Raw genomic sequence first — 288,358 nt, 5'->3', positions numbered from 1 at the left:
TGAAGCTCTTGCTGACCAAAGATGTCACCCTGGTTTCCCGAATTCAATTCCCTGAACCCTAGCTAAAGGTGAAAAAGGGATACAGACTCTGACCTCCTCTCTCACTGTGGCACATACTTACACTGACATGTGTGCTCAACTGCACGTGTGCGTGCACACACACACACACACACACACTATATATGGATAATCACAGCAAGGAGATTTTCAATTTCAGATTTCTTTTTTTTTTTTTTTGGTAAAGATTTATTTATTATTATATGTAAGTACACTGTAACTGGCTTCAGATGCACCAGAAGAGGGCATCAGACCTCATTACGGGTGGTTGTGAGCCACCATGTGGTTGCTGGGATTTGAACTCAGGAACTTTGGAAGAGCAGTCAGTGCTCTTACCCACTGAGCTATCTCGGCAGCCCCAATTTCAGATTTCTTGAGGAAGTAAATGCTCCTCAGAGGGTGAATGATGTCATTCATTCACTCTACATCTTGTATACTTAACCAAAAGATAATTTTATACCGTATCTTAAGAACTTTTGTTCAGGGAACAAAGATTTGCAATGTCAGTACACCCAGACTATAAGATGTGAATCTATGACGAAAAGTGACTGAGTTTAGAAACACACAACTTGGGTGAATTTCCAGGGATTATTTGGAGAAAAACCAAAACCAACCAAACAAAAAAAGCTAATCTCTCACCCCAGATATGATCCAATTTGTGAAACATCAAAAATAAACCTGCAGAGAGAGGATAGACCACAGGCTGAGCACCCCTAATCCAGAATGTAGAAACTCAAAATGCTCCAAAATTGGAAACTCCTTTTCCATGGTATGGAATCCACAATGCAAACCTTTGTTCCCTGCACAAAAGTACTTAAGATATGGTATAAAATTATCTTTGGGTTAAGTATATAAGCTATAGAGTGAATGAATGGCATTAGTCCTGTCTTGACAACATCTCATCTGTATATATCATACATGAAATAATAATCCAAAATCTGAAAAATTAAATTGGAAAATCTAAAGTTTTTGGGCCTTGAGCAGCTTGGATCTGGGAGATACACAGCCCAATAGCAGCAGCAGCAGCTGTTAGGACTGGGAGCCAGGAGGACTGGGGTGACCCCCGGGGACAGGGGACAGGTGAGAGACTTGTGCTTTGGAATGGTTCGGTGGCTTTTCCCCTTCAGGACTTTTTTTTAAAAAAAGATTTATTTATTTTATATATATGAGTACATTGTAGCTGTACAGATGGTTGTGAGCCTTCATGTAGTTGTTGGGAATTGAATTTAGGACCTCTGCTTGCTCTGGTCAGCCCTCCTTGCTCCAGTCGGCCCCGCTCGCTCAGGCCCAAAGATTTATTTATTATTATACATAAGTGCACTGTCTTCCGGCGTATCGGAAGAAGGCGTCAGATCTCATTACTGGTGGTTGTGAGCCACCATGTGGTTGCTGGGACTTGAACTCAGGTCCTTCAGAAGAGCAGTCAGTGCTCTTACCCACTGAGCCATCTCACCAGCCTACTATTTTTTTTTTTTTAATAAAAAAAGTATTATCAGCCAGGTATGATGGCAAATACCTTTGATCCCAGTACTCAGGAGACTGAGCTGTGTGGATCTCTGTGAGTTCAAGGCCAGTGTGTTCTCCATAGCAGGTTCTAGGCCAGCCAAGGCTACATGGTGAGACCCTGTCTCAAAATTATAAAAAATAAATTTGCTTTTAGCCTTGTGTGCACGTGACGTTCGGGCATATGAATGCCCCATCAGGAATGCAGAGGTCGAGGACAACTTTATGGAGATAATTCCCTCCTTCTACCTACACGTGCATTATGGGAATCAAATTCCAGTTGCCAGGTTTCCACAGACAGCGTTTCCACTCCAAGCCATCACACTGAACCTTATGCAGGGTATTGCCTGGTTTTCTGGTCCCCAAATCTACACAGGTAACAAAGCTACACAGACAGACACAAAGAATACCAGTAACACCAGTTAGAGTCTGGTCTCTGGATGAAATCCACAGGAATGCCTACCTTGTGGTGTTTAAGACAGGGTACTGTGTGGGGCTGGCTGGCCTTGAGTTCATGCCAATCTTCCTCCTTCTGCCTCTGCAACCGTGCTACAGTGCTACCGTGACCGCCTATACTGAATATTACTGTTGAGGAACCAGGGCAAAGGGTTAGTTCCTCTGTACTGTTCACTTGCACATAAACATGAATATTTTATTGTTTCTGTTTAAAATATCCTCTTTTTAAAGGGGAGGGAGGCAGTCTCCTGTCCTTGGGGGATGTAAGTGCTGAGGCCAGTGTTGCTGGGGTATCACAGCATCTGGGGACTCCCACAGCCTTCAGCTCTGTAGGGCTTTGTGAGACCCTTCAGGCTTTGGAGCACAGTGTGGAAGTCCCCTGCATCCGCTGGTCCCTGCACACTCAGAGGAACATCCTCTTTGCCAGGAGAGGCTAAGTGAGCTGTGCTGAAGGCCTTCCTACCAGGGACTAGCTAGCCTTATCCCAGTACTCCTTAGGACCTGGTGATGTGAGTAGCCAGTGACTGCCAGGCCTGGCAGAGGGTTGAAATATTCTAAGGGGCTTCCTTCATTGTCTCCGGGATCCTCTTTGTTCTGGTCCAGTGACCTTTTGTCCCAAATCTGGCATTATATGAAGAACCTCATCTGCAGCTTTAATTGGAGGAAAGATTCCTACTGGGGTCTCCCAAGCCAATAGCACCCACAGTCAGCCTTTGACCCTACAAAGGGCCTTGACATTTCAGTCCTTGGCTACCTGAGAACTGTAGATCCATTTTTAACCCCCTGACTCCAGAGGCCCCTGAAGGAAGGAGAAGGCTGGGCCACCGAGGCTGTATTGTTCTGAGCCAGCATTGTTCAGGTCTGAGCTGACCCAGAAGGTCCCTGGAGCCCAGGGGAATCCAGCCCGGTTGTTTTTCCCAAGCCCGGCCGGGTCCTTCAGGTGTGAGTGGCCGTGCTGAGGCCACGTAGGTTACTGTGGCATTTCTGCAGCAGGAAAGAGGAAGGAACTGTGACCTGTGCTGCAGTGGCATCAACAATGCGTCCCCAGCAGCAGCGGCAGGGACAGCGGAAGAGAGCTCCCGTTTCCATAGTGATAAATCACAGGGAAGGGAGCTAGCTCCAGATTTTTCCCTTCTCTTGGTTCCCTGCAAACCCACTCCAGGCGCCAGGGCAGTTGGAGAGGCCTGGGCCTCTGAGGAATGTGTCTAGGTCTTCAAAAACATGAGTCCAGCATGGCCTGGCACAGAAGTACCTATAACCCCAGAATTCCTGACACTGAGGCTGGAGAATTACCCGGTTTTGACTGGGCCACATAAGGAGTTCCAGTGCAGTCAGGACTACAGAGTGCAAGAAAGACCCTATCTTAAAACAACAAAAAGCAGGTGGGATGGCTCAGTGGATAAAGAGTAGCTGTGGCCAAGTCTGATGACCTGAGTTTGATTTCTGGTACCCACATGGTAGAAGGTGGGAAGGAGAGACCCAATGCCAGCAAGCTGTCCTGATCACACCAGAATGTGTGTTATGTCATGAATGCCTCTACACTGATGGACAGATAGACAGACAGACAGATGCACACATGCGCACACATGGACACACATTTTGTTTTGGTTGGTTGGTTTGGAGTTTTTTCCAGGCAGGGTTTCACTGTATAGCCCTGGCTGTCACTCTGTAGACCAGGCTGGCCTTGCCCTGAGGGACCAGCCTCACCGATGGTATAGCATAGAATAGAGTTTATTTAGGGCATGGGGAGGGGAGTTGAGAGGGTAGTAGAGGCAGAGAAAGGCAGAGAGAGGGAGCAAGTAGAGAAGCAGAGGCCTGACATGAGCACATGGAGAGAGGGGGGAAGGGGAGTGGGGAGAGAGGGGGAAAGGGGTGAGGGAACAGAGTGAGAGCAAGAAGGGAAGAGGAAGAGAGAGAGAGAGAAGGTGGCAAGCAGCCCCTTTTATAGTGAGTCAGGCACACCTGGCTGTTGCCAGGTAACTGTGGAGCAGAGCTTAGACAAACTGCTAACCCCAGCCCTCTTTCTCTTTCTGTTTTTTTTTTTTTTTTCATTTTTGAGACAGGATTTCACTGGCTGTCCTGGAACTAGCCAGGCTCGTCTCAAACTCACAGAGCTCTGCCTGCCTCTTCCTCTTCACGAGCCACAGTGATGGAATCACAGGTGTGCACCACCATGGCCAGTTTGTTAATTTCTGCCATTGTTGATTTAAAGCAGAAGCCAGGGGTCTGAGAGATGCTTCAGCTGGTAGAGGTGTGAGCCTGGTAACCTTTATTCTACCCCAGAATCCAACTAAAGGTGGGAGATGGAGAACCAGTTCCACAAAGCTGCCTGTCTACTCTCTCCATGCACTCACACACAGGACAATAATTTAAAAAAGATAATTAAAAAGCAAGTGTCAGCTGTGTGGAGTGAGTCCATAATCCTACCACTTGAGAGACTGAGGCAGGAGGGCTGGAGAGACTGTCAGCAGTTAAAAACACTTCTGCTCTCCCAGATGGCCTGGGTTTGTGACTCTACAGGACACCTGGCCCATGGACATACATGCAGGCAAAATGACAGATAGATTAAATAAGTGTATAAAGATCAAATAAGCAGGGGCCATCTTTATGGTCACTCCCTGGTCAAAATGCTTTGACTTAAGCCGAGCGTGAGGGTGCACACTTTTAATCCCAGCACTCAGGAGGCAGAGGCAGGCGGATTTCTGAGTTTGAGGCCAGCCTGGTCTACAGAGTGAGTTCCAGGACAGCCAGGGCTATAAAGAGAAACCCTGTCTCAAAAAAAAAAAAAATGCTTTGACTTGATTTTTTCTTTTTTCTTTTTCTTTTGAGATAGGGGCTTTCTGTGTAGTCTTGGCTGTCCTGGAACTTGCTGTATAGACCAGGCTGCTATGCTATGCTTTGACTCTTAATGGGTGTTTAGCAAAGGTGTCCCACAACTGGTTACGCTCTGGCCCCTGAGCACAGTCCTAGGCACATTATCCCTAATATTTCCTTTGGATATATGGCCCTTTAAGATTGTGCAGACAACAAAGGACCAACATTTTTCAGAGTAGCATATGGCGGGCTCACACAGCCCTTCTGAATGTCCGCCACCGCTTCCCTTCCTGCCTGCTCTGCCTGGAAGTAGAAGAGATCCCACCTTCAGTTCTAGGCCACCAGGCTCAGCCTGGCCACATCTATGGAAGGAACGCCAAGAGATTGAAATAACCCACCCCGGTGCAACCCAGAGGCCAACAGGCAAACTCCACCCAGGACAGCTTCCCCCCTGGGAAATGAAATCAAATTCCACATGCAAATGATTTAACACTAACTAAATTGTGAAACAGCCAGTTCTCGACACTTAAGAAGAGATATTTCCGCTAGGCATGGTAGCACTCAGGAGAAAGGGGCAGGTGGATCTCTGTGAGTTCGAGGCCAGCCTGCTCTACAGAGTGAGTTCCAGGACAGCCAGAGCCACACAGAGAAGTACTGTTTCCAAAACAAACAAACAAACAAACAAACAAACAAAACATCCCCCAAAGCCCCACAAACCAAAGCAAACAAACAAAAACAAAACAAAACAAACTTTGGGAGTGGTGGCAAATGGACAAGAAGGGACTTTTCTGGGGTGATGGAAAGTTTCTGAGACTGAATTGGGGTGACAGTTGCAAACTGCATATATTTACAACATACAGAGTCTTAGAAAATATAATAGAGGATGCTCACCTAAACTTGAATTTCAGGTAACAAGATGTAGTTTTAAGCCATGGCTGTAGACATGGGCGTGTGATCCAAGCTACTTAAGTGACTGACACAGGAAAGCCCAAGTCCGGGGCTGATGGGCTACAGAGTCCAAAGCAATCGTAGGTAACGTACTGAGACCTTGTTTCAAATCAAAATTGAAATGGGGATTGGGGTGTAGTGGTGCTGGACTTGCCCAGCGTTCTTGAGGCTCTAGGTTCAACCTTCAGTTCTGGAGGGCGGGGGTCAGGAAATATGTTTGTAAGTGCACCCCAGAATAGGACAATCAGCTCTGGAGAGCTGGCTGGGTGGTTAAGAGCACTGGCTGCTTTCTATCGGTTCCTAGCACCTACATGCAATTCCAGGCCATCCAACACCCTCTACTGGCCCCCAAGGCACTAGTTTGCTTGTGGTGCACTTACAGGCACTCCACATTAAAACAAAGCTTTAAAAGAAAGAAAGAAAGAAAGAAAGAAAGAAAGAAAGAAAGAAAGAAAGAAAGAAAAGAAAAATATAAGTCAGGGAATGGTGACTCACACCTTTAATCCCAATATTCAGGAGGCAGAGGCAGGTGGATCTCCTGAGTTTGAGGACAGCTTTGTTAGCATTAGAAGTGGTTTTACAGGGCTGGAGAGATGGTTCAGCAGTTAAGAGCACTGACTGCTCTTCCTAAGGGTCCGGAGTTCAAATCCCAGTATCCACATGGTGGCTCACAACCATCTGTACTGAGATCTGATGCCTTCTTCTGGAGTGTCTGAAGACAGCTATAGTGTACTTACAATAAATAAATAAATAAATCTTAAAAAAAGAAAAGAAAAGAAGAAGAAGAAGAAGAAGAAGAAGAAGAAGAAGAAGAAGAAGAAGCGGTTTTACAGTCAGCCTCCGAATCCAGCTATGACGTCATCCTTAGGCGACTAGGGCACTCGTGCGGCTGTTGCCATGGCAACCGCCCCATCCTCCTGGCACTTGTTTCATTTGTGTGCGTCATTACCTGCCATTTACATCACGGCCGAATACAAGACAGAGGCCCCGACCCCTTGCCTTCTTTTCCTCTTTTTTCCCCCTTTCTTCTCTTCCTCGTTTCCCCCTCCCCCATCAAAAAAAGAAAATTTCTTTTTGTGGGACTGTGCTGGCCTGGTGTGATCTGTCCCGAAAAGAGCTGTCTTCTAACTAACAAGTTTGGTCTGCAGAGAGAGTTCCAGAACAGCCAAAGCTACACAGAGAAACCCTATCTTGAAGAGAAAGAGAGAGAGAGAGAGAGAGAGAGAGAGAGAGAGAGAGAGAGAGAGAGAGAGAGAGAGAGAAAATGGAGAGAAGGAAGGGAGGGAGGAAGGAAGGAAGAAAGGAAGGAAGGAAGGAAAAGAAAGAGGGAAAAGGGGAAAAGGGAGGGAGGGAGGAAGGGAGGGAGGAAGGAGATATAGCTGGGCATTGTGGTGCAGGGTCTAATCCTAGCACTCAGTACGCAGAGGCAAGTGGACTTGTGTGAGTTCAAGGCCAGTGTGGCTTACATAGCAAGCTTCAGTCCTCCAGACCTCCAAAGTCTTTCTATGTAGCTTAGGTTGGTCTTGTATTCTGGATCCTCCAATATCTGTTCTCAAATGCTGGGATCACAGTCATTTACCACTATGCCAGTGACATTTTGGATAAAAATCTTCTAATAATGAGGTTTATGAAATAAAGATCATAGAGAACTCCAACAAAGAGGTAGCAAAGACCTTAGCTTGCTCCAAATTCTAGATGGCTCAAGAGTAGCTGACAGAGCCGGGCATTAGTGGCGCATGCCTTTAATCCCAGCACTCAGGAGGCAAAGGCAGGCAGATTTCTGAGTTCGAGACCAGCCTGGTCTACAGAGTGAGTTTCAGGACAGCCAGGGCTACACAGAGAAACCCTGTCTCTAAAGAACAAAAACAAACAAACAAAAAAGAGTAGCTGACAGCGTTTCCACCGGAGACAATCAGGAACCTGCTCTATGTGGCAGTCTTCACGTACAATCTGGGTACTTTTTAGTTCAGGACTAAATGGCTTTAGCTTATTCTTTCCACCCCCCATCCTTCCAAGTGACTCCAGAAAAAAAAGGAAAGAGAGAGAGAGAGAGAGAGAGAGAGAGAGAGAGAGAGAAGTCAAAACAAGACAATAAAAGGCAAAGGTTAACTGTGTGGTTCCTTCCATCCTGGAACTTTAAAAATTACAGAAATTTGATAATGGCGCCATCTAATGGAAATTAGAAAAATTGAACACACAGCCCTCCCTAAATCTGAAACATTTACAGCTATAATCTGTGGTTTAGCAGGATGTGACAGCATTAGCCTGGGTTTTGAGCTTTTTAGAAGGCTGAGGCACAAGGACAAAAAAAAATAAAAATAAAAAAATAAAATAAAAAATCAAGTTCTGACTTGGATATATTGTGAGTTCCAGACCAGTCTCAACAATTTAGCAAGCTAATGTCGCAAAACAAAACTAAAGGTTAGGGTGTTTATCTAGTGTGTTATGAGGCACTAGGTTCAATCCCAGGCTCACACACACACACACACACACACACACACACACAGAGTCGTGCACATATACACACACCACAGCTTATCTTAAATACTTCTCTCTCTCTCTCTCTCTCTCTCTCTCTCTCTCTCTCTCTCTCTCTCTCTCTTTCTCTCTTTGACACATTTAGTTCTCTTTTCAGGAGTTTGTGAGGCAAGTTGTGATTATTTTACTTTATTTTAGACAGGGTCTCACAAACTCCCTATGTAACTGAAGATGACCTTGATCCCCTTGCCTCTACACTACGTCCCTAGTGTGCACATAGCTTTTTACAGTGGTAGATACTGAACCTGGGGCTTCACGCTTGCTAGGCAAGGGCTCTGCCAACTGAAAAGCAGCTCTCGGGTCTCTCACCCTCTTAGAGCCTGAGGTTTTGCTATGTAATGTAGGTATCTCTGTCAGGGTTTCTATTCCTGCACAAAACATCATGACCAAAAAGCAAATTGGGGAGGAAAGGGTTTATTCAGCTTACACTTCCACACTGCTGTTCATCACCAATGGAAGTCAGGACTGGAACTGAAGCAGGTCAGGAACCAGGAGCTGATGCAGAGGCCATGGAGGGATGTTCCTTACTGGTTTGCTTCCCCTGGTTTGCTCAGCTTGCTTTCTTATAGGAGCCAAGACTACCAGCCCAGAGATGGTCCCACCCACAATGGGCCCTCTCCCCTTGATCACTAATTGGGAAAATGCCTTACAGCTGGATCTCATGAAGGCTTTTCCTCAAGGGAGGCTCCTTTCTCTGTGATATCTCCAGCTTGTGTAAAGTTGACACAAACCCAGCCAGTGCAGTTGGCATATCTCATACTCACTCTGTAGTCTTGACTGGCCTCAAATTCACAGTCAAAGTGTTAATAATAGGTGTTTATACCACAACTGGCTCCCCCTTTTTTAAAAGTGATTTTTAAATATCTCATTGAGCATGGGTTTCTTTAAAAAGTTATGCAAATATTCTAAAATTAGATTGTGGTGATATTTGTGTGGCTTTAATTAGATAGATTTTATGGGTTTTGTTTGTTTATTTTGCTTTTGTTTTTCAAGGCAGAGTTTCACTGTGTAGTCCTGGCTGACCTTGAACTCAGAGACCTGCCTGACCCTGCTTCCCAGGTATTGGGTTTAAAAGTGTCTTCTCACCCTATAGGTGGAACAACATTATGAACTAACCAGTACCCCGGAGCTCTTGACTCTAGCTGCATATGTATCAAAAGATGGCCTAGTCGGCCATCACTGGAAAGAGAGGCCCATTGGACTTGCAAACTTTATATGCCCCAGTACAGGGGAATGCCAGGGCCAAAAAGTGGGAGTGGGTGGGTAGGAGATTGGGGGGGAGGGTATGGGGGACTTTTGGGATAGCATTGGAAATGTAAATGAGGAAAATACCTAATTTTTTTTTTTTTTTTAGGTTTTTTTTTTCGAGACAGGGTTTCTCTGTATAGCCCTGGCTGTCCTGGCACTCACTTTGTAGACCAGGCTGGCCTCGAACTCAGAAATCCGCCTGCCTCTGCCTCCCCAGTGCTGGGATTAAAGGCGTGCGCCACCACGCCCGGCCCTAATTTTTTTTTTTAATATTTTTATTACATATTTTCCTCAATTACATTTCCAATGCTATCCCAAAAGTCCCCCATAGCGCCCCCCCACTTCCCTACCCACCCATTCCCATTCTTTTGGCCCTGGCATTCCCCTATATTGGGGCATATAAAGTTTGCAAGTCCAATGGGCCTCTCTTTCCATTGATGGCCGACTAGGCCATCTTTCGATACATATGCAGCTAGAGACAAGAGCTCCGGGGTTCTGGTTAGTACATCATGTTGTTCCAACAATAGGGTTGCAGATCCCTTTAGCTCCTTGGGTACTTTCTCTAGCTTCTCCATTGGGAGCCCTGTGATACATCCAATAGCTGACTGTGAACATCCACTCCTGTGTTTGCTAGGCCCCGGCATCGTCTCCCTAATTTTTAAAAAGCCAAATTAGTTAGAAAAAAAATAATAATACTAAGAAGTAACAAAAAAGTGTTTTCTCTTTCTCCCTCTCCCCCTCTCCCCTCCCCCTCTTCCCTCCCCCTCTCCCCTCCCCCTCTCCCACACACACACTCTCCAGTGCCTCACATAGCACAGGCTGGCTCATACTCACTGTGTAGCCAAGGATGATTTTGAACCTCTGATTCCCCTGCCTCCATCTCCTGAGTGCGGAGATTATAAGCATGTACCCCATGACTGTTTTATGCAGTGTTAGAGATTAAACTCGGAGCTTTGTACCTGCTAAGCAAGCACTTTGCTGATTTGGTTACATCCCTGGTGTCTAGACCTCTAATTTGCTGTTGGATCTGACACTGTCAAAGGCTACTTGGTCCAGGTTGGGTTGAGGACAGGTGACCTTGTCTTAAGGAACCTGCGAAGTCCACACACATCCCCACCAAGGCCTGCGACCAATGACTGAAGATAGAGGGGTGGGACAGGAATAAAAGCCAGCACTTATGCTGCAGTATGACACAAACCCAGGGTCCCTGACGTCAGACAGTGTGAAACTCAGCTGAAATCCCCATCTTTGCTTAGGTCCTGCCTAAGCTTGTATGACTTCCTAGTCTCTGCATTGGTCACCTCCTCACTAAATCACACTCTGAAGAATACCTGGCAAGCTATGCTGCCCAGGAACCCGACCTCAACAACTGGCTGTGAACTCTGCAGATGTGATGTCTCCATCCTCCGATGATATTAAAGATGTAAATCACACATCTCTTAAAGTGTTTTCCTGATAAGCTTTTTCCTTTTCTTTTTTTTTTTAAGATTTATTTATTGATTATATGTAAGTACACTGTAGCTGTCTTCAGACACTCCAGAAGAGGGCGTCATATCTCGTTACGGATGGTTGTGAGCCACCATGTGGTTGCTGGGATTTGAACTCAGGACCTTCCGAAGAGCAGTCAGTGCTCTTAACCACTGAGCCATCTCACCAGCCCTTTTTTCTTTTTTAAAAAAGATTTACCTACTTTTATTTTACATGTTTTGGTATTTTGCCTGTATGTGTGTTTAGGTGTCACATGCATGCAGAGCCTATGGGAGGCCAGAAGAGGGTGTGAGAGTCCCTGGATTTGAAGTTATGAATGGTTTCCAGATGTTATGTGAGTGCTATAAATTGAATCTAGGTCCTTTTGAAGAGCAGTCAGTGCCTTTATCCATTTAAACACCTTTACATTTAAACATTAAAGCCATCTTTTTTCTAAAAACAAAACAAAACAAAACAAAAAACCACAAACAAACAAACAAACAAAAAACCTTAAAGCATTTGATGGGCTATGTTGGCCTCTGGGGGCCCCAAGAACTACCAGCTTGGAACCCTGCCTCACCAGTCTCTTCTCAGTCCCAGTCTAGAGCATAGCCAGAACAAGAGCATGGTCCCCTGACCTCCATTGTCTGGCTCTGGGCTCAGAGGAGCCTTGTGGGACCCCAAGAGCATCCTGCTTCCCTGTGAAGGACTGCAGAGACCCCCAGAACTACCAGCTGGGAACATTGCTCCACCAATTCCTTGCCATAGGGTCCACCTGAGGCACAGCCAGCAAAGTCGGGTCCCCTGACCTTATTGCCTGTCCCATGGCTGTCCCCCCACTTCCAGCCAGCACCAGGGAAAACCAGGTGCTTAAAGGATAGCATAAGAACACAATCAATAAACCCAGGGCAATATGGCAGCACCAGAGCCCAGCTATCCTGCTATAGCAAGCCCTGGATACCTAATAAAAATGAAGCATGAGCCGGGCATGGTGGCACACACCTTTAATCCCAGCACTCGGGAGGCAGAGGCAGGCAGATTTCTGAGTTCGAGACCAGCCTGGTCTACAAAGTGAGTGCCAGGACAGCCAGGGCTACACAGAGAAACCCTGTCTCGAAAAACCAAAAAAAAAAAAAGAGAAAATTTTCTGGGCTGAAGAGATGGCTCAATTCCCAGCAACCACATGGTGGCTCACAACTATCTATTATGGGATCCAATGCCTTCTTCTGGTGTTTCTGAAGACAGCCTCAGTGTACTCATACATAAAATCAATCAATCAATCAATAAATAATTTTTTTAAAAAAAAAGGAAAAAAAGAAAATTTCCTAACCTAAAGAAAGAAATGTCTATAAATGTGCTATAAATGTATATAAAGCTTACAGAACACCAAACAGATTGAACCAGAAAAGAAAAGCCTCCTCCCACATAATAATCAAAACATTAAATAAAAAGAACAAAGAAAGAGTATTAAAAGCTGAAAGGGAAAAAGGCAAACTAACAAATGAAGGCAAACCTATCAGACTTACATCCAACTTCTTTTTGTTTGTTTGTTTGTTTTTTGGAGACAGGGTTGCTCTGTGTAGCCCTGGCTGTCCTGGAACTCACTCTGTAGACCAGGCTGGCCTTGAACTCAGAAATTCGCCTGCCTCTGCCTTCCAAGTTCTACATCCAACTTCCTAACAGAAACTCTAAAAAACTAGAAGGGTCTGGGCAGATGTCTTGCAGACACTAAGAGACCACAGATGTCAACCTCAACTATTATACCCAGCAAAACTTTCAATCACCATAGATGGAGAAACCAAGATATTCCAAGGCAAAACCAGATCTAAACAATATATTTCTACTAATCCAGCCCTATAGAGGATACTAGAAGGAAAACTAAAACATAAGATGGGTAACTACACCCAAGAAAACCCAAGAAATTAATCATCTCATAGCAAAACCCAAAGAGGAGAAACATACACTATTACTACTGCTACTACTACTACTGCTACCACCACCACCACTACCGCCAACTCCACCACCACCACTACTATCAAAATAACAGGAGCTATCAGTCATTGGTCATTAATATCTCTCTCTTTTTAAAAGATTCTTTTTTTTTAAAAAATTTTATTTATTTTTACATGTAAATACACTGTAGCTGTCTTTAGACACACCAGAAGAGGGCATCTTATTATGGATGGTTGTGAGCCACCATGTGGTTGCTGGAATTTGAGCTCAGAACCCTTGGAAGAGCAGTCAGTGCTCTTAACCACTGAGCCATCTCACCCCCCCCTTAAAAATATTTATTTATTTATTTATTTATTTAAGGTATTTGAGTACACTGTTGCTGTCTTCAGACACACCAGAAGAGGGCATCTGACCCCACTACAGATGGTTGTAAGCCACCATCTGGCTGCTAGGAATTGCACTCAGGACCTCTAGAAGAGCATTAATTACTATCTCTGAACATCAGTAGACTCAATTCCCTAATAAAAAGACAAAGTCTAACAGAACAGATGTGTAATTAGAATCCATCATTCTTCTGTATTCAAGAAACACACCTCAGCAACAAAGATAGATATTATCCCAGAGAAATGGGCTGAAAAAAGGTTTTCCATGCAAATGGACCCAAGAAACAAGCTGGAGTAGCTATTCTAATATCTAATAAAATAGACTTTCAACCAAAAGTAATCAAAAGAGACGGATAAGGACACTTCATACTCATCAAAGGAAAAATCCTCCAAGAGGACATCTCAATTCTGAATATCTATGCCCTATTACTAAAGCTTCAATCACACATTGAAGCTTACACTTCAACACCATACTCTCACCAATGAACAGGTCACTGAGACAGAAACTAGACAGAGAAATAATGAAGTTAACAGAAGTTATGATACAAATGGATCTAACAGATATCTACAGAACATTTCACCCAAACATAAAAAACATACCTTCTTTCCAGCAACTCACAGAACCTTCTCCAAAATTGGCCATATGATCACTCATAAAGCAAGCCTCAAAAGAAACAAGAAGATTGAAAAAAAAATCCCTTGCATTTTATCAGATCAGCATGGATTAAAACTGCACTTCAACAACAATGGAAACATCAGAAAGCCAACATATTCATGGAAGCTGAACAACTCTCTACTCAGTGGTCACTGGATCAGGGAAGAAAAAAAGAAATAAATGAAAGACTTTCTAGAATTCAGTAAGAATGAGGGCACAACATGTTCAAAGTTATGGGACACAGTGAAAGCAGTTCTGAGAGGAAAGTTCATAGTACCAAGTGCCTTCATAAAGAAGTTGGAGAATTCTCATACTAATTAAAAAAAGTACACCTGAAAGCTCTAGAACAAAAGTAAGCAAACACACCCAAAGGGAGTAGATGGCTGGAGATGATGAAACTCAGGCCTGAAATTGTTCAATTAGAAACAAAGAGAACAGTATAAATAATCAACAAAACCAAGACAGACAGACAAGACAGACAAACGCTTAACCACGCTAATAGGCAGAGAGACAGTGCCAAAATCAAGACAATCAGAGACAAAAAGGGAGACATAAGGACCCTGAGGAAGTTCAGAGACTCACTAGGTCTTCAAAAGCCTGTACTTCACAAAACTGGAAAAGCTAAAAGGAATGGATGATTTTGTCGACAGATACTAAGTAACAAAGGTTAAATTAAGACCAGGTAAATAACCCCTAAAGAAATAGAAGCAGTCATTAAAACTCTTCCAACCAAAAAATGCCCAGGGCCAGAAGGTTTTAGCGAAGAATTCTACCAGACTCTCAAAACAGAGCTAATGCCAATACTCCTCAAACTATTCCACAAAATAAAAACAGATGGAACATTGCCAAACTCATTCTATGAGGCCACAGTCACCCTAAACCACACAAAGTCTTAACAAAGAAAGAGAACTTCAGGCCAATTTCCCTTATGAACATTGATGCAAAAATACTCAATAAAATATTTGCAAACCAAACCCAAGAACACAATGAAGACATCATCTACCAAGCAAGATGCTGGAGAAGCAGGAGGGTGGCCCGAGGGTCTTACAGAGCAGCGGTGGTGTGACTTACCTCCAGAGGCGCTGAGAGGAGCTGAGAGCAATGTTGCTGAGGTTCTGGTCTGAATACGCCGACCTGAGAAGAGTGTGCCAAAGGACTCTCTGAATCCCTCCTCCGATTACCTTCAGGCTGCATGTATAGAAGATGTACTTTATACATCTGGAACCTTTCTTTCACCTCATAGGCAGCTAGGAAGTGTGTGTGTGTGGTGTGGAAGTGTTGACCCCATTGGGTGAAAGTAAGAACACTATCACAGTTTTTGAGCCAAATTGCTATGCTGGCTAAGACAATGAGGCCTGGCCAGGTCCATCCTCAGGATTCCCGGAGTATGTCACCAAGGTACATTAATCGGAGGTTTATAAAGAAAGGCAAACCCCACAAGGCTACACATACTTTCCACCATTGTCTAATCAGGGGCAAGCATATATCCTGGCATACTCTGCTTATGTACCTCCAGCCTACATGTGATCAAACACATCCTGTGCAGATGGGGCAACCAAGCTTGTCTAAAGAAGCAAAAACAAAGGACTTGTAATCTTAAATGAACAACAGCCGACAGCATGCCAGGAAGTTCTCTGTGCTCTGGCGAGTAGGGCTTACTTGTTAGAGGCATTTTTCATTTTTCTTTTAGGAGGGGGAAAGGAGAGAGAGAGAGAGAATATAAAAGATCCATTATCAGGGCTGGTGAGTGAGATGGCTCAGTGGTTAAGAGCACTGACTGCTCTTCTGGAGGTCATGAGTTCAAATCCCAGCAACCACATGGTGGCTCACAACTATCTGTAATGAAAAACAAATAAAAAACCTATGAGCCGGAGTGAAAGGGAAGGGGAAAAAAAGGGGAAAGAAGGGGGAAAAAAGAAAGATCCATTATCACCAAGCAGCAAATCTAAGTGAGATAGGAGACCTTGCAGTCTGAGCAGCTGTCCCAGTAATATGAAGGACAGTTAAACCAACGAGTCACGGGTCCTGTTGAGTAAACTTGTCTAAATCCTCTCATTTCCTGCGTGTGGTTGGGAAGAGGAATCTCAGAAGCCGAGCCCCATTCTGTAGTAACTCAATTAACCATGGGAGATGGTGACTCGCCAATGTGCCTCTCTGTCGTCTCATTCAAGGGAATAAGATGCTGGCTGGACAAACTGTTACTTTGGGCTCTTACAATTTCTATCACACGTAAGCCTGATTCGATATTTTAAGAACTGACTCTGGGGCGGGGGCCAGCACTTGGTGGAGCAAAGGCAGGTGGATCTCTGTGGAGCCAGCCTGGTCCACACAGAGTTCATGGCCAGCCAGGGCTACCTAGAGAGATCCTGTCTTGAAAAATCAAAGACGAAAAAACAAACAAGAATCAGCTCTCAAAATAATCACGTGGGAAATGAGGTTTTTTTTTTGTCTAATCTTCCTTTTTCTCTTTCAGTTCAGAATGCTGCAGTGGATTGTACAAGGGTGGAAAATTACGGTAAGTTTCATTTCCTGAAAGCATGGGCATCAAAATGGTCAGATAGCTGACTCTGAACATGAGCGTTCACTTACGGGGATTTCTGTGTTTTTAGATCGGCAACCAAGAGCAAAGCCTTTCCATTATCTGCTAGGAGGCCAATGAGCTGAGGTTTAGAGAGGACATTAATTGTAGCAATTTTGTTTTTCCACCTGAAACTTGGCCGGGCAAAATCTGAGATTGCTTTTTACCATGAAAACCTCCAAACTTCCTTTGTTATCACTTTTAGCTAGAAAACCCTCCCGTGATTTTTGTAAATTTTTTATTAATTTATTTCCTCTTGAGGCTGAGTCTCATGTAGGTCAGGCTGGCCTCAAACTCTATTACGTGACCAAGGCTAAACTAGACTAACTCCTAAACTCTCAAATGCTGGGACCCAGCCCACCACGCCCACTCAAAACCCCTTTTAAATAAATTCAGGCAGCTAGAGCTATGCCTAGGAAGAGCTCTACTGTGGAGTCAGAGTGCTTTGCTGCTAAGCCTGGCTTGCTGCTGCCCACCTGGCAAGCCGGGCACACGAACTGATGACTTTTGAGGGTGGTTTCTTTCATCGGTGAGAAGGGGTGGCCCCAATCCTGGTTTCTCTGCAGTCTTTGCGGCACATCTGTCCTTCCGTGTAAGCTAACCACATAAAGTTGAAAGTGCTGTTGTGCGCAACTCAGCCGGTCTCCCCTCCCCTCCCCTTCCCGAAGCAGGCAGCTTCTCTCTGTGGACTGTTGGTGATAAGATCTTGCTACATAGCCTATCACTCACTATGTAGCCAAAGCTGATGCTGAACTCATGAGAATCCTCCCTGCTTCACAGCCTGTTAAGTCCTGAGTGTGGGTGAGCACACAGTGGAGCAGTCTAGATGGACATCTTTGTGTCTGTCTGTGGTGTCAGAGTTTATTGAATAGCAATAAATTCACAAGCTATGTCACTTCTCTTGGCTGTGATTTTCCAAGCAGTCCTGATTTCTCTTGATAGCCAGCAGTTAGCAAACACGAGTTCTTTTATTCCGATTTTAAATGTAATATTAACTCTCAGAGCATATATTACATATCTTACAGTAAACATACACATGAGTATGTATGTATACCAGCTCACAGACTGGATACCAAAGCCAGAGCAGACAGACTTTAAGGAGTTTTACCAGGCCTTACTGAAGGCAATCTCAGGTAGCCCAGGCTGGCCTAGAACTCAGTAGGTCAGCCTAGACTGACCTTGCATTCTTCATCCATCTGCCTCCATCCCCCAAGTCCTGAAATTACAGGAGAAAGAAAGACCCCGGGGAAGCAAGGGCATCCCAGCAGGAGAGCAGAAAAGGATGTGTTACAGGATTAAGGTGGGTTACTTAATGAAAGACTGGAAGCTGCAGGTCTGCCCCTGGCTTATAGGAAGTAAAATCGATGATAAGAACATTTGGCAGGTCTTACCTGAAAACAGTATAAATGGGAAGTTAAATCCCGTGTCAAAGTCAAACAAAAACATAGAGACCGATGTGCAATAAAGGAATTTTTATCTGGGGAAAAAGCAAACGATATGGAATACAAGTGTGTAGACCAGGTGGCCTCTGGCACACCTGAAGGAAAGATTGGGATTGACTGGGGGGTGGGGGTGGGGGGGACACAATTTCCCTAAGGTGCTTGCTTCCACCTGGAGAAGGGGCATATTGTTTTTCTCACTACTGTGAGAAATGAAAGATTCAACTAAATGTCGGACAGGTAGCAACTGGAGGAAGGAGGGGTCAACCTGGGCTCATTGCTCAAGGGGAGATAACCTGGGCTCAAGGGGAGATAAGGCTCATGATGACGGGGAAGTCATGATGGGAGGGGTCTGAGGCGGCTGGTCACAGAGCATCCACCATCCAGGAGACAGAGGTAACTGTGGATTGTTAAAGTTTCTTTTATTCGCCTGATCGAATTGTCCTCTCTGAAGCTTACTGCTTCAGTCTGCTAACCCAGGCCTGGTCCTGGAAGCTTCTAGCCTCTGTACAATCTTATCTAGGTCTGGAATGTTTTTGGCCTCTGAGGCTTATGACTAAATAAGATCACTCTTTCTAGCTCTTTCTGAACTCTGGCTGGCTGGTCAACCCAGCTGTTCTGGCTCAAACTCCACTCCAAGCTGCCTGACTCAATCTGGCTTCTCACAGTTCCTTACTGCATTGCTCTGCTTGGTCTCATGCTAACTTTGGCAATCTGTTCTAATCTTCTGGCGCTTTCTCATTCGCTGGCTCATTCTGTCTCCACCTGTGTCTAGCTTGTCCTCTCTCTGTAACCTGTCTCACTATAACTGTCCTGGTAAAACTGCCTCTGAACTCCACTGTATTTCGTCTCAACTCAAGGTCTCAACCAAACTGGCGGACTTGAGCTCAGAGATCTGTATGCCTCTGTCTCCTGAGTGCTAGGATAAAGGTCGTGCCACTGTGCCTGGACCCCAACCTTTCTTTACCTGAAACTTGCTTTTCACCAGGCTAGCCTTGACCTCAGAGATCTACTTGTCTTTGTCTCCTGGGATTAAAGGCATGTCTGCATTCCAGCCAGATCACAGAGATCGAGACAGTCTTAGGATGTGAGCCCTTGCCAGTAGAGCAGCCATGTAGCTGGATTAAAATTCCTCGGCAGTGGATGCCTGACTCACTGTCTCTCTGGTGTTTTTTTTTTTTTTTTTAAATTCAGTCTGGGAACCCAGACCTCTGATGGGCCGCACACATTCAGAGTAGGTCTTCCCACCTCACTTAATCCACTCTAGAAACTTCCTCGAAGACATGCCCAGAGGCAATCTCCGAGGTGACGCTAGATCCTGTAAGCCTTACAGTACTAACTATACATTGGGTCTCATGTAGCCCAGCCTGGCTTTGAACTCTCTATACAGCTAAGGATAGCCCTGAACTCCTGATCCCACTTGCTTCCATCTCCCAAGAGCTATAATTACAGGCATCATGCCTGATCGAAGCTGTGTTCAGGATGGAATCCAGGACTTTGTGCGCCAAGCAAGCACTCCCCATGCAAGCTGTGGTTCAAGCCCTGTCCAGTGGTTTTCACGAAGCCTTCTGTGTCATTTTTGTCTTTCCAGAATTACCTTCTCCAAATCTGAACTCAAGTATGAACGTGGTCAGGATGGGCCAAAATGTATCTCTGTCTTGTTCCACCAAGAACACATCAGTAGACATCACCTATTCGCTCTTCTGGGGTACAAAATATCTAGACAGCAAGAGAGGACGAGGGGGAGCTGTGGATTTCCACCTGAGGATCTCCAATGCCAACGAGTCAGGCCCCTACAAATGCAAAGTCAATGCTTCCAACTCGATGAAATACAGTCAGGATTTCAACTTCACAATGGCCAGTAAGTGCATCTGTATACAATGGAGGCTGGGTGGCCAGTAGAATGAAGGGCCCTTGGGAGTTGAAAGCATTCTGTCAAGAGTCTGGGAAGAACATGGTTCATCCATTTAGCACAACTGCTACTTTCTTTTCTTTTCTTTCTTTCTCTCTCTCTCTCTCTCTCTCTCTCTCTCTTTCTTTTCCTTCCTTTCTTCCTTTCTTCCTTCCTTTCTTTCTTTCTTTCTTCTTTCTTTCTCCTTCCTTCCTTCCTTCCTTCCTTCCTTCCTTCCTTCCTTCCTTCCTTCCTTCCTTCCTTCCTTCCTTCTTTTTATTCCTTATCTGGGCCATCAGTCTAAAAGATGGCACTCCCTGCTTAGCTAATCCTCTATCCTCGGTGCCAGCAATTCACCGATCGCTTAGTCCCTCCCTAATCTAATCAAGATTAGTCAGCCGACCAATCTTCGAGTTCCCTGGAAGTCTGAAGCTTCTCAGCCTGCAGCCTTCCTGCCCAGCCTTGCCTCATTAGCTCTGATTTTCTCTCTGTTGTCTTCCTACCCCACCCATGCTTTTAGCCCCACACCAGTAGCCTCAGCTGTGGTCACCTCAATAAGGAGTCCCCTGGGAGAGGGAGAAAGGAATCTAAACACATTGTATCTGCAGTTTCCTCATAGAGAACCACTGGTTCTCCAGGTCTACCAGCCCACACTCAAGCATCAAACCACATGTATCTATGCGAAATTAAATTCAAACTAGTCAAAGTGATACTAAGAATTCTAGGACGGGCAAGATGGCTGGCTCAATGGGGTAAAGGTGCTTGTTGCACAAGCCTGAGTTTGATCCCTGGAACTCCAGTGGAAGAGAGCCCATTCTACAGAGTCGATCTCTGACCTCCACACAGTGCATGTCTACTTGAGTGCTCGAACACGTTTGTGCACACATATACCTATGCATTGCACATGTGCACGCATGCACACACTAATAATTAATACATTTTTAAAAGTTCAGTACTACAGGGCTGGGCACACCTTTAATCCCAGCACTCCAAAGGCAGAGGCAGGTGGATCTCTGTGAGTTATAAGGCCAGCCTGATCTATTTAGCTACTTCCAGGCTAGCCAGAATTACATACTGAGACACTGTCACAAGATAAATAAATAAAATAAAATAAAATAAAAAAACCTCAAGGGCACAGTTTTGTCACATTTCTAGTGTGCAAGAGTCAAAGGTGCCTGGCACCTGCGTACAGGACAGCAGAGACACAGAACATGTCCACCACTACAGAAAGTTTTGTTAGATGGAAAGCCAGGGGAATGGCTCTCAGTTTTAGGGTGCAATTGTCTAGTTCTAATCTAACAAAGCAGGGGTATGCTCAGAAGACCAGTGTGTCAACCACTTGTTTGTTGCTGTAACAAAATCACCTGGAGGAAGGAAGAGCTGATTTGGGCTCACAGTTCCCAGTAACACAGTCCATTCTGACTGGGGACAGGGACTGTTTAGCAGCAGGAATGGGAGGTGGCTTGTAGTCACATTTCATCCACATATCGGAGCAGAGAAAGAGAGGTAAATTCTTGTGCTCACTTTACCATTTGTTATTTTTTTTTTTTTTAAGATTTATTTATTTATATGTAAGCACACTGTAGCTATTCTCAGTAACCCCAGAAGAGGGCATCAGATCTCATAACAGATGGCTGTGAGCCACCATATGGTTGCTGGGGTTTGAACTCAGGACCTCTGGAAGAGCAGTCAGTGCTCTTAACTTCTGAGCCATCTCCCCAGCCCCCATTTGTTATTTTTTATTTTTTTATTTTTATTTTTTTTTGGTTTTTCGAGACAGGGTTTCTCTTTATAGCTCTGGCTGTCCTGGAGCTCACTTTGTAGACCAGGCTGGCCTTGAACTCAGAAATCCGCCTGCCTCTGCCTCTCGAGTGCTGGGATTAAAGGCGTGTGCCACCACGCCCGGCCTTGTTATTTTTTAAATTTAATAATTATTACTATTTTTTTTTTTAGACACAGTCTGATTATGTAGCCTTGGCTAGCCTGGAAGTCACTGTGTAGACCAGGCTGGCCTCAGACTCAGACATCCATCTGCATCTTGCTAGGGTTAAAGGAACACGCCAAACAGGCTACATTCTCTTTCTTATTCAATCTGGGACTTGTCCCATTGAATGATACTGGCCACACTTGGGGTAGGCCTGTCCACCTCAGTTCACCTAATCTATGCGACCTAACATGACTCGCCCAGACCTTTGAGTCTTAGGGGGTTCTAGCTCTGATCAAGTTGAAACCACTATTAACCAGCACAGCTAGAAGGACAGGTTTTGGCCATAGTTTTATGCAGTTTTATGCTCTGCCAGGAGACAGGCAGAGCTCAGGGTGTGAGCTTAGTGGCGACTGTGGCTGTCGTAGGAATGAGTAGAGAAAGGAAAGCCAACACAGACCTGGAGTAGTGGCTTAAAATATACACCTCTACCCTGTGTGGTGAGGCCACGAAGCAAGCAATCTCTGCATGCGACCTCCCTGCATTTTGTTCAAGTGATGTATTGTCCTATCAAACACGACCATCTCCAGTGAAGCCTCCCAGATATATCTCTACCGATTGCCCTCTAGGTGTAGACGATTGGTACTTCCAGGACATTGGTGACACCTAAGACATGGTCATGTCCCCCGCCCTATCAGGGCAGATGGTTTTGCCATAAGCACAGGTTCCTTAATCATGGATTCACTTATCAGCTAAGGTTCGAGGACCCAGATGCACCACACCCTGGCTTACATTGATTGGTTGCTGCCCTCATGGGGGCCTCTGGTCTAGGGGGAAGACACAAAACCCAAAGAAATGGCTCACAAGCTGTGCCAGCTGTTGTAAAGAACACGGGCACAGTGTGGAGAAAGGCAAGGCATGAAGAAGGGACCACCTGGGTAAGGTATGAGGGCCTGTCCAAGGCACTGGAAAGATGAGCGGGAGCTAGCTATATGGGGACACTGGTTGAGGTCCTTGGCATGTCCAGAACTCCAGCTTTAGCTTTCAAGGGCTGGTTCAAGGTGGCTGAAGGTCAAAGAAGAAGCACGTGAGGGTGTCAAGTTTAGAGGGGCCTGGAGTAGTGGGAGGAGTGATGAGTTTGAGTCTAATCTGGGCTACAGGAGACTCTTAATAGCAGGGGTGGGGGTGGGGGTCTCGCTGTGCAGTTAGTCTGCTATTTGCCAGCTCTGTGACCTTGGCATTCCTTTTTTTTTCTTCCCCCTTTGGAAGTAGCCTCTCAAGTAGCCTAGGCTGGCTCTATACTCACACATGTAACCAAGGATAACCCTGACTCCTGATTCTCCTAGCTCTATTTTCCAAGTTACCATGTGGGTAACATGACAGATGGCTATCCTTTCTTCTGTCTACTATTTTTGTTAATGAGCCACATAACATATATTGTTGGATTCTTAAAAAAAAAAAAAAAAAAAAAAAAACCAGAGTAGGGGAGCTGGAGAGATGGGTAAGAATACCTACTCATCTTCTAGAGGATCCAGGTTCAATTCCTGGCACCTACATAGTGGATCACCGCCATCTTTGACTCCAGGCCCAGGGAAACCAAAGCCTTCTTCTGGCCTCCATGGGCACCATGGTGAACACACATGCATATGGTTCACACATGCAGACCAATTTGAACTGAGAGATGTACCTGCTTCCCAAGAGTTGGGATCAAAGGCATTCCCCACCATCACCTGGCCAGTTGTTTATTCTCTCTTTTTTAAAAAGGTTTGTTTGTTTGTTTGTTTGTTTGTTTATTTATATGAGTATACTGTAGCTGTCTTCAGACACACCAGAAGAGGGCATCAGATCCCATTACAGATGGTTGTGAGCCACCATGTGGTTGCTGGGAATTGAACTCAGGACCTCTGGAAGAGCAGTCAGTGATCTTAACCTCTGAGCCATCTCTCCAGCCCCAGATTGTTTATTCTTTTTTTTTTTTTTTTTTTTTTTTTTTTTTTTTTTTTTTTGGTTTTTCGAGACAGGGTTTCTCTGTGTAGCCCTGGCTGTCCTGGAACTCACTTTGTAGACCAGGCTGGCCTCGAACTCAGAAATCCGCCTGCCTCTGCCTCCTGAGTGCTGGGATTAAAGGCGTGCGCCACCACGCCCGGCGGATTGTTTATTCTTAAGAATGACTACTATCAAAAATTTATTTAAACCTATAAATGTGTCAAACACATACAATAAAATAAATCTAAGACAGCATTTGGGAGGCAGAGGCAGGTGGATCTCTGTGAGTTTAAGGCCAGCCTGGTCCATGGAGTTTCAGGACAGCCAAGTCTATACAAAGAGACCCTGTTTCAAAAAACTAAAATAAATAAATAAACAAATAAATAAAGCAAACTAAATAACTCTGTAAGTAAACAAATTGTAGAAAAAGAGTAGGACTTGGCAGGAGACCAGAGTCCTATATTTCCTGTTCTGCAGTTCCTTTGCAGAATTTAGCAAGGCCACTTCTGCTTTTCAGAGGAAGCCAAGGTACTTGTGCAACTGAATTCTATACATGAACACAGGGTTAGAGAAATGTGATACTCTGGGGCTGAGCATGAGCCAACTCTCCACTGCACACTTGGGACTGGATAGCTGACAAAGTCATACTATACTCATAGCTCAGTGACTGGAGGCGATTGCCACCAAATGTGAAGATCTGAGTTTGTCCCCTGAGACCCACATGGTGGGAAGACTCAACTCCCATAGAGTGTCTTCTGACTTCTACATGCATAGTTTATATGGCTTTTACATGCGTTTAAGTGGGTGTAATGGCTTTTCCTGTTGTCAACTTGACTACCTCTGGGATGAACTACAGTCCAGAATTGGAGGGCACCCCTGAGATCCAGAATTCTTACTCATCTCCTAGAGGATCCAGGCTGAGGCTGGAAGGCACAGTTTCTGACCTGGATCTTAGCATGGAGATCTTGAGGCATAGTGGCCATGAAAAGCTTAGGCCCAAGCAAGGTAGTATATGCCTTTAATCCCAGGAGATTGAGGCAAGGAGTTCAAGTCAGCCTGAGACAAAGCAAGTCCTAGATCCAGGAATGGTGGTGCACACCGTTAATCTGGGCCACACCTTCTGCTGAAGGTCTACATAAAGGACACTGGAAGAAGGGAGATTCACTCTTCACCTGCCTGCACGTATACCCTTTGACTGCCAGCACATCTGTTGGAGCCTACTTCTCCAGAACAACTCTAGCCTCGTGGTACTGAGCAACTACTAGATTCTTGGACTTCCCATCCACAGCTGCCCACTGTTGGGCAAGTCAGACTGCAGACTATAAGACATCACAATAAATTTCCTTAATATATAGAGACATTCCATAAGTTTTGTGACTCTAGAGAATTTAGTGGGTATATGAATACACACTAAATGCATTTTGTTTTTTTTGTTTTGTTTTGTTTTGTTTTTCGAGACAGGGTTTCTCTGTATAGCCCTGGCTGTCCTGGAACTCACTCTGTAGACCAGGCTGGCCTCGAACTCAGAAATCCACCTGCCTCTGCCTCTGGAGTGCTAGAATTAAAGGCGTGCGCCACCACGTCCAGCCCTAAATGCATTTTTAATAGTAGTCATTCTTAAGAGTAAACAAACTGGCCAGGTGGTGGCGCATGCCTTTAATCCCAGCACTTGGGAGGCAGAAGCAGGCAGATTTCTGAGTTCGAGACCAGCCTGGTCTACAGAGTGAGTTCCAGGATAGCCAGAGCTATACAGAGAAACCCTGTCTCGAAAAACCAAAAGAAATATATAAATAAATAAAATCAAAATACATAAATTAATTAAAATAAACAAACTGACAGCTGTGCTCCACATATCTGTAGTGCCAGCGGGAAATTGGAAAAAGGAAGATCAGGAGTTTAAGGCTAGCCTTAGCTCCATAGCAAGTTCAAGGAAAGAAATAATAAATAGACCATGACACCCGTGCACATCAGTTCCCAGAAGCGGAGATGCAGTCTCACCCCGCCCACTCGGCTTGTGCCACACTGCACAGGGCTGGTCAGGTTGGCTCTTTGCCTGGCCTGCTGCTCTTGCTTGTGGCTCCTCAGGTCATCCAGCTTGAGGCTAATGCACTGCAGTAAGGGGTTGGACAGTGGTTGGGGTGGTTGGGTATTGTTTCCAGACCTGCTGAGATGGTATCCAGAGGTGGTGACAAAGAATTGCCCAGTAAACACCAGTGCCTGTCTTACCAGGTCCTAGCCGTGCTGTGAGGGATCCAACCATGAAGTGCTGGGCTGCGCTGTGATGCCCATGGGGAAGGGAGGCACAATAAGGGGACTCTCATCACGAGTTGCTGGGATCAGGCACACAGTGTGGTGATGGTGAACGCAGGCAGCCAAGACAGGGCCTTTCCTAGAGATCTTAGGTCAGTGTCATAGAAAAAGGAAGCCTATGGTGACCTAGGAATACTGTTTTCTTGCAGAAGATGAGAGCTGCCCTTCATGTCGGCTGTCACTGTTGCTCCCGGGACTGTTACTGGGGCTATTGGTAATAGTCCTAGTTGTGGCTTTTTTGATTCATCTAAAATACAAAAAAGGTAGGTTCTCCCTGGTGTGCTCCTGTGCTGTTCAGACTCAGCAGGGCAGAGGGGGAGGGGAAGCCTGGTGGTGGTGGTGGTGATGGCACATGCCTTTAATTGAAGCACTAGGACAGAGGCAGGTGAATCTCTGGGTTGGAGGTTAGTCTAGTCTAGAGAGCAAATTCCAGGACAGTTAGGGGTACACAGAGAAACTCCGTCTCAAAAAACGAGAGAGAGAGAGAGAGAGAGAGAGAGAGAGGTGGATAGACAGACTTCATGAGGTTCATAGAGCACTGCGTTTAGGTTCCTTCTGATGTAGATTGCCTGGAGAGCCAGCCTCACATGGACACAATTTATACACACAGCCCCATGCCCCCAACCCCACGACTGGATTAGAAGTCTGTAGCTACCACCTGAAAATCATCGATTATTTTTGTACTCTTAAAGGCTCCTGTAAGGTCTACCTGGCTGGTTTTGAACTCACAATGATGCTCCATCCAGCCTCAGCTTCAGAATGCTGAGCAGAGGTCTGCCCCTCTGCTCCCAGCTTATACGGCTTTTGAATCTGGGTCTTTTGTAGCTGGGGATGTCCTCAAACTCGCCACGCACTTGAGAATGGCCTTGACTTCTGGTCCTGCTGCCTTCACATCCCCAGGGCGGGGATCACACGCACAGATTCCTACATCCAATGTGTGTGTGTCAGTGGGGATAAATGCTAGAGTTTTGTGCAGGCAAGACTCTACCCAGACTGCCTTCATAACGTTATGCTAAAATATACTCATCCTGAGATTTGCTACTCTCCTCTCCCATCTTTCTGTTTTCTTTTACTGTGTGAGGCCCTGTCATGTGCTAAACAAGAGCTCTGCCCAGTCACAGGCTCAGCTCCCAGTTCAGCTAATTCGTCTGTGTGGGTCAGGGACTGTCTGTCACACTTATCTCTTGACTGTCTGTCACACTTAGCTCTGTTGTGAGGCCTTCAGTAAGGCCATACCCGCCTTTGTCATCTTCCCTGGCTGAAACCCAACGCCCTTGAGACAGTTCCTCCTTCTATTCTTCGGCTCTGTAACCACATTCTGCTTTCTGCCTCTACAGACAGAACTATTCTAGGATTTCATCTGAGTGAAACAGTCCAGTTGTCTCTTGTTGTATTTTGTGACAGGGTCTCCTGTATCCCAGTAGTCAGGATAACCTTGACCTTCTGGTCCTCCTGAGTGGCTGGATTACAGGCCTGCAGAAGGAACTCAGGGCCCCCTGCTTGCTAGGCAAGGACTCCCACCAGCTGCACCACATTCCCCAGGGGCTGTGGTGTTTGGTTTCCTTTGCATATCAGATCTTTCCTTTTAAGGCTGAAGAACCAGCTGATTTGCGTGAAAGCCTCTGGTTATTTCCCCACCACTGGTCCCCATGCTTGGGTTGCTTCCGTCTTCAGGCCACTGTAAACAGTGCTTCTGACATTCACTGCATTGCATGTAGTCTGTGCAAAGCAGAAGCCCCTCAAAGGGCAGAGCCTTCTGCTTCTCAGCTGTCCTCGGGGAGCTTGGTGTGTGAACAAGTCTCTGTCTTCCCACTTAACCTATGATAGCGACAACAAACCTTCACTGTGTGGGTAGAAGATTCTCCCTGCTCACCTCTCAGCCCTTCTCTGGTAAAGATTTCAAAGTGTCCCTTTCACCAGGCGCACATGTGTGTGGAGAAATATCTAGATTTGCATAAAGTAGCATTTGTGTCGCAAGCACACAAGGTGCCAGGCCCAGGGCTGTTGGGTACCTGGCGCCTTTGTTTCTCCCGGCCTCTGCCTTCTGGCCTGTGGAGATACTGTCTGAATTAGTGAGACTCACAGATACCAGGTCCTTGTGCTCCCTCCATCTCTACACGGATAAGGGTCACGGAGGGCAGCAGCACTCAGCTGATACAGTTGAAAAGCCATGGTACGGTCCCTGCTTAGCTTACACAAGACCCAGCACAGACTCCAGGACAAACCCATACTCTTAAAGACACCCTACTTAACCCAGCTTCTCAAACATCTCAACAATGAAATCACCCCGAGTGTTTGCCCAAGTGCCATGAAGATGTTTGATTTCAGCTAGGCAGTGGTGGAACATGCTGCTGATCCCAGCATTTGGGAGGCAGAGGCAGGCAGACCTTTTGAGAGTTCAAGGCCAGCCTTGTGTACTAAGTGAGTTTCAGGACAGTCAGGGCTACACAGAGAAACCCTGTCTCAGAAAAACGAAACCAACCAATCAACCAACCAACCAATCAACCAAAAATAAAGATTTCTGATTCCTGCCGACATAGAAGTCAGTTGTATTGCTCATCTCTTGAAGATAACTCAAGGCTCTCTACGCCATTTCCACTGTGATACATAGGCTAAGACCTCCCAGGGCCTGGTCGGGAGGACCCTGATCCAGATGACTTCGTGCTATATAGAAACCTGTGATCTTTCCCCACCCCTCATTAGTTGAAGCCACTGGCATGTCACTTAGAATCATGAAAAACATGTCTAGATAGTTCAACCTAATGATTATATCTTGCTTTCTGGGGGGAGCAGGAAAGACTCTGAGAGAGGACCAGTCCAAGAGTTCTGGAGATGCGCCTGCGCAGGGCGAGCTGTATGCCAGCGACTGCAAGACTCAGACAGGTAAAGGGCTTTGCTGGCTGTTTTGAGCAGTCTGGTTGTTTGGTCTGGGGGTGACTGTATAAATAGGTGTGTATACACGTGTATATAGGCTATGGCACTGGCTCTTGACCCCAAGGTGTCCACACATGCTAGATAAGTACTCTCCACAGCGCTGGTTATTTAAAATAAGATGAAATAAAAATAAAATAATTCTCCAGAGACACAGGTTATTTTTTTTTAAACCATTTATTTATTTATTATATGTAAGTACACTGTAGTTGTCTTTAGATGTACCAGAAGAGGGCGTCATATCTCATTACAGATGGTTGTGAGCCACCATGTGGTTGCTGGGATTTGAACTCAGGACCTTCGGAAGAGCGGTCAGTGCTCTTAACCGCTGAGCCATCTTTCCAGCCCGACACAGGTTATTTTTTAAAAAAAGAAGCAAGATAATAACCACAGCTGCCTCCCACCTCTGCCCCCCGTCTCCCAGGGTCTTTGGCCAGTGTTCAGAGCCCCTCCCAGATGTATCAGTGGGTGATTTTCCACTCTATCCTTTGATTTTCTTTTTCATGTGATATATTTTAGAGATGACTTTCTTTCAGTTTGGGATGACCCATGCTCTATCCCAAAGTCTCTTGTGATCATTGTTTAAAGAAGTTTATGTTGTTCATTTGTTTTCTTTTCAGAGTCATGCCAAGTAGCCCAGACTAGCTTCGAACTTGTTACGTGCTTCAGCCTCTTGAGTGCTGGGATCACAAGCCTATGATACTACATCCAACAGACTGCTCTTTAAAAATATCAATTTTGACAACAAATGAAAACTGTATTAGCATCTAGCCTAGGTCAGCTTTGTACTCACTGTGTAGCCCAGGATGATCTCAAACTCCTAACAATCCTCCCATGTCCTAGGATTACCGATGGGACTTAATTTGTGTGTCATCTTTGCATAGAGGCCATGAAAACCTTCTCTGTGCGTCTTTCTATTTTAGTCTACATGCTGCAGAATCAAGCACATCTCATTCTTGTTTACTGGTTTGTCTTTTGCAATGCTTGGGATCAAACCCAGGGCGCCACCCATGCCAGCCAAGTGCTAGAGAAAACGAGAGTGCATAAAACTGCTTCCTTAGCGCTTTACAGGGCTGCAGTATTAGCTAGAGTCACCCAACTGTACAATATTTAGTCACTTATCAAAGCAGACATTGTATGTCGGATGCTTCATAGTGGAAGGGCCCAGCTAACAAAGGCCTCCAATCTAGTCAGCCCCTTAGAGCCCTTTATACGTTCTAAGCATTGTGTAAGCCCTGATACACCAGCATCAGCTCCCAGTTTCTGGTGTTCCCTTCTTGCCAAGGAGGAGCCTGGGTCGGGGCTGGGAGTGACAACCCCAAAGGGGAAGTGCTTGGTCTAGGCCCCACACCACTGCCCTCCCATGGTCAGAGAATCCAAGCCCTGGCCCAGTAACCCTTATGCCCTGTTTTTTTTGCAGAGCAGCCCCAGGAGATACACTATGCCACTCCAGTCTTCAAGGAGACGGCACCCATGGAAGAAGGTGAGTGGTGATGGGACAAGAGATGCTGCAGCAATGAGTCCCCGAGACATTACTGTGAACAGGGGCTTTGTATCTAAAGATGGGGTTTGCGGACAGACTCCAGGCTCCCAACAAATCAACACTAACCAATCACAACTCCTACTAATGTAATTAATGTAACTTTAATATAATCACAATGACAGCTATAGAAGTGTGTGTAGGGAAAGCAGGGTAGGGGCTATCCTCTAAATACTTCCAAGACAGGCTGGAGAAATGGCTTTGCATTTATGAGCGTGTACTGTGCTCCAGAGGACCCGAGTTCACATACCAGCACTCATATCCAGTGGCTTAGGACCAACTGCTACTTCAGCACCAAAGATATCTGTGCTTCTGGTTTCCATGGGTGCCTATGTTCACATGTACATACTGCCACACCCCCATTAGTTAAAATTAAAATAAAATCTCCTTTTTTCTTCTGGATTATTCTCTCATTCATTCTCTCTCTCTCTCTCTCTCTCTCTATATATATATATATATATATATATATATATACACACACACACACACACACATTTTAGATTTATTTATATAAGTACACTGTAGCTGTCTTCAGACACACCAGAAGAGGGCACAGGATATCATTACAGATGGTTGTGAGCCACCATGTGGTTGCTGGGAATTGAACTCAGGACCTCTGGAAGAGCAGTCAGTGCTCTTAACCTCTGAGCCATGTCTCCAGTCCTCTTCTGGGTTTTTCAAGGCAGGGTTTTCTATGTGTAGCTCTGATAGACCAGGCTGGTCTTCAACTCAGAAAGATGGTGGTGGAACACACCTTTAATCCCAACACTCAGAGGCAAGCAGATCTCTGTAAGTTTGAGGCTAGCCTGGTCTACAGAGTGAGTTCCAGGACAGCCAGAGCTACCCAGAGAAATCCTGTCTTGAAAACATAAACAAACAAACAGATTAAATAGAACCTCAACAACTCAATAATACCCACCCCCCCAAAAAAAAAGTTCCCAATAGAGGACACAGGGTCACTACTAAAACATTTTCAGGAAGAAATCAGTGCTGGGGAGATGGCTCTGGGGCTAAGAGCACTTACCTACCTCACTTGTGTGAGGATTTGAGTTTGAATCCTGATCTCTTGTGCAAAAAGCTGTGCTTGGGCCTGTGAGATGCAGAGACTCCTGGGGCTCACTGGCATCCAGCCTAGCTTCAGGTTTAATGAAAGACCCTATGTAATGGCCTCCTATGGCCTTCATGACCCCCCATATACACACCACACACACACACACACACAGAAAGAGAGAGAGAGAGAGAATAAATTGTTACTAAACTGGAAAAGACCAGTTAATACTTGCTTCTTTCAGGTTGTCCATCTAGAAATGGGGATTTTAAATAAAACTAATCTATTATATTTACTTCCTGTGTATGGGCCAGCATATGCCATGGTATGTGTAGGAAGTCAGAGGACGAGCTGGAGGAGACAGCTCTCTCCTTCCTCCGTGTGGAGCCCTGGCATAGAACTGAGGTCATCAAGCCTGGTGGCCAGCGCTGTTGGCCCCTAAGTCAACACACCCAAGATGGGTGTTCTTTTTAAGAGTTTCTCTGAACTCATGGCTGTAGCTTACTGAGTTATTTTCCCTCTTCAATTCCAGAAGGCGGTACGGATGGAAAAGCTGATTGCGTCTACTCTGAACTCACCCACTGAAGTGTGAAGAAACTGACTGTATCCCAGTGTAAAGACTTTCTAGTAAGCTGTGTATGAGAAAATAGGAAATTCACCTGGCACTTAAAAGTTTCACTTAAAAATTCACCTGGCTGAGGCAGGAGGATCCTGAGTTTGAGGCCAGCTGGGACTACATTGCAAGACCCTGTCTTAAAACACAAAATCAAAAAATATTTAACCTGGTCACCTACAATGAGTGTATTTTTCACATCTGGACACTATTTCTTTGGCTAATTTGGGCACTAATCTTGTTATCCAAGTAGCCAGGCTTGATAAGAGTTAAAACATACTTAGGTTTTGTGGCCTTCCACCTTCTCCCTTCCCAACACAATTATCTTGGGGCTGAGGAGGTGGCTCAGCAGTTAAGAGCAGACACTAGGGCTAGTGAAATGGCTCTGTGGGTAAGAGCACGGACTGCTCTTCCATAAAGGTCCTGAGTTCAAATCCCAGCAACCACACGGTGGCTCACAACCACCCATAATAAGATCTGACACCCTCTTCTGGCGCATCTGAAGACAGCTACAGTGTATTTATGTATAATAATAAATAAATCTAAAAAAAAAAAAAAAGAAAAAGAGCAGACACTACTCTTCCAAAGGATGGGAGTTTGAGTCCAGAGCCTACGTCCCACAACTCAAGCTGCCAATAACATTGTTTCCAAAGGATCCATCGCCCTCTTCTGGCATCTGCAGGCACTACACTCATGTTCACAGACACACCTAAACACATAATTAAATAAATCAGAGTTGGAAAGATTTTCTTTTCTCTTTTTTAAGACATGGTTTCTCTGTGTAGCCCTGGCTGTCCTGGAACTCACTCCGTAAACCAGACTGGCCTCAAACTCAGAAATCCGTCTGTGCTGTCACCCGAGTGCTGGGAAGAAAGGTGCATACCTGGCTAGATTTGTGTTCTTAATAGACCATGTCTTTAGTTAGGGTTTTACTGCTGTGAAGAGACACCAATGACCGAGGCAACTCTTATAAAGGACAACATTTAACTGGGTCTGGCTTACAGGTTCAGAGGTTCAGTCCAGTATCATCAAGGCAAGAGCATGGCAGTGTCCAGGCAGGTATCTTAAAGCCCACACCCACAGTGACACGCGTACTCCAAGGCCACACCTCCAAATAGTGAAACTCCGTGGGGCCATATTCAAACCACTACAGACCATATCAAAAGGACAATAAAAAAATGAATCAAAGGGAGAACCAAAAATATCTACTTTATAAATACAAAAGTCCAAAACCGTATTAATGTAAGTTAATGAACTCAACCGAGACGATTTATTAGAGAATATGAAGACCTACACATGGCTAGCTGACGCGAGGTACTTGACCAGGAAGTCTCTCAGCTTGGATATGTGCATCATTTCCTTCATCGTGGTGTCTCTGCTCCGCAGCTGGATTAGCCCGTTTTCCAGCGTCGTCTCAGTGATCAGCACTGAGAAGAGGACGCTCATCTCATCGTACCTGAGAGAGCGGTTCAACGAAATGCATGAGCGCCTGGGCAGACATCAGCTCCTCACCTCACGGACACCCCAGAGCCCGAGCCGCTCTCAGCTCAGTCAGGTGGTCCTTTACAAAGGGCCGAATCATGCCCTACCCCCACTCCCACTTCTAAAGCACACTCAAAGGGAAGTTACTGTGTTGGCTAAAAGTCAGAAGGAAAACTACAACTTAAGGCACCTGAGGGGGTGCTATAGATGGCACCTGAGGGGGTGCTATAGATGGCACCTGAGGGGGTGCTATAGATGGCACCTGAGGGGGTGCTATAGATGGCACCTGAGGGGGTGCTATAGATGGCACCTGAGGGGGTGCTATAGATGGCACCTGAGGGGGTACTATAGGTGAATTCCTCAATGACCTCAGTGTTTTGAATTCGGCTTTAATGATAGCAAAATATTTGCAGACAAAAGTCTCCTAAACCAGCCCTTGGGAGGCAGAGGCAGGCGCATTTCTGAGTTCGAGGCCAGCCTGGTCTACAGAGTGAGTTCCAGGACAGCCAGGGCTACACAGAGAAACCCTGGAAACCCTGTCTCGAAAAACCAAAACCAACCAACCAACCAAAAAAATAAAACCATTTTACTTATTTTCACTTTATGCACATGAGTGTTTTACTTGTATGTATATCTGCATGGGCCTGGTGCCTGCAGAGGCCAGAAGAGGGAATTGGATGCCCTGAAACTGGAGTTAATGAACAGCTGTGAGCTGCCGCGTGAGTGCTGGTCACCAAATCTGTGTTCTGTGGTAGAGCAGCCAGTGCTCTTAACTACTGAGCCTTCTTTCTGGCCCCAAACACTCAGTTTTTTAAAACTAGGCACGTGGATTATATGTCTATGATCCCAACACTCAGGAAGGGGAGGCAGGACAATCGAAGTTCAAGGTAATAATACTCAACTACATACTGAGTTCAAGGCTAGCCCGGGGCAAGGCTGAGATGCTACAGAGGATGTGCGGTCCTTTTGCACACAGATAAGTTCTAGGGCACCAGGAATGGTTAAAACATGAATACTCTCTTCAAAGGACGGACGGACAGACATGTTTACCTGTCTTCCATCTGAAATGCGAAAAGGGTGCAGGTTACAGTCTGGTGATGTTTTGCAATCTGTAGGCATCACCTGAATACCCCGGAATATTACTTTCGTTTATTCCAGGCTACCCCCAAAATCTTCAGCATTGCTTCTCACTCCATAAAACCCACCTCTGAGATGTCACTTCACAGCTAAGTGACTTCTAAATTCTCTTAGGGCTGGGCCAACCCTGACTCCCTCAGTCCTTCTCCTAGAGCCTTATCTAGGGCATTGTTTCTAAGTCAGCAGAACTCATCTCTATGGGAGAAGCTATGGACTTTGTACAGAGTTACACTGTAAATACTTTTTTTTTAACGAGTTATTTATTATTATATCTAAGTACATTGTAGCTGTCTTCAGACACACCAGAAGAGGGCATCAGATCTCATTACAGATGGTTGTGAGCCAACATGTGGTTGCTGGGATTTGAACTCAGGACCTTTGGAAGAGCAGTTGGTGCTCTTAACCGCTGAGCCATCTCTCCAGCCCATGTAAATACTTAAAAAAAAAAAAAAATATATATATATATATATATATTTGAACTCAGGACCTTTGGAAGAGCAGTCAGCGATATTAACCGCTGAGCTATCTCACCAGCCCCCCCATGTAAATACTTCTTAAGCTTTGTTTTACACTAGGGACTGAGTTAACTGTCCTCAGGAAACTTTTCCAAAATTGTACAGCGCATAAATATGACTGAATGAAAGCACCTGGTGTGAGACTCTGGAAGTCTGACCTAGCACTGGCTGAGTTGGGCTGAACCGAGTTCCACTTCTGTCTCTCCCAGGATTATATTGCTGCAGGTTGCAGAGTTTGCAGGGATCCCCACAGATGCAGTCTCAAAAAAAACAAAAACAAAAACCCACAAAAAACCCCTGTAACTCCAGTTCCTAGGGATCTGGTGCCCTCTTCTGTCCTCTGTGAGCACTGCACACACATGGTGCACAGATATGCATCCAGGCAAAATACTCATGCACTAAATAAAAAAAAAGTAACAACAAAAGGATTCTGAATTGCAAATATGTGTCATGGCACACCCACAGAGAGAAAGAAACCTAGAGAAAATTTAAATGACACTCCCTCCCCACAAACAAGACTTTAGAGCACACAAAAACTAGGAAGTTCAAGTTCCCCTCCTTTTTTTTTTTGAGACAGGGTTTCTCTGTGTAGCCCTGGCTGTCCTGGAACTCACTCTGTAGACCAGGCTGGCCTCGAACTCAGAAATCCACCTGCCTCTGCCTCCCGAGTGCTAGGATTAAAGGTGAACAAACACCAGTTATTCCATTCCCATTTTGCCCCTGCTAGATTCTATAAAACCCAGGCCTTGTGCTCAACGCCCCCCTCCCCCCAAGAGCTATCTAAGCCGCTCTCGCCACACACCCGGGGTCTGTTGCTCCTGCTGAGAGCTGTTTCCCTGCAGATAGTATCTGGAAGGTATAGTTTAGTTATGCATTCCTTTTTAGATACAGGATCTCATTATGTAACTCATAATGTCATCCTTGTCATCCTCCTGCCTCAGTCTACAGAGTGCTGAGATGGAAGGTATGAGTTACCATGCCAACAAAGTAGAAGAACAAAATTACCTAATCTTAGATATACATTCAACACAAAAAGCTAATTTTTTTCAATCAAAATAAGCATAAAAGGATATATTATTTTTATTAAAAAAATAAAATTGCAAATTAGCAATACTAGAGAGAATTTAACTCTAAGATATTCTTAAAATCCTGACCAAATATTAGTGGCCTCGATCTGGGTGGTGGTGGGAGGCAGGGCAGTGTTGAGAGCTATACGGAAGCTAGGTGTATGCGTGATCACACCTAGAGCCTCAGCACTCCAGACGAGGAAAAGGCGTTCCGTGATTTTGAGGCCAGCATGAGAGACAGAAGATTTAGGGTCCGTCTGGGTTACAGTTTGAGACTCTGTATTGAGAGATCTTGAGAATAGGTGAGATGCTGTGTGTGCAGACAGACAGACAGACAGAGGTTGAGACTGAGGAGTTAGGCGCTCACCATTTGGTGGTGGACTGGATTGGGAGAAGCAATGAAGATGTCTTAGACTGAATATCCCTTATCTAAATTGCTTAGACCAGATGTGTTTTAAACAAACAAAACCAAAACACACTGAATATTTAATTATATAATTAATTCTCCTGGGGCTGGGACCAAAGTCTGAATATGAAATTTACTCCTGTTTCACCTAAGATGTACCTTATACATACAGCTTAAAGGTGATGTTAGACAGTGTCTTTGTTTTGACTATAGTCTGTCATGGGTCAGATCATATGGAAATTTTCATTTATAAAAATATTAGTACTCAGAAGTGTCAGATGTTGGATTTTTCAGTGAGAGATGATTACCTAGAAGCTAGGTTCAGCTCGTCATAAAAAAGCCAGGAAAGGCCTTCCATTCATGTTCCTTCGGTTCTGATTCTATATACCTAACTTTCTTTCTTTTTTTTTTTTTTTTTTTTTTGGTTTTTCGAGACAGGGTTTCTCTGTGTAGCCCTGGCTGTCCTGGCACTCACTTTGTAGACCAGGCTGGCCTCGAACTCAGAAATCCACCTGCCTCTGCCTCCCGAGTGCTGGGATTAAAGGCGTGCGCCACCACGCCCGGCCCTACACCTAACTTTCATCCCTGAAACCAGAGAAGCTGAGGTGAACACATAAATACTTGACAGCACTCTTCTCTCCTATGGCAATCAGCTCAAGGCACAAGGTCCTAGAAAAGGAAGAGCTAGGAGCATTTTGTAAAAAAGATTGACTTCTTTCTATTTTACGTTTGCCCGCATGTGTGTACACCATCTGTGTGCCTGGTACACACAGAAGCCAGGAGGAGGCCTGGACCCACAGTTACAGAAGTCTGTGAGCCTCCGTGTGGGTGCTGAGAACCGAATCCTGGCCTTCTACAACAGCAGCCGCTGCTCTCCAATGCCGCGGTGCTGCTCACTAATCATTTGCTATTTTTAAGGATTTATGTTTTACGTGTGTGTGTGTATGTGAGTGTGTGTGAGTGTGTGTGTGAGTATGTGTGAGTGTGTGTGTGAGTGTGTGTGTGCAGTGCCTGTGGAGGACAGAGGAGGCTGCTGAATCCCTGAGGGGCTGCAGCTCTGAGCCACCTGACTTAGACTCTGGAAGCACAGTAAGCACTCAATCACTAAGCCTCCCTCCAGCCCCATTTTGCAGGTTACATTTAGAAGAGATTTGTTTCTATCTATAGAATGGAACATATCATCAAACTAAACAACGAGAAGAAAGGGAGTTCTTACTTTGAATGGAGCTGCTCTAATGAGGAATGCACAGTTTCCGAGTAACCAGGCCACAGAGAAACCCCACTTTCTAGTAATTCATTAAGTAGCCCTTGACAAACCTGGAGGAGACAAGAGAGACTTCAAATCCGAAAGAAAAGGGCTTGTGAAACTGTAAGCCACGTGTAAACTGGTTATAATGTTACTGGTTATACAGTGTTATGGTTTACACACTCAACACTTTAGAAACTGCATATTGCCTCTAAAAGTAAAGAAATTAAGCGGGCGGGAGTGAGCAGGGCTAGAGGGGGGAAAAGAAATTAAGCAATGCCAACTGAGTACTGACTGCAGATCTACCAAGAAATAGTTTGATACCAACGAAGAATTATCACCATTATCGTTCAGAACACAAAACAGAAAACAAAAATCCTATGGTTGGAAGCAGCCATGTTAGCTGTAAAGGCATGGGAAGGTGGGAACTGTGGGAATTGTGCCCGAGGGGTTTTATTTCCACATCAGGAGAAAGAAGAACAGCCTGAGAAACCCCAGCAGGGCATTGCAAAAGTCAACTACACAAACTGCTTCCGGACCACTACTGCTTAGCAACTGGTGGCAAGATGGCTCAGAGGGGAGAGTTACTGCCAAGCCTGACCACCCGAGGACCCCCAGGATGGAAGAAGGAACCAATGCCTAAGCCTAAGCTGTCTTCTGACCTCCAAACCACCCGTGCGCACACACAGTTGTAAGAAGTCGTGGCAACTCACCTGTCGGAGTTCTACTGTTGGGCCTTTCCCCACATCCAAAGCGACCTTAATAGGGGCTAAACAAGGGTGAAGTTTAAGCACCTGAAACAATTAAGGGACAAGAGGAAAAAGGGAAGCACTGTTAATATGTAAGAATAAAAACCAAAACAAAACCAAAACAAAAAAAACCCTACATAACTGTGTTTTTCCGAGACTGTGTGAAATAGCAAAAGCACCTTTCTCTGGAGGCTCTTCTTCCTGGCAAAGGAGTTCTCTGCCAGCTGGAAGGAGTCGTAGAGGTAAGCCAGCGTGCCCACGTCTAGGTCCCCACTCACAGACAGAACGCAAGGAACCACGTTTTTCCGCCCATCTCGACCCTTCATAGAAGAAAACAAAAGAAAAGTACCACTTAGCAGAACCTTTTATGTTCTGTGTGTGCACGTGGCGTGGATCTTGTGTTTGTCTCATCGTGTGGCTCTGTCTGTCTGTCCTTGAACTCAAGAGACAGTGCCGGGATTCAAAGCTTGTGCCACTATGACTGGCCAGCAGAACTTTTTCTTAAAGTTATATATTTTAGACTTATGCAATTAGAATGAATCACAGATTCACTTTATAAAGCGCCTACTCCATGACAGGACACTGCTGAGCCCCGGGCCCCAAAATAACACTGTCTTCTGGTCTCGAGGAATCCAATTATCTGAAAATGTCAACCCTTGCAGCTCCAGTCACCCGGAGTGGACCTAGGCCTCGGAACCTTTTCAATGCTGTTTGGAAAGGCAACATCTAGGGAGTTTTTTGTTGTTGTTTTCTTTTGTTGAGAGAGGATTTCTGTATAGCTCTAGCTGTCCTAGAATTTGCTCTGTGGACCAGGCTGGCCTCCAACTAAGAGATCCACTTGGCTCTGCCTCCTGAGAGCTAGGATCAATGGTGTGTGTCACCATGCACAGCTGGAAAGGGAACACTTGTTTAAGTAGTTCCTTTACTATTATTAAGCGTGTGATAACGGGGAGAGGGGGTCACAGTGCATCTGATGTCACAGAACCTACGTGGTTTCTTAGTTGTTAGTTTCACTACTTGGGCCGCAGGAACTGAACTCAGCTGTTAAGATCCACAGTAAGTGCTTTTACCAGCCAGGTCATGTCAAAAACCCAATTTTACTTTTTAAGCCAGTCTCACCTTGAAATCTCCTGTCTCAACCTCAGGTGCTCTGGGGTTAAAGGCACACACTACTTACTTGACTGGCTCCTGAATTTATGTTCACTAAGACTTGGGTTTCATCCTGAGATATAAATGAAAATACACTGCACAGGGCTGGAGAGATGGCTCAGGGGTCAAGAGAATTTGTTCTTGCAGAGGACAAATTCTCTTGACCCCTGAGCCATCTCTCCAGCCCTGTGTAGTGTATTTTCATAAGACTAGGGAAGATGAAAGGAACTTTTCATCTGGAGAAGAGAGACGGGACAGCTCCATGCAAACGACGCTCTGGGCTGGATCCTGGGCCTGCGAGGCCAATTCCTGGGATATTCAATTCCTACTCCTGGGCTTTGTGGGACGGATGATCACAGTGGGTCACTGTTCATTTCCTAACTTTGATGGCTGCAGTCAGGGTTATGCAGCTGTTGGGCACTGCCTAAAAAAATGTCCATCAGGTTACCGGTTCCCAGGACACCCCCACAATTATCCTTCAGTGGTTTGGAAGAGAGAGCCTGGGTAAAGAACGTGTGGGAGCTCGGGGTGGCCCACCTGTAGCGTAGACACATTTCCAGGATACGTGTGCAGGAGGTCTTGATCTCCTAAGTTCCACAGGGTTTCTATTGGCTCCTTTCCCCAGGGGAAGCTGTAGTAAAGTTTGCTTCCCTTGCGTCCCAATTCATCCTGACAATCAGCGCTGCTGAAGTTAGAGGGACTCATGGCAAACTGCAAAACAAAGCGCCCCGCTGAGTTAGTGTCCGAGAAGGTCCCGGAGCTTCCAGCTGGCCCAAGATCTACCTGCTTCTGCTCTCTGAATGCTGGGACTCACTGACTTCTAACTCCACAGTGCTCTCTGAGAATTAAGGTTGCCTGAGACTTTTATCCAGCAACAGGTTGAAAGTAAGTTAAGTCCCAAACATAACGGCTCAGGTACGGTATCAGCGCTCAGCACATCTGTACCAGGAGAACACTGATATCCACTGGTATGTGTCGGATCTGCTATTACAAGTTACGTCTAGCATCCTGAGAGTGTAGCTCAGCAGAGTGAATGCCCAGCACACGCAAGGCTTTCTGGTTTATATCCGGGACCACAATAAACCGCAAACAAACGAACTGGAGGGGCTGGAGATTCACACCTTTAATCCCGTCTAAACTAAGAGGATTGACATGAGCTGTAGGTCCGACTGAGCTGAAAGTGAATTCCAGGTCAGCTTGGGTTAGAAGGACGATTTGTCGCAAAAAGCCAAAATTCGGGCCACTGAGATGGTTCAGTAAGCGTGCCTGCCACCCAGGCCTGAATGTCTGAGTTGGATCTCTAGAACCCACACAGTGGAAACAGAGAATTAACTCTGATCTCTACACATCTGCCATGGCATTCAAGACGGGCTCGCCCTTATCCCCCCCAAATGCAGTAAGTAATGAGTTTTTTGTTTTGTTTTGTTTGTTTTTTTAAGATTTATTTTGCCAGGTGGCCGTGGTACATGCTTTAATCTCAGCACTGGAGAGGCAGGCAGATCTCTGTAAATTCAAAGACTGCTCTACAAAGTGACTTTAAGTACAACCAGGCCTAGAGAAAACCTGGAGTGGTGTGTGTGTGTCATTTTATTTACATTTACCTGTCTGTGTGCTATATGTTTACAGAAGCCTTCAGAGGCCAGAAGAGGGAGTCAGATCCCTTAGAGCTGGAGTTACAGGCAGGGATAAGCTGCCTAACTTGGGTGCTGGGAACCAAATTCTTCCTCTAGAATACCACTGAACCATCTCTCCAGCTACACAATAATTTTCTTTAGAAGAAACTAAAACTGGCTGGGCAGTGGTGGCACACTGCCTTTAATCCCGGCACTTGGGAGGCAGAGGCAGGAGGATCTCGAGTTCGAGCCCAGCCTGGTCTATAGAGTGAGTTCCAGGACAGCCAGGGCTACACAGAGAAACCCTGTCTCGGGGGGGGGGGGGGGGGAGAAGAAACTAAAACTAAAACACGAAACCCAAAGTTAAATCAAGTTCTATTCATAAGCCCGATGTGGTGGAGTATGTATGTAAGTAAGCCCGGTGCTCAGGAAGCTTAGACATAGGAATCCCCAAACTGGGGGTGATAGCTCTCTTCATAATCCCTGAGCTCAGACAAGCAGCAAGTTCAAGGTCATTCTAGGCTACATATGGAGCTTGAGACTTGGCAGGGTTATACAAGACCCTGTTTCAAATACTAAAACCAAAATATGAGTTCAATTATTAACTATTGAAATTATTACTGGAGTACCTTTCTCCACCACAGAAGCCGATGACGCAACCAGAAATCAAGCCACTGGCTCGAAGTCCTTGTGGGTGTAAACCATACCAAGGAAGCTTCGGTCTTTTCACCAACTCTTTATTTAAAAAAAAAAACAAAACAAAACCCAGAATGTTAATGCATCACAAAGTGAAATAGTGAGTACTTGAGTATTTAAGTAGCCAACCAGGTCATCTGTCACAGTTTGTACCTTGTAACACTGCTGGGGGTCTGACTGCTGTTCGAAACAGGATGGAAACAGACTCCAATCTGAGCAAGACCGAAAGGTAGCTTTCTGTTTACCAGATCCAGGCAATTAACATAGTGCTCCAAGGCACCTGCCAAGAAACAAAGCAATCGTATAAATCTATTTCACTTAGGGAAACCAGCAGTGAACTCTGAGCCCAGCACTTGGTACCCTGGTACTCAGGGGTGGAGGCAAGAGGACTCTGACACTTTGAAGCAAGCCTGGGCTACAGACTGATTTCAAGGTAAACTTGAGATAAAGAAATCAGGTTCTCAGCCGGGTAGTGGTGGCACACTGCCTTTAATCCCAGCACTTGGGAGGCAGAGGCAGGTGGATTTCTGAGTTCGAGGCCAGCCTGGTCTACAAAGTGAGTTCCAGGACAGCCAGGGCTACACAGAGAAACCCTGTCTCGAAAAACAAACAAACAAACAAACACAACAACAAAACAAAGAAATCAGGTTCTCAAAAGAAGAAACAAAAGAACAGTCCAACATCTCCAGAGAGAGAAAGAAAAAAACCAAGTGTGGGGCAATAGCCTTTAATCCCAGCACTCCAGAGGAAGAGACAGGAGGATCAAGAGTTCGAAGTTCAAGGTCATCCTCAGTTACACTGTGTGGGTTCCAGGTCGGTTTCTGAGGCAGGAGACCTACCATTTCAAATAACAAAACAAGAAAACCCCACTTCCAAACCACCAAGGGGAATCTAGATGCTCTTCACCTAGACTCGTCCAGTAACATTTTGCCATGTTTTTTTTTTTTCTCATACTAAACACTTAACATGTTTCCTAAAAATATTCTCTGTAACTTTTTTTTTTTTTTTTTTTTTTTTCGGTTTTCCAGACAGGGTCTCTCTGTGTAGTAGACTGTCCTGGAACTCACTTTGTAGACCAGGCCTGCCTCTGCCTCCCAAGTGCTGGGATGAATGGCATTCACCACCAATTCCGGCCTCTCTGCAACCATTATTAAAGTATAAATTTATCCTGGACTATCATCTAACATATGCCCCGTGTATTTTTTTGTTTTAATCCTCACCCAAAACCAGTTTTTATTTTTCTGGCTCGTAAGTAAGGTTCATGGATTTGATTTTTGATTATGCATCTTCAATCTTTAAATCAAGAATATTTCCAGCTGGGCGTGGTGGCACATGCCTTTAAGAGGCAGAGGCAGGCAGATTTCTGAGTTCGAGGCCAGCCTGGCCTACAAAGTGAGTTCCAGGACAGTCAGGGCTACAAAGAGAAACCCTGTCTTGAAAACCAAAACCAAACCAAAGAAAAAAAACCCAAAAACAAACAAACAAACAAAATCCTTAAACCTGGAAAGACATCTCAGCTGGTAGAAGCAGCTGCTGCTAAGCCTGAAGTCTTGAGTTCTAGCCCCAGGACCCACACGGTAGGAGAGAACTGACTTCCATGTTATCCATACTGAACTCAAAATCTCATTTTCAGTCTGCAACTTTGAAGGAGGCGATTTCATCTAAAAGACTGAGAGGTAAAAAACAGCTGATGTTTGGGGGACATGGTAAGTGAGACTGTCTAATCAATCAATACCAAGAATACGGGATAAAATATACTACAATCTAATTGCATTTATCACTGGTTTGCTTTATTTTGCTTTAAATATTTAAGGGTTACAGTATATACTAATTTTCACAAGTTTGGATTTGTAGGGTGTTATTAGCTACTCCATACTGCTAAACGGCAAAGGCAGCATTTCCTAGAGATGAGCTGCCATCAACACTTAGTCTTGTAAAGACTGTCAGTGGTAGCTGGGCTGCTGTCCAAACCCCAGCACTCAGAAGGCAGAGGCAGGGAGATTTCTAAGAGTTCAAGGTCTACACAGTAAGTTAGTTTCGAGACAGCCAGGGCTATTCAAAGAAACCCTGTCTCGAAAAACAAGTTGGTGGGTTTTCTGTTCACTTTTATGTATTTACTTTTGAATTTGTTATACTTGACTTTAAAGATGTGTATCTCCTAGCTGACAAGCTAAAAAATTATCTGGCAAAAAAAAAAAAAACCACAAAAAACAAAACAAAGCAACAAACCAAAAAACAAAAACAAAACAAAAAACACACAAAAAACCCCACCAACAAGAAAAACCTGAGTTGCCATGTGGTGGTGACCTTTAATCCTAGCACTTGGGAGGCAGAGGCAGGCAGATTTCCGAGTTCGAGGCCAGCCTGGGCTACAGAGTGAGTTCCAGGACAGCCAGGGCTACACAGAGAAACTCCAAAAAAAAAAAAGAAAAAAAAAGAAAAACCTGAGTTGATAATTGTATTTAAAAGTGGAACAAAGGAAAGGAAGTCTTTGAAACTGCCTTGGTATCAATGAAAGCATGTGACTGATATAAGGTCCTACCTCTATAGTTTTAGGTTTGCTCGTCAAACTGAATGCTTTACCCATTTCTTCAGGAATGATGCCTCGGACCTTTGCCTCAAGGTGGATCACTCTGATGTTATTAAAAAAAAAAAAAAAAAGGAACCAGGTCACTTCTTTGCTTGGAAGCCTAGGGCCGTTGCTGTCTCCAAACTCGTGCAAGACTGCTTTTCCACCCCAAATCTGTTCAGAAGCACGAAACGCGAAGAGCCATACCGTGAAGAAGAGTCGCCCGTAGTTTCCCAGAAGTTTTTAATAAGTTCTCAAGAAATGCCACTAGCTGTTCCTTACTCGGCTCTCTGTCTTGCAAGATTTCGCGTATACTTTCTGGAGAGACTAACCTGAAGGCACTGTCCCCCGGCGGCGAAGAGCCCGGCTCGTGGTGGAGGGAGTCCACCGCGAAGACCTGCTCCCTGAACACCACCATAGAGGACCACCACTGTGAGGCTAGGTTCTTTCGTAACTCTACACCCAAAGGTCCAAAGCGCGCGTGGCACCCGCTCAGCAGAGCAGCCGTGCTGAGCTGCTGCGGCGTCCCGCTGAGAAAGTGCCTCCTCCGGCAGAGGTCTACCAGCGCCTCGCGGGCCACCGCCTGCTCGGGGGCGTCAGGCTGCTGCGTCCCATCTGCGGGACCCGCGTACCCGGACAGCCAGCACCTGCAGGCCCGGCGGCAGGCCCAGGCGCCGCTACCGCAGCGCATCTCTTCAGGAGTCGGAACACCAGCACCTCACGTCCTGTTTCAAACCTACACCAGCACCCGGGCCCGGCGGAAATGGACGTGCTGTAGACCACGCCCCCGGAAGAGCGTCACCCGCTGCTGAGCTGCAGCCGCCTTGGGCGTATCCCGGTCTCCCGGGCTGACGCCAGCGTCTCTGGTTGTTTACTACCTTGGGGATTTTCCGTTTGGTAACTCCACCTGCCTCACATTCACTTGTTCAGCTTTTACCACCATCCTGTTACTATGGAGTTAGCATCATGTTTTCCGGGCTGTCAAACAAAACGAAAAAAAAAAACCCCTTCCAAAATGTTGTCCTAGACGGTGCTGATGTGAGGCTTAGCGTTTAGTCCCCAAGGGAATGTGTTGTGTGCTTTTAGTTAATACCGGAAAGTCCCTAATGCTGGCAAACATTATCACCAATGGCCCCTCCACTCCCTCCCGGGTGTGGCTGGACAAGACAGGGTGTCCAGGTCTTAAAAAGGACTTAGGGAGTCTATTAACCACCTCCTCAAAACGTAATTTTTTTTTTTTAAAAAAGACTTTTGAGTTGCTGTCTTCACACACCAGAAGAGTTATCAGACCTCACTACAGATGGTTATGAGGCACCATGATTGCTGGAAGAGCAGTGCTCTTAACCTCTGTACTTCCCTTCTAGTAGAAAGCAGTTAATACTTGACTAGGACAAAGGGGTGTTTTTGATACTGGAGTTTGATTATAAGGTGCAAGACTGTTGTGGTAGCTCACTCCTTTAATCTTTATTGAGCACTAAGGGACAATCTCTGACTTCAAGGCCAGCTTGGCCTATGTATCAAATTCCAGGATAGCTGGAGTGGGGAAGGTGGAGGTGCAAAAACCCAGGTAAGAGGCCTCTACGCGAATAAATAAATGAAGAGAATGGGGAGAAAAATCACATTTATTAGTTAAGACAACCACAGGCTGGACACAACACACATGCTAAAAAGTGGACTGTCTTTTAAAACTTCAAAGGTAATTTTTTCCAAGCCCCACAATCATTTCCATAATTATTTACAAAATAAAAGGTCCACATTAAGACATTGAACAGTAAAATATGTAATAAATGCTCCAATCTACACCTATACTTAAAAATCATGAATCTGACTAGCCATGCCATTGAAAACCACTCAGGACTAGAGGATGAATCAGTTTTCAATGTTATCAGCCCTGGAAAACACACCCAGCTCCCACCCCCAGCACATTCTAATTTGTTTTAACATTTTATAAATAAGGCATTAACAATAAGCCCATTTTAAAAACAAAAAGTTAAATAACTTCCTTTAAGACTTTTGTCCTGGGCAAAAAACACACCAATTTTTTGGGAAGACATTTAGACCTACTTATAGCCATTCTGAAACAAAGCTGTTTGCTGGTGATCCTACTTAAATCTAAAGCTCCCCCCCACCCCCCCAATCCTTCTAGCTGTTAAGCCCATGTTGAACCTAACCCGAAAACTTTATTTACTGTGCTTTTGGTTATGATGTCTTCCTTGTGACTAGCCTACAAGACCCCTAAAATCCCCTGAAATAATGTGGAGACATTCCTGACTTCCAGGTGTGGCTATAAGCACTCGGGCAAGTCTTCGAGGACTAGGAACCTACAAGGTAACCTGCACTAAAGACACAGTGCTCTTGGGCTAACAGCCTTTCAGCTCTGCACATTTCGGCAGTTGACAACAAAACCAAGAGATGGAATAAAATTTTGATAAAGCAAAAATGTCATCACTTAAAACTGTTTTGCAAAAGAAATCACCATGTATTTATATAGTTCCTGTCCTGTAGTTCACTCTTAAGGAAAATAGGCTATTAAATGACTTACTTCCCTGATACTGAAAAATGACAAAGCTTTTATGCAATAAATCTGGAATTATAAAATCCATTGTCTCGAACTTCTTCCCATACGAACAGATCATCCTAAGGGCCTTCTGAGTTCCTCTCCTAAATCCAGGAATGGGAAGCAGTCAACTTTACTTGTGTAAAAATAAACACCAAAACAAAAATCCCCCCAAAAACATACTATCTAAGCCAAGTTGTACATGACATTATATATGTAAAATAAAGTACAATTTCACTTAATTCAGTCTTCAAATATCTTTTATTGGAAGGCCATGCATTGCCTTCATTTATTGTATTTGAAATCACTGTACAGTTACTTTTGTGAAAACACTGCCTGCATTTTCTAGTACAAAAAAAACCTAAAAATTGTTTCAGGAATGTAGAGAAATATCCAACTTAAATAGCGAAAAAAGTGCACCATAATTACTGCTGCACTGCAGTCATTTCTGCATTTCCCATGTTTCTTAAATAACTATCTTGTCTGATAACACACAATATAAAGAGCAATTATGAAAAACAGACATTTACATATACTTCTAAAGTCTTATTGAGAATACCCTGTTGGCATGGGATAGCCAATCATAGGCGCAGCAGCTGCGGTAGCAGGATATGCATATGCCTGTTGGTTCATACCATTGTGCATATTTGCAACATTACTTCCATATTGCTGAGTGCTATCATAACCGTTCTGGTAAGTCCCTGTCGGATTACCAGTCCTAAAACTGGTCTGTATGCCAGCAGATACAAAATTACTTCCAAAGCTCCCATTGGTGTAATTTGCAGCACTGTAAACACCATTCTGAGTTTTAGCCCCAAAATCTCTCTTAAGCAGATTAGAGTAGCCTCTGTCATAGTTTTCCCTGTCTCTAAAGGTATTAAATCCACCCCTTTTGCCTGCAGAGTATCTGTCACGACGATCATCCTTCATGCCTCCTCTACCCCTGGAACGACCTGTCAAGAAAGTAAGTGGAAATTGATCAATTTTTACCTGTGGCATAAGTGTGGTAAGATAGGAGAGTTAGGTAGCTCTATTTATGTTGGGTCTTAAGTGCTTTTAGATTCTTTAGGTTTCAAAATAAAAAGTACTCATTCCTCCGATCCCACTTCGTAGACAAGAGGTAACTGCCACCTACCAGAAACATCTCTTACAAAGATCCTTACCTGAACCTCTGTCTTCGACCAACTGAAGCAACTTGGGATTAATTGCTTGATTAGCTTCCCGAAGCACAGAGATAAGGTCGCTCACTTGCTTTATGTTATTAGGTGTAAAGAAAGTGTATGCTGTGCCTGTTTTGGTACTGCGAGCAGTTCTTCCAATTCGATGAATATAATCCTCTGAGGAGTTAGGGTAGTCATAATTGATGACAAATTTCACATCTTCCACATCTGTAAGGTGTTGCAGTGTGGCAAAATAGCAATGTACGGAGTTTTGCACACCACAACAGCCAGACCAAAAATAAAAAGTTAGACAATTGTATTCCCAAGAAGGTACGGGCTGAAAAAAATACAGTTAAAATGGTTATCCATTTCCTGTAGGAACACCATTGAGGTAGGAAAAAAGGACAGGGTAGGGGAAAAAAAAAAAACACCCAAAAAAACAACAAAAAAATTTGCACATGTCAGCTGTCTTAACACCCACCCACTGACAGCCTATCAAGGGAATGTGTGTTCTCCTTAGCACATTCCCAAATTGACAGTCCCCTTACAGATCATCAAGTGACATCTGAATGCTTCTGCGCAGTAGGGCCAATTAAAAGTTTCTCAGCAATCTCTTCATGTGCTCATTTTTGAGGACCTTTAAACAAAAATGTAAAGGTCCTTTGCATTACACTCATCAGAAGTTCAAAATTCTGGCCACACTGCTTGTCTTGCCAAGACCTTACAACTGCAGCTGCAAGAAAAACATACCTGTCCCCCAAAAGTTGTTTTAATGCACTGTGTCTCGTCTAGGCAAGCGCTTCCAAGAAGCCAGGATTCACTTGAGAATGTGTCTCTCTCTGGCAGGTCTCGACATGACGACTACTGTGTAGGTGAGGGAGGAACTTTCAAGGCACTTTCTTTTCCCACTGACTATGTGTGAGAAGTTGGTCCTGCTCTAGGTCTCATGTGCCAGTACTCACCAATTTGTAAAAGGCTTAGTACCTTTTAAAGCTGCTCTCTCCATTTCAAACTTGAACAAAAATTTCATTGAACATTGAAGTTTGGAAATATTTCTTCGACATTTCAGCAAACTCACTGAAACTCAAAGACCCACAGATCACAGTGAACAGTTTGAAACAATGCTGTACCATGGCAATCATGCAAAGCATGGGACAGATGAAATACCACGGCAGTGAACTGTGAGGTAACTTCCATTTTTTTCCCCCGGAGAGAACAGTTTATGGGGCAGAGATGGTATGTTCTGCCCTTTGAAGATTACTGGCACACTTTCAGCTTTTCACCTCTCTAATCGACTGGAAGCAGCCAGCCGATCACTAGTCCTCCATCCCCCTCGAGTCCTCCGATTGTCATGCCTAGGCCTTGCCACAAAGACTGCACCTTTATGTGAAAAAAACTTAGAAAAAATGCAGAGGTTAAAGAAAGCAATAAACTTTCTTTAAAAAAAACTACATGGAGATCTTCTGGGAAACCAAGCCATGAATTCGAGTTTGTACTAACCTAGCCCTCTGGAGGCCACATCGGTAGCAATCAGAATAGGAGCTTTTCCATGTTTGAATTCTATAAAGACAACCGTGAATAATCATTAATGCAAGCAAATGATGTTATCAAGCTACAAACTAATCTTATTTGAAATACATACCATTTAGAACCCAGTCACGTTCCTGCTGACTCTTGTCACCATGGATGCCCATGGCAGGCCACCTATGTCAAGAATTAAATTATCAGTAGTATACCCAACTTAAAACTCTTGTCAAGTCTCTACCAATATTTATTCCCACTGTGCTTCATCTTGGCCAAGTGTTTTCCCACTAAGCACTGCAACCCAGAGCCTACTACAAGTCACTGGAACGAATCCATACAATTACCCCTATATCACAGCACATGATTCCCAAAAAACACCAGCTCCAAATCAAAAGTACTTTTTAAAGTCGGCTTTGATTCAGGAAACCACATACCCATCTCTCCTCATTTTTCTGGTAAGTTCATCACATCTTCTTTTGGTTTCAACAAAAACAATGGTTTTATTCTCCTTCTCACTCATGATTTCTTCCATCAGACGAATAAGCCTAAAGATGAAGAAAAACTCACGGTTTTTAAAAGGATATAAAAACCAAACCAAACACAACCCTGACTTTTTGCTTAGTGAATCCATTGACCACGTATCAATATAAGTCAAAATGTCAAACCCACTAAGCCACCACACATACAGATTTTCAGGTGTATCACTTTATGCACGCTTGTGTAGTGACTAGGTTAAAAAACTATGAGTGTTTTCCTCATGCAAGCCAAGCAAGTTCTTCATATCACACCAAGCCATATCACCAACTAATGGATTTTTATAAGAACATATAGCACAATTTGAGACAATTTTCAAAACTGACTACTCTTATATAAGCAAGATTTTCCTCAATCTGTTAAAATGTAAACTCACTTTTCATCCTTTTCGACATCATGACATACATCCACAATCTGAAGAATGTTATGGTTTGCACTCAGTTCCAGCGCACCAATATTGATATGAATATAGTCTTTCAGGAAATCCTCAGCAAGTTGTCTTACTTCTTTTGGCCAAGTTGCACTCCACATTAGTGTTTGCCTATCAGGCTGAAGATTTAAGGAAATAAGTTAGATTTCAACCTTAAGAGCATTCCTAGAACTGATTTTTATGATAACATAAGGATACGTACTCTTATTTGATCCACAATTTTCCTTATCTGGGGTTCAAATCCCATATCAAGCATCCTATCAGCTTCATCAAGGACAAGGTAAGTTGTTCTTCTCAGATTGGTTTTCCCACACTCTAAAAAGTCAATCAGTCTTCCAGGTGTTGCAATACAAATTTCCACACCTTTAATTAAATAAAAACAAGTAGATGTTTTAACTATAATACACAAACCCTTCATCTCCATCAGTGACAAAGATCCCCTTTTATGGTCACATACCTCTTTCCAAATCACGAATCTGTGGTCCTTTGGGAGCACCACCGTAGATGCAAGTAGACTTCAAGCGACAAGCTCTACAATATTCAGCAGCCACTTGCTGCACCTGCTGGGCCAGTTCTCGAGTTGGTGCCAGCACCAAGCACTAAGTTTGAAAAAAAAAAAAAAAAAAAAAAGTGTTTAGTATAAACCAGTTTACTAAGACCCCATGTCTTTGTGTGTTGGGAATTAGAATTCATTCTAAGACTTTTTTTGAGACAGTGTCTCCTGTCATTTAAATTGGCCACCACTCCTGAACTCTCCAGTCTCTACCTCCCGGCCACTATGCTCAGGATAAAGTTTTTGTGTGTGGAAGGCACATGGAGAAACCAGAGGGCAACTTTTGCAAGTTGGTCTCTCCTTGTGACAGTTGATCAGGCTCATGACAAGTATCTATTATTGGCCGATCCAACTTACTGTCTTCAGATACTAATTAGTGTTTGTTTGTTTGTTCCGAGACAGGGTTTCTCTGTGTAGCCCTGGCTGTCCTGGAACTTACTTTGTAGACCAGGATGGCCTTGAACTCAGAAATCTACCTGCCTCTGCCTCTGAGTGCTGGGATTAAAGGTGTGCGCCACCACGCCCAGGCTGGATACTAATTTTAAATGGCTAGTTTATACTGGCAACCCTATATTCCCTATATAAAAGTCAAAGGAGTTTTAGCAAATATGGTGGGAAACTTAAGATAATACTTACAATAGGCCCATCACCTCTCTCTAGGAATGGCTGGTGGTTTATGTGTACAATGGCAGGCAGCAAATACTATTGAAGGGTAAAAAATAGTAGAAATTAGATTAAAATAGTTATATATCTACAGGTCACCTCTGCCACAATTTATCAAGTTTTCCTAGACTTACAGATAGTGTCTTCCCAGATCCAGTCTGAGCTACTCCAACCATATCCAATCCACTGAGAGCAACTGGCCAGCCCTGAGCTTGAATAGCAGTGGGTTCAGTGAAGTTCTGCCTTGCAATCACATCCATGACATTCGCTGCAACCAACAATGCCATTTTAACAACAAATGTATAGGCAAAGGGGGGGGGGGAGGATGATGAAAGGATAAAGGTGAAAGTTAGTCCTTACCAGGAAAGTTTGCTTCATAAAAATTCAGAACCGGTTTTGGACAGTTGTGACCTCTAACTGTAATTTCCTTGCTTCTTCTGTATGTATCAACCTCTTGCTGAAAAACAAATGATCTCAGTCTCAGACTTCCGCCATGTTCCCTATAGCTCAATAAACTTTTAAACATACTTATTTCTAAAAATCTGGACCCATAAACGAGAACTCTACTTGGCAATAAAAATTAATAATTCATAATACTTATTTAAATGAAAAAAAGAAATGAGTCTCTATGAAGCACAAATAGGCTGCTAAACCTGTTTCCCCGGTGACAGGATTAAAATAGGGCACAATATATCACAAGAAAAATTACAGAAGTCTACCGCAAGCAACTTTCCATTTGCAAGGCACCTATTACATTTCCAACTAATTGACTAGAGTTATAGCATGAAGAAGCCACATTTAAAAACTCACTGCGGTGCGCCTTGCCAAATCAGGGTGTTCTTGATAAAAATTCTTCTCAAATTTGGGCAGCTCATCAAGATTCCACTTCTTTTTAACTAGTTTCTCCCCAGGATTTCCAAACTTCTTTCCAGAGAGGGGTCCTGTTCTACTCCCTCCAAATCGAGGTGCACCAAACCTACCAAAAAAAAAAAAAAAAAAAAAAAGTTGGGCACATTGTGAAAGATTCTACAAGAACAGGTTTGCCCTCACATTTCATTTGCTGCCTTTTGATAGAGCCAAAGTGTGCTTCTGGAATTCTTCCCAACTGTCATTCTAAGGACAGCCACAACTGGCAGCGTTTCTTTTCTGAAGTCCCAAGCACACTCTACGGAGGCCAAATAAACATAGTGGATTTATCAGGTGGCAAACAGCCCAAACATCTAACCAGATTACAAGGACAACAGTTAGAGCCTCCATCTTCTCTCCCCACAGAGCTTAGAGAATTAGCGTCTAGGAGCTGGGCAAGGGAGGAGCTTAGTAAGGTTATTTTTGCCCCTGTTTTCATCAAAGGACCTAATCTTAAATAACGGGGCCGCAAAGGCAATGTGAACAGCTGAACGAGGATAGCACGGCGGACAGGGTAGAAAGGGGAACAGGCGCCAGCGAGCCGCGTCTAGGGAAACGCCGCGAACGGCTGCAAACCAAGGTAACAAAATTATGTAACGCGAGGGAGAAAAAGAGGAGGAGCCGAAAGCAACCGGGGGAGGAGTCCCGGCCCGGGCGGCGTTCCCGCTGGGGCGGCGCTTCCTTCTTTGTCTCGCATTTCTCTCTGCGCCACATTTTCTCGCCGCTGCCATTTTGAACTCCTCCGCCGGGCGGGGTAACAAAGGCGCCGCCGCCATGTCCGAGGCCGGCATTTTGTGGCTGCGGCTCCGCCACATGGCCGAATCGGCCGGCGTAGGCCACCGAACGGGGCACAGGGGGCCTCGAAAGCGCCCCTTCTTTCCCCCGGGGATACCGGAAGAGGGGCCCCCCTCAAAAAACAACCCAACGAAAGATTGCGCAAACGACGCCGGGAGCTGCCTCAAAGGCGCGGCGCTTCCCGACCGAAAACACTCCTCCGGGTTTCCCACAACAGCCGCGGGGCCGCCGGGCTCGCCCCGGGTCCCGATCCTCCCGAACAAAAAAAAACAAAACAAAACCAAGGTTGAACGCCATTACCCGGAGCGTAGCCTTTAACGGCTTTTAACCGGATGTGTGACAAAAGCCAGGCCTCCTTTCAGGAAGGGAAAAAAAATATCTAAGGTTCGGTTGGGAAGGCGAGCTTCGGCCGCGCCGCTCCCCCATCCCCCACCCGGCCTGACAGGTCTCTTGTCACACTCACCCTCGATCCCGGCCGCGGTCTCGGTCACTAGAATAACTCGACATGGCGTCAATGGTGGCGGTGTGCGGGCGGAACCCAGTGAAAGTAGAATCCGGCGGCGACGGGTCGCGGAGAGAAGGCCTCGGCGACGGCGAAGCCTCTGCGGGGGCGTCACCAGCGGAGGGGGCCGGTGGTGTCGAGGGCCGGAGCTGCGAGGGCGAGGACCGATGGAAATGAATGAGGTGCCGGCTGCGTCCCCGCAGCCGCTTTTATAGTCTGGACCGCCTCCTCGCCGCAAAGCACGCTGGGAGCCGCTCTATGACCTAATCACCCCGCCCCCCTGGCTCGGAGGCCCTCAACGCCCGCCCGCCCGGGTTCCGGAATCCGCCATGTTCTCGCCCCTCCCCCCCCCCCCCTGCGGGCGGGCGCTCCCTCCTCGGCGCCCGTTTATTACTCGCTTCACGACTGGGTGACACCACTAGAATGCCTCGCCCCGACGCCCTTTTGGCGACACCGCCATCTCTCGTCTCGCTACACCTCAGACAAGCTGCTTCCCCGTGGCCAGACGGTCCTTAAAATGGCCAGCGCCGGCCATTCCACCGTCTCTACTTGAAGATGTTTACGTCTCCACAGACTCCCCCCACGCCCATAACCAAAGGAGACCGGGGAGGCGGAGCTTGGCCTCGCCACGTGATTGGACTCAGGGCAAGGCGGATCGCACTACTTCCTCGCTTGGTCTCTGGGCGGAGGAACACCAGACTACCAACTCACCGGAAGCGCGGCTCCAACGCCCCCGGGGAGATCGGCCGGGCTGCTGGGTGACCTGGCTGCCCTGCCCGCCGATCTGAGAACCCGTAAGCGGGATCTTGACCGCGGGGAATGGTATCTGGAGCCCGCAAACTGCCGCCTCAGCGCGTGCTGCGAAAGGAAGTGCTCCTCTGCTGACCAATCAGCGTCGAGAAGCCGTTTTAACGTCCCTCCCTCTTCCACCCCTCCTTCCCTGCTCGCAGTGTCTGCCCCCCTCCTCCTCCTCCCGTCGGCTCGACCGAGTTCGACCCTTCCGGGACACCGTCGCCCGCGCTCTCGTCTTGGAGTCCGGCCGCGACCTCTCCTGGCAGTATGGCCAGCTCAGAGGCTGGTGAGTCTCGGCCTGGAGCCCTGGTGTTTTTGTACTGCAGCATTCCGCAGGCCTCCGGCTGAATCTGAACCGCGTCTGCGCTGCTGAGGAGGCTCGGGACTGTCGGACACTAGTTGCAGTCGCAGGGGGTGGGGGTGGGGTCTCTGAATTTAGGGTCTCAGCCTCGAGACCTCTTGCGGTTTCCAGGCGTGGAACTGAGACTTGGGGTGAGATAGGAACTCTTTGTCGAGCCTGGGACACCCGCATCCTGTCTATATAGAGCAGTCAAGATCCTTTCTTGGATCCGAATTTTTGTAGGGTATCTAGCCACAGACTGTCTCTCTTTCCCTTGCTTTGTTTGGACTAAGGCAGAACTTATCTTTATATTGATTTTTTTTTTCCTTTTTGAGGCATAGCACTCATAAGTTCTTTTGATGCCCTCAAGAGTAACTGGCTTTGTCTAGTACTGCCTTTGAAAAGCCAATTCATTCGGTTGTCTAGGACGCTTTCCGCTTTTTCCAAGACAGCATACAAAATGGTTGTCATGGCTTGGTCAGCTGTGCGACATGGGCATCGGGAGGAGGGCATAATGGGCATGACATATTCAGACTATTGTCTCCAGAGCGTGTGTCAATACTGGAAATGTGGCCAGTTCCAGTCATTTCAAGATTCAGGGGTTTCAAGTTTTGGAATTATTGCTGAAGTCCTTAACCTTAGTCCTGCACTATCTAGGGAAGGGCAAGAGCTGTTTTTGGAAAACAATGTGCTAATTTAGAACTTAGCGATTTGGGTTTTTTTTTTTTTTCGTTTTTACCTTCGTATACATCAAATATAATAAAAGGAAAACTAACAAATGCATTAGTGTCGGTGTTGTCATTATTCAAGTTCCTAACAGCCTAAATTAATCCCTTATTTGGGTACCCGAGAGATCTTAACTTACACAAGATAATTGGGTAAAAACATGTCTAAAACTATTGGGAATTCTGAGCCACCTCCGTTAGTTTGTAGCAACTTTTAGATTATCATTTACAGCTGACTTATGACATTCCTGGTTACCTATAAATTTATTGTAACTAAAAACACCCATGTGAGTATAAAAATACTGGTAAATAGGATTTGAGGTTACAAGAACAAGACTGGGGTTGGAGCAGCAGTTTTGACTTCAAAGAAGCTAGCTAGCACTGGAAATCATCTTAAATACTTTTGAGAACTTGCCTGGTTGAGTCTTTGAAATTTCATAACAGAGTCCTTATCTTCTACAGTTTTCAATGTATATTCTTGTGCAGCAGTGATTTTTAAATGTACATATATATGACTTTCTCTATTGCTATTGAAGACTGATTCCCCCTCCCCCCACCCCACTTCTTCCCCAACAGAATGGGTAACAATTGCCAATAACCTCCTTTCTAAATGTCACATACACCTGAGGATACACGAACTTCAAGACTGTGATGCTCATGTTTTTATTGCCCTTTATCAATCCATTTTGGGAGAAAAGGTACCAGGTAAGGGTACTGAAAAGTGAGAATAATTTTATGTCTTAGGTCACAGGTTTCCTTTGGCATAGAATTTTGTTTCCCTTTCAACATCTTATCTCTATCCAAATATAGCGCAAGTTGCTTTAATGAGTACAGTGTGGACCTCACCCATAATAATAGCCATGAGTAAATAGTTTGGCGTTTATTTGAATTAATCCCCATTTGACTCAAACTCATATAGTTCATTCATGCCTTTAAAAACATTATTTCTGTAACTACCTTCAAGATTCTAAATTTGAATAGGTCTTGGAAATTTATTGGATCTTTACTTATAGATAAGAATTAACATTATAGTGAAGTGTGTTGGCTAGGCTGGTCTACATAGTGAATTCTAAAGTTATATAGTCCTTGTTTCTAAAAGGGAAAAAAAAAATGCTGTTTGTATTTGGTTAACCTAATTTACTGAGAAGATAGCTAACTCATGCTGTAGTGGTGCATGCTTTTAATCCCAGCACTGGAGAGGCAGAAGGGAGGTAGATGTCTCCACAGAGATGGGGTCCAGCCTGGTCCACAGATTGAGTAAATGAAAATAGCCAATAAATGTGACTTACTGTGCCTGCTTATTTTCTTTTAGGGGCCAGATGAGTTGCATGTGTCCTCTGTTAAATGTCACAGACCCCTTGTCCTTAGATTCCTTACTGCTCCTTCCTTTGGCTCTAACTGAGAAAGCATTACTGTAAAATGAGTACCATCTTCATCTCCCCACCGTTAACTTGAATGAGTGTGTCCTCCATGTTTTCTAGAATAAGGGTGTGGCCTGGGGTTGTGGAAGCTTGATAATAGTTTTAACTGTCCAGGGTTCATCTTTTTGTTGTTGTTACTGTTTTAAGACAGTCTATTTCTCACTGTCACTCCCTGGCTGTACTGGGCCTCACTCTGTAGAACAGACTTTACTTGAACTCAGAGATCCACCTGCCTCTGCCTCTGCCTCTCGAGCACCAGGAGCAAAGGCATGCACCACTACACCCAGCTCTAGGGCCCACCTTCAATACCAGAGAGACACTTGGCTTGCTGTTGAGATCTCTCCATGTGTGCTTTAGCTTTTATGCCAGCTATTCCCAGAAGATGCTTGTACCTTACTGCCTTTAAGAGGCCTGCCTGAGCACCTGCTGTGGCTTGCTGCTCTTGACAGTGTCACTGTGTAGCCGCGGTTGGCCTAGAACTTGCTGTGTGGACCAGGCTGGACTTTGCCTTCCGAATGAATGCTGGAATTAAAGGCATGTGCTGCCATGTCTAGCTGATGTGGGATTTAAGTTTTTGCTTTACTTTGTCAAGGAAAGCGGCTCATAGTTAGGGAATTAAATATCTTTTTGATTGTTATGTTCTTGAGACAGGTCTTGTTTTATAGACAAGTGTAGTTGCAAACTCATAATACTACCACATCCCCTCCAGTGCTGAGATTGTAGATGTGCGTCATCATGGACAGCCTTGTTTTTATTATTAGACCATCTTATTGCCTTAAATATAGGGATCTCTTTATTCCTTTTCATGGTGCTTCCATAAAATACACTCATACATGCGTGAAAAGTATTTCACTAATATATACAGAGTGTTGAAAAACAAGTTTCAATCAATAGTCAATCAATACAGTCTCTAGTGCATAGTATTTAGCCTCCTTACTCCTTAAGTTCTTTTTGTTTTTTGGGGTTTTTTTTTTTGGTTTTTTGAGACAGGGTTTCTCTGTGTAGCCCTGGCTGTCCTGGAACTCACTCTGTAGACCAGGCTGGCCTCGAACTCAGAAATCTGCCTGCCTCTGCCTCCCAAGTGCTGGGATTAAAGGCGTGTGCCACCACCGCCCGGCTCTTAAGTTCTTTTTTGTTTGTTCGTTTGAGTTGCTTTTATAGCAGAATTTACTCAGAAGCTTAGTCATAGACTATGACAAATATAAATATATGTACTTATATTTTAAAATTCGGCTCCTCAAAGATCTAAAACAATGTGACTTTCCCTCCCGCCACACAGACCTCATAGTTCTTCCCAGGAATCAAGAAGACGAGGCCCACAATGTCCAAGCGGTAATTGATTCACTCGCTTTGGATTACCTTCAGGTCAGCCTGTCTCACATAACAGGTTAGTATATATTTACCCAACAGATAATGACATATTTTATTAAATGTTAGACTCTGAGGTGCTGTTTAACCAAGTCCAAACAGGAAACTTTAAGACTGAGCTACGGTGAGGGAGGGCCCTGACATGGAGTCAGAAATGTGTTGTATGTGTTCCTTGGTTTTTATTTGTTTTGAGTCAGGGTTTTTCTCTGTATTCCCGGCTGTCCTGAAACTCCCTCTGTAGGCCAGGCTGATGTAGTACTCAGATAACCTGCCTGAATGCTACACAGAGAAACACTGTCTCAAAAAAATCTGCCCCCCAAAAGGTATGTGCCACCATGCTTCTTTTAAAGCATCATGATGAATGAATATTGTAGCTAAAGAAATACCCAAATGTCCACAGTAAGGGGCTGATTAAATTACAATTTATTTATTTATTTATAAATGTGCCATGGTGTTTGGCCTGCATGCATGTCTGCGTGAGGGTGTCAGATCCTGTGGGACTGGATTGTGGACAGCTATGAGCTGTCGTGTGTGTGCTGGGGATTGAACCTGGGTCCTCTGGAAGAGCATCCAGTACAGCCACCTCTCCAGCCTGAGGATATTCATAATATATAATTTTCACATTATAGAGAATAATCTCCAGTGTATATACTTCATTAGGAAAAACGTGTCTTTGTGGTGCTAGATCACAGCACATGCTACAGTGCGTTAGAGCAGATGTGGAAGGAGGACCTGTGTGCTCCTGACTGCATTCAGAGAGACACAAGAACCATGCTACTCTGGTGGCATCAAATGAGACTTTTATGGATTCTGAAAGGGACAAGAATTGTCCTTGAGTAATTTTAAAACTGAAAAAACATTTCTTTTTGAGATTTAGTTTATACGTATGGGCATTTTGCCAGCATGTGGAGGGTGCCAGGTCCCCGTTGGAACTGCAGTTACAGACAGTTGTGAGCTCCCATGTGGGTGTTGGGATTGAACCCAGGTCCTCTGAAGAGTAGTCAGTGAGTTTAGCCACTGAGCTCTCTCTCCAGCCCCAGGTCTCTGAAGTTGAACCGTGTTATCCATTTAAACAGCTAGGGATGTAATTTAATTGTTTCCCTACATGCTTGCCTAGCATATAGGAGACCTGGGTTCAGTCTCTTAACCCCACACCCAAACATAGATCCAATTTCATGTAAACGATTTCTTAAACTTTTCCCAGAATAATACAGGGTATACTATGCTTCATTCAAAACAAAACATGACACATGTATTGATAGTTCCAGACCGAGAATTAAGAATTCTAATAAATGAGTTCAAGCTAATGAACAGTGAGAATCTTAGACATGCCAGTGTGTGTGTGTGTGTGTGTGTGTGTGTGTGTGTGTGTGTGTCCTGGAACTCACTCTGTAGACCAGGCTGTCCTTGAACTCAGAAATCTGCCTGCCTCTGCCTCCCAAGTGCTGGGAGTAAAGGTGTGCGCCACCACCGCCTGGCCAGAGTATATTTTAATCACAAAGCAGGCTTATGCTGTTGATTTACTCATTACAAGAGGTAAGTGCTTTTTCTGTTCTTTCGTTTTTTTTTTAATGTTTTTGAGACAGGGTCTTTTTACATAGCCCAGGCTGTCCTGGAACTCACTGTGTAGACCCAGCTGGCCTCAAATTTACAGGGATCTACCTGCCTTTGACTCCTGAGTGCTGTGATTGAAGAAGTGCACCATTGTGCCAAGGAGTGGGATGTTAAGATAGGTTATAGGCTGCATCTCTTAATAAACAAGCCGGAGCCTGCACTGTGGTGTTCTAACTCAGTTCTACAGGACTAAATGGCGTTGACCAACTGGATGGAATGGATGTGGAGGGAGGCTCCTTGTTCTTGCCATGGAACTACTGTATCGTCTGAGCAAGGACAGTTGCTGGGTTGTTTGTCTTCAGTGTGTCATTTTGTTGTCTTGGTTGGCCTAGAACTCACAGAGATTCAGTTGCCTCCCTACTGCTGAGATTAAAGCTGTGTGTCACTACATCCAGTCTTTTCTGTCTTTTTTTTTTTTTTTTTAAAGCCAGGTTCTCAAATTGGAGCTGGGTCTGACTGATTAGCCCAGGCTGGCCTCAGACTCCTAGCAGTCCTCCTATCCCCATCTCCTTAGTGTGGGGATTGTAGGTCCAGGTTACTGTGAATGGCTTGGTATATGTGCTCTCTGAACGTCCTGGAGCAAGGTTATAAAATCACCTATTTGTGAAGGTTTTTAGTATAGAGCTGCCCTGGTAGCACAGCAGTGAAAAGCTGAAGGTCCGCCTACCTCTTCAGGCTGACCGCAGAGCAGCTTTTAACTGCTTACGGCTCTTTTAAAGTACTTGCTCCCACCACAAAGCTCTGCACTCTGCTGACGATCCGGCTGCTGGGTTGGCATCTTATGCTCCCCATCCTGGAAACCGAGAAGTCTGAGTATGCCCTTGGGACACAATTACATATTTTAAGCCAGACAAACACAGCACTCGAAAACATGGTTTCTGGTGTGTTATTTTAAAAATTAAAAAGCCTGTCAAACTCTGTCTGATTTTACCAGCAGCAAAGGAAAACATCAGAGTTTTGGATTTGGTTGGTTTTATGTCCTGGTTAAAATAAATGGCCTGGATTCTCAGAAACCAGATTTCAAGTCTGCTTTTGCTTTTGCTTTTTTTTTTTTTTTGAATGATAGGCATAATTTTCCAAAGATAGACAGTACAGGAAGGTAAGTTCCATCCAGATATTGATTAAAGTCCATTTTAGATGACTTTAAACACATCAAGCTTACATGTTTTACTAGCCCACTGCTCTTCAGCATTCCAACTTCACATTTATCTGTGGTCTCTTATGGCCAGGTGTTGTGCTAGAGCCTTTCTTTTTTTTTTATTTTTAATCTCCATGTGTGAGATTTGATTTATTGATATTCTTTTTTTTAAAATTTTTAATATTTTTATTACATATTTTCCTCAATTACATTTCCAATGCTATCCCAAAAGTCCCCCATAGCGCCCCCCACTTCCCTACCCACCCATTCCCATTCTTTTGGCCCTGGCATTCCCCTATATTGGGGCATATAAAGTTTGCAAGTCCAATGGGCCTCTCTTTCCAGTGATGACCGACTAGGCCATCTTTCGATACATATGCAGCTAGAGACAAGAGCTCCGGGGTTCTGTTTTTTTTTTTTTTTTTTTTAAAGATTTATTTATTTATTATATGTAAGTACACTGTAGCTGTCTTCAGACATTCCAGAAGAGGGCGCCAGATCTATTTGCTGATGGTTGTGAGCCACCATGTGGTTGCTGGGATTTGAACTCTGGACCTTCGGAAGAGCAGTCAGGTGCTCCTACCCACTGAGCCATCTCACCAGCCCGCTAGAGCCTTTCTAAAGATTAACTTCAGAGAGCTATAGATCAGTGGGGAGAGTGCTTGTCTGACATGCAGGAAGCAGGCCTTTGCTCTCCTCCAGTGCCGTCTTAAACCAGGTATGCTGAACATAGCTGTAATTCCAGCATTCGGGAGGTGGAGGCAGGAGGAGGAGGAGGGATTTACAGTCATCCATTACTGCGTAGAAAGTTTGAGACCAGTTTGGGATACTTGGGATCCTGTCTCAAGAAGGAATAAAATGGTTCAACCTTTACAAAGTAAATAGATGTGAGCCGAGGCTCCTGATGGAAGCAGCCGGCAAGCTGTTAGCTTTGTCTTGCTGTAACTTTTCCCAGCCAGCCTAGAAACGCAGGTGCCTCAGTCCTCCTCCTACCACTCCTCGGCTAGCTACTGTAGAGTTCCTGCTCTTTCCTGTCTGGTGGAGATCTCCCAGAGGATGCTCCTTGAAAACACTTACTCAGCTGCTCGGGAAAGGACCGTGCCAGTGAGTGATTAAGTACCACGTTCAGGCTCCCCAGCCCCTTGTGTCTTCAGACACAGGCAGACAACAGGAAACAGATGTTTTTGATAACGTATCATTGCTTTTCCTTGGTTGGTTTATACCTGTGTTCCCAAACAGCACTCATATATAGTCATGTCAAAGTTTATGAAACTTTCTGGTTTCTTCGTGAAATGTCTTAAAGTCTGTGTCTTCTGTATTCAGGAGAAAACATAGTGAAAGGGGATAATGAATCTATCAGGAATCTCCTAGAAATATTTGATGGATTGCTGGATTATCTGACAGAACACATCAGTGAATCGTCTCCCAACAAAAGTAAGTTTAAGTACGGACAGTCAGCTCAGAATCTCTAATCCAGGACAGCTGGTACATGGACGGATAAAGTTCTAGTTCTTTCTGTTCTCAGTGGTTAGAAACTCTATCCTAGACTCCCATTATACTCTTTGCTAACTTGGATGTGGCTCTTAAATTACCACTGATCAATAACAAAGTTACGCTTCTAGCTGAATTATTTATTGTCCTGTTATTACATGAAATCTCTTGTTCCAGGATTTCCTGTCAGAACTGCTATCACACATCGTAAGTGTGAATGTTACTGAGGTAGCAGCAGAGAGACCTGGTACATCATTGGTTCTGACCTAAATTGGCATTTTGTGACAGCCTGAATATTTTTAATATTACTCTTCGAGTAACCCAGTTCAGACTTATCAAGTGAAATTTCTTTAATGAAGAAATTTACTGCTATACTCAAATTCATTTTTTCACTTTTGATAAATTCTGTATCTAGGGACTTACCCTAACGAAGTAATCCTAAAGACATTTAAGTGCTTGAAATTCTCCTTGCACCATTATTTGTAGTTATGGAAAAGGAAGCTGTGTGTGTGTGTGTGTGCGCGCACGAGAGAGAGAGAGAGAGAGAGAGAGAGAGAGAGAGAGAGAGCGCGAGCGAGCGAGCTGGAGAAGCAGGGTCTGATGTCATGCAGCCTAATCTTGAGCTCACTGTGCCCAAGGATGACCTTGAATTTTGTTTTCTTCTCTATTGGGACAGAGTATCTCTGTGTAGCCCTGGTTCTCCTGGAACTCACTCTGTAGAGCAGGCTGGCCTCAGAGATCCACCTGCCTCTGCCTCTCTGCCTCTGTAGTGCTGGGAATTCAGGCCTTTAACACCACATCCTGCAAGAAGAAGCTGTAGCTTAACAATTTAAGAGTAAAGTATTCTGTTGACAATGGATAGAATAATACATGACCTACTCTTGGATTGCAGAATTAAACAGAAGTTTTAGGAGAAATAGTAATAAACATGAATTCTAATACACATTAAAGCAAAATGCCTGGGTCCATTCATCCTTCTGCATTCTGCTGCTGTTCCTGTGAGATCTGAGCTCAGGCGATGGCACTTGGAGGCAGTCTTCCAGTTTCTGGTTAGAGGGCCTCTCTTCATATCAGTGGCTAAAAAGCTGAAGAAACTGTATAGGAGCCTGGAAAAGGGTGGCGTGCTGGAAATGTCTGTTTGAGGGATTTCTGAGGGATTCCTGCTAAATGCTACTCTGTATACTTCGAGAAGTTGAAAGCTGTGTGCCGTGTTTTCTGTTTCAAAGAGTCCTGTACTTAATCAGGGAGACAGCTCGAAGTGTGCGTAAGAAGACGTAAAAGGAGTTGGGAAGGATGCAGAAAGTGAATGGCAGGTGGAACTCACCCACTCAGGGCCAGCAGGAGGGATTCGGGTGTGCTGTAGCTTTTAAAGTTATTTTCATTACATTCTTTCTTATCTTTCGAGTACAGGTGCATATGTATATGGGCACCTTTACTATAGTCTGCATGTAGAGTGGGTTCTCTCCTCCCACCATGTGGGTCTCAGGGACTAAACTCAGGTTGGCAGGTTTGGCAGGAGGAACCTTGACCCACTGTGGCTTTTTTTTTTTTTTTCTTTTTTAAAAGTAACAAGGTTAAGAGGCAGAAACTCTTTTTTTCTTTTTTTTAAGATTTATTGATTATTATATCTAAGTACACTGTAGCTGTCTTCAGATGCACCAGAAGAGGGCGTCAGATCTCATTACGGATGGTAGTGAGCCACCATGTGGTTGCTAGGATTTGAATTCAGGACCTTCGGAAGAGCAGTCAGTGTTCTTAACCACTGAGCCATAGAGGCAGAAACTCTTTAAGTAAAGAGATGGAGATTAATTTAAATGGTAAGAGCAGCCAGGCATGGTGGCACCCACCATTGGGAGGCAGCAGCCAGCGATCTCTGAGTGTGAGGCAAATGTTTGTGGCAGGGAGTAGGGATCCTGGGTACCCAGCTGATGGGAGCAGTGAGGACTGTCTTAATTACGGTTCTCTTGCTGTGAAGAGACACCAGGGCCACAGCCACTCTTACAAAAGGAAGCATTTAGCTAGCCAGGGGCTGGCTTGCGGTTCAGGCGCTTATTCTATTATCATCATGGCAGCAGGCAGGAGTGGTGCTGGAGAAGTAGCTGAGACCTACATCCTCACCCACAAGCAGAGAGAGACTCTAGGCTTGCCATGGACCTTTGAACCTCAAAGCCCTCCTCCAGTGACACACTTCTTAACAAGGCCACATCTCTTTGTCCTTCTAATCCTTTCAAATAGCACTGCTCCCTGGTGACTAAGCATTCGCCTGTATGAGCCTATGAGGTTATTCTTACTCAGTTCACTGGAGCAGGGATGGAGCAGGGAGCAGGTCAGAACTGGGATTTTCATGTGAGTACATAATAGAAACAAGAATATTCCCAGGGGAAGTCTGTAGTGAGTTGAGTTGTGCAGTTGTGACAACACCTAAGTTAGACATTGTTTTCTTTTCTTTTCTTTTTTTTTTTTTTTTTTCCTTTTTTTTTTTTTCCGAGATAGGGTTTCTTTGTATAGCCCTGGCTGTCCTGGAACTCACTTTGTAGACCAGGCTGGCCTCGAACTCAGAAATCCACCTGCCTCTGCCTCCCGAGTGCTGGAATTAAAGGCGTGCACCACCACGCCCGGCTAGACATTGTTTTCTAAGGTTTGAGTTTTGCTTACACAGATCTAAAGTGTATTTATTGGTTACTGTTACCTGGAGCTGATCATATTCTTCAGAGATCCAGTTAACAGCAATAGGAAGCAAATGTCTATTGTCATTAATTACATGACCTGTGGGGGAGCTTCCACCTGGGTCCTAGCTTTATTGTTTACCACTGAAGAATGAGGCTTTGAAGAGAGAATGAGACTCCAGAGTTAGTACCTGGTTCTACCCCTCGCTGTATTGTCCATGTTCTCGAAGCTTTTGTTCTTTATTCTTTGGGACAGGGCCTTGAATAGCCAACACTGGCCTTCAGCTCCTGATAGTCCTTCCTCGGTCTGCCCATGATGACAGGTGTGCCCTGCCCCATTACACCGACTCTCAGCCTGTATTCTTTTCTGAAGGTTGCGAACAAGGTTAAATGGGAATAGTTAGGGAAGAGCAAGTGCACACAAGAGTGTCAACAGATGGTCCTGAAATGCAGGTCTGGGGATGTGCAGGCAGGCAGAAGTGGGTGAATGCTTACACAGGAACATGCAGAGTACAGGGCAAATCTGGTCACCGGAGGCCTCCTGTCTCCTGGATTCATCCTGACCTTGGTGAAAGTGGATAGTAAGAGATGGAGCTTTTTATCTAAGCCATGATGTGGTCTCCTAGCCTAAGGCTTGGAACCTGAGGTCTGTTGGCAGAGGCTTGCTTTTGTGCTGACTCCCTTTCTTATACTCTGCTATCCATTACAGATGGAGCGGTAAGTGAGCCTAGCTTTAACAGTGGGGCTGGATAGGGCTGGAAGAGCCTTGGTGGGTAAGCATTTGCCTCATAAGCTTGATAACCTGAATTCCATTCCCAGAACCCACAGAGAAGGAGAGAAATAACTCCCCAAAGTTGTCCTCTGGCCTCCACTTGGGTTGTGACACTCAAGCTCCTGTACAAGTATGCCCCTCCCCCCAAAGTGTGCAAACACGGGGAAATGATGAAGCTTTGCTGTGATCGCCTGCCTGCCCTGCTGTGAGAGCCCACTTGTCTCTTCTTCTCCAAGGGACTCACGGCAGGTGGTGGTTGGCTTGCTCATGTCATTACCATGTTGGCTCAGGACAGCCAGGGTCTTACCTTAGCCTTCATGTTTGTCTTTTAAACAGGTGAAACTGAGCAGCTTTCTAAAGACTCTCATGGAGAAGCAGCTGGGGAGGACCTAGAACGCGCCGAGGAGTCGCAGTGGAGGTAGTGTGCAGTGCCTGTGAATTTCATCAGACAAGTTATGCTTCCCACTCTGCGAGATTAAGCCCAGCATACTCTAATGGTCCCTCCAAAAGCTGATGTGAATGATTTATGCCTTTCTGAGCCCTTGACTTTCCTTTCTTTCCTATCTCTGCTTTCACAACTTTTTTCATTCTAGACTTTTGTTGAGATGGTTCTGAGTACCCCTGGCTGCCTTGAGTTCCTGATTCTCCTGCCTCTGCCTTCCAACTGTTGGGATTAAAGACATGTGGTAACACACCAACACTTAATTCTTTTTGTTATCTATCTATCATCTCTCTGTCTTTTTGTTTAATTTTTGAGTCAAGGTCTCACTATGTAGCTTTGGCTAGCCTAGGACTCACAGATCAAAGACATACTCAGGAGGCAGAGATAGATGGATTTCTGACTTTGAGGCCAGCCTGATCAAAAAAAGTGAGTTTCAGGACAGGGAGGGCTACACAGAGAAACCTTGAAGGAAGGAAGGAAGGAAGAGGAAGGAAGGGAAACAAAAGGATGGACGGATGGATACTGGTACTCCACCAACTCTCTCCCTATTTTAGACTCACCAGGGTTTGCTGTATGTCTCTCTGTCTGTCTATATGTATGTACTTATTAAAAAAGATTTCTTTATTATGTAAAGTATATCATGTTTTCCCTGCATGTAAGTCTGCAGGCCAGAAGAGGGTAACAGATATCATTATAGATGGTTATGAGCCACCATGTGGTTGCTGGGAATTGAACTCAGGACCTCTGGAAGAGCAGACAGTGCTCACTTCTAAGCCATCTCTCCAGCCTCCAGGTTTGCTGATTTTTTTAATCCTTGAAGCTGTTTCCACCTTGCATATAGCAGTCAAAACCAAATGGAAAAAACGACAAAAGGAAATCTTCCTTTCACCCCCAACTCCATCCTCTTTTTGTGCTGGGATAAACCAAAGACTTTAAGCATGGTAGGCAAGTGCTGAATTAACTGGGCTACACCAAAGCCCCAGTCTTTATGCACCTAGGAATAAGCAGCCTGAATACCTGTGAGCCCCTGTTTGAAATAGCTGTCTGTAGTCAGACCAGGCCATAGTAAGTGAGCCCTTTTTCAGGTGTTCCTTCTCATCGGACACTTTGGGCCCCACCTGGGATGAAGACGAAGCTGAGTCCACAGGTGAAATAATTAGGCTGGGAGACACTGCACATACCTTTTCCCAAAGAAGTAATGGTGAGTAGACACATTTTAAATGTCAATTGTCTTTTAACACACAAGCACAAAAATGTAGACTCATACAGTTTAAGGTTGAGACGATAGAGCTTCAGTTAAGCATCTACATTGAAGCCCCAGACTATCACTATTGTCCACTAGATATGGCCAGTGCATGCAGAGCTGTCATCTAGTCTATTAGGCACACTAGATGAACAGTTATTGATACAGCCTTGAGTTTGCTCACACCTGTGGAGTATTTGATTTTCTGAACTAGTTCAATCACTTTGTTGGTGGTATGCACTGACAAGTTTGTGTTCCTGGAGGTATGCTTCAGGCCCATGTCCAACAGTCTATTGCTTAGAGACAGGGTGCCTCTCAGGCTCCCGATGTGCACCCATTGGGTCCTCCTCATTCAGCTCTTCTATGCGGTTCTACCCTTGCTCTCAGTTGGAACTCTTCGGCCAGCACATTGCCCCACCTGTTTCTGGTAGGCTTACATTCCAGTGCCCAGCCTCCTCACATGGGTCAGATTGTAAGGCAGTGTCCTGTGCCGTGGCCTTCTCTGTATTTCTATAACAGCATTCATACACTGCATGGAAAATTATAGTCTCTTAGGTAACCTCTGAGCTCTAGAAAAGTAGGCAGATGGCACTTGCCCATCCGGGTCCTGGTGACACACTGGGAAATGAGCACCTTGACAGTACAGTGCTCAGCCTGTGTGAGGACAGACTGTAAAATGGACTGGAAAACTCTGGTTTATCTTAGTCTCAAAACCTGGCAAGATACAAGGCCACAATAAGGATGATTTTTGATGGAACGATGAAAGGCTCTTGTAGAAATAGGTACAATAAACTAAGAATCAAGAGGCTTCATTCCATAACTGTTGGCTTTGTGACTTTGGACAAGGCCCTTTTCTGAGTGTGATTTCATCACTGTGAAATGAGACACTTGGACTAAGCCATTTCTGAAGTCTCTGTCAGCATTAACACTCTGATTGGAGGGAAGTCGTACCTTCCAGCAGCAGACAAAGCCAGGCGGCAGTGGACAGGGAGTCTAGGATGGGTTGTGTGACATCAAATGCCATGAAAAATGTACAACTGCAAAATCTGAAACTTTGAGTACTGACATGCTGTAAGAGGAAAATTTCAGCCTGGGTCAGCCAAATGTCTCGTCCAGTAAAGGCACCTTGCCACCAAGCCCAACCACCCTAGTTCTAATCCAAGGACCCACTCAGGAAGGACGAAACTACCAAGTTACCCTCAGAGCTTCATATGGCCACCCTGGTATCCTATGCACAAAGATAGATATAAACAGGGAGGTGCAGGGCTACTATGGTAATTTTTTTATTGTATATTATATATTATATGGCTGGTTTTATGTCAACTTGATGGACGCTGAAGTCATTGGAGAGGAGGGAACCCCAGTTGAGCAAATGCCTCCATAAGATCAGGCTGTAGGCAAGCCTGTAGGGCATTTTCTTAGTTATTGATATATATCAATAATTATATATATATATATATATATATATATATATATATATATATATATATATGTGAGGGCCCAGCCCATTGTGGGTGGAGTCATGCCTGGGCTGGTGGTTCTGGGTTCTATAACAGAGTAGGCTGAGCAAGCCAAGAAGTGGTACTCCTTCATAGCCTCTGTAACAGCCCCTGTTGTGGTTCTTGTTTTTACTGCTGTGGACAGTGAGCTGATGTATGGAAGGGTGAGTGAAATAACCCTTTCCTCCCCAAGTTGCTTTTGGTTATAGTGTTTCATCACAGCAATAGCAACTCTAAGACATCATATACATACATAAAATTCTCAAGAATAAAGAATGAGCTGGAGAGATTGCTTAATGGTTAAGAGCACTGACTACTCTTCCAGAGGCCTTGACTTCAATTTCCAGTAATTACATGGTGGCTCATAACCATCTGTAATGGGATGAGATGCCCTCTTCTGGTGTGTCTGAAGACAGCTACAGTGTACTCGTATACATAAAATAAATAAATAACTCTTAAAAAGAAAAAAGAAAAACTGGTTAGATGTGGTGCATGCCTTTAATTCCAGCACTCAAGAGGAAGTGCTGGAATATAATAATAATAAATAATAATATAATAATAAATCTTTGGGCCAGAGCAAGCAGGGACTGAGCGAGCAGGGCTGACCAGAGTGAGCAGAGGTCCTAAAAATTCAATTCCCAACAACCACATGAAGGCTCACAACATCTGTTCAGCTACAGTGTACTCATATATAAAATAAACAGATCTTTAAAGAAAAAGGAAAAGAAGCGTTGAGACTGTGTTAAGGCTTACATGAAACATGGATGGATCGGCTCCTCTCTCCAGCAAAGATCATTTTATGCATGAGCATATTTCCAAAGTTGGAAATCCTTTCGGCTCTAAGCACTTATATGTGGAATATACATCCTATTACTTGTTTTCAGATTAGACACAGAGCTCCAGAGAATCAATTCAGTCAAGAAAAAAATTCAAGAGGCGGGGCAAAAAAAAAAAATTCAAACTAAAATTTTAATCATAACTTAAAAAGGCCAAGGATAAAAACGAAGAGAAAGCTGGGGTGTAGTGTTTGAATTTCTCGTGATAAAAGGGCACCTTCCTCTTATGTTTAGATGACTATGTCGGATAACAGCCATACACTTTTCACAGGCATCTAATTTAGGCTTCGCTCCCAAACCCTAAGTTTTAGGGAATGGTACTAGCCACAGCCTGCTTCATGCAGCAGCATCCCTGCAGCACTGGTACCCACTCTCCTGCAGCAAGGCGATGCAGCACTGGAGCACATATCCTACACAGTTGTTACAGGTCATGGTATCCTGAGCAGCTGGGACAATATGTATATTGTCATGTATATTGTTGAACATGTTGTTCCTATTAGCTTTTAATATATTTTACAAACTTTGTCGATGGTTTAAAACTTCAGCCTTAATATTCTTTTTCTCAGGTGCTCAAAATTCTAAGGACTTACGGTCTAGAAAAGCCTCGGCTTCACCAGGCATTGAGCCACCAGAGGAAATGTTGAACCCTGGCCCATTGGATTTTCTTTCCCAGAATGGGCCACCTTGTGAGGCAGGTGAGCTACGCTGGGGTCTGAGTTCTTGACGCTGCCTGCAGCAGCGTGTGTCATGCTACAGTGCCCACATGTAGGTCAGAGGGCCGCTGGTACAGGGCAGGCGTCTGTCTCCTCCTACTCTAGGTCCTGGGGGTTGAATTCAGATCATCTGGATTGGCAGCAAGCACCTCACCTGCTGAACCATCTTGCCAGCCCATGAGCTTTGTTTTAATTAAATTAAAAATACATTCCTGTCTTAGTTAGGGTTTTACTGTTGTGAACAGACTCCATGACCAAGGCAGCTCTTCTTTAACTGGGGCTGGCTTAGAGGTTCAGAGGTTCACTCCATTTTCATCAAGGTGGGAGCATAGCAGTGTCCAGGCAGGCATGGTGCAGGAGGAGCTGAGAGTTCTACATTTTTATCTGAAGGCTGCTAGGTGAAGACTGTCTTCCAGGGAGCTAGGACAAGGGTCTTAAAGCCCACACCCACAGTGACATAGTTACTCAAAGAAGGCCACACCTATCCAACAAGGCCATATCTCCAAATAGTGCCACTCTCTGAACCAAGCATATTCAAACCACCACACCTCCTGAACTGAGCCTAGTGGCTGATGGGGTAATCCCAGCACTTGGAAAGCTGAGGCAGATGGATTGATGTGCAAAGTGTGAGGACAGCCTGGTATATAGAGTGAATTCTAGAATAGTGACTGATCTTATAGAGTGAGAACCTCTTTAAAAAACAAAACCAGTTATAAGGTCATTGCTGGCCTGGGGCTATAGCTCAGTAGAAGAGAGTGTCTGCACATGAGGCCTGGCCTCCATCTTTCCCGTAGTGTGTGTGTGTGTGTGTGTGTAAAACTGTTTGCTTTCAGGAATTCCATTGTAAAAACCCACTGTAATCTCTCTTAGCATCAGAAACTCCTCCTATGAGCATGGTTCCAAGTGCCAGGAAACTAGGCGAGCCGATCCGAGCCGCCATTCCTTTACACCCTCCCTACCATCCTTCCGAGCCTAGAGCACCATGTCCCATAGGCAAAGAATACCTCTGGTCAAGTCGCTACTTGTCTATGCCGACTTCTGGAGAGCACATGGCGCCTTCTGTGGTAAGTGGAAAGGTCTTCTTATAATTGGCTAGAAGCCCATATATTACTTATTTTTGCTGCTGGTGTTTGAACCTAGCGCCTTGAATAAATGTGCTGAGCACACACAGTCCAGCTGACTGTACCCCCATGCTGAGCACCCACAGTCCAGCTGACTGTACCCCCATGCTGAGCACCCACAGTCCAGCTGACTGTACCCCCATGCTGAGCACACACAGTCCAGCTGACTGTACCCCCATGCTGAGCACCCACAGTCCAGCTGACTGTACCCCCATGCTGAGCACACACAGTCCAGCTGACTGTACCCCCATGCTGAGCACACACAGTCCAGCTGACTGTACCCCCATGCTGAGCACACACAGTCCAGCTGACTGTACCCCAGTCCCAGAAGCTCATCTACTTTAAGAGGTCTCTGCTAGAATGGTTGTCAGGTCTGAGCCAGGCACAATGACACATACTCAATCATAGCACTTGGGAAGCTAAGATGAGGGTCATTGGGAATTTGAGGCCAAGCTGGGCTATACACTGAGACCCTCGCTCTCATGCACAAACAACAAACAAATATAAACTAAATAATTTAAATAAATAATCGAAGTATCTTATTCCTTTTTTTTTTTTTTTTTTTTTTGAGACAAGGTCTTCATGTGTCTGTACTCCTGGCCAGCTAGCCAGGAACTTGTGTTGTAGACTAAGCTCGCCTTCAACTCAGAGATCTGCATGCTTCAGCCTCTCCAGTGCTGCAAATAATGGTGCATTATACTTAAAATTTCCCTCAGAAGTCTGGACGTGTATCTCATTTGGTAGAATGCCCGCCTAGAACACACAAATCCCTAATATTTTGTAAACCCAGTTCTCAGGGCACAGAGGCAAGAAGACTGGAAATCCACATTTATCCTTAGCTATAAGAAACCCTGTCTTAAAAACAAGTTGGGGTTGGAGAGATGAGTCAGTGCTTAAGAGCACCAGCTTCTCTCCCAGGGGACCCAGGTGGCAGCTCACAACTTCCAGTCACTTAGTCCCAGAGGATCAGACACCCTCTTCTCTGTAGAGACACATGTGTTGCATAGTCATACACACTGGCAAAACACCCATATACACAAAATAATAAACTAAACAAGTAAAAATAACAACCTAATAATAAACTAAAAAAGTAACTTATTTTGAGTTTTTCAACATGGAGTTTCTCTGTGTAGTCCTGGCTGTCCTAGAATTTATTCTAGAGACCAGGCTGGCCTAGAACTCTGAGATCCACCGCCTCTGCCTTAGCAGTGTACACCACTGCCCAGCAATAAAAAACTTTATAAATTAAAAGAAAAAAGTTGGCCTCTGTGTCTCCCTTTATGATCTTATCCTAGGTAGCCAGGGAGGGGAAAGCACAAAGAAGACTGGAGGCAGCACATACAGGGCGTTCAGCTTTTGCCGAGCACCGTTCTGGGTACTCTATAGGCATTAGATGATTAGCCTTCAACAGTTGTGGAGTGGATCCTGCACTCCAAGGGAAAGCTAATCCAGAGAAATTAATGCCTTGTTTGAGGCTATACCAAAATTGCAGAATCAGAATTTGAACTCAAGTGTAAACTTCTGGCATGAGCTGTATATCCCTAATTAAATACTTACAAATTATAAAGAAAAGAACAATCATATATTTTCACTATTCTGCATAAAGCACTTAATATCTTGGTCTATTTGTTTGTTCTTTGCTTGAAAAAAAATGTTTTTTCATATTATCATCTTGTCCCTAAACTTTCTGGAAAAACAAGGCATATACATGCTGGGGTAGAGCTATAAGGAATGATCTCATTATGAAGAAATGCAAATCATCGTCATGCCAGGGGTAGGGGGGGGTCACACACCTTTGATCACAGTGTTCAGGGGAGTCTGTGAGTTTAAGACAATTGTGGTCTATATAGTGAGCTCTAGGCCAGCCAGGGCTACACAAACAGTGAGAGCCTGGCTCACAAAAAGGGAGGGAGAGGCAAACCATGCATGGAAAGTACAGGAGAAATAGCTCTGTGTGCTCATCAGTCTACACTGTGCTTCTGCTCAGGGAGGAGGAGGAGGAGGGGGGGGGTGGGGCCAGGAGAACTTTGCTTTGTCAGAGCCTTGGGGTTGGTGGGCTGGAGCCTGAGGCTCTGGCAACATGCTGTTTCTTCCCGTGGGTGATGCTGAATGGGAGACACACGTTTCACTTTAAAAAGGTTTTCAAAAAAGGGGAGTATAAAGCCTGGGTATGGTAACAAGCACCCTTTTCCCAGTGCTTGGGAGGCAGGAACAGAAGGGTCTGTAGGGGCCAACCTGGGCTACCTACTGAGTTCCAGACCAGCTATGACACCTACTCTCCAGAGGGGGGAAAAACCAGAATATTTTCTAGGTGGGCCCCTATAAGGTTAAGAGAGAAGCTATTAAAAATGTAAGCATCTCTGTTTTGGAGGGCTTTGCCCCAGAGTGTTTCTGGACAGTTTCTGCTGGCTTCTTGGTGCTGGAGACTGAACTCGGGCCTCATGCCGTGTGGCAAGCACTTCACTGCCTGAGCCGTCTCCTCGGCTTCTCAAACAACCTTTTTTTTCTGTTTGAATAGGAACCAGATGATGCTTTCTTAACTTCTACCTTATTTAAAGATGATGATCAGGAAACAGATCTACCTAAAACTGAAGCCACCAGGACAAGGAAGCCTTCGAAAGGAGAAAGGTGATGTTGCTGTGGGCTTCCGCACTTACCGTCTGTCTGCCGTAAAGGGATTTGAAAAGGGAAGGGGCTGGTGAGATCACTTAGGGTAAAGGTGATTGCTGCCCAGGCCCAGTGGCCTGACACAGATCCCTGAAACCCACGTAAAGGGAACTGGCAAGTCACTCCCCTTAATAATAACTTCTTTTTTTTTTTAAATAAAAAGTATCAAAAAATTCTAGCTCTTGGGAACCATAGTGAAATATTTGTTAAAGTGTTAATTATAGTCATTTTGAAATGAGTAGTGCACATTTAGCAAGTCAGTCGCCATGTAACCACTTTATTACAGAGATGAAAACAGAGCTGTGATCCCCTCAGAGCATCCACCTTTCCCTCAGGAGGCCAGGAAGCCGTTAACAGAACAAGAACTGCACGCCGTGTCAGAGAAACTCTCTCAGCGGCTCTCTGAACTAGACTGGGCAAGTCTTGTCTTTTAATCTTGGTGAGATTTCTGTGGTTAGCCTTTCAGTGGAAGGCATTGCTCTCCCGGCAGAAGATGAAGCCTAGGCTCAGGTGTTAGGAGATGAGTTGTGTTTTGGGTTCTGTTAAAAACTTCTGTAAGTCACCCTGGTGGTAGTAGAGCATGCTGTTTAATCCCAGTACCTGATTCAAGTTCTTGAGTTCAAGGCAAACCTGGTCTTCAGATTGAGTTTCAGGAGGGGCTGGAGAGATGGCTCAGTGGTTAAGACTTTTCTTTCGGAGGTCCTGATTTTAAAAAGATTTATTTATTTATGTAAGTACACTGTAGCTGTCTTCAGACACACCAGAAGAGGGCATCTGATCTCATTACAGATGGTTGTGGGCCACTATGTGGTTTCTGGGATTTGAACTCAGGACCTCTGGGAGAACAGTCAGTGCTTTTAACCACTGAGCTATCTCTCCAGCCCAAATCAACCTTTAAAAAAACAAAAAACAGCTGTGGTGGCTTCTGCCTTTAATCTAGCACTTGGGAGAAAAGCCGGGCAGATCTCTGCGTTTAAGGCCAGCCTAGTCTATAGAGCAAGTTCCAGGAGCTACATACACAGAGAAACTTTGTCTTGAAAAACCAAAAATAAAAATAATGAGGAAAAATTGAGTTCCAGGACAGCCTGGGCTACGTAGAGCAATTCTGTCTCAAAACCAAAAAAAGTTTCACAAGTCAAGCAAGAAGGACATAAACACTGGCACCCCGCCTTCCTTATAACCAAATGTGGCAGAGTCCTGATGGAATCACTTCATGTAATTATATTAAACCATTTATTTTTAGTACATCTATACAACTTTGTTACTAAAGACTGATGTGGTATTAAATGGAATAGTGGGGTAACCACCTTGAATGACTACATGAAATCTGTGTGGCTTTCTGTAAGGTGTATTGAAGTTGAGCACTGATTGCTCAAAAAAAAAAAAAAAGAAAAAAAAAGAAAACAGCAGCAATGAGGTCCGCTCCTCACTAGATGGACTAGAACTTCCTACATGGGCCAGGTTGCCCTTGAACTTGCTGTTACTCTGCCTCTGAGATCAGAAGTGTGTCTAACCAGGCTTTAGATGTTACATGTGAAGCTGGCTGTCACTGGGCCTCTCCTCCCAGCACTGAGGATACTGAGGTAGGAAGATCATGAGTTCCAGGCCTGCTTGGGTGGCACAAAGAAATCCTAGCTCAAATCAAACTCATAAAGTAAATGAAGTCGGGGCTGGTGAGATGGCTCAGTGGGTAAGAGCACCCGACTGCTCTTCCGAAGGTCCAGAGTTCAAATCCCAGCAACCACATGGTGGCTCACAACCATCCGTAACGAGATCTGACGCCCTCTTCTGGAGTGTCTGAAGACAGCTGCAGTGTACTTACATATAATAAATAAATAAATCTTTAAAAAAAAAAAAAAAAAAAAAAAAAAAAAAAAAAAAAAAAAAAAAAAAAAGTAAATGAAGTCAAGCTGTAGGTGTGTAAGATCCATGGGTAAGTCTCTACAAGCTTGGTGTCGGTGACTGCCAGAGACGACTTCTAGAAGGCCTGCTCTCCACTACTGTGCACTGGACTTCCTGCTGAAGTCAAGGACAGATAGTGAAAGAATTTCTCAATAGATGTTAAAAACTGCCCTGGGTGATGGAGGAACGGACGAAACTGATGGCGGAGGTGAAGAGGCGCGCAGTGGGGATGAGGAGATGCTCTCGCAGCACAGTGACAGCGTCATGGAGTACGGACCAAAGAAGCCGAGGCCAGGTACCAACCCAGAGAGGCCTAGAATGAAGCATCCATGATAGCTTTCCAAGTAGTTCCATGTGCTAAGTTTCGTTCTATATGAGGATAAAAAGATAGCAAACTCGAGTTAGAATTGTTTCTTACTGATATTTCTGTATCTCACAGCTTACGTGTTACTTGTCTAAATATGCACTATTGTTTCCTTTTTAAATTTCATGCTAACACTACATATATCCTGTAACTTGAACCTATTAACCTTACTTAGGAAATGTTTGTTGATATTTAAAGATCCAGCTGAATCCACAGTGTGCTCCCTTAGCATGACATGAGTATTACTGCCCATTAGAGAGGACTCAGTGTCTAGCCATGTTACCTTTTACTGTAAGCAAGCTGCTATTTATGTATTTATGTTCCATCCATGGGCCTGCACAGGTAAAAGACAAAGCCCACAAGTTACTTGTCTCACAACCAAGGGCACTTACTTTATACACAGCATACATTCCGCAGCCTGAATTCAACCCAAAGTTGAATATGCAATGCCTGTGTGCTTAACAGTACACATATTCGTGTGTCTCTGTGTGTGTGTGTATAGGTCTGTTCATATGGGCGTGTGCATTTGTGTTTGTGAACATGGATATGGAGGCCTGAGGCCATCATCAGGTTTCTCCCTCCAGTGTTCTTCCTGTTGGTTTTGAGCCAGGCTCTCCTGACGGAGGCAGGAACCGTAGCTATGGCAGGGGCTGGCAGTGCGCTGAGCTGGGGTTACAGACACTCTGTCTCACCCGGCTTCTTACCTGAGTGCTGGACGTCTAGACTCACTCGCAGACAGTGAGCACCTAGCTTCCCCCATCCCCAACACTCTGCTTGCTTGCTACGACTAAGCACACAGCTACTTATTAGGAAAGAATACACTTAGCACAATAGCTAGCCACCCCCCCCCACCTCCCCATTTTTTTTTTTTTTTACTTTATAAATATTCTTTTTTTTTTTTTTTAGTTTTTTTTTTTTTAGATTTTTAATATTTTTATTACATATTTTCCTCAATTACATTTCCAATGCTATCCCAAAAGTCCCCCATAGCGCCCCCCACTTCCCTACCCACCCATTCCCATTCTTTTGGCCCTGGCATTCCCCTATATTGGGGCATATAAAGTTTGCAAGTCCAATGGGCCTCTCTTTCCATTGATGGCCGACTAGGCCATCTTTCGATACATATGCAGCTAGAGACAAGAGCTCCGGGGTTCTGGTTAGTACATCATGTTGTTCCAACAATAGGGTTGCAGATCCCTTTAGCTCCTTGGGTACTTTCTCTAGCTTTTCCATTGGGAGCCCTGTGATACATCCAATAGCTGACTGTGAACATCCACTCCTGTGTTTGCTAGGCCCCGGCATCGTCTCACAAGAGACAGCTATATTTGGGTCCTTTCAGCAAAATCTTGCTAGTGTATGCAATGGTGTCATTTTTTTTTTTTTTAAGATTTAATAGTTTCCAGTTAGGAACTAATGGCGAATGACTTTTCTGTGTTGCAGGATTTTCTACGTGCAGAAAGGCACCTTGCAGGTCCCATTCACTGTCGCCATCTTCAGTGAACAAACACAGACAATTAGAGAAAGAGAGAAAAAGGCAGCACAAATCTAAAGGGACAGACTCATGCCATTTCCAAGCAAAGGTACACCCTCATTCCTTGACTATTACTCGTCACTGATGTACCATTTCCCCTCAGCTGGCTATTACAGTGAACAACACACAACCACTGACCAAAGTTCACTGGGCCTGAGTTGAATGGACGACAGAGGATTATATAATATGGTGTACATTCTCACTAGAGATACAGTCATGAAATCATCAAGAAAATAACCTGCTTAGTGTTCAGTGAATGAAGAAAAGAGGTCAATGTGGCCTGCTCTTTTCAGATAGAAGTCAGAGGAAAAGGGAATCAGGAAAGATACAATGGGATGAGACTGTTACTCATTAGAGGAGGCATCTGGGAGCTCAGCTTTTAAGAGCACTTGCTGCTCTTCCAGAGGAGCCAGATAGGATTCCCAGAACCCATACAGTGGCTCACAGCTGTCTAACTGCAGGTCCAGGGGGTCCAACACCCTCTTCTGGCTTTCACAGGTACTAGGCAGGCAGACACACAGTGCACAGACATACATGCAGGCAAGACACCTGGTATCATTACCAGGGAAGATGTATTATAGAACAGAGATTTTAAAATGTATGGATTTAGTACTCTTGTTTGCTGTAGTTGTGGATTTTGTTTTGTTTTGTTTTTGTTGTTTGTTTTGTTTTGAGACAGGGTTTTCCCTGTAGCCCTGTTATTGAACTTGATCTGTAAACCAGGCTGGCCTTGATCTGGGAGATCTGTCTGCCTCTGCCTCCTGAGTGCTGGGATTAAAGGCAAGAGCCACTACTGCCTGGCATGGTGAGTTTTTATAGTGTCAATTAAATTGGTGAAAACTAGAAGACATATAATAGTTATATCTCAGAGGTTGGGAGATAGGCAAGTGCTTGCCTTGCAAGCATGAGGCCTGGAGTCTGATCCCCAGGTTCAGTAAGAGACCCTGTATCAGACAGTGCAGTGGGGAGAGGCTGAGGAACACACCCACAGTTATACTCAGCAGGTAACGTCCATCCAGAGGAGCATCAGTATAAAACCTGTAAGAAGAAAGCCACTGCCTCAGCTTCACTTCTGTACCGATTACTGTCTGTTAGCACAGTGTGTTTTTATGAAGCAGCCTGAAAGCAACCTGGGAAATGTGAATGAACTTGGTACTTTTAGACTGGGAATCCAGATGAATGTTCCTGACAGCTGCGTTACATGACCTTGTTCTTCTCAGGCACTGACTGAAGCATTTGAACGGGAACTAAGAAAACATAAAGTTCAAGAGAACGTTGGACTTCGAGGGATAAGGGAGGAGGAGGAAGAGGAAACAGTGGGTAAAAGTCTCTACCTGCGATGAGTGTCACAGCGGGAGGAGGACAGTCACTGGCTCTTAGCAGAAGGCAGGGCTTCACTTCACGATATAAGAGGTCCTCCAGCTCAGATACAAGAGGACGAAAGTTTAAGGCCTAAACTTTGGCCATAAAGGTTCTTGCATACTGATTTGTAAAGAGTTAAAATAGATTTAGTTGACAAAGAGGGGGCAGGATCCCAAGCGCTGTGTATCTGAGTGTGAGAAACCCAAGTCCTTGCTTTCTGCTCAGAAGATGGTTCCCAGCTGGGTGTGGTGGTGCCTGACCTTAATGCCAGCACTTTGGAGGCAGAAGCCAGAAGCCATCCGTGGTTTGAGTCCAGCCTTGTCTGTATATTGAGTCCCAGGATAATCAGAACTAAATAGACCCTGTCTCAAATAAACAACATGCAGACGCTGCAGCGAAAGCAGGACAGAGGTTCAGGAGGTGCTTTGAATTTGTTGAGGTTTTCTTAATATACTTAGAAAAGGTTATAAAGAAACCAGCCCATACAAATGTCAATAGCAGTTGTATTTAGGGTGTGGGACTGTGGTTACTAAAGCGGGGAAAGGCTGGTTTGTTGGGGGAGAGAAAACCAAGATTAAGAAGGTGGTTGGTAGTCAGCTGTTCTGTCAGTGTGTTGTCTGAGATGACTATATAAAAGCGTTTGTAGACCCCCTTCTCTCCTCTGTTCTTTTCATCCGCCTCTAAGGGAAAGTCATACAGAGAAGTCTTTCCTAAAGGAACTTCCAAACGGAGTCAGGTCCAGAAGATTTACTCCAGAAAAACTGCAGCTCCAAGTCTAAAAGGAGATGGTCGCCTGAAGTCAAGCAAGGCATCTCTGAGTAAGAGCCTCTGACGTCCTTGATGCCAGCCAGCAGGCAGCCTCTGGGCACAAAGGTCGCATTCCAGAGGCTGCTGAAAACAGACATCCACCAGTTAGCTGTCAAAAGTCCCTTCTTGTGTTACTACTACCATAGGGCTGGGCTTCTGTAATCAGAACCAGCTCCCAAATCAGGTACCATCTGTGGACACCCAAAGAACGGCCAGGGTTCCGCTGCTCCGACAGAAGTCTCTCTCCCGCACGCACTCCAGTTACCTTTTGGTGGTGGTGGTGGTTGCTCCATTTGTCTTCGGAAAGCTGGTAGAAGGCAAGGGATGGATGCTTCAAGCAAGCAGATGGCCCGCTCAGCCCTATGCACTGACAGTTGGTTCTCCTGAGGTAGAGCGAGCCTTGGTGCAAGGAAACAAGGTCAGGTGAATGCCAGGCTTCCAACTGTTAACCAGCAGGGACTGTTCTCTCCAGCCATATGCCTGCAAGCCAGCTGAGGTGGCTTGCGTTTTCATTCACGGGAAGTATCTGCCTACAGGCCCCGAGGCTGCTAAGGGGTGTGGATGGACTCCTCAGACTGCAGTCGGAACTTTTCAGCTTTTCAGCCTCGATTGTAGGAATACAGAAGTAGCATACACTCCAGATGGTTCTTTTTAGGAGCAGCACCAGAGCCCTGAGATTAGTTTAGTTTAGCAGGCAGGTGGGAATGAGAACTCTTTTAGATCAACAGCATCTCTCGTTTCTTCACAGTGAAAGGAAGTGAACACAGCCTGCTATCCCTGATGCTGGAACAGTTTCCGTTTCTCTATGTTTCTGACCCAACACTGACCAAAATGTGGAAGCAGCAGATGGCCCAGGTTGAACAACTCAAAAGGGAAGCGCAGAGAGAGAACCGATCCAAGAAGAAACTCCAGGATGAAGTAAGCTCCTACCCAAGCCTAAGTGCACAGACACACACAGGGAGAGCTTGTCCTCCACCGGACCATTAACCTCCTTGCTTTGTGTTCTCCTTAAAGATAGAAGAAGCCCTGAGAAGGCATGACCTCCTCACTGCTCTCGTCAAGAAAGAATATGACCATAACAAGAGGCTGGTATGTCAGGAGTAGTGCCCTTTTCCTTATCGGTACCAACTTGGCGGCAGACTCTTGTAACACGTGCCTGTGGGAAAATATATCCCAACACTGCACCAACACAGACCTGAACACACACCCAGCAGTTGGCTGCAGAACTCTTTTTATCTCTGCCACATGGCTGTTTTTCACTTCTTTATAGTAACAAATTAGGGATGGTATTTTCTGAGATGAAAGCCTAAGCTTTCAGATGTAAAATGAGTTGCCTGGCTTTCTCTTTGGTGAGCAAAAGGCAGAGTTGAAATTTTATCCCATTTCTGTCTCTACCTCCACAGCCCATGTCGGTGCTCAGAGTCGTAGCTTAGCGCTGTTGTCTCCGGTTCCAGGCAGAGAGCCAGTTTTGTTATAATTTGGATTGGAAATCATACTTATCATCCCTAGCTAATATAGTGACCAGATAAGGCAGAAGTCAGCCTGCCAAAGATATTTAAAAATCTTTAGTTGGGAGTAGAGCTCTGGAAATATTAATCTTAAATAGTTTCTAAAAAGCCATCTTCAAACTTGCCTGGTCACTGAGTCAAGACCATGTGACTGACCCAGTCGACAGGACACAGGACAGTGGCTCATCAGTGTCAGGGCCCATGTGCTCTGCACAGTGGGACGTCGGTGCTGCTCCACAGACTGTGGGGGTGGAGCTGCCATGGTCTTTCCTGCATGCCCAGCTTACAGCTGGAAGGCATCATTCATGGTGGGGAGCTGAGGGGATGAGCTGAATGCTCAAGCTGGCCCTCTGCTTGCCTTCTTCCCCCTTCCCTAGCAAGACTTCAGGGACCGAATTCAGAGACAAAGATTGGCCCAATCAAAGATAAAAGAAAATCGTCATCAAAGTGTTCGTGCCCGAAAATATTACGATGATTACAGAGTTCAGTTACGTGCAAAAATGATGAAGATGAGAACCCGGGAAGAAATGGTATGTATACCTTTCTGTCTGTCTAGCTCTGCTAAGGGGAACTTATGTTTGGAACCAGTTTCTTTGTCTATAAATCTTTTTTTTTTTTTTTTTTGGTTTTTCGAGACAGGGTTTCTCTGTATAGCCCTGGCTGTCCTGGAACTCACTTTGTAGACCAGGCTGGCCTTGAACTCAGAAATCCGCCTGCCTCTGCCTCCCGAGTGCTGGGATTAAAGGCGTGCGCCACCACGCCCGGCCTTATGGTTTTTTTTTTTTTTTTTTTTTGGTGTCTATAAATCTTACCTCAATTTGGATCCAAAATCCAAATCTACATCGCATATGCAGTCAGGACTTGTGCTTGATATTGATTCACTGCCCGGCTGTGGATTCCCGTCTCCTCTGTCTTCATGGCTCTCCTCCTAAGATGCAGCCACAAGTTCCTCGACCTCCTTCACATGCTCTGCAGTACAGCTGCTCTAAGGGTTTGAGAGCACACTGCAGGCAACAGAAATTAAGGCATGCTTGCGTGATACAGCACATGCATAGAATTACCATGCTGTGAGTTGTTCCCACAAGATGCACTGATGGTCCTAGCCTAACCAAAGTGTGAGGACCCCCAAGTTACTGATAACATGCACAGATGCTTCAGAAATCTTTCCTGAGAGGGCGCTGAGCACCAGTAGGAAGGCACAAATGAAAATCACAGCAGACACCACTCACACCCACAGGGATGGCTAAAACAAATTGTGAGGACGTGTGGGGAAGACAGAACTCACACAGGGCCGATGGGCTTGTGGCGGGTGTGATTGCTTTTATAAATCTGGCAGTACTTTGGAAGGTTACTGGAATGCTGGGTAGGGTTAGACTTTTTGGATGGGTATGTGTGTGGTGTGTGTTTGTGCACCCACATAGCAACCAAAACAGCTAAAACGGACCCATGCCTCTCAGTTTAAGAATTTGTGAATCAAACTTATATTCACACAGTAGAATGACAAAAAGTGACAGCTCTGTCTGTAGGGGATCTGACCTTTGAAGTGTGTCAGGTTAAGGCTGTGTTCAGAACAGGAAGGGAGGACAGCAGTGCTGATGAACATAGGTTTCATGTCTGGGATAGTCACACAATTCTGAGTCTGCTAAGACCTATTCACAATGTATGTATATTTTAAGAGTAATTTTATGTCTGTGAACAATGAGGAAAGCTGTTATTTGAAAAGCCCTTGTGAAATGCAGTATAACTTATGATTAAATAACCAACAGATTTTTAAGAAACTGTTTGAAGAAGGTTTACAAATTCAGAAACAAAGACTACGAGACCTAAGAAACTACACCAAAGAGAAACGCAACGAAGAAAAGAGACAGCACCAGAATGAGCTGGACTCGATGGAGAACTACTATAAGGACCAGGTGGGCTTGATCCCAAGCGCCTGTCAGCTTGGCTTAGGTCATGGCTGGCTACTATGCAGTCAGCACAGCTTTGCAGCAGTGATTGTTTCTAAGGCAAATTTAAGACAGTATTTAAAACAGTATCCCGTGTGTGTTGCCCTATTTTCATTTTGATTTAAGATGGAGTATAAGAATTAATTGCATTGTGATGGAAGATTTGTTTTTTCTTCCCCACAGTTTTCATTGCTAGCAGAAGCCATCTCACAGGAACGTCAAGAACTCAAAGTGAGACAGAAATTCCAGGCTCAGGTAATAATGGACAGGACAGGAATTAGGAATTATTCCTAAAAGGAAACAGAAGATGTTATTGTAACTTCAAAAGAATGGAGAGAATACAAAGAGAATCCATCTCTGCTTCCAAGTACCTGATGGGCTGATGTTAGCAGCTCTGGTCTTGGAAGGGAGCCAACAAATCACTAAACTCTCTGGAGGAACCGGCTAGGAGCGGGCAGATGGGGGTCAGGGGTGAGCATAGAGGGGCCTGGATTAGAGTCACAAGCTTCAGATTGACTGAGTTCTCTTTCAGACATTACATAAGGTGAAGAGGGAGCTGAGAGCTAAAATGGAGGAGGAGATTCAGCAATTGCAGCACATGATAACGCAGAACGACGACGATGCTTTCTTCCGGGAGCTAGAAGCTGAGCGCTTCAAAGCTCGGCTGCAGTTGGCTTCCTTCCAGTACAGTAAAAATCCTTTCCCAAGAGGCCAAACTTCATAGGTGAAGTTTCTGGACACCTTAATATGAACAGAGCTAGACCTGAGCCAGTAAACAGTCTAAACCAGAATATGCCTAATTTATGTATTCATGTTAAAATTTAGAATTTTTTTAAATAAAAACTTTCTCTTAAAGCTTACTGCTTTTGAATTTATAACCTAAAACCTGAGAAAGGGAATAAAGGCATTTAGCTCTGTTAAAGCTGTTAGCAAGTCCTGCCAGCCCACTCGTGAAGCATGTTGATAGAGGTCAATAAAAGTTATTGACTCTGTATGAACTCCAGGACCAAGAACAGTATCTTAACAGGCTGTGGATGAAGCCAATAATGGCTACTGTTTTGGAGTTCAGGAGCTATGTAGTCCTAAGTCCCTCGTCTACCATTTGGGAGCTGACTTCCATTTCCCTAGCCGTATCTATTTCCTGGCTAGAAGATGAGGTCATCTCTGTTCAGGATGACTGCAGGCATCTGAGTGCTGGGATTACAGGCTTGCACCCCTATACCTTTCAGGAAAATTAACTTTTATATAGCCTTTTAACTATAACTACACAAACCAGTTTAGAGTATTAACATAAAAGGGTAATACCCTCTGGTGTACTTCCATCTATCCTATAACTAGTCTCTTGACTTCATGCTACTGAAAAAGCCCCCCAGATAGGTACTGACACAAGAGCAGCACTGGAGTGCGGCTCCCTGAAAGTCTCTGTGCCAGCAGCTCTTCACCATGGCAGTCACCTGTCAAGATGCATGAGCAAGCCATGGAGGGGTCTGTTGGCATCCCTCATCCCTCTAGAAAAGAACTGGAGGAAGCAACTACAGAACACTGTCAGGACCTGTCTTATACTCTGCTGTCTGCTCTGTTTCCAGCTCTTCTAAGCTGTTGCAGCCTCTGCTGTACTGATTCACAGACCACACATTATGGTGAAGAAGGAACCCACATGCATTTCTTCCCTATCTGTGTATGTAGCTGTACTCTCATCGACTGGCATTCACGGAGCTGTAACTCCTCTCCTTTTCATTTGCAAGACTTTACTGTTTAACACCAAGGCATGCTGGCAAAGGTTAGGCCATCTGCCAGCCACAGCACTGCCCTCCAGACCGCAGACAGACCTGATTGTAGATTTTTCTTCTCAGAAGTCCCACCACCTCATGGCCCCCAACAACGATGGGAAGTCTCAGCTGCCATGATAGAGAACTGCCCCGCTTCCAGCCGGTTCCACCTCAGGGCAGCCGGGTGCCAGCCTCTAAGCCTGGAGGAAAGCAGCAGTCTTTCCAACTCAAGGCTCCCCGCTATAGCCTGTGAAAAGCCAAACATGGTTTTCAAAACAAGTAAAAACTCAGTATTCTTACAAACCTCGCTGCTGTGACAGTGCAAACAGCATTCATTTTATTGCTCAGCTTCGGCATGGGCACATACATACATACGTACATAGTTAATTTTTAAAAACCATTTATACAGATGTTATTGATAAAGCTCATGTAACAAATGAGTGAAATTACAAAGAATATCAAGGCTAAAACATTCTGTAATAAATACAATGGAAATGATAAAACTTTGTTTTTAAAGTCAGTTTAGAGAAAAGGAGAATATTACATAAAGTGAACTAATTACATCTAGAATCAGCAACTCAGCATTTGGTACAATCATCATCCTAGCGTGAGAACATTAACCACCACACGTGGCCCCGACCGTAAGCTGCAGCTGAAGGGCGAGGCTGTGCTGCTGACCCTGCAGGCACTGGAAGCGGCTAACACCCACCAGTGCCATCTGTCCGATGCACTGCAAGCTCAGGGCAGATTTAGTGTTGTCTAGGAAAGCAAATTATAGTGGATTTAGGAGAAGAGAAATTTGTGCTCTGGCCTGTAAATGTGAGTGGGGTGGGGAGAGCACTGTAAAATACAGAGCAAACTGCAAAACAAATGTACAGGATACGCAGCACTGCTTTAAAACTTTGTGCCAGGAAATAGTGGCCTCTTACTGCATGTGAGCACAAGGGAACCATTGGTCAAAATGAAGCTTTCCTGATGGAACAGAGCGCCTGGAGGAAGGCTACGTGGGGACAGATAAATATTCACATTAAACACAAGGCAAGTCCAGGTTCTGTGACACTGGGGATTTTTGTCTGCTTAGCACCTATTTGGAAGTAATCAGGCAATGTAATTTTGAAATCTAAATCTAAATCATGTTTTTGATGTCTGTGCTATTGAAGACCGTTACATAGGGCAATTTCCTTTAAAGCTCTGTCAAGTCACTGTAATAAAGTTAAAAGGCACTCAAAAAGCGGTGGGATTTGCCTGTGTTACACTGCGTGGAAAACCGCTGAAAGCAGCATCTCCTTAGCACTGCATCCCTGTCCTCTGAGACAGGGTCTCATGGAGCCTCAAACCCACTGTGTAGGTGAGGCTGGCCTTGGCATGCTGACGCTTCTGCCTCTGCCTCCCTAGTGACAGGATCACGGGTGTCAGCCACCAGGCTGAGTTACACTTCCTGTCAAGTGTTCCTCATGGCCCTGTGCCAAGCTCAGCAAAATCTGCTATTCTTATTTCACATCCATATTTAAAAATAATAGTGCATTGTTCTGATGGTTGAATTTTAAAATCCAATGTGATTTTTTTTTAATGGTTGCAACCCCTCACCCCAGAATTTTTGTTACCTTCTAGATCACAGGATGGGCCACACACCTTGAAAGCGTAACTCCCACACTTGAAGTCAGCAGTGTGGCAGCCTGGCCTCCACTCCCTCACTTCATGAACTCTTCAGTTCTGGAGTAAATTGTACGACTGACTTAGAGTCACTCTTATTTGAGGCAAGATCTGCTGTGTAGTTCAGGCTGGCCTCAAACTTGAACTGCCCCTTCTGCCTTAGCTTCCCAGGAGCCAGGATCACGGGCATGGTCAGCCCAGCTGACATCACACATGTATGACATTCTTGGCCCACCATGCACACTACCACCTCCAGTTCAACCAATGAGGTAAAAGCAGGGCTCTCAAACTTGTTAAACGATTTTTAGAGCAAAAATTTTCCTTTTAGAAACTTAATTAAAATATAAGTTAGATGTACTTATTAGAGACTTTGGTTTATAGAAATAGCATATAAAAAACAAGCTGACCCAGCAAAGAATGAAAATCCACCCCATCACATACTGAGAAGCTATAAAACTGCAGTATTTCAATTTAAGATGAAAGTAAATCCAAAATACCTGATCTTCTTGATTCAAGAACATGAGGTCTTTTTTTTTTTTTTTTAAAGTCATCTTAAAAACAGGAAGGGTAGCAAATAAACTCAGTTTAAATGGCTGCATTAAGAATTTCCAAGAAAGTCACACTTGAAAAATATAAAACCCCACTTAAGCTACAGTGACCCACATAATGCAAAATATAACACTCTGCTATAGAAAACCACAACTAAACATGTAAATGGCTTAATTTCATCAAGGTAATGATCCCTCTTTAGCCAATTGTTTACAAAGGTGGAACAATCCAAAATAACTATTTAATTTCTTACAAAGAGCAGGTATAGGAGCTGTTCAAAAATCATGTATTCAATCAAAATGAAGTGTGACTTGTACCGACTGCTGGAGTTGTCTTGCTGTGCGGGAGAGACACGAATCTGAGAAGCAATTTGGGGAGATAACCTTGTATAAAAATAGTAGTAGTCTTTTAAGTGTAGAATACTGCCTAACTCTGGAGACACAGGGGTCAGCATTCTTTAGGTTCAAGGTATTAACTTTAAATAGCAGCTGAGTGTGTCCTCATGGCAAAGCATAAAGACCTTTATCTTTCCTTGAAAAGGAATTTCAAAATTGTCCTTTCCCCTCCCAGTGTCCTAGAATCTAAGGAGCAGGGGAGGAGGTTGTCCTGTATCCCAGCGTTCTCTGAAGCGCTGCTGAAGGAGGCTGTTGGCCAGGGAATAAATAAGAGCTGTAGGTAAGTCCTTGGCGCCCATCATTCCACAGCAAAGCCACATGTCTCCTCGATGGCAGTTAGCAGCTTTTCATAGAGCTTCTCATAGCTTTCATAGGGTGGAATGTCTATTCGATTGAAGCTGTAAATAAGCAAATGAGCCTTGATCATTCACTCAGAACAAGTCAGCAGGTACAGCAAGCGAGCATAGCATAGGCTTCGTGTCATACAGGAAGTTAGAAGGGCAGCCCTCTAAAGAAAAGACCACGACTTTGGAGTTTGCTTACTGATTTCTGAATAACTTCACTTTTTAAATCACTTAAAAGAAGTGCTCATCATTTCTTTTAAACAAAAACTTGCCTAGAATGACAGAGGAAAAGCTACAAAAATAACTCACCAAGTGTGGGCTTTTGGCAAGTTGTTCGTGCAGGCATCAATCTGGTGTATGGTAAAGAGCCGTGGGCCTGCAGCACCTGCCAGTGAAGGAATGTGGGTCAGATCACAGCAGGCACATGAACCCATCTCCAAAGCCTCAGAATAAATTGGAACATAAACCACAGGAGCTGGGGAGCACCTTGTATCCACACACACCAACTTGGGGGCTCATAGGAAAAGTAGCCTGGCTTTGAGGTTGTAAGCGACGTGTGTTTAAGGCCAGGTGCCGTAGCATCAGCAGTGCTGTCTGAGCAAAAGGCTTAACCGATGTTCCTCTGCCAACAAACCACGTGCCACAGAATATTTGCATCCCAAGCAATAAGAACGCATTAGGTTTGCTTTCCTTTTCCTCTGTGTAACCTTGGCTGTCTTGGAATTCCCTCTGTAGACCAGGTTGGCCTCTGCCTCCCAAGTGCTGGGATTAAAGACCTGTGCCATCACCCACCACTGCCTGGCCTTTTTTTTTTTTTTTTTTCTTTTGGAAATAGAATCTTGCTATGTAGTTCTAGATAGTCTTAAACTCAAGATCCTCCTGCCTCAGCTTCCAGAAGACTAGGATTACAGGCATATGCTATTATGCTTAAAATATACATTTGTATCATATTTTAAAAGATGACACTCTAACGCAAATTTAGGTTTATGACTCAAGCTGAGCTTAAGCAAAGATTAGCAGTCTACAGGATACACTTTCAGTCAGCACACATGCCCCATACAAACACAGAAGAGAAGACGACACCACGCTCCCCAAGAAGGGAAGGGGAACACAACGTCAGGCAGCTTTGCCCAGGCTTTCTGAGCGCTCTGTGGGCAACTGCTGATGAGTTCTGTACTAGTCCCACTTTGCGGATTCTCCCTCCTCACCAGCAGTTTTGAAAAGGAAGAGCTGAAAGGTGAAGGAAGCAATGGCCACTGAATGATCCACCACAATCATCAGCAATGTTACCAACTCAAGCAAAACGCAACAGCTTATCCCACAGAAAAGCAATCCTCAACAATTCAAGATGGCCTCAAGTCATATAGTAAATACAGTGCTCTGAACAAACAACTGGCTTTCAAAATTCATGCTGCCTCCCTCTGCTAAAAGAAAGGCAGAGGAGGCATCTCAGGTGAGTAAAGGTTTTGCCAAGCTGAGATGTCAACATGGAGGTGAATGACCTTCCATACAGAACTAAAGCAGGGTGACCACAAGGTACAAAACAGAGCATCAGGGGGCTGGTGAGATGGCTCAGTGGGTAAGAGCACCCGACTGCTCCTCCAAAGGTCCAGAGTTCAAATCCCAGCAACCACATGGTGGCTCACAACCATCTGCAACGAGACCTGGCGCCCTCTTCTGGAGTGTCTGAAGACAGCTACAGTGTACTTACATATTTTAAATAAATAAATCTTTAAAAAAAAAAAAAAACAGAGCATCAGTACCTAGGCTCCAACCTACATTCCACACAGAGAAAGCCTGTCAGAATACCCTCTCCAGAAGGAGCTGCGATGGCAGTTCCATGTGGGAGCTAGTCAGAGATCTTTATAAGCACAGGGCTTATAAAACTACAACATACCCCAGACAATGTGATTCTCTCCACCCCACCCCACCCCACCCCACCCATGCAGGAGTAGATGCCAAGTACCTGTGTGCCCATCCCATGACACCTTACCTTGTAGTGCTTTGAAGCCCTGCAGAGGCACTCGAGAGGACCCTGTCACAAACTGGAGCAACCGTGCTCGTCTCTCCTCGTCAAAAAACTCCACAGCTTTCCAGAACCACTTGACAACATTGCTGTCTGGGGTACAGTGTTTTAACCGGGTGTTGACCTTCCAGTCACTCACATCAATTTTGCCAAGTCCACAAATAATAAGCTGTTGAAATATTTGCAGGAGTGGTAAGCCAGTGGACATCAAAGCTGTGCCTCCCAAGTCATCTTAGATTAGCAGTGAGCATTCCCCACAAGCGCACACAGCTGCATTATCTGGAAAGCTTTTCAAAACAGACCCAACAGACCCTGTGCTGCAGAGACGGTAACTCAGTGTCTGCTGACAGCCAGGTCTGAATCCATCCATCCTTCCTTCCTTCCTTTTTTTTTTTTTTTTTTTTGAGACAGGGTTTTTCTCTGCGTAACCTTAGCTAACCTGGAACTCACTCTCTTGAACAGGCTGGCTTCAATGACTTGCCTGCCTCTGTCTCTCCAGCTCTGTCATTAAAGGCAAGTGACACCACTGCTCTGTATCTTTAAATCTCCAGAAGTATCTACTCATTGTAGGTCCTGTCCCCAGTGTCTAATAATCACTGTCAAGGACTCAGACAAGAACAAAGATTTGTAAAAACTCCAGTTTCAAAATAGAATTCTAAAATTTTAAAACATTAGACAAAAATCAAGACTCAGTAAACACAAGCTGGGTGTAACACACCATGCCTATCATCCCAGCACTAAAGAGGCTGAGGCAGGGGATCAACATGAGTTTAAGGCTAGCTTGACCTACTACCTTGTCTCCAAAAGAGGATGAGAAGAAATAATACAGGTTTCTCTGTGCCTTTCTTAGGTCTGCACTGATTTACATTCGTTTTAACACTGTTAGCTTACAATTTGAGGCAGTCATCAGCCTGCAGTGTTCTTTGCTCTAATATCACAGTCACCTCTACCTCACTTTCCCTGTGAAAATGATCCAGAGTGTACCACAAGAAACATGTTGGATATGTAACGTAATTCACTTAACTAACAACTTTGAAATTATATTAAAATGTAAATACTTGAGGGCCAGGCGTTGTGGCACACACTTTTAAACTCAGCATTCAGGCAGAGGCAGATCTGCTGAGTTGGAGGTCAACCTGGTCTACACAAAGTGAGTTCCAGAACAGCCAATGCTACATAGAGAAACCTTTGTCTTGAAAAATAAAAAAAACAAAACACATGAATTCTGCTATAGTGTTCCACTTGACATCCTAATACAATCAATATTTAAGAACTATATTAAAGTCATTTTGATACTAACATGTCTCTACATATATATATATATATATATATATATATTATACACACACACATATATAACTAGTTTGCTTTATTCATTTAATTTTATGTATGTAGGTAGGTAGGTAGGTAGGTAGGTAGGTATACATGAACACAAGCTACAATGCACAGGTGGAATTCAGAGGACAACTTTCAGGAATCATTTTTCTCCTACCATCTAGGGTCTGGGAATTGAACTCAGGTCATCAGATTTGTTGGCATGTGGCCTCACCTGTTAAATCATCTTGAGAGACCCCCCAATCATGAGTTTATCAGTGAATTCTAACAGTGTGTAAGCTATAACTTAATTTGTATAGTTCACATTTCAATAGTGATAAAACTACACTGTAAGCCAGGCATGGTGGCGCACGCCTTGAATCCCAGTACTCGGGAGGCAGAGAGGCAGGTGGATTTCTGAGTTCGAGGCCAGCCTGGTCTACAAAGTGAGTTCCAGGACAGCCAGGGCTATACAGAAAAACAAAAACAAAAACAAAAACAAAAACAAAAAAACCTACACTGTAAATCTTGCCCACCAAATAAAATTCACCTCCCAAAAGGGTGGTCTGAATATGTATGGCCCATAGGGAATGGTACTGTTGGGAGAAGTGGCCTTGTTGGAAGAAGTATGTCATTGTGCAGGTGGGCTTTGAAGCTCCACCCAGTGTGGAAGGGTCAGTCTGCTCCTGGCTTCCTTTGGGTGAAGATGTAGAACTCTCAGCTCCTCCAGCATCATCCCTGCCTAGACACTGCCATGCTTCCACCTTGATGATAATGGACTAAACCTGTAAGCCATCCCCAATTAAATGTCCTTTATAAGAGTTGTCACAGCAATTAGCACTCTAACTAAGACAATGGCTCTGAAATAATGAGTTCAGACACTAAAAATGCTCTCTAAATCCTGTTTGTCAGAAGAGTGCCTGTTATAGTGCAAACTCTTTTTTTTTTGGTTTTTCGAGACAGGGTTTCTCTGTATAGCCCTGGCTGTCCTGGAACTCACTCTGTAGACCAGACCAGGCTGGCCTTGAACTCAGAAATCCGCCTGCCTCTGCCTCCTGAGTGCTGGGATTAAAGGTGTGCACCACCACTCCTGGCTTAGTGCAAACTCTTGATTCACAACATAAACAAAGAAGGTCGTGTATCTCAGGTCCACTCCACCCTAGCCATTTAGCTTTAGGTTCCCCTCCTCCCGCCTTGTCTTCGGCCATTTCATTACTCTGTCACAGAAGGAGCTAGGGATAGTACTGAGTCAACTGACTGTTTGCAAACATCTATTAAAGAGACCAGCAGGCCTGGAGAGACACGTGGCTCAGTGGTTAAAAGCACTTGCTGCTCTTCCAAGGGAACTGAATTTACCATGTTGGGTGGCCAGGTCCAGGGATCTAAAACCTCTGGCCTCCCTGGTTACCTGAACTCACATACACATACCCACATGCAGACACATGCATTTATACATAATTTAAAAATAATAAAAATAATAGATTTTTAAAAAGACAAGGAAGAAAAAGTCATTAACACTAATAAAGAAAATCATTTAAAAGTGATCTATACTCTTCAAGTAGTTGCTACTTCCTAGCCACTGGATAAACTGTAGACTAAAACCTTTTTGTATACTTCCTCTTCTTGAACAAGGACTTGCTATGTAGCCCAGGCTGGCCTTAAATTTTCAATCTTTGTGTCTCAGCCCAAGTGCTGTATTACAGCCATGCTCCACCACTCCCAACAAACCTCACTATGTCTTTCATAGTAGTTTTAAGTTGGATATGTTTACTGTGGTACTCTACGGGAGACTTCACACAGAGGGAAAGGGAACTGTTCAATACAGAGCTGATTACTGTTATTATATGGGTGTTTGCAAAGGCCCAGGAATGGTTAAACACCTCATAATTTATCTTGTTTCATTTCTTCTAAATGTATTCTAGCAAAGATGAGCAATAGTTGAGCTTAACATTTTATTGAAATAAATTTCAGTATGTTAGAGACAAAGTAAGATACTTAAATAAGCCAAATAAATCAAGAAATGACAAAAAGTTGGGCCCAGACTGCAGGATGGCTCAGTAGGTAAAAATACTTGCCAAGCAAGTATGGCAACCTGAGTTCAACCCCCAGAACCCATATCCATAAAGAAAGAGCTGACATCACAAAGCTGTCCTCTGCCCTCCACATGTAAGCACTGGAAGGATTTTAAGTGGGAAGAATGTCTATGTGGCTTAAAAAGGAAAGGGACTTGAGAGGTAGCTTAGCTGGTGGAATGCGGATCCCTGGGCTTAATCTCAGCACTCAGTGGGGGTGCGGGAGCAGAAAGCCAGAAATGACCTTTAGGTCATCCCCATCTACATAGTCCCAGACTAGTTAAAAAGAAGGAAAAGGATATATAAATTAAGAATGTCTCCATATGGGGCTGGAGAGAAGGCTCAGCTTGCTGCACTTTTAGAGTCAAGTTTGATTCCTAGTACACATGACAGGCAGCTAACGATCACCTGTAACTATAGCTCCACCTCTCAGATCGCTGAGGGCACCTGTACCAATGTGCATACCCCTGCACACACACGGACATGTGCGTACATACTCATAAAGCCATAAATAAGGGATTGCTTACCCACAGAAACTCCAAAGCCCAAAATACTTCCTGTAAGAATTCTCAGAGGATGGAGTCACGAAACTCTAAAGCATTAGGGAGCAGCCCTTTGCTCCACAGACAGCAGGAGAGCCCCAGACTTGTTCCTAACACACTGACCTCCAGCTCCTTCTCATCAAATGTCTTCAGCAGATGCTGGGGAATGACTTCATTAAAGCCCTTCTGCAGCGCCAGGAACTGAGCTTCGATGCCTCGGAGAAATCTCCAGTTGACATAAAGCCTGCAAACATTGGTCGGGCGTCATGTGACTGCAGAGATTCAGACGTGGAACTGCCAGAAAGATCTACTTTGGCAACTTTATACTTTAAAGTGTCTGTCATCAAAATGTTAGTCTAATAGGGCAGAGATACAGGCGAGCTGGGGAGTCCTGCTCATAGGCACAAGACCCTGGGTTCAATCTCTGGACTGAAAGAAAAAGGACACTAAAAAAAGTAACAGTTTAAGTCTAATATCTAAAAAAAAGTTAAAAACTAGAGGGACAAGTGGATCCTAAGTGTCCAGACAGTTCCATGCACTACAGAAGCAGTGCCATCCACCGCTGGCCAGCAGCTGCAGGGGATCTGCTCTTCAAGTGGGGCCTGACTGTGACAGACTTGTAATCCCAGGCACTAGGAGGGCTGAAGCAGGAGGGTCAAAAGAGCTCAAGTCCTGCCTGGGCATTCAGTGAGACCTCGTCTTAAAATTAAAGTAATAAAGAGGAGGAGCTGCAGCCCAACGGCAGAGCCATGCTAACACGCACAAGGCTTGCACTTAGCCCCCAGCACTGCTGACTGACAAAATAAAACAACTCTTCCAATCAGAAAAGCCTCCTAGTAAACTGACCGTCTACTACAACTCAGGTTCTGAAGTTCAATTTTGGTAATTACCACAAATATCTATTTTGGTGATTAACTATAATAAATTACTTTAAAATATTTTTTAAAACTTTCATATGTAAAAGTGTTTTTCTTACATGAATGTCTGTATGAGTTGTCAGATCCCTGGAGTTACAGACAGGCATAAGCTGCCATGTGGGTGCTAGAAATTGAACCCAGGTCCTCTGGAAGAGCAGTGAGTGCTCTTAGCTGCCAAGTGATCTCTCTAGCCCCAACATTTCTTTCTTAATTTATAATACACAAGTCAATAAGCAGAATAAAGAGCCCAATCTCTTAAAGATTGACCATTCCCAGGACAGGGGGCAGGGGGTAACTTAAGAATGCTGTCAGAGAGGGGCTGGTGAGATGGCTCAATGGGTAAGAGCACCCGACTGCTCTTCCGAAGGTCCGGAGTTCAAATCCCAGCAACCACATGGTGGCTCACAACCATCCGAGATCTGACTCCCTCTTCTGGAGTGTCTGAAGACAGCTACAGTGTACTTACATATAATAAATAAATAAATCTTAAAAAAAAAAAGAATGCTGTCAGAGATGGTGAGGAGCCGTCTGTTTATCCAAGAGGAAGAGAAAAGGGGAGGAGGCAAGCAAGGTGGGAACCCAGAAAAGATGCTGTCAGAATAATGCTCACTGTTCCCCAGAGGCTGTGAAGCCTTAGAAGATGTCAACGAACAAAAATACATTAAGTATTACATCTTTTGTGAAACTTTCCTTGTACCTTTTAAAATTTGTTTTTTTTGAGACAGGAGTTCATTAAAATGTTATATATGGTGTGTATGATGTATAAATATGGGTATTATTTGGGTCTCACAGGCTGGCTACAGGAAAGCCAAGGATGACTATATACACTTGGTCCTCCTGAGATCAGAGGTATGCATCAACGTATCCAGCTTAAGAACGCTTCTGAGCTACCTTTTAATATTAAGTGAACATCTTTATTTATATTTAGTTGCATGTATGCTTCTGTAAAAAGAGTTCTAAAAATGGGGGTGCCTGGAAGATACTTTCATGTTCATATGAAGCCTGGGCTGCCCAGTCTATCACTTCATGGCAGAAATCACGTTGGCCACAAGTATACATAGACCAAAAATAGATCAGGCACAGGCTGGAGAGATGACTCAGCAATAAAGAGCACTGGTTGATTTTCCAGAGGACCTGAGTTTGATTCCTAGGGCTCACAGAGCAGCTCACAACCACCTATAACCAGGAAATTTGATGCCCTGTTTTGGCCTCCACGGGCACCAGGCATGAACATGTTGCATAGACATAGAAGCAAGACAAACATCCAGACCTGCTACTCTAGGACTTGGGAGGTAAAGGTAAGAGGACCAGAAATTCAAGGCCATTTTCAGCAACCCAGCAAGTTGGAGGCAAATATGGGCTACATAAGACCCTGTCTCCAAAGGGGATGGGAAGGGCTAGTAGCTTCTAAGCTCTGGAATGTCAGTAGCCCATAAGAATGAAGCCTATCTTACTGAGAGACCAAGAAAAGGAGCAGCCTTTGATAGCACATAGGAGCTCAGTAAGCACAGATACAGCCAGTCATCTGTGCCATCCTGGCTGAGGCCTCAAACCTAAGAGTCAGAAGGCCCACCTTGGCCTTTTAACCCCAGCCAACAGCTTGTGGACTAGCAGTCCACCAGACCTATTATTCTCTGCCCAATTACCCCAGGAATTATGAAAAAATAGTTAAGAGTGGGAGTTGTAAGTCATTTAATGCCACAGAAGTTTGTTCCAGTAGTAACATTTCATAAACACTTAAATGTTTTTCTATATTGATATCCTGGAGCTTTTTTTTTTTTTTAAATTCAAGCATTTACCTGACATATTCTTTTTTATTTTCTTCAGTAACAGGGATACTTTTGCCATTTGGTTTGAGTTCATGCTGAATAATTTCACCATATGCATTATGCTCAACACAGAAGGTATGGTCCAGAACACCTGTGATATCGTTTTCACTAGATAAGAAACAAACAAGACACATTAGCAGGGGAACCTACCTCCCATCTCCTACAATGTGTTCATAGGTGAGGCGTTCAGCTAAGACAGTACTGCAATATAGCAGTTACAGGACCAAACTCCTCCCATCAGTTCTTATGCCATCTTTTCTTGCACAGAAAAGTCAAAGAGACTTCTCCTTATAAACACAGACAGCATTTTACTTCCTGAGCAACAAGAATGGGTTCTGTCAAATAGAGAGTCTTTGAGAACATTTTTGGTATCCAGAGAAAAGGCTCTTCTGAACATGAGCACGCTCAGGAGAACAAGCACTTGGATGTCTTCAGTGAGAAAGTGATCTGGGAAGTCTATGAAGCTGAGCATCTTCCTGTGCATTATCAGCTAGCAGTGCCTGCTTTGTGAAATATGGTTCCAACAAGTACTGCCTTCACTAAAATGAAATAGGAAAGGCCAGATGTGGAAAGAGCTCACTGCATGACCACAACCTGAGTTCAGTCCCCTGAGCCTACATGGTAGCAATTCTGCTACCATTTACTAGTATTTAGAATTTACGATTCTGGCCCATGTTGGCTGAGACAGAACCCGACTTAGTCTTAGGATACTATTACATATAGTGTTTTAGCTTACAAGAGCGCACATGTTGAGCATGCTCAGCCTGGAAATCTGAAATTCAAAATAAAACACTTAAGAATTACCATCAGGGTATGTGTGTAAAGTGTGTATGAAATGAAATGTGTTTAAACTATGGTCCCACCCCCAAATATTGCAAGGATAAGCAAACATTCTAAAACTAGTGAGAGGATCAAAATCAGAAATACTTCTATATCCCAAGGACTTCAGATTAAGGATGATCAATCTGTGCTAGATTAATTTTCCTTTTCAAAGAAATAACATGAGATTTCTAGAAAGACCTAGGTCAGGTCTCAAAGCCTGTGGACCGCCGAGCCTGTCAGGGTTTCTCCGCAGAAGCTTCTTCCTACAGCAATGGAAACTGTTACAGAGACCCACAACCAGTCACAACGCAGAGTCAGGGACCATGGGCTGACCAACCCAACTCGATAATCTATCTACACTGCAGCCCTACACACAAGGTCCAGGGAGATGTCAGAATACAGCAGGAAGATCCCAAGAGCCAGAGACCAGGAGACCCATCATGAGACAGTACCTCCTAGACAGGACAACACTAGTTGCCATGCCAACATGGAGAGGGGAAACCTCTCAAGGCTCCCCACCTAGATGGAGAGCTACAGGCAGTCGATGACTGCTGAGAGGAGAATCAGTTTTCTCCAGGGATGAGTGGCCAGATAGGTTATCTAATCTCAAATAATCCGTCCTACACACTGATACATGGAGACAATACTAAATGGACTCAATGTGTGCGAGGGTGTGTGTGTGTGTGTGTGTGTGTGTGTGTGTGTGTGCGCGCATAACTTCAGTTCAAGGGGGATATGATACCCTATTGTGGCATCCTCAGACACTGCACACACAAGGTGCACAAATATGTATGCTGGCAAAACACTCATACACATTAAGAAATATTTTTAAAACCTTTCAAAGTAATAACATGGGCTGGAGATATATCTCAGTAGTAAAGTCCTTAGCACACTAGCTTCCCTTTCAGGAATCTTAAATGTGAAGACAATAGTAGACTGGGGATGGGATAAGGGGAAGTCTTACATGGTTTTACCATAATCCACACTTAACATTTTCTGTGCATATTTTAAATAAAAAACATAAGTGCATTAGTTTTGAGATGTATCTTTTTGTTTTATTTGCTTTTTAAAAAATTTATAGTTATTATCATTAATTATTATTATTATTATTATTATTATTATTATTATTATTATTATTATTATTTCATCTTTACAGGTATGGGTGTTTTGCCTACACGTATGTGTGAGCACCATGTGTGTGCCTAGTGCTCGAGACCAGAAAAACGAAACAGATTCCCTGAAAGTAAAGTTATAGATAATTGTGAGCCACCATGTTTGGGTGCTGGGAACTGAACCCTGGTCCTCTGGAAGAGCAGCCAGTACTCTAACTACTGAGCCATCTCTCCAGCTTCGTTCTTCAATTTGTTGTGGAGCCTGTCCTTGACTTCAAGATTCTTCAGACCTCCCAAGTGCAGGCTTTATAGGGATGAACTATCAGATATAGCTTGTATTTTTAAGATTGACTTTCATTATTAATTGTATCTAAGTGTATATGTATGGGGTACGAGTGCCCAAAAAGGCCACTCATCAAAAAGGTTAGATGTCCTGGACCTAGAGTTCCGGGAAGCTGTGAGCTACCTAACATGGGTGCTGGGAATCAAACTCAAGTCAGTCAATCCTCTGCTAAGATCAGTACATGCTCTTAACTGCTGAACTACCTCAGCAGTCTTTGTTTTGTTTGATTTTCTAAAAAATGCGTATGTGTGTGTGCCTGTGTGACTATGTAGACTGTGTGTTGTATGTACAGGTGACTGTGAAGGCTGAAGGAGGCATCAGATCCCCTGGAACTGTATGATCTGCCTCATGAAGAGTCCTGGGAATTGAACTGGGTCCTCTACAAGAACAGTAAGGACTATTAACTACATGAGTCATCTCTTCAGCTCCTAGCTTGTATGTTTTTAAAAGCTCAGATGCTAACTATGCTAACAGAAGTAAGATTCAATACGTACAGTATCCACACTAAACTATTATGAAGGTCTGGGTCAACAAGCTCCATGTCATCCAAAGTAATTGACTTCCCAAGCAACTGTTTATAAAAAGGTAATGTGAAGCCACCGTCAATATAATGTCCATGGAATACAGCCATTCCCATTATCCGTCCAACAAAGTGGAAATAGGATAAATGTTCCTGAAAAAAAAAAAAAAGACAAATACTCAAGTTAGAAACTCTTCAGTAAATTGTGTTAATAAAAAGTGAATATTTGGGGCTGGAGAGATAGCTCAGCAGTTAGGAGCACTGACTGCTCTTCCAGAGGACCCTGGTTCAACTCCCAGCACCCACATGGCAGCTTACAGCTGTCTGTAACTCTAAGATCTGACATCCTCACACAGACATACAGGCAGGCAAAAACATAGCAATGTGCATAAAATAAATAAATTATTTTTTAAAAAGTAAATATTTAAGCAACATTTTTCCTTCCTTCGTCTTCCTCCCTTCCTCCCTCCCTCTCCCACTTCTGCCCACCCCACCCCCCTTTCTGGTTTTGCTTGTTTGTTTCTGAGACAGGCTTCAGGCGCAGCCCAGGCACTTTCCCACTGCTGGATCACAGGTATGAGCACCATGTCCATAGCTCTCAGGGCAAAGGCCCTTCAGAAAGTGACTCCTTGACAAACCTTTTGTGAAGCTGCTTGCACATCCTGTTCACTGAGTGCACTGCCAGATAAAGCTGTTAATCCTTTCATTGCTTTCTTGACCAGCCAGAGACTGAACTTCAGGGCACCATGGATTTAAGACATGGATTTGGTCTCACATTTGGATTAGTGCATTAACTACTGTTTATATAAAAGTTAATTAGTCCCTTGGGGACTAGTCCACATTTGGACACACAAGGAATAACGACAGTGTCCAGAGAGAATACTCATGAGGAGAACAGAAGGTGGTCAAACCCAGGGGACTGGGTCTACCCCTGGGAGCATCCAGCAAAGGTCAGGTGACTGGCAGATGGACAGTGCTGAGCTGTCAAAAGCAGCAGTTTCACCTTAACAAGTAACGTCCTAATGAGCCTTGGTCACCACATGTAGATACAACTGTTCTTTCACCATACTGTTTGGTTGGTTAGATATCTGTATTTTTAACTACCTTTGCTTTTCCATTTAATAAGTAATCTTTAATTTTAAAACTTGTTTTATCTTTAAAATACCTATTTCAAGAAATACATGCTTACTTTAAAATATTTAGATAAAACAAGCACAAGCAAAGAGGACATTAAAAATTACCCATTATCCAACAACTAGATAAAATGATTATCAGTTTTACAGTGTAGACCTTTTAATGTTTTCCCTACATATATTTACCACAGCTATATCACGTTATTATATAACTTTTCACTTAACATCACTTGACATATAACAACACACATCTGTATCACGCATCATCTTCATCTCATAGTATGCCCTTACTTGCAAACAGAGTAGAGATAATCAGACAGTAACAAATTAGCAGTAACTTCTGACATTTGGACTGGAAGCCAGTGCAAGGGATCAAACCCCCCATCCTCTTGGATGCCACAGATGTCAACGACACAACCACTGAGCAACGGCCCCAACCTTAACTTTTAAGAATTTAATAATGTATTACAGGATTTTAAAAAACATAAATTGTTTAATATACAGGGTCTCACCTAACTCTCACAACCCCTTTCTAAGGTGCAAATTCTTCCTATTAATTTTTAACAATAATTGAGGTTTAAGGCAATGAACTATACCACAGTCACAAAGATAGTAACTTATATAACAAGAATATGATTCTACATCTTTTTGTTTTCAGAAACAGGGTTTTATCGCACAATTTAAGCTGCCTATAACTTGGTAAGAGCCAGGTGGGCCTAGAACGTTCATGATCTGCTGCTTTAGCCTGGAAAGCACTAGGATCTCAGGTATGAGCCTGCACACCCAGAGACTCCATGTCATACCCAGATCAAGAACAACCATTTACACTATTTTATGTCATAATTTAATCAATCCTCTGCATGGACAACCATGTTGTGTCCAATGTGGGATATCAATAGCAGATAGCCTAGTGTCTCAATATAGTACACAGCTGTAATTATTTCCTGGGACAACTTTCAAGAAGAGGAATTGCTGAATTAGAGGGTGTGGCCAGGATCAGCCAAGTGATTCCTTTGTGAGATGAGATCAGAGTGGATCAGATGAGAGCAGAGTGGATCCCAGCACATTCACACTATTGTGACCACAGCACATACCGGATTAACTGCAGAATCGGGATTGATCTGCAGTGTGTAGATATCATCTCTAGAATACTGGAAGAGACCATAGTAAGGATTCAACATTTCATGTGACAGGAGATACAACCATTCCCTAGAAAACAAGATGAAGTAATTTGTTAATTAAGATATGCCACTAGTCATTCTAGTAGATGATTTTTTAAATTTTATTATTATTATGGGTATGCATGATGTGTGTAAATACATGTGTCACAGAATACACGTGGAAGTTGGAGGACAACTCTATGGAGTTGGTTTTCTCCTTTCCCTTATGTGGGTTTGGAGACTGAACTCTGACTGAAAGGCGAGCACTTTAACCTGCTGGACTTTACGTAGGCTGGACTCAAACTCAAGAGATCCACCTGCTTCTGTCTCAAATGCTGATGAAAGGTGAGCTGCATTATGCCCAGTTTCCACAGTTCTATAAGCTATAAGAAAATACAGTATTAACCGTGGTTCTATAAAAATCACAACAGAAAATGAATGTTTAAAGAGCAATTATACTTATTATTAGACAGTTCTTGTTCATAATTTGGAGCGACTTTATTATACTTTTGCATCAGTGAGTATAAAGGTACTACTTAGAAGTTCAGCTGCTTATGAGAGGCTGTAGCCCTTTAGTTTGATCACTTTAAATGTGTATAAGATTTATAACCCATAATAAATCATCTAATGTCTATTTCTATCAGGATAAATTCATACTAGATTCATAATAATACCTAATACAATAGGCAGGCAGAACCCTTTGCGTTCAATGCCAGCCTGGTCTACCTATCAAATTCTAGGGAGGTCAGGGTATATACAGAGATCCTGTCTCAAAAAAAGACACATAGCCGGGCAGTGGTGGCGCACACCTTTAATCCCAGCACTTGGAAGGCAGAGGCAGGTGGATTTCTGAGTTCGAGGCCAGCCTGGTCTACAAAGTGAGTTCCAGGTCAACCAGGGCTACACAGAGAAACCCTGTCTCGAACCCCCGCCCCCAAAAGACACATAACACAGCATGAAATTATTCTTCCTTTTCGGGCAGTGGAGTGCTCTGTGGCTTTGTTTTAGTAGAGAAGTGTCAATGTCTATCCCATCATCATTTACTATATTAAAGTCTAAATACTTTGGGATACACGATCCCAAAGCTTACAGTGTAAGTGGACACTGGTATTCTTTGGGCCTGCCTCATATGACTTCTCTTCCTTTTCCCTGTACTGGAGATAGAATATAAAGCTCTGTACATGCTAGGCAAGTGCACTCACTTGAACGCTACTCCCCAGTCCTCTTACTTCTTCTGTTTCTTTGAGATAGGTCTTGTTTGCCTAAGCTGGCCTTGATTTACTCTGTAGTCCAGTCAAGTCTTGAACTTGTAATTCTCCTACCTTGGCGTCTCAAGCAGTATTAGGATGCCACTAAAGCCTATTGTAAACCTAACACTTTTTTCTAAAGTTTCTTGTTTCTTTTGTTTGTTGGGTGGTTTGGTTTGGCTTTTTCGAGACAGGGTTTCTCTGTGTAGCCCTGGCTGTCCTGGAACTCACTCTGTAGACCAGGCTGGCCTTGAACTCAGAGATTCGCTTGCCTCTGCCTCCAAAATGCTGGGAGTAAAGGCGTGCGCCTCCATGCCTGGCCTACATCAATGCTTTTAAAACAAACAGCATTACTGCCAACTTATCAAATTCTTCATATTTTTCAATAAAAGATGACTTGTCATTTTGATGACAATGAAATAACTAGTCTAGGACTTAATACTGTTAAAAACAAATTAAAAGAAAATGTTTTAAAATTCTATGATGTGACAAAGGTGAAATCAAATTTCTATTATGTGATAGTAAAAACAAACTAAAGAGCCAAGTCAGAATGTGCATCTCCACATACATAGCCCCACTACACACTACACACCTGATGACTGTGCTATGCTTTGCTTGTGTGCTATGTGCATCTATGCCTATTTTTTTTTTTAAAGAAAGCTGAATTTTTGTTCTCATTTTCCCAAGACTAGAGGCAAAACTGACTGTTTTAGATCTACTACAAACTAAAGGTCAGACAGCACAGCTCACTCATTCATTTCCACATGCCATTTATCCTGCCTACATCTATAGTAATGAGGTAATTTTAAAGAGATTATTCATCTGATCTGTACAATAACTGTCACTAGCAGATAAATGTTTTCCTAACATTCAAATTCTATTTCTGAGTAAATAAACCCATAGGAATTAAAGTTCTAAAATCTTCATGTAAAAGATATTTTTGAAATATCTAAATTATGCAATAATTCAGAGGATCTGAGCTGAATCTAACCCAAAAGCGATTGTCCTACAGCCTTGCTGCATAGTCCCATAAAGTACTATGCAAGGTGTCAAGGAAGGGAGGCAATCAATAGTCACAATTTCCAGCTGTGACACCATGAACTTTAACAATGACCAGCATGGCCAGAGATGCATAAAGGTACAGTAGTGGCATGCCTGTTTTAGTGATAACTCACAGCTGCCTTACTAGACACTCGGACCACGCAACACAAGGAAAATCCTGTGTGGTACTAAAAACCTAGCCAACTACCTGAGGCGAATGAAGTCAGGAATCTTACAAGAGAGCCTATTACCAGCATTGTGTTAGATCAGCATAATTCCTAATTTCATTCTAAAATTTACCTTTTTACCCACAGATTTGTGTAACTCTCATCCTTCTTCAGAGAAACTTTTCTTTACAGCAAATGGAGACAATTACAGAAAACCAGAACTGGTTATAATGAGACACAAATGGATCATGGGGAGCCCAACCCCAATGGACAGATATATCTACAATACAACTTCTTCACCTAAGGTTCAAGGCAGATTTCAGAAGAGGTGTCAGAAGACTGTGAGAGCCAGAGGACCAAAGTCTGCTGTGAAATGTACTTCCTAGAAAAGTCAGGAGAGGACTGTCTGCCCTTGTGGAGAACCTGAGCTGTGCTCCCAGCACCCCAGAGTGGTTCACAACAGTCTGTAACTCAAGTTCCACAGAATCCAATGTCCTTTTCCGGCCTCTCTGGGCACTGCATGCACATGGTACACATTCAGACATGCAGGCAAAGACTCACACAGACTAACTGTAAATAAGTAAACAAACGATGATGGATTCAATGAATAGATAGATATCCATGTGTTTACCTGGCAACTCCTCCATAGTCAAGACCTTCTTCTCCACGAAATTTTATCATTAATCGCTTCCATAGATCTTTTGGCCTCATTTTCATGACCTGTCTATATGATTCCTGAAAAATAATTTTGATATACTATTATCATTAGGTGCTTTAGCCTCTAACTTTTCTTCTCCTTCAATTCACAAAACTAATTCAAGTCAGAGGCACCAGTAAAAACTAAAAGATTCAGTTCTAAAAGAACATAAGTACATTATATTACTTATATAGAAGAACGTAATATATTAACCACATAGACAACTTTATATTGGGGACAGGGTAAAGATGGACTCTAACAAAGCCCAGACTGGCTTTGAACATCCTATGTAGATAATGTTGGCCTCTGGATGGCCTGGAAATTGCTATGTAGACTAGGCTGGCCTTGATACTGTGGAGATCCACCTGTCTCTAACTCCAGAGTGCTGCGATTGTATAGTTAAGTGTGGTATCACATGCCTTTATCTTCTTTAAATGGACTTATTTCACTTTCTTTTTCTTGTATAAAAATTCCTTTATGGTAGTCAACAGCTGGATCCTGGCTCTTCTGTACAGAGACCCTAATATCAATAAGATAATCAGGTAGTTTTTGATAGGGAGACTTGGTGAGCACATCTGTTTCTCAAGGTCTGGGGTAGCTGTATATCTTGAAGATGTCATCAAAGGCAGACCTGGGTGGCCACAGTCGATACTGGCCATCAACAACAGCTTCTTGGACTCAGGTGCCCAGATGATACCAGTGCCTGTGGGCGAATGGTCTGTTACCTGGCTTGGGACAGTATGGGATTTGATTATCTCGCTCCCTTGGTAGCCTCTGTGTACCAAGACAATGGAGAGTTTATCTAAGATGATAGGGGGCTTGAATGCTGGTGGCTATCTTACTGGTGTACCTAGCACTAACATCAATGTGACCATTGTAGTCTCCAATGGCCAACAAATGCCTTGAACCCATCCACTAGCCAATGTAAGACTGCCTTATTAATCTTTACAACCTTAATCATGAAGAACACCCCAAGAAGTTATTTTTGGAGGCTGATAGACAAAGAAAAAGAATCTCTGCCTAGGGACCTGTTTTTTTTTTTTTTTTTTTAAAGAATTACATACCAGAAGAGGGCATCAGATCCCATTACAGAGAGCTGTGAGCCACGTAGGTTGCTGGGATTAAACTCAGGACCTCTGGAAGAGCAGTCAGGGCTCTCCAGCTACCCCTGCCCCCAACTCCTTATTAAAGATTTATTTTTATTTTTACTCAATTGCATGTGTTGGTGTCCACTGAGGCCATTGCATCCTTGAATCTTGATTTATAGGTGGTTGTGAACCATCTGACATGGATGCTGTAACTGAATTCAAGTCCTCTGAAAGAACAAGTACTTTTGACAGCTGAGCTGTTTCTCTAGCACCCAATTCTTGACCACAAAGCCCACCATGGTAACAGGATCTACTTATCATTTCAAGCCTTACTTCTCTCCATGAGCTCCAAGACTGCAGCCTTGGCCATGACTGTGATCCCGGCCCGAGTGCACTAACAGCCTCTAAGGAAGACTCGTTTGCCTCCCAAGACCGGGAACCCAGGACCTCTGGATCCTTCCAGTGCACAAGCATCGCCTATTATTATTTAGTGTATTATTTAGTTTTCCAAGTGGGAAGAAGCTCTTTTTACAAATGACACTGTAAAAAGCTCATCAGGAGGCAGGTCTCTGAGTTTGAGGCCAGCCTGGTCCACAGAGTGAGCTCAGGACAGCCATGGCTAAATGGGGACAGACAGACAGACAGAAAGACAAACAGACAGACACACACACACGGGGGGGGGGGGGAAGGAGAGGGAGAGGGAGAAGCAAAGAAAGAAAATAAGGAAGGAAAGAAAAAGAAAAGAAAAGTAAGAAAATACCTTTACTCCAATCAGATAAGAGCTCCAAAAGTATATTCTTAGAAAGAGTAAAAAGGGCCTGGAGAGATGACTCAGTGGTTAAGAGCACTGGCTACTCTGCCAGAGGAATTGAACTGCCTGAGTTCAATTCCCAGCAACCACACAGTGGCTCACGACCATCTGTAACGGGATCTGATGCCCTCTTCTGTATATACAGAACATTCATACATTAAAAAAATATATACATAAACAAACTAATAAAAAAAGAGTAAAACAAAGTCCAGGCATGATGGTACATGCGTTTAATTTCAGTCTTTGAGGGAGGGAGGCAGAGGCAGATGTTTGAGAACAGCCTGGTCAATACAAACAGGTCCAGGCTAGCCAGAGCTACACAGTGAGACTGTCTCAAAACAAAGGAAAAAAAAAAAAGAGCAAATCACTAAATTTAATTTTCTTCTAATTGGAATTAAGGATTATATATTTACCTCAAAAATCTCTTCCCTAGACACCTCGATACGGCAGTGGCCAGCTTGAGGCTGCTGTTGGGAAAGTTCTTGCCGCAAGATTTTTAGTTTTTGAACCAAATCTCGCTTGTATCTTGGCACTGTCAGACACTCAGTGTCATCGGGACACAATGACACCACTTGCTGTTGCTGTTGGTCTTTCAACTGGTTCTGACGACTGTAAGTAAACAGAAATGTTATCAAAGTACTTTAGAACATACAAGGTTGCAATTCTACATTTAAGTCAGCATTAGCCTGTAAGAGAAATCTATTAATGTCTAAGCCTTATGAGGCAGATCAGCAGCCCGACAGAACTGGTTACTGAGGCTCTATTCATAAAGCCTTATGCAGATGCTAAGAAGAACTGCTCAGATACCATTTCCTCTACAGCATACCATCACCTAATTTAAAACTCAGGCAGGTGCCACAAATCCCATCATCTAGTGTTTTTCTGGAAGAACCAAATAGAAGCCTAAACTGGCAGCGCAGTGGAGACCTTTCCCCCTACACCTGATTCTGTCTAAACCACAAAAATAAAAAACAGTGAAGCAGCCTGCCTCCTCAGCTATGCTAGGGTACGTAAGGGGCGGTTATATAAGGGATGATGTCAACACTGGTCAGACAACAGTGGGGATGCCAATCTGCAGCCTGCAAGGCCTCGGACAATGTTCAGAGTCCTTATTAAGCAAATTATTCTCTTGAACTAGGTAAGCCTGACAAACAGAAAAGATTCAAGTTGTAATCTTTGTTCATAGTTACTTTTAAAAGTTTTCTTTAATTATAAGGTAGAATTTCTGTCATGGCATTTAAAATACCAGGCATAGTGTTAAAGGGTGAGAACAGGAAGAGGAAGCGGGGGGGGGGGGGGAGGGGGGGCGGAAGACCCTCCACAGTCAGGCTGAGCTCAAAGCCCAGCTGCAGCACCTTTATGTACCTCTGAGAAAGCAGGGAAACTGCCTGAGGCTCCGTTTTTCTCGAGGACTGAATGTATAAAGTATGCCTTTCAAGCAAGATCTTTTTTTTCTTTTTTTTAAAGATGTATTTATTTTATGTGTATAAGTAGCTGTCTTCAGACACACCAGAAAAGGGCAGATCCCATTACAGATGGTTTGAGAATTGAACTCAGAACCTCTGAAAGAATAGCCAGTGCTCTTAACCGCTGAGCCATCTTTCCAGCCATACAAGATTCTTTTTCAAAATTGGGGTTTGGGCAAAGGCTACGTACCCTTGGCTACGTGATTTACTGAGTCCTAGTGACAATATTTTGCAATAGTTTAATAATGTTGTATCTTGACACTTATAGATTAGATGGTGAGTTCTCAAACACAGGAACAATTTAACTGCATAACATCAAAAACATCCCTTTACAGAGAGTAACCACAGTTATCTCAGGAAGAACTCTGAAGGAGAGAACTGAGGGAGATTCCGGTAGCCACAGTACAACTGCAGGCTGCTCTCAATGTGCACACTACACACAGGTCTACCTCACTGCTTCTCTCAAAAAAGTAATCCCCAACTCTTAGTTTAAATTCAAGACTGCACTCTAAAATTTAACTTGCCTACTCTATTTTTTCCTGGCTTAGATAATTGCCCTCTACATGATTTGTATAGCAATCTACATTTCCCCCCTCACTTCCTAAAATGTTGAAACAGGAAAAAACAAAACAAAACAAAAAATAAAAAACAAAGAAACCCTTTAGAATCAAAGCAATCTACAAATGTTTGTTAAGGTTATAATTCATACATAACAGCTCCTAAAAGTCAGACTAATAGTTAAACTAACTTCAAGATTTTATTATTTGGATAACAGCCAAAGTATTTACTCCAAGAACATTGTTGCCACAGAGACACTTACCCACCCTTCTTCCCCCCAACTCCCCAACTGGATAGGCTTAAAAAATTATACAAAGGAATAAAAACCACATTATAAGCCAGGCATGGTACCCCATATTAGAAGCCAGGTCATCTTCTGCTACTTAGTAAGTTTAAGGCCCCAGCGGGCTCTCAAAGACCCTGTCTATTAGTGCTGTCAAGTAAGGTAGCACTGAGTCAAGCCAGGCACTTAAAGCACAGGATCAGGGGCTGCTAAGGCCACAGAGAGAGTTCAGGACCAGACTGGCAACTCAGTGATACCCTGACTCAAAATAACACACACACACAAGAAGCTTACCACAATAGGAAGAAAAACAAAATCAAAGAATCCAGCACTTGGCCTGGAGAGATGGCTCAGTGGTTAAGAGCACTGACTGCTCTTCCAGAGGTCCTGAGTTCAATTCCCAGCAACCACATGGTGGCTCACAACCATCCGTAATGAGGTCCAATGCCTTCTTCTGGTGTCTGAAGATAGCTACAGTGTACTCATACAAATAAAAATAAATAAATCTTAAAAAAAGAGAAAAAAGAATCCTGCACTTGAGAAGCCCAGGCAGGAAAACAACAAAGGCAACCGGGATAAGACCAGTTGCAACAGGCTTATGCAACAAGGCTAAAACTATCTCTAAATAAATATCACAACAAAATGCAAATTAAAATACCATCAGCCGGGCAGTGGTGGCGCACGCCTTTAGTCCCAGAACTTGGGAGGCAGAGGCAGGCAGATTTCTGAGTTCAAGGTCAGCCTGGTCTACAGAGTGAGTTTCAGGACAGCCAAGGCTACAAAGAGAAACCCTGTCTCGAAAAACCAAATAAAATAAATAAATAAATAAATAAATAAAGGGCTATACACAGAGAAACCCTGTCCTGAAAAACCAAATCAAGCAAGCAATCAATCAAGCAATCAATAAAATCATAGGCCTGTTGTGGTGACATATGCCTTTGATCCCAGCACTCAGGAGGATCTCTATGAGTTCAAGGCCAGCTTGGTCTACACAGTAAAACCCTGCCTTAAAACAAAACAAAGAAAACACCCCCCCCAAAAAAAAACCCAAAAAATATCATCACATTTGCAATTTTGATTCTTTTAGATACTGAAAGTTTTTTTAAAATATAGTTTCTTGAGAAGCAAGATGTATAGCACACTACACAGAACTATAGTGGAAAGATATGGTATTAAGAAAACAAACCAGCCGGATGTGGTGGCACACGCCTTTAATCCCAGCACTCGGGAGGCAGAGGCAGGCGGATTTCTGAGTTCGAGGCCAGCCTGGTCTACAAAGTGAGTTCCAGGACAGCCAGGGCTACACAGAGAAACCCTGTCTCGAAAAACCAAAAAAAAAAAAAAAAAAAAAACAACCAAAACAAAACAAAAAAAGGTCTATAAACATAATGAGTCTGACAAGGTAATCATGAATATTCAAAGTGTTAGACATAGTGGTGCACGCCTTTGATCCCAGCACTAGGGAGGCAGAGAATGGTAGGTCTCTGAGTTCAAAGTCAGTCTGGTCTACGTGGTGAGTTCTAGAATAGCCAGATCAAGAAGGCCCTGTTGGGGGTGGGTGGTGGGAAGAGACACCCTCCCCCAAATGTTTTCAAAGCAGCAACAAAGACACACATTAAATGTTTTTTTTTGTATTATTCTAAACAAGTGGTAGCCATTCTCATTTAATTTACCCTATTGAAACTACCCCTAAAAAATTAATGAAGCAAGAATATTTCCCAAAATCATCCCTGACCTCTATTAGTTTTATTTTATTCTAACATTTAACACAATATTTATTGCACACATTAATGAATGAAGAAAGCAGAGCAGGTAGTATTTATTTAGAGATTCTAAATTGAGTTACTCTGTGGATACAACTTTGTTCTCAGGATTCAAAGAAGCCATGGTCTGTTGTTCTACCACTCCCCAAGTGTCTTGACCAGAACCGGTGACAAAGACACACTGCTGCTTTCCTGATGGTGAAGCCCCCTTTCCTCCCTTGTCCCCTCAGAAGACAAAGCCAGTAGTAATGAGAGAGAAATCAAAGTCAAAGATGCAAATATGGTACAAAAACCATGCAGTACAGACATGATTAGAAACCAAAGCACTGACAGGTCTGAATCTAGTAGCACTTCAAGTTGGGAAAATTATAGAAAGTCAACCTCTGCTTGTTCCCTCATCTGTAGAAATATTTACCAGGAAGAAACTTAATACATGCAAGGGACAAAGAACAACACTTTACGCACGGAAAGTGCTACTGAGATTTCTGTCAGTCACTGTTATCAGCTGTATGAAATAGGATGGCAACACAGAAAGAGCCTGCTCAGTCTCAGCTTCTGGTCAAGCTCCGGCCTCTGTAAATAGCCTTCTTGCCTAAGCACTTCTCATGCACACTTCTTCTAACATTTCAGTACTGGTTCCTGTTTGAGCACAGTGAAAGTAAGATATGTGCTATATCAGAATAAAATATCCCATTTTCTTTCATATACTCTGATCAGTAAAAGTAAATTATAGCTAGGCATGGTGGCTCATGTCTACAATCCCAACACTGAAGAAGCAGAGGCAGGAAGAGCTGTCAGGCCACAGCAGTAATTCAAAGCCAACCTGGACTATCCCTTGAGAACTCATCATAAATATAAATCAATACTGTAAATTTAAGAGATTGCATATTCTTTCACATTATAAATAGCACATATATATCCTCTTGTTTAGAACAATATTTTCACATGTACTGCTTCAAAACTTACTTTAAAACTAAATGCAAGTTAGCAGAGAGCCGGGGATCTGTAAATTGTGTTGTTCTGTTGTTATGGTCAACGAAATAAACTCTTCCTGTTGCGGTATTGCGGATCTCCCATCCAGGAGGCAAAGGACCGAGCTCTTCACAATTGATGTTGCTAAGATCCCTGCAAAACAAATATACAACAGAAATACCTCATTACTGGGCTTGCTGAGCCAAGCAGCATATGTGACACAGAGCAATTCCATGAAGTCTGAGAGAATGTATTGTTTCAGAAACTTGAGATGCTCAGCTGGAATCTTTAATTCCCAATGGTTTCCCAAACTTGCGCATTCAATACCCAATTCCTAAATGGATCAGAACTTATCACATAGTCTGGCAATCATACTACTTGCCAACATAAACTACACTTCAATATTTGTTTGACAGAAAGTATTGTTTTACAAGCGTCAACCATATAAAAAATTTCTATTCAATATTTTCTTTCTTTATTATATCATAAAGTTGGGTGTAAACAAATGTGCATGCAATGAGTGATTGTAATGTTCTTCAACAAGCAAAACTGGAAACATTACTAAAATCCTGATCCTGGAAATAATCATAACATTTCTTTCTTAACAAAATATGTTGTTTTAAAGTTTTGAAGTCTATAAATTTCATGAAGAAAAACCTGGTAAGGATACTTAAGAAGAATGCTTTCAGGCTTATTGCAGCAACAAAGAAAAGATCAAGTACTTTTAACAGACAAGGACCACCGTAACTGTATCACACACCATAAGGATACACAGGACCACACAGAACGCAGCTGAATGCACTGAGGTGGCTGGTGGGGTGGGGATGCCTAGAAGCATAGAAGATCTTAGCCCTCCCCAACCTTGTTCTATGTGTACTGCTCCCTTCCGGCTGTTTATGAACCAGCAACGGCAGTGTAGATTTTCATCCTGTCCTAGTAGAGCAAAACTTCTACAGAAGGAGACCATCCCAGAGTGTCCAAGTTACTGGAGGCTACAGGCGAAGATGGACAGTGTCCACTGAGGCATTTCCAGCTCTTAGAGATTTCTTCAAATAATGATTCTGATTTCTGCTTAAAATTATCCTGGCCACTCCTTTGCTGCAGAACAACTAAAGCTTGAAAACCACTACAGAAGAGGCAAAGCAAAGTTCTGAGAACCTTCAGTTCACAATAACAACGAAGAACTGACTTGGTTCTGTTCAACAGAGAATGGACTCCCTGCTGGGGTGCGCTCAAGTGGGACTTGAGTGGCAGGCTGGGAAGGGGGAGATCAGCACCAAGATTGGGGAAAGTCCTGGAACTTCTCAAGCCGAGAGCTCAAAAGGATGAAGCAATTCTAGAAAAACTTTCCAAATTCCCATCATAGGACCAGAGAATGCCAACTAATAAGGATCAAGTAACACATGAGGCATGGTGGCATATAACATAATCCCAGCACTCAGAGGCTGAGGACATAGGTAGAATGCAAGCTCAAGCCCAGCCTGGGCTACAGACCAAGATTGTGTCACCTAAAAAACAAAACACACACACACACACAAACACACACACACACACACACACACACACACACACAACCTTTAAACCCAGCAGAAGCAGGTGAATTTCTGTGTGCTCTATATCAGCCAGAGCTACATAATGAACCTACCTCAAAATCAAACAACACAACACAACATAACACACCAAACTCAAGTAAGAACCTCACACAACCTAAGGTCAATGAAGACTTTAGATGTGACCACATTGTGACAGCTAGTATAAACAGTAAGCCACTGAATTAGAGCTCTAACTAAAAAAGACCATAAAGAGAGTACAGGGTATGATGTATAATATGTTTAACAAGGGCTGGAGAGATGGCATAGTGGTTAAGGACACTGGCTCCCCCAATGAACCTACGTTTGATCCCCAGCACCTACATGGTAGGTAGCTCACAACCATCTGTAATGTCAGTTCTAGGGGATTCAATGCCCTCTTCTGGCCTCCATGGGCACCAGAAATGCATGTGGTACACAGATATACATGCAGGGAAAAAAATTCATATACACAAAATGAATAAAAATTTAAAAACAAACTATGTGGTATAAAAATGATGTAAGAACAACAGGAGATAAAAGCTAAACAATAAAGTGCTTGCTTTGCATGTACAAGCCCTGTGTTTGAACTCTACCACTGCAGATTTAAAGAAACATAAAAGAGGCATACAATTGCAAAGATGAGTTATCAAGGAAAATTTATTTAAAAGGAACAGGTGGCTTTTCTTTTTTTCTTTTCTTTTCTTTCTGTTTTTTCTTTTTCTTTCCTTTTTGAGATAGGGTTTCTCTGTATAGCTCTGGCTGTCCTGGAACTCACTCTGTAGACCAGGCTGCCCTTGAACTCAGAGATCCACCACAGACAAGCTCTTTAAAAAAGCCCACTGTACTTCTTTACTGGTGTCTTTAAAGAGACTCAGCGGACTTATCTAGGCTTCTTAATGCCTGATTTGAACAAATAAAAAGAAATAAATATAACCTCCCATAAAAGAGACACATTTGCTAAATGATGCTCCAAAACAAAAGACAAAATACAACTTTTAAAGATAATTGGGGCATATAGACAAAGAAAACTAATACAGGGCATTGTTAATTTAAAGACGTATTCAAATATAGATGTCATTACTCCACATAAAACTTGTGCTGCTATACGACAGAGTATCAAAGCAACCCCAGTCCAGTCAGTCCCACCTGTTTTTGATTCAACTACACAAAAGAGGTTTGGATATGAGCTTTAGAAGATCTCTTGCTCTCCCTGTTTCCCCCACAAATGGTTTGCCTTGTTTTTTGGATATGACTGGTATATCATATATAAAACCTCCTCATTACATAAATGTGTTTGTACACCACAGAGTCAATTCCAATTAAAATTCAAGTCTTTCTTTGTAGCTTCAGGCTAGACTACTTGGTACTTAGTATATATGGCTCACTAGAAAATAACTCAAAACAGCTAATGTCTGAAAACTTCATTATTTGCAACATAAAGGTACTCAAAATTCTAATAGCTCACTGGACAGTGTGGGCACTCAGGAGGCTGAGGAAGAATCACTTTAGTAGAGGAGATCATGACTAGCATAAGGAAAACCAAGGACCGCATCTCAGAACAGCTAAGGTGGTAAATGGCAGTGACATATTCACCATCCTTCCTTCCTCTTCTTCCCTTTCTCAGCCTGTTAAGCGCTAGCACTGCACTGTGTGCGATGGTGTGCAGCTTCTACTGCTTCCCCCCACCCCACCCCCACTGCTCTTTTTCTTTTTTTCTTTTTTTTCGAGACAGGGTTTCTCTGTGTAGCCCTGGCTGGCTGTCCTGGAACTCACTCTGTAGACCAGGCTGGCCTTGAACTCAGAAATCCACCTGCCTCTGCCTCCCGAGTGCTGGGATTCAAGGCGTGCACCACCACGCCCGGCTTCTTTTTCTTTTTTTAAGGATAGGCTGGCATGTCCTGAAATGACTTTTCAGACTCCTACAGGCATGTATTTTGCCCCACATTTTTTAGCTGGGGTGCTGAAGGGAAGGAGTTGAGACTAGCAGGGAGCTAGGGTGAGACCACAGACACTGTCCAGACGTCCACGCCCGGCAAGTTAATTATTTTTTAAATGAGAAAGTCCTGGGTGAAATGGATAGTCATGGTTGGTGGGAAGAGTACTTAAGAACAGTAGCTCACACCTTTAATCCCAGGACTCAGAAGGTGGATCTTTATGAGTTTGAGGGCAGTGTGAACTACATAACAAGTCCAGGCCAGTCAGAACTATATAGTAAGACCTCGTCTCCAACAGTAAAGGCAATAATATTTAAGATGTGTTCTTACCTAGGCACGCGTGGGTCGTGCCACGTGCTCACACCAGTCTGAGTATGTAAGAAATATACCTGACCCTGCTGCGTTGTCCTTTGTTCTGTAAAATAAAGAAAACAGACTCAGTCTTTCATATTCAATCAAACACCATTACACTGGGTAATACTCTAATACTCTACAGGTATTGTAGATCCCAATACTCAGAAGACAGAGGCAAGCAGATCTCTGAGTTTTCTGAGTTTTGAGGCAAGCCTGGTTTACATAGTGAGTTCTAAGCCAATCAGGGCTACTTAGTGAGACCGGTCTCAAAACAAATCATTTGTTCATTCTCTGGAGACAACTTTATAAATGGTGATGAGGTATAGCCACTACCCCAAAAGCGAGAAGACAACTCAGAGGAAGAGGCTAGCCACTTTTTAAAAATTGTTTTAACAGAGCTTTTTAAAAATTTTATGATGGCAATTTTATACACAAATTTGTGATTTCTCTTTTGTTAACAAAGATATTTCAAGATTCTTCCTGGAATTCAAGCAAGGTGTCACAAACCTGCAATCTCAGCATGCAGGAGGCAGAGGCAGTGACAACAAGTCCAAGTCTAGCCTGGGCTACCTATGAAAATTCCAGGCCATCTAGGGTATAAAATAGAGACTCTAAAGTCAACAAAACACATCATATAGTCATAAAACTCATTTTAAAAGCACAGTAGAAATTCATGCACTGGGGGTTGAAAAAAGTAAATGAGCTCCAAGCCTGGAAGGTGGAGAAGCCACGGGGAGACAGCAAGGAGCTTCTTCATGTGTACGTTTCGGTTGCTGTCTTCTGCATGGAGACTCATTTAACAAATCCCAGTGGAAATGCCAATGTATAAGATAGTAAAGCACACTGTATCTACAGATCTGCAAGGAGGTCAGTGAACAACTCCCACCTAAGCACAGCTTCAAGGATCAGAAGAAACTCACTGATGAATTTGCCTGCCTTCAATCCCAAACACTAAGAAAAAACCCAAAACTGACAACAGCTACAAAAATTTCAGCCTTGGTAACTACTTTATTTTATTTATTTTATTTTATTATTCCATTTTATTCTTACAAAAGAACATCTGAACTCAAATCACATACACTGTAAAAATAAAATTCACCTTTACTCCAAATAACCTGGCTGATAAACTCCACAAGAATTATCTCCAAAATATAAATGTAACAACAGATATATTTTCCTAACTTGCTTTTTATGTCAAACATAGACACTTCACTGGAGATTCCGTCATTTCCTGCAGCAAACCAACATGGTTGTTACTATTATTCCTCTCATTTTACAGAAGATAAACCTAGGGTCTCAGGGGTTAAATAATATGATTGGTATCTGTTTCCCATGCTGGAATCGCTCACTGCAAGGCAAGTCAAATGATAGGATATAGGAGTGAGATGAGACTTTTTTCAGAATAAGATGCTAAAATTTATTTTAAAATAAAACTATAATTATTTATTTGTAAAATAGTTTTTATATAAATTCTACAGTAAAAATAAATTACTTAGAAAATGTAATTCCCAATTTTGGTCATTAGGTGTCACTATCACAACATCTATAGTATTAGGCAGAAAAGGAAGTCAGTGTCTGTCTCCAAAGTCTCACTAGAAGTCTAAAGTAAAGATGAGCCTGTACAATAGCACTGCTATACCTTTGTATAGTGTCTGCTTGCAAAGTAGTCTCATTTCATTTCATAAGCTTCCTATAATAACCATGTGATTCACATCCATCACATTTTATTATAAAGGAACATACAAGCTAAGGTTCATAAGTGATTATGGCCAAACTGTTACATGGACTTCTAATCATTACAGACTTTTTAAAATTGGAGATTATATTTACTTTCACAGAGAATTCCTAATCCCTGATTAGCACCCCTCTACTGTCTAGTGTAGTATGTCTCTCCTATGACCATCCCACAGATGAGCACAGGCCTGACGGTGTTGGCATCCTCAGGCCTAATTAACTTTCAGATGCTATCATTTTAAAGCACAGTGTAGTGGTATACACTTCTAACCCCAGGATGTGATGAGTGGGCAGAGCAAGGAACTCAGGAGTTCAAGGGCTGTCTGCCTACACTGTATGTGTGGGCTGTGTGAGACCCCATCTCAAAACAGACAACAATAACAAATTTTTAAAAAGTTAGTTCTCTGGCTGAGTGGTGGTGGAGGCTCACATCTTTAATCCCAGTACTCAGGAGGCAGCGACAGGTAGATTTCTGAGTTGGAGGTCAGCCTGGTCTACAGAGAGAGCTCCAGGAGAGCCAAGGTGACAGAGAGAAACCCTGTCTCAAAAAACAAACCCAAACAGTTAGGTCTCTGATGTTCTTAAAGCAAGGTGAGTGTTCCCTTTGCTGTTACCATACCATAGCCTTCCGGTAGGTCTGGAGGAGTGTGTAAGTGTGTCCTGCTCATGTAATTTCTATGTCGCTGGGACCTGACTCTTCTCTCTGCTAGTCTGGGATCTGAAGAATGTCCACACGTTGCACCATTTGTTCCAGTAATTGGAGTATTCTCATCCACAAAGCAGCTGAGGGGTCTGCCAGGACTAGAATATTCTGACGCCGGTCTATTGGAAAGTGACAAGGGAAAAATGTTACCAATTTAGACATCAAAACCAGAGTCTCTAGACAACATGTACACTATGGTGAAAATATAGTAAATCAGGCAAGAAAATGAGATGAATAAAGGAGACACAATTTCAATTAAGTTTTTAAAATATCCATACATATTTGTATATGCGCTACTTGGTCACTAAGCAGAAGGACTTAGACCTGATTTCCACCATTTTCCCTCCCACAGGGTTTCTGACAGGTAAGTGTTGCTCTACGCATTTAATTTGCCCAAGTCATGTGACCTTTAGTCCTTGGAAACAGAACCTCTTTCTAGCTATGGTTCTTTGTCACTCAAAACACAGTTTATGCTTAACCATCAGCTCCTGGGAGATCTTCTGAGTACACAACTCACCCTACAATTTGATAGCAAACAGTTCCCAAGTTTATAATGGAATAACTTAGAAGTTTTGTTTTTTGGGAAAAGACCTCACTCTGTACATCAGGCTGGCTGTGATTCATAGCAATCCACTTGCCTCAGCCTCCTGAGAGTCAGGACTGCAGGCATGAGCCACCACATCCAGCTCTCAATTTGTCATTTCTTGACCTTTTAATAGTCAGAAGCCATAGCAGCTAGTCAAAAGTGCATTTTAAATGTTTACCTTTTTTAGTGCTAGTGAATGATATATGTGGTATAGAGATCTTCAAACTATTAGGTAACAGCCGCAAGCTACAACTCGCAGTCAACTACCATCAGGAGGGTAAGTAATGGCTACTCTATAGCACGCCTCATTGCTAAGCTACATGTAATAAAATATGCATACTGAACATAACTCTTCACTTTTAACTTCATTGGACAGAATCCTAATCATTAAGGCAAGAAGCACTGTATACTGCCATAGTTCCTCAACAATATTCCTGGAAGGAAGGACATTTAGGTGGCTTATTCTCTATTATAAATAGCTAAGCCGGGCGTGGTGGTGCAGGCCTTTAATCCCAGCACTTGGGAGGCAGAGGCAGGAGGATTTCTGAGTTCGAGGCCAGCCTGGTCTACAAAGTGAGCTCCAGGACAGCTAGGGCTATACAGAGAAACCCTGTCTCGAAAAAAAACAAAAACAAAAACAAAAAATATAAATAAATAAATAGCCAAGTCACTCTGTTACTCACATGTAAGGAATAAAAGTACCTTAAATGTTATCAAATATGGAAGCTAATCTGTCTCATCAAGGAATTTTTATTTTATAAAGTAACCTTAAAAAACAACAGGTAATGGAGCTCATTGTCACTGGTTTTGTTCCTGCTTTGTTAGCACTAGGTAGGAAACCTAGGGCATCACTGGGGCTAGGAAAGTTCTCTACCATTGAGCTGTATTTCCAGCCCAAAAATTCATTTTCTTTCTTTTCTTGAGGCAGGGTCTCACATCATAGCAATTCGCCTGCTCAGCCTCCTGGGCAGTGCGATTAGACATGCAAGCCATCATACCTAAATTAAAACCTCTTTTTAAAAATACCCATCTCTGAGTGGGTATTTTGTCAGCATGCCTGTATCATATAAGTGCTCAGTGCCCTTGCCAGAAGAAGACATCAGATGTTCTGAGACTGGAGACACAGACTATCATGAGCCACCATGTAGGTGGCTGGGAATCACATCTGAGCCCTCTGCAAGAGCAGCCAGTGCTTTTACCAATATCAAAGCATCTCTCCAGACCCAGAAGCTCATTTTCAAACTAACATGGGTTAAGGGGGAAAAATGCTTTACATACACGTGGAAATTAAAGATGAATTAGAAGAAAGCAGGCTTCACTTAAACACTGCTATGAGTATAAACTCATTTATGCTACTAGAATAAAAATAGGTTCTTCAGCTTGACTGATACCCTAGGCAGCTTGTATCAGAAATAAATGTAACTTTGAACTAAGCATTTTAAAAAAAATAATAAGATAGTTCATGACACCTCAGCCTAAACAAAGAACTTGAGGCAACTAACAAATGCCAATAGCAGGAGAACCAGTCTTCCCTAGGGAAGAACACATCGGCTGCTTACCTATTACCCAATAGTCAGTCCTAAAAACATACACACAAGTAACTGTACATTGACTGAGTGGGTCGTATTTTTCTATTTAGAAATATATATATGCATAGATATGTATATAGATAGATAGATAGACAGACAGACAGACAGACAGCAACATTTTTTTAAGGTGATAAATTTGAAAGAAGGGTAGCACATGGAAGGGTTTGGAGGAAAGAAAGGGAAATGGGAAATTGTAAGTAATAGTTTAAAAGTTTTAAAATGGCAAGGCTTTAATCAGACATTCATAATGTACTAAGCTGGGTGTGGCAGCATGCACTTGGGAGGATAAAACAGTGGGGATCTTGAGTTCAAGGGTAGGCTGGACTATATTCCAAGTTCTAGGCTAGCATGAGCCAGAGAGCAAGACAACAATGGAGATAAGGGAGGAAGGAACAGAGGGAGGGAGGAAGAGAAAAGCAAGCAAGCTTGATTTCAGTAGTTAAAACAATCTTCAATAAGCAAAAGCAGATACAGCTAATGAAAACCATTTAATAATTTATTCTGAGTGCCAGGCCTGTGTGGGAATCACCAGGGAAACCAATAAAACACTAGCAGAGACGGCATTTCAGCTTTATCCTTACTGTAACAGGAGTACCAAGGAGGTAAAGCCCTCACCTTCCTCATTTCCAGCTGCTTGAAAAGCACTCCTTTTCAGTTCTCAAGAACTGCTTTGCACCCTGATGTCTCTACACAGGAAGTACCACAAAGCACAAAGACGGGGGGGGGGGGGGGGGGGGGGGGGAGGGGGGTGCAGGGCGGTGGCTCTATCTACCTACCACCTGCCAAGATCTACTTCCACTTCTACTTCAGATTTTTCCTTGCAAGGCCACCATTTCCTCACCAACCACTCAGAAACTCACCTTCCGTACGGGTTTTCTTGATCATATACATTACTTAGCCATGATCTAGTCATATCCCCCTATGGAGATCTTAAATAAATAGTTCATAACAGCCATTAATACTCAAATACAAACTAATAACACCAAGAAACAAAATAACTAGGTAACCTAGTCATGTATTTGGTTACTGAGCACCACTGAAGATCATGGACACACAAAGGACTGACCTGTGAAAAGTCTTTGTTGACCACTACTTCTTTTTAAAAAGTAATAGTAGTCAGGCATGGTAGCACATTCCTTTAATCCCACCACTGGGGAGGCAGAAACAGATGGATCTCTATGAGTTTGAGGCCAGCTTGCTCTATACATATGATTCTATGACAACCAGGGCTATTTATGTAAAGAGACATTGTCTCAAAAACTAAAACAAGTCATTGTACTTCAAATATAATTATTGTAATTACATGATGAAATAGAATTTAAATATAAATATTTTTAAAATAATAATAGCACTCACTGTAAGACCTAATGGTTTATACCAGTTTAAAGCAATGGGGAAAACAGATAACAGAGAGAAATCCAGGAAAGGCTAGCACAGACCATAGAAATCCTTGTATGATTTTACCGTGTTGGGCGTTCCCACTGTGTAGTTCTTGTGATGTGGTTTAGATACTGGATTCTTCCCGAGGCAGTCCGCCTTTCTTCCCAACTGCAATTCAAACATTGAGAAACAGGGCATTAATGGGTATCAGCCCGAAGTGAGACTTGGAATGCTCTCCCTGCAACCACTAAGTCATACAGACTTTTTATATCACAAATCATAGATGACAATCTAGGAAATCAATTCATAAAGAGCCTGGTATTTTTTTCAGCTTGCATTAGAACTGTACAACGGTGTTTTACAGAACTTCCAGCTATTTTTGTTGAAGTCATATTTTTCTTATCAGTCAAACTGAGAACTTTTAAAAATTTTAGTAACACTTATATTGACAATAATTTTCCAATAATTTTGTGGTATATGCCTGAACTGACACATTAATCATGAAATTTTATAAAATTTTACAGCAACTAAGCAAATGATCAAGGATTAGAATCCAGTCTAAAAAATTTCTAATCTTTTTTAATTTTAAAAAATTAAACTTTACTAGGAAAGTATCTGTACTGGTTAGTTTTGTGTCAACTTGACACAGCTGAAGTTATCACAGAGAAAGGAGCTTCAGTTGAGGAAATGCCTCCATGAGATACAACTGTAAGGCATTTTCTCAATTAGTGATCAAGGGGGAAAGGCCCCTTGTGGGTGGGACCATCTCTGGGCTGGTAGTCTTGGGTTCTATAAGAGAGCAGGCTGAGCAAGCCAGGGGAGGCAAGCCAGTAAAGAACATCCGTCCATGGCCTCTGCATCAGCTCCTGCTTTCTGACCTGCTTGAGTTCCAGTCCTGACTTCCTTTGGTGATGAACAGCAATATGGAAGTGTAAGCCGAATAAACCCTTTCCTCCCCAACTTGCTTCTTGGTCATGATGTTTGTGCAGGAATAGAAACCCTGACTAAGACAGTATCTAAAAGCTCTTGAAAGTAGTTAAGCTTATTGAAACTCTATTTTTAAAATTTTATCTCCTTATTCTATAGGTATGGATGTTTGGCCTGTCTGTCTGTGCATCATGTTCATGCCTGGTGCCTCCAGAGGCTAGCAGAAAGTATCCCATCACCTGGAACTGGAGGCACAAATAGTTGGAGGTCAACATGTGGGGGGTTGGAATTGAAGCTGGGTTCTCTGTAAGAGCAGTCAGTGCTTTTAACTGCTGAGCCATCTATTTAGTCCTCTAAACTAAATTTTAAAAATAAAAACACCAGCCAGGTGTGGTGGCTCATGCCTTTAATCCCACCACTCGGGAGGCAGAGGCAGGTAGATTTCTGAGTTCGAGGCCAGCCTGGTCTACAAAGTGAGTTCCAGGACAGCCAGGGCTACACAGAGAAACCCTGTCTCGAAAAACCAAAAATAAAAAAATTTTAAAAAATTAAAAATAAAATAAAATAAAAACACCATTTGTCCCTAAACTCTTTATGCCATTTCATCTAATGAAATATCCAAATGACCAAATATCCAATGTGGGCATGTGATTATATTCCTCCTGTGGTTACAATTATAATACAATTATAATAAGCAAGAAAAGATCAGTTATGTCTCACATTGGTATATTGTCTCAGTATTGATTACTTCATCTTTAACTTCCTTGTGAAAAACACCAGACTTCCTCATTTTCAAAAAAGAATGCACAGATTTATCAAGAAGCGAAAACAAAGGACTAGAAAAGTGGCTCAGTGGTTAAGAACACTTGCTGCTCTTCTAGAGGGCCCAAGTTCAGTTCCCAGCACCCACATAGGGTAGCTCACAACTATCTGTGTAACTCCAAGTCCAATAGGTACATAAACACATGCACAGACATACACATCTAGATACCTGAGTGTGTGTGAGAGTGCACATGCCACAGTATAGGTATATAGGCCTGAGGCAATTTGCAGAAACTGTTTTATCCTTCCACTGTGTGGGTCTGGGGTTCACATTGTCAGCCTTGGTGACAAGCACTTTATCTTCTAAGCCATCTCACCAGCCCCTATACTAATTTTTAAACTAATTTTACAGTTACTTTTATTCATGTGTAGTGCCCAAGAAGTGGAATCAGATCACCTGGAGCTGAAGTTACAGATGGCTGCCTAACTTGGGTGTTGAGAACTGAATTCACATTCTCTCCAAGAGCAGCACATATTCTTGACCACTGGCCTATCTCTGCAGCACCAATTGATTTGTCTTTGAGATTTATTTTTATGTACCTGTGTGCATGTATACCTGTATATGTTCATGTGTGTTTAAGTACCCAAGGAAGCAAGATGAGGATGTTGGATCTCTTGGAACTTGAGTCACAGATATTTGTGAGACCCCAGTGGGAACTGGGAATTGAACTACAGCCCTCAGCAAGACAGACACACACTTTTACTGGGTGGGCATCTCTCCAGCCCCTAAAACTGGATGTTTCTGTGAGATAGGGTCTCACAATACAACTCACACTATCTTGGCACTCACAATGTACTCCAAGCTGACCTTAAATTCATGATCCTCCTTCCTCAACCTCCCAACCGCTCAGATTGATAAGAGTAGGTCACTATACTTAGCACAATTTTAGGATTTTTAAAGTTTAAACAAAATATGCAAACACTAGAACTTGTATATAACATTTTATGTCAAAATAAGACAGGCAAGCAAGATGGCTGAGTGGATAAAGGTACCTGCTATCAAGTAACAACTTGTATTTGATTCCGAGGTTACATATGGTAAGAAGAGAGAACCAACCTACAAAAGCTGTCTTCTGACCTCCACATACACACCATAGCTATAGCTCACATATACTCACACATAAATATGATAAAATTATAAACAATAGGTTGAGCTAAAAGTCAATCAATTAACTACATCTACTGTAAGTGGGTACAACTTATTTTAAGTTATATTTCATTGAAGTTAACTAAAAATACTTTGAAATAAAAAAATCAGTAAAGTATAAAACAGTATAAAAAGTGGAAAATAGTGATAAAATTTATAAGCTTGGGAATTAAGAATTAGGCATTAAGATCCAGCTCCCCCACTTATTATATAACTTCAGGCAAATGATTTATATTGGTTTTCATTTTTGTTGCTGTAAAATGAGAATAATAGTAGTGTACTGGCTAGTTTTGTGTCATCTTGACACAGCTGGAGTTACCACAGAGAAAGGAGCTTCAGTTGAGGAAATGCCTCCATGAGATCCAGCTGTAAGGCATCTTCTCAATTAGTGATCAAGGGGGAAAGGCCCCTTGTGGGTGGAACCATCTCTGGGCTGGTAGTCTTGAGTTTTATAAGAGAGCAGGCTGAGCAAGCCAGGAGAGGCAAGCCAGTAAAGAACATCCGTCCATGGCCTCTGCATCAGCTCCTGCTCCCTGACCTCTTGAGTTCCAGTCCTGACTTCCTTTGGTGATGAACAGCAGCATGGAAGTGTAAGCCGAATAAACCCTTTCCTCCCCAACTTGCTTCTTGGTCATGATGTTTGTGCAGGAATAGAAGCCCTGACTAAGTAGTAACAACATTTTTTAAAAGTAGCTAATTATTAAGTACTTGATTTTGGTTTTGGTTTTTTTTTTTTTTTTTTTTTTTTTTTTTGAGACAAGGTCTCACACTATGTAGCTCTGGCTGTCCTGGAACTCACTAAGTAGACCACCAGGCTTGTCTCAAACTCACAATTCTGTCTGGCTCTGCTGAGATTAAAGGTGTGTGCCACTCCCCCTACCTTACTAAGTAAGCACTTATGATGTGCAAAATCCTGAACAGCTTTAATGAATTCATCTAACCCCTATACCAATTATGACATACTTCATCAATCATCCTATAAAAGTTAAATAAATTAAGTTTACAACATCAGTTAACAGAAGAATGAGGACCAGAACCCAGGTGGTCACTATACATTGCCTTTGCTGCCACAGGAAAGTATAAATAACATCATACTGTGAACTGCTTGACACAAATACACTTCACTAAATGTCATAATGTTACAATTGCTATTACTCAATTCTCCTTTCCTTGACTCTAAAAATAAAGCAATATATTCAAATTCAGTTCTTGTATACTCTGTTCTAGATAATTAAGGAAAAACCTTTTTCTTTAAAAAAAAAAAATTTACCCTGGGTAGGGGAATGGTAGGGAGCTGAGGCAGGAGTGGGTGGGCAGGTGGGAAAGCATGCTGATAGAGGCAGGGGGAGTGAGCAGGGGGAGGGGATGGGGGAGGGGACAAGGACAAGAGGTTTGTGGAGGGGAAAATGGGTAGGGGGATAACATTTGAAATGTCAATAAATAAAATAACCAATAAAAATGAAAAAAAAAGAATCAATAAAGAAAGCAGAAACTAAGATTCATTAAATAAATAAATAAATAAACAGCAGAGTTAATACTTGACAAGAAATTTCCTTTTCATCCTTTTCAAAACTCTTTTAAAATGAAATTTAACACCACTTGTGGCAAGTCCTTATAATTTTCCAAGTAGAAGAGAAATCTATGTTCTGTTTCTATGCTCATAGAAACTCCTAGTGCATCATCAACACCAACTCCTAGGTCACCAGCTTGAGGGCAGCACTGCTGCATGCATGGCTTTGAGATGTCCACTTACCCATCTGGTAAATCATTGTCAAACAAACGACTACAGTCCACAACTTGTCCTCCCGTGCCTATTCGGTCTCTGGACTGAAGACTTACTATTAAAAAACAAAATCATTATTAAGATTTTGACAGTGCTTTCCAGTTCTGTCAAGTTAAATATCCATGTTGAGTCTAGTGTACTGGTGCTTGTCTATAATCCCAGCACTCAGAAGGCTGAGGCACAAAGATTGCTGAAGTTTGATGTCAGCCTGGGTACACAGCAAATTGAAGCCCAGCCTGTACATATTGAGAAGCCCTTGTCTAGAAAAGCAAGTGATATAGAATGTAGACTATTTTCCTTCTTTAGAATGACTGAGCTGAAGATGCACTTCAGTGACAGGACTCTGGCTTAGAATGCGTGAGGCTCCCAGCACTGCAAAAACCAAAGAAGAGTTTAGAATGAGTTCCTTGGTTTTCTACTAAAATCTATAACTTCTTTTCTCAGATTTTTTTTTTCTTTTTAGATGTAATGTTAAAAATCAATGCTTTCTCAATTTTGTGGTGATTTTGGGGAATAATCTAGTGCCTTTTTCAACATCAGAATGGGGCAATGTAAAGTCACCCACTGCACTTAAGAGACAGGACATTAAGAAAGTCTGAAAACGGACTGGAGAGATGGCTCAGCAGGTAAGAGCACTGACTGCTCTCCCAAAGGTCCTGAGTTCAAGTCCCAGCAACCACATGGTGGCTCACAACTCTCCGTAATGGGATCTGACGCCCTCTTCTGGTGTGTCTGAAGACAACTACAGTGTACTCACAAATGATAAATAAATAAATCTTAAAAAAAAAAAAAAAAGTCTGAAAACACAGCCTGAAACTACATGAACTTAGGTTGCATTCTTGAAAATGTGAACAGCAATAAAAAATACACTGGGGACAAACCTTGGGTCACAGGAGTATTCACAGCATGTCCGTATGAAATGTAATATAAAATGACTACTAAGCAGCCTGGAAACAGGGCATCCAGGTTCTAAAGTAGAACACCTAATTCAGTGCAAGTTTTCCTAATCCCAGACTGAATAATAAGGCAGTTAGGCTACATGATAGCTCTGAAGCTCTTCCTTGTTCTTCTGCTATTCCTTAATTCTATTTTTGGCATCTTCCCCAAAGATAGAAGAGATATGGCCAAATTTGATTATACCATAACTTTTAATAGAATGTGTAAGTTACAACATAAAATATGATATCCAAAGTTTTTTTTTTTTCAAAGAAAGATCTCAAAATTCTGCTCTTTAAATTTGGAGAGGGAGTGCTATTTTTCAGGCTTTTAAAAAAGATGTATTTAGGCCGGGCGTGGTGGTGCACGCCTTTAATCCCAGCACTTGGGAGGCAGAGGCAGGCGGATTTCTGAGTTCGAGGCCAGCCTGGTCTACAGAGTGAGTTCCAGGACAGCCAGGGCTACACAGAGAAACCCTGTCTCAAAAACAAAAACAAAAACAAAAAAGATGTATTTATTGTATGTGTCTAAGTGTTTTGCCCACATGTATATATTTGCATCACATAAAGACCTAGTCAGCAGGTGAGAAGTCCCTAGAACTTAATGGCTGGCTGTGAGTCACTAGGAGAGTGCTGAGAACCAAACCCAGTGGGTTATGTGAAAGAAAGAGCAGCCGGTACCCTTAAGTCACAGAGCCATCTCTCATTCTTTGATATTCTGTGGCATTCTTTGACAAAAGGTCTCAATTATGTATAAAGAGTGACCTTGAGCCCATTACGCTGCACACCCAGCCCTCAAACACATGGAAATCCTATTTCTTTAACCTCTTTAATGTTCGAATTATGTGCATAAACCACCACAACTAGCTAAAATTTAAAAAAAAATAATTTCAAGATAAACCTCCTTTATATTAAGCTTAAAGGAGAGAACTGAAATATACTACACTTCAGTAAGTGTAAATGTTTTATAAAAAAAAATGAATCACTAAGTTATTTAGTTTTCAAATAGAAGATAAACAAAGCGAAATTTCCAGAATGCGAGTCTTGCTTATTTATTTTGCAAAAGAGAGAATTCCTCTGTGTAGCCCGGGGTATCCTAGAAATCTCTCCGTAGACCAAGCTGGCCTTGAACTAAGAGATGTCCCTGCCTCTCCCTTCTGAGTAGTGGGACTAAGACAACAACCTGCTTCCATGTTTTTAAAAGACAGGGTTTTATGTAGCTTAGGCTGGCCTCAAATTCACTATGTAGCTGAAGAGGACCCTGAACACCTGATCTTCCTGCCTTGACCTCTCAAGAGCCTGGGTCACATATATGTACCACTGTGCTTGGATTAGCTAGGTATTTAATTATTTTTGTTTACAAGTTTATAATGCTATTTTTAATGCTATTTTATTATTTTATGTGCCTGTGTGTGAACCACAGTGTACAATGTACACCATAAACATGAAGGTACCTACAGAGGCGAGAATAGGGCATCAAATTCTCTGTAACTGGTGTTACAGGTGGTTTTAAGAGCTGCTTGCTATGGATAGTGGGAACCAAACTTGGGCCTCATCTCAAAGAACAACAAATGCTCTTAACTGTCTCTCCAGCCCCAGAAGAAAAACTTGCTACACAAACCAGACTACCCTTCAACTTGTGCCCCTCTTCCCTCTTCCTCCTGAGTGCTGCAGTAACAGCTATGCACTATCACCCAAATACAACAGTAGTTTTCTACAGTGCTTTTTCTCCATTTTTTCCCAAAAGATATCATTAGCTAGATGTGGAAGCTCATGCCTACAGTCCTAGCACTCAGAGAAGGCTGAGACAGCTGAATCACTAAGTGCAAGACCAACCTGGGTTATAGAATAAAATTCTGTTTCAAATAAACCATACAGACAACATCTATGTCTATGTATATATGCACATGTATGTTATGTATGTACGTATTATGTACATATATATGTGTGTGTCTAAGACCATGTATGCATGTATGTATGTAAGTCCATAAGTCCCTGAACTAGACTTACTGTGTTTTAGAATGACATAACAAGATTTTAAAATACAGCTTATATTGCTCTTAATAATGGTTATACTATGAAATCCAGTTTCACAAAAAATCTTTACATTACATATACACACAAAAAGTAAAACACTTGTTCTAATAAATATATTTTTAATATGACAAAGTCAAGTCTGCTATGTGGAGGCAAGTGCTTGAAATAGTCTCCTAGTCCAAGCTGTTTTCAAACCTGTGACCCATCTGCCTCAGCCTCCCAAGTGCTGGAATTACAAGCATGTGGCTCTGTGTCTAGTTTGTGATTTTTATAAATACAAACTTATAGCTAGTGAAACTATTTTTGTTACCTAAAACCATTAACTAGTAAGCATTAAACAGCATACAAAACCAGCAGGCAAATTACATGCAAAAGGTTTGTGTGAAAGGATTTATATTTGAGGAATTTTGCCCTTTCTCAGTAATCTTGTTGTATAGACACTCCCAGAGATAAGTGTCTCAGGATTCTGTTATGCGGCTACTCTGGCAGCTTTCCAGCAATGGGTTCAAATTCTTGCTGTACTTTTGGGGACTGAAACTTTTCTGATAGAGTAAAAATTATTTTGTCTAAATCCTGCTCTACCTCAAATGGGGAAATAGCAATTTATTCGTCTAATTTAAGAAGCCCCAAAGCTGGGCTAGAGAGATGGCTCAGTGGTTAATAGCACTGACTGCTCTTCTAAAGTTCAACTCCCAGCAACCACATGGTGGCTCACAACCATCTGTAATGGGATCTGATGCCCTCTTCTGGTGTGTCTGAAGACAGCTATCACCATACATACATAAATAAATCTTTAAAATAAAAATGAAGCCCCAAAGCTGTCTGCTTTAGAGTCTACCATACCATGCATCTTGATCAATCTAAGATTGAGCCATTCCCTGAGGTCAGTTGAAGATGGTCATTAGACCATTTCCACTAAGTGTCTTGTGAGTGTAATTCTTTCTTTTTTCCCTAGTTAATGTTACTCTATGAGATAATGTTATTGTCAATGTTACTCGGTCAGTGCTCATCTTCTTCTGTTAGCAGATTTCTACATCAAGGCAGTAAACATTAACCAAATCACTAAGCAATGATCTTTCCTTTAAATGTTAAGAGTACACTGTAGCTGTCTTCAGACACACCAGAAGAGGGCATCAGATCCCATCACAGATGGTTGTGAGCCACCATGTGGTTGCTGGGAATTGAACTCAGAACCTCTGGAAGAGCAGTCAGTGCTCTTAACCACTGAGCCATCTCTCCAACCAAGCAATGACTTTTAACAGAATATTCTCTTACTAAAAAATTAGTTTCAAATTTGTTTACACAAAATTAATAACATTCACAAAGTCTACAAATACTTCTAAGAGAATTTCCTCCTGAAGTCTCAGTAATTCTTTACAATAACAAGTGCTGCTTTTTTCCCCCTTTTTACATTACATTTTATATGTGTTATATCTGTATCTGAGTGTGGGCTATGTGTATGTTTGATTCTAGAGTTGGGGTGCACTCACGGGCAACGTGTCTTCCCCTCTCTTCACACTATTCCTTCAAAGCAGGGTCTCCTCCTGAACATGGAGCACAGGATTCTTGGCAAGGCTGGAAGCCAGCAAACCCCGGAGACCCTGTGGTCTCTGTGCCTCTGTACCATGCTGGGCTTGCTTTTGTTACATGGACACTGGGGTCTAAACTCTGCTCCTCATGCTTGCACAGCACGTGCTCTTATTCACTGAGCAGGAGAGTGTGTGTGTGTGTGTGTGTGTGTGTGTGTGTGTGTGTATTTAAGTCAGGTTGTATCCTGAACCCACTGTAGCATATGATTCATGCCAATTCCAAGGTGTTATTTAGACGAGTAAAGATGGGGCTCAGCTGGTAGAACACTTGCCTACCATATATAAAGCTCTGGATTTGATTCACAGCACATCATAAAACCTGCACTCAGGAGACAAAGGCAGGAGGAGGATCAAAAATTTAAGGTCAACTCTGGCTAGACACCAAGTTTAATTAGCTTGGGTTATATGAGACTCTCTCTTTTAAAAAACAAATTTAGACCTATGGCAGTTTAAAAAAAACTAAAATTCAGAATTTTAAATTCCACACTTACCTACAATTTGTCCTCGAACTGTATCATTGTCATTTGGCCCCAATTTGCATAAATCCAACCTCTGATCTATTCAAATAAAAATAAAAAACTAGTATCAGAAATTCTAACATCTATAATCTATGAATGATACTAAATTTTCACAAACCATTGAAAAACAGACCTATCTTTAATAATCATTCTAATTATAAAATGTTTAAAATTCTATAACTACATATGTAGCAAATTTAAACAACTTAGCAAGTTTTGACAAATTCAGATTTCAAAACCATAAAGTGCTGGTAAACTACACTGGTGATGGATGGTTCTCTCCAAAGCTTTCAGATCACTTCAGTCTGAACCTTGGCTTACCTTACCTCTCAATAGTTGTTGATCCCAAGCAATTTATACCTGATTTATGGCTTTTCAATATGTAACAGAACCTATCTAATTATTTTTCAAGGATTAAATCAGATTATTATATACAACTCTCAGTATTGTATGTGGTACTTAAGTGCTGAATAATGTCAGCTCTTATTTTATATATGTCTATGTATGTACACACACATACACACATATAAACATACATACACACATACATACATGCATGCATGCATTCAAAAGAACACAAAGTATCAAGCCAAGGAGTGCCAGGTGATGGTGGTACATGCCAGCCTGGTCTACAGAGCAAGTTCCAGGACAACCATGGCTAAAGAGAGAAAACCTGTCTTTAAAAATGAGAAGAAGAAAAGGAGGAGGATGAGAAAGAGGGGGTTGGGGGAGAAGGGGAGAAGAGAAGAAGCTGAAGAGACAAAACTTGTAAGCTGTAGACTTGAGGTAACAATCATTTTGGTAATAGTTCTTTCAGATGCCTCATCTGTAAAATCAATACAACACTAGTGTGCTTCCAAAGTTATAAGGCAGTGTCCTCAAAGCATGTTGGCTGGATTTATAAATTACATCTTCCTGTTGAACTGAGCAGTGCAACAGTTTCTATCCACAAGTAGATTCTTGTTGACCCAGCTCTCTCTCCTATTGTCATCACCCTGCCAACCTGGGACGAAGACTTGCTCAGTGGCTCAGGCACTGAAGTTCCTCTGATTCAGAACCTCAGTCCTCTCCCTTTTCTCTAACAGGTCAATATTTATACATCTCATTGTACATCTCTTAATACAGCAAAGCTAAACTTAGAGTGGTTTTGTTTACTAATTTCCTAGATAAAATTCATGTGGGTTTCTTTATTAGCTTAGCCATTCATGACAAAACTGATTTAATATTAAAAATTTCTACAGAAAAATACAAACAGAACAACTGCTGAAAGGCATTTCCAATCAAATCCCAATGGCAAGATACCCCTGTCAGGTCCAAAAGTAACAGGACAAATGGCTAACTGTGGTGCCTAGTAGCATACCAAAGCACATGCTGGCCTTCAGGCTCTCTAAGCGCTGGCACTCTGATTCTTCCCAGCTCTTTGCATCCCATCCTCTACCCTAAATTTCTCCAGCTTGTGGGCTTCCCTTCCCCCAGCTTCTCCTTCCTATCATATTCCACTACCATTTCAGCCAAGGCTCTCTTTCCCCTCTGTCTTCCTGTCTTAGTGACACTCTATTCTTGCCTACCACACCCTTTTCTCCTCTCATGGCCCACTTTAATCTGCTGGACATGCTTAGTCTACTACTTTCTCTTCCTACTCTGGACTCTTCCAGATGCCTCTGACTGTACTTTCCCTCAGACCTACAATAAAAACCTTCCCAGCTAGGTGTTAGTAGCACACGCCTTGATCCCAGTACTGAGGCAGAGACAGGTAGATCTCTGAGTTCGAGGCCAGCCTGGTCTACAGAGGTAGCTCTAGGACAGCCAGGTCTGTTATACAAAGAAACTCTGACTCAAAAACAAACAAACAAACAAACAAACAAAACACCAAACCTTTCCTTCAATCATACCTTAGAGCAGTCATGTCCTCACTTTATATTGTCCCAGAGTTACATGAGACAGACATGGTAAGTCAATTACCAATCGACTACAGAAACCATTTCTAATGCCTCTGCTTTCTAATATGCAGGATGGTGAGAAAGATTATAATCAAGTAGTCAGGATAACTATTTTATTCTCAAATGTCTTTTTTTTACTGGTCCCAAACGCCTAAATAAAAATTTATTTCTATTTTAAAAAAATCCGCCAAAACTAGGTGCTAAAAAAATGTTTAAAGCATGTATATTAGTACCTTTCTTTCCTTTCCCTTTCCCTTTCCCTTTCCTTTCCTTTTCCCTTCCCCTCCCCTCCCCTCCCCTCCCTTCCCCTCTTCTTTCTTTCTTTCTTTCTTTCTTTCTTTCTTTCTTTCTTTCTTTCTTTCTTTCTTTTTCTTTCTCTTTCTTTTGTCTTTTGGTTTTTCAAGACAGGGTTTCTCTGTATAGCCCTGGCTGTCCTGGAACTCACTTTGTAGACCAGGCTGACCTCGAACTCAGAAATCCGCCTGCCTCTGCCTCCCGAGTACTGGGATTAAAGGCGTGCGTCACCACCTCAGGCTTGTTTTGTTTTTTGAGGCAGTACCTTTCTTTCTAACTTTCTGGATAGCAATCACTCTTATCTTCCCTACCCCTCTCTATTAGTAAATCTTGCTCTTCTACAATCACACACACGTATGTGATATACTCTGGCCACTCTCTCCTCTTTCCTTCCCAACTCTACCACTCACTCCTCCTCTCTTCCCTACAAATCTCTTTTGCCTATTGACCAACTTTGTGGTTTAGTTTTGCTTTGTTGATTTTTAAGTGTTTCACATAGTTTACGGCTGTCTGATAACTCCAAGTTTGGAGCTTCTCATGAGAGTCTAGAGGTACATGTACCAGTGTACATGACTGGGTCCCTCTCTCCCTTCTCTCTCAGGATCTCTTACTTGCCAAACAGATCAGCACTGGGTGTTAAGCCTAGGAATCTCTTCTCTTTGCACAACTGAATGTTAGGAAGGCTGGACCTCTGGACTTCCAGTGCCAGTATTCACAGCTAGTGTGAATTCATGGTTCCTATGGCCATGTTGTGCTTAGCAGATAGCATTTTGGAGGCCCTCTCCCCATCCTGTGCCTTATACATGTATTTTACTCCTCTTCCTCAATGTTTCTTGAATCCTAAATGGATGGTGCAAATATCTTGACTAGAGGTCAAGACTCCACCATCCTTTATTCTCAGTATCTTGTTCTGCCATGGGTCTTTGCATTTAACTCTTAACTCCATAAGGTCTAAGACAAGCCCCAAATGTTCACCTTTAGAATTCTGATTCACCTTTAGAATCACATTCTTTTTTTTTTTTTAAAGATTTATTTATTTATTTATTATATGTAAGTACACTGTAGCTGTCTTTGTCTTCAGACTCACCCGAAGAGGGCATCAGATCTCATTACGGGTGGTTGTGAGCCACCATGTGGTTGCTGGGATTTGAACTTCGGACCTTTGGAAGAGCAGTCGGGTGCTCTTACCCACTGAGCCATCTCACCAGCCCCCTAGAATCACATTCTTAAAATGTTTCATTTCTGAATAAAAAAATTTAAGTATTTAGTATGTGCTAGGGAGTAGAGAGGGGAAGGAGGAGAGAGCGAGCTACCTTTGCAAGATGGCTGACCTACCAAACCATTTTGCCAGCCCAAAATGTTTCAATTTTTGTGTCCAATAAATAAATATAGGCCAGGAATTTTTATTAGTGTTTTAGATATACATGGGAACTTAAGTTTTGGACACCTACTACATAAAAATTCTCATACATATTTTCTAACTAAAAAAAAAATCTTACTCACAACCAGTGTCCTTGAGGCGGTTGATGGCATTGGAAAGAAGACGAACACAACCAAGAAATCCAGCACCTTGCTTCTTATGGATCTTCTTATGATTCCATACGCTGATCGTAACTGAATCAGACTTTCCAATATACCTAAAAGGCAAAACAGCTACATGAATAACTTGGTAATTATAAATAGTATACAATTTATTTTTTTTAATATCCTACCATCCTAAATATATTTCAGAATATGGCTAAAAGAAGCAAACTATGTTTTGAATTCAATAAACCCAAAGTACTGAACTTAAAAACTTTAAAAACATTTAAAATAAATTTTAATATAATCCCTTTTTTTCCAATCTCATGTTGGGTAAAAACTTTAAAAATGAAAAAGCTATTTTAGGGTTTGGGAATGTCATTCAGAGACTTAGTTTACCTTCAAGAGGCACTGTCAAGGCTGATAGACCAAAAATCTGACCTACCTGTTACATTTTTAATGCTGCAGAACAAAGCTGTTTGTAACGCTTTTCCCCTGCTTCTTCCCTATATGCAGGCCTTGAGCGAGCAGGACTCTTGTAGATTTCACTTCACTGCCTGCAGACAAGCAGAGCAGGGAAAAGCGTTACTAGACTTGTCTGTGCATATGCCTGCAAGTATATAAAAGCTCTATCCCGGCCAATTATTAACATGGCATCAAGTCATGCAAAAACATGGTTAATAACATAATCACGTGATCAGAACCTAACTTTCTTTCAGTGATTCTAAGAGGTCACATTTTTGGTCCAGCAACCTTGATCTTATACTATCACTCAATAAAACAAAAACAAGGAACGTGGAAGATGTGCTTAAGCCCTGGATCCAGTGTGTCTAAAAGTGGTCACCCTGACATTCTTTCGATACAAGTCAATATATTTGCTTTATTAAAAACTAAGGTTTTTTTTTTCTCCCTTTGTTTTGTTGCTTTGAGTGATGGTCTAATGCAGCCCAGGCTGGCCTTGAACTCACTATGTGATCTTGCTCTTACCTACCAAGTGCTAGGATTATAGGGATGTGTTACTATATCCAGTTTTAGGTAATGCTGGGATCAAACCCAGGGCTCTCTCTATACATGCTTGGCAAGTACTCTACATGCCTAGGCCTGTTCTGTTATTGTCTGTTTAGACCAGATTGGCTTTTAACCTGCCTTCCTCCTGCATCTCTGCTTTAAGTGGTGGATTACAGGTGTGGGCCATCAAACCTTGCTCTAAAATGAAGCTAGTTTCTATTGGGTCTATTGCTTACAAATGAGATGTTCTAAACTGTCATAGAGTAGACATACATCAATTTTCAAAAACATCTACCAGATACATACTGGTGTGTAACTACTGCATGTTATACCACATAGTAACAAGTAATAACACACACACACAGAGTTCCCTAACTGGTTTGCAGTTATTCTAAAATAGTGACTCTTGAGGCCTCGGTAGCCCACTACTACTCAGTAGCCTGAGGAACTCTTTTTTTTTTTTTTAAGATTTATTTATTTATTATATGTGAGTACACTGTAGCTGTCTTCAGACACTCCAGAAGAGGGAGTCAGATCTCATTACGGGTGGTTGTGAGCCACCATGTGGTTGCTGGGATTTGAACTTCGGACCATCGGAAGAGCAGTCGGGTGCTCTTACCCACTGAGCCATCTCACCAGCCCACCTAAGGAACTCTTATCTATTTAGTACATGTACCAACATATTCTTTATGTTTACTATAATACAAAAAGATTTGAAATTCTTAACTGTAATAATTTTCTAGTTAGAAGCCTTTTGAAAATAACTTTAAGCACTTACGTTTTACAAGTCAAAAACATTCTGTCAAAATATTTCAAGGTCAGAAACTAAGTAGAAATTGCATTTAGGCAGTCTCTGTTTTCATTTTAAAGAAAACTTATACAATTTAATACACATGGCTTGAAAAAAATGAATTCTTTTAAACCTGTAAGCTAAACACTTTTTGTTGGTGGTGGTGTTTTTAAGAAAGAGTCTTCCTATGCTGTCCATTCAGGGCCTGAGAACTTAACAATCCTCCTGAATAGGCAGTACTATAGGCACACACCACTGCACTCTGCTTTACACTTAAATAGAAATCTCTATTTTATAGAACCTCAACTTCTCCAACAAGTATAAAATTTATAAACAAAATTTAAGAGGGTCTAATATAAGGAATATCTCCATAAGAGAACACAATATTATCATGTAGAATACAATATTATATATGCAGTCAAGATTTTGGCTAAAGTATAATTGTTATCCATTCTAGGCCTACCCAATGTAACGAAAAGATTTAACAAAATGATCTCAACTGTTACTCTGTTCTTGTCCCCTCCACATCTAAGATAGACCTCCCTAGGTAGCCAGTTAATACTAACTATAAAATAAGTTCCATCAAGCACATGAAAAGATGTCCAACATCACTAGTCTTCAAGAAACGGTAAATTGAATCGATCAAGAAATATGGCAGTAACTTTTTCAAGGTATGTTTTCCTTCTTTTAACTCTGTGTGTGTGTAAGTCAGGTGCACATGCCTACCTGCCTGTCTTGTTCAACAATAATTCAAAACACTTTTCCACTGGGTTTGGCTCCTCTTTTATAGATGTCAAATCGTAAGGCTGAGCCCGTGTATTGGCAGGCCTGCAATCCTAGCTATTTAGAAGGGTGATGTAGGAAGATTCCAAGTTCAAGGTCTGTCTGAGCAACTTAGTAAGACAAACCTAAGTGAAAAAGGACGTGAGGGTATATAGTTCAGTGATAGAGTGCTTGCCTACCATGTTTAAGACCCAAGGTTCAATATTTAGCACTATTTTGAAAAAAGAAAAGGAAAAATGAAACTATATTGTATACAAACTGAAACCATTTTCCATGATTCTTTTAAGAGATTATATTAGATTAATTCTGCGTTTCATTTCAAATTAATCACTTATACCTACAGGTCATAATGCTGATTCCACTTTGGATCAAGTGTGTTCTTCACAGTATCTGTAGAATGGCACTGCCCAGAACCATCAACTACCACCTTAGCAAATGGATCAGGAAGACCTGTGGGAAAAGGGGAAGTACTTTAAACTAGAAAAATAATTAGACATGTAAGATAAAAGATTAATTACATGAGGGTTATTATTTGCTATAAAAGATTTTCCCATTCCAACATTCAGACACACAGATACATACACACAGAGGGTGAGGGGCTATTTTAAGCCAAACGTTGAAGTCACTTCCACAGTTGATATTAAACTGTATGTTTTTTTCTTGTTCCCACTTGGAGCATTCTGTTAAACACTACCATGGTCTAGATGGTACGTGGGTACTTGAGGATTGTAAGCAGCCATTAAATTCTGAGAAGGTGAATGCTCAAACATTCCCACTCTTTCCTATGACACAACTGTCTTAGTAGCTCATTTGAAGGGCTTGTTAAACATAGTTGCCACACAGAACATTAATTTCCAAAAAGTCAAACTGCTTAAAAACTGCTACCAAGTAATAAGAGACACCACAAAGGAAAAAATGAAAATAGCAAACACAGGAAAGGAAATCAACAGTAAGGAAATGCTTGGCTATCTGACTAAAACAGCAAACAATGGGAATTATTCAAAATGCTTTGTCTTAAATGTTTACAATATCCTCTAAGGGAAATGAGTGTTGTTATCTCTATTTTACAATGAAGAAAAAAAGATTAAATGTCAAATCATAACTAGCTCAATGTACACACAGTAGTGAGAAGTATGAGCAAAGTCTAAAGCAGCAGCTCTCAATCTGTGAGCTGCAACCCCTTGGGGGGAATCAAAGGACCCTTTCACAGGGGTTGACTAAAACCACCAGAAAACAAGGTATTTACACTGTGATTTATAAGGGCAGCAACATCATAGTCATGAAGTAATAATGAAATAATTTTATGGTTGGAGGTCACAGCAACATGAGAAACTGTATTAAAGGGGTTGCAACTATTCTTATATTATATTATATTATATTATATTATATATTTGGATCTGGAAAATACTCCAATGGCTATGTTAGATTGGTCCTTACTACAGCAATACCCAGAGATGGCTGGGAAGGGGCTGGTTTATGAGGACCCTGACCTTATCAAGAGTAACCACTGATGCATTCATGAAGGTCTATTCTGGGAGGTAAAGAGACCCTGCTGAAGGAACAGAGTCCTGAGGTATGGCTTTGGTGCTGTATCTCATTGTCCTACTCCGTCTCCTCCCTGTCTCCTCCGTCTCCTCCTGCTTTCCAGTCTTGGTGAAGTGAGCAGCCTTACCGTGTCCTCCCTGCCACGTGGTCTGCCTTATCACAGGCCCACACGAACTGAGCCAGTTAGGCATGAGCTGAAAACCTCTACAACCATGAGCTACAAAACCAAAACCAAACAAAAAGAACACTCCCAAAACCAAAACTCCAGTTCCTCCTTTAAGTTGACTCTTTGAAATATTCTGTCAGTGATGAAAAACAGAAATGCCACCCATTTACTATTTGTTCAAGAGAAAAGCTTATAAAGCCAGAAGACAGCCTGATGTGAACAGGGAGAAAGAGCAATGAATGCAGAGCACACACAGGTACGAAAGAGCGGCAGAGCTCTGACCTTCACATGTATCATGTCACATGACACATACACCACCTTAAAATGGACTTTAATCACTGAACACAATTTAAATTATAAACAAAAAGTTAACTATATTTACTATTAATAATTATAATTAATAATTATCAAAGTACTAGAGAGATGCATCAGCAGTTAAAAGCAATTGTTAGTCTCGCAGAGAAACCAGGTTCACTTTCTAACTCTGATATAATGGTTTACAACTGTCCACAAATACACATCTAGGAATCCAGCACCCTCTCCTAGCCTCCAGTGGCACCAGGGCTGCAGGCCCTACACTTACATGTAAGCAAAACACTCATGCACTCAGAATTAAAATAATAAATCAATCTTTTCTTTTTAGATCTCTACTCTGATCAGGAAATATAGTCAATAATAGAAAAAGTTTAAGATCTACTGTCTTCCTCTAAGATAAATGTGGGTAGACAAAACTTTACTATAAACAGGTCAAAGACACCCTGAAGTGCAGGTATCTGGAACATTAGTCACGGTGAGCCTCAAGTCACTGCCGTCCTTGGCTGGCTGCTCTGGAAGGGAGGCCTGGGCTAAATTTGGTTGCTTCCCTTTCTAGTATGCCAGGTAGCTTCCATTTTGAGTTTTAAAAATAATTATGTTGCCTCTAAACCTTATGCCTGAAGCAAGCTCACACTCTTAAATTACTCAAATTATTCTTCACAGTTTTTACTGCCTACACCAATGAAACAGGATTTCTTTCTTTCACCTACTATTCAAGCACAAAAAGACTCTACAAGGAGTCACTGTCAATCCTTAGAGACTTACAAAGAATGACTTCTGAGGAACACTGAGCCAAGACTATCTGGTTGTTTTATGAGAGAAGCTATGAATGGGGCTCTGGGGAAAGGGAAAGAATCTGAAAAGGAAAGAAAACTAAAAAATAAAACTGGAGGTTTTATCTTCAAAATGTGAGCAAATGTCTTAAAAGCAAGTCTCAGCTTTGTTCTGGTTGGCACCACATCCAAGCCTCCCTGCCCCTTTGCAGCTTCACCCACACAAATCACAAAGTTCCATCTTAGGAAGAGTTTTTCAAAAACTTACCACAGCCTTTAGGTTACTAATGACAGGGAAGTATAATTAAGGAGCAGCCCAGGAGAATAAATTGGTGTTAGCAGATACAATTGGGGAGTTCCACAGCCCTTGAGCCCTCCTCTCCTGTGAAATGTTTGTGGGGTAAACAGAATACGGCACAGAAGTAGAAGGCTGCCCTCCTCTGCTTAAAGTTATCCTATTCCACACTTACCCAGATAAACACAAAGATAACATAGACATTCATAACTAGAGTTTTATACAATTATGTTCTCTAAACTTAAATCAAGTCTACTGTAGAAAGATAGAAAGTAATAAATGAAATTAATTATGGATTTAAAATGTGTCAAAAATGTTTCCTTTTTTAAAATATTATTGTTATGTATCTGAATGTTTTGTCTGCACATATGCCTGTGCACCACTTGCATGAAGTGCCTTCAGAGGTCAGCCTTCAGAGGTCAGAAAGGGGGGTCGGATCCCCTGGAACTGGAGTTACAAATGGTAGTGAGCCTCCATGTGGGTGTGGAGAGTCAAACCTGGGGCCTCTGGATAAGCAGCCAGTGTTCTCAATTGCTCAGCCATCTCTCCAGCCCTGAGAATTTCTATCCCTTTTAACCAACCTGAAAATATTACCTAACATCATATGAAATACCCAACATGCTGTTTTTTGTAAGCTGACAGAACTTAGATTTAAAATCTAATAAAAGTTTGTTTGTTTGTTTGTTTGTTTTTTTAAATTTATTTATTTAATGTATGAGTGCTCTGATCCACAGGCCAGAAGAGGGCATCAGATCCCCTTATAGATGGTTGTGAGCCATCCTGTGGTTGTTGGGAATTGAACTCAGGACCTCTGGAAGAGCAGCTAGTGCTCTTCTTAACCTCTGAGTGAGCTCACCAGCCCATAAAAGTTATTTCTAATTTCAAATATTTTACATGTAAAATTTTTGGCTAAAGGTTTTTATTTACAATCTTTTGCGACTGTTAATGAATAATTTAAAGCTAATGTAAAGTATGAAATTATATGGTTAAAATTCACACTATCAATCTGCTGGCAGAGACTACACAGATTGCTCAAGAACTCAAGGCCAGATGGGGCTACATGAAACTCTACCTCAAAACAATAAAAAAATACAAAGTGAGGAAGAAGGAAAGAGATTATAGATTGAGATTTTTAGTAAATAAAAGGAAATGTCCCAATCCGCCCTCACAAAACTTAATCCTAAATGAAACTACAAAACTTTCACAACTTCTGGGCATTGTTAATGCCTGTAATTCTGACACTCAGAAGACAGAATCAGAAGGACTGTACATTCAGGCCAGCTTAGGCCATACAGCAAAAACCCTGTCCCAAAACAAAACAAAAAACCACACCCAATTGGCAAATAGACTACAGTGCAGTCAACCCCTTCTCTGGAGGTCTCTTTCCTACAACCCTGGAAACTCTACAAGCAGGCTCAACTCTCTCCCTCCCAATGACTCCTGAATTCATGAGTGAATTTTCCTTAAAATGTTAAAGTAAAAGCATATTAAATTTTTTTCTTCAACCTTTCCAGAAGCATTTCTAACACTTGCACCTGTACACACATTTGTGTGAATTAGTGTAAATGAGTAAAGAGAGGACAAGGAAAACCACAGAGCCCTCTTGAGATGTGTGAGACAACGACCTGAACTATAGAATCCATAAACAGTCTGCCTCCAGGTCCCTAAACCAGGCAGTTCTAAAAATTAAGTTCTCTCCCAAACCTACACATTATAGACAAGATTTGTATTAAAGTTCATTTACTTACGGAAAAAATCCTTTTTCACCAAGTTTTTTGCACAGAGTACTGTAAAAAAAAAACAAAAACAAATACATGGGAAAATTAAATTAAAATAGTAAGACTGCATTGCTTCACCTTTAAACATTTAAATGTTTAAAAATATTAAATGAATTTTATATGCCAAATGTGGATAATTAAGCCCTAATCACCCCTAACTACAGTGAGGTATGAAATACGATCATAAACTACAGAAAAAGCTAAGTAACTTTCATCTTTTCATAAATCAATGACTGTAACCTTAGCAATGAGTACCAGTAACAGTAGAGGAACAAGATTACAAATCTGATCATTTTAATCAGGGCCTAATTCTATCTTCCATCAAGATCTATTCTTAGAGGAGAAATTTTTCATAAAGGACTAGAGAGATGGCATAGCAGTTGAGAACAGTTGCACCTTCAGAGGATCACAGTTCAGTGCCCAGCACCCAGATTAGACTGCTCATAACTGCAACTCCAGTTACAAGGGATCCATGCACGCTCCATCTCGTGGATGCTCACTCTCGTGTTCTCTCTCTCTCTCTCTCTCTCTCTCTCTCTCTCTCTCTCTCTCTCTCTCTCTCTTTCTCGCACACAGTAGAGGGGAATAAAAATGAATTAAAATTAAAAATAAAAGATCTATTTTTGGCTTTGGGTTTGGGGGGGGGTCATTTCAAGACAGAGTTTCTCTTTGTAATCCTGGATGTCCTGGAACTTGTTCTATAGTCCAGGCTGGCCTCAGATTCACAGAGATATGCCTACTTCTGCCTCCTGAGTGCTGAGACTAAAGGAATGTGCCACCACTGCCCAGCTAAAAGGTTTTTTGTTTGTTTGTTTTTGATTTGGAAGGAACCCAGTGGTGATGAGAAAATGGCTTTAAGAAGATACATAAATTCAGGTTGGCATATCTACTTAAGGATGAACCAACTTTCTACAGACGATCATAAGTAAAAGTTTCCTGACAATGCAATATTTAAAAATTAGCATTCTGTGCTCTTAAATCTGCCTTACAGGAGAGATCTGCCTTCCCCTAAATCATAACAGTTCAGTGACAAGATCCTTTTAACCACTGAGCCATTGCTCCAGCCTTCATAAACTTCTTTAATTCAAACTTAACAAGCAAAGAGAAAATTACAAATTTCATATACTTATAATTAAATATATAAGATATGAATATAATATTTGACTAATTTCTGCATACTTCTCTGTCTTTGGGATTTATTACAATTATTGATGCTTGGCATATAAAATTCATTTAATATAAATTTAAGAAGCCTAACTAATCACTTTTGAATAAATTAAGCAAACACTATCAGTATAGGAATAAAGATATTAACAATCACAAGACCTTATGTTCCCCTTAGGCTACATCTTAGAACAAAAAATGTATTTGTGGATTTTTGAGGCAAGGTCTCACTAGGTAACCCCAGCTGGCCTATAACTTGTTGTATAGACCTAGCTGGCTTTGAAATCACAGGGATGAAAGGTGTGTGTTACCACACCTGGTAGTTTTGTTTATAAAAATAAAAATTCAATCATGAAAACTAAGACCATAACTGAAAGTACTAAATCATAAAATGGATTTAGAAATGTTTCCCATTAACCTTTATCAGTACAAAAACCAAGCTATTAGGATCAACACATAATACAACACATGCACATCTCAAGTTATAGTCTTTAACAGGAATAAAGCAATGGCTTTCAACTGCCGTTCATGTTATGATTCACCAAGTGAAATGAGCCCACACCTGACTTCAGAGAAACAGTCTGAGAATTCTCCAACTTCCTGCCATAGACTTAATGTTTTAATCCCTCTATTCTCCCGTCCGAAATGATTTTTCTACCTGTGCTTTAGATCTCACTTCTAACATATACTCAGGGACTTTGAGAGTCACCACAGACATACTGTGTCTCTTCTGACTACCCAAGCTTCCCTCCAGTGAATGCAAGGCAAGCCAGGTCCACATAGAGAGCTCTAGGACAGTCAAGGCTAACAGAGAAACCCTTTCTCAAAAAAAAGCTGCTCATCTTGATTGACCTTGGAATTCTACATAAACTGCTATGATAATATTTTTCTGTAGAGAGAGCTCATATCTCTAATAGAGTTCTTTGTTTAGCAGAATAATAAAACTCTTCCATCTCAAAAAAAAAAAAAGTAAAGTCACTTTTCATGTATTCTCTTGGTTCTTTGTCATTTATTCTATAGTTCTGATAACATTTAAACCCTTTAAAACTGAGTTCTACAAAATTTAAGTAAGCTCCCAAGTAAACCACTCCTGCTCTGTCCCCCCAGACCTCCATTCCCACCAAACTCTTTCTTAGCAGTTTACAGTAAGTAAGGCTGGGTATAGTTAGGAAGTGGAGTGCTTGCTAGCATACACAAGATCCTACGTCTACTCCCCTGCCCAGAAGAGAGAAAGCAGCTGAAGAGGGTGGAAATTTTCAACCAACATCAGCTCCATGAAAATCTCTTGGATATCCTCATCTGTCTACTCTTCAGCTAATTCAGTCCCAGCAGTTACTACAGCCTTATGACTGGGTCACTATCTCAAGCCTCACCAGCTCTCAGGCCAACACAGGACCCACAGTGATCTTTCCAAATCCCTGATTACATCCTCTCATTCTCCTTTTCTATCCTTATAGGCCTTCCAAATGAAACTTATTTTCTCCTTAAAGCCACAGCTAGTGCTTATCTATCTCCATGACTTCATTTCTCATTACCACAATTCCCATCTAAGTTCCCTAGTCTAAGATCTGCCATACTGTGTCTAATATGCTCCACCACTCACCTCTCACCTCTCACCATAGACTTCCCATCCCTCTTTCCACCCAGATCATCTGTCCCAAGTTTCTTCACCTACTCATTTTTGCAAATTCACAAGGGAAGAAGGCTCTTTAGAACAAGTTTCTTTCAACTCTCGCCTTTTCTCAGAAGCCTATCCTTACCATGAAGAATTATCACATTTTACTATAAATGTTTACATTTACAATGTGACTACATAGGTTGCAAACACCACACTGCATGAATTATACATTCTCCCTCATTTCTTAGTATCCCCACCATTAAGTATACATTGTACATGGCATCCGATCAGCATTCAGACAATGGTGAATTAATGAAACACTTCAACGTACTCTAAAACTTCACGAAAAGGCTGATTTTTTAAATAATAAAACACCTATCACAAATCCTCACACATAATCCCAATTTTGACCTACAAAAAAAAAAAAAAAAAACAATCTTTTTGATCATTTCTCTTTGTTTGAAACTTATCAGATCACATTTAACATTTTTTTAAAGTTTATAAGATGTTAAGGGTATGAAAGTAATTTTCAAAAAGTTCTTAAAACTCAGCTGGCGAGATGGCTCAGTGGTTAAGAGCGCCGACTGCTCTTCTGAAGGTCCCAAGTTCAAATCCCAGCAACCACATGGTGGCTCACAACCATCCGTAATGAAATCTGATGCCCTCTTCTGGAGTATCTGAGGACAGCTACAGTGTACTTACATATAATAAATAAATAAATCTTAAAAAAACAAAACAAAACCTCAAGAGCTGTACAGAGATGGCTCAGCAGTTAAGAACACCTGCTGCTCCTGCAAAGGACCCAGGTTCAACTCTCAGAGCCCACACAGCAGCTCACAACCACCTGTACAAGGGACCCAATGTGCTGTCTGGCTTCCACACAAACCAGGGCACATACATGGTGCACCAACATACATGCAGGAAAAACATCCATACACATAAAATAGAAATAAAAAATTATACTGAAAACTCAAGAGCAAAAACTGGATACATTCTAACTTCATGAAGAAAATAATTTACTCCAGAACCTTCAGGAAAGTCAGCCATGCTGATATAAACCTGTAATCTCAGCACCTGAGACTGTTGGGGAAGAGAAGACAGACACACACACACACACATACACACAGATGAGAGGAAGGGAAGAAAGAGGGGAAAGAGAAAAAATAAAAAGAAGAAATAAGGGCTGGTGAGATGGCTCAGCGGTTAAGAGCGCCGACTGCTCTTCCAAAGGTCCTGAGTTCAAATCCCAGCAACCACATGGTGGCTCACAACCATCCGTAACAAAATCTGATGCTCTCTTCTGGGGTGTCCGAAGACAGCTACAGTGTACTTACATATAATAAATAAATAAATAAATATTTAAAAAAAGAAGAAAGAATAAGATTTAAAGCAAAAAATATCAGAACTGGTCAAATATCAGAACTGGTGTGTGTGTGTGTGTGTGTGTGTGTGTGTGTGAGAGAGAGAGAGAGAGATCCATCCATCCATCCTCCATCCATCCTGTGTGAGACCTACAGCTGATGTAGATATTTACCTCACTCTCCTATGTTTAGTGAACAGGGAGCACACTGTCTTGGCTAGACTAGCTGACACCAGTAAACTCTAGTGATTCTAACCTCCCCAAAACTAAGATTACAGGTTAGTATGCTGTGCAGGTGCAAATGATCTGAACTCAGGTTACCATGCTCTCATAAGCAAGTACTTTACCAACTTTAGCCATGTCCCAAGCCCCAGACTACTATTCCTAGCACTAAATCTCATCAGCTCCAAACAGATTTAAAAACAAATGTTTTTAAATTTTATTTGTGTAAGTGTGTCCCTGTATGAGTTTATGGCATCTCATGTGTAGGTGTCCATGGAAGCCAGAAGAATGTTGAGCTAGTTACAGGCCACCAAAAGTGGGCACTAGGAACTAAACTCAGGTCCTCAGCCTTAGCAGGATCCACTATTAACAGATGAGCATCTCTCCAGCTCCTCCAACCAATTCTTGTGGAAGCAGTTTTTACATATATTGTTTAATGCTCTCAAAGCAACACCTTATATTTTTAATTTTGAGGATTATCAATATATGATCTAAAAAATGGAAAAAGTTTATTCACTTGCATAAATAGTCTTCATATACTCTAGTCTTCACTGTACTGCTCTATTTCTTAGAAATCTACTTCAGAGATTAGAACCACAGCTCTCTGCTTTTTTTTTCCCATCCTCAGTATCAATTATGGAAGTTATACTCCATAAATATTCAAAGAATTTATTAATTTCAGTATGACAAACTCCTGAGTATGCCACTGTAACAAACCTCCCCCTCAAGAGGTACGGATCAAGGGCTTCTGAGAAATGTATATCGTGTGTGTGTGTGTGTGTGTGTGTGTGTGTGTGTGTGTATAAAATCTCATTTGTTGTAACATAAACTATAAGCAAGATTGCTTCATTCTTGTTTTCTAAGTGTTTCTTAAGAGAGACACATGTATATACAATGTTATGAGTAAAACAGCAGGAGAGAGCACTTGTAAACTAAGTGTGCCACATGCAGCAAAGGGTGAGGACGTCAGACTTTCTCCTGTCCACCCAGCTGTACCTCAACCCTTTTAACATTTAGTAAGTTTCTTATTGGAATTACTATATGCAGAAAGAAAGAAATGCTTATTGATTAAATTTTCACTAAATTTTATTAACACATTATACTAACTTCAGATATTAACCAATTATGTGCTCATTTTGATCAATGACAACTACAAATGTAGCATTTTAATAATACAGTACTACTACTATACAGTCTATTAGGGACAATGTCTTCAATAAACTAGAGACACATAGATTTTCTGCTATGCTACTTTGATCTTAATATTCATCTCGAATTCCTCCAAGCATTTTTGTATTCGTTTTTAAGATTTATTTTATGGCCGGGCGTGGTGGCGCACGCCTTTAATTCCAGCACTGGGGGTAGGGGGGCAGAGGTAGGTGGATTTCTGAGTTCGAGGCCAGCCTGGTCTACAGAGTGAGTTCCAGGACAGCCAGGGCTAAACAGAGAAACCCTGTCTTGAAAAACAAACAAACAAAACAACAACAACAAAAAGATTTATTTTAGGTATGTGAGAACACTGTAGCTGTCTTCAGACACACCAGAAGAGGGCATCACAACCACTACAGATGGTTGTGAGCCACCATGTGGTTGCTGGGAATTAAACTCAGGACCTCTAGAAAAACAGTCAGTGCTCTTATTTGCTGAGCTATCTCCCCAGCCCCCATGTTGTATTCTTAAATCTATATTTCCTAAAGTTGTTCTAGCTAGTCTACCTACCTCTTCTGTAAATAAGTGGTTTAAAATGATGATGTAATCAACTTAAATTAGGGAAATTATATAGTAGCTAATTTCCATTTTATTGGTTTAGAATTGCCAATCAGTGAGGCAAACCACTGTATGTGTTTGTGAGATAGTTTGCAAAGGAGACTCAATTTAAGGAGGAAGACCAACATTAAACATGGGTGGCATCAACCTATTAGCTTAGAACACAGGCGGGATAAAAGAAAAGCCAAATAATGTCATGATCCTCCTCTACTCTGCTTTCTGGCCACCATGATGTGAACTGCTCTGCTCTACCAGGCCCTCTCTATGTCACTGGACTGACATCTCAGAGACCAAGAGCCAAAGTATGATATGCATTTTATGACAGCTATGAGAAAGTTACTAAGAATTAGCATGTTGATACTATCTCTATATTTCATATGGATACAAGTATAACTCTCAAGATGCTTATTGAGAACAGAACAAACCAATTGATAAACAATCCTATCACTCCACCTCACCCTTTTTTTTTTTTTTAAGATAGTCTCACTGTATAGCCCTGGCTGGCCTCCAATTCCTTATATAGAAAGACCAGACTGCCTCAAATTCACAGAGAACCACATGCCTCTGCCTTCCAAGTACTAACATTAAAGGCACGTGTGTACCCTAAGGCCTAGTTTCATTCTTTCACTTGACATTTCCTAAGTACTCACTTTATGCCAAGTACTAAATAGATTCTACAGACACAAGACAGCCTTTATGCTCACAGCTCAAAAGGTAGATATGACTCAATTATCATGCCATAAATACTCCCTTTTGATGGGGATTTAGAATTCTTATGTGTAGCCCTGCTGTCCTCAAATCTAGGGGTTGGAGAGATGATCAGTGGTTAAGAGCCCCTGAGTTCCGTTTCTAGTCTCATAACGTTACACTTGTAGCGCTCTTTTCTAATCTTTGTGAGTGTCTACACCTACATTCATGTACGCGCACACACACGCATGCATGCACACACACACACACACCCTCAGTTACTCTTCTAGTGCTGTGAAGAAACACTGTGACAAAGCATTTCCCTGGTCGCTTGCTTACATTTTCAGGTTAGTCCATTATCATCATGATGGGACGCATACAAGTATTGCAGTAGCTGAGAGATTTACATCACATCTATTTGATCCACAGATAGATAGGGACAAAGAAACACTGGGCCTGGTCTGGCTTTTGAAACCTCAAAGCCCAGCCACTAGTGACACACCTTCTCCAACAAGGACACACTTCCTAATACTTCCCAAATAAATCATCTATCAACTAGATATATCAACTGATGACTAAAAATTCAAACACAGAAGCCTACGGGTGCCATTTGCATTCAAGCCATCAAACATGCATACGTACATACATTTAGGCACATGCAAACATATACATAAAAATTTCATCTAAATCGAGAGTCATCTGCCTCAACCTCCTAAGTGCTGGGACTATAAGAATATGCCACTATGTTGGTTAAAATATCTTCTGTTACTTTTGCAAGAAATATATATAAATTCTGTCCTGCACCCTGGCACCCTCCAAAAAACCCAAAATCCTCTTTATATTGTATTTGTAGTAATTAGAAAAACCACTCTTGGAAGGGCTGCTATCATACTTTGGGATTGTCAATCATTTCTGATAAGAAAGGAGTTGCCTATATGAAGCAAGCATCTGTAACAGTATCAACACAATGGCCAGCTGTAGTAACAGAGTGCCCTACTGTTCTTCCTCAGCTGTACTCATAATGGATGGTTGTCTATGCTTAATTTCAATAATGCTCTCAACTGCTCATTATATCCCTGACAAACTTCCCCTTCTTCCTCAGATTGCAGTTGCATTCCAATTATGATGCTCACTGGAATGAAACTGCTTCAAAGAAAGGGAGAAAAGATAGTCAGATATCCTACTTTTCTTTGCTCACCCACTGAAAACAAACTTTTACAATACTGTTCCTGTAACCTAGTTATCAAGGCTATTTTTTTAAAAGACTTTATTTTATGTATGTGAATACACTGTAAGTCTCTTCAGACATACCAGAAAAGGGCATCAGATCTCATTACAGATGGTTGTGAGCCACCATGTGGTTGTCGGGATTTAAACTCAGGACCTCTAGAAGAACAGTCAGGGCTCTTAACAGCTGAGCCATCTCTCCAGCCCCATCAAGACTATTTTAACCAATATACTTTCTTCATGTTCTTTGTGCTTACACTGATATTGTGAAAACTTAATTCAGAAGTCCAGTTCAACACCTCTCAAAGAGTCCCAACAAGTTGGCCCATGCTCTAAAGACAAACGCTTTTGTGCACCATTCCTGATCACTGATATGCAAGAGCAGCAGCTTATAATTGCTGTATATTATTACAGGAACTGTGAGTGTACCTCTGTTGACAGAATGCCTGTGTGGCACATGTGGAGCCTTGAATTCCATCCCCAACACCACATAAACTGGGTGTGGAAATGGTAGAATATGTCTATTCATAGTACTGGAGAGGAAAAGACAAGTTCAAGTCCACACAGTAAGTTTAGGGTAACATGGTCTACATAAGACCATGTTAAAAATGAAAAGTTATTACAGAACTTTAAAATAAGCAAAAGTACCAAATACAAACTAAATACATGGTAATAAATGTATTTTGGAAAACTATTTGAAAGTATTTCAGCTATATATAATTTTCTTAAATTTATTATTTTTTTCACTATATGCATGGGGCTATACATGTGTGCATGCAGGTGGTTGCAGAGTCACAGAAGAGAACATTAGACCCCCTGGAGATGAAGTTACAGGTTTTGAGCCTCCCAACTTGGATGCTGGGACTCTACACAGGAGTCCTCCACAAGAGCAGTAAGTGCTCTTAACCACTGAGCCATTTTCTCCAGCTCCTCAACTATGTATTTTAAGCCAGTATTTCTATGAATTATTTTCTCTAACTTGAGAATGAAGATACATAAATGTACTGTTTTTCATACATCAATTTCCTTGTATTCTGTTGGCAGGTCAAACACTATTCTGTTACTATTATGATGGATAGTTTTATGTCAACTTGACACAAGCTAAAATTATCAGGGAGGAAGTAACCTCAACTAAAAATATTCCTCCAGAAGATAGGACTGTAGGCAAGCCTGAAGGGCGTTTTCTTAATTAGTGATTGACTGGGGAAGGCCCAGTCTGTTGTGAGTGGTGCCATACCTGGGTTGGTGTCTTTAGTCCTACATGACAGCAGGCGGAGCCAGTAAGCAGGCAAGCCAGTAAGCAGGACCTCTCTACAGTCTCCGAATCAGCTCCTGCCTCCAGGTTTCTGCCCTCCTTGAATTCCTGTCCTGACTTCCTTTAATAATGAACTGTGATGTGGAAACTTCAACTAAATAAAACCTTTCCTCCCCAAGTTGCTTTGATCATTGTGTTTCATCACAACAAAAGTAACACTTCAAAACTCAACTACCACTTCCTCTGCTAGATGCATTCCCTTCAAACAACCTACTCATAGCTGATGGCTGTGCCAGAGGGTGGAAGAGTATACTTAGGGTATACTTAGGGGCTGAAGAGGGTAGCTCACTAACTAAGAACATTAGCTGTTCTTCCAGAGAACCTGGATTTCGTGCCTAGCTCCAGTGTGCCAGTCAACAACCATTTTGAAATTCCAGTTCCAGAAGACCCAATACTCTCCTCTGGTCTCCTCAGGTATCAGGTACACACTTGGCACACAAACATAATAACAGGCATAGCACATACATAGAATAAAAATAAAGAAATCTAATTTTTTTAAATAGAAGAGTATACCTAAATTACACTGCACAATAATTTATTCTTCCTCAGAATTCCAAGTTGGATGTGTTATTGTACCATTCAAGTATATAGTACTTGTAATTTTATTTGTAATTCGTAATTTAACATTATATATAGACAAGTCTGCATCATTTCCTAGCCACTCCCAAATGTCCTTTACCTTTTATTTCTAGCAACACTATAAAGAGTGTGGTTCTAAACTTTAAGTATCATGCAGGGGTTAAACAAGGTCAGAATGCCTGCATTTGAGCCTGGTGCTACTATTTTACTGGTGTGTAATCCTGAACACTATTAATGAAGCTATGTTCCAGAGACCTTATCTGAAAATGAGACTTCTTTAAGTTACCTCACAGTGTTGTTTTAAAGACTAAACAAAAATTACAATATATGAATTATTTAAAATACTAATATTTAATAAAGCAAATGCTCAGTACATATTAGCTGTTTGTATTCTTTCTCCTCTAAAATGTCCAGTGAGGTCTGCTTACTAGCAAGAAAGGAGTCTTCTCATATTCTGACAAGAGGTTTATCTTAGCTCAGGCTGCCAAAATAAATACTGTAGCCTGGGTGGCTTAAACAACAAACACTATTTCTCAAAATTCTGGAAGATGTAAAGTCCAAGATCAAGTGCCAACCGTGTCTGATGAGAACCTTCTTTCTGAAGTGTAGACAGGCATGTTCTTGACGTACTCCTGGCAAAGCAAAGAAGGGAATCTTCTCTTGCATCTACTACTAATCCTGTTCATGAATGTTCTGTCTTCACTGACCTAATTCCTTTCCAAAGGCTCCGTCTACAGACAGCATCCCTTAGCGATTAAGCTTTGACACAAGAACTGGCAGTGGGGAGGGACACTCCATAGCAGAGCGTATGAACCTGGTCAGTTTTCCAGTAAATGCTGACAAGTATACCCCATCTGTACGTCTACTTTTCTTCTCAAGCAATCTCCAAGCCAATTTCAACTGCCAAACATGCACTCCTTACTTAAGGCATTTCACCGGCCCTTCAAATTTTACTTACTCAAGATGAAATGCATCAATTTCTCTAGGGAGCCCCCTTTTTCCTGAGGACCACTCAAGTTCTACTAACTGCATGACAGGTTTCCAAACACCAGAGAGCAAATGTCTAACTCTCTATTTAATCTGTTTCCATTTCTAATGTCCACGTATGTATATCTAGCATATTTATAATGTGCCAAAAAGCTTCCCCACGGAGTATACTGACTGAACCTTACAAGTATCTTAGTTACATTTTCATATGCACACAAAAGGAAACAAGACTTGCAGGCCAGCAAGATGGTTCAGAAGGTAAGGGCACTTGTCACCAATCTCCAGAAACCACATGATTTATGAGGTGGATGGAGAGAACGGACTCCCACAAGTTGTCCTCTGGCCAATACATATCAGAAGTGCCTCTCTCTATGTTGAGATGTGTCTCTTTTCTTTTTGATTTATTAGAGATCATCCTGAATACTTTATACAATATTTTCACATGCAGAAGTATACCCATTAGTGCTTTTTGGAGGAGACAAAGGGTAGGGGAAGTGCAAAATAAAGATTATTGGCTGTTTCAATTAAAAAAAAGTGTCTCACATGTGCTCTGTGACACACTGGCATGCACACTCGCACCAAATGAACCAACCCCACAGATAAATGTGATAAAAAGGAAACATAATAGTTAAAACTCATCCTACTCTGTCACCTCTTAAATAAAAATGGTAAATTCTCTGTCTCCCTCCCTCTCCTCTTTTAAAATGTCAGTGATTCCATCTTTCTCTCTCATATGAGTTCTTCAACTAGGTAATCTTATTTCTTTGTCTCTCCTACATAAGACAAAGACCTTTCTACTTTAGCTTTATCTATGGTATTCCTCTACCACCTCTCAAATGTGATTATTCCAACTAACCCTAAAAACTATATCTACTCTATTAAACTTCAATTCCATATAAGACCTGTTCTGGCTGTCGGTCTCTCTACTTCATATGTGTATGTGACTGTGTCTGTCTACCCTTCCCTTCCCTCACCCTCAAATTTTAGATTCAATTTTCAATTTTAATCAAATGTCATAGTAACTTCCTTAATCCTACAAAGATGCATCCTAATGAACAGCCAGGGTGGCCCGAGACCATCCCAGGCAAGCCAACAGGATACATCTATTTTGAAAGTGTAAAACTCTTCTAGGAAAGCTAACTCTCTTTTTAATTATTTTATTTTTAATTATGCGTCTGTGCGTGGGTTTGAGCAGGTGAGTGCAGATGCTCACAGAGACAAGGAAAGCTGGAATTACAGGTGGTTGTGAAATGCCTGACATAGTTGCAGGGAACTAAACTCAGATCCTCTGCCAAACTATCAATGACTCTATTCTTTGTCAGTTTTTGATTATTTTCCTTTCCTGTGAACCTCTAAGGACACACTAACTCCATTTGTTTCCAAGTTCTTTCTCACAGTGATATATCAGGAGTTCATACGACACTTATCTTACCCTCTGTCCCAGAAAGCTGTTTTTCTTTTAATGTGGCTTACTTACGTATCACCTACAGGTTGTTACATCATTTTAAATATAATATGCACTCAAATATTTATCAAATCAATAAAATCCTAAGAAAATCACTGACAAATCACTAGGATTAAGAAACTAGTCAGTGGAGCCAGGCTATAAGCAGCACTGCTCCATGGCCTCTACATCACCTTCTGCCTCCAGGTTCCTGCCCTGTTTGAGTTCCTGCCTTGATTTCCCTCAACAATGGGCTGTCACCTAGAAATATAAGAAATAAACCCTTTCCTTCCTACCCCCTCCCCAAAAAGAAACAAGTAGCAAATAAGGAAACTCACTCCTTGATTCTTAACCTAATAGCATTTTTTATTCAAATCTAGATGGCCCCAAAATTATTTGTATTTGTTTAGCCATTTCTTTTTTTTGGTTTTTTTTTTTTTTTTTTTTTTTTTTTTTTTTTTTTTTGGTTTTTCGAGACAGGGTTTCTCTTCTCTGTATAGCCCTGGCTGTCCTGGAACTCACTTTGTAGACCAGGCTGGCCTCGAACTCAGAAATCCGCCTGCCTCTGCCTCCCAAGTGCTGGGATTAAAGGCGTGCGCCACCACCGCCCGGCTAGCCATTTCTTTAAGCCCTACTACATACTCGAATCCTTTATAAATAATAGCCTCCGCTGAACCTACTTTCTAGTGACAAGCAGAAGAGATACTGTTCCATAACAGTCTCTAGCTACAATAGTCTTGTTTCTACAACAATGTAAATAGTATAAACGTGCTGATTGTAAAAACTGTAGTTCTTCAATACCTAATAAAACAAATCACCAAACAGGCTCCACTGATAAATGCAGGCCACTAGAAACACAGCAGAGAAAACTACAAATGTAAAAAGAACTACAGGGGCCAGAAAGACCACTCAACAGGCAAAGGTAAGGTCCTTGCCATACAAACCTGACCTCTCTTGGCATCTACATCCTCAAATCCGAATGCTACCAATTACTAACCCAGGCCACCTAGCTGCTGACCACAGTGCAACTCTGACTGGTGATATAATCCTAACACAGACATACCAGATCACTAGGAACCACTAGATATCCTCACTTCATATCATATGCACACTACAGATCACCTCCAGCCAGATCTCAACTTACAATAAATCTGCGTGTCACCAGACAAGACCACTCAAAAATGTGGCTTACCCAGTAAGCCTCCTGGCTGCAAAGAACTACTCTGTCTCTCCATCCCTGAGCTTGGGTTCTGGGCTACGTCAGGTAGGTTCTCTGCTTAACACCTGAGCCCTTTCACTTACTGCACTATCACTGACCTCTAACAACTTTATAAAATATAACTTAATATTTTACAGTTCTGGAACATCAGATAATTAAGTCAACCCCTGATAAACCCAGTCCTAGATTTTACCAAGTTTCTGACACCTTCCAGTGGTGATTCTGCTGAGTTCATCTGTCCTGGTTTCAGAACTTTCTGGTTTAGGACCACCTAAGTACCTCTGGGTAGACATGGAAAACAAATTTTGTCTCATCTTTGATGAACTAAATCAAGCGGATGTTATTCTGTGTGTGTCTCATCATCCACCTAAGAGCTATCTCTGGGACATGGCATGGGCAAATGCAAAAAGACAAGAGTACCAGATCATCCCAACTGCTTAGGTACTCTAGTCACAATTTGTCTATCAAATGACAAAGGAAACAAAAACAAGTCCTACCAAGACCCTCACTCTTATGTGCTATGATGTCCAAATTTATACACGTGTCTAATACTATAGCATAATCATAAACAAGGGCAATTTATAATTTCAGAGGGCACTTTAGGGGAACTTGCGATTCCAGTGAAAGCCTTTATCCCCCGACCCCCACCCCACATAGTGTCACAGAACAAAAGGAGATAAAGACAAAACAAAACTCTGCCTTCCTTAACTGACTCATGAAGACATCTAATGATTTCTTGAATGAGTCCCTAGCAAAGTTAACAAGTCAGCTCTCTGTCCTGACTTCCTGCCTTGAGAGTTCATCCTTTATTTCATCTACTGGAACCCTGACGTTTCTTCCACAATTGAGTTTCCTTGTATCTTCCTGTCTTACTTAGAGTCCTGTCTCCTCTCCTGTTGTTGAGCAAAGCTAATTCAGGATAGACAACCTCACAGTTACAATTAAAAATCAAAGTCACTTTTATTTAGTTGGCTGGTTTTTGAGACAGGTCTAGTGTAGCCTAGGCTGGCCTCACACTCACTATGTAAATAAAAAAAAAATGATACTGAACCTTTTTAAAAATTTATTTTGAATACTATATGTTCTATATATTATGTATATTATATATTCTGTCTGCATGTACGCCTGCAGACCAGAAGACGGCACTGGATTATAGATCATTATAGATGGTTATGAGCCACTATGTAATTGCTGGAAATTGAACTGAGGACCTCTTAACCTCTGAATTATCTCTCCAGCCCCAACATTGAACTTTTAATCACCCTGCTTCCACCTCCCAAATGTTGGTGTCACAGACATGTGTCACTGTCTATGCAGTGCTGGGAATACTACAAGCACTCTTATCAAGCTGAGCTACATCACTAGCCTCATCAGTACTGTCTGTAAACTCTGGCCCTAAGTGACTGCAGACTGATGTTTCCTGAGCTTAGTATACTTTTAGACATTTATATACCTAGGCCATGCAGAACATCACAAACTTATAAACACCAGTTTCCCTAAAAATGGTTCCCAAGAACCAGGCTGGAGATGGCATGCTAATATGCTTGTAATTCCAGCATTTGAGAGCGTAGAGGAAGGATAATCAAGTATTCAAGACCAGCCTTGGTTGCACAAATTTGAAGACAGCCTGGGCCACGTGAGATCTTGTTTCAAAAGACAACTACAAAAGCCTTCACCAGAGCAGGACTCTATTACAGATCAATTATTGTTACTGAAAACAAAGTTGTTGTTTTAAGCTACAGAAAAGGAACATGCTCACTTAGGACAATCCCAGAGATTCTTACCAAAATAGTCTGGACAAAAGTCCAAATCGCAAACAAAATCATTCATAAACACAAAATTTAGAAAACTTTCAGGTAATATTTTAGGTAATAGCACTAAGGACCATTTCAGTCCCCTGTAGTAAATCAAGACCGGAAATAGTCATATTGGTAAATAAAATGTGAGTGAACTGGCAAATAGGTTATTCAGACGGAATATAACAAAATATCATCAAAATACAGTAATAAAATCTCAAAAATCCTCATGTCACATCAAATTAAACAACTTTACTCAACTACTCACTGTCTTTAAATGACAAAGGCAAGAATTATACAAGAGAAAATACTGAATACACAAAGAAATCAGTACTAGAAGTCTGTCCTTAAAAACTGAGTGAGCTCTTCCGGTCAAGTAGAAACACAGGAATAAATGTCATATGGTGAGCAGCACTTTGGTAGCACTCTGGTATGCTGTGCTCTTATTAGTCAATTATGTATTTAATCTTCTGTAAGGGCCCAGTTAGTCATGGATACAGAGGCATCTATTTCTACTTTAAATACCTTCCAACTGGGCACTAAGTGCTAACAAAATAACAACAGTATTTCTAACATACCTATAACCCTTCCAGTCTCACAACTTTTGTCAATTTAAATTAGTCCAACAGAAAAGAACATAAGTGCCTCTGCTAGCTTTTACTGGGTTGTATCTTGTTTTGTGATACTTTATCAAACTGAATGTTCTACAGAAGGTCCATTCTCAGTGACCTCAAAAATGTAGACCCAAGACTAAATTATCCTGTGCTTCCTGAACTCAACACAAATCAGACTGCAGTCCTCTTTGGAGTCAAGATTTCTATCAAAATGGAGAAATGTATTAAGCTGACCCCAATTAAGAGTGCAAACTGATCTCCAGGTTCTGATCATACAGACTCCCCCTTTTGTCAACTCTGGTTAAATACTGAATGGTTTATTTTTTAAATGACAATGCTCTGGGCATGGTGGCACAAAGCTATCTATATATCTATAGCTATAGCTAAACATATATCTATCTCTAACTCTATCTATACCTATAGACAGACAGATAGATAGGTAGGTATCAGGCTGGTGAGATGGCTCAGTGGGTAAGAGGCCGGAACTGCTGTTCCAAAGGTCCTAAGTTCAAATCCCAGCAACCACATGGTGGCTCACAACCACCCATAATGAGATCTGACACCCTCTTCTGGTGCATCTGAAGCTACAGTGTATTTATGTATAATAATAAATAAATCTTGAGAGCCGAGTTGACCTGAGTGAGTGGGGTTGACCATAGCAAGCAGAAGTCCTAAAAATTCAATTCCCAACAACCACATGAAGGCTCACAACCATCTGTTCAGCTATAGTGTATCTATATATATTAAATAAATAAATAAATCTTTAAAAAAAAACAAACAAACAAAGATAGAGAGATATCTAGAAGATGAGGCAGGAAGATTGAGAGTTTGAAACCAACTAGAACAACCATCCCAGTACTTAGAAGGCAGAGGCAGAAGAAAGAAAAAGAAAAAGAAAGAAGAAGGGAGAGAAAGAAGGAAGAAAGGCAGGCAGAAAGGCGGGTGAGTGGGCAGGCGGGCAGATTAAAAAAGAAAAGGCATTACCCATGAAGGCCCTCCAGTTACCACTCCACGTGTACCACTCAAGTATGCACTCTGCTCACTGCGCTTGTGAAATCATATCAACTTTTCCACTGAGGAGGTTAACAGAATTTCTCTAATATCCTCAAGAGAGAAACTATCATTTATATTATCCTTGAAATTTCAGAAAATTCTAAGTTTTTCCAACCTCAGGTTTTGCTAGCAGCATTTATAGCCACTTAGTAACTCCTCAGCTGACTCTCTCAGTCTTATGTCCAAAGGATACATGACTTCTCTCAAAGAAAGGGGATGCACATGAAGGGCCATATCAACAACAACAACGGCTACCACAGTCAAGTTTCAAGGTGCTGGTGCATAGGGTTTCTGTGAAACATACTGCCTGTCCTGACCAATGGATGGCTATGGCCTCAATCTTAAACTGAATCCAACAACAGTCTCCAGAAGCAGAGACACACACAACTTTTCCTGGAACTCCAGATCAAGCCGAGGAGTCTAGAGAAAGACAGCTCCCGCACAAGATAGTACTGTCAAACAGACTAATGTGCTCCTTTAAAATACTGCTACAGCATTCTTCTGCTGACTTAGTTCCAATGTGATATGATTTTTGTTTCTTTTAGGTTCCTGGTACATTTCAAAAACGTGTATACATACCCATGTTACACAACAGTTTGGACACTGGCCCCGAGTTATACACCATAATTTCAAGACACATATACAGGCCACTTACTGGCGAAACCACTGTTTCTCTGTATCACCAGCAGATCACAGAGATGTTGCTTCTCCAAGAGGAAACAAAAGACATTCTGTGGTTGTTTAGCTTTAAAAGACTTACGCTACTTTTCCTTCCCCAGAGCCTATTAAACTCTGTGTTGGATCAAGTTCCCTGCCAGGCAGTAAAACTCTTTTCAGTGCTCAATTTTTGGTCTTAGTCTTTTTCTTGTAACTGCTTCAAGGGGTTTCCCCACTATTAAATTCTATTTTTCTCTCTCCTCAAATTGAACAGCATCACCAATCCACATAGTTAGCAAAACAAACAAACAAAATCCCCCCAAAAACCTCTGCCCATTATCCATGTACTTCTTACAGTCTTTTAAAATGGAAACCAGGCTGCATCACTTTCCTGCATAAAGACTTTAGACTTAGCCAGGCGTGGTGGCACACGCCTTTAATCCCAGCACTCGGGAGGCAGAGGCAGGGGGATTTCTGTGTTCAAGGCCAGCCTGGTCTACAAAGTGAGTTCCAGGACAACCAGGGCTATACAGAGAAACCCTATCTCGAAAAACCAAAGAAGACTTTAGGCTTACCAACTAACCTAAACACAAAGGGTATTTTATGACTTGGTCCCTGACTACCATCTTCTCCAGCCTCATCTTTCACAATCCCTACAGAGGTACCTTTTATCTACCATTCTTCTTCAAACACAGAATGCCTCCTTCACTATTCCTCAGCTTATATACCTGCATATGGCCTTATAAATGAAGCACAAACATCACTGAGCTAGTACTCAAGAGTTATTCTTGCCATCTGTTCAGTTGACCTTGTCAAATTAGGTTTTCATATCTCAGTCTTCTCAGGATATGATGTATATCTCTGCCACAGACTTACCAATGCACACTGAAATACCACACTGTCAGCCATCTTAACAGCAATATCCAGGTATCTCTTACCCAACCTTAGTGCTGACACATATCAAGTACTCAGTAAATATTCTTTTACAGAATGAATTAATGAAGTATTTTGGACTTGTATTGCTTTAATGGACTAATACTATCTCTTAATAGGGAAACAAAATCTTATATTTTATTGCTTTATTATATCTTATTGCTTTATATTTTCCATGTAAATTGTTCTTAATTTTAAAGACAAAGTTGTTCATAAGAAAACTAAAACTCAAAATATCAAAGCTGACTATAGAGAGGATTAAAATAAAATTTCTCACCTCAGAATCCATAATCCCTTCTACATCTATGCCTACCTGGCAACACATTTCATAATGTTAAATATACAAATATATATATGATGTATATATATTGAGTCTATAATGTACAAAATATGTACACATGCATTCAAAAATGCAGCTTCATATTTTGCTATTTACTTATTTCAAGGGCTACAAAGAAAATATCTTTTCTCATCTGCTATAGTAGTTTCATCTATCCCCAAAATATAATTATAAAGTTATATACAGAAGAACACATATAGAAAAGTAAAGCAATTATCACTGCACTAAAATTAAAAAGACAACTACCCCAGGGTAAGCCAATAAGTTGCTAGAGATTGAATTTCCAGAGGGACCAATAGAGAAAGATTCCTGACAATCTTAGAAAGAGATGGATATCCAAAGACATGGCTTCCTAGTACCTCTGTAGTTGAAAGAAAGCCTCAAGAAAATAAACTAATACCAAAAAAGAAGATAAACAATGCTAAAAGAATCTAAGGAGTACCATAGTGAAGAGAGACAAAAAACAGGATTGGAAAGATGGCTCAATGGATAACGAACTTGCCACACAAGACTGAGGACCTGAATTCAAACCTCCAAATCTCATACAAAGGCAGGCACAGCATGTCTGTAATCCCAGTGATCCTATGAGAGACTCCCGAGAGCTTTGCAGATCGGCTGTCATAGATTAGCTTTTTGGGATCCTGTCTCAAACAAGGTAAAAGGCAAGGACTGGTACCCAAGGTTCTCTGACTTGCACACACACAAGGTAGTACTGTGTGGGTCTCTATATATATGCATTCATATCCACGCAAAGCACACAGGACATCAGAACTAAAAGAACCAAGGACTAGCACTTGTAATAAAAAAAAAAAAAAAACAACCAAGATAAATTTCCACCATCAAAGAAAGCCTATTCAAACTACAGGAAGAGCGTAAAGGAAACTAATCTGTAAGAAATGAATGTGGCCACAGACTGAAAGAAAAATGTTTACTTGGGTCTAAAGAGAAATACAGGGAAAACTCTCAAAAACAACAATTTTAAGTATGAGCTGAGTATCGAACACTTCAGAAATCACAGAAGGAAGTAACAAAAGTGCCTGGGAAGAGCTGTTTAATATTTTAAACAAGTGTCAGGTGTGGTGGTGCACATCCGTAGTCCCAGGGCCTGATAGGCAGAGACCAGCAGATGAATCCCTGAGTTTGAGGCCAGCCTGGTTTACAGATCGAGTTCCAAGGCAGCCAGGGCTACAGAGAGAAACTCAGAAAAAACATTTTTTTAAACAAGTGCTTAAAGCTAAGAGTCCTGAAACTATGTGTTGCATCTGCACTCTGAGCCCCTCTCAAGACTATCTGTAAATCCCATCCTCAAATAGCAAATATCATGGAAGGAGCTGCATTTTTCGATTCATATGTATTTTGCACATGTATATATTACAGACACATGCACATTATATACATCATACACATATTTGCATATTTTAAATTTGTGAACTGTATCACCAGTTACATCTAAGTAACAAATGGCCTTACAAGAGGACAATCAGGGATAGACTTGAGGAGATTGGAGATGTCAGCTGGTTTTGCCCCAATGCAGAGGTGAAGGATATAATATAAAGTATATGAAGTAGTAAAATCCTCCCAGAGGTTGTGTTGTTTGGTTTCTAAAGTCTTCATGCCTGGATGAAGAAGAAAATAATTTTGAGAATTTATCAGCCACCTGGGAATTTATCAATATGTGATCCTATTCAAACTAAATGCCACAGAAGAAAGGGAGCCAGCAGTTCTATAAGTATAAAGAGTGCTTACCTACAAAATGCAAATCAGTTCCTGCTGCCGCACCCAAACTGGTCCAACAGGCTGGGTGCAAACAGCAAGAGCACTGCTGCTACTGTCAAACCTACAAATCTGTGTTTAAGGAATGGCTATGGCAAGAGAGAAGGATATAAATGACAAATTATGCAGTGTTGAAATAAAGTGAACATAAGAGGTTTTAAACTGTTCTTACTCAACTCTGAACATGGGTAGGGTATTAGAAAATTGTAAGCACTACCCAGAGTTTGCCTACCATTAGATGAACTGGGCAAGTGAAGCCTTGGTTAAGGACTTTCTGTACATGGGTGGTGAGAACAACACAAGCCCAAAAGCCTTTTTTTACTCTATACTTTTTAACAGTACTCAAATAGTGCTTGGGTGTCTCTGGAAAGCATCCTAAGTCAAAGCAGCGCGGTAAAGACAGGTAAACCAGGGCCAATGAGATGACTCAGTGGGTAAAGGGGCTTGTCTCCAGGCCTGAGAAATGCAGACAGTAAAAGAAAAAACCAATTCCAAAAAAATTGTCCACCGACCTCCACAAGCACACCATGCACAGAACACACACACACACACACACAAATAAATCTTTTTTTTTCTTAGAGAGACAGGCAAACAAGAAAGTCTATTAGAGCACCCTTGGCAACAGCTGCTTTAGCAGAGTACTGAACAAAGCCTGAATTTGCACATTAATGAAAACAAGACAGAAATTTGTTTTTTAGAAAACAAATGCAAGAAGGCATTAACAGAAATGTGTGGGCTGGAGAGATGGCTCAGTGGTTAAGAGCACTGACTGTTCTTCCAGAGGTCCTGAGTCCAATTCCCAGCAACCACATGGTGGCTCACAGCCATCTGTAATGAGATCTGATGCCCTCTTCTGGTGTGTCTGGTGTACTCACATATATAAAATAAATAAGTATTTAAAAAAAAAAGAAAGAAAGAAAGAAAGAAATGGGCTAAATCAGGACTCAAAGTGAGAGACATACAGATATAACAAAAGTGGAAAGAGGTACTACACAAAGTTCCAAATAAGGAAATTAACTGATTTGGACAGATGAAGAACATACCTTGACTGATCTTTGAAAGTCAACCCAGCTCCAAGGATGTACTCTTTCAGAACACAAAAAGTACTTCTCATGGAATTAACAACAGACAGCACTCCATATTCTACTTCTGCCCTTCTGCTCACACACTACTAGACATAAGACCATGAATAGTGCCGGGCGTGGTGGCACATGCCTTTAATGCCAGCACTCGGGAGGCAGAGGCAGGCGGATTTCTGAGTTCGAGGCCAGCCTGGTCTACAAAGTGAGTTCCAGGACAGCCAGGGCTATACAGAGAAACCCTGTCTCGAAAAAAAAAAAAAAAAACCAAGACCATGAATAGCACTAACACTCATTCATTAAGTGTATAATACTTCCCAGGCACTGTGCAGAGCATTCTGTAGATTAGTTCATTCGCATCTGAATTCATAGCATTAAAAGCCACTCTACAGAAGGAAATTAAAGATTAGAGAGGATCCACACTTCACCATAACACACTGCCTTTCATCATCTATTAGCCACCCCTATCACTCCAGGATTATTCTAAGCCTCCCTTTTAAAAAATGGGGAAAAGACAGAGCTTTTAATCTCCGAAGCTTCAACTGTTGACACATTAATAGAAAATGTCCCCATTAGCTCTGATGTCTGAAACTAGACTAGCCACACAGTCCCGTGTAAGTCACACCATACGGTTAAGAACTGTCCACACATATTCCTAGCCTTAGCCAACCCAGGGAACATGTGCCAGTTCAACCAAATGCATCCAACTGACTTGTACAGGGGCAGCTGCCAAGAGGAGCAGGCAAGAGGGGAGCACTTGATTAATTCGAAACACACTCAACCTGTTTGGCTTAAAACCTGATTCAAAAGGAAGCGACAACTACTGTCCTTCTTCCACTCCCCCTCAGCCACAAGGGAAAATGAACCCAAAAGTAACTTCTGTAGCCGGGCGTGGTGGCGCACGCCTTTAATCCCAGCACTCGGGAGGCAGAGGCAGGCGGATTTCTGAGTTCGAGGCCAGCCTGGTCTACAGAGTGAGTTCCAGGACAGCCTGGGCTACACAGAGAAACCCTGACTCGAAAAAAATAAAAACAAAAACAAAAAACAAAAGAAAACAAACGAATTGTTCAGGGTGTCCAGATCTCTGTGTCAGGAGACCTAACAACTAGGGGAAGACAAACGTAACTTAGAAACCGACGCTAAGAACCGTCTGTCTCAACTAAAATTCTCAGTTCCCCAAGTGCTTACCTAACATGAGCCTGTGTACAAATTACTGTGACATCAGTGTTTTCTTATGTAATATTTCTATTCATCTACTTTGCAGTGTGGGCTTGAAGATTAAGTGCAATGATTTAGCTAAAGAACTTAAAATACAGAAAGTCACAAAGCACATAGAGGGGGAGCTGAGGGGTGGTAGCACCTGGAAAAGCATTGGTCTGTCAGAGAACAACTCAAGGGAGTCAGCCCTCTAGTTTTATCACGTCAGTATCAGACTCAAGTCTGTAGACTTGGCAGCCATGCTTTCTGCCTCCTAAAACAATAGTTCTCAGCCTTTCTAATGCTGCAACTCTTTAGAGTACAGTTCTTCACGTTGTGATCTCCAACCATAAGATTATTTCATTACTACTTCATAACTGCAATTGTGCTACTGCTATGATTAGCAATATAAGTATCTGATATGTGGCCCCTATGATAGGGTTGTTCCCCCAAAGCAGTTGCAACTTACAAGTTGAGAACTGGTGTGCTAAGATATCTTTCCAGCCCACACAGTAATTATTAGAATAAAAGGCAGCATTGCTCATGGCAAATTCCTCTACACTCTGGTTCTAGGAGTTGATTTGGTCCCTTACTACAGATAGCAAAATCCTGAGTGATGATGCATACCTATAATCTCTGCACTTGGGAGGCAGAGAATCAGAAGTCCAATGCCATCTCACAGCTACATAGTTCAAAGCCAGATCAGGGTACATGAGATATCAAAAAAATAAAATTATATTTAAAAAGTAGACAAAGTTTCTATAAAGTGTGAAAACAGAAGCAGAAAAATGAAATGCTTCTTGTGTGTCTGAAGACAGCTACAGTGTACTTGTATAATTAAAATAAATCTTTAAAACAAACAAACAAACAAAGACTTTAGAGTTTTATACTATCAATGTGAAAAGTCCTCATGTTCAGCAGGGCTACTTAGGAGGCTGAAACAAGACTGCCTGAGCACAGGAGCGCAGGGCCAGCCTAGGCATCGTAGCGAGACCATATCTCAAAAATAAACTTATGTGAGGTGGCACAACTCTATGGGAGTAATGCAGGAGCACCACAAATTCAAGGCTACCTGGATAACTTAGTGAGATTCTGCCTTTAAAAACACAAAAGGAGCTGGGCAGTGGTGGCGCACGCCTTTGATCCCAGGACTTGGAAGGCAGAGACAGGCAAATTTCTGAGTTCAAGGCCAGCCTGGTCTACAAAGTGAGGTCCAGGACAGTCAAGGCTACACAGAGAAACCCTGTCTCAAAAAACCAAAAACCAAACCAAAACACACACACACACACACAAAGAACTGGAGCTATATAACTCGGTGGTAGGCAGAACAACTGCATGGCATGCACAAGGTCCCTAGTCTAATCCTTAGTATCACAAGCAAAGCAAGAAAGGGATGGAAGCTCATAATATTTATTTGTACAACTGAAAAGAAAAAGAAAAGAAAGAAAGAAAAAAAGACTTCTTGAATCTCTATTTCCTTAGAACATAAGTTCTAGAAATGCTATATTTGTACTTATTTTTCATATGAATATGCATGTTCATGGCTACATATTAGCTCAATTAGTAGCTCAATTAGTAGAAAACTTGTGTAATATATCCAATGCCCTGGGCTCAGATTCTCAGCACCACACAAAACAGGTGTGGTGGTACAGGTCTGTAATCCCAGCACTGAGAAGGTAAAACCTAAATTATATTTGGACGTTGTACAGGGAAGATAGAATTTTAACTAAACTCTAATGATAAGAATGGTTATGATTGTCTTCTTCTTCTTCTTCGGGAAAACACCAAATGGCAGATGACGCCGGTGCAGCGGGAGGGCCCGGAGGACCCGGGGGCCCAGGATTAGGAGGCCGCGGCGGCTTCCGCGGAGGATTCGGCAGCGGTCTTAGGGGCCGCGGTCGTGGCCGAGGACGTGGCCGTGGTCGAGGCTGCGGGGCTCGTGGAGGTAAAGCTGAAGACAAGGAGTGGATCCCTGTCACCAAGCTGGGCCGCCTGGTTAAGGACATGAAGATCAAGTCCTTGGAGGAGATCTACCTGTTCTCCCTGCCCATTAAGGAGTCTGAGATCATTGACTTCTTCCTGGGTGCGTCCCTAAAGGATGAGGTTCTGAAAATCATGACAGTGCAGAAGCAGACTCGGGCTGGCCAGCGCACCAGGTTTAAGGCTTTCGTCGCTATTGGGGACTACAATGGTCACGTTGGTCTTGGTGTTAAGTGCTCCAAGGAGGTTGCCACTGCCATCCGAGGGGCCATCATCTTGGCCAAGCTTTCCATCGTCCCTGTGCGGAGAGACTACTGGGGGAACAAGATTGGCAAGCCCCACACTGTTCCATGCAAGGTGACAGGCCGCTGTGGCTCTGTGCTGGTGCGTCTCATCCCTGCCCCCAGAGGCACTGGCATTGTCTCTGCTCCTGTGCCCAAGAAGCTCCTGATGATGGCCGGTATAGATGACTGCTACACTTCAGCCAGAGGCTGCACTGCCACCCTGGGCAACTTTGCTAAGGCCACCTTTGATGCCATCTCCAAGACTTACAGCTACCTGACCCCCGACCTCTGGAAAGAGACTGTCTTCACCAAGTCTCCTTATCAGGAATTCACTGATCATCTTGTGAAAACCCACACCAGAGTCTCTGTTCAGAGGACCCAGGCTCCAGCTGTGGCTACTACATAAGGATTTTGTACAAGAAAAATAAAAGAATTAAGTCTGCTAAAAAAAAAAAAAAAAAAAAAGAATGGTTATGATTTAACCAGCAGAGATGAAACTAAAGAATGACCCAGAAAAAAATACTCTAAGAAGAGCAAAAAAGGGGAAATGAGAAGGGTAAGATACTGAGAGGGTGAGAGAGTTAAGGAAGGGACTGTGCTAAACTTTAGTGTCTTTATTGACAAGCTAAGGAGCATGAATCCAATCCTGTCCACAAAAGATTAACAGTTTCCATGAAGGGAGAAGACATGATAAGTGATGCTCTGGAGGAGATAATCTGTTAGTGAGGTCCAGAGTAACCTGTAGGAGAACAAACAAAGTCTGTTAATTACAGAAACACTCTTGTCTGAGATCAAAAGACTGAACTATGGTAGAAGAATAAGTACACGAGCAAAGAAGGGATGGGTGAGAGAAAGGACAAGTAGTGGGTCCTGACAATTAGGATGCACAAAATGGTGACTCAGTTACACAAGGCTACTCACCGGATAAAATCCAGATGCCCCAGCCTACCATTCAGGTAGAATCTCACCTTGGGTGTTTCTTTCCTACCCCCCCCTCCCCTGCCCAACTTAACTGCACTTTATATATTTAAATCTTTCCCATACTTCTCTTTCCACCTGTCAATTCGAAGAGTTTAAGTCTACCGAGTCACTGTAGACCTACAAGCATTACTTGAACTAAAAACAGAACAGGAGAGGTTTCAAAACAAAAATTGGGTCAAAGTTACCAAAGAGGAGAGGATGAATAGCCCAACAAGAGACAAAAGCGGTCTCTATGTAAGCACCTAGCAATTTACAATAGAAGGAAGAAACTGGTAACTTGTTATGTGTGAAAGCCAAATGAGGAAAGTGGTGAACACGGCAGGTGTGCTAATGTACACCTCTAATCTCTTGGGAAGCAAAGGCAGACTGATTCATCTCTACAGGTTCAATGTCAAACTACTTAGAAAATTACAGAGCAGCTAAGGCTTTGTAGTTAGATAAACACACAACAACAACAAAATAAGACAGGAAAAATAGAGAACAAAGTCTGAAGAGATTGCTCAGTGGTTAATACATTTGCCCTGCAAGAATTTGGATCAGGGCTGGTGAGATGGCTCAGTGGGTAAGAGCACCCGACTGCTCTTCCGAAGGTCCAGAGTTCAAATCCCAGCAACCACATGGTGGCTCACAACCATCTGTAACGAGATCTGGCGCCCTCTTCTGGAGTGTCTGAAGACAGCTACAGTGTACTTACATATAATAAATAAATAAATCTTTAAAAAAAAAAAAAAAGAATTTGGATCAGAGCAAGCTTGCTAGTGAGGCCAGACATGTCAGCAAGCTCTGGGATGACTGAGACCCTGACTCCATGGATAAAGTGAAAGAATGATCCAAGATGATGGTGGCTGATCCCAACATGAACCTTAAGCCTCCACATACATAAGCACCCACACATAGGTGTGTCCACATATATGTAAAATATACACATGCACACCACACACATGAAAATGGAATGGAAAAAGGAAAAGAGAGAAGACAAGTTAGCCTTCTCACTGTACATTCTTTCCTACAGACTAAACTAGCCATACATAATTATTTATATTTAGCTTATTCTTTAAAAGCTAAGATATAAAAACTGAGTAACATTCTTCTGAAATCATTTTAAAATCACTCTAACAAAGCTTAAATACTTTCAAATGGGGGTGGGGCGCACGATTTCTTGATTGCAGATAAAGTTTTACTTTTAAATTCAGTAATTTCCCTATTAAGGCATATTTCTAGGCCACAAACTTTCGTTTTTTAAAGTAAAAAGTGACAATACATTGTAAAATGTAACATGTTTTCTGTCTGGTAGTGATTTTTCTAGTACTTACTTGTAATTTTCATGACTTAGTAGCTAAAGGCACTTGCCACTAAACCTGACAACCTAACTTTGATCTCCTAGACCCACATGGTGGAAGGAGAAAACCAACTCTCACAAGTTGTCCTCTGACCCCCATCTTAGGGTTTCTACTGTGAAGAGACACCATGACCATGGCAACTCTTATAAAGGAAAACGTTTAATTGGGGTTGGCTTACAGTTTCAGAGGTTTAGTCCATTATCATCATCATAGGAAGCATGGCAGTGTGCAGGTAGACAAGGTACTAGAGGAGCTAAGAGATCTATATCTTGATCCCCAGGCAGCAAGAGATTGTGTGCCACATTGGGCATAGCCTGAACATATAGGACATCAAAGCCTGCCTTCCTCTAACAAGACAACACTTCCTAATAATCTAATAATGCTACTCCCTATAGGCCAAGCATTCAAACGCATGAGACTGTGGGGCCATACCTATTCAAACCACACACTGCCAATATGTTGACTGTGGCATGTACATGTGCATGTACACACACACACACAACACATACATACATGCATACATACATGCACAAAATAAGTAAGTGTAATAATTTTTTTTTTTTTTTTTTTTGGTTTTTTGTTTTTTGAGACAGGGTTTCTCTGTGTAGCTCTGGCTATACTGGAACTCATTTTGTAGACCAGGCTGGTCTTGAACTCAGAAATCCGCCTGCCTCTGCCTCCCAAGTGCTGGGATTAAAGGCATGCACCACCACTGACAGGCTTTTAATAAAATGTATTTTAAATATATAGTTTTATAAACAGTTTTTAACTGACACTAGAAAAATGACAAACATTTCAGACTTTAAAGTACAGCTTCCATCTCAACAAGATTATATCTATGAACTCAACCAATGAGCAATAGAAATTATTCATGAAAAATGAATTTATAATGAACATGTAAACTTTCTCATTATTAGTCAACTATTCAACTATTTAATTCATTTAATCAAGAATCAACTATTCGCCGGGCGTGGTGGCGCACGCCTTTAATCCCAGCACTCGGGAGGCAGAGGCAGGCGGATTTCTGAGTTCGAGGCCAGCCTGGTCTACAAAGTGAGTGCCAGGACAGCCAGGGCTACACAGAGAAACCCTGTCTCGAAAAACCAAAAAAAAAAAAAAAAGAATCAACTATTCATGCACCAACAATTTAACTATTTAATTCATCTATACTATATTAGAAACTATGTATAGATAGTTTATGATATGAAAGAATATATGTGTGATTTATATAAATACTACATAATTCAAAATTTTATATGCAGGGCTTGAGCACTCTTTGATCTTTACATATGTAAAGGTTCCTGCAACTCTGTCTTTCACAAATACTAAAAGACAACTGTTCATCTGAATAGAATCAAACTCAGATTTGATTTTGTTTGCCTGGTTGACTGGGTTTTTGTTTTGTTTGTTTGTTTAAGATTTTATTTGGGCTGGTGAGATGGCTCAGTGGGTAAGAGCACCCGACTGCTCTTCCAAAGGTCCAGAGTTCAAATCCCAGCAACCACATGGTGGCTCATAACCATCTGTAACGAGATCTGGCTCCCTCTTCTGGAGTGTCTGAAGACAGCTACAGTGTACTTACATATCTTTAAAAAAAAAAAAAGATTTTATTTATTTGATGTATATGAGTTCCCTGTAGCTGTCTTCAGACACACCAGAAGAGGGCATCAGATCCCATCATTACAGATGGTTGTGAGCCAACACGTGGTTGTTGGGAATTGAACTCAGGACCTCTGGAAGAGCAGTCAGTGCTCTTAACCACTGAGCCATCTCTCCAGCCCCTGGGTTTTTGTTTTGTTTTGAGTCAAGGAATCATGTAGCCTAGACTGGCCTCAAACTCACTAAATAGCTGACTATGACCTTGACCTCCTGATGCCCCTGGATCTATCTACCTTACAAGCAAATGCCATCACTCCCAGCTCTCAAACTCAGGTGTCATTAATTTGTAAAAAGCACAGAATTACCTTGATACAACTCGTACAAGTCACAGAAAATAAATCTCTGTTCCCAAAGTTTCAGCCCAAGAAAAGCAAAACATAACATTTAAAATTAGTTATTCAAAGAACAGGTCATAAAAAAAGTTTTCATCTCCAAATTTAAAGATTACACATTTATAGTATATATTCAATCTATATTAATATGGCTTTAATGCTAAATCCATTCAATAACAAATGGTAAGACTGCAAGATCCTGAGAGTAACTATTTACTAAGACAAGAAAAGTTTACATTTTAGAAAAAATGTTCAACCCAATAGATAAAGAACTCCAAAGTGTCCTCCCTGGCACTCATTTTCAGTGAATCCAAAAACAATTTGTATGTGTAAGAGAAATCTTTTCTTCCAAGGCAGATGACATGGCTCAGTGGGTAAAGGTGCCTTGTAGTCAAGGCTGAAAACCTGAGTTTGATCCTGGAACCCACACAGGGAAGGAAAACCAACACCCTCAAGTCATCCTGACTTATACACATTCTTATGCATAAAGAAATATAAAAGAATTTTTTAATTTTTTTCTCTAAGGTTACGGTGTAGCTCAGTGGCAGTGCTTACCTAGTAGGCAAGAGGCCCTGGGTTCAATCCAATACTACATCAAAACAAAATAAACTTTTTTTTTTAATAGAGTCTATGTAGTCCTGGCTGTTTGTGGAGCTCATTGTGTCGACCAGGCTGGCCTTGAACTCATAGAGATCCTCTCTCCAGCTTCTGCCACCTGAGTGCTAGGATTAAAGGCATGCATGGTCACTAGCCTCAAGGTGTCGTGGGTGCCCGGATGCTGCTCTCCGATGCTAATTTTGCTTCCTCAGGAGGGGTTACCATGTGAATCTTGTATCCATTTTTCACTTGTCAAATAAAGGCTAGAGACTTTGATTGGACAGAGGAAGAAAATGGTGGGATGGGAGATCTAAAAGAAGAGAGGAAGAAAGGGAAGAGAAGAGAGGAAGAAGAAGAAAAGATGGTGCAGGACCATATGGCCAGGAGAAATTGCAAGTAGCAAGGGTATCTATCATAGCTGGGGGATAGGTCAATGTGGTGATAGAGCTGCCCAATCTAGGCTTATAGCTTATTAATATAATAACTGAAGTGTGTGTTTTTATATGGGTTTATCGGGTATGAAAAAACACAACAAAAGTTTACAATTTAAAAAAAATGTTTCTTAATCCCAGCACTTGGGAGGCAGAGGCAGGCGGATTTCTGAGTTCGAGGCCAGCCTGGTCTACAAAGTGAGTTCCAGGACAGCCAGGGCTATACAGAGAAACCCTGTCTCAAAAAACAAAAAAAACTAAATAAATAAATAATAAATAAATAAATAAAAATAAAAAAATGTTTCTGTGATCTATAAAATTGTCAAACACTAAAAAATTTATAATTTTGCTGAATAAATGCATAAATATTTGCATAATGCATTTTCACAAGTTTGGGTTTTGGTCATTTGTAAACAAGTTTACAACAGACCTTGTACCAAGGGAAAACAAAAAACCTAAGATTGCACAGAATGTCAGTGTCCTATCCTGTCAGTCTGTCCTCTAGCACATTATTCCAGGACTTTCATCTGCTCTGCCTTTCTCTGCTCTTCCTTTTGCATGTGAAATTACAACCACCCTTCCACTCTTCTTTCAGTAGTATGATTGCTCGCTGGGCATATCCTTTCAGTAGCTTTCTAAGACAGCAGGGAATTGAAATGATTTTTCTGAGAGCTGGCAGTTCCAAAATGCCCTTTATTCAGCCTTCTCGTTTGTGGGCATCACTGGGTTCTGAGCTAGAAACCATCTTCCTTCAGAATTCTGAAGGCATCCTCCTCCCGTTTGCTTGCTGATGATATCACTGTTGGAAGTTCTAATTCTTCTCTTATGTAAAAGTGGATGAATGAAAAGGCCCTTCCTCCCCAACTTGGCAACTGATAGCTCTCTTTACACAGCATCTGGCAAGGTGACACAGCAATTTCATTGGGAGTCTCCAAAATTCACAAGTGTTTTCTCTGGGGCTGTCCAATTTTGACAAAAAAAAACTTGTTCATAAAGTGTAAGTACATAATTAGCCGCTACTGTTCTGGAAGCTGATCAGTGGCAAGGGGCTGAGGACTTATCATTTAGGCTGCAGTCAGAGCCCTCATTTTTCAGACAAGCATTTCTCTTTTACTCCCATAGGGCAATGGGTCTGGAGCCAGCTGTTAACTTTTCTCAAAAATAAGACTTAAACTTTATTCAGGATAAGAAAAAAATCACCTGCCTGACCCAGAAGAAATAAAGAAACTTTCCAAAATTTCCTCTCACCAACACCCTCAGAAACAGTCTACTGTCTCTGCCTCCTGTCTTTGTAGAGAGACATGACATGGCTGGATTCTACACTGACTTGCTATTTTCTTTCTTTCTTTCCCATTTTTTGTTTTGTTTTGTTTGAGACAGGGTTTCTCTGTGTAGCTCTGGCTGTCCTGGAACTCACTCTGTAGACCAGGCTGGCCTCCAACTCAGAAATCCACCTGCCTCTGCCTCCCGAGTGCATGTGCCACCAGACTTACTATTTTCCTTTGCACCATCTATAATCTGAATAAAGCGTGTGTGATGGCTACTCTTGATTGTCAACTGAGCACACCTGTGATCCATATCTCGAGGCTGGAAGACACAGGTTTCTGACCAGGATCTTGACATGGATGACACACTTTTGATTCAGATCTCGAGGCATAGTGGCTATGAAAAGTTAAGTCCCAGGCAGGGTAGTACATGCCTTTAATCCCAGGAGACTGGGGCAAGCATATCTGAGTTCAAGGCCAGTCTGAGACAGAGCAAGTTCCAAATCCAGGGGTGATAGTACACACCTTCAATCTGGGCCATACCTTCTGCTGGAGGCCTACACATAAGAGATGGAAGGCGGCCCACTCCTCTTTACCTGCTTGCACTTACTCACCAGCACATCTGTTGGAGTCTTCTTCCACAGAAGCCCAGCTGAAACAGCCAGCCTTGTGGGACTGAGCAACTACTTGATCCTTAGACTTCCCATCCACAGCTGCCCATTGTTGGATTAGGTGGACTGTAATTTATTACAATAAATTCCCTTAATATGGAGAGACATTCCAGAAGTTATGTGACTCTAGAGAACCTTGACTATTATAGCATGGATTTCAGAATTCAATGAATACTTTATCAATACTGATTCATCAATTTTAATAAATATACAATACTGTAGTAAAGAAGTTGACAAATAAGGAAAAGTGAATTTAAGAAATATAGGAGCCGGGCGTGGTGGCGTATGCCTTTAATCCCAGCACTCGGGAGGCAGAGGCAGGCGGATTTCTGAGTTCGAGGCCGGCCTGGTCTACAAAGTGAGTTCCAGGACAGCCAGGGCTATACAGAGAAATCCTGTCTCGAAAAACAAAAAACAAACAAAAAAAAAAAAACCCAAAGAAATATAGGAACTATTAATGTCATAATTTTTCTCTAAGTTTAAAACTATTCAAAACTTAAGTTCATTTTTAATTAATTGTGTATATATTTATGTATATATGTATATATTGGTGTCTTGCCCCCATGTATATACATGCAGTAACCATGCCAGAAGTGCCCAGGTCAGAAGATGGGTGTCAGATTTCTGGGACTCAAGTTATAGATGGCTGTGGGCAACTATGTGGGTCCTGGGAACTGAACCCCTGTGGTAGAGCAGCCAGTGCTCTTAACCATTGAGCTAATTGAACTATCTATCAAGCTCCTACAGTCCATTCTTAAGTTAACAGAAAGCAATAGTAGGAATAATTTAATCTTACTTTTTCTTCTAATTTATGAGGCTACTCTGTAGGAATGTTTCATAGAATGGCTGAAAAAAAAAACAAAACACGGGGCTGGTGAGATGGCTCAGTGGGTAAGAGCACCTGACTGCTCTTCCGAAGGTCCAGAGTTCAAATCCCAGCAACCACATGGTGGCTCACAACCATCCGTAACAAGATCTGGCGCCCTCTTCTGGTGTGTATGAAGACAGCTACAGTGTACTTACATATAATAAATAAATCTTAGAAAAAAAAAAAAACACACTCTAGGGGAGCACTAACATTCTTTGATTCTTTTATTATATTTATTTTACATATGTGCCTGGTGCCCATGGATACCCATAACCATTAGACAGTTGTGAATCATTCATTGTACAGGTGCTAAGAATAAAACCCAGGTCCTCTTGAAGAGTAGCCACCTCTACAGTCCCATTCTGTGATTATATATATATATATATATATATATATATATATATATATTCTCTCTCTCTCTCTCTCTCTCTCTTTTGTGTGTGTGTGTGTGTGTGTGTGTGTGTGTGTGTTTCAAGACAGGGTTTCTCTGTGTAGCCTTGGTGTCCTGAACTGGCTCTGTAGACCAGGCTGGCCTCAAACTTAGAGATCCACCTATCTCTGTTCCCTGAGTGCTAGGATTAAAGGTGTGTGTCTCCAACATTCAGCTCCATTCTTTGATTCTTAACTCTGCAGTGTAAGCTTTTTCAGTATAAAAATCAACAGATAACTAAATTCACATTATATAAGTTGTTCTATTCAGATGTGTCTGTCTTCCTTCTTTGCCAATCTGTTACTTTTTCCATTGTGTATCTCTTTAGTCCTTTACCAAAGAACCTTGGACTTTTACAGTCAATAAAAATTATCATAATTCTTGAGGCTGTTGACATCAGGTGATATAGTAAAATACCTGGACACGTCAGAGGTAAAACACAGACAATAAAAGCTGGAAAAAAATGAGCCAGGAATGGTGACTTCAGCACTCTGGAGGCAGAGGCAGTTGGATCTTGAGTTCAAGACTGGAGAAATCTCAGAGAAAGTTCTGGAATAGCAAAGGCCACACAGACCACTCAGAAAAACCCTGCCACAGAAATGGGAAAAAAAGAAGCTAGAAAATGTTATGTTAGATTGGTATACAGAAACATATATAGGAGATGAAGAGATGACTCAGCAGTTAAGAGCACTTATTGGAGAGCATACAGGTTCAACTCCTACCTAGCATACACATGGTGGCTCACACCTATCTGTAATGTAACTCCAGGGGATCCAACATTCTGCTCTAACTTCCATGGCATACATGTGATACACATACATACATGCCAGCAACTTACACACACAAAATAAATATTCAAAAAAGTAAATAACAGTACCACCTAAAAATCCAAAAAACAGCAGCAGCTGCTGCCACTGCCTTCACATACAATTATTAAAATGGCTGCAAATTCACTTTTTTTTTCCTACCCAGACACAGGAAAATTTGCATTCGCTCCCCAGGACTTTAGGAAAGCTTGTAAGTCACTTGCTTATGACCAATGAATTATAGCAAGGCCTTTCCAGGCTGGGTCAGAGGAGAAAATGTGACTTTCACTTTGTTCCCTGGACAGTTCCTTGTTAGTGCCTCCTAGCTCCCTCCTCAGCAATGGAACTGCCCTGAAGCTACCTGGCAGTATGACTTGTCTGTGAACAGAGACCATATGGAAGCTTGGACATGACCTGTGGAGAAAAAAATGCCTGGGAACTCTTCAGCTATTCCAGTTCCAGCTGCCTTCTGAATAAACACATGACAGATGCTGAACCAAAAGTGCCCAATGTTCCTGATCCACAAAAGTCATGAGGTAATAAAATTATTGTGAGGAGGGCAAGTTTGAGTTACTTTTTATAAAGAAAAACCAAAAATCTTTTATACAACGAATATAATGTTTCCAAATATCATATAAATCATTCAAGGTTTTTGGTTTTTCTCCATTGTTCCAAATAATTGGGAGAAGAATTTGTTTGGCTAGCAATAGGGTTATTTTTCCAGATAAAAATTAGTTGTTATATAGTTAAGAAATTTGAAAAATCTGTTAGGGACAGGTTTTGTGTACTGTTTGTGAAGGGACCTGAACTCGGCACCCAGCACCCATGTCAGATGGTTCACAACTCGTAGCTCTAGAGAGATGCAATGCCTCAGGCCTCAAAAAGCACCTGCCCTGACATATATACACCCACACACAACACATACTTTAAAATGATTTTAATTAAATTAAAAAAACTATATTGGCAAAGAGGATAAATCAGAACAAAGTACAATGACTTATAAAAAGAAAAGATAGAAAAGCAAACAAAATTTTATTTTTAGAACACATTGAGTCTATTTTAAATGACTTGGCCAACAAGCGGGTACTGGTTACAAAGCTAGGCATTCTTATGAAATCAGAACAATTTTCAGTATTCTAAGCTGAACTAGCAGATACACTGGTAGTTCATTTTATCTTTTAATTACAAGCTTAATTAAAAAAAAAAAGACGTTGCAGCCTTTCAAAAACAAACCCTACTGAGGGGGGGGGGGGAGGGAAAGGAGGGGAGGGGAGGGGAGGGGAGGGGAGAGGAGGGGAGGGGGATATATATGTTCTGGTGCATCAACACAAATGGCCTACAGCCTCTACAGAAGGTTTGCACCATGGTTCTCCTAAAGGGGAGAGGGGATGAATGTTCTCACACTGGCCACTGAACAGCTAGATAATCCAGAGCCTAGCATTATAATCCTAAATATCGTTATCTATTATAGCCTTTAACGTAATCCCTGGGCCTTTCTTATATCAAAACAAGTCTGCCACTTATTGCCAGAGCATCAACTACGAAGCAGAGAAAAATTATTAAATTTACTCTCTTTGAAACTAATGTATCATTACATTACTCCTAAGAATGATTGACTTTTAAAAATGTTTTTTTCAGCCAGACATAGTCCCAGCATTCAGGAGGCAAGGCAGATGGATCTCTGTGAGTTCAAGGCCTGCCTGGTCTACAAAGTAAGTTCTAGCACAGCCAGGACTGTTACATGGAGATATCCTGTCTTATTAAAAAAATAAAAAATAAAAAGGTCTTTTTCTCTGCACATGCAATGGTGTGTGTGTACAGAATGTATGTGTATGTGTATGATGTGTGTGAACATGGGCAGGTGTATGCCTCAGTGTTCATATGAAGATCAAAAGACGAGTTAGTCCTTATCTTTCCTCCTCATTTTTAAAGTGCAATCTCTCTGTCTGTTGTTTGAAACAGGATTTCTCTGTGTAGCCTTGGCCATCTTAGAACTCACTTTGTAGACCAGGCTGGCTCGAACTCAGAAATCCGCCTGCCTCTGCCTCCCTGCCTGCCTCTGCCTACCGAGTGCTGGGACTGAAGGCCTGTGCCTCCACTGCCCAGCACTGTGGTATTTACTTGTTTCCTTGCTTTGTTTTATTTGTTGCTTTGCATTCGAGGCTAGCTGGTCCCCAAGATTCCAAGAGATTCTCTGGTCTCTGACTTCTATTTCCTAAAGGAATGCTGGGATCACAGATGTGTCAACTTCTCACATGGTCCAAGGGGCATGTAAAGGGTCTGTGCTGCTTACACTTTTACCCAAGACCTTTCTTTCCCATTCCCTGTCCCCATTTTTTACAAGTCTCACTGTTTTGCCTAGACTGGTTCTGAATTTAAGACCCTACAGCCTCAGTCTCCCAAGTAGCTGGGATTCAAGTGTACGTCAGCCTTTCCTAAGAGTTTTATGTACATGAGCGTTTTGCCTGCATTTATGTCTATGTACCACATGCATGTCTGGCACTCTTGAGGTCAGAAAGGATGTTAGGTTCCCTAAAACTGGAATTACAGATGATTCTGTTACACAGACGCTGGAAACTGAACCAGGTTAGCAAGCAGCCAGTGCTCATGAACCTGGAGCTCAGACCTTTTAAGTATACTTGTCACACACCCCTTCTAAACATTTTTACTCATTCAGTTAACAAAACTCTGTTACAGACGATATGCAAATTTTCTTAAGTGCTATTCCACAAATTTGTTTTCAGTAAATTTCAGCTAGATCTTTAAATTTGCAGAGTGGTATCAGAACTTTAACAACTGGATCAAGAAGACAGCTAGCATCCAAAGGCACTTGCCACCAAGCCTAAGGACCTAAATTCAATCCTCAGGACTTCCATGGTGAAAGGAGAAGACTGACTCCTGAAAGATATCCTCTGAACCACCACAATCATATGCATGCAATAAAGATGTTAACAGTCCTATCAATCAAGTCAAAAATTAGCAAAAGAACTCTTCAGTCCTATACCTTCATAGCTTAATGTCAAAATTACTGTGACATCATAGAGAGAAATCCTTGTTTCCAATGAAGTCCTAAAGAATATTTGCACCTTTTTTTCAATTCCACCCTTCTTTAATTCACTGATGAACTATGTATGTATCAAGTATTGTCAGATATAGCATTCTGAATGTATCAAATGCTTTATGACTTTTTCAGAAATTGAAAATATTTTTTATACTTCACAACATGATCAATTTAACTAATTATGTTTTCTTCTTTACAAACTTTCTAACTAGAAAGCCAGGTAGCACATGCTCTTAATCCCAGCACTCAGGAAGCAGAGGCAGGAAGATCTCCAGGTTTGAGGCCAGCTTGGTCTACATAATGAGTTCCATGACAGCCTGGGCTTCACAGAGAAACCCTGTCTTGAAAGTGGGGAAGGGGGCCAAAAAAATAACAGAAAGTTATTAGAGTCTGATCCTATAATGTCACACAAAATACAAGTAAAATTAATTCACGTTAGTAGTCCTAATTTAATGGAGTTTTGTCTGTTCTACAACATGAAGCATTTAAATTTATATTCATAAACTAAATTATATGTATAGTTTTACTGGAAACTGGAGTTGCCTTTCCCAGTGTCTAACTCTTTAATCCCATTTATTCCAAGTACACTCATTTTGACTTTGGTTTACAAGCCTTCAGTTTGACAGCTACCTACCCACATAGAAAGAGCTCCATCTACTGGTAGGAGAAAATCTACTAACAATTATCCTGCTAAATAAACACAGCAAGAAAATATAAAATGACTCCTAGTAACATACTGCTATCCACATACATCAGAGTATCACTGAACCCTCAGCAGAGAAGCAGCTTCTCACAGTAGATTAATACAGAGACCCACAACTGGACAATGTGCAAAAAGGAAAAGACTCGGGAGCACTCAGTCCTAAATGAAATCCATGTCTATTAAACACCTCATCTCAAGGCTCAGGGATGGAAAGACTATAAGATCCAGCAGTGGTGGATGACTCCAGAGAAACAACTGTGCATGCATGCATTCATAGAGACTGCAGCAGCATGCACAGGACCTGTATAAGTTCAAGACCAGCACAAACAAAAATCTAAGCACAGAGAAATGGAAGAGGACATAAAGTCCTACCCCTAACCAAGAAGCTACTTGCAATTGATAATCTGCTACGAAGGAGAAAATCAGTTTTTTTCCAGTGGAGTGAATACTAGGTACATGTACTGGCTGGTTTTGTGTGTCAACTTGACACAAACTGAAGTTATCACAGAGAAAGGAGCCTCCCTTGAGGAAATGCCTCCTTGAGATTTTCTCAATTAGTGATCAAGGGGAGAGGGCCTAGCCCATTGTTGTGGGTGGTGCCATTCCTGGGGCTGGTAGTCTTAGTTCTATAAGCAAGCAAATTTAGCAAGCCAGGAGAAGCAAGCCAGTAAGTAACATCCCTCCATGGCTTCTGCATCAGTTCCTGCTTCTTGACCTGCTTGAGTTCCAGTCTTGACTTCCTTTGGTGATAAACAGCAGTATGGAAGTGTAAGCCGAATAAACCCTTTCCTCCCCAACTTGTTTCTTGGTCATGATGTTTGTGCAGGAACAGAAACCCTGTTTCTGAAGACAGTATCAATCAGGGCATGCCTATGCTCAGGAATGGCTGGCCAACACTAAAGATGCCATGGTTTTTGTGTGCGTCTTTTGTGGTTGTTTTGTTTTGTCTTTTGAGGGGTTTTTGTTTGTTTTATGTTTGAGAGAAAAAACATGAAGTTGGGTAGGGAAGTGGAGAGATATACAAAGAGTTAGGAGGAAATATATTGTATGGAAAAGGTTTTAAAACCAATAAATAAACAACAAAATAATTTTTTTAAAAATCTTAAGAGGATCAATACATTTGAACATGACAATACTTTATTTCCCCTAAAAAACACAGTCGCTTCATATAACCCAGGCTGGCTAGAACTCACTATGTAGGCTGGCTTCAAACTTATGATCTTCCTGCCTCAACCTCAAAAATGCTCAGATATAGGAAGGTGTGTATCACTATACATACTCTTAAATATGATAAGAAAATAATTTTTAATTCAAAATTATGGACGTGGTATGTAGTTCATTTGGTAGGATGCTTCCTTAGTATTCATGATGCCCTAGGTTCAATCCCCAGCACTACCAAAACCTTGGTCAAAATGGCACACGCCTATAATTCCAACCCTCAGAAAGGCAGGAAGAACCCAAGGCCAAGGCCACTCTCAACTACATCAGTTCAACACCATCCTGGTTAATATGATTCTCAAAATCAGCCAAACAAAAACCAAAAAAACAAGTTATCTATACCAAGATGCTTACAGTAATTATCTGTGATAATAAAAATTTGGGGAAAAGAAGTTCAAATAGCAAAAAGAAACCTGACAATGGTTGCTATCAAATTCTCTTAACTGGTTCTCCTAAAATCAGTCCTTATAGCTCCAATTACAGTTCTAGCTTCCCTATTACCGCTAGGCTACTTTAAATGGCAAATATAAAAATGCTTCAAATATTTCAGTGGTTATCATCTTAAAACAATATCAGGGCTGGTGAGATGGCTCAGTGGGTAAGAGTACCCGACTGCTCTTCCAAAGGTCCGAAGTTCAAATCCCAGCAACCACATGGTGGCTCACAACCACCTGTAATGAGATCTGATGCCCTCTTCTGGTGTGTATGAAGACAGCTACAGTGTACTTACATATAATAAATAAATAAATCTTTAAAAAAATATATCAAACTTTTTGACAAACACAACAAGGTCCTAAATGGAGTGGTCTCTATCTCTTACCAACTCACACCCAATGCAGTAATCATACCAAATACCTGTGGGACTGTACAGAATTACATACAGGTCTCCAACTTTCATTCAGTCCAGTGTCCAAAGCTCCCAATTTATGCTGACACAGGGATCGTGTCCTCATGGAATTTACAGCATATCAGCAACTACCTTCTATGTATTAGATCCTATTCTAAACTACATTAAGGGTCTCTTAAGAGTCACAGACGAAACCAGTTCAGCTCAGAGAAAGTTCTGAGGATAATAGTAATCTTTGAGCCTAAAAAAAAAAAAAAAAAAGCTAGGATTACAAAGTGTAAGAGTAACTCCAAATGGTGGGTTTCTACATAACTCATACTGAGTTTCATCACACTCTAGTCAGGTAACTTGAGTTCTGAAACACACTTAGCCTCCTACTTCATACAGCTGTTATACAAACAAAAAGTGACTACGGATGGAAACTTGACAGTGTCTAATATTTTTGTTTATCTGTGTATGCACACAGATATACACAATATGCCAGGTCATAAGTGTGAAATCAGAGGATAACTTTTTTTTTTTTTTTTTTTTTTTTTTGGTTTTTTGAGACAGGGATTCTCTGTGCAGCCCTGGCTGTCCTGGAACTCACTTTGTAGACCAGGCTGGCCTCGAACTCAGAAATCCACCTGCCTCTGCCTCCCGAGTGCTGGGATTACAGGCGTGCGCCACCACGCCCAGCCAGAGGATAACTTTTAAGAAACAGTTCCTCACTTCTATCTTGTGAGGATCAGTGACTGAACTCAGGTCATCAAGCTTGGTGGCAAACTTCACTTGCTGAGCTATCTCATTAGCTCCAGTGTCCAATTAATACACCTCAATTATACAAAACATGTAATAATGCTGATTACAGCAAGGATTAGTGTCATACACCTGTAATCAAGAGGTAAAGCAAGAAGACTGCTAAGTCCAGGCCAGTCTGATCTACCACACTGTTAAAAGACTGTTTTATCTCACAAAGCCAAACAAAATTTTTGAAAATGTTGATTAAGGGGCTGGAGAGATGGCTCAGCCCCACACAAAATAAATATTTTAAAATGTTGATTATAACAGTATATTCTATAAAGGTTCAGCCTTGCCTGACAGTGGTAAAAAAAAAAAAAAAAAAAAAAAAAGGTTCAGCCTTTTTTAAAAAAATAAGGTCTCAATGTGTGGCCTGCAACTCACTATATAGACCAGGCACACCTCAAACTCACAAAGACCAGCCCGTCTGTGCCTCCCAAGAGCAGAGATTAATGGTATTCACCACCACACCCATCGATTTTTAGCAGTCTTAAATATAAAAATAACAGAGGACCAATGGAAAAAATACAGGAACAAAGATAAATAACCTATTATCATTTATCTAGGGACACATTACAGTAATACAATAACTTACATTCAAAATTATGATGAATCATAAATAGAGCTTTATACTCTGTTAGATATGATCTACTTTTTAAAAGTAAAATATATTAGGGCCAGGCATCTAGCTCAGTGTTAAGAGTGATTGCTTGGCATGCACAAGATGCTAGGCTCAATTCACACAAAATAAATAAAAGTAAAAATTTTGTGTGCCTTAAGTTTGATCTCCACTTTACCTTGAAATTTGAGTTTTGTCAGGAATGGTATCACACGCCTGTAATCCCAGGACTTGGAAAATGGAGGTAAAAATTTCAAAATGTCATTCTACACAGTGAATTTGAAACCAGTAAATTAAATAATCTGTCTATAAAAAAAGAAAAAAGAAAATTGAGTTATATGCTAAATATACGAAATTTTAACATGCTGAATAAGACGTTAGCATGTTGTCTTAGTCGGGATTATTACTGCTATGATAACCAAAAGCAAGTTGGGAAGGATGGATTTATTTGGCTTACACTTCCACACAATAGTCCATCAGTAAAAGAAGTCAAGACAAACTCAAACATGGCAGGAATCTGGAGAAAGGAGCTGATTGGGGGTAGGGGGTATTTGGGTTTGATGCTTACTAGCCTGCTTTTCATAGCCTGCTCAGCCAGCTTATAGAATCCAGGACCAGCTCAGGGATGGCACCACCCACAACAGGCTGGGCCCTCCCCATCAATCACTAAGAAAATGCCCTACAGGTTTGCCTACAGCTGATCTCATGGAGGCGTTTTCTCAATTGAGGTTCCCTCCTCTCTGATAACTCTAGTTTGAGTCAAGTTAACATAAAACTAGCAAGCACACGTTACTATAAAAATAGATCAATATGAAAAAGGCAGAAGCTATGGTTTAAAACCCATACCTCAAGAAAACCAAACTACTGCCTATCTGAAGAAACCTAGAATGCAACAAGAGAGCACTTGAAAGATGGGGGCTATGCCATTTTAGTTTCCTCATCAGAAGCCAGTGAAATGAATTAGTTATATTCAATAGCAAAGCCCTCAAGAAGTCACTACAGTCACTGGCATTATTCATGCTTGGAATCCTAAAAGATGCAACGAAGCTTAAAATTTTCAAGTCTTGAGTTAAATAAAGCACTCAGTAAAATTATATCTACAATACAAGTATATTTAAAGTGAGGTTTTAAAATTAATTTTCCTTACATATAGGACAACTTAACTTCTCTACTGCTAAGGATTTTTAAAATTAATGAGAAACAGCACACAAAAACACTACATTTACAAGAAGGTCTAAAATAAAAGTTCTGGATAAGTAATCTGTTATTTTAGAAACTACACTAAACTGCATTTTCCAGAATTTGATTTTCAAAAACAATAAGGGTATAAAAATTTATCTAATTTTTTTTTACTATAACCAAATATATAGAATATTTTCAACTAAAATCCTTTCTTAATGTTGTAGAAAGCCTATATTATATATCACACTATAAATTACCGTCTATAACCAAGCCATTCCCACTCTAAACACACAAACTAAAATTAATAGCGCTCCCAGATAGCCCATTTTAATGACCAAATGTTACTGTGTCATAAAGGCTAACAGAAGTAACTTGATAGCACACACCATATATTCACCATATATTCACTAATGGGTTAAAGAATCTCAATTTGAAAATAAATCCGTCTCAACTTCTTCAACAGTATCACAATTTACTAATGGGTGGATTTTAGTCATAGTCTATGGAACAACATATCCATAGTGAGCAGAGATCTCAAGGGGGAGGAGGGCTGAGACAGGGACAGGCAGAGACTGGCTATGAAAAGAATTGTTAACACCTTTCAGCAATGGGCGATTCTCCATTAAGGATATAATTAACTGCAGTTCATAAAGTACTGTGGAATCAAAGGTATTCCATAAATGTAAATTTTTAAATGGCTTTAACTTAAAGTAAAAAACAGTAATCTTAAAACATCTTATAGCCCAAGTGTATTATAAACCAAATAAAAGTTCACTGTGGGATTTCTTTTAAGTTTTTTCCTCGATTAGGGAGTCCAGATCCAAATGAACTGTTAAACACTTAATCTAAAGGTATGCCAAACATTTCTTAAGGTCTTAACAAAGAATCAACTTTTTTTTAAAAAACAAAAAGAGTCCTAGGTTAAATATTTTATTTGGCTTCTCAAGATGGACTGAGAAGTTGGGCACCAGCTCCAGACTAAGTCCTGGACACACATCAAACACAGCCCTGTCATTTATCCAGCCAGTCAAAACAATCTTTTCCATCTAACCCTTTTATGTTTGTGTCCTAAAAAGCTGCTAATTGAATCCAGCTCTTAAGATCTATTTGTTAAAATTTATACTATTTAATTTGTAAATGACGGAACAAAAAAATGAAAAAAATGTAAGTTAACGCTCCCTGCAAAACAGAGGAGATTCCATCCTATGTAATCAAAGAGACAATGGTTTTAGTGTTTGTCAGACTTTGCGAAAACTATTCACAGGCAAATTCCCGGTAGTTAAGAAACTGAGAGTGGTTCAAACTGTTTTTACAATTAAGAGGAGAGGACAGATATTTAAAATTCTTCAGAAAAAGCTAAGTGTACAAAATCACTCTATAAATTTAGTCTAATGTATTTTCTTGCTCAGAAACTTAGTGTGATCTTTTTCCTCTCAAACTTCACTGAGGGGAAGTTTCCGTAGTGTGGTGGTTATAATGTTTACCTCACAAATGTCACTCATAAATCTTTATAAACTATCATATGCAGGAAAAAAATGACAGATAAATATAAGAGCTACTCAATCACACGAACTAACCCTCAGAACACTGAGATGGCGAAGGGGTGAGGGTATTTTCTCTCAAGCCTGATAATCTGAGTTTGACTGGGAATACTCATAAGATAGAAAAGGAGATCTCACCTTGTCCTGTCCACCACACACGTTCCATGGCCATCACACACACAGTACATAAATGTACTCTCGGTTCATTTTCAGTACATCTTAGTTCGTTTGAACTACTGTGTTTCTTAAAACTACTGGGAATTTGCCTGTGAATAGTTTTCGCAAAGTCTGACAAATACTAAAACCTCAGAACTCATTTTTTAATAATTTATTTTAATTTTATGTGCATTGGTGTGTGTGTGACTGGAGTTACAGACAGTTGTGAACTGGAATTTGGGTGCTGGGAATTGAATCTGGGTCCTTTGGAAGAACAGAGGGTGCTCTTCACTAAGCCATCTCTCCAGCCCACCTCAGAACTTATTTTATCCAAAGAAAACCCAAACCACTCTTTTCTCTCCCATATATATATATATTCCAGAAGGAAATAAATAACATCCATTTCTGATGGCTTTTGCACACCTACACTCTCACAATTTCTTTCTATAATTATTGACACAGGCGTGCCTAATGAGAACATTAATATATAAACTGGAGCACCAAGGATCCTTTATAATTGTATTCCGCTGACTCCCCCCCCCACAAATGAACACAATAAAGATGCAAATCAAAGCACCCCCCCAACCTAATGTTAATAATACCTTGTAATTTTCCCTAGGGAAAAAAAAAGGCTTCCAGGTCAATACTATGTATGTTTTTTAATTACTGGAGATAGAGGTGGTATGTGTACCTAAGTGCAGGTGCTTGTGGGAGGCCTGATGCATCAGATCCCCGGGAGCTAGAGTTACAGGTGGTAGTGAGCCGAGGAACTGGGTGGGGGTGTTGCGACTAGAACTCAGGTCCTCTTAGAGAACAGGATACATTTAACTACTGTGCCATCTCTTCAGCCTCAAAAGTAAAGTATTTTACTCTGTAGCCAACATACATTCCAACTAAATTCTCAAATACCAAATTCACTTCAAGTTACCTAGAAAGTACAGCCGATGGACTGCCGGTTAACACACAAACATTCAACTACAAAGTTCAGCCACAGAAATCTCAAAGTTTAGTGTGGGCAAACATAATTACAGCTTATCCTTGGCTGGCGCAAATGCATATGAACCAACTACAAAATGCCTGTCTTCTTCGCCACACATGTGAATATAAATGTGGACAATTTACTTGCCGTGAATGACGTGACTAGCTAGCAGAGGGACAATAGTTTCAATTACACGCTTTAAACCAAACGCAATTTTTCCTTAAAAGGAGGGAGACATTGACCACGAAAGAATATCAGAAGTGGCATCGTAAGCAAATTATACCTGTAATACGTTAACAACTCCCTGCAGCTGGGAACATAAACAGTCTTTCCCAAACCCCTCTGAGCATTCCTTTCCATTTAGAAAGGGGGGTGAGAAGTGTGGAGAGAACTAGTGAAAGTTAGCTTAAAAAGTTCGTATGAGTCCAGACTGAGAAACACATTGCAAAGCAAGGGATTGATTCTAAACCGGGTCTGGAGTTAAGACATGAGCCACTCGTTCTGCGGCCTACAAGGAACAACCCCAAACATGCTACCCTACAATCAGACAACTTCCAAAACACAGAGTGTACAATGAGCCAGGAGTCGTGGGATCAGGCAGACACGCCGGAAAAGCCAACCACAGTCTCGGTCCCTCCCTCCCAGAGACGTGCGTTTAAGGTGTGTGGCACTGGCCACAGAGGTTGGCAGCACTGGAGAGTAAAGGTTTCACAGCCGGGCATAGGTAGGTGTCCAAGTTAACAACCCGGGAACACACGCACTCTCCCGTTAAGCACTCACTCCATGTTTAAGGAGTGTTTATTGCGCGCAGTCAGCAACTGGGTTCAGTAATCCCTTTCCCGACCCCACCTGGGCAGTAGCCCAGGAGCTGCTCCTGTGACCCCAGGAAACGAGACTTCGGGACCTCAAATCCGCCCTCCACGGGAGACCCACGGGCCACACACTGGGCGTTCTGAAGAATTTCCCAACCCCAGCTAAGTGCTTCTCCAATGACTCCCTAAACTAGGCCTTCCCACGCCCGGATTCCGGTCCAACGCCACCACCGACCGCGACCCCGGCCCTCTGCCTGCCCACAGGCGCCACAGCCGCCCGCCTAGCTCACCTGTCAGGCGCAGCTTGACGGGCCCGTTCCTCCGGCCTCCGGGGTTAGACATGTCCCCAGCGGCGGGGGAGGTGGCGGTGGCGGCGGCGGCGGCTGCGCTCGCGGCCGGCGGGCCGGCGGGCGGGCGGGCTGGGCTGGGCTGGGCCGACGGCGAGGCGGAGAGGAGTCACCACAGCGGCCGGGGCCGGGGTCCGAACAGCCCGCGCCGCGGCCGCCAGGGCCGGAGGGTCCCGGATGTGCCGAGCGCCGTCGCCATGAGCCGCGGAGGGAGCGGGACGCAGAGCTCCCCCCTCCTCCCACTTCTGCTTCCTCGGCCCGGGCCGCACAACAAAGCGGCAGCCGCGGCCGGCCGCGCCGCCTCCGCCCCGCGCCCCCGCCGCCTCTTGTCCTCGCGGTCCGCCTCGGTCTCCCCTTCTCGGTGCCGCGAGGCCTGGGAGCCGACGGTGCGAAGTCTGCTGAGGCGGGCGGGTGCTCGGCCGCTTCCTCCTCCGCCCGCCCTCTTGTCTGAGGGAACCCGGTCCTGGGGCCGCTGCCGCCGCCGCCGCCGCCACTCGTCGGCTCCTGGGGGCGGGGAGGAGACGGGGGCGGGGCCGGCGGGCGGGGCGGGGTTGTGGTGGGCGGGGCTGGTGAGGGGGCGGGCTTGTGGGCGAGGTCTCCTGCGCCTGGGGCGCCAGAGGAAGGCAGGGCTTCGCGCGGGCTGCGGGCAGCGCGTGCGCCACGGCCGGGACCCGGCTCCGAGCTCCACCGCCTGGAGGCGCCGGCTCGGTGGCACCAGAGGGGCCTGCTGACCAGCTAGCTCACTGAAAGATCGCCTGTGTCCCTACAGGGCAGAATGCCCGAGTAATACTCCCACTGCGCGCTCTGAGAGGCTGGCGAGTAAAGTTAGACCCGAGTCCGAAGAATTAATTCGCCAAGATGCTATTCCCACATCGAACGCTCCAGCAAATTCCCAGGAGTGCTTAGCTCTGAGTATTGTAATTGCCACCTCCACTGGCTCACCTGGTGCTCCATATCCGGTTACCTACCTGCTCGACTCTTCCCCCAACCCTGCGCAGGACAAGCATGGGGAGATAATACAAACGCGGCCAAAGACTGTGAACAAGATAGGTGGATACAATGTGGAAAGCTCACGCAGTACTGTATTTTGCTATCCCTGGAGGAAAAAAGAAAATGAATAGGACTGTAAATCTGACGCGGTGACTTACACTAATAAGAACTTATTCTGGACAAATAAATGATACAGGTTGTTTTGGGATTTTGTTTTGCAAGGTTGGGGTGAGAGTGCAGCCTAATAGTGAATTGTATTACATCAACTGCAACACATTTTTATGCCATCTAAATGGCAACTGTGGTAGCCATGTCACATGTCAGACTTTATATGTAATGTGGGGTTTAAATGGAGAATACAAGTTTTATGTGCACACAAGAATAATAATGCAAACTAAGGATAAGAGTGTGGATTTGTGCCAGGCAGTGGTGGCGCATGCCTTGGGAGGCAGAGGCAGGCAGATTTCTGAGTTCGAGGCCAGCCTGGTCTACAAAGTGAGTTCCAGGACAGCCAGTGCTACACAGAGAAACCCTGTCTCAAAAAAAAAAAAAAAGAGTGTGGATTTGTATCCATGTTGGCTTTGCTTTAAGGCTGTTATAACATTAATGCCGTTTAAACTGTTCATTGAAGCCTAATACATTTTAATCCTAAAACATTGCAAATGGTGACTTACTATCTATCAGTTAAGACACTTCATTCTCCAGGTGAAATCCGAAAGCGTTTCATCGGTCTAAAAACACTCCTACGGATTAAAGTGATCCCAAAATCATAAGTTCTAGCAGTAAGACTTAGAATACAAGGGACAGCTCTAGAAATTCAATCAAGAAATACTAAGTGCTTATTATTCACAAAGCAATGAACAGGGCCCTTAAACACTTCTTTGTGCAATGTAAGATCTGAAGGCTCAGGAAATAATTCCCACAAAAGTTACTGTGGCGATAGAACAATTGCTACATCACTGTTTCAAAGCTAGGCTGCGACAATAAACTGAGCAGGCTGATGTATACACTCTTCCTTCCCCTGGTTCTTATGGCCCACACTTTGTTCCCAACCACCCACTAGCATAATTTGTAGCTTTGTATTGGGAAATGGAAGTTAAGATTTCAGAAAATGGTCGGAAGCCTAGCAGGGGGTGGGAGGGTGGAAGACTATGTGAATTTTAAGCAATACCTTCTCATATGTGGCGGCTCAGGGAAATGGGCATAGGTTCAGACAATTCCGTTTAGTCTTTCCCTAAGAATCATGCTTTTAAACCATTCCGTCAGGGCTGAGAGATGGTTTGGTGGTTGAGAGTATTTGTTGCTCTTGCAGATAATCTGGGTTCGTCCCAGCACCCACAAGCTAGCTCACAACCATCTATAACCCCAGTTCCAGGGGATATGATGCTCTTTTCTAACTTCCATGGGCACCAAGCATGCATGTGATACACACAGATACATTCAGGAGAAGCACTCATACACACAAATACGTCTTTTAAAAAGCTCAAAATATAAATAATAAGCAAAACCATTCAATATGTTGATAACCTCTGTGTAATGTTAGAAGTCAAATCCAGTGTCTTACACATGATAGGCAAGCATACTACCACTGAGCAACATCTGAAGTCCCTATAATAACACTGTATTTGTTATTTTAGCTTTTATTTTACAGACAGGGACTCACGGTGTAAGCCTTGCTGGCCTGTAACTTACTATGTAGACCAGACTGGCTGGAAATGGACAGAGATCCCTCCAAATCTACCACCACGCCCATTATTATACTGGTAGCAATCTTTTTAAAGCTGGGTACGTGGATGTTTGTTTTATTGTTGTTTTCCTTGACACATTAAATCTTTAATATTGACTTTAATTAATAAATAAAATAAAGATTTTAGAAGACAAAAAAATAATAAAATCAAAAGGACTAATGTTAATAGGAAAGCCACTTCCAATAAATCTCTTGACAAAAAAACCTCACCAGTGTAGGCCCAAAACAGAACTCTCTGAGCCAGAAACCTTCAAGTAAAAAAGAGTTTGTACACACATTCCCCCTCGGCTATTTCGTTAGTACACATTATATAGAAACTATGCAGTGGACTATCATCTGATACCTAGAAATTGGTAAGGAAAAAGATGGAAAGTAGGGATATTAATTATATGTGTTCAGATGTAAAAACTTTCAGAAAAAGAAAACAGTGTTGAACAGAAAGAAATGGCCATTCTCTCCACAGCAAAATAGTCCTATGAGAATTCATTCATCCAGCTAATGGTTTCTTAACTCCTTCTATGTAGTGGACACAATAATAGGCTTGGACTGAGATTTTAAAAAAATAATAATAATATTTAAAGATCAGTCTAGTGGCAGAAAACTATTAGAATAAGGGGAAAAAGAAGTCTGGAGATAAGGCTCAGTGGCTAGAGTGGTTCTCTCAAATTCTCAAATATACAAAGACCTGGGTTCAACCCTCAGCTTGCAAAAAGCCAATATAGCACATACGTATAATACAGGACATCATTGATTATATAGTGAATTCAAGGTCAACCTGGGCTACATAAGATTAATAATAATAGGGGGCTGGAGAGATGGCTCAGTGGTTAAGAGCACCGACTGCTCTTCCAGAAGTCCTGAGTTCAGTTCCCAGCAACCACATGGTGGCTCACAGCCATCTGTTATGGGATCTGATGCCCTCTTCTAGTGTGTCTGAAGCCAGCTACAGTGTACTTACATATAATAAATAAATCTTTAAAAAACGATTATTAATAATAATAATACAAGAAGGAGGGGAGAGAGGCAGAGAGGACTTGTTAACTTTGATTGCCAAAGCCCTTCCCTGGTCCACTGAATCAGAATTTCCTGCAGTCAAGGTGAAGGCGGTTTGTAAAAGCTCTATGAGCACTCGGATCCAAACCAGCAAGGTTAGAAGCCACCAGCCCGCTGGCTCTGGAACTTGAGTGTGCATCAGGGTTACCCGGAGAACTTGCTAAACACTGGTGGCTGCATCCCACACCTGGGGGTGGGGCCGATGGGGGTCCGTCTAGAGTGGAACTCTGGTATTAACTCTTATTCATTTGTCCATTGTCACTGTGTATGGGGGCAGCAGAAGTGTATGTGTGAGAGAAATGATAACTTAGTACAATTGGTTCTCTTTGCACATCAAGCTGAATTCATCTGACTTGCAAGGCAAATGCTTTTACCTCCTGAGCCTCTTTCCAGGGGCCCCATTTTCTCCTCCCTTCCCCCACCCCTACCCTGCCCCCTTGCTAGAGAAGGAACCTAGGGCCCTATGCCTACTAGGCAGGCACTCTACTGCTGGATTTATCCAGCCCCCTGCTTTGGAATTTCATTGTGATAGACTTTACTCTGTAGTTGACTCTGCTAGGAACTTGCTAGCAGCCCAGGCAGACCTCAAACTCACAGCAATCCTCCTGCTCCAGACTTCAGATTGCTGGGTCACTTGGCCCAGGTAACACAGTTGCCCAGGTGATACAGGTCTGCTCAACAGAGCACTGTGCTGTGAGAGCACCCGTCCCATCTAAATTACACTGCTAAGAGACTCTTGAGTCTCATTAGATTCAATTTCAGCATCAGATGTACCCCATGCTTCATCTCAGCAACAATTTAGACGTAGTTTTGAGTGCAAACAAAGGAAAAATATCAATCGTTAAGCAAATCATCCTTTGCTTTCTCCCTGAAGTCAGAACCCACTTCCAGGGCAAATTGTATCAGCACACACGTTTGACACGTGTGGGAATTGCAGAAAGCTTTTCAAAGCCATTTTGTCCCCTTGTGACTTCTAATTTGCTCTCGGTAGGATTGTACTGTGAACCTTTTATAGAATCAGTGTCTTAAGCATTTGTCTCAAGTATACTAACACCACCAACTTTATGTCGATAAAATCAATCTTTGGTCAGAGGCTAAAGCACCTAGCACACCAGTGTGAGGACCAGAATTTTAATTAATTCCCAGAACCCAGAACATAAAAGCCAAGAGGGTATGTATGGTGCTCACCCAGCATCCCAGTGCGCAGGTGTCAGAGACAAAGGATCCATCCCTAGGGCAAGCTGGCTAGCTAGACTACCCAAATCTACAAGCTCTGGGTTCATCAAGAAACCCTGCCTCAAAAAGATACCCAACATCCATTTCTAGCTTCCATAAGCACATGTATGCACACACATGTACTATCACATATATCCACATGTACGCACACCACAAATACACACATGCAAAAAAAAAAAAAAAAAAACTTTTCCCAGAAGTGTCACTTAACAGAACATTCCAATAAAGATGTGGTGACTTGCTGGGAGAGGTGAGCAGCAGATTATAGCTCTTGTGTCCAAGCTCTAGGACCAGAGTTTGAACCCTGGGCCCCAAACGACAGAAAGAAGAACAGAAAGTTTCCTCTGGCATGCACAAACCCACACATATATACACCCACACAAATGAATAAATGGAAGTTTTAAAGATGAAGATATGGCCTTTAATCCCAGCACTCGGGAGGCAGAGGCAGGTGGATTTCTGAGTTCAAGGCCAGCCTGGTCTACAAAGTGAGTTCCAGGACAGCCAGGGCTATACAGAGAAACCCTGTCTCAGAAAACCAAAAAAAAAAAAAAAAAAAAAAAAAAAAAGATGAAGATATGATAACAGCATGTGCTAAAGAGCATTTTTAACCAAAAGATTCGTTGGATGTTTTTCTAATCACTTAGCATGGTATCCTTTCTAATGATATCCTAGACCAGTGGGGAAATCTAAACACAGTTATAAGAACATTTAAAATTCTTTGTTTAAAACATGTTTCTGTTTTCCTAGGCTCACATTGAATTTAATATGACTTTGCAAGAAAATGCTTACCATCTGGATTTGGTGTTTCTTCTGTTCCTTCCAGCCTTTAATATATTTTTACGGGCTGGTGAGATGGCTCAGTGGGTAAGAGCACCCGATTGCTCTTCCGAAGGTCCGGAGTTCAAATCCCAGCAACCACATGGTGGCTCACAACCATCTGGAACGAGATCTGACTCCCTCTTCTGGAGTGTCTGAAGACATCTACACTGTACTTACATATAATAAATAAATAAATAAAAACGTTTAATATATTTTTACATGGAGGTATTGTCTCCACCACTAAAACAAAACAAAAACCAAAAAACACCAAGTCTGAGGTAAGGTTGTGTGAATAACGGCGCTCCTGCAGAGCTATTTTTATAGTGTGAATTTCTAATTTCATACAGCACCTGTGCCATAAAAGCAGGCATCAGGGAGTCAGCGTTAGAAGCTTTAAAAATTAGCTCTCTTCATTTTTAAAATTTTATGGATTCAACTTAACATTAGGTTGTAACTGGACAGGATAGTACCGGCCTAATATTCCAGCTATGAGACTAAAGTAGAGAATGACCTCAATTTCAAGGCCAACCTGGGCTATTAGTGAATCCCAGGCTAGTCTAACTCCTTCCAGTTTGCTCTGTGCTGGTAAAACAGCCCCCAGGAAGTTATCGTGTCAATGTGAGCCTCCCTCTCCCATCATTGTACACTGAGCTCTGCTTCAGCCTTTGGGATCATAGGAGTACTCATGGCTAGTCCTGTTGCAACAGGGTCTATGGTTAAGCCACATTCTGAACTCTTTTATGGCCTCTTCTTCCAGCAGATCTGGTCTCCAAGATGGAAACTGAAGTCCCATCTCCTAAATGTCTCTCCAGATCTGTGTATCCCCACCCCAACCCCACCCCACCCTCATCCCCTGCCAATCATTTGTTTCTTACCTCTAACTTGATATACTCATTGACAGTCCTTAAACAATCCCTCTGAGAAAACCGACCCCGCTGATGGCTGGAGGATAGTGCCTTGGGCTCCACTCCAGAGATCCTAATTCAGCCACTGGGTTCAACGCCATGAATTTGCTTTTTTTTTTTTTTTAGTGCTACTGGAGCAGAGAACACACTGTGAGAATCGTCCCAGGTAGCCATGTTTACAGCAAGTGAGTGTGGCATCAGCTGCTTTGGAAGTGGCATATAAGAAGCCAGTCTGGTTTTCTGCCCTTGGAATGTGAGATGGGGACCCTGGCCTCTGGCCGACTGAGCTAGCTGTGAGAAGCTGAGTTGAGAGATCTTAGGGTTGGCAGCTGATGAGGCCAATTGTAAAACCATAGGCCTTTCAAATAGATAAGAGGAGATAGGTCAGGCTGGCAGACGGGGAGGAGCTCTCAGACTTCTAAATTCTCATGAAGGAGATGGAGAGGGTGATAGCTTCCCTGCCAATACTTTTAACCAGGTATGTGCTTATATTTCATCCCCCAAATATCTGTCCTGGTTAGTTGGTTTTTTGTTTGTTTGTTTGGTTTTGGGGGGACATTTTTTATTGTGGGGGGAGTATTGCTGGTTTGTTGTTTTGGGCTTTTGTTTTGTTTTGTTTCGTTTTTGTTTTTTTCAGCTTGACACAACATAGAGCCACCTGGCAAGGAGAATGGCAACTAAAGAATTGCCTTGGTCAGACTGGCCTGTAGAAAAGTCTGTAAGTCATTGTCTTGGTTGATGATTCATGTGGGCCGGTTCAGACCACAGTGGGCAGCACCATCCCTATGCAGGTAGACCTAGGCTATATAGGAAAACTAGCTAAGAGGTTGGTTGGAGAGATGACTCAGTAGTGAGGTGGTCTTGCAGAGAACCTGGGTTTAGTTCCTAACATACACATGGTGGCTCGCAACTTCATTTAACTCCAGTGAAACCAATGCCTACTTCTGACTTCTGATGCATGTCTCACACACACACACACACACACACACACACACACACACACAGAATAAATACTTTAAAGGTTTCTGAAATGGCAACTGTCACTTGTGTTGTGTGCATTTTGGACTATGCAGATCAAGGGGTAATAACCAAATACCCATGGATTTCCAAAAAGTTCATCACCCACTAAATTCTGCCCAGCATCAGATTTTGCCCATAGAACCCTTTAGAAGACCTTACCTGATTTCAGCCAGTTCTCCAACCACTTTCTATAGCTGGTTTATCTCAGCTCTAACAATCTCACCATAGAACAGGAAAAAAAAAATCACTTGGCCTTAAGTTGACTGTCATACCCTCTGCCTAAGTGTTAAAACTGAGCAGATCTTGTATTTCAAAGTAGTCTCCAAAAGACAAGTGAGGTAAACAACCCCCTACTATGGGTAGAACTGTGTTCCCAGAAATGATGTGTCAAAGTCCCAACTCCTACATTCCTGTGAATATGACCTTAGGATCTTGGCAAGCACAACCAAGTTAAGGTGAGGTCACCAGGATGGGTACTGTTTCAATGTGAGTGGTGGTTTCCTTGTTTGTTTTCAAGTGGTACCTCTTTAAAAAGATGAAAATGCTAGAAATGCACTGGAAGAATTATGTGGTTGGTGTGATGCAGGGGATGCCAAGGAACACCAAGGATTGCTGACCATCACCAGAAGCTAGAGTCTTAAATAAGGCGGCAAGTTCTAACTTGTTTTCTGTTGCTGAGATTTAAATGAAATTAAACTAAAATGGCTGGAGAGATGGCTCAGTGGTTAAGAGCACCGACTGCTCTTCCAGAGGTCCTGGGTTCAATTCCCAGCAACCACATGGTGGCTCACAACCATCTGTAATGGGATCTGATGCCCTCCTCTGGTGTGTCTGAAGACAGCTACAAGTGTACTCATACACATACGATAAATAATTAATTTTAAAAACTAAGACTAAAAATCCCATTTTCCGGGCTGGAGAGATGGCTCAGAGGTTAAGAGCACTGACTGCTCTTCCAGAGGATCTGAGTTCAATTCCCAGCAACCACATGGTGGTTCATAACCATCTGTAATGGAATCTAGTGCCCTCTTACAGCCTGCAGGCATACATGCAGGCAGAACAGTATATACATAATAAATAAATTAATCTTGAAAAAGAAATCCCATTGTCCAGTGGCTGGAGAGATGGCTCCGTGGGTAATACTAGCCAGGCATAGTGACACATACCTTTAATTCCCAGAACTCTGGAGGCAGAGGCAAGCAGATCTCTAGAAGTGTGTGGCAAGTCTGGTTTCCAGGGACGAACAATGAACCCCTGTCTCAAAATACAAACAAACAAAAACAAAAACTGGCTGTTCTTGAAGAGGACCTGGTTTTGATTCCCAGCATCCACGTGGTGGTTCATAACTGTTTGTAACTCTATTTCAAGAGGACCTGACGCCTTCTTCTGGCTTCCACAGGTACTGCATGCATGTTGCACAGACAGTATTCAGACAAAACACTCATACACACAAGCCATAAAGAAACTTTAAAAAAATAAAATAATAACAAAAAACTTTCTAAAAATCATATTGAGGAGGAAACAGTTTGTTTCAGCTTATGCTTCCAGACCATAGTCCATCAGTGAGGAAAGTCAGGGCTGGATCTGACGCAGAATCCCTGGAGGAATGCACCTTAGTGTCTTGCTTTCAGGCCCATGTTTCACTGCCTTCATTATACACCCCAGGCCCAGCTGCCCTCAGATGGCACACCCACAGGGTTCTGGGCCTGCCTACAACAATTAGCAACCAAGAAAATGCTCCACGGACACAGCCGTAGGTCAGCCAACCGGATGCAGGTAATTTCTTAATGGAGGGCCCTCCTCCAGATGTATCAGGTCGACAACCAAGATTAGCCATCACAGAGCTCCTTGTCTTTGCACTTCCTGCTTTCATAACTGTGAGAGTTGCCTCCCATATTCAGGGCCCTGGGTGGAGTCACAAGTACTGGGACCAGGGAGAGACGGGACTTGTGGGAGAATAAATTCCAGTTATTTTATGCCATCAAATCTGGAATACTTTATCATGGAAGCTCTGAGAAACAAACCTCAGCTTTAGGTCCTCTCTGTACCGTCTCAGATACAGTGCAGGCGACAGGGCACGGGCACGTTGCACAGCTGATTGTCATTATCCCTGGCTTTTGCACTGCTGCACTTGGGTGTGGTGTACATATGTGCAGTATACATGTATGTACTCACCTTCATGCATGTACAGGAAGAAGTCAGAGATCGACATCAAGTGTCTTCCTCTATTGTCCTCTACTGTATTTTTTGAGACAAGGCCTCTCCATGAATGTAGAGTTCCCATTGTCAGCTAGACTGGCTGGCCAGCGAGCTGATGAGATCTGCCTGACCTTCATTTTCCTAGTGCAGGAGGTTACAGTGCTACCTGTATGTGAGTGTTTAAGAGTAATGGAGATCCGAACTTGGATCCTCCTGCTGGCATAGCAACCCCTACACCCACTGAGCCACCTCTTCAATCCCAATACTATGCCTTTTTATTTTGTTTTGTTTTGTTTTTCCCAAACAGAGAATCATGAAACTCAAGGCCATTTTTTTTTGAGTACCCATTCTCAAATGTCTAAAGTATACGAACCAGCTTGTTAGTCTGTGAATTCAGAGCTAAAAGAAAATGTAATTTGAAGAGATTGCATATTTTCCAAAGCCAATTTGGTGATTTAAGCATGGAAGCATTACAATGAAATGTTTGCAGAGCTATCTGTGCGTGCTGTGCTGTAAGCCGATCTCATGAAGCAACACGTCTTTTCGAGATGAGGTAGCAGCCTCGGCCCCCAGGGACAGGGAGCAGGGCATCACTCCGAGGCAACTACTTTGGACAACTGAGCTACATGAGCAGACCAAAAGGAAGTCATCTCCAATCATCTTCAAAATACACACTGTAGTAGCTACAACACGAATCTCTCCAAGGGCAGGGGAGGAGATGGGGAAATATTTGTGTGATGTAGTCTTTATGGGTAATGCAGAGACTATGGGCCAGAATGAGATCAACATGACTCCTAAGCTCATGTGTCAATGTCAAACCACTGCTTTAAAAAAAACCAGTCCCTCAGTGGCCACTTTTGCCTTTTGGATCCTGCCCAGACTGTTTTGAGTGGGATTCTTGGCATTACCTGGACTCGGCCTCCCTCCTCAGCTCCATTTCCTCCTCCTCGGCTCCACCTAAAGGCTCACATCTTTCAGATTCCTGGCTCATTTCTCTTCTTGCCTTCAGATATCTGCCTTCCAGTCTGTGTACCGTGTCAGAGCAGAAGAGGGCCCAATTCTGCATCTTTTACATAATATAATTGACTACTTGATAGTTAGGAATATTTGAGTATGGATTCGTCTGTTTGTATATTTCTTAGAGGTATGTCATTTCGGTTAATTGTAGCTAATTGGGATAGTCACAAGAAAGCCTCTTCCATCTGCATTCTCCTAGATTTAAAAGTAGCAGAGGTTGTGTCTGTCTGTCTGTCAGTCTGTGTGTGTGTGTGTCTGTGTATGGGTGTGTCTGTGTATATCTGTGTGTATCTGTGTATGTGTGTGTCTGTGTGTGTATCTGTGACTGTGTATGCGTGTGTCTGTGTATGTCTCTGTGTGTCTGTGTCTGTGGGTAGAGACCAGAGAGTTAAGCCCTGATGTCCATTACTCTTTGCCTCACTTTTGAGACATGGTTTCTCAACTGACCCTGGAGCCAGTCTGGTAGAACAGGCCTTGAACTCTCAGAGATCCACTGGCCTTTGTCTCCTGAGTGCTGGGATCAAAGGTGTGTACCACCATGCCAGGCTTCCTGCCTGACTTTTTTACATGCCTTCTGGGGGCACTGAACCTGGGTCTTCATGCTTGTTTTGCAAACTCTTTACTAACTGAGCCATCTCCCCAGCTCTGGTCATCTTAATAGACAGTCATAGCCTGGTGTCATGCATACTTCTGTAAGACCAACACTTAGAAGGATGAGACCATAGGATGATGAGTTCCAGGCCAGCCTGGGCTACACAGCAAACACTTGGTCTTCAAGGTAACACCCCTAAAATATCTCACCAAAAATTTAGGCTTTTCTTTGAGGTGGGGCTAGATTATGGCAGTGCCTCTAGCATGGATGGTTAAGGCTGATGGCATATGAAAAGAATAAACAGGGTAGGTGAACTGAAGGCCACTGGAATCCAAGGAAACCAAATTCCTTAGACGGGGAAATCAGACACATTACCTGACATGCAGTTGAGTCAGAAGCAAAGAGTCCTATTGAAAACAGATTCAGTGGCTTTTACTATCATTACAAAACAGTGTAGTCTTGTCTTTTGCAAACAGGGACGGAAGAAACTGCTAGACTATATCCACTTCTTTTTCTTTTCTTTCTTTCTTTCTTTTTTTTTTTTTTTTTCAAAACAGAGTTTCTCTGTATAGCCCAGGCTGTCCTGGATCTCACTTTGTAGACCAGGCTGGCCTCAAACTCAGAAATCCACCTGCCTCTTCCTCCCGAGTGCTGGGATTAAAGGCGTGGGCCACCAGTTTGTATCCACTTCTTGAAACAGTAGACAGAGTAACTAGGGACCTATTTTCTTAGCTGCTGAGAGGCACTAAGATGCCAGAAGAATGGCTCTCAACTTTCCTAATGCTGCAACCCTTTAATACAATTCCTCCTGTTGTGGTGACCCCCAAATATAAAGTTATTTTTGTTGCTACTTCATAACAATAATTTTGCTACAGTTATGAATCATAATGTCAATATCTGTAAAAGGGTCACTCGCCTCCAAAGGGGTATAAACTTATAAATTAAAGACTATCCTGGACAGCATAGCAAGAGTAGATCCGAGAGAGAAGGAGGGGAGAAGAGAGGGGAAGAGAGAGGGAGCAAGACTAGAACTAAGCTGGCTCCCTTCAGCTGATTGTCTGGTTTAGCTTATTTAGATGTAGCGGGGGTTGTTTTTGTCTTTTGTTTGTTTGTTGGTTGGTTGGTCCGGGTACCTTTTCCCCGGAGGGATGTTTCCTCTGTTTGTTTTTGAGACAAAGTCACATGCTATATAGCCCAGGCTGGCTTGGCACTTGATACATGTCCCAGGGTGGCTGGAATGATCCTCCTGCGTTAGTCTCCCGAGTGCTGGGATTACAGGCATGAGCACCACACCCAGCTTAGAATTTTTCAAGAATTGTTTTCGGTATTAAACCCTCAGCGGCCATTCCTTTTTTTTTATAACTTGTTATTGTGGCTTTAAAGCCCTACCCACTGAATTGGTTTGGACCTTATTGAGAAAGGAATCTACAAATAGATGTCAAAACACACGTTCTACCCTATAATTCCACTCTAGGAATCTAAGTCTAAGGAAACAATGAGGAGTACGCATAAAACAAGGTTATTCACCCGGAAGCTGCACAGGAGCACAAGATGGAAAGGGCGCAGAAATGTACAAACGGAGATTGGTTTAAAGATAATTGGTGTAGTCATACGATAAACTATTATGCAACCATGGAAAATCGTGTTCCCGAAGATTTTTTTTTTCTTCAGATGTTTTTATATTAAAAAAAAAAAAAAGAAAATTTCTCCTCCCTTCTTCTCTCTTTCCCTGGGGGAAACAGCCATCATGAATTTGGCATGCAATCTTTCTCTGCAGGTTTTCATGTTTCATTTTCTTTAGTGGCAAAAAGGAATGCCTTTGTAATATAAATATATGAAAAAATGTGAAAAAAAATATGTGACAAAAATAATCTCAAACCCCATCATTAATCAAATATACTTTCTGTTCATGCATTCAAAATGATATTTACTAAGAATATGAGAGTCTCACCACTGTTTCCAGAGCGTGTAATCAGTACAAGAGGTAAAATAACCAGAACGGATGCCAAAGAGGCACAGTGTTTGTGGCTTGCAATGATTTTTGTATGAGTATCTGAGTGAGGGCAGGGGCCTGTGAAGGCCAAAGGCATCAGATCCCACCGGAGCTGGGGTTCTACGTGAGCCATCTGGATCCCCTGGAAGAGCCGTATGTGCTCTTAACCACTGAGCCATCTCTGCAGACCTGTGTGTATCTTTTATAAATAATGTGCAAAGGACCAGGCAGAGTGATGTGTGCCTGTGATCCCTGAATTCTGGACATAGAGGCAGGTGGAACAGACATTCAAGCCCATCATTAGCTAACAAGTCAGGCCTGTCCGGGCTGCTTAACAATCCTGTCTCAAGCCAGGCCAGGTGGTGGTACATGCCTATAATCCCAGTACTCAGGGGGCAGAGACAGAAATATCTCCGAGTTCAAGGCCAGCCTGGTCTATGTAGTGAGTTCCAGAACAGCCAGGGCTACAAACAAACAGACATACAAAAAAAAAAAAAAAAAAAAAATCCAGGCTCAAAATCAAAACAAGCAAACATGGTACACAAAAGTTAAGAGGAAAAGCTGGGTATGGTGGCGCATGCCTTAAATCCCAGCACTCAGGAGGCAGAGGCAGGTGGATTTCTGAGTTCAAGGCCAGCCTGGTCTACAAAGTGAGTTCCAGGAGAGCCAGGGCTATACAGAGAAACCCTGTCTTGGAAAAAAACAAACAAACAAAAAACAAAAACAAACAAAAAGTTAAGAAGAGAACCATCCAGTATCTGCTTCTTAGAATGGTACCTCTCAAAGAGATTCTCCAGTTTTAGTTTTACTGGGAACATTGAAACAATTATTTGTTTTCTTAAACTTCTTTCCCACTGGATTAAAAACTAGGACAACAGATATTAGGGCCCTCAGTGTCAGACATGTCTGAGATGGGAGTCAACAACAGAGAAAGTGAGATGTTTGGAATGAGAAATATCTGCTGGAGCCTGGGGCATCTGAAGGCCTGGTCCCCAGTTCTCAGCACTGTTTGGGGTGTTGAGGAAGAGGGGCCTTGCTGGAGAAAGCGTGTCACTGGAGGCAGAGGCTGTGAGAGTGAAAAGTTTGCTCATCGGTTTCACAGTGATGTTCAAAGTATGAATCCTGGCTTCTACTCCAGCCACCAGGCCTACTTCGGGCTCCCCTCATCATGGACTCTAACCCTCTGGAATTGAAAGGGATAAATAAATTGTCTCTTCTCAAAGTTGCCTTGTCTTAGTCAGGGTTTCTATTCCTGCACAAACATCATGACCAAGAAGCAGTTGGGGAGGAAAGGGTTTATTCAGCATATACTTCCACATTGCTGTTCATCACCAAGGAAGTCAGGACTGGAACTCAAGCAGGGCAGGAAGCAGGAGCTGATGCAGAGGCCATGGAGGGATGTTCTTTACTGGTTTGCCTCCCCTGGCTTGCTCAGCTTCCTCTCTTATAGAACCCAAGACTCCCAGCCCAGAGATGGCACCATCCACAAGGGGCCTTTCCCCCTTGATCACTAATTGAGAAATGCCTTACAGCTGGATCTCATGGAGGCATTCCCCCAAGTGAATTTCCTTTCTCTGTGATAACTCCAGCCTGTGTCAAGTTGACACAAAACCAGCCAGTACAGTCATGGTGCTTTATCACAGCAATAAAAAAATTAAAACTACCATGAAGTGTGGGTCAGGTTTTCAGTCACCTGCCCACAGCATCCCGACTCCCCCATCCAGTAAAGCCCAGTCTCCCTGGTAGATATTGCATCTGCATCAGTCAATAGGTTCCAGGTGAATCCTCACCGAGGTGGTGAAGCATTGGCTCCAGCTCAAGCAAGGTTTGTAAACTTTTCTTGTAAAAAGCCAGGTGATAAAACATTTTATTATGGATGCCATAGTCATCTCCATTGCAAATACTCCAAGCAACATGCTGGCCAATGGAACGGCTCAGTAGCAAAAAGCAACAACCCCTGGTTAAAACAACCCCAGACATAAAAAATCCCAAATGTAATGGTGTGAGCATCTGTAATCCATGCTCTCCTATGGCAGGATGGGAAGTGGAAACAGGAGAATCATCAAGAAGTTTGCTGGCTAGCTAACTTGGAGTATACACCGTAACAGGAAAAAGAGAGACTCTACCCTAAAATGAGGAATAAGAGAACAAACCCTCCCAAAATGTCCTCTGGACCTCTGCACACATAATAAATTTGAATTTACTTTTTTAAAAAAATGCTAAAGTAGGGCTGGTGAGATGGCTCAGTGGGTAAGAGCACCCGACTGCTCTTCCGAAGGTCCAGAGTTCAAATCCCAGCAACCACATGGTGGCTCACAACCATCTGTAACGAGATCTGGCGCCCTCTTCTGGAGTGTCTGAGGACAGCTACAGTGTACTTACATATAATAAATAAATAAATAAATCTTAAAAAAAAAAGCTAGAGTAGTTGTTTGAGTGGGTATGGCTGTGTGCTAATAAAGGTTATAAATACATAGTTTGGTTTTTTTAAGAAAAAGAGCATTGGAGGTTGAGACTAAGACCTCATACATGATAACACTGAGCTACATCCCTAGCCCACTAATAAAACTATTCACACAAACAGACATTAGATTAGATTTGGCTCCCTGGGTATCCTGCCAACCTCTACACGAGGGCTACAACCACAAGAAAAACACAGGCACCAAGCCAGAGAGGGCCAATAAGGCTCAGTTCATCATTTTCCCCCAACACCTGCAAACTCTGAAACCAGTTAACACTGAAGGAAAAGAATTCAATCTAATTATAAAAGTATTTATTAAGAGATAGCTTGAAGCTGGGCGTGGTGGCACACGCCTTTAATCCCAGCACTCGGGAGGCAGAGGCAGGTGGATTTCTGAGTTCGAGGCCAGCCTGGACTACAGAGTGAGTTCCAGGACAGCCAGGGCTATACAGAGAAACCCTGTCTCGAAAAACAAACAAACAAACAAAAAAAAAAGAGATGGCTCGTGCTGTGTGGTGATGACGCACGCCTTTAATCCCAGCATTTGGGAAGCAGAGGCAAGTGACTCTCCAAGTTCAAAACCAGCCAGGTCTACAGAATGAGTTCTAGGACAGCCAGAGGTACACAGAGAAACCCTGCCTCGAAAAAAAAAAAAAAAACAAAAAAAACAGAGAGAGACAGAGACAGACAGACAGAGACAGACAGACAGACAGGCAGAGACAAAGAGACACACAGAGAAACAGAGAGACAGATCATTTAGGGCTGGGATGTAGCCTAGGGAGTGACTGTTTACCTAGCATGCTCAAAGATCTGGCTTCCATCCCCAGCAACACATAAAGAAGACATGGTGGCCACTCACATCTGTAATTTCATTCAGCCTTTGGGTTGTAGGAGCAAGAGGAATTCAAGGTCATTCTCAACTGTAGCAAATCCCAGGATACAGAAGACCTGACAGAAGAGCAGCCAGGGGAGAGAGAAGAAAGAAGAAAAGAGAAAAAGGAAAAAGGAAGCCCTGAGTGAAGACCAGGAAACAGAGGATTTGCCGTTCCATAGAACAAGGTGGTTTTAGACAGGGTTTTTCTCTTGGTTGGAGTTTCAGTGGTCCAGGAGTTGATTCAAGCACTCAGATTTTATCGGTTTCAGGCCTCCATCTCCCTTTGGGGCTTTGCCTTCATCAACTCTCTCCAGAAGCACAGGATGGTGGCTCCTATACCAAGCTCATATACAAAACGCTGTACTCAGAAGAAACGCAGCTCCATCTCTGCTGCCTTATTTGGGGGAGGGGGCTGTTCTGTTTTGTTTTGAGACAGGGACTGGTGTAGAGCAGGTGAGCCTCAAGAAAACTTGTGAGGAACCCAGGGACAGCCTTGAAATCCTGATCCTCCTTCCTTGGCCTCCCAAATGCTAGTTACAGCCACATACTTCACAGCTGGTTTCCTCCGTCTCCTCCTTAGACAGGAAGAAATCCCTACCAAAAGCAGCTTCATCCCCACATACTTCCTCTCACTGGAATTTGATATGTCCCTTCTTTTTTTTTTTAAGATTTATTTATTTATTTTTATGTAAGTACACTGTAGCTGTCTTCAGATGCACCAGAAGAGGGCATTAGATCTCATTATGGGTGGTTGTGAGCCACCATGTGGTTGCTGGGATTTGAACTTTGGACCTTCGGAAGAGCAGTCGGGTGCTCTTACCCACTGAGCCATCTCACCAGCCCGATATGTTCCTTCTTAAGCTAAGCACTAGACACGGTAAGGGAGGCACTGGAGAAGCATCACCCCTGGGAGACGGCTTGCCTCCCCATGCACAAGGGGCCAGGTGCCATGCCTGGGCTGCAAACTGGGTTTAGTGGCAACGTGGTCAGCTTTCTCGGCACTTGGAGACAGAAGCAGGAAGATCAGACACTTAGCAATGCCAAGTTATTTTCAAGGCTATTCTGGGCTACATGAGACCCCATGCCCAAATAAACAAATAACCTTTGTAAATATGGCCAGGGGGTAAGGAGTAGGTTGAGTCTTTAAGGTTAACTGACATGTAGAAGACATGTGATTATCTGAGTGAAATCAGCCTGTTAGGAGTTATGGGGGCTAAGAATGGACATTAGGTAAGTTATTTCAAATGATAGTAGTTTCCACGTTTCCCAAGTGAGAAGATAAAATTTGGAGAGAGGAAAGTGGTTTGCCCAGGATCACCTAGCTAGTGGCATCTACAGTGGAGGAGCTGTGAACGTTTGGGAAGGACAGAGGAGTTCCAAACCTGTCTTAACATCAAATCAAATGAAGCCAGTAGAACGTGAATTGCTCTCCCTAACAGGGCATACGGCTCAGCTCAGCTTTGCAATAAACCCACTCGTAAGTCAGAGAGCAAAGCCACAGCAATTTACTTAGCTTGGGATTCAATGGGTCAGCGACTCGGGCTGAGCTCTCCCATCTCAGCTGGATACACCCGAATCTCTTCGGTCAACTGAGGACTACCTGGAGACGACCTGACCTAAGAGGGCCTCTGTTGGAATGGTCCACCTATTGTTGTACAAGTACCCTCATTCCCTAACAGGCTAGCCTGGGCTTATTCACATGCAAGCTGGGCAGGATACTGAGAATAGAGGGGCAGGGAAACACATGACCTCTTGAGGCCTCACTAGGGTCTAAGAAGAAGGACTTTATGAATAAGAATTAAACTGGATAAGGACTTTCTCCTCTCCTCTCAGGAAGCCTGATGTTCTGACACACTACCATGTGGCTCCCTTGGTGGCTAGCAAGATGTCTCAGTGGATAAAAGTGTTTGTTATATAAACACGAAGACCAGAGTACAGATCCCCAGTCATCACAAAGAAGAGCAGGGTGGGTGTGGTAGCCCACCTAGAATCCCAGCTCTGGGGAGACGGAGACAACAGATCCCTAGGGCAAGATGAAAAGCAATTGGTGAGCTTTCAGGTTCAGGAAGAGACCTTGCCTCAAGAACTAGAGAGACATCAAGGAAGGTGACCGACACCAACCTCTGCCACGCATGTGCATAGACACACACGCACGCACGCACATATACACGCACATGCACACAAAATGCACGTACGCACGCGCACACACCTACATACTCTGCCATTCATGTGCGCACACACATGCACACACACACAACACACACTCACACATGCACACACACACACATGTGCACACACACAGAGATTTAGATGCACTTGCACACACTGAACACACACATTAAACAAAAAAAGAAAACAGTTCCACATCCATGGAATACCAAGGGGTATTCATTGATCTAACCCAGTGCATCACCTAGGCTCTTGACAAGGACAAGGACACTTAGCCAGACCAGCAGATGAGGCAAAATAGTAGTAGGATGTAGATTCAATCCAAAGAGTTAAAACAAACAGACAGCAACAACAACAAACAGCTCCATGTTCAACACACTGAGGCTGGGACAAGGCCACCAGAGGAGAGCATCTAGAAACCAAATATTTAAGACCAAAGACAAAATGCCACCCACTCTATTTGTGCCCTGCCTCAAAACATACTCCTTATGGCGATCGACCAGGAACATCCTTTCTACTGTGCTGGCAAAACAAACATCAGGTCTACATTCATTCAACAAATATTTATTGGCCAAACCCCATAAACTTCAAAGAAATTCCCTCCCTCTTAATTATCAAGTTGGTCTCTGGTTAAAATACCCTTCAGGGTCGGGGAACATAGCTCAGTTAATAGTCCCTGCCTGGTATACAGGAAGCCTGGGGTTTAATTCCTAGTACTGTGCAAACTGAGCATAATGCTATAGTCCTGTAATTTAAGTACTGGGGTGGGGGGAGTTGCCCAGAAGACCAGAAATTCAAGGACATCCTAGGCTACCTAGGAAGTTGGAGGCCAGCCTGGGCTACACAAGATACCTGGTTCAATAACAAAACAATGGCCAGGCAGTGGTGGTGCACGCCTTTAATCGCAGCACTTGGGAGGCAGAGGCAGGCAGATTTCTGAGTTTGAGGCCAGCCTGGACTACAGAGTGAGTTCCAGGATAGCCAGGGCCACAACAAATAAACAAACAAACAAACAAACACAATGGCAATAACAACCAAAAAAAAAAAAAAAAAACCTCAGAATGATTCATACCTTTATAAAGGCCAAGAGAAGTTTCCTTTTAATGTCATTTATAAATGTAATTTAATATCATTAATACATTGTTTTTTCTTTTTTTTTTTTCAAGACAGGGTTTCTCTGTGTAGCCCTGGCAGTCCTGGAACTCACTCTGTAGACCAGGCTGGCCTTGAACTCAGAAATCCGCCTGCCTCTGCCTCCCAAGTGCTGGGATTAAAGGCGTGCGCCACCACTGCCCGGCTCATTAATACATTCTTACGTAATTGTTAAAACAAGTCTATAGGGTAAGGATTGGTTCAGTTGGTAGAATGCTTGCCTAACACACTTGAAGAAGCCCTGAGTTTTGTGCTCAGTACCAGCCACATAGACACACCTGTAATTCCATTCCAACAGAGGAGGCAGGAGGACCAGTTCAAGGTCATCTTCAACTACATAATGAGTTTGGGCTATATGAGAACCTGTCTCCAAAAACGCAGTGTGTGTGTGTGTGTGCTATGCTGGAGAGATAACTCAGTAGCTAAAAAGCATGTACTACTTGGAGAAGACCCACCTTTGGTTCCCAGCACCCACTTTGGTCAGCTCACAACAATCTATAACTCCAGCTCTAGGGAAATTTGATGCCCTCCTCTGGTCTCCAAGGGTACACAGCACTTACATGCACAAACGCCACCTCCATACACACACATATACACAGTTAAAAATAAAGCCCAAACTCTGGAGGTAGAGGCAGGTGAGTTTGAGAGCAGCCTGGTCTCCATAGTGAGTTCCAGTCCAGCCAGGACTCCATAGGGAGTCATTCAAAATATAAATTAATTAATACAATAAATAAAAATTAAACTGTATGTACTTTAATATATCTGAGAAAAAAAAAACTTGATCAATCTTTTTTTTCTTCCTGAATTCATCTCAGCTCATTCAGTGTTTAAAACATTCAGGATCTGATGTCTAAGGAAAGCCGTTGAGCACAGCTGCACTGGGTTCCAGCTGGTGGGTCCATTCAGAAATCTACAGACCACGGGTGTGAGCCTGCACAGTGTGAAGCCTGGCCCAGAGCCCTTCTGAATGTTGGATCTGGTTCCTGTGAATTCTCATAACAAAGGGAGTTTGCCAAAGTAAGCAAGCCCCTTCAAATACAGGTGAAATAATAGTCTTGCCAAGCAAACCCTCGCAACAGGAAAACATACAGAGTTAGTTCACCCTGTGTTCTCAAAAGGCACTTTCCATAGCTGCAGAAAGCCATCCATCCAGTCAAGAATATGGAGGGAACTCCTCTCCTGCTATGTTGGGCAGGGACGCTGTGTTTCTGGATAAACTAAAGTGAGTGTCCACTCTGAGGACAGAGTACCCAAACAAGCAGGTGTTCTTTGGTTCTCCTTGGCTTGTTCTTGGGAAGAGGCACAGGTATAGATACCATGCAAGGATATGAATGTGTTGTGTCTGGCCAGCAGCTCACATGTATAGAAAATATACAGACTGTAGAAGCTAGAGGAATGGCTCAGAGGTCAAGAACGCCTCTGTGGCAACTGACCACTGTCTGTAACACCAGTTCTAGGACATCTGACACACTCTTCTGGCCTCTGCAGGGACCAGGCATGCAGGCGGTACTTAGACATACATATACATATCCATATACATATGTATGGAATATACAACATAAAATGAGGAACTATCAACTGTATTGCTTACTATTCACTGTGAATTCTTTGGTTGAAAGGACAATTTCTTTTCTTTTTTTTTAATATTTATTTATTTATTTTGTGTATATGAGTACACTGCAGTTGTAGAGATGGTTGTGAGCCTTCATGTGGTTGTTGGGATTTGAATTTTAGGACCTCTGCTCACTCTGGTTGGCCTCGGTAGCTCCGGCCCAAAGATTAATTTATTATTATAAATAAGTACATTGTAGCTGTCTTCAGACACACTAGAAGAGGGTGTCAGATCTCATTAGGGATGGTTGTGAGCCACCATGTGGTTGCTGGGATTTGAACTCAGGACCTTTGGAAGAGCAGTCAGTGCTCTTAACCACTGAGTCATCTCACCAGCCCCCAAAAGGGCAATTTCTAATATGCCATTTCTATGATGACATTACAGCTAAATAATCTCTAACATATTTAATGTATAGACTGTCATGGGGCTACTAAAAATATCATACAGGTGAACTACTAAGAGTTAGAATTGTCCAACAGAGGCAGGTAGATCTCTGAGTCTGAGAGCAGCCTGCTCTAGAGAATGAGTTCCAGGACAGCCAGGGCTACACAGAGAAACCCTGTTTTGCATTAGCAGGTTGCCCACATATTCAGCTGGCCTGAGTCTGCTGCATAAATCCTGAGTTTAAATCCCCAGCACCCCTGTAAAGTGCCAGATACAATAGCACACAGCTGTAACAGTTGGGGTTTTTTGAGGATGCAGGGGTTACTTGAGCTCACGGGCCAACCATTCTAGCCAATCTGTGTTCTCCCAGGTTCCAAAAGATAAGGTCCAGCAATTAAGGGTGATACTTGATCTGGACCTCCAGTCTCTATATACATGTGCATACAACTGTACACACCTACTCAAACCATTACAAATAATACACACACACACACACACACACACAAAACCTCCCTGTGCTCTCTGGCGAGTCAAGGAAACCCTCCTTCCTGCCCCACACCGTGGCAAACCGAGAGAGCAAGATCCACAGGGTCCAGAAAGTCTTCTGCTTGGATAGAAGCGAGGAAGACATGAGTTAACAGCGGTCGCAGTGGAAATGACATCAGGCGTTTAGTTGACAGTAGGCTCAAGTCTTGAATCATTGCAGTGGCGTGGGCTCCTGGCTGAAACCAGAGGATTCCATGGAGGATACAGGACCCGACAGCACCCCTGAACTCAACGTGTTCTGCGCAGAATCAACTCGGGGCAGTAGCGGTCCTAGCAACACGAAAACACTTGCAGGTCTGAGTGCTGTACAAGGAACCCTGGGAAAGGCATCAAAATACTGAGGGACTTGAGTTCCCGGTGCCATGAAGGCTCAGATGCATCGTGATGGTCCATGCCTGCCATCCCAGCACCTGGGAGGTAAAGACAGGAGGATCTGGAGGTCAGAGCGATCCTCATTGTTAGCTACACAACAAGTTTCAACTATGATGAAAAATTAAATTTAAAAAGGGTAGAGGGGAGGAAGAAATGGCTCGGAGGTTAAGAGCACTTGCTGCGCTTGCAGCAAAGGAAAAAAGAACAGGAAAGAAGTTGACTTCCCAGCACCCACATTGGGTAGCTCACAACCACCTATGTAACTCCAGCTCCAAGGGGACCCGACATCTTCTTTTGCCTTCTAGGAGAGGAACCCATGCACATGTGGCAGACACAGACACACGCAGACTCAGACAAAGACACATAAATGAAAAAGGTGGAGAGAGGGGCTGGAGAGATGGCTCAGCGGTTAAGAGCACTGACTGCTCTTCCGGAGGTCCTGAGTTCAAATTCCAGCAACCACATGGTGGCTCACAGCATTCTGTAATGAGATCGGATGCCCTCTTCTGGTGTGTCTGAAGACAGCTACAGTGTACTTACATATAATAAATAAATAAATAAATAAATAAATAAATAAATAAATAAATATTGGGGCTCTCTTAAGCAAGACCAGAGCAAAGAGGAAAATAATAATAATAATAATAAGCCGGGCATGGTGGTGCATGCCTTTAATCCCAGGAGGCAGAGGCAGGAGGATTTCTGAGTTCGAGGCCAGCCTGGTCTACAAAATGAGTCCAGGACAGCCAGGGCTATATAGAGAAACCCTGTCTCGAAAAACCAAAAAAAAAATTAATAATAATAATAAACCAACTCTTATTTGCAAATTAAAAAGTGAAATACCAATGAAAATATCAAGTGTTATCTAGCTTATGGATATCATAAACAAGGCTGTAGAGCATGGCTTTAATCCCAGCATTCCAGGGGCAGAGAGACAGGTGGATCTCTGTGAGTTCAAGGCCAGCCTGGTCCATACAGCAAATTTCAGGCCTGTCAGGGAAAGTTACACAGTAAAAATGTGTCTCAAAAATAAAACAAAGCTACATAAAGCTACATAATAATTGTTCATTATAAATTTAGAAAATGAGGGTTAGAAACATGGCTCAGTGGTTAGAGCACTCTTCTAGGTCCTGGGTTCAATTCCCAGCACCCACATCTATCTGTAGCTTCATTTCCAGGGAATCCAAGGCTCTCTTCCAACCTCTGTGGGCATGTGGTACACATACACACATGCAGGCAAGACACCCAGACACATAAAATAAACAAATCTAAATCACAAAAATGCATTAAAAATAATAATTTTATTATTTATTAATAATAGCCGGGCATGGTGGCGCCTTTGATCCCAGCACTTGGAAGGCAAAGACAGGCAAATCTCTGAATTCAAGTCCAGCCTGGTCTACAGAGTGAGTTCCAGGACAGCCAGGGCTACACAGAGAAACCCTGTCTCAAACCCCAAAATTAAACCAAACAAACACAGGTGTATTTTCTACCATTCCCAATGATTATCATTCTTATGATTTTAATACATTTCCTTTTGAACCTTATGCTATGCAAACATATCTTTTAAGTAATTTTTTTTTCTGGTTAATGAGTAATGCACACCTAATGTAGGAAAAAATGGGAACTCAGAAAAGCACAAGAAGAAATTTTGAAATGCTCAAATATGACCACTGTTATGAAATGCTTTCTATCCAACTTGTTTTGATGTCACATGTTAAAAAAATAAGTTACATAATTCATGACTATCCTGTAAATCAGTTTAACCTTCGGGTTTTTTTTCCTCTCAGCACAAGACTCTTCCCTCCCATTTAGCAGTATTCAAAGGATCAGAGTCATGTCCTGTATGTGTGCGCTCTCCTGTTGCTTCTGTTTAAACCGTAGGTGAGTCTTCCCCTAGCATATGTCTGTAATGATTATTCTTGCTCAGAACCATTGGTAGCTTTGTTAGACTGAGCACTGGTCCTAGGCCTGCCCTGAGGTCACAGGGTAAGGACTCTATCCAAGTATAACCGTCTTTGCAGAAGAAAAATCTTCCGCAGTCCACGGTCCTTGTCCCTTCCCAGTGTCTGTCTCAAAAGCTGACAGAACAGAATGGAAAATTCTTCAGAAGCAGTGGGGGCATTTTCTAAACTAATTTTTTGAAGACACCTTCAGTTTCTTCCATTTTGGAGGGGGACTGAGGGAGGTGGACAAACATTGGTAATTTAGGTTTTCCCAGATAAATTTTCCATTTCTTCAGGAATTTTCCATTTCTCAAAATAAATAAATAAATAAATAAGATCTGCAACCCACTGGAAGAGAATTTATTTTACATGCTGTTACCTTTGTGTTTAGTTATTTATGTTAATTTATTTTATATGCTGCTATATTTTATGTTTACTTGTTTATTTTAAGGCACACTCTCACTACATTTCCCAGATTTGTGCTGAACTCCTGAGCTCATGTGATCCTCCAACCTCCTTGGGATCCTGAGTGGCCACAGCTGCGCAAGAGATCTAAGGTCACCTCCAGTTCCAGCAGGGCCTGAGGGATGCCGACTCCAATTCTCCAGCTTCTCCTCTCTGAGCTTCACAAAGAGGCCCAGCTCTCCCTCCTTTTCTGTATGCCAGAGTTTCATAGAATTAACTACCTTTTATTTTAAAAGGAAAAGTAACAGGTTTGTTTTTTGTTTGGGGGGGTTTTTGTTTGTTTTGTTTTTTGTTTTGATTTTTTTGAGACAGGGTTTCTCTGTGTAACCCTGTCTGTCCTGGAACTCACTTTGTAGACCAGGCTGGCCTTGAACTCAGAAATTCACCTGCCTCTGCCTCCCGAGTGCTGGGATATATCCCAGCACTCGGAGATATGTATGTATGTGTGTATACATATATGTGTGTGTGTGTATATATATATATATATATATATATGTGTGTGTGTGTGTGTGTATATATATATATATATATATATATATATATATATATATATGTGTGTGTGTATATACACACACACACATACACAGAGGTAGGCACCCAAATACGTAAGATAAAATAAAAATGAATCTCAACTATATTATAATAATCAAACACATCATCTTTACTTTTTTTTTCCAGTACGTTGTAAGCATCAACTTTTACCATCTAGTTAGGGTATGGGATAACGTCCTTTAAAATTGTTTACATTATTTATTTATTTATTTATTTATTTATTTATTTATTCATGTGTGCATTTGTGTGTGTGCCTGTACATGCATGCCACGTATCTGGAGGTCAGAGGATAACTTCTGAGAATGAGTTTTTTTTTTTTTTTCCACTATTTGAGTCCCAGGGATTCCTCGGCTTGCGCAGCAAGTCTCTACCCACTGAGCAATCTTGTTGGCCCAGGATAACCTAGTCTATGCATGGTAGTTTATTCAGTCATTTTTTTTACAATTGAATCTCGGGGAATTCAGAATGATCACCCTTCCCCATCTTATGGTATCATGGCTGCTGCACTCTGTCTAAATGAACCTTGATGAGCCGGCTGCCACCCAGTTTCACCCAGATCCTCTTACCCACGGCTTCGCTTGGGAAGATTTAAGTCCTCAAGGATAGCAGGTGCGCAGATGCAGTCAGTCAAGGTGCGACTTCCTCCGGCTCTTCTGCTTATGTCTTGCACAGGTTTTTTTGAGTTGGCTTAGGCAGAACCCTCCTCCTCCCGAACACGACTTGCATCTCACTAAACTTTGTCTCCAGTTCACCAGCTAGCTAGGCTCGGATGTTCTGGAAATGTTTCAGCTGAGGAACTGGTACAAAACTTAACGCCAGGGTTCTGACCACCACCAGCTTCAATCTGCTCGGCCCGTGGGGATCCTGAGTGGCCGCAGCTGCGCAAGAGATCTAAGGTCACCTCCAGTTCCAGCAGGGCCTGAGGGATGCCGACTCCAATTCTCCAGCTTCTCCCCTCTGAGCTTCACAAAGAGGCCCAACTCTCCCTCCTGAGAACTGCTGGGTGGCCTAGACAATCTTTCTTTTTAAGTCTTTTGCCACTTCATCAAGAATGTAATGTATACACATTTCAGGTGTATTTGAAGGCACAAGGCACATTGAATTAAATGACTTACACTTTACACTTGCATAGTTTGGATTCCACAGAGACTTAGACCTTAGGGATTCACCTAAAGTATAGGCAATGGATCTGGGATTCAAATCCCCACTCCATTTTGAGGATTTGTTTTGATACAGGGTCTTACTACGTAGACCTGGCCTGGGACTAGATATATAGACCATGCTAGCCTCTGAATTGGGGTACTCCTTCTGCCTCTGCCTCACAGGGACTGGAATAATAGGTTTAAATTGCTTTTTGAACTTTGCCAGTCAGAGCTACAGTGGCTAACACCAGCCAGTAGTTTTCATCTGAATGCCCCGTATTAGGACAGCAGGGTGCACTTCTCTTGTGTTTACAGTGGTTGGTGTTCTCATTCTCCCAGTCTGGTTTAGTCTGCCCATTTCCCATTAAGTGATTGGCTCAATCCCTTATCAATTTTTAGGAGCCTGAGTACTTTAGGGAGAAGTGTCCTTTCTGTATTTGAATATAAAAATATATTTGGCCGGATTGTCTTCTGACTTCACTTACAGTGATTTCCACTATGAAGAAACTATATTTGTATGTAATCATTATTTACCCATTTTTATTTTATGGATTCTGGCCTTACTTACACACTTAGATGAGAGTTCCATTTATTGAGTATTCTACAATGAATTTTTCAAGTGTTTTTATAGGCTTCCTTTTTCTTGTCTCTCCTTTGACATCCAATTAATTTAGAATTCAAGACAAAGATAAGAATTCAAGCTCCCCTCCCCCAGATTCTTACTCAGTTGCTCCTACACTATGTTTTTTTAAATTATCAATATTTTCCATTAACTTATCGTATGTTAAATTCCACTCTCAATATTCAAATAATATTTCTTTACAACAAAACACACTGAATGTAGCCATTCTATTTCATTCCCTTTCTGCATTGCATTTATGAGCCAACACCAGGACTATTTTGAATATTTTTGGTAAGAGAGGGCCTGCTATACAAATTTGATTAAAGCCCATTCTTGTGATTTCCCTTGATGACTATTACACACTAAAAGCTACAGTCACAGCGTCAGCTAGATGGTCCAGCCAGTAAAGATGCTTGTGGCCAAGCCTCAGGACCTGGGTTAGATGCTTAACATGATGGAAAGAGGCAATCCACTCCTGCAAGTTATTCTCTGACCTCCACATGGGCACAGTAGTCCACACACTCGGCAAGTAAATAAAGAAATGCAATAAAAAATGCCAAGCTATAGTTATGAAGAATATGTCAGGATTGGAGAAGTGGCTCAGCTGTTAAGAGCACTGGCTGCTCTTATAGAGGACCAGGGTTCTATTCCCAGCACCCATGTGGTGTGGGTCACCACCACCCATAACTCCAGTTGCAGTGGATCCACCTCCTCCAGCACTAGATAGCCACACACGGCACACACCTACATGTAGGCAAAACACTCGTAGATATAAAATAAATAAGTCTAAAAAAAACCGTTTTTTTAAAGAATCTGTCAAAACATGGGAGGAAATGCTTCCAAAGAAATTTGCCAAGTGAAACAGGAAGGAGATGGACTTCACAAAAACCAAGACTATGACTACATTCGGCAAACACGCACCAAGGAGAGTCACATGGCCGTACCCCAGAAGGGAGGGTGATTTTGCTGGAATGTGGGATGACTGATTCCTCCCACCTTCCCCCCTCCCCAAACTTCTCTGTGAAGCGGTGACATCAGCATAATTTTCAAAGTTTTGCTTTTTAATAACGGCGTTTTGCTCTTGCGTGTTTTTCTTTTCTGCCTCGAGAGACTTTATGAAAATGATAGTCGAGAAATAAAAGCTTGTAAACCCACAAATATGGGTTGGGTGGGGGGGACCAGAGAAAAAGATCTCATGGTTGGAAAATTCCAGAATGTTTTGGGAGGGAAGGAACTGGTGGAGGGATGGTAACAGACACCACAGAGCTGTGAAGGGAAAGACCAGAAAGCCCAGGCAAAGTGGTGATTAAAGTGAAGTATGTCACTTGCGGACAGGACAGGAGACTCCTCTTCTGGGAGACAGGGCTGATTCACCGTGTGTGCCCTCAGGCCGAGACACCTAAAATCGCCCTTGCCTCTTTTCTCCCAACTGCACAGGGGCCACTCTGTTTAACATCGCTAGCTTCTATTCTGGAGCGGCCAGAGAGTTGATTGCTATTTGGCAAGGAACGTGAACGGTTGGAATAAAAGATACAGCAGGCTGGATGTGGGTCACTGAGACTCAAGAAACCCTTTAAAGTATCCAGGAAGCAGCTTCATGACTGCAGGTGAAGCTTCAGGCAGGCGTGGGCCAAATGCTCCTGTCCCTATCCCCAAAACCACAGAGAGGGCAATGGAGGTAATGACATCTCCAATATTACAAGGGGGTAGAGAGGAAGAGGAGGAAGAAGAGGAGGAGAGGAAGAGGAGGAGGAAGGAGAAGGGGAAGAGGAGGAAGAGGAGGAAGAGGAGGAAGAGGGGGAAGAGGAGGAAGAGGAGGAAGAGAAGGAAGAGGAGGAAGAGGAGGAAGGTGAGGAAGAAGAAGAAGAAGAAGAAGAAGAAGAAGAAGAAGAAGAAGAAGAAGAAGAAGAAGAAGAAGAAGAAGAAGAAGAAGAAGAAGAAGAAGTTATTTTAACTGGAGCAGTGCTGGCCCACTGTGTAGACAGGATTAGGGGGAGACTCCCAGACCAGGCAGCTACTTCCTCTAAAAGCTGTAGATACTGTGGCCTCTCCTTGGTCCCTACTCAGTAACTCCATCTTCCCTTAGTTCTGAAGCCCTGTCAAGTGCCCACCCAGCATCCCTCCCTACTCCATCTTGCTCCTAAATGCCTAGCTGCTAAAGAAAGGGAGCACTGGAGTCCTTCACTCCTGCTTGAGTGATTTAAAGGGCTTCCCAAGATGCAGAGCTGCGGTTCATTCCACAGTCTCACCCGATCTAATGGATGGTTTTCCTTGACTGACCTTCGGGCTTCCTTTTTGCTTTTCATGTAGTCCAGGCTGGTCTCAGATTCATAATGTAGCTGAAGATGGCCTGTAATTTCTGATCCTCCTGCCTCTACATCTCAAGTCCTGGGACTCCAGGTGTGTACTACCACACCTAACGTATGCATTGGGAGGGACCGAACCTAGGACTCTGTGTGTGCTCAGCTAACCCACTGAGCTGCATCCCCAGGCCCCAACCTCATGTATTTTGTTCTAGTGATGGAAAGGTGACCACTGGTTTGCAGTGTTCTTATTGTTTGTGGTACTAGGATGTGAGCCAGGGACTCACACATGGTAGGCAAATGCTCTACTATTGAGCTCCATTCGCAGCCCTCTTTTTATTTTTATTTTTTTATTTTTTTATTTATTTTTTTTTTTTTTGGTTTTTCGAGACAGGGTTTCTCTGTGTAGTCGTGGCTGTCCTGGAACTCACTCTGTAGCCCAGGCTGGCCTCGAACTCAGAAATCCGCCTGCCTCTGCCTCCCAAGTGCTGGGATTAAAGGCGTGCGCCACCACGCCCGGCTTCTTTTTATTTTTATATTATTTTATTTGTTGATGGGATTTTTTGTTTGGAAGAGTGTGTATGTATCCTGTTGTAAATGTGGAGGTTTGGGGAATTGGTTCTCTTGTTTCACCATATGGGGTCTAGGGATCAAATCAGGTCCCCAGGCTTGGCACTTTACCCACTGAGCCAGCTCACTTGCCCTTTTTTACTGACAGGGTCTCACTATATAATCCAAACTGGTCTGGGTACATAGTTTAGAATAGCTTCAAACATGTGATCCTCCTGCCTCAGCCTCCCAAGTGTTACCTTTGTCTCCGTGTGTTTTCACACACCCTACATCTGAGCCCACCAGCAGGTCCTATGACCTCTCTAATCTGCCTATCACTCTCACTGCCCACCAGGGGCCCAAGCCACCAATCTCTTCCTGGACTGGTCCCCCTGATTCCACATCCTGTCCTCATCATCTTCGGGTAACTGTCACTCCAGCTCTCCAAGAATCCCTTTACGGACATCTCAATTAAAAGCCAGTGCTTTCCTTCCCCGTGCAGTGTAGGGTAAAAACCAAAGTCCACGCTACCATAGAGAAGCCTCTCTGGTTTGAATTCCTGCATCTTCCTCCTCCTCCTCCTCACACACTCTATTCAGCTCCCTATCCTTTCTCTTATTCGCCAACCTGTCCACACGTGAACATCCCCAACCTCAGGGCCTTTGCATGTATTCTTCCCCTTCCCCTTTCCCAGAAGACTCTTGGCCTCCCCCACCCCAATTCCCTCTCTCCTCCTCTCCAAATGTTTGCTCAAAATTCCCTTTGCAGCAAAAGCTTCCCCGGCCACCCCATTTAATAATTTATACTTCCCTCATACCCAGAATTCATATGTGCTTCCCCAGTTTTGTCCTCTCTACTTAACATTTATCACTATTTTGCATGCTATAATGTTTTACATTTCTGTTTAGATTCCCAATTGTCCCTCCCAGTGGGACATACTCACTCACTATGAGGACATTGGTGGATAGGCTTTGTTTACTGCCATAGCCCAGCATCTTGAACAGGGCCCGGAACATAGTAGGCATTTAACAAATATTTATTAAGTCAGTGAATGAATGGACCCTTGCCCTAGATCTTTTCCTGATTATCTGTGCCCAAGAAGCCGGTGATCAATAATGGTTGCTAAGCACCTGCCAAAGGTCAGAGTTGCAGATGAAAACTATGTTCCTCTGCGCTCTCCCACGGTGGGTACAGGGACCTGGGAAGGGCGGAGAGCTGTGATAGATATCTCTGACAAGGAAGGAGGATGGGATTCAGTACTAGAAATAAGAGGAAGGATGTCTCCGCCCGTCTGCTCCGAGGCTGAGCCCTGCCTGGCAGGCTGCCTGCTCCCAGAAACAGGAAGTATCCAGAGGGGAAGTGACTGCAGACACAGAGAGGGATGAAATTCCCTGTGCCTGAGACAGAACACTTGAAGCTAGTCACTCTGGAGCCTTCCAAGAGTCCATTCCTGGGGGATGAGTAAAATCCATTCCACGGTGCCTCAGTGACTCATTTTGGACGGCAAGCGATCTGCAGCTTCAAGTCAGGGCAAGCAGGTGCTTCCTCTTCTGGGGTCCCCAGATGGGGTGACTGGATGCTGAACCAGGGAGGTGGGTGGTACCGTTGGCCTGCTTCTGTGCCAGCATCTCCCAGAGTGGAAAGTGTGCCCCTCGAGAGGCAGGTAGGAATTGGTGCTCCGTGGACCATAGCTTCTAGAAACAGCTATGCAAGAAAGTATTCCTGAGATTAAGATCTAAAGATCACTCTTGGCTTCCTTGACTCCAAGCCAGAGGTAAACAACCTACAAAGCCATTACGTCTTTGCAAACCTACCTTCTATTTGTTTAGCTATGTGTCTGGAGACAGAATAAGAACACCCTGATAAAAACAACTTGGGAGAGAAAAGGTCCACTTTAGCTCACGGTTCCAGGCTACCGTCCACCATGGCTGCAGGAGTTTGAAGAAACCAGCCCACAGATCTATAGTCAGAAGAGCATGCCTATACTCAGCTTGCTTCCTCTTCTTATACAGTTCAGGATGCCCTGTCTAGGGAATGGTTCCACCCACAGTGGATCTCCTCACCTCAATTAATATTATCAAGGGACTAGAGAGAGCTCAGCCATTAAGGGCACTTGATGCTCTTGAAGAGGACCCAGCTTTGATTTCTAGCACCCATACAGTGGCTCTCTGCTCCATTTCCAGGGGATCTGCTGTTGTTCTGCCTTGCTTGGCTCTGAACTGTTGACCAAAGGGCTATAAGGTCATAAAACACATACCAGGAAACCTGTGGTGAAAAAATAAGTTGGTCGTTTAAGGACAGCACCGAAAACACAGTGCTCAGGTGGAAACAGGCAGAGACATCAATTCATTTCCAGAAGAACAGAAAACCACCCTGTGTAACCACACTGATCTACCTACAGACAAGCCCTGGGCTTTCTGTTTACGATGAAGCGATGAAGCGCAGTGGGCAGCTCAAAGCCGAGGATGTTATTATGAGCGTTTAAATCATGCTAATAAAAGCTGCAGTTGTTTTTAATCCCTTCCTGCAAACCAAAGCAAGCCATCTTTAAGCCTGCCCTTTGATAAGAGTTTAAAGATAGCAGGAGGTGTCATTCCCACGTGTGGCTTCTAGCTCGCTTATTTACAGAGCAGAGCTCATACGTTAAGAATTTCCAAGGCTTGGGGCTGGAGAGATGGCTCAGCAGTTGAGAGTACTGGCTGCTCTTCCAGAGGACCTAGATTCAATTCCCAGCACCCACATGGCAGCTCACAATTGTCTATAATTCCAGTTCCAGGGAATCTGACACCCTCACACAAACATACACCCAGGCAAAACACCAAAGCATATAAATAAACAAATAAATCATAAATTAAAAAGTGTTGGGGTTTTTTGTTTTGTTTTGTTTGCCTAAGCATTTGGCCTTGAATACCTTTGCAGTGGTCATCGTATCTATCTCTGTGTACCCTGTGTGCTCCCTGTCAGGGAATTAGGGGCCCCTCCTCTGTGGTGGAAGTAGCCCAGAGTGGCGGTAACCATAGAGACCCCTAGGGCCAAAGCAGGCATCTTCCCTTCATGCTCTAGACATGGCTGAGCAAGCCTGTCCTAACCAGGCTAGCGCGTCATAATCAGCACAAACGGATCCATCTTACAGTCCCAGAGCCCAGCTCAATGGGTAGCATGCATGTTTAGCATGCACGTGGCCCTGGGTTCAAATCCCCAACACTGCATAAACTGGCTGTGAGGCCGCACACCTGTGATCCCAGCATTTGGGAGGTAGAGGCAGGAAGGTGAGGAGTTCAAGGCCATGCTCAGTTACATAGTGGGTTTGGAGGTCAGACCCTGTCTCAGGGGAGGAAGGTGAGCACTTTGTGAGACATCCAGGAAACATGGGGGAAGGATGCCTCAACACCTCTAGTTTCTCCTCATGCCTCCCACAACTCACATCTCACCTGGAGATGCAGGCAAAGCAGCCATTCTCCCGTGGAAATTTTCCTGGGACCCAAGGAGGTGGGTCTCAGGTTTGGACACTGTAGGAAAACCCAGGCAATTGGTTCCTCTATGCCCAGAAAAGGGGAGCACAGTCGATCCTGACTGGATTGCTGGGTACCCCACCTTTACAGTTTCACTGTGGTCAGGTTAGAAATTTCTAGAATGTATAGCCTCAGAGACTCCCATTGACTGGCCCTATTTAAGTTTCATGTCCACCCCAGAGGCAACTACCCTGACAGGGGTGGCAACTGGGAGGCAGATGAGACCCATTTATTCAGAAAACAGCTAGCGGAGAACAGCGGATAATCCCCACTCTGCAAGGCCATCCCAAATACCAGAGCAGCCTCAACCTTTCCCAGGTTCCTCTAGATTTCTCAAATGAAGATATTCACAGGCCCTTCTCTGTGGGGTTGGAGGGGAGGTGACTTTTACTCTACCTGAGGCCCAGTAACCTCAGAGGACTCCTATGGAAAGAAGACAGCCACTCAGAGCGGAGCCATGGCTGATGACCCACGCCAGCAGAGACAAAAGCCGCAGAGCTCAGTCCACTGCTCTGGGAGCTGCCATCAAGGGGCCCGAGACACCGCCAACCTGGATCAGGGCATGCATGTGAAGCAACGCACCAGTGACGGCTTCCCATACTTGGCTCTAGAACTCAGACGCTCAGAGCGCATCTGCTCTTGCAGAGCCCATTTCCAAGCACACAGGTCAGGCTGTTCACAATCACCTGTAACTACAGCTCCAGGGGATCCAACATCTATGGTCTCACAGCAAGTGCACTCACAGGCTCATGCCACCGTACCGTGGATTTAAAAAATAGATTTACTTCTGGTTTCTATGTATGGATGATTATCCATACACACATGTCCATGTGCCACCTGCATATGTGCACCTGGTGCTTTGCAAAGTCTTAAGAGGATGTTAAGGGCTCCTGGAACTGAAGTTATAGATGGTTGTGAGCCACCATGTGGGCTGCTGGAAACGGAGCCTGGATCCTCTGCAAGCTCATCTTAACCACTGAGCCATCTCTCTAGCTCCCAAAAGTACATATTTTAAGAAAATAAGAGACTGAGGGGGGCCTGGTGATGTAGCTCAATGGTGCTTAGCATGTGAGAGTTCTGATCCCCAGTTCCTACAAAAGATTTAAACAAGAGCGAACAAATAAAGAAATGGAGGCTGAGGACAAAGCTCCCCTGTGAAATAATTCCGAGCAATGTCCACAAATGTGCTTCCCTCAGCTCAGACCTCGGCACAGCTCCACTGTGGGTGCTGGGTCGTGTCATCCATTCAGAGGACACAACCCAGAAAAGACTGGTTTACTGGTGGGGAAACCTGCCGAACACTACTGTAGCCAGGTCATTCCAAGAGAGACAGACTAACAAGATGGTTCAGTAGGTAAAGGTGTTTGCCCCCAAGCCTGAAGACCTGAGTGAGTCCCATCCCTAGAACCCACATGGTGGAAAGAAAGAACTAACACCCACAAAATGCCTCCCTCTCTCTTCCTCACCCCACCCCCACACACACCTCATCTCTCTCTCTCTCTCTCTCTCTCTCTCTCTCTCTCTCTCTCTCTCTCTCTCTCTCTCTCCCCCTCTCTCTCCCTCTCTCTCCCTCTCTCTCTCCCTCTCGCCCCCATTTTCGCTCCATGTCTCCAGGCTTTGTTGAAGCCCTGCAGGAAGGCAAAGAAGATGGGGTCAGCTCTGTCATGTTCCAATGCTATCTCTGTGCATTCTTGGGACAGTCACTTGAGCTTCATTGACCCTCAGTGTCTCCTCCATCTGTGAGAACACACAAATACAGTGCCACGTCTCAGGCCTCAGTAACAGTGAGTGCTGGAGAAATTTCCTGTGGCCTTTGAGACAGTTGGAGTGAAGGACAGAAGAAAGCAGCAAATTCAAGGGCCTCTCAGACCTTCTTGGTCAACTTGACTTCGTCAGCTTTTTGCAGCCCAGAGGGCACATTCTCTAGAACACGTTCGCAGCAGCGCCTCTAACCACAAACCCCAAGAGGCTCAGCAGCGAGACACTCAGGATGTCTAAGGGTCCTCTCGTCTTCAGAGGCCCAGCCCAGCGCACATAGCATGGGAATTGCATGCATCAAAGGCAGGAAGTCCCTGACAAGTCTGTCCCATAAGCCACCAGACTCTGGTTACCTTCATGTGGCTGAACTAGAGGTCGAGTTCTCAGGGTGGGGCGAGGTGGTCTGGGGCCTTCGCAGCCAGGGTGGAGCCCAAGCCTGAGGAACTAGACCTGAGAATCGAGGCCTGAGCTCCCCACCCCAGGAAGCCTGGCTCCCGGCTGCTCAAAGAGAGGCTGGTAGCTTGGGTCTCTGCTCCCTCCCTCGTGGGATAAGTGGTATTTGAATTCCTGCTTCCTTTCCTGTTTCCCCTCCCCCTTTTTTCTATACATTCCCCAAGAAAATGCTAAGTGTGTACTGCAAATCCTGAGGATAAGATCCAAGAGAAACATTGAGAAGAGTTGGTGGCTTTCCTTGAGGACCCCATTTATCAAGGGTCTGGATAGTCCTGACTAGCTTAGTGGCCCAGGGTGCCAGCTCTCTTATCCTGGAAAAGAGAGAGGGTAAAGGAGGGGGGACTGGGGGGTGCGCACTGAAGGGCTAGCCTGGCAGGTCACAGAAGTCTGACATAGAGATGTCTCTGCAGCCACTGGCCCCAAAGGAGAGAAAAGGTGAGGACGGCTGGAGGCCAAAGAAAGATTTGGGGGAAGAGGAGGGAGAGACAGTGTACCAAGGAACATGGTAGCCTTCCAAAGGCAGCTGGGTATTAAAAACACTTAAAGCCGGGCGTGGTGGCGCACGCCTTTAATCCCAGCACTCGGGAGGCAGAGGCAGGCGGATTTCTGAGTTCGAGGCCAGCCTGGTCTACAAAGTGAGTTCCAGGACAGCCAGAGCTATACAGAGAAACCCTGTCTCGAAAAACCAAAAAAAAAAAAAAAAAAACACTTAAAAGTCACACAATTCATGCTTGAAGGGCGAGCAGAGTAGAAAGTGAAAGTAAAGAGGCTGTAAGAAATAGCGGATGGAGGGGCAGGGGGCAGAGGGGCATGGGAGCAGAGAGAGATGGCATGCCAGCTCCTGTTTGCAAGGCCTGGTTAGGGCCTTTTAGAAGACGTAGTTACGATGCTAACTGTGCGCTTATCACCTCCCTCAGTGAAGGAAGCCCACAGCCCACTCTAGCTGGTCCTTGTAAATCAGGACCAGAACCCAGGGCAGCCAGATCCACCCGACAAAGGGTTTTCTTGTTGTCCTTATCGGTGTTTGTTTTCCCAAGTCTAATTTTATTATATTTATATTTTATGTGTATGGGTGCTTTGACAGTATGTATATCTGTGTACCCGGCTCGAGAAATCCCTTCTTGAAAAACCAAGTGCGGGGCATGGTGGCACACACCTTTAATCTCAGCACTCAGCACTCAGCACTCAGGAGGCAGAGGCAGGTGGATTTCTTTTTTTTTTTTTTTTAAAGATTTATTTATTTATTATTATATGTAAGTACACTGTAGCTGTCTTTAGACACACCAGAAGAGGGAGTCAGATCTCATTACGGATGGTTGTGAGCCACCATGTGGTTGCTGGGATTTTTGAACTCGGGACCTTTGGAAGAGCAGTCGGAGCTCTTAACCACTGAGCCATCTCTCCAGCCCGCAGGTGGATTTCTGAGTTCGAGGCCAGCCTGGTCTACAAAGTAAGTTCCAGGACAGCCAGGGCTACACAGAGAAACCCTGTCTCGAAAAACAAAAACAAAACAAAGAAGAGATTTCTCTGTGTAGCCCCGGCTGTCCTGGAACTCTGAAACTCACTCTGCAGACCGGACTGGTCTTTTTTTTTTTTTTTTTTTTTTAAAATATGAGTACACTGTAGCTGTCTTCAGACACACCAGAAGAGGGCATCAGACCCCATTACAGATGGTTGTGAGACTCCATGTGGTTGCTGGGAATTGAACTCAGGACCTCTGGAAGAGCAGTCAGTGCTCTTAACTGCTGAGCCATCTCTCCAGCCCTATCCCCACCCCCAGGCTGGTCTTGAACTCACAGAGATCCATCCACCTGCCTCTGCCTTCCCAGTGCCGGGACTAAAGTTTCAATTCGCAGTATCCACGTGGTGGCTCATAACCATCTATAGCTGCACTTCCAGGGGACCTGACGCCCGCCCTCTCTGGCCTCAATGGGCATCAGGCACTCACACGGTGCACAACAGATATACAAGCAGACAAAAACACCCATAAACATAAAATGATAGGTATTGGAGAGATGACTCAGTAGTTATGAGCACTGGCTAATCTTCCAAAAGACCCAGGTTCAATTCCCGGTACCCATATGGCAACTTGTGACATTCTGTAACTCCATTTCCAGAGAGTCCAACACTGTCACACAGACATACAAGCAGGCCAAGCACCAATGCCCATAAAACAAATACAACATTTTTTTAAAATAAATAATAATGTTTTAAGAAATAAAGCTGAGAACTGGAGGGATGGATCAGTGGTTAAGAGCACTGACTGCTCTCCTAGAGGACCCTTGTTTGATTCCCAGCACCCCACATGGCAGCTCACAACTGTCTGTAACTCCAGTTCCAGAGGTCCAACACCCTCACACATACATGTGTGCAGGCAAAACACCAATGCACATGAACTAAAAATAAAATATTTTTTAAAAAAAGAAAGAAAGAGAGAGAGAGAGAGAGAGAGAGAGAGAGAGCAAGCAAGCAAGCTAAGCAGGATAGTGTTGGTATATGCCATTAATCCCAGCCCTTGAGAAGCAGAGACAGTTGAATCCCAGGCTAACCTGGTTTACAGAATGACTTCCAGGACAGCCAGGGCTACATAGTGAGGGGGTGGGGATGGGATGAGAAAAAAAAAAAGAAGAAAGAAAGCTAAATCAATCTGTGGCGGCATGAGGTGTTGAATAGGGAATGGTTTTGACTGGTAAATGAACAAAACAAAACTGGCTTAAACGAAAGAAGGCTATAGTTCTCTCTGTCACCAGTCCTTGGTTACAGGCAACGCAGTCTCTTTCTACTTTGTTGCTCATCCATCCCAAAGGTGTGGCTCACATGGGTCAGGCCTGTACCATCCATTTCAGCCAGAAGGAAGGAGATGAAAGCAAGGGGGGGGGGGGCACACTATCTTTTAAGCGTATGGCCCGGAAGTGAACACATTCTTTCCCCTTGAATTTTACAAGCTGAAGTACAATGATGATAGCCACAACTAGAGACAATTGGATTGTAAGTGAGCCAGAGAAGGTGACCAGGTGGCTTTTCGGGCAGTGGGTGACTCTAAACTGCGATTTCCAACTACAGCAGCCTGACTCACTTCCCCAGCACATCATGTTCTAGCAGAAATTTCTCTCTGTGCTGTGATGCACCCAAGACTGGTGTCCCTGCCTTATAAAACTGACCAGTTGACCTAGAGGTTGGAAAAGGGTGGGACTATGGCCAGGTTTGATGGTACACACCTGTTATCCCAACACTTTGAAGATGGAGCCTGGAAGATCAAACGTTCAACACTATCCTTGGTTACATGGGGAATCTGAGGCCAGCCTGAGCTACATGAGATCTTTTATTTTTTAAGATTTATTTAGTATATATATATATATATATATATATATATATATATATATATATATACACATTGTAGCTGTATTCAGACACACCACAAGAGGGCATCAGATCTCATTACAGATGGTTGTGAGCCACTATGTGGTTTCTGGGATTAGAACTCTGGAAAAGCAGTCAAGTTCTTAACTGCTGAGCCATCTCTCCAGCCCAAGAGGCAAGCAGGTTTCTGAGTTCAAAGCCAGCCTGGTCTATAGACAGAGTTCCAGGACAGCTAAGACTACACAAAGAAACCCTGTCTCGAAAAATCAAAAAAGAAAGAGAGAGACACAGAGAAAGAGAGATAAACAGACAGACAGACAGACAGACAGACAGAAAAAAGACAGACAGAAAAAAGAAAAGCAGAGAAAAGGAAAAAAAGATTGGTTGGAAGAATGCTATCAAGGCCAAGAAAATTAGAACACACATAGGCTTTTTAAAAATAAAACAAAATGGTTGTCATGACATTTTCCTCAAAACTAATTAGGAATTGAGAAGCCCTTCTTTGGCTAGCTAAAATATAAGAACAAAAAATTTAGATAGTGTATGTATATATAATGAGAGATAAGCATAGTTGTGTAGATTGTTTTATTATGTGTATGTGTGTCACTGTGGATATGTGTGTTTGTGTGTGTGTGTGTGTGTGTGTGTGTGTCTGTATGTCTGTCTGTGGGTATGTGCACCTGAGTGCAGGTGCCCTCGGAGGCCTGAAGATGGCCCCAGCTCCTCTGGATCTGGAGTTGCGAGTGGTCGTGAGCTGCCTGATATGGATACTGGGAACTAAACTCAGGTCCTCTGCAGGAGTAATATTTGCTCTTAACCACTGGATCATCTCTCTGACCTCAGATATATAGAATTTCAAGGTCCAAACATGCGATAACCCCGAAGCATTCCTAATGAACATGTGACAAGTGAATTCATATGGCAATAAAACAATAAAATACTTGACAAAGATTGATCTCAGAAATCCTAGGACTGTTCAATACCCAGTATTAAAATGATAACAATAAAATAGCTTCCTGGGATATCCTGCCAGAATGTTCAGGTTGAGGTGCTGAAATTCTCTGGGATATTACGTACAGAGGGAGGCCTTTGAGAGCTCAAAGAAATAGGAATGCTTAAATGGATCACTCACATATGACCTCTCAGCCAATCAAAACCATCTCTCCTGGCCTTTCTCCTGCCCCCAACTCCCCCAGGCCTAGAGGATATATTGTCTTACTAAGGCTTTGAGAGCGTCTGGTATAGTGGTACAAGTCTTTAATCCCAGCACTTGAGAGGCAGAGGCAAGTGAATCTTTGTGAGTTCAAAGTCAGCCTGGTCTACATAGTGAGTTCCAGGATAACTAGAGCTATAGAGTAAGATCCTGTCTTGGAAGAAAAAAAAAAAAAAGACAAAACAAAACAAAACGAGACATGCGCTGTCCCAAGAGCATCAGAATCCTTTCTTGTCTATGCCATGACTGTTGTCATGAGTTAGAGATGAGGTCACGGATGCTGCAGGGATGTTTGGGGCCCTTGTTATTTTTTTTCATGTGTATGTATGTAATACATGTTATCCTGTGTCATAATGAGTGTTATTCTGTGTCAGGGGAGTGTAAGTGTTTGTGTGTGTGTGTGTGTGTGTGTGTGTGTGTGTGTGTGTGTGTGTGTGTACGTGTGTGGAGACTAGAAGTTGATGTCAGATGCCTTCCACCATCGCTCTCCAACCTCAAACTATAATATATTAATAAATAAAGGAAGCTACACTGCTTCATAATTCCAGGTCTCAGAAGCAAGAAGCTTGCAAGTCAGTCAGGGAAATAGAACAAGATTCTGCCTTAACAAGTCAACACCAATAATGAAGCCAAAGATCAAACAAAAGGTCAAAGGTCATACAAAAGGTCAAACAAAAGTCAGTTCTGCAGACTCAGAATGCTGTAGCCCCATGAGAGTGCATTAGCAGCAATACTGTATATGAGGCCCAAGACCCAATCCCAACACCATCAAAAATAAACAAATGGAAAAGAACAGTTGCACACATGTCACCCATGTGGGGAAGGGCGAGAAGGCCGTCACAACAGCAAGCATCCAAGCATCAGTAGAAAACCCAAGGTAGGAGCTGGAGAGATAGCTCAGCAGTTAAGAGCACTCTGATCCCGCAGAGGACCAGGGTTCAATACCCAGCGTCCACATGACAGCTCGAGACCATCTGGAACTCCAGTTCCAGACAGTCCAATGCCCTCTTCTGGCCTCAAAGGGCATCAGGTATCCATGCAGTACACATTCAAATACACGAGCAAAACATGCAGACACATAGATGAACCTTCAAAGAAAAAGAAAGAAGAAGAGAGAAAAGGAAAAAGAAACTACAGTAGTTTTCTACCCTAAAGCCACCAACACAACTGAGCAAACCAGGACACACAGTCACCGTTACTCTGCCAATAAGCTTACTCCAGGCTTTCTGATGCTATTTCTCACAGGAAGGAGCTTGGAGCTATCTCGCTTATGAATTTGTGTTGGAGGGGTGGAGTGACTAAGGAGCTCGGGCCGTTTCCTGGCGGACAGAGCACACTGAGCCAGCCTGGAAGCCTCAGGCCCCAGCCTGGCTGACCAGGAGCCAGAGTCAGCTTCATCCCACGCTTCCTGTCGGGTCCAAGCAGCCTGAGTTTCCTGGTGACCCTTCCCTGCACCCAGCTGATTCAAAGGCCTGGCAGGACCCAATGCCAACCTGAAAAACCAGAGGCAGCCAGGTTTAGTTCAGATCTCCAAACCAACAGACGAGTACTTGGCTACTACGTGTGAAAGTTAATAGCAAACATGTGTGTGACAAGCAGGGGAAGCCCCTTCAACTTCAATATTTGGGATGACACTCCATTTTAAGTTAACCAGCCAGTATGATCAAAACAAACAAACAACAAACAAACAAACAACAAAGGCAAGAGCTGGAAACATAAAATGGAGCAGCCATTCTCTATCCCTGCCTTGGTTTTTAAGTTGGGGTCTCCTGTAGCCTAGGCTGGCCCAAGCTTGTCATTTCAAGCAAGCACTACTATATCCAATGAAACAGCTCTCCTAGAAAACAGTTGAATGGTTTCCTTTTGTTTCCTCCTCCTCCTCCTCCTCCTCCTCTTCTTCTTCTTCTTCTTTTTCTCCTCTTCCTCCTCCTCCTCCTCCTCCCCCTTCTTCTGTTTTTTTTTTTTTTTTTTTTTTTTTTTGAGACAGAATTTCTCTGTGTGGCCCTGGCTGTCCTGGAACTCTCTCTGCAGACCAGGATTGTCTCAAAAAACAAACAAACAAACAAACAAACAAACAGGGTTTTTTAAAAAGATAAAGGGATTGGGGACTAGAGAGATGGCTCAGCATCTGTACTGCTCAGTCCCCAGCACACATGTTGGTTGGCTCACAACTATGCATAATCCCAGCTCCGGGGACATCCTTTGCCTCTGGTCTCCATGGGCACTTGCATTAATGTGCACACACATGCATAGAACTTAAAATAATAAATAAAAGTAGCAAGGAGAACTGGGGATGTAACTTGGTGGTAGGGTGTTTGCCCACTATACACAAGGTCCCAAGCTGACCTTCAGTACTGAAAAAAAGTTAGAGAAGAGACAAGGTCTTCTGTTTTGTTTTGTGTTTGTTGTTTTAAGATTTATTTGTTTATTTCATATATGTGAGTAAACTGTCCCTGTCTTCAGACATGCCAGAAGAGGGCATCAGATCCCCATTAGAGATGGTTATGAGCCACCATGTGATTGCTGGGATTTGAACTAGGGCCTCTGGAAGAGCAGTCAGTGCTCTTAACTGCTGAGCCATCTCTCCAGCCCAAGAGACAAGGTCTTGAAGAGAAAATGACAGACTGGTAGCTCAGTCAAGACCAGAGGTCCCTCTTAAAGCACTGGAGACAGAGCTTGGGACCATTCTTCAACGCGCTCATATTAGCGGGGCCTGCTTTCCCATGGTCTTCATGTATAGGTCTTGGGTCAACTGTAGATGCTAGATTAATGTGGAGTTGATCTGAAGCCTAGAGAAGAATTTGGCAAGAAAAGAGGCTTCATGTTTGTCGAGTGAATAAATAAATAAATATCGAGTTGTGGATGTGAACACTTTCAAATGCCAGGCACAAGATAGCATTGAGAAGCTGGGGATAATATATTAGGGTGCAGTGCAGACCGGAGCAGAATAAGTACGTATATCATAGCTAAGGGGACAGCCACTGTTCAGCTCTGGCTGTAGGAGCGTGGGGCACTTATTGCTACATCTGATTTTTCCAGAGAAGCCAAAATCCAGACTCTTTATGAGGAGCCCTTGATCTTCTTTCATGTTGTGAATTAATTTTTTAAAATTCTTTGAATTAAGTGAGGGTCAAATGAAACACACCTGCCGGATGAACGCCACTCAGAGGACAAGGCTTGGAATGTCAGCTCTGAAACTGCAGGATGGCCCAGAGTTCACATGTGGAACAGTGCGTTTGGCTCTTACCTGCTAAGCAGAGCAGTCCACAGCAAGTGGCCAAGACCCAGTTCTCCAGCAGCCAGGAGCCAACTCCATCTGGATGCATCCATTGGAGCAATCTTATCCAGTGATGTCCAAAGAGTGGGGGTCACTGGCTGGGTTGGTGACATGGCGTCCAGAACTCAGGGAAAATGTGTCTCTTTTTGAAATATCAGACCCTGGTGCTGGTGCTAGAGGCATGAAGACCAGACAACCCCTAATGGGGAAAAAGTCCTTCCAGGTCTATTTAAGGAGACGCCTCATTGTTGCATGTGCCAGACTCAAAGAATTGAAGACCAGGCTTAGGTAGCACCCTAATATAGAGGCTAAAAGGTCCCTGCCTTTCACCCAGTGGTGGCGCACGCCTTTAATCCCAGCACTCGGGAGGAAAAGGCAGGTGGATCTCAGTGAGTTCGAGGCCAGCCTGGTCTACAGAGTGAGTTCCAGAATAGCCAGGGCTACACAGAGAAAGCCTGTCTCAAAAATAAAATAAAATAAAATAAAATAAAGTTCCCACCTTCCATCCTCCTATCCAACAGTGGGGAGCTTTCGGCACATCCCTCCCTGGCAGGTTATCTGTCTCCAGTTGAAGAAATTGGTGCAGAGCTCAGAGAGGTCCAGGTTCAAATCTAACTCTTCCCTTTGCTGTGACCTTCAGCTGGCTTTGAAATCCCAAGAGCCCTGCCCTCAAGCACAGCTAGTAGACGCTACTGTGCAGTGAGAAGGAGGGGGGTCCTCTCAGTTTTTCTGCCCAAGAATCTGTCTCTCTGGCCTAATCATGAGAGGATAGCAGAACAGAACAGTATCCCCAACTCACAGGCTGAGGAGATCTAAGCACTCCACGAAACACAGTGACCATGTCCTGGCTCAGATACTGGGATGGGGAAGGAGGACACTGGGGACCTAGATAGAGTCTGAGGTGCAGTTTTACACATTGTGGGGAGCTATCCTGAAGCACTCACCTATAATCCAGCACTTGTGAAGTGGAGGCAGGGGGGTCTGGGGTTCAAGGTCACATCGGCTACATTATAAACTGAGGTCAGCCAGAGCGGGAGGGTGAGAGGGAGTGGGGGGAGGGGAGGTGGGAGGGGAAGGGGGGGAATGGAACTAGAGTCTACTATGTTAAGCAAAATAATCCCGATTCAGAAAGACATTTTTTTTCCTGACACACGCAGAATCTAGATTTAAAAAAAAAAAAGGTGAAAAATAAACCTCTTGCTTTTGCATTGAAAAAAAAAAACAGGCATGTGTGGGTGTGGTGGTGTGAATGAAATGGTTCCCACAGACCCAAAAAGGCCCCCAAATTGTCCTTTGACCTCCATGTTCACATCACGTTGCACACACACACACACACACACACACACACACATCACTCACAAACATGTATCACAAACACTAAAGATTGTGGAGAAAAGTTAAGATGACCACATATAGGCACACACTCCATTTTTTTTTTTGACATTCTATAGGCCATAGACATCATTTTCTTCCTCACGTTTGCAAAACCTAGATTAAAAAAAAAATGACCCCCCACAGTCCCATAAATGGCACTGTTAGGAGGTATGGCCTTATTGGAGGAAGTGCGTCACTATGGGAGCGGGATTCGATGTCTTATATGCTCAAGCTACACCCAGTGTGGCTCAGCCTGCTTCTGGCTGCCTGCAGATTAAGACAGAACTTTCTTCTGGGTCACAAGAGGTCAGGCGACTATGATAGTGAAGCAGGAGCCTCTGAGCCCCGAACTGGTTGCGCACAAGCCGCTAGCCTGTCCCTGTCCCTGCCCACCTCTGAACCGGTCCGAGCCAAGCCCTGGGAGCGAGTCTGTTCCCAGCCAAAACGAAAAGCAAGTCCTTCGGGAGAAGAAGCAAGTCTCCTCGGGCTAAGAAAAGCCGGAGTCCCCACTACTCCATCGTCAAAGTGAAGCAGGAACGTGAGGACCATCCATGGAGAGGACAAGAGAATTAGCAGCGAGGATCAGCAGCACCGGGAGCTATCAGAACAGGAGCACAGGAGAGGTCAGAACAGTGAGACCGGCACCAAAGGAGGAGCTCTGATGAGAGGCCTGTCAGTGGGCAGGGTCAGGATAGAGACAGCCAGACCTGCAGGCCCAGGAAGAAGAGAGGGACTTTCATAATGCCAGGCGCCAGGAGCACCGCCCCCAGAATGAAAGCGCTGGTTGTGAGGCTCAGGAGGTGATCCCTTGCCCTGCTGGGAACAGAAGCAAAGAGGTGCCTGTTAAAGAAAAACCAAGCTTTGAACTTTCTGGGGGCACTTGTTGGTGACACTAATACCTTCCAGGATATGGTTATTAATTAAATACAGTGAGCTCCCAGAAGCCCAGGTCCCCCCCCCCAAAAAAAAGCGGTGGCATCCCTACCCCTTTAAATGATGAGGTATTTCCAGTCATGTACAGCCATCGGCAGAATGCGTATCTTCTGGGTAGACATGGACACATCGCAAACATTCCCATCGACCATCCCTCTTGCTTAAAGCAACATGCAGTCTTCCAGTACCTGCTTGTGGAGTACACCCTTACTGATGGCACTGTTGGTGAAGCCCCAAATCATTGGCCTTGGCTCAGGCGACGGAACATTCTTGAACAACAAGCATATTGAGCCATAGAGATACTATGAATTGAGAGAAAAAGATGTACTTAAATTTGGGCTCAGTAGCCGAGAATATATCTTGTTTCATGAGTCCTCAGACACCTCTGAACATGACAGGAAGGAAGAGGACGAGGAAGAGGAGGAGGAGGATAAAGAGGAAGAGGAGGAGGAGGAAGAGGCATCTGACAGCTAGCAGCTGAGAAGTAGCCTCCACTATTAGAAACCATCTCTTCGGAGCTGGAGAAATGGCTCAGTGGTTAAGAGCACTCACTGCTCTTCTAGAGGTCCTGAGTTCAAATCCCAGCAACCACATGGTGGCTCACAACCATCTGTAACAAGACCTGATTCCCTCTCTGGTGTCTGAAGACAGCTACAGTGTACTTACATATAATAAATAAAATAAATCTTTAAAAAAAAAAAAAAAGAAAGAAAGAAGCCATCCCTAGCAGAGGCAGCGGGGGTTTTTCCAGCACCTCTTCTTGCCTTAAGTCTTTCCTCTGTTGCTGCCCAGCTTATGTTGCAATATGGGCACTGTCACTTCATGGTTTCTTGAACTTGACACAGTAGCCACCTGCCTGTGGGCCCTTGTTTTCCAAACAGTCTCACCAATCCCAGCATGTGAGTTTGGTCAAAGTGTGTGGCCATGGTAGGCACCTTCAGAATTGCTGTAGGGGGCTGGTGAGATGGCTCAGTGGGTAAGAGCACCCGACTGCTCTTCCGAAGGTCCGGAGTTCAAATCCCAGCAACCACATGGTGGCTCACAACCATCCGTAACGAGATCTGGCGCCCTCTTCTGGAGTGTCTGAAGACAGCTACAGTGTACTTACATATAATAAATAAATAAATGTTAAAAAAAAAAACAAACAGAATTGCTGTAGGGAAAACAGCCCTTGGAAAGGGGCTGGTGGCTTCTTCTCTTTGTACAGTTTCTTAATTATATAGTTGTTGAACTTTGTGGACCAGGAGTTTTGTTTTGGGGAAAAACCCTAGAGTAGAGAATCTTAGCTTTGGATGCCACCAAAACAACCTCCACCCTATACCAAAGCCAAAGCTTTAGCTCCTGAGTCATAGAAATTGATTTTGCACTTCGTTTTTGGGGATAACATTTTACCACGTGACCTCATTATCGGTTGTCTGCGCTAATCAGACACCCTGGGATGCCTGTATGGACATGACTGTAGGGAGGTCATGGCTTCTACCAAAAGGCACTGGTGTCATATCATGCACTGGGCTGAAGATCTGCACCCTAAGAATTCCTGATTTCTTCATGAAACAGGCATAATAGTTGGATCATCTGGTCTTTTTCTTTAGCTTTGCGTTTTTATTCAAATGTTGCCTCTCTTCTCCCTTTGAGAAACACACCACACTGACTTTGTAGGAGGGGCCTTGCTGTGGCCTAGGGACGTGTGTGTGTGTCTAAAGAAGGTTGTATAGCTGCCACACTTCCACTTCATCTTTGGCCATGTGTTTGTATTTACCTCTCCATGGTGGAAAGTAAGGGACAGCCTAGTGTCTGAACGTCCCACCCAGGGTCTGTGTGAGGAGAACGATACTCCTTACTGACAGTCTGTGTACTTCAGGGCTACCTGATCATTTTCAAAGATTTATTTATTTATTATATGTAAGTACACTGTAGCTGTCTTCAGACACTCCAGAAGAGGGCGCCAGATCTCATTACGGATGGTTGTGAGCCACCATGTGGTTGCTGGGATTTGAACTCTGGACCTTCGGAAGAGCAGTCGGGTGCTCTTACCCACTGAGCCATCTCACCAGCCCCCTGATCATTTTCATATGACAGTGTTTTGTGATATAAATAGTACAACACAATAGGCAAAGACCTGTCTGCATTTGGAGAAAAGGTTTTCATTTACATGTATTTTTGAGATTTAAAAAAAAATTGTAGCCGGGCGTGGTGGCACACGCCTTTAATCCCAGCACTCGGGAGGCAGAGGCAGGCGGATTTCTGAGTTCGAGGCCAGCCTGGTCTACAAAGTGAGTTCCAGGACAGCCAGGGCTACACAGAGAAACCCTGTCTCGAAAAACCAAAAAAAAAAAAAAAAAAAAAAAATTGTAAATTTAGCCTCATCTTAGAGGGTATTACTTTTCTCACATAAATAAAAATAAAAATAAAAAGATGCCGGGCAGTGATGGCGCACGCCTTTAATCCCAGCACTCGGGAGGCAGAGGCAGGTGGATTTCTGAGTTCGAGACCACCTGGTCTACAGAGTGAGTTCCAGGACAGCCAGAGCTATACAGAAAAACCCTGTCTTGGAAAAACAAATTAAAAAAAAAAAAAAAAAAGATGGTTCCTTCAACACCATGTCTGCCTCTATGCTGCCATGCTTCCCACCATAATGGTAATGGATTAAACCTCTGAAACTTTAAGTCAGCCCCAATTAATTGATTTCCTTTATAAGAGTTGTCTTGGCGGGAGCTGGAGAAAAAGATGCCTCAGAGGTTAAGAGCAGTGGCTGCTTTTCCAGAGGTCCTGAATTCAATTCTCAGCAACCACATGGTGGCTCATAACCATCTATAATGAGATCTGGTGCCCTCTTCTGGCCTGAAGGCATACATGCAGGCAAAAAAACAAAACAAAACAAAACAAAAACAAAAAAAAAAAAAACAAAAACGTTGCCTTGGTTATGAAACTCTAAGACAATCATCTGTCTGTCTGTCTGTCTGTCTATCTCATTCTTTGATGTGTGTGTGTGTGTGTGTGTGTGTGTGTGTGTGAGAGAGAGAGAGAGAGAGAGAGACAGGGTTTCTCTGTGTAGCTCTGACTGTCCTGTAACTTGCTTTGTAGTAGACCAGGCTGATCTTCAACTCATCGATCGATCCACCTGCCTCTGCCTCCCAAGTGCTGGGATTAAAGACATGAGACACCACCACCTTGCTTGCCTTTGATTCTTTTTTTAACTAAAATTCTTTACTCCTTTTAAATTCTATGGGGGAGGGCTGTTTATTTTTACATTATATATATGGGTGTTTTGCCTGCTTGTACATCTGTGTACCGTGTGTGTGCCGGATGCCCAGGGAGGTCAGAAGAGGGCATCAGGTCCCCTGGTACTGGACTTAGAGATAGTTGTTAGCCACCATCAGGATGCTGGGGATGGAACGATCAGTGCTCTTAACCACTGAACCATCTCTCCAAACAGGGTTTCACTATACAGCCTCATCTAGCTTAAACTTTTCAGATAGACCAGGCTGGCCTTGAATTCACAGGTTCTGCCTCTGCCTCTCAAATACTGTGATTACAGGTTAGGGCCAAAATGCCTGGCTCTCTCTCTGTTTAAAAAAAAAATTAGTGTCTCTCTCTCTCTCTACATGTAGCCCTGCAAACCTGGGAGTCTCTGTGCCGACCAAGCTAATATCAAACTCATGGCAATCCTCCTGCCTCAGCCTCCTGAAATTACCAGTGTGACTCATAACACCCAGTGCACATAACATATATGTGCACACCTCTGTTGGCTCTAACCTCGGCTGCTAAGGACAGGGAGCAGTTCACCGCAGCAGCCATGAGCACATGCAGCGCCTAGAACTTGATTTCCAAATACCAGTGTCACCAAACAGAACCAGGGTCATTAGAGTGACCTGGCTGCTTCCATGGCCAGGACAGGAAAAAAGACAGGGGAGCCTGGAACAGTTTGTGTTAGAAAGCTCCAGGAATGATGGATCGTGGCAAAAGAGGTCTAGCAACCAGCTTGAACAGGTTTCCACTGGCCAAAACGGGAAGAACTCAATTGCTAAAGTAAACAGTGGGAGTTACAGGGCTGTCGCCCCTGGAATCCACGAGGCCACTCAGACTTAAGTCTCCAGTCCAAGAGCTTGGGGTGAGGTGATACCACAGATGAAGGATACTCAGCCCTTGGTCGGCTTTCAAGTCTTCATTTATTGTCCCCCCCTACCCCTTCCCCATGTCATGAAAGGACATGACACATTGAGCAAGCTAGCATCCCAAAAATTCCTAGACAGACTATCCAGGACATATGGACTTTGGATGTTTGTCCAGTGTCCTTTCCAGATTCCTGTCACATTGGGGGAAGGGAGATGCAGGGATGCCAATGAGGACCAGCTTTGAGGGAGAGGCAGGCAGAGGGCCAGGAGAGGCTAGTTGGCCACCGCTGCCTCCCAAGAGCCTGTGGCCGGTGCTGAGACTTGGGCAGGGGGACTCTTGCAGAGCGAGGTACCCCCACATCTGGTTCACATTGCACGGTAAAAACAAACGGGTGTCTTAGCTGGAAAAGGCCCAGTAGACTTAGCTAGCCAAGCCATGTAGCTGGGACAGCAGGACACGGCGTCACCTCTTCCATAGGTCACCAGGCCTGGCTGGCTCCCAAGGGGTTTGCAGAGGGAAGGCAACTGGAAAAGAGGCAACTTTTCTGCGTAGACTGACATTATCTGGACCCAGCTCCACCTAATGTACAAAACAGCTTCCTGTGTCATTGTCCAGAGGGGCTGGTTCTTGGACTTGCGGGTGACTCATTTCAGCATGAGGCTGGAGCCGACACACAGCCTATCCACCCTTGTCTACCCAGAGCACCTCATTTGGTGTGGTGGGGCAGCATTGCTGTGCAGTCTTGGGTAGCTGTCTAAATGTCTCTGAGCCCTTTCCCTCAGCAGTACAGAGTATGATTGCTTCTTGACAGGGCCGTGGAAGTCTGTTTGAGTGACTGAGCACAAGGCACAGCTATGAATCAGAAAGCTCTCAGGCAGAGCTGTGGTTCCTACTGGTCACTCAGGAACCAGTCCTATGTCTTCTATTGGCTTTGAAAATGTTTAAGAAGTAACACGGAAGAAAGAAGACACCTTTTCTTCCAAGCTTTCCACCCTGGCCATCAGCACCATCCCTGACAGAGAAGGGCAGGGGGTGTGGATAGGTCTTAGCTCACCTTGGCAGTCTTGCTGTGTGGTTATAGGAGACGTTGTTAATCTCTCTGACCCTGTTTCTTCTTGCTCCTGCTTTCCGGGTGCTCATGGTTAGTGGAGGGGGTTTGCACAGCAGAGAGTGGCATGCTTTGGAGTGAACACCCTTCTCCTTCCCTGCTTCACATTGAAGACTCTGTTCTAAAAGGAAGCCTGCCAGGCTGTACCTTAAAACCAGTGCTGGCCCTTCAGTAAAACAGGAGCAGACAGAAGCAAGCTAGACTGACTCTGGGAGGCAGCCCCACGTTCCCGCCTGCGAGCATCCTTCAGTGGCCTTAGGCTCCTCATCCTCTCTCTCTCTCCTTTTGCTATCTTCAGATCTACCACAATGCCACTACCCTTCAGCCTGATGAAGCCAGTTTGCTCCCCCTGGGCTCTGCAGAGTATTGGGGCGGGGGAATGAGTGCTGAATCTGTGGATACAACTGTTCTTTATCAAAAGTCAAAAAGTAGGAACCTCTCATGGATAAGATCTGGGATACCACTTCCCTGAGTGTTGGAAAAGTCAGATGAACTGGCTGCGCTTCAGCAAATCATCTAGCTTCATAGTGGTGTGTGTAGTGTGTGTACATGTGTAGTTAAAAGTGGCACACCCAAAGGCCAGAGGAAGATCCCCCAGAACTGGAGTCACAGAGATTTGCAGACACTCAAGCTTGTTATGCGGATGCTGGAATCTCAACTTAGGTTTTTTGGGGTTTTTTTGTTTTGTTTTGTTTTTTTGTTTTTTTGTTTTATGAGACGGGGTTTCTCTGTGCTGGAACTCACTTTGTAGACCAGGCTGGCCTCGAACTCAGAAATCCTCCTGCCTCTGCCTCCCAAGTGCTGGGATTAAAGGCGTGCGCCACCATGCCTGGCCTCAACTTAGGTTCTTATGATTCAGTTGCTAGTGCTTTTTGTTTTTGTTTTGTTTTGTTTTTCTCTGTGTAGCCCTGGCTGTCCTGGAACTTGCTCTGTACACCAAGCTGGCCTCTGTCTCCCCTCAGCCCCATTCCCAACTTTTACATGGGTTTTAGGGATTCAAACCTAGACCCTCACATTTGCATGGGGAGCGTTTTACCCACTAAGCCATCTCCCTGTCCCCAATCTGGGTTTTCTTTTTTTTTTTTTTTTTTAAGAATTATTTATTTAGGGGGCTGGTGAGATGGCTCAGTGGGTAAGAGCACCCGACTGCTCTTCCGAAGGTCCAGAGTTCAAATCCCAGCAACCACATGGTGGCTCACAACCATCCGCAATGAGATCTGGCGCCCTCTTCTGGAGTGTCTGAAGACAGCTATAGTGTACTTACATATAATAAATAAATAAAATCTTTAAAAAAAAAAAAGAATTATTTATTTAAAGCCGGGCGTGGTGGCGCACGCCTTTAATCCCAGCACTCGGGAGGCGGAGGCAGGCGAATTTCTGAGTTCGAGGCCAGCCTGGTCTACAAAGTGAGTTCCAGGACAGCCAGGGCTATACAGAGAAACCCTGTCTCAAAAAAAAAAAAAAAAAGATTTATTTATTTATTTATTTATTTATTATATGTAAGTACACTGTAGCTGTCTTCAGACACTCCGGGAGAGGGCATCAGATCTCATTACAGATGGTTGTGAGCCACCATGTGGTTGCTGGGATTTGAACTCAGGACCTCTGGAAGAGCAGTCAGTGCTCTTAACCGCTGAGCCATCTCTCCAGCCCCAATCTGAGTTTTCTCACCAGAAAAAGGACCTTTTGACCAATCACATACAATGCTGCTTAGGGTGACCTGTTTCTCCAGAAGTGGTGAGAAAAGCCTGCACAGAGCAGCATCGGAAACAGAGGAAAGGCTCGGTACACGCTCAGTGTTACAGTGCTAGCTGTCACTTGCAGCTCTCTGGGTATAGAAAGCCCTGCAGACACTGAGAGAGTGCCAGTTTCCGCTGATGGCCTAGAGCCACCAGGGATAGAGGTCACTACTCACTGTGTTCACCCACCTCCTTTCACAGAGTAGGAGTACAAGCTGCCTGTGGTAGTTCAGAATGTATGAGCAGGAAAACCAGTTCAACCAGCCTAAGCTACACTGTCTCGGAAAAACAAAACATAATAAGAATCAAGTAGACAGGCCCCTCTCTTCCTGCACACAATCCTGCCTCTCCCGGTGAATCGGCTAGTACACCTGAACTACACTCAAATAGGCCTAAGTCTAATTCCTCCCACCCGTCCTTCAGGCTCCCAACATACATGCAATGGTCATGATCCAAAAAAAAGTGTATCAAGCCAGGTATGTGTGGGTGGCTCACACCTTTAGTCTCTACACTGGGGAGGCAGAGGCAGGTGGATTTCTGTTGATTCAAGGCCAGCCTGATCTATATAACAAGCCATAGGGAGACCCTGTCTCAAAATATATAGATAAAGAAAGAGATGGTTCAGAGGTTAGACGCGCTGGCTGCTCTGGGAGAGGATCCAGGCTCAGTTCCTTGCACCCACGTAATGGTTGTCAACCTCTGTAACACCAGTTCCAGGGAACCTCATGCTCTCTCCTGGCATCCAAAGGCATCAGACACGCACATGGAGGGGGGGGGGGTGCACATACATATAAAAATTTGAAAATATAGTTTTTTAGACAGGGTCTCATTATGTAGATCAGGCTGGCCTCAAATTCATAGAGATATGCCTGATTCTGCCTTGCCAGTGCTAGAATTAAAGCTATGCCTAGCCAAAAATAAATAAATAAGCAAACAAATGAATGAATTTTTTTTTGTGTGTGGTTTTTTCGAGACAGGGTTTCTCTGTGTAGCCCTGGCTGTCCTGGAACTCACTTTGTAGACCAGGCTGGCCTCGAACTCAGAAATCCGCCTGCCTCTGCCTCCCGAGTGCTGGGATTAAAGGCGTGTGCCACCACGCCCGGCGATGAATGAATATTTTAAATTGTATGGAAAAGATAGAAATCTCTTTCTGCCACCTTGGCACCTGCTGGGGACAGGACTACAAAGGGCAAATGTGTCTGGAAGATTACGGTGCATGGCCACTTCTGCAGGCTATAAGTAGGTCCCGAACCACAGAAAGCACACGGCTCCTTAAAATTGAGGATATTCATGCTGTTGGACAAGAGACGCACTTACCTATATGAAGCAAAAAAATAGCAGTTGGAGAGATGCCTTGGTCGAGGTACTTAGTGTTCTCCCTGTGGACCTGAGTCAGGTTCCCTACAGCCGCATGGGGCACTGTAACTCCATCCGATCTGGTGCCTCTGGCCTCCTCAGGTCCCTGAACACACATGCAGATACTTACACACAAACATAGACATGATTTTCTTTTTTTTTTTTTTTTAAAGATTTATTTATTTATTATATGTAAGTACACTGTAGCTGTCCTCAGAAACTCCAGAAGAGGGCGCCAGATCTCGTTACGGATGGTTGTGAGCCACCATGTGGTTGCTGGGATTTGAACTCTGGACCTCTGGAAGAGCAGTCGGGTGCTCTTACCCACTGAGCCATCTCACCAGCCCTAGACATGATTTTCAAGATAACTCTTTAAAAGGAAACCCCACAGGGACTCCTGGAGGCAAACTGAGCAAAGCCAGCACACTATGGTGGCTCACAAGCATCTGTGAGTTCAGTTCAAGAGAGATCCAGTGCCCTCCCTCTGTAGACACTGGGTATAGTATATGTACATAGCCACATACACACATACATACATACATACATACGTGCACACATACATGCAGGTAAACCCTCAACACTTTACAGTACATTAAATAAATATAAGTTTCATCTATTTGCCAAGAGTGGTGGTACACACCTGAGTTCCACCATCCAGGGGCAGAGATGGGAGGATCTCTGTGAGTTCAAGGCCAGCTTACAATCTGGAGAAAGGCAACTTGGGCCCCATGGGAACAGTGGTGTCTGTGCTCTGGACCAAATTCCTGAGAAACCTCCCCTCAAAAGCCATTGGACATAGACCCCCCGTGATACCTGCACTGCAGTGAACTTAATCTAATAGGAGTGGATTTGTTGGGAGAGACAAGGAAAGTGGGTGCGGGAAGCTATTCAGCATTTACACTGCAATTCCAGTACTTTGGAGGTGGAGGCACAGAAGTCAGGAATCCAGTGTTATCCTCAGCTACAAAGTGAATTCAAAACCAAGTTGTGTCCCACCCTACTTGCTTTTAATTTTTAACCCTAAAACTAATAGAGAGCTGGCATCACTCATAATTTCATTTAGGAAGTCGATAGCAGTTTCATCTCTACCTTGCGGAGCTGTGCCGCACAGAGCAGTTAAACAACTTGCTGAAGGCCACACAGCGGTCTGGAGCGGTCCAGCCTGGATGGCAACGCAAATGAAATTCAAGAGCAAGGTTCTAACGCCCTAAACTCTACTGCCTCCCTGTGGTTATCTTTCTAGTTGCAAGGGGCCTTCCAGGCTTTTAAACCTTTCCTTAGGCTGAGTATGCACAGCCAACCTGGTCTACCAGACCCTGCCTCAAAATAGATAAAATGCATAAGTAAATAAATAAGTCAGTCCCAGAGTGTTTCCCTGGTGGCTGATTCCAGCTTAGCCTGGGGTACCTGGAAGCTGTCTCCTGAATCTTTTTTTTTTCTTCTTTTTTTTTTTTTTTTCTGAGACAGGGTTTCTCTGTACACAGAAACCTGGCTGTCCTGGAACTCACTTTTGTAGACCAGGCTAGCCTCGAACTTAGAAATCCAGCTGCCTCTGTCTCCCAAGTGCTGGATAAAAGGCGTGCGCCACCACCACCCTGCTGTCTCCTGAATCTTTAAACCAGGGTCTCATCCGCATGTGAGGACCCACACCTGTAACCCCAGCACTTGGGAAGCTATGGAAGGAGGATTACTGTGATGTCCTGGCAAAACCTGATTACAGAGGGAGGATTTACACTCATTAGTGAACAACAGTAACACAGGGTTTGTAACAACAACAACAGAAACACAGGGTTTGTAACAACAACAGTAACACAGTTACTGTGACATGCCCCCTGAGGGAAGGGGAATTTCAAAATCTGCCTTTAGAACCAACAATTTAAATAGACTAGAATCTTAGACTTTTTTTTCTGTTTATTTTTTTTCCTTAAGCCATTACCTGAAAGTTTGCTCTAATGTTTCAATGACCCAGTTAGAAATGCCAGTCATTTGAGGCCTGCTGCAGGCTGAAGCAAAGGAGGGAGGCAATTAATTACTCATTGCCTAACTCCATTCTTCCTTGCCATTGATTGGGCCTCTGGCTTCCCATCTGGCCACTATTTGTTGTCCAGGGTAGCCAGTCTATCTCAGAGCTGGCTACCTTTCAATAATGACAGAGAGGACTTACCAGGCTTAATTAACTTAGATTTGTAAGGTTTCTTAGGAAGCCCAGAATAGGATTCTCACATCCACGTTCTTAAAAATAACAATCCCTCCAAGTGGTGGTGGTGGTGAATGCCTTTAATCCCAGTACTCAAGGTGGATCTCTTGAGTTTCGAGCCCAGCCTGGTCTACAGAGTGAGTTCCAGGCCAATCAAGACTACAGTGAGAAACCCTGCCTCAAACAAACAAACAAATTCCACATAAAAAGGATAACTGTCCAGAGTGTTACATGAACGGTGAAGGGCCCTTCTGAACTGCACTTGAGGTCAGACAGAGGCAGAGACAGACAGACACGAGACAAAGACAGACAGAGACAGAGAGCAGGCATACGCCTTTCCAGTTGGCTGGCCTTCCTTGTAGCCTCTGCAGCAGGAAATTATTTAAGTATTTCCCGAACAGCTGAAGTATGTTAGAAACCTGCTAGCTCTCTCCACATTAGCTCTGGGAAGTGAATGATGAGTAATTTCTTTGCACAAGGAAAGGAGAATGTCTTCCCATTTTTACCTGAAAGAGACAGGCTAGATTGTCAATGTGGAAAGCACAGAACACATTCTGAGGACTTTTTTTTTTTTTTTTTTTTTTTTTGGTTTTTCGAGACAGGGTTTCTCTGTATAGCCCTGGCTGTCCTGGAACTCACTTTGTTGACCAGGCTGGCCTCGAACTCAGAAATCCACCTGCCTCTGCCTCCCGAGTGCTGGGATTAAAGGCGTGCGCCACCATGCCCGGCTGAGGACTTTTGTTTTGTTGGATTGGTTTGTGGTTTTGTTTGGTTTTGTTTGTTTTGTTGGGGGGGGGGTTGGTGGGAGAGGACAGAGTATTACAGAGTCCCAGCTGGCTTTAAACTTGCTCTGTAATCAAGAATGACTTTGAACTTCTGATCTCAAGTCTCTCCCAGAGACAGAGGCAGGTGGATCTCTGCGAGCTCAAGACCATCCTGGTCCCAAGACAGCCAGAGCTATCTTCGGGTGGGGTAGAAATGAAGTTAACCTCTTCCATTTTAGGCATATCCCATATCTACAGCTTATCACAAGAAGAAGCTTCGAGACCCCACCCTACCTCTAGAGGTCTGTTCTCTCCATGTCTGCCTATAAACCTCCCAGTGGGTGGGTTCACAAGCATTGTGCCCCCAGCAAATTTGAGTCTCCCAAGCAAAACTGTACCAGGGGTCATGAGACTAAGAGATACCTGGAAGCCAGCTGTGACCTTAGCTAACAAATTCTCCCAGTATAATTACACAGCTAAAACAGTAGAGGGTTAGGGAGCAGTTGTTACCTTCAAGGGCAAAGAACAGGTCTAGAAAAGCAGGCACTTGCTCAGGAGACAGCTCCTGAACCAGGCTACTAGCCCTGCCATTTCTACATGGTTAGGAAGGAATCCTTTTCACCCCACAGTAGTGCTTGAGAAAACTCTTTAAAAAATATGTATTTATTTTATGTATATGAGTACTCTATCTGATATACCCCTGCATGCCAGAAGAAGGCATCTGATTCTATTACAGATGGTTGTGAACCACCATGTGGTTGCTGGGAATTGAACTGAGGACTTCTGGAAGAATAGCCAGTGAGCTGAGAGCCATCGCTCCAGCCCATTGGGTAAATGCCCAAGGAGGGGTGCAGCTGCTTCGGAGGGACCTGGCTGTCTGGCAGGAGGACAAGAAACCAGATTACCCTCCCTGCCCCCAGTGACTTTCCCACTTGCTGGAACCTGCAGGGAAACTGAACCTGAAGCCAATCCCCTATCCCTCCTCTTTCTGGGAAAACAGAGGCAGCTCCAAGTTTCAGAGCTTCATCAAGCTTTTGGGATGAATGTCAGCTGTCGCTATCAAAATGACCAAGATTAAGCTCTAAGGGGTTGATTTTGGCTCCTGATTTGAGGCCTCTGGTAGGGATGCTGGATAGCAATGAAAGGAATTGTGTGGCAGAGAAAATGCTCACACCATAGCCAGCAAGCAAAGAGAAGAGATCAGGGTCCAAGAAGTTTCCAGACAGCAAATCATCACCGAACTGGATATCTTGGGTATCTCAAGCAATGGTTCTAAGGGCCAACAAGATAAAGACATACTCCAATTACCCAGCCCAGGGGTGTTGGAACAGGATTGAACAACGCAGGATTCAGGACGAGGTTGAACTTCCCTGGGATAGCCAACCATTCAAGGTCAGTTTGTGAGTAACCTCTGGTGACCACTACTCTGGTTTCCATAAATTCCTGTGGGCCGTGTTATGGAACTAAGCCAAAGGTGAGCTAGTTTCTCAGGCCCCCCTATGATCACTACAGTGACTCAGAACCTGGGGAGGGAATCCACAGTGCTCCAACTGGTAGCTTCAAATAACTCAGCTAAGGAAGCTGTGCTGAGCCGGGATTAAAGGTGGCTCACATATCATCCTAGCACTTCCAGGTGAGAATACAGGGCTCAGGAGTAAGAGACAGGAGGTTGAATAACATTCACCATTCAGATAAAGTACTATTGAGTGTACAAACAATCTGGAGGGTTTGGTGTGTGTTCCAAGGGAGTCAGATTTAGGGTCTTCAGAATATCAAGAAAATCCCTTACTGCTTAGATCCTTGTGGGTCTTCACCAACCCGAGATAGGGTTTCTCAGTGTAGCCCTGGCTGTCCTGGAACTCACTTTGTAGACCATGCTGGCATCTGCCTGCCTCTGCCTCCCAAGTGCTGGGATTAAAGGCGTGCACCACCACGCCTGGCTCAGGTATCTTTTTTGCACTCACTCGGACTTTGACCATGCTCCATTTGGGTAATGCAAATTGGACATGGTGTATTGGGGAGGGGGGGATGCGATGACCCAAAGGTGGGAGGGTAGACCTGGGAGGAATAGAAAGGGAGTGTGATATATAAATTTCCCCCAAAATTAATAAAAATGTTTGGGGAAAAATATTTATTTGTATTTATGTGTCTATGTGGGGGAGAGTCATGCATGCCACGTGTACATATGTCACACACATGCAGGTTCCCTCAGGCATAAGAAGGGAGCTGGAGTCACAGGCGGTGGTTATGAACCACTGGTGCAGATGCAGAGGACTGAACTCAGGCCCTCTGAAAGAGAGCAGGCTATATGCCTAACAGCTGAGCCATCTCTCTGGCTCCTCCACAGAGCCTCGCTGTATAGCTGGGGCTTCCCTGAAACACCAGTGCTTCCAGGCTCTGGCTCTCTCAGGGCAGACAGCTACCATGGAGAGCTTGGCAGCAATATACTCATCAGTCCAGAGGGCGTGGTGCATGCAATTCACATACAGTCTAGGAAATTGTCCCAAGTATTTAGTAGGAACTAGGGGTTTGCAGACATCAGAATGATACTTTCAAACTATGCCAACACCACTGCATTTAACACACAAATGCTTGCAACTCAACTGCGCTGCTGCCCCTCAAAGCCCTACTTGATAGACTGGGTGGTTTTTGTCCTTTCAAAAAAAAAAAAAACAAAAAACAAAAAAAAACCAAAAAAACAAAAAACCACCAGCACCCGGGAGGCAGAGGCAGGCAGATTTCTGAGTTCGAGGCCAACCTGGTCTACAAAGTGAGTTCCAGGACAGCCGGGGCTATACAGAGAAACCCTGTCTCTAAAAACAAACAAACAAAAAATTAAAACCTTGATGTTTTAGAACATTTTTCACTAACATTCCTGGGGGGTGGGGAATATTGGGAAGGAGGATGACATCACATGGCCAGGGTTTTGTTCATTACAAATTAGGTCAACAATCCAATTTCAAAAGAAGGCCCCAGTAATTGATATGACCCAAAAGCTTCCCAAAACCTGTCCACTGGGTTTGGGCAAGGGCAGAGGGAGGGAACTAGCCAGTTATTGTAGCCCCTAATGGCCTCTGAACCTGGGTCCACCCACTCACTGAGGTTTCCAGGCTTTGTATAAACAAAACCCAAGAGCTTGGTGGGACGGAAAGAAACTAATACCATCTGGGCAGAGAATTTTGGCCTTTTAATTTACTTAGTTCTGGGAAATTAAAAAAAAAAAAAAAAAGGCTAAGAAAAGCCAAATTGAGAGTCAAAACCTGACAGTCTCATCCGCTGAGGCTGACCTTAAACTTACTGCCTAATGGAGGATGGCTATGAGCCCTGCCTCCAGTGAACCACTGTCATAGTTAGCCATGGTTGTCAACCTGACCTCAACTGAGCTGCTGCCTCCATTCAATTATGTCTGTGGGACATTTTCTTGATTGCTCATTGTCACAGGTGGGCTAGCCTACTGTAGTCTATGGAAGGTTTCTGTTGAGCAAACCAGAGGAAACAAGGCAGTAAACCAGGTTCTTCTATCTGCTTCAGGTTTTGTCTCCAGGTTCCTGGCCTGGCTTCTCTGTAATCTGTAAGTTTAATAAATCCTTCCCTCCACAAATCCCTCTGGCAACAGCAGCACACAAGGGCAACCACCACGCCCACTTTACATGGTACTGGTACTCAAATCCAGGGCTTTATCCATACTAGTCAACTGAACTATAACCCAGCCTGGCATGTTTGTTTTGCTTTGAAATATCACCATAGAACTCTGGGTGATCTAGAATTCATAAAGCAACCTGCCTCTGGCCGTGTGCTGGAAGCAATATCCTTTTTCTTTAACAAGATGGAGAGCTGGGTCATTGAGTAAGAACACTTAGCCAATTTTTAGAAACAGCTCAGCAGTTGAAAGAGCACTTGTTCCTGAAGAGGATCCAGGTCCACTTCCCAGCACCTACATAGCAGCTCATAACTGCAACTCCACATGTGTGTGTACACTGACATACATACTGGCACATCATCATAAATCAAAATGGAAGCTCATGTGTACACCTTTAATCCTAGCACTTGGGAGGTAGACGCAGGATGATCTAAGTTTGAGACCATCTTGGTCTACATATTATGCCCTAAGACAGCCTGGACTACATAGAGATCTTGTCTCAAACCAAAAACTTTACAAGAAACCAGGGCTGGAGACAGCTCAGTGGTTGAGAATACTTGCTGTTCTTACAGTAAGACCAGAGTTCATTGTGAGCATCTCCATCTGGCAGTTCCAACATCAACTCCAGTTCCAGAGGCTCTAACAACCCTCCTCTGGCCTCTGTAGGCATGCACATGATATACATGTAGACGAAAAACAACTAGAAATTGATACCAAAGAAATTCCGGCACATCACTAAACCTGTACCTATTTAGACACTGACACCATGAAGGGGCATCAGTGGCTGTGTAGTACTTCCATTACACCCAGTGGTTATGAAAAGCCATTCTGAGCCGGGCGTGGTGGCGCACGCCTTTAATCCCAGCACTTGGGAGGCAGAGGCAGGCGGATTTCTGAGTTCGAGGCCAGCCTGGTCTACAAAGTGAGTTCCAGGACAGCCAGGGCTACACAGAGAAACCCTGTCTCGAAAAAGCAAAAAAAAAAAAAAAAAAAAAAAAAAAAAAAATGAAAAGCCATTCTGCCATACAGAATTTGGCTCACAGGGTCATGAAACAAAAACATGCTTTTTGGACTTCTGAGGAAAAGTCTCTGCTAAGAATTTATTCTCATAAGAAGCAATGCATTTTAGATGTCAACTATATCCTGGAGCTTGACTCACTGGAGTCATGCTGGTAACACATCCAGGCCTCAAACTTTTTCAAGACAGGGATTCTCTGTGTAGCCTTGGCTATCCTGGAACTCACTCTGTAGACCAGGCTAGCCTTGAACTCAGAAATCTGCCTGCCTCTGCCTCCCAAGTGCTGCGATTAAAGGCGTACACCACCACCGCCTCACTTTCAATCAACATCTATTCACCTTTCACTTCCAACAGTAATCTCAAGAAAACAGCAAGGCAGAGTAAAGAATGGAACTTTAATCTTTATTTACAGGACATGACAGAATACGAAATTCCACATAGAAATAAATTCAGAGGACAGCTTCATAGAGTATGTACAGTTTATAACTGTTCAAGTATAGTTTCTTTTGTAAAAAGTGCTACAATAACAAACCACATTTAAAAAGAGTTCTTAGTAGAGAAACATTAAGACAAATCTATGAGAACACAGAATAGCACAGCACATAGCTAACAACTTTGTGCCTTGCTGGACATTAGAAGTTAAAGGTCCCGGGAGCTCCATCCTGAACTTGGAAGGCGAAGCCTTCAGAGGTAGTTTCTGGCACCACATTTTGATCTTCCTCTTCCTGGAAATAGTAAGACAAGATATAACCATAAATGTGGTACATCTCTAGCCTGTCTCAAAGCCTGCACCTAGCAGAAAACTTGTTGCCAAAGCTTAGCTAACTCATGAATGCTGGGACAGTCCCAGGCTGTTCATATACCATCAAGCTAGTACTAGCCATGCGCACGTGTGCACGTGCACACACACAGAGCAGGTCTAGGCGGCACTGATGCTTGTTCTTTGTGATGGGTAATATCAGAACCACATACAAAGGACCAAAGGCTAATGGGCTTGAAGGTGCTTGTGAATTCTCATATCCTTTCCAAGTTGTGGACGTGACCATTACTTACCTCCACTGAGAAGTACTTCTCAATTAAGTTCAACGAGGCCTTGTATACAGACTCGTTTTCATGGCTCTGTAGTGCTTCAATTTTATCCAAGCCTCCACACTCTTCAATCATTATACTGAGCTTTTCTGTCTCACCTAGTTTCTCTGCAGCCTTAAAAACAAAACACAACTTAAGTTTACTACCCTCTATGAGATACAAATCCCAGTTTCTAGGAGAGGTGTTTTAGTTGTTTTGTGTTTTTATTTTGATCTATTTTTGTCTGGCTTTGATTTCTGAGACAGTATATGTAGCCCTGGATGTCCTGTTGACTAGGCTGGTCTCAAACTCAAGAGATCTGCCTGCATCTTCCTCCTGAGTACTGGAATTAAAGGCTTGCTCCACCACCGCCCACAAAAAATATTCTTTAAGACCCTCCTGCACAAAAAAAATATTCTTAAAGAGAGGGTGCCAGGATAGTGGCTCAGTGGTTAAGATCACTTGTTCTTGCAGAGGATCTGGGTTTGATTCCCAGCATACATATGGTCGCTCCCAACAATATACAACCCCAGTTCCCACCCATACATACAAAATGAATAAATATAAAAAGAATGGGGGGGAGGTGCCAATACAGAGTTTCTCTGTGTATCCCAAGCTGGTCTCCTTCTCAAGAGCTCAGCCTGCCTCTGCTTCCCTTCTCAAGAGCTCAGCCTGCCTCTGCTTCCCTTCTCAAGAGCTCAGCCTGCCTCTGCTTCCCAAGTGCAGGGACACACTAAGACTTCATTAGTAAATGTAAAACTGAGGCTGTACACAAACAAACCTGATTCTGACTATTAGTAAACCAAATTTACCCCGCCTCTTCCCAGTCCTAAACAGTAACTATCAGCCTTAAGTTCAAGCAAACAGAGCCTCGTTAGGACTTACCTGAAAGATATTTGAAATGGCATCAAGAATAACCTGAATAATCTTGGTATCTTTTGCACTCAGGAGGTTCATCAAAGGTTCGATTATCCCACAGTGAACGAGATACACAATCTGTTCAACAGTCCCACCGCTGGTATAGTTGGTTATGGCCCATGCAGCCTCCTTCTGTGTCTTAAAGTCCGCCTGATAAACAAGAAAATGGTTTTAGTCTAAAAGTTCTAACAGCCAGACTCCAAAAGTTAGTGGTCTACAAACACCAAGTCAATTACCTACTCTTCTACCCAATATTAGGAGGTACTGTATCCAACTCAGGCCTCCTGCCTCTCCTCACAAGCTCAGGAATTAAAAGCATGTGCCACCATGCCCAGGTTCCTCTAAGACTCTTATCAAGCATAGGTTCTCAGAAGTGCTATCATCTGGTCAAACCTAAACTCTCATTACCTTAGAGAGGACACCAACAAGAAAGGGGACCAGGCCGTGATTCACAACTTGCTGTATCTGGTCCTGGCGTCCAGCTGTAATGTTTGACATTGTCCACGTGGCCTCCTTCTGAATATTAGTTTTGGGGTTTGTTAGCAGGCTGGGAAAGACTGCAAGTGCTCCCGCATCGATCACTTTCTGAGTCTGTTCATCTGTCCCAGTGACAATGTTCCCTATGGCTCTTAGTGCGGGAGTCTAGAAAGGAAAAAAGGTTGATTAATTACTGATTACTTTCCAGTGCTGCTAAAAACATTCTCTATTCTAAAAAGTTCTGCAAGTAACAGGCAGTACCTCAACAGCTATCAACTGAGGACGCGCCCGTACTCACAAAGCTCATTAATAAAAAGGCCAACCAACACCTACCACAATGGGCAGTTCAGTAGCTCCTAGAAGCTTCACAAGTTGGGGAACAACTCCTTTCTTCACAACCATCTCAATGCGCTCATTTGGCCCATCAGTCAGGTAGGAAATGGCCCAGCAGGAATCTGCTAATACTTCTGGATCATTGTGGTGCAGGAGTCGAACTAAAGTAGGAAGAATCTGCTCCACGGCGTCTAAGGGAGGTGCGGGGTTCTTGTTCCGACAAAGGTTTGAAAGCGTCCAGGTAAGATTACGTAAGTAACCACACTGAGGGGGAGAGGAAAATCATTACGAAGGCTTTGTCTATTGATGGGGAAAATAAGAATCAAATATTAAGTGAGTATACTTATGATATTAACTTACTGCCAAGGTAGACAGATCAGGAACTGCAAGAAGTGCCAACAGTGGGTCAATTGCACCGTGTTTGATAACTAAGTCTCGGAAAGCTGAACCATCACCTGGGACAGAAAGCGAGATTGGCTGAGCACGGTAGTGAGCACCTTAACCCCAAAATCTATTTCTGTGAATTCCACGTTTTCCTGGTCTATAGCCAGTGCTACATAAGAGAGACCCTGTCTCAAAAAATAAAAAAGCAAGATTAATGAACCTACTATCCCAAACATCCATGTTTAGTTAGCTACCGAATGCACTGTCAGACCTGTTCTAACTTCAGTAGCATTCTTAAATGCCTCTTCCATTCCTAATAAGGGCCTAAAGCAAGCACAAAGCTTGACACAAAAGCCACTAGGACTTTCCTTAATCACACTGGACACATTCAGTCCAAAGAATTTTAAGTGCAAGTACCTGCAATGTTTCCAAGAGCCCAAACAGCTTGCTCGCTGATGTGAGCATGGGGAGATGCCAAGAGAGAAATAAATGCTGGGATAGCACCTCCATCCACCACAGCTTTGGTCTGTTCAGATGTTCCAGAAGCAATGTTGGTGAGTGCCCAAGCAGACTCAAACTGAATGGGACTACAATCAGTTTTGCCCAAGAAGGACACAAATTTTGGGATCAAACCAGCCCGGATGATGTTGTCTATGGGAGGCTGTTTCTCTCTAGAAAGCAGTTTCCTAAGGGAAAAGAAAAAAAAAATCAAAAGTTGAACTTGATTTTTCAAGGTGCCCTGAAAAGGTGGATAAAAATCTGGTCACAGTGGTTGATACACGTATAATCTCAACACAGAGAAGTCTAAGACAAAAGGACCGTGCACTTAAAGTCAGCCTAGGAAACATGGGATGTTGTTCAAATGGGAAAGGAGATGGTAAGATAGTTTAGTAGGTAAAAGAGCTTGCCACCAAACTGACAACCTGAGTTCAATCCCCAGAATGCACATGGTAGAGAGAAGTTTTCCTGATTCATTCATTCATTCTCTCTCTCTCACTCACACACACACTTTTAAGATAAAGTAAAAATTCATGAAAATAGGAATGTATGGCTTTATTTATCCACCCCGCCTGTTTCTCCACTGTACCTCCCTCAATCTCAAAGGGCTGATTTCTTAGGTTATCCATGCCAGAGCTACAGACTCACCGAGCAGCTTGAGTAGCTTGGAGCTGGCTTTCCAAATTGTTACTGTTTATGCCTTTAACAATGTCCTCAACAGACCAATTTACAGTACCCTTAAAAAAAAACGCAGTATTTTACAATTATTATATACAAATATATATACTTTATATATATACTTTATAGTACTATGCTGTTGTCAACTTGATACAACCTAGACATCGAGATACAATCAACATACAGAATTATTTTGTTCAGATTAACCTGTGGTCATCTCTGAAATTACCTTCATGATATGGGCTTAATGTGGGCAGCACCATCCCCAGGCAGGTGGGGCTAGGTTGTATAGGAAAGCTAGTCCAGGCAAAAAGCCTTGCCCACTGCCTCATGGTTTCTGATTTCCCTCATGAATGAGTTATGACCTGAAGGTATAAGCCAAATAAACCTTTTCCTGCCACTACACTGTTTTCAGTAAGGTTTTTCACAGTAATAGGAAGCACACTAGCACACATGGCATGGTAAAGATACTTAGGCTCTTATCTCAAGGTTAGCTTTACATTTAATTTGGACTACTAAATCCTGCTTTATATGTACAATAATAGTTCTCAAACTTGGTACCATGACATTGGATTCTCAAGTCAGAACACTTAAGCTTTTGTCGTTAGTGAACTATTTTAAGAATGGTTTAAGGCAAACTAAATGCTATTCTTAATCACAATCCCTTGAACTCAAATGTACTTTTAACAAAGATATATGCAGCTACAGATGATGTCTGGGGTTTTGTTTTTGTTTGTTTTTAATTTTTGACACAGGATCTCTATGTAGCCCTGGGTATCCTGGAGCTCATTTTATGTAGACCAGGCTAGCCTAGAACTCAGATCTACTTATCTCTATCTTCAGAGAGCTAGAATTAAAAGCATGTGTGTGTGCCACCACATGGGGCCTAATTTCTTGAGTTTGTATTTAAAATTTATAAATTTCCGTGGTAGATAATTATGTTGTAATCACTACAGAAGAGAGGCTTGCAGCCCTTGAAACAACATAAACTACTGCCACCGCTCTTTGTTGCCCACCTTTAAGCTAAGATGCCATTGCTGAAGACACTCTACACTTTGCCAATAAATAGACCATGAGAAGGGGAAAGGAAAAAAAAAAAAAATCAAACTGGAACTGACCTGGAACTTCTCCTCACTGCTAACTTTTACAGTGCTGGAAGATCCTACACAGGCTTCTAGAGGGGAAAGCTAACCATCATACCCAGCTTTAACTGTACCTCCTGCCTAGCACAGTGTGTCCACTGGTTCAATAGGAGCATCATAGTTATGGAGGAAACCAACTACTTTCTGGTTGTATTTGAAACCTGCTCCACAGGAATACACCTGTCCCTGCACACCTGATCCCTGCTAAGGTCATAAGCCCTAGATGAAAATCAACTATTACTTCTAATAACAGCCATGGTCTATTGCCCTTTAACTATCTCCCTACCTATAGATTAGTGCAGCTATCTACCCACTCAAGAGAAGCTTCTGTTTTGCAATGGTGGTTAATACAGAAGCTCAGATGGCCAATGAGTGACGAGCTCAGCTGTAAAAGGGATGTCTGTTATCATACATTCGTCCTCTCATAAGGGAACACTGTGGAAGGGCAAGTGGGAAAAAAGATGCAGATGACACAGCAACTGTACTCACTGTGACAACTGAGGAACTGACTCCACCTCATGAGCTATGTAGGACATTGTTGATTGCTAATTGATGTAGGAGGCCCAGCACTGTAGGCAGTGCCATCCTGGCAGGTGAGCCAGGGCAGGTAGGAAAGGTCCCTGAGATTCAGGTGTAGTGAGTGAGTGGCACATCTTTAACCCAAGCACTAGGGAAGCTAGCCTGGTCTTCATATTAAGTTCCAGGTCACCAGGAGTACACACTTATGACTCTAAACTGGGCAAGCCAGAGACTAAGCCAATAAGCAATGTTGTTCCTTTGATAATGGACTGTAACCTGTAAGCCAAATAAGCCCCTCCTCCACCCAAGTTGGTTTGGCAGTGCTTTATCACAGAGAGCCCTAAATAGACACTCCTGTGAAGATACGGCACCATGCAAGTGGGAGTGAACTTCCGTCAGGGCCAAGTACAGCCACTGGCCAGCTACCCATCCTCCAGCAAACAAGCTCCCACCCATCCTCATGAGGCAACCATAGTTATGCTCAGTAGGTCAAATATAAAACAAAGAGAAAAAATTGCTGGAAAAAAGGGTTTCAGCAGAAAAAGGGCTAAGACCAGGAATCAGGGTGAAAAGGACTAAACCTCGTTATATACATGTATGCATTCAAGATACAAGTTTGTATGTATAATCTCTGATACTGAGCAGACACAACATGTCAACATGTGGTATACAAAGCTAGAGTGTTGTTATACTGAATGTGGCAGGCAATTCCAACATGGTAGGAAGTATCCAAGTGTAAATGTAGAAATCAGTACAGTAAAGGATAACATAAAGATAAAAATGCTATATTCAACCAAGCACAGGATTGGAAGCTGCTCTGGATTAAGTGCCAATGTAGAAGTCATGATATTGACACTGGACCACTGACTCTCAACCTGCAGGTCGTGACCCCTCTGGTAGAGCGGCTCTCTCTTGGGAGTCACCTAAGACCACCAGAAAGCACAGCTGCTGGTGACCGTGTGTTAAAAACATTAATAACATTTATTGTTTTATTTATTTACTGTGTGAGTGCTCCACTGAACCATGACAGAAAAGGGATCAGATCCCTTTATAGATAGATGGTCACGAGTCACCATGTAGCTGCTGGGACCATTAATCTCTGAGCCATCTCTCTAGCCCCTGCATTATGATTCTTAAGGAGCAAACTTAGTTACTAAGTAGAACTAAGACAGTCTTCTAGTTGGTGATCACCACAACATGAGCACTGCGTTCAAGAGTCACAGCATCAGTAGGCTGAGAACCACCACTTTATAGTGTATAAGCCTGACATAACGATTGTATACACCTGATGCAAAGACAAGAGGACTAAAGTTAAGTTCCAAACCAGGAACTATATAGAAAATGAGACCAACCAGAGTTATACAGCAAGATACTGTCCCAAAAAACAATAAAATGGAACTAGAGATACAGGCCTATCACACACAAGGCCCTGGATGTGATCCCTAGTTAGCATAAAAAAATTTTCTCCTTCAATTGAAACGGACATATCAAGGTACTAGTATCCAGAAGTGCAGGAAGTTTGAAGGAAGGACAGAAAACTATCCTCCACTGGAGTATGGGAAGGAAGAAAAAGCATTTAAGAGACATTCATCCATATTTCCTAGGGTAACATGAACTCAAATGTAGTCACCTGGTTGTTCCGGTTTTCCTGTAGCGGAGAAGTAGCATCATCAGGAAAGGAGCTGACATTTCTCCTTTTCAGCATCTGCTCATCTTTTTTAGCTTTCCTGAGTTCTACATTAACTTCTATTCGGCGGCGACGCATTTCCTATAGAAAAGAGGACCTCATTTTATCTATCCCACCAGCTTTTACTGCCAAGTCATCTTTCTCCCTCTTTTTTTTTTTCCCTTTTTGGTTTTTCAAGCTAGTGTTTTTCTGTGTAGCTCTGGCTGTCCTGTAACTCATTTTGTAGACCAGACTGGCCTCAAACTCAAGAGATCTACCTGCCTCTACCTCCTTCCTAAGTGCTGAGATTAAAGGCATTCAGCACCCCACCCGGTTGTGATTTTTTTTTTAATCCTTCAAAAACCAACAATAGATGACTCAGCCAATAAAGGCACTTGCCACCAAGTCTGAAGCCTTCAATCTTTCAGGGCCATGGAGAGGAGGGAATACCTCTACATGTAAAACCGGTGCACATAAAAATCCTCCCCTCAGCCGGACGAGGTGGCGCACGCCTTTAATCCCAGCACTTGGGAGGCAGAGGCAGGCGAATTTCTGAGTTCTCTGAGTTCGAAGCCAGCCTGGTCTACAAAGTGAGTTCCAGGACAGCCAGGGCTACACAGAAAAACCCTGTCTCAAAAACCAAAAAAAAAAAATCCTCCCCCATATACACAAAAGTAAGTAATAGCCAGGTATGGTGGCCCACACCTTTAATCCCAGCACTCGGGAGGCAGAGGCAGGCGGATTTCTGAGTTCCAGGACCGCCTGGTCTACAGAGTGAGTTCCAGGACAACCAGGGCTATACAGAGAAACCCTGTCTCTAAAAAAAAAAAAAAAAGGGCCGGGCGTGGTGGCGCACGCCTTTAATCCCAGCGCTCGGGAGGCAGAGGCAGGTGGATTTCTGAGTTCGAGGCCAGCCTGCTCTACAAAGTGAGTTCCAGGACAGCCAGGGCTATACAGAGAAATCCTGTCTCGAAAAACCAAAAAAAAAAAAAAAAAAAAAAGAGTAAAGCTTTACGGGCTGGTGAGATGGCTCAGTGGGTAAGAGCACCCGACTGCTCTTCTGAAGGTCCGGAGTTTAAATCCCAGCAACCACATGGTGGCTCACAACCATCTGTAATGAGATCTGACTCCCTCTTCTGGAGTGTCTGAAGACAGCTACAGTGTACTTACATATAATAAATAAATAAAATCTTTAAAAAAAAAAAAAGGTAAATAATAAATAAATGCAATTTTAAAAGTTTAAATACCTAAGACTAGAGATGAAGCTTGGGCACAGAAAAAACCTGCCTAGCCTGAGTGTGAAGCTCTAGATTCAATCCCCAGTACCTCAAAACTGTTGTGTTCTATAAACATCCTCCCCTCTTCCCTTTACAAGCATGCAGGAAAGCAACAGAAGGTACTCACTGTGCTGTCCTTCCCCTTGTTCTTGAACCTGTTAAGTCGGGCAGCTGGTAAGTTAGCATTCTCGTTCGTGGACATGGCTGCAGGAACAAGGAGGAAAGCTAGGAGCCAAGGGAGGGTAAGAAGAGAAAAAAAGAAACAAAGAAAAAGCATTTTTTAATAAGAATACAACAGAAGCTGGGTATAGTTATACACGCCTTTAATCATAGCACTTGGGAGGCAGAGACAACCAGATCTCTATCAGTTTGAAGCCAACCTGGTCTGTAGAGTTCCAGGCCAGCTAGGACTACATAGAGAAACCCTATCTTAAGATGAAACAAACAGAAAATAGAATAGGATGTTATAATCAACTAAATTTCAACTCCATCTCTATACTAGATTTAAAAAGCAACAACGGTGGCCCACGCCTTTAATCCCAGCACTGGGGAGGCAGAGGCAGGCGGATGGATTTCTGAGTTCAAGGCCAGCCTGGTCTACAGAGTGAGTTCCAGGACAGCCAGGACTACACAGAGAAACCCTGTTTCGGAAAACAAAAAACAAAGCAACAACAAAACAACGACGACGACACAACACAGCCTGTCAGTGGTGGCAAAGCCCTCCAAGCACTCAGGAGACAGGGGTAAAAGGGATCTGAGTTCGAGGCCAGCCTAGAATACAGAGTGAATTCCAGGACAGCCTGGACTACTCAGAGAAACCCTGTCTCAAAAATATATAAATAAAATAAAAACAAAACAAAACCCTACAAGTTTTCATCATTATGGCTATAATACTAAGTCATAATTGCCCCTACTACAAAGGCAACTTAACTGTCAATCAAAAACATTTTAAAACAAAGATAATTTAAATTTTCCACTAACCACACTTTAAAAGAAACAAATGAGGCCGGCAGTGGTTGTGCAAGCCTTTAGTCCCAGCACTTGGGAGGCGGATTTCTGAGTTCGAGGCCAGCCTGGGCTACAGAGGGAGTTCCAGGACATCCAGGGCTACACAGAGAAACCCTGCCTCGAAAAAACAAGAAAAAAAGAAAGAAAGGAAGAAATGAAATTAATTTTAAGACTTTTACCCAAAATAGCTAAACTATTTATTACCATTTCAGGATGTCATCAATACAGAAAAATTGTGATGTTTTACTGTTTTCATACACCTTCAAAATCCTATGGGTAGTTTAGGCACACAGGGCATCTCAACACAGATAAGCAGCTTTTCAAACACTCAATAGTCTTAAGCCTCTAGCCAGCACGGTATTAAGTCAGGGATCTAAATTCTAGGCTCCATTAGTTAATAGAACACAAAGTAAGAGAACAATCTACGTCCTTTTTTTTGTTTGTTTTGTTTTTCGAGACAGGGTTTCTCTGTGTATCCCTGCCTGTCCCCGAACTCAGAAATCCGCCTGCCTCTGCCTCTCAAGTGCTGGGATTAAAGGAGTGCACTAACACTGCCCGGCAACCATCTACGTCCTTAAGGCAATAAACGGAGCTCTGGTTTTCTGTTGATCGATGGCCAAAACGGATCCATACTAGTACCCTCTTGCAAGTTACATAAAGAATCGGTTCGTTCCATTATAGGGCCTTCCATCACATCATCGCTGTCAGCAATGGCATTAACGCCGCATCTTGCACACACTTCCAGCGAATGCATTCAGCCGGGATGACATCAGCTGTGATCAGTGGGGCTCGATAGAACCCAGGTGTGGTCGTCGCGAAGGGACAGGAACCCAAAGTACCCTGGTAAGCTGGTAGGTTTAACTGCTTTATGTCCATCCTCGACCCTGACCCAGGTGATCTGGGTCAAGGGCTTAACTGGGGTGTCTTAACTGCCACCTTCACCCCCAGCCCAAAGCTGCGTCTCCTCCCCGGGGCAGAAGCATCAGGAAAGCGGCGGCACAGCCAAGTAGGTCCGCTCGACTGCGGCCGCCCTCCGGTCCCTCCACGCCGACCCGAGCCGCTCCCAGGCCTTCGCTGCCCTTCGCAGCGCCCGGCGTTGCCAACCCTGACCCCGGCATGGCGAAACCAACCCGCCCCGAGGCCTGGTCGGGGCAGGGTGGCTCAGCTCCCGCTCGGGCGCGGCCTGCTCCCGCCCTCCGCCCCGCAACCCTCCGTCCGGCCGTTACTGCTCAGGACCGGCCTCCGTTCCTACCTGTACAGCCGGCTCAGACTTCCACGAAAGGCGGTGCGGGACACTCAAGCTGCGGGTCGGCGGCTGTGGGAACGTCTGCTACCCTTCAGCCCTCAGACTTTGTGCCTCGTGCTGCCAGCCGGCGCGATTTAAATTTCCCGGTGACGCCGCGTTCCGATTGGCTGGTTTGAGCCTAAGCTGTGCGTTCATTGGTAAGTTTGAAAAACACGTTAGGCGGGGGTGGGGGTGGGACGCAGACGCAGGTCGTAAGGGGAAAAAAAAAAAAAAAAGGTGGGGGTGGGGCGGTAAGCAGGGAAGCGTCGCGAGATGAGGGAGCGGCCGGGCAATCCCAGGGTGCCTTGCAGAAGGGTGACTCCAGATCTCAGCACACAGCATGGAGACCTGCGTTTCGTCTATGCTTAGGTGGACACTGGGCTGAACCCTGTTTGCTTTTCCTGGGCCTGTCCTTAAACAAACACACGAAATTATTATTACACTTGTTAATAATAATAAAAAACAAGGGTTATCTTGCGGTGATTGGCGCAGGCTTTTAATCCCAGCACTAGGGAGGCAGAGTTCAAGGCGAACCTGGTATATACAGCGAGGCCAGCCAGGGCTAAATAGTGAAACCCTGTCTCAATCAACCAAACAATCAATCAATAAAAGAAAAGAGAAATATATTGACTTTAAAAAAATTTTACATCAGGAGCTGGTCACTGGGAGAACGTGGATCTCTCTAATGTACCTCTTAATCATTAGTTGTGTCACTATATTGTTCATAGTATTTGTTGATTATTTTATCTTTAGGTAATCATTAGTTTTATCGCTATATTATTGTTTGTGCTATTTACTGGTTATTTAATTTTTATCATGGGGAGTGGGATTGAGGCAGGGTCATTAACAATAGAGCCCAGGCTAGCCTTGAACCGGTTGCAATCCTTCCTCAGCGTCAGTTCTGGGATTACAGACATGCCCCACTTTGTCACGTGTGGTAAATTTTTAGATTACTTGGAAAATAAAGGCAATGGAAGCCGGGCAGTGGTGGCACACGCCTTTAATCCCAGCACTCGGGAGGCAGAGGCAGGCGGATTTCTGAGTTCCAGGCCAGCCTGGTCTACAGAGTGAGTTCCAGGACAGCCAGGGCTACACAGAGAAACTCTGTCTCGAAACAAACAAACAAACAAACAAACAAAAACAATAACTTATTAATGCCTATTTTCTCCAAACCTTTTAAATTTATTTATTTGTTTATTTATTTATTTATTTGTGGGGTTTTTTTTTTGCCCCCTTCCCCCAAACACACACACACACTGTGTCTCTGTAGACCTGGCTGAACTCCACAGACCTCAGAGTGCTGGGACTGAAGGCAGTGTGCCACCACTGCCTGCCTTCAAATACTTTAAAACTTGAGTAATTCTGAACACAGAATCACAAACTTTTGCCTAGACTTGCCAAATGTTAACATTTTTTTATATGTAACATGTATATAGTGTACACACGCACACATTTTAGCCTTTTCTCTAATTTGTTTTTGGTTTTCATAACAAGGTTTCTCTGTGTAGCCCTGGCTGTCTTAGAACATCCTCTGTAGACCAGGCTGGCCTCGAACTCAGAGAGATCCAAAAGCCTCTGTCTCCCAAGTGCTGGTGTTAAGGACATTTGTGTTATTAAAGGAGTGTGCCACCAACGTGGCTTTTTTGGCCTTTTGATATCACTTTAGCCCTAAATATTCCATAGTATATCTGATCCCATTACAGATGGTTGTGAGCCACCATGTGGTTGCTGGGGATTGAACTCAGGACCTCTGGAAGAGCAGTCTTAAGAAAGTGCTCTTAACCACTGAGTCATCTCTCCCTCTCCACAAGAAGACATTTTCAAGCTGAACAGCGGTGTCGCACACCTTTAATCCCAATGCTAGGGAGGCAGGGGCATCCAGAGCTCTGTGAGTTTAAGGCCAGCCTGGTCTACAGAGCAAGTTCCAGGAGAGCCAGAGCCAGAGCTACACAGTGTGTGTGTGTGTGTGTGTGTGTGTGTGTGTGTGTGTGTGTGTGTTTTGGGGGAAAATTGAGGGAGAGGGAAGAAAAAAAGACATTCTCTTATATAAGCACACTGCAAACCCCCAAATTAAAGAATAATTCAACTTCCACTTTATTATCAGTGCATATTCATGTTTGTGGTCTAATTATTATTTTCAAACACCAAAGATGTGTATAGGCATCAGGATCATGTGCCAGTTTTTTGTGCTTTTTCTGCAACTTTTCTGGGTCCTCTACAGGAGTATTTTAGAAAAGTTGTAGTCGTTTATTTTGTACAAAAAGAAAAAGAAAATACAAGCGGTATGCTTGGTCTGTTCTCACAGGCATTTGTGCCAATTCTCTGGTGTGGCCCAGAAGTTCACAGGCAGTTGCTCCCAATCTGACCTGCTAAATGCAAGAATGTGGAAGAAATTTATTCTCAGCCAATCACTACCAGGCATTCCCTTGGCTACTGTGAATGGTTCAGGGGCAGGCACATGACCTAAATTCATCCACTTGGGAAGCCTATGTCCTTTGTTTAGTCTGAGGTAGGAACAACTTCTCAAAGGAGATTGAATCTTACAACTCTGAATAAGGAACTTGTAGGGAAAAAAAAAAACGTTGAGGGCTCTGACCCAGACCCTGCCAAATCTGCCAGTGTATCTCTGAAGTTTATGCTTAGTGCATGTTAGCTGCATTGGTAAATTGAGCTTCCTTCCCCTCGAAAACAGTGAGTACAGTGTTCGAGCAAGTATTTTTGGTGACGTGCGTGTGTTAATTGTCACAGATAGGATAAAGTCATAAAGTCTTAAGTGATTTGTCCCAGGTATACAAAGCCAACAAATGACAGATGGGAACCAAGCCCACTGTACTAACTAACCCTTGAAAAGAAACTGAAACACAAGAATAACTCAAAAGTTACCTTGACAACCAAGGGTGGTGGGGCAATTAGACCAGCAATCTAGAGGCAGAGACAAGTGGATCTCTGTGTGTTGCAAGGAGGCCCCAGCTGTACAGCGAGGCTCAGTGGAGGAGCCAGAGAGATGGCTCAGCTGTTAGGCATATAGCCTGCTCTCTTTCAGAGGGCCTGAGTTCAGTCCTCCGCATCTGCATCAGTGGTTCATAACCACCGCCTGTGACTCCAGCTCCCTTCTTATGCCTGAGGGAACCTGCATGTGTGTGACATATGTACACGTGGCATGTGTGACTCTCCCCCACATAGACACATAAATAAAAATAGTCTTTTCCCCAAACAACATTTCTATTAATTTTTGGGGAAATTTATATATCACACTCCCTTTCCATTCCTCCCACCTTTGCCCCCCCCCCTCCAAATACACCAAGTCCAATTTGCATTACCCAAATACTCATGGTCAAAGTCCAAGTGAGTGACTGGCCTGTAAAAAAGATACCTGAACCGGGTGTGGTTGCGCATGCCTTTAATCCCAGCACTTGGGAGGCAGAGGCAGATGGATTTCTGAGTTTGAGGCCAGCCTGATCTATAGAGTGAGTTCCAGGACAGCCAGGGCTACACAGAGAAACCCTGTCTCAAAAACCAAACCAAACCAAAACAAAACAAACAAAAAAAGATACCTGAAAAAGATACCCCGTCCCTACAGCCAGAAGCCACCAACTATGCAGAGCTCCCTGTCAACATCTTTATCATTTTATCATACTTTTTAGTTTGTTTGGGTTTTTCTTTTTTGAATTGTGTAGCCCTTTATTAGCAATTAAATTAGAAGGTATCCATTGTACAACATGGGTAGTAATTGTCTATAGTTGTAGATATCCTGTATTCAAATACAGCTCATTTATAAATGCAATTTCTTTTCTTTTCTTTTCTTTTCTTTTCTTTTTTTTTTTTTTTTTTTTTTTTTTTGAGACAGGGTTTCTCTGTGTAGCCTTGGCTGAACTGGAACTCACTTTGTAGACCAGGCTGGCCTCGAACTTAGAAATCTGCCTGCCTCTGCCTCCCAAGTGCTGGGATTAAAGGCGTGCACCACCACGGCCTAGCTGCAATTTCTTTTATTAAAAAGCTTCCACCTTTTGTCTGTGTACAATTGCAGAACTATTCTGAAAGCGGAATATATGTGCATGACCCTGCAAAGGGAGCAAATTTCAGATATGCTAAAGGCTTTACCAGTAACTGTGTGCCAGTTTTGATTCCAGCCTTCCTTCCACTGCCACAAACTAGAAAGCATTTTTAAAATGAGTTGAAATTAAGGAGAACTACACCTACTAGAAAAGAAGAAGGAGTTCTATTAGTCTGAGGTTTCAGAATCCCTCCACACCAGAACCAACACCTTGGTAAAGGCTAGGCTGGACCCTGGACAGAGCACGAGTCTGTGCAGGTGGCATCCCTGAGGATCGGAGCTTCAGTGGACCGTGAGTGCTCCAGCTGCGTAACTGACTGAACTGTCCTGCCAGCTTCTACACTGGCTCAACTGGGCACAATTCAAAAAGGAAAAGCTCATAGTCATTCCACTCTTCTGAAGCTCTGTGATAGCATTTAATAACATCCCAATGGGATGGCTTCCACATAGAGTATTATGGTATTTCTTCAAATAATTGCTAAAAGTTACAGGATATAATTGTTCTATAATACTCATACCCATTTTATCTAGATGTTCGATGGATCTGTAAATGTCCCCCTGGGATTCGTCATAGTAACTGTAACGGGACCTATGACCCCAGTGGCAGAAATCAGAAGAAACCACACAGAGATTATTAGGATCCGCTAGGTATTTACTGAAGAGTTTAACAAATTCCTGTTCTTTTGACTCACTCAGAGCTCCAACCAGTTCGGGAATAATGGTTAACTCATCTTTATGGCTTTCCATGACTTTATCTGTATAAGGCAAATGCATTTCAATACTGTGTTCGGCTTCATCTGTCTGCAGAGACATGCGTTCAAACATTCCTGTCTTCCGTAGCTCTCTGTAAATCTTTTGGTCAATACAAAGGTCCTACAGAGGATATATATATATACACACTGGAGTACATCGAGACAGGGGCACATGATGGGAAGGCCCAAGGATGAAAATTCTCCGGGTAACAGATGGATCCACTTGTTTGTAAGCTTGGGCAGCACAAGCCCCACAGTATGTGTATCCTGCATGGGGTGCAATAATGGCTCTAGCAGGTCTTTATGTAGACTGTAGAAAGCCAACCTTCTAGCCTGGACATTCAGCTGAGGTCCTTATGGCGGTGTACCAGCTCCCAGCGTGGTTGGCTTCCCAGCAGACCGCTCTGTTGGACATCTTAGTGCCTATGCCGCCTACGGTGCACGAGTGTGAATGAGGAGCTGTTTTTTATTTTCAAGACAGGGTCTCTCTGTGTAGCTCTGGCTGTCCTGGAACTCACTCTGTAACAGAGATCCACCTGTCTCTGCCTCCCAAGTACCGGGATTAGATGTGGGCACCACCATGCCTGGCTTGGTCAGTTTTTAAGGACTCTTCAACAGCTTCCTGTCTGAACGGTTTCTTGGTAGTGGGGAGTAGGAGGGGGGGTTGTCACAGAAACCTTCAATGTTTCTCATTCTCAATTACGAGTCTACAGTCATTGACACCACTACAAAAGAGGCTTCCTGGCCCACAGCAGCTGGGAGCAGCTCTCAAGATCAGGGAAATCAACCTGGTCCTTGGTAGCAGCACAGAGCATAGACACCACTAGCATCAGCACCAGCATCAGCATCAGCATCACCATGGGGTAGTTCAAAACTACCAACTGTAACTCCAGCTCCAGAAACCAATGCTCCCTTCTGGTGCCTGGGGGAACCTGCATGCCTGTGGCAAATGTACCTCAACTCCAAACATATAAATAAAATCACTAGAGCCAGACAGCGGTGGCACATTCCTTCAATCCCAGCACTGTGGAGGCAGAGGCTGGTAGATCTTTGAGTTCAAAGCAAGCCTGGTCTACCGATGGAATTCACTGATTGGGCTGGAGAGATGATTCTTTGGTTAAGGATACTCTTGCAGAGAATCTGGGCTCAATTCCAGCACCCACTGGCAGGAATGTGGCACAGACATACATGTAGGCAAAACACACGTATGTATAAATACATACATCTTTGCTGGAAGCCTGTAATCCCAGCACTCTGGCAAGTTCCAAGTCAACCAGGGCTACATAACGAGACCATGTTTTGTTTTTGTTTTTGTTACTAATTTAAAAAATTTTGAGGTTGGGGTAGCTAGGTAAGCAGTCCTCAGCTCAGAAAAACAAATCAAGTTGTCTTGAAAGATACAATGCAGGGCTGGTGAGATGGCTCAGCGGGTAAGAGCACCTGACTGCTCTTCCGAAGGTCCTGAGTTCAAATCCCAGCAACCACATGGTGGCTCACAACCATCTGTAACGAGATCTGACTCCCTCTTCTGGTGTGTCTGAAGATAGCTACAGTGTACTTAGATATAATAATAAATAAGTCTTAGGACCTAAGTGGTGGAGGGGAATAGTTACAGGAGGCTCGCCTCCTGAAGGAGTTGGTGTCGTGTATGTGAGCCCCTGACTAGTTCCTGAGAGGGATTAAGGCCAGCCTGGTGCCTGAACGGTTTGTTTTTTTGGTTTTTTTTTTTTGTTTGTTTGTTTTTGTTTTTTTTTTTTTGCTTGTTATCTAAGCATTCAACCACATCCTTTGAAAAGCACACCTGCCCGGACACCATTTGCCTTATTATGATGAAGCTGAGCAGGTCCTGGCCAGGGCACAACAGTCGGCAGCAGGACTGCTTTGAGCCTCTGGAACTGTATCAGGTATTTGTCATAGGGGCACAAAATGGATCGAGACCAAAATAAAGACATCAGGATGTCTTTACTAGGATGAAGGATGCGAAGGAATGTTTGCTGAGACTTCTACTGGATGTGAGAAGTCTCCCTTCTCCCACCAGACTGTGTGCTGTCATGCTGTGAGCTTGAGAAGGAGCACCAGCCCCAGACAAACAGAATGAAAAATGGATCCTGTCGAACCGCTTAAAATAGCTCAAGCCCAAGACTCTGATGACGGCTCCACACATATTCTTTTTTTCCACAGCATAGTTGAGTTGGATATAGAGTCACTGGGATTGGAAAGGTTCTTTATCCAGGTCTTTCTGTTTTGCCATTTAATCTGGAAAATCAGAGCTGGGGACATGGCTCAGTGGTTAAGAGCATTGCCTGCTCTCCCAGAGGTCGTGAGTTTGATTCCCAGCAACCACATAGTGGCTCACAACCATCTATAATGGGATCCCATGCCCTCTTCTGGTGTGTCTGAAGACAGCTATGGTGTACACATACACACTAAATCAATAATATTTGAAAAATAAAAAGTAGAGCCGGGCAGTGGTGGCACACGCCTTTAATCCCAACACTTGGAAGGCAGAGGCAGGCAGATTTCTGAGTTCGAGGCCAGCCTGCTCTACAAAGTGAGTTCCAGGACAGCCAGGTCTATACAGAGAAACTCTGTCTTGGAATAAATAAATAAATGGTAAAGTGGAAAATCCTCTTGAGTAATAGTTTAGGATTATAGGCCAGGTGTGGTGGCGCACACCCTTAGCACTTAGGAGGCAGAGGCAAGTAGATCTTTGTGAGTTCAAGGCCAGCTTGGTCTACATAGTGAGTCCAGGACAGCCAGGGCTACGCAGAGAAACCCTGTCCCAAAAAAAAAAAAAAAAAAAAAAAAAAAGCAAGCAAGGAAACAAACAAACAAACAGCTGGGACCTCAAAAAGCTCTCCTTCCTCCATGGCCTCGACCACATATGAATGCAAATAGGCACCCTTGGCATATACCACCGTGTCAAACTTGTGGTCTAGGAAAGGCCAAGCCTGGCTCTGTCCTGCTCAGATCTCTGTCCCATGGTCAAGTCTCCACCAGGTACCACAGTGGAAGGATGATGATACTAACCTTGAAGCCAATGGAGTCCTAGTCCACTGAGTGGATGCTGTGGGAACCACGTCACTACGATACAGTAGGCACAGGTGTAGTTCCTGGCAGCACCGTCCTTGTTTGTGATAAGCTGCTCGGGGTGCAAGAGCTGGTGGAGGGTACCACTGCAAACATCACCAGTGACTGTGGATTCCAGGTCTGGAAACACTGTCCCGGGAAGGTGTTGAAGAAGTGAGTCACTTCATTCCCCAAGAGTCTTGACACTTGGCATCTGGTCATCAGGTTGAATGGCATGCTCTAGATGGTGGAGTCCCTGGCAGCCACTGCCAGTGTGGAGGGACTGAGATACACTGAAGAATGTGTGGGCCTTGAAGGGCAACTGAGGAAACCAGGGGAGGAGATCAACCTCTCCCGCCAACAGGTTACTGAGGCTTCTGAAGTGGGAACAAACTCCGAGAGGCTCTGCTGTGTTCCCACTGGCGCAACATTTCATTGTGGAAACCTCACCCTCAGGACCTGAGGTAACCCTAACTACCTCCCAAAGGGTTGGTCTCCAGATATCACACTTAAAGGGTTAGGGCTTCATGGGGGATTTGTGAAGAGGGTACAAACCTTTATCCCATAATACCCACTCACATTCTAAGCTGGAAATTAGACTTGAGTAGAAACAGAGAAGAAAGAGCTTTCCAAGGATGCCTTTGAACTTCTACTCCTCCCTGCATCAACCTCTGGGTGCTGGGACAGGCATCTACCACCACACCCAATTTATTAGAAATAGGTGGTGATTTTATTTATTTATTTATTTATTTATTTATTTATTTATTTATTTTGTGGCTAACAACCCCACCTCTCAAACTGAATGAAAATATTGGCAACTTAGAACATTGGTAGTCAAACTCAGGGAAGCAGCCTCTGCAAACTGTTTGGCTGAGCAGCAGAGATGGAGCAGAAAGGTCGGTTGGCTTTGTTTAAGATTCTAATGTAGGAGGACAGCATCTGGTGCACATGGGCAGGTTGACTTACCACCCAGTGAGAGGGAGACTTTGCCGCTGGAGCAAATTAAGCACTGGGTCATTTACAGGGGAAGAGGAAAGCTGGTTCACACAGGCGCTGGTGAGCTCTGCTCAAAGAAAGCTGCTCACTTGGCTGTCTGAGCCAAGATGACCAGGTACATGTAGGCAGTGAGAAGCAGATGCAGGGGAAAGAAGCCGACTTGGTTTGGGATTCTATCAGATCAGCATTCATGGCTCTGTCAGCTCTATGTGTCTTGGGGCTGATGTCAGGGGCTAATGGGAAACTGAGTCATGTGAATGGTCGGTCACCCAAAAGCCTCTATAGTGGTATAAGCTCTTGAGTTTCAGGTGACAATCATGCTTCCTTGTGGGATGTCCATCACCCTCTTACTTAACAGGACCATAAAATGCCTGCCCATGGTGACAGAGACAGAAGCTAAAGGTAAGTTCTACAACACGCATTCCTTGCCATCGAGGCTGGACTGCCTGCCTCTCCTGCTGGATCCTCAACTGGTGTTGACTTGGTGCCCTGAGAGAAACATTCAATTACCTGGTATCTGGACACTAATTTTGGACTCTTACCATTATGGAGGAGGCAAGAAAAGATTCTGAATCTAGATTGGCACATACTAAGTTTCCAAAAAGCCACTCTGCTATCAACATTGCTATCTCTCTACTTATTCCTTTGAGGTGGGGGGGTCTCTTCCTGAATCTGGGCTTCACATTATCTCAGCTAGGTGGGAAGGCAGCAAGCCCCAGCAATCGTCCTGTCTCCACTCCCCTCAGAGCTAGGGTTCTTGGCATTTTTTTTTCAAAGTTGTTCTGATTGTTATTTGGGTCCTGGGACCCAAACTACAGAACTCACTCGCAACGAGGGCTCTTAACTGCTGAAGTACCTCATGCTGAAACATGGCATCTTTAAGGTCATGAAAAACTTCTGCAAATAGAAACTACGTAACAGTGTACATTTGTAACAACTATAAAGTATACACAGAGCAAACCCTAATGTCAGTTATGAACTTTAGTTAACAATGTATTAATGCGAGTTTATCAGTTGGAACAAATTTACCACTTAATGCAAGTTATTTCTGGGAGAATTTCCAGAGGCTGAGAATTGCTCATTTTTTAAGGGTCTATTTATTTCTGAGTGCCTGCCTGTATGACTATGCACCATGGACTGCTTGTGCCTCCTGCTTGCAGAGGTCAGGAGAGGGAGTTGGATCTCTTGGCACTGGAGTTATGGACAGTTGTAAACCACCATATGGATGCTGAGAATCAAATCCAGTTTGTTTGCAATGAGCGACAAGTGCTCTTAGTCACTTAACCATTTTATGCTGGTATTTGGTAGAAGTGAGTTATGCATACTTCCCAGCTTGTCAAAATACTAGCTCAAAAGTTGAGACGTAGGCAGGCAGAGTGCTAAGCCAACTATCCTACCTAAAAACAGAGCAACAATAAAGACTTGAGACTTAGCCAGGTGTGATGTAAGAGGCTTGAAATCCAAGCACTGGAGAGGCAGGGTGCTGCTGCTAATCAATAGCCTAAAGTTGTCGCTCGCTACCTATTCCAGTGAGCAGTGGCCCTCTCCTGTTCCCGGGATTGGGGCTCAGTTCTTCCCCAACCACCAAAGGTGTTCAGATGTACGTTCAAATGTAAACCTAAGAAAAAATTTCTTTCTCCAAAACATACTTAATTTTATTCTCTTTATTCTCTACCTATAATGTGTGTGTGTGTGTGTGTGTGTGTGTGTGTGTGTGTGTGTGTGTTTCTGCATCTTGTCAAGTCCAGGCATTTACTACATCTAGGACAGCTTCAGAGAAGCAACCCCCAGATGCTCCAATCTTCTCTCACAGACACAGACGCTTCTACTGGGCCTGTTCCTTCTGATCTATCCACAGATGGTTCCACAGGCCATGGACAGCAAGAAAACAGCCAATTCTCCTAAGACTGGACCAACATCCCCATACCTGTTTGCCTAGGTTCCCCAGAGACACGTCGCCCCAAAATCAGTTAAAGTAGTTAAAGATCATGACAGCCCTATTTCTGTTCCACCATCACCTCTAATTTTTTCCTTTTTTAACTAAACCCAAATGCAGGAACGTTGGCATTTAGTCTAGGCTCTGCCCCACGGTTACCTCGGAACAGCCAGGTGTTCCTGACTCACTATAAAAGGGGCTGCTTGCCCCCCTCCTCTCTCTCTTGCCTTCTTGCTCTTGCTCTGTCCTCTTGCCCCTTCCCTCTCTCTCCCCATTCCCTTCCCCCCTCTCTCTCCTTATGACTGGCCTCTACTCCTCTCTCTCTCTCTCTCTCTGTCTCTACCCTAACTCCCCTCCCCATGCCCTGAATAAACTCTATTCTATACTATATGGTCCTGTGGCTGGTCCCTCAGACAAAGGGATGCTGCCTCCGCATGGGCCCGCAGAGGCACCCCCTTCCCCCACTGACTGTTGAGTTTGAAGCCACTTTGAGAGCAGTCTGATCTGCACAGTGGTCCTCAGAATATCTAGAGCTGCATAGAAGAAAAGGAAGAAAAAAAGTAGCAAGGCCTGAGGTGAGGCCTTTCCCCTCTGCTGGTGGCTCTGTAACCAGGAGACAATGTCACCCACTACTACTCACCCACCATCAAGGCAAATTAACAATCACCCCATAATACTCGGTGTTTAAGAAGACCCTTTCCCAGATGCTCAGGAGGCTCACAGGCTACAGGTAATAAAAGAGGGAGTGACCTGCATTCACTCAAAATGGGAACGTTTAGTTCACTAACTCCGAGTGGCAAAAGTAACTGCACTTCTGACTTTCTGTCTGTCGCCTTAGTTACCTTTCCTGTTACTGTGATGAAATACCAGGAGAGAAGCAAGACGGGAGCTCGCAGTTCGCAGTCAGTCCATCACCGTGGAGAAGCATGACACCCACATTCCATTCCGTAACCAGAGTTGGGGCCATGCATCTGCTCCACTCTTGATCCCCTTGCTGGGTTGTTCCTGACTACAGCGGACCCGGCAGTCTTCCCACAGGACCTATGTAATCAAGATAACCCTCGCAGACTTTCTCAGAGGCTCATCTCCCAAAGGATTCTAACCTGAGTCGACAAAACTAACCAGCACATTTGAATTACCCTTATACGTGAATTCTTACATTGCAAACAAACAAAAAACACAAACAAAACAAAACAAAAAAAAACGGAATTCTTACCCATGGTGGGGGTGGGGGCATAAAACTCTGAAACTCTTACTTTTAAAACCTACAATAAGGCCTTTTACATGCAGCAAACACATTTCATGAAACCAGAAACCAGTCATCCGAGATCTAGCTATAGGGCGAAAAACTAAAAAGTATTTTTTTGTATTTAGAGACTCTGTCTTCATTTCCCCTTTTAATCGAGGGGGAGGGAGAGGGCTGGGGAGACGGATGTTGGGAAAGAGGGCAGATCAGAAGTTTCGTTGGGCTGGAAGAGCCTGTGAGTCCACAGCACATTAATAGGTAACCAAGTCTATGTTTGCTGAAACGGGAAACGAGACTGGAAAGCCCAGGGAGTTTAAGGTGGCTGAGACAGAAAGACCCCGGGACTTTGCCAATTCGAATGGAGGAGGAGGGCACAGCAGGAGCTGTTTATAGTTTCCCTGCGGAGCCTAACGCGCGAATGTCGAGAGCTCGCCCCCCAAAACCCCTCTGAGAAGCCGGACACCCTCGGCCGACCCTTAAGCAGACTGTAAGCCTTGGCTGTGGCGCAGGCGCAGTAAGATTCTGGCCGGGCGGCGGCGCCAGAAGGAGTGCGCAAGCGCACTCGGCATCGCAAGCCAAGAACGCGAAGCTGCTGCGCGGTGGGTGGGGCTGCGATGATCGAATCACGTAAGGAGAAGGAGTGAGAATGCAGATCCTGTGGTGACCCAGTGGCCTAATGGATAAGGCATCAGCCTCCGGAGCTGGGGATTGTGGGTTCGAGTCCCATCTGGGTCGCACGGTTCTCCATTTTGTTTAAACGAAAGGAGATCGACAAAAGTTCATTGGTTTCTCTGCCTTGATTTCAGAACCTGTTTATATTAATAATGACGAGCTGCTGAGTATTTCAAAAGTACACACAGCTTCTAAGTAAAAAAAAATTTGCCCTTTAATAGCATGTCCATGCTTTTAAAAATTTTGTCAAACTTTGAGGTATAATTAACAAAAACTCTGTATGGATAGATTGACTGATTTTATTCGTTTTGTTGTTGTTGTTTGGTTGGACTTTTTTGTTTAGTTTGTCTTTTGAGACAGGGTTTCTCTGTGTAGCCCTGGCTGTCCTGGAACTCACTCTGTAGACCAGGCTGGCCTCGAACTCAGAAATCCGCCTGCCTCTGCCTCCCGAGTGCTGGGATTAAAGGCGTGTGCCACCACTGCCCGGCGTTTCTTTTTTGTTTTTTCTTCTTGATACTGATTTTTACATATTTTATTTTCTCGAATGTCTGAGGCTTAAATAAAAAATAAACTTGGTGTAGTGGCCTGTGCCTTTCATCCCGGCACTCTTATTTCTGTGAGTTCAAGACCATCCTGGTCTAAAAACCAGTTCCAGGACTACTCAAAGAGACAGCTCAACAACAAATAAAACGCTGGAGGATTTTCAGAACTGGATTTTCAGGTGGTTGTGAGCCAGTGAAACCTCTGGATTCACAGAGCAGCTGAGACTCTTAATCGTTAAGCCATCTCTCCAGCAGCACCAAATTCAAACTTTTCTCTTTTTTTGTTTTTTTTTTTTTTGTTTGTTGTTGTTGTTGTTGTTGTTTTCGAGACAGTGTTTCCCTGTATAGTCCCGGCTGTCCTGGAACTCACTTTGTAGACCAGGCTGGCCTCGAACTCAGAAATCTCCCTGAGTTAATCCCAAATGCTGGGATTAAAGGTGTGCGCCACCACGCTCTGGCCTGCACTTTTATTCTTTATTCTTTTGTTCATACTCTGAGCGCAAACATGATCACCTGGCTCCCTGTCTGTGTTTGCTTCACTTTATTTTTGTTTTTTGACACAGGGTCTTAAGTAGCCCTGGCTGACTCACAAACGCCTGACCCTTTACCTAAGTCCTAGGACTGCAGGTGAATGCCATCCTACCTGACTTTGGATTTGGAACAGAAAAAAGTCGCTTAGACAGTGCAATGTTATTCTCCCATCATGTACAAGGTTGATATCTTTCTTTATTTTTTGTTTTGTTTTCGAAACAGGGTTTCTCTGTGAAGCCCTGGTTGTGTCAGGTCAAGTTCCTGTCTTGGAACTCACTATGTCAACCAGGCTGGTCTCGAACTCAGAAATCTGCCTGCCTCTGCCTCCCAAGTGCTGGGATTAAAGGCATGTGCCACCACTGCCCGGCACAAGGTTGATGTCTTGATGTATGATCATGACAAGGTGTGATGTGAACGCTAAGACACAGGAAAGTGTTCTGCGCTGTCTTTGCAACTTTTTGTACATCTGTTATGATTCCAATTTTAAAAAAGAAAAAAAAAAAAAAAGAACAAAACTGTATAGGCAGTGCCTTTAACCCAGCACTTGGGAGGCAGAGGCAGGCGGATTTCTGAGTTCGAGACCAGCCTGGTCTAAAAGTGAGTTCCAGGGCTATACAAAGAAACCCTGTCTCGGGGTTTAAAAAAAAAAATAAAGCTGGGCGGTGGGTGAAGGCATACAGTTTTAATCCCAGCACTCGGGAGGCAGAGGCAGGAGGATCTCTGTGAGTTCTAGGCCAGCCTGGCCAGTCTGGTCTACAGAGCTTACAGGACAGCTAGACCTACACAGAGAAATTCTGCCTCAAAACCAAAACAAAACAAAAATATATAAACGATAAAATGAAGGATCGATAAAAATAAATATATTACTCATGTACATTAAAAACAATAACTAAGAAGACAAAGGGGGCAGTTTCCACCTGTAATCTTGAGAACTGATGACTCCATTAATTGGGTTGTTTTTTTGTTCTGTTTTTTCGAGGCAGGGTTTCTCTGTGTAGCCCTGGGTGTCCTGGAACTCACTCTGTAGACCAGGCTGGCCTCGAACTCAGAAATCCGCCTGCCTCTGCCTCCCAAGTGCTGGGTTAAAGGCATGCGCCACCACTGCCCGGCCCGTTAAGTGTTAAGACATCCAGTAGTTACTTTAAAAAGGAGACTAAACAAAACTGGGGACTAGAGAGATGGCTAGGAGAAGCCGCGGGTCTTCTACAGGGCTAGAGTCCGTTCTCAGCACTCACCCCTGACTGTAACTCCCGCTTCAGGGCATCTGGCGTCCTCTTCTGGCCTCTAGAGACACCTGCATACACATACAGATGCATACAAAAACCAAAGAATTAAAAATGAATATTAAAAAAAGAAACCAATCAACATACAAAACCTTGACATTCCTTTCGTGCCTACCACTGGGAACAACAGTAACACTGTGTCCTATCCACCCAAATGCAAGATTGTGCTCAGGAATGACAAGTTTAGATCCCTTTGGGTTTCTCCCCGGGGCTTCACAGTCCTCCACGGGGCTCACCCCCTCATCCCTCCTCATCTCTCTCTCTCTAGCCTTCTGCAGATGTTTCTCAGCTCCTTCACCACAGCTCATTCAGCTAAGTCCGCTGACCTCACTGAGTGCCTGAGCATAAGCCAACTTGTGGTTCCTGAGAGTCAAGCTTCTCTTCCCCGCACCTCCACCGCCCCCAGCCCTTCCCTTCTGTCTCGGGGAGAGAGTCTCCTGCTTTATGGTCAGGGCCTTTGCGATGAACTCTGTCTTGCTCAGGAAACCTGGCTAGCATTTATCGATCCCTCTTGGAAAGAGCGAAGTCTAAATTCCCCCCCACGTGCCTGTGTCTTGAGTTGGCCCCTCTGCCGGCTCTTTCCTCTGAGCCCCAAGCCTTCCAAACAGCAGCCCCGGTCCTAAAGAGCTCTTTCCTGGCTTTGTGGCAGCGATCATGAGCACTGCCCCAGGCTGGCCCCCACCCCACCCCGACCCCTCGTGTCTTCTCTTCCACTTCCTTGTCACCTGGCACTCTTAGCTGGCAGCATTTTCTCTAAATTGACAAGCATGTTTTCTCCTCATCCCCAACAGAGGGCGCCACCACAGTTTAACGTCAAATTCCCCTCCTTGGGTTTTAGTTTTAGTTAGTTTGTTAATTTGTTTGTTTGTTTTTCCAAACTTATAACTGTTGAAACTTAAATTTTAGTTAATTTTGGTGGGTGCTGTGGTTCACACCTCTACTTGAAGCACCCTCAAGGCAGAGGCAAGCAGGTCTCTGTGAGTTTGATGCTAGCCTGGTCTATAAGATGAGTTCTGGGTCAGCCACGGCTACATGAGAGACCCTGTCTCGAAATGAAAACAAAAACAAACCAAAACACACACACACACACACACACACACACACACACACACACAGAAACTTGATTAATTTTAAAGGCTAGGTATGGTGGCACATTTGTTGTTGTGGGTTTTTTGTTTGTTTGTTTGTTTGTTTTGGATTTTGGTTTTTTGGGTTTTTTTTTGGTTTTTTCGAAACAGGGTAGCCCTGGCTGTCCTGGAACTCACTCTGTAGACCAGGCTGGCCTCGAACTCAGAAATCTGCCTGCCTCTGCCTCCCGAGTGCTGGGATTAAGGACCATGCCCAGCATCATCGTGGCACATTTGTAAATCCAGCATTTTGGAGGTGGGATAGGAGAAGTTGCACTTCAAGGTCAATCCTCAGCTACATAGTGAGTTGGAGAGGACAACCTTGTCTAATTGAGACTCTCTCTCTCTCTCTCTCTCTCTCTCTCTCTCTCTCTCTCTCTTTTCTGGACAGGGTTTCTTTGTGTAACCCTGGCTGTCCCATAACCATGCTGGCCTTAAACTCACAGAGATCCACCTGCCTCACGCCTTTATTCAGCCAGGAATAAAGACCTGTACCACCATCTACCTGGCTGGAACATTCTTTTGAAGGAAAAAGCAATTTTTTTGTAGCAGGTCTCTCTCTATAACCCAGGATGTAGTCTGGATGTATCTCGTGCACACACACACACACACACACACACCTACATACACCCAGGATGTAGCCTGGATATAGCGAGATATAATGTTGACTGAAATCTCCTTCTGATCCGGCTTCCCACGTGCTGAGATTATCAGCATGTACCACCACATCCCACCAGTCCTTTATGGGTATTTTTATGTGCATGCATAATTGATTTGCCCGCATGCATATATATGTGTACCACACACATCACACACATGTCTGGTGCCCTAGGAAGTCAGAAGAGGGCATCAGATCCTCTGGAACTGAAATTGCAGGCAATTGGAAACTGCTATGTGGTTGCTGGGAACTGAATCTGGGTCCCCTGCAAGAACAGTAAGTTCTTTTAACCACTGAGCCATCTCTCCTGCCCTCCAATTTCATAGATAGATAGATAGATAGATAGATAGATAGATAGATAGATAGATAGATAGATATGTACGTGTAAAAGTAAAAGTATATTTTATTCGCCTGATGTAATTGTCTCTTGAGGCTCACTGCCTCCCTCTGCTGACCCAGGCCGAGTCCTGGAAGCATCAAGCCTCCATACAACCTAGTCTAGGCCTAGAGTGTTTTCAGCCTCTGAGACTTCGTGCTGAATAAGCTAACCTTTTTAGTTCTTTCTGACGTCTGGCTGGCTGTATCAACTCAGCCATTTTTGGCTCAGAACTCCTATCCACACTAACTGATTCCATCTGGTCTCTCTCTCAACCTTTGACTGGACTGCTCTGTTTGACCTCAGACTCACTCCAGCAATTTGTTCCAGTTCTCTTGCTCCTCCTCATTCCACGCCTGTGTCCAGCTTGTCTCTGTAAAACTCTCCCAGTCTCTCTGTCTCTCCCTCTCCCTCTCCCTCCCCCCTCTCCCTTTCTCTAAAGATTTATTTACTTATTTTATGTATATGAGTACACTGTCGCTGTACAGATGATTGTGAGCCTTCATGTGGTTGTTGGGGATTGAATTTTTTTTTTTTTTTTTTTTTTTGGTTTTTCGAGACAGGGTTTCTCTGTGTAGCCCTGGCTGTCCTGGCACTCACTTTGTAGACCAGGCTGGCCTCGAACTCAGAAATCCGCCTGCCTCTGCCTCCCGAGTGCTGGGATTAAAGGCGTGCGCCACCACGCCCGGCGGGATTGAATTTTAAAACCTCTGCTCTCTCCAGTTGGCCCCACTTGCTCCGGTCAACCCTGATCGCTCTGGTCCAAAGATTTATTATTATAAATTACTACACTGTAGCTGTCTTTGAATAGGATATATTCACACAAGAAGAGAGAGGAAAAAGAGGCTACTTAAGAGAGAGCAACACAGGACTCAGACAGTGTTGCTGTCTTCAGACACACCAGAAGAGGGCGTCAGATCTCTTCTTTTTTTTTTTTTTTTTTTTAAAGATGTATTTATTATATGTAAGTACACTGTAGCTGTCTTCAGACACACCAGAAGAGGGAGTCAGATCTTGTTACGGATGGTTGTGAGCCACCATATGGTTGCTGGGATTTGAACTAAGGACCTTTGGAAGAGCAGTCGGGTGCTCTTACCTGCGAAGCCAGGTCACCAGCCCCCCAGATCTCTTCTTTTTTTTTTTTTTTTTTTTTATTTATTATATGTAAGTACACTGTAGCTGTCTTCAGACACACCAGAAGAGGGAGTCAGATCTCGTTACAGATGTTTGTGAGCCACCATGTGGTTGCTGGGAATTGAACTCTGGACCTTCAGAAGGGCAGTCAGTGCTCTTACCCTCTGAGCCATCTCTCCAGCCTGACAATGCACTTTTTTTTTTGTTTGTTTTTTGTTTTTTGGTTTTTTTTTTTTTTGTTTTTTTGAGACAGGGTTTCTCTGTGTAGCCCTGGCTGTCCTGGCACTCACTTTGTAGACCAGGCTGGCCTCGAACTCAGAAATCTGCCTGCCTCTGCCTCCCGAGTGCTGGGATTAAAGGCGTGCGCCACCATGCCCGGCTCTTTTTTTGGTTTTTCGAGACAGGTTTCTCTGTATAGCTCTGGCTGTCCTGGAACTCACTTTGTAGACCAGGCTGGCCTTGAACTCAGAAATCCGACTGCCTCTGCCTCCCGAGTGCTGGCATTAAAGGCATGTGCCACCACGCCTGGCTGACAATGCACTTTTTTTTTTTTTTTTTAAAGATTTATTTATTTATTATATGTAAGTACACTGTAGCTGTCTTCAGACATTCCAGAAGAGGGCGCCAGATCTCGTTGCAGATGGTTGTGAGCCACCATGTGGTTGCTGGGATTTGAACTCTGGACCTTCGGAAGAGCAGTCGGGTGCTCTTACCCACTGAGCCATCTCACCAGCCCCAGACAATGCACTTTTTAAAGTTAAATTTATTGCATGTGTTACATGTGTGAGTGAGGGCATGCTATAGCACATGGGTAATGGCCAGATCACAACATGCAGGAGTCAATTCTCTCCTTCCACCACATGGGTCCCAGGGATTGAACTCAGGTCGTTAGGCTTAGCAGCAAGCTCCCTTGTTCACTGAACCATTCCTGTCACCCAGACCATGTAGCATTACATGCAGAAAATTCTAAATGACTCAGCTGGGCAAAAGGGCAAGAGAGAAAGAAATGAAAAAGAAAGAAGGAGAAGGTACTCATGTTTAGTATTTCATGGGGGGAGGGGGATGGGGTCATGAGCCACAGCTTGCTCGAGGTAGTTAGAGAATGACCAAAGGGAGTGGGTTCTCTCCCTTTGTGGGTTTTAGGGATTGAATTCAAGTTAAAAGCTCAGCAGCAAGTGCCTTTACTTGGTGGTCCATATCACTCTCAAATTATGTTTATTTGTGTATGTATGGGGTATGTGTATGCCAAAATGGAGATCAAATTTCATTTCATTTTTCTTTTCTTTCTCTTTTCTTTTCTCTTCTCTTCTGTTTTGTTGTTTGTTTGTTTGTTTGTTTGTTTTGGTTGTTGTTTTTCCAGACAGGGTTTCTCTGTGTAGTCCTGCCTGTCCTAGAACTGGCTCTGTATGCCAGCCTAGTCTCTAACTCAGAGATCCATCTGCCTCTGCTTCCTGAAGATCAGGAAGAGACCAGTTTGCTGGGATTAGGTGTGTACCACCACTGCCCAACCAGAGAACAATTTTCAAGAATTGGTTTTTGGGCTAGACAGATGACTCAGTGGTTAAAAGTGCTGGTTGCTCTTCCAGAGGTCCAGAGTTCAATTCTCAGCAACCACATGGTGGCTCATAACCATCTGTAAAGGGATCTGGTGTCCTCTTCTAGTGTGTGTACAGTGACAGTGTACTCACAAACATAATATAAACAAATCTAAAAAAAAAAAAAAGAGTTGGTTTACTATACCACATGGGACCTGAGAATCGGATTCAGCCTTCTGTCTAGGTGGCAAGTGTCTCCCTGGCTTGGGAAACCTCTCTGGATCTCACTCCAACTGGTGCCTCTTCCCAAGCGACCAGTGACTTCACTGGTTTTTGTCACTGCAGGTGTTTTGTTGGCAGCTATGCCTGTGCCCATGTATGTGCCCAAGAGTCCAGAAAAGGGTAGGTCACTCAGGACTGAAGTTATAGATAGCTGTGAGCTGCCAACTGGGTGCTAGGAGTTGAACAGGGGTCCTCTGGAAGAGCAGCCACTGCTCTTAACCACCGGGCCACCTTTGTGGAACCCTTGTTTTTTGTTTTTTTTGTTTTTGTTTTTTTTGTTTGTTTGTTTCGAGACAGGGTTTCTCTGTGTAGCCCTGGCTGTCCTGGCACTCACTTTGTAGACCAGGCTGGCCTCGAACTCAGAAATCCGCCTGCCTCTGCCTCCCGAGTGCTGGGATTAAAGGCGTGCGCCACCACGCCGGGCTCCGGAACCCTTGTTTTGTTTGGCTGTATACTCGGTCTTACGTTGCCCAGGCTAGTTTCTAACTTGCTGCATAGCTACCTATGAGTTTCCTACCTCCACCTCTTGAGTGCTGGGATTACAAACGTGTGCCACCAGACTAAACGACAATTAATGCTAGTTTTCAAAATTGTATTTTAAGGGGCTCGGGGTATAGCTTGGTTGGTATCATGCTTGCCTAGCATACACACACACACAAAATTTGTGTTTGAAATCTGCCCCCAGCACTGTATAAAGCAGACACCATTGTGCCCCGTGCATAAAATCCCAGCATTCAGGAGGCTGGGACAGATGGATTACTTCAAATACAAGATCAGCCTGGGCTACATAGTGAGTTCCAGGCTACGTGGTGTACAGGCTGAGCCATTATCTAACATAAATAAGTAAGTAAATAAATGCCTTAAAATAACAGCAAAGATGACATTTTTAGGGTTTTTTTTTCCCCCCTGGATTTGATTTCCTTTTCTTTCTTTTTCAAAATGATTTATTTTTATTTTATGTGCATTTATTTTTATGTGCATATTTCAAAATGATTTATTTTTATTTTATGTGAATGTATGTCTGTGTGAGAGTGTCAGATCCCCTGGAACTGGAGTTACAGACAGTTGTGAGCTGCCATGTGGGTGCTGGGAATTGAACTCAGGTTCTCTGGAAGAACAGCCTCTTAGGGCTGAGCCGTCTCTCCGGCCCCCTGGTTAGTAATTAATTAGAAACAACAAAGGGGGTGAGAATCTAACCACAAACATTAACCAGAGAAACGTGGAAACACCCGAAAACCTTCAAACCAAAGGAAAGACAGGACCGTGGGAACCTAGGCAGGATTGGAGAGGAGGCTGTCTCGTGGCTGCAGATCTCAGGAAGGCCAGCAGGGGGCGTGCCTCCGAGGGGAAGGTCGCACCCCCTCACAAGCTGGGGTGTGTGTACCTGGCAGCCCCGTACTGGGTCTGGATCAATCGCCTCTGCCTGCAAGACTTGGGCTAAATGCTGCCCAAGGAAATGAGTTGGGCTGCTCTGGAGCCACCTCAGATTCCTGGCTCACAGAAAGTGTAAATTAGAAAACACTTCCTGTTGAAGGCTGCAGAATGTTACTATAGATAGGCAACAGAGGAAAGTTTCTAACAACTAAACAACCCGTAGAAGAAAGTTTTCCTCTGACACTCCTGAGGCCCTCGTGTCCAGGGGAGAAATATTAAGAACAGAATGCACTCGGGCTGGTGAGATGGCTCAGTGGGTAAGAGCACCCGACTGCTCTTCTGAAGGTCCAGAGTTCAAATCCCAGCAACCACATGGTGGCTCACAACCATCCGTAACGAGATCTGGCGCCCTCTTCTGGAGTGTCTGAAGACAGCTACAGTGTACTTACATATAATAAATAAATAAATCTTTAAAAAAAAAAAAAAAGAACAGAATGCACTCTTCAGTTGGAATCTGAAGCCATTAGCTCTGGACATTCAGAGTTGCTACTGTTGCTAAGGCAACAGCAAAGAAGGGGAACACTGAATAAGGAGTGAACCCACCCCATGCCCCACCCACTCCTGCCATTCAGAGGTGAAGAAAGCCTAAGTATCCAGGAGCCAGTGTTAGGAGGGAGAAACTCCTGAAGGCGGAGAAGTTTAGATAAAGACTTAACCTTCCTGAAAGTATCTTTATCCAAAGAGACAGGCCAGCTGTGGTACACACTTGTAATTTGATAGGGCTGAAGGCTGAGGCTGGAGGATCACGTAGGTAAGCTGTTGGGAGGGGATATATATATAATAAAGAATTTTTTTTAAGATTTATTTATTGATTATATGTAAGTACACTGTAGCTGTCTTCAGACACTCCAGAAGAGGGAGTCAGATCTCATTACAGATGGTTGTAAGCCACCATGTGGTTGCTGGGATTTGAACTCCGGACCTTCGGAAGAGCAGTCGGGTGCTCTTACCCACTTAGCCATCTCACCAGCCCATAACAAAGAATTTTAGATGTTGCTGTTGAGCAAAAAACAAAAGCAAAAACAAACCCAACAATTATAATGCTATTATCTAGAAATATGTAGTTTGAATATTTTGGCATATCAATTTCCAGATTTTTGTTATACATGTATGTGCATATATGCATAATTTATGCAAGTGTGGAATGATGTTAAACACACATATTTTATTGCATGCTTTAAAAGTGTTAAATAGGGCCGGGCGTGGTGGCGCACGCCTTTAATCCCAGCACTCGGGAGGCAGAGGCAGGCGGATTTCTGAGTTCGAGGCCAGCCTGGTCTACAAAGTGAGTGCCAGGACAGCCAGGGCTACACAGAGAAACCCTGTCTCGAAAAACCAAAAAAAAAAAAAAAAAAAAGTGTTAAATATTCAGCACTTGGGAGGCAGAGGCAGGTGGATTTCTGAGTTCGAGAATCTGGTGGTCTACAGAGTGAGTTCCAGGACAGCCAGGGCTATACAGAGAAATCCTGTCTCAAAAAAAACAAAAACAAAAAACAACAACAAAAAAGTTAAATATATTAACATATATTTGTTACTCTTTAAATTTCCATGATCTTCTGTTTGTTTTTCTAGTGCCGGGGAGGGAACTGAGGGCCCTGGGCACTTCTAGGCTGTACCCCTGAGCTAAACACTCCCTTCATCTTTTTTTAAAAAAATATTTATTATTATACATAAGTACACTGTAGATGTCTTTAGACGCGCCAGAAGAAGGTGTCAGATCTCACTACAGATGGTTGTGAGCCACCACGTGGTTGCTGGGATTTGAACTCAGGACCTTCAGGAAGAATAGTCAGTGCTCTTACCCGCT

At 43.3% G+C, this 288,358-nt stretch overlaps 7 protein-coding genes, 1 non-coding gene and 2 pseudogenes across 11 annotated transcripts; 5 read left to right on the top strand and 5 right to left on the bottom strand.

Moving 5' to 3' along the window:
* The first annotated feature begins 16,115 nt into the window (after positions 1-16,115).
* Milr1 (mast cell immunoglobulin like receptor 1) lies at positions 16,116-32,840 on the top strand. Its single transcript, XM_021177963.3, has 7 exons — positions 16,116-16,251; positions 16,496-16,537; positions 19,631-19,900; positions 26,300-26,413; positions 28,944-29,033; positions 30,502-30,564; positions 32,202-32,840. The coding sequence occupies exons 1-7, from the start codon at positions 16,146-16,148 to the stop codon at positions 32,252-32,254; spliced, it is 738 nt and encodes a 245-aa protein (XP_021033622.1). The 5' UTR covers positions 16,116-16,145; the 3' UTR covers positions 32,255-32,840.
* A 679-nt stretch (positions 32,841-33,519) lies between these two features.
* Polg2 (DNA polymerase gamma 2, accessory subunit) lies at positions 33,520-45,695 on the bottom strand. Of its 2 annotated transcripts, XM_085829460.1 has the most exons (8): positions 45,119-45,695; positions 42,496-42,622; positions 42,276-42,381; positions 40,571-40,744; positions 39,064-39,204; positions 38,849-38,929; positions 38,106-38,206; positions 33,520-33,738 (listed from the first exon to the last, which is right to left on the bottom strand). In XM_085829460.1, exons 1-8 carry the CDS (start codon positions 45,600-45,602, stop codon positions 33,573-33,575), a joined length of 1,380 nt encoding a protein of 459 aa, XP_085685586.1. In that variant the 5' UTR covers positions 45,603-45,695; the 3' UTR covers positions 33,520-33,572. The 2 variants fall into 2 exon arrangements, with proteins under 2 accessions (XP_085685586.1, XP_085685587.1); XM_085829461.1 differs by lacking the exon at positions 38,106-38,206.
* An 820-nt stretch (positions 45,696-46,515) lies between these two features.
* Ddx5 (DEAD-box helicase 5) lies at positions 46,516-55,397 on the bottom strand. 2 transcript variants are annotated; one of them, XM_085829459.1, is made up of 14 exons: positions 55,247-55,397; positions 54,497-54,684; positions 53,143-53,308; positions 52,693-52,789; positions 52,467-52,600; positions 52,306-52,371; positions 51,574-51,715; positions 51,319-51,479; positions 51,063-51,235; positions 50,587-50,697; positions 50,271-50,332; positions 50,129-50,188; positions 48,632-48,856; positions 46,516-48,421 (listed from the first exon to the last, which is right to left on the bottom strand). In XM_085829459.1, the coding sequence occupies exons 2-14, from the start codon at positions 54,538-54,540 to the stop codon at positions 48,015-48,017; spliced, it is 1,848 nt and encodes a 615-aa protein (XP_085685585.1). In that variant the 5' UTR covers positions 54,541-54,684; positions 55,247-55,397; the 3' UTR covers positions 46,516-48,014. The 2 variants fall into 2 exon arrangements, with proteins under 2 accessions (XP_085685585.1, XP_085685584.1); XM_085829458.1 differs by lacking the exon at positions 55,247-55,397 and adding an exon at positions 54,930-54,948.
* A 2-nt stretch (positions 55,398-55,399) lies between these two features.
* Positions 55,400-85,670, top strand: Cep95 (centrosomal protein 95). The gene is made up of 20 exons (XM_021175478.3): positions 55,400-55,613; positions 56,969-57,097; positions 59,093-59,200; positions 63,257-63,367; positions 67,199-67,280; positions 68,390-68,505; positions 71,449-71,577; positions 72,466-72,659; positions 75,235-75,344; positions 75,670-75,799; positions 77,442-77,580; positions 79,090-79,229; positions 80,401-80,496; positions 81,228-81,360; positions 82,098-82,267; positions 82,364-82,438; positions 83,235-83,387; positions 84,624-84,770; positions 84,987-85,058; positions 85,336-85,670. The coding sequence occupies exons 1-20, from the start codon at positions 55,595-55,597 to the stop codon at positions 85,525-85,527; spliced, it is 2,445 nt and encodes an 814-aa protein (XP_021031137.1). The 5' UTR covers positions 55,400-55,594; the 3' UTR covers positions 85,528-85,670.
* Positions 85,671-86,886: 1,216 nt separating this feature from the next.
* On the bottom strand, positions 86,887-191,329 carry Smurf2 (SMAD specific E3 ubiquitin protein ligase 2). Of its 2 annotated transcripts, XM_021175694.3 has the most exons (19): positions 191,077-191,329; positions 144,184-144,222; positions 139,683-139,791; positions 136,743-136,876; positions 132,979-133,044; positions 127,897-127,981; positions 123,332-123,415; positions 119,609-119,811; positions 117,232-117,316; positions 113,391-113,549; positions 108,768-108,963; positions 106,390-106,493; positions 103,238-103,352; positions 100,985-101,163; positions 98,184-98,321; positions 95,591-95,711; positions 91,507-91,708; positions 89,823-89,898; positions 86,887-89,567 (listed from the first exon to the last, which is right to left on the bottom strand). In XM_021175694.3, exons 1-19 carry the CDS (start codon positions 191,126-191,128, stop codon positions 89,468-89,470), a joined length of 2,247 nt encoding a protein of 748 aa, XP_021031353.1. In that variant the 5' UTR covers positions 191,129-191,329; the 3' UTR covers positions 86,887-89,467. The 2 variants fall into 2 exon arrangements, with proteins under 2 accessions (XP_021031353.1, XP_085685583.1); XM_085829457.1 differs by lacking the exons at positions 144,184-144,222; positions 191,077-191,329 and adding an exon at positions 137,206-137,317.
* LOC147001383 (small ribosomal subunit protein uS5 pseudogene) lies at positions 169,029-169,967 on the top strand (annotated as a pseudogene).
* A 34,493-nt stretch (positions 191,330-225,822) lies between the features above and the next one.
* LOC110304574 (smad nuclear-interacting protein 1 pseudogene) lies at positions 225,823-238,207 on the top strand (annotated as a pseudogene).
* Positions 238,208-254,047: 15,840 nt separating this feature from the next.
* Positions 254,048-265,036, bottom strand: Kpna2 (karyopherin subunit alpha 2). Its single transcript, XM_021176891.3, has 11 exons — positions 264,892-265,036; positions 262,759-262,856; positions 261,319-261,456; positions 257,998-258,086; positions 257,269-257,537; positions 256,828-256,922; positions 256,468-256,731; positions 256,066-256,299; positions 255,625-255,807; positions 254,725-254,874; positions 254,048-254,396 (listed from the first exon to the last, which is right to left on the bottom strand). The coding sequence occupies exons 2-11, from the start codon at positions 262,831-262,833 to the stop codon at positions 254,304-254,306; spliced, it is 1,590 nt and encodes a 529-aa protein (XP_021032550.2). The 5' UTR covers positions 262,834-262,856; positions 264,892-265,036; the 3' UTR covers positions 254,048-254,303.
* Positions 265,037-269,148: 4,112 nt separating this feature from the next.
* Positions 269,149-270,003, bottom strand: LOC110306198 (protein MEMO1-like). Its single transcript, XM_021178398.3, has 2 exons — positions 269,720-270,003; positions 269,149-269,576 (listed from the first exon to the last, which is right to left on the bottom strand). The coding sequence occupies exons 1-2, from the start codon at positions 270,001-270,003 to the stop codon at positions 269,261-269,263; spliced, it is 600 nt and encodes a 199-aa protein (XP_021034057.1). The 3' UTR covers positions 269,149-269,260.
* A 7,636-nt stretch (positions 270,004-277,639) lies between these two features.
* Trnar-ccg (transfer RNA arginine (anticodon CCG)) lies at positions 277,640-277,712 on the top strand. The gene has a single exon. It is a non-coding gene; the product is annotated as a tRNA-Arg (tRNA).
* Positions 277,713-288,358: the final 10,646 nt, after the last annotated feature.

Source organism: Mus caroli, unplaced genomic scaffold, assembly GCF_978045245.1.
Source record: "Mus caroli unplaced genomic scaffold, Mus_caroli_1 scaffold_13, whole genome shotgun sequence".
NCBI lineage: Eukaryota > Metazoa > Chordata > Mammalia > Rodentia > Muridae > Mus > Mus caroli.
The sequence above is the reverse complement of the archived record's forward strand: the minus strand, read 5'-3'. Positions and strand labels throughout refer to the sequence as shown.

What these genes read in the sequence shown, in the direction of transcription:
- LOC110306198 (XM_021178398.3), bottom strand. Translation starts at nt 270,003, where the DNA reads ATGCAGGATACACATACTGTGGGGCTTGTGCTGCCCAAGCTTACAAAC. An exon ending in ATACAGATAAAGTCATGGAA is followed by an intron (nt 269,577 to 269,719) that starts AGCCATAAAGAT and finishes TTTCTGCCACTG; the next exon opens with GGGTCATAGGTCCCGTTACA.
- Milr1 (XM_021177963.3), top strand. Translation starts at nt 16,146, where the DNA reads ATGGGAGATGGTGACTCGCCAATGTGCCTCTCTGTCGTCTCATTCAAG. An exon ending in TCTTACAATTTCTATCACAC is followed by an intron (nt 16,252 to 16,495) that starts GTAAGCCTGATT and finishes TTTCTCTTTCAG; the next exon opens with TTCAGAATGCTGCAGTGGAT. An exon ending in TACAAGGGTGGAAAATTACG is followed by an intron (nt 16,538 to 19,630) that starts GTAAGTTTCATT and finishes TTGTCTTTCCAG; the next exon opens with AATTACCTTCTCCAAATCTG.
- Polg2 (XM_085829460.1), bottom strand. Translation starts at nt 45,602, where the DNA reads ATGCGCTGCGGTAGCGGCGCCTGGGCCTGCCGCCGGGCCTGCAGGTGC. An exon ending in ACCCCCAGCAGTGTTACAAG is followed by an intron (nt 42,382 to 42,495) that starts GTACAAACTGTG and finishes TTTTAAATAAAG; the next exon opens with AGTTGGTGAAAAGACCGAAG. An exon ending in AGAAGAGCCTCCAGAGAAAG is followed by an intron (nt 38,930 to 39,063) that starts GTGCTTTTGCTA and finishes TAATTGTTTCAG; the next exon opens with GTGCTTAAACTTCACCCTTG.
- Ddx5 (XM_085829459.1), bottom strand. Translation starts at nt 54,540, where the DNA reads ATGTCGAGTTATTCTAGTGACCGAGACCGCGGCCGGGATCGAGG. An exon ending in AAATTGTGGATCAAATAAGA is followed by an intron (nt 51,236 to 51,318) that starts GTACGTATCCTT and finishes TTAAATCTTCAG; the next exon opens with CCTGATAGGCAAACACTAAT. An exon ending in TGTGGCCTCCAGAGGGCTAG is followed by an intron (nt 48,857 to 50,128) that starts GTTAGTACAAAC and finishes AACACCTTACAG; the next exon opens with ATGTGGAAGATGTGAAATTT.
- Cep95 (XM_021175478.3), top strand. An exon ending in TGGGCCACCTTGTGAGGCAG is followed by an intron (nt 71,578 to 72,465) that starts GTGAGCTACGCT and finishes AATCTCTCTTAG; the next exon opens with CATCAGAAACTCCTCCTATG. An exon ending in ATGACCATAACAAGAGGCTG is followed by an intron (nt 82,439 to 83,234) that starts GTATGTCAGGAG and finishes CCCCTTCCCTAG; the next exon opens with CAAGACTTCAGGGACCGAAT.
- Smurf2 (XM_021175694.3), bottom strand. Translation starts at nt 191,128, where the DNA reads ATGTCTAACCCCGGAGGCCGGAGGAACGGGCCCGTCAAGCTGCGCCTG. An exon ending in CGTCAAGCTGCGCCTGACAG is followed by an intron (nt 144,223 to 191,076) that starts GTGAGCTAGGCG and finishes TTTTTTTTACAG; the next exon opens with TACTCTGTGCAAAAAACTTG. An exon ending in CCGATTCTGCAGTTAATCCG is followed by an intron (nt 101,164 to 103,237) that starts GTATGTGCTGTG and finishes TTTTTTTTTCAG; the next exon opens with GAACATTTATCCTATTTCCA.
- Kpna2 (XM_021176891.3), bottom strand. Translation starts at nt 262,833, where the DNA reads ATGTCCACGAACGAGAATGCTAACTTACCAGCTGCCCGACTTAACAGG. An exon ending in AGGAAAACCGGAACAACCAG is followed by an intron (nt 258,087 to 261,318) that starts GTGACTACATTT and finishes TTTTTTTTTAAG; the next exon opens with GGTACTGTAAATTGGTCTGT. An exon ending in CTACTGAACTGCCCATTGTG is followed by an intron (nt 256,300 to 256,467) that starts GTAGGTGTTGGT and finishes TTTCCTTTCTAG; the next exon opens with ACTCCCGCACTAAGAGCCAT.